General features: G+C 51.6%; 58 protein-coding genes and 1 non-coding gene across 59 annotated transcripts; 29 read left to right on the forward strand and 30 right to left on the reverse strand.

The window, feature by feature from the left end:
- Positions 1-527: 527 nt before the first annotated feature.
- UHO2_03175 (uncharacterized protein) lies at positions 528-995 on the reverse strand (the record flags this gene model as incomplete). Its single annotated transcript, XM_041558090.1, has 1 exon — positions 528-995. One exon carries the CDS (start codon positions 993-995, stop codon positions 528-530), a length of 468 nt encoding a protein of 155 aa, XP_041414024.1.
- A 1,034-nt stretch (positions 996-2,029) lies between these two features.
- Positions 2,030-3,568, forward strand: UHO2_03176 (uncharacterized protein; the record flags this gene model as incomplete). The annotated part of the gene is made up of 1 exon (XM_041558091.1): positions 2,030-3,568. The coding sequence occupies one exon, from the start codon at positions 2,030-2,032 to the stop codon at positions 3,566-3,568; it is 1,539 nt and encodes a 512-aa protein (XP_041414025.1).
- Positions 3,569-4,091: 523 nt separating this feature from the next.
- On the forward strand, positions 4,092-6,689 carry UHO2_03177 (uncharacterized protein; the record flags this gene model as incomplete). The annotated part of the gene is made up of 1 exon (XM_041558092.1): positions 4,092-6,689. One exon carries the CDS (start codon positions 4,092-4,094, stop codon positions 6,687-6,689), a length of 2,598 nt encoding a protein of 865 aa, XP_041414026.1.
- Positions 6,690-6,831: 142 nt separating this feature from the next.
- UHO2_03178 (uncharacterized protein) lies at positions 6,832-7,244 on the reverse strand (the record flags this gene model as incomplete). Its single annotated transcript, XM_041558093.1, has 2 exons — positions 6,832-6,983; positions 7,094-7,244. 2 exons carry the CDS (start codon positions 7,242-7,244, stop codon positions 6,832-6,834), a joined length of 303 nt encoding a protein of 100 aa, XP_041414027.1.
- Positions 7,245-7,453: 209 nt separating this feature from the next.
- UHO2_03179 (uncharacterized protein) lies at positions 7,454-9,841 on the forward strand (the record flags this gene model as incomplete). The annotated part of the gene is made up of 1 exon (XM_041558094.1): positions 7,454-9,841. One exon carries the CDS (start codon positions 7,454-7,456, stop codon positions 9,839-9,841), a length of 2,388 nt encoding a protein of 795 aa, XP_041414028.1.
- Positions 9,842-9,937: 96 nt separating this feature from the next.
- On the reverse strand, positions 9,938-11,686 carry UHO2_03180 (uncharacterized protein; the record flags this gene model as incomplete). The annotated part of the gene is made up of 1 exon (XM_041558095.1): positions 9,938-11,686. One exon carries the CDS (start codon positions 11,684-11,686, stop codon positions 9,938-9,940), a length of 1,749 nt encoding a protein of 582 aa, XP_041414029.1.
- A 539-nt stretch (positions 11,687-12,225) lies between these two features.
- On the reverse strand, positions 12,226-16,449 carry UHO2_03181 (uncharacterized protein; the record flags this gene model as incomplete). Its single annotated transcript, XM_041558096.1, has 1 exon — positions 12,226-16,449. One exon carries the CDS (start codon positions 16,447-16,449, stop codon positions 12,226-12,228), a length of 4,224 nt encoding a protein of 1,407 aa, XP_041414030.1.
- Positions 16,450-17,600: 1,151 nt separating this feature from the next.
- Positions 17,601-18,911, forward strand: UHO2_03182 (uncharacterized protein; the record flags this gene model as incomplete). Its single annotated transcript, XM_041558097.1, has 1 exon — positions 17,601-18,911. One exon carries the CDS (start codon positions 17,601-17,603, stop codon positions 18,909-18,911), a length of 1,311 nt encoding a protein of 436 aa, XP_041414031.1.
- Positions 18,912-20,347: 1,436 nt separating this feature from the next.
- On the forward strand, positions 20,348-21,748 carry UHO2_03183 (uncharacterized protein; the record flags this gene model as incomplete). The annotated part of the gene is made up of 1 exon (XM_041558098.1): positions 20,348-21,748. One exon carries the CDS (start codon positions 20,348-20,350, stop codon positions 21,746-21,748), a length of 1,401 nt encoding a protein of 466 aa, XP_041414032.1.
- A 674-nt stretch (positions 21,749-22,422) lies between these two features.
- Positions 22,423-27,156, reverse strand: UHO2_03184 (uncharacterized protein; the record flags this gene model as incomplete). Its single annotated transcript, XM_041558099.1, has 1 exon — positions 22,423-27,156. The coding sequence occupies one exon, from the start codon at positions 27,154-27,156 to the stop codon at positions 22,423-22,425; it is 4,734 nt and encodes a 1,577-aa protein (XP_041414033.1).
- A 1,084-nt stretch (positions 27,157-28,240) lies between these two features.
- Positions 28,241-30,403, reverse strand: UHO2_03185 (putative b-induced zinc finger protein; the record flags this gene model as incomplete). The annotated part of the gene is made up of 1 exon (XM_041558100.1): positions 28,241-30,403. One exon carries the CDS (start codon positions 30,401-30,403, stop codon positions 28,241-28,243), a length of 2,163 nt encoding a protein of 720 aa, XP_041414034.1.
- Positions 30,404-32,177: 1,774 nt separating this feature from the next.
- Positions 32,178-32,834, reverse strand: UHO2_03186 (uncharacterized protein; the record flags this gene model as incomplete). The annotated part of the gene is made up of 2 exons (XM_041558101.1): positions 32,178-32,342; positions 32,538-32,834. 2 exons carry the CDS (start codon positions 32,832-32,834, stop codon positions 32,178-32,180), a joined length of 462 nt encoding a protein of 153 aa, XP_041414035.1.
- A 1,837-nt stretch (positions 32,835-34,671) lies between these two features.
- UHO2_03187 (uncharacterized protein) lies at positions 34,672-35,790 on the forward strand (the record flags this gene model as incomplete). The annotated part of the gene is made up of 1 exon (XM_041558102.1): positions 34,672-35,790. One exon carries the CDS (start codon positions 34,672-34,674, stop codon positions 35,788-35,790), a length of 1,119 nt encoding a protein of 372 aa, XP_041414036.1.
- A 316-nt stretch (positions 35,791-36,106) lies between these two features.
- On the forward strand, positions 36,107-38,041 carry UHO2_03188 (uncharacterized protein; the record flags this gene model as incomplete). Its single annotated transcript, XM_041558103.1, has 1 exon — positions 36,107-38,041. The coding sequence occupies one exon, from the start codon at positions 36,107-36,109 to the stop codon at positions 38,039-38,041; it is 1,935 nt and encodes a 644-aa protein (XP_041414037.1).
- Positions 38,042-38,135: 94 nt separating this feature from the next.
- On the reverse strand, positions 38,136-42,263 carry UHO2_03189 (uncharacterized protein; the record flags this gene model as incomplete). The annotated part of the gene is made up of 1 exon (XM_041558104.1): positions 38,136-42,263. The coding sequence occupies one exon, from the start codon at positions 42,261-42,263 to the stop codon at positions 38,136-38,138; it is 4,128 nt and encodes a 1,375-aa protein (XP_041414038.1).
- A 1,538-nt stretch (positions 42,264-43,801) lies between these two features.
- UHO2_03190 (uncharacterized protein) lies at positions 43,802-44,929 on the forward strand (the record flags this gene model as incomplete). The annotated part of the gene is made up of 1 exon (XM_041558105.1): positions 43,802-44,929. The coding sequence occupies one exon, from the start codon at positions 43,802-43,804 to the stop codon at positions 44,927-44,929; it is 1,128 nt and encodes a 375-aa protein (XP_041414039.1).
- A 716-nt stretch (positions 44,930-45,645) lies between these two features.
- Positions 45,646-46,155, forward strand: UHO2_03191 (uncharacterized protein; the record flags this gene model as incomplete). The annotated part of the gene is made up of 1 exon (XM_041558106.1): positions 45,646-46,155. The coding sequence occupies one exon, from the start codon at positions 45,646-45,648 to the stop codon at positions 46,153-46,155; it is 510 nt and encodes a 169-aa protein (XP_041414040.1).
- A 4,323-nt stretch (positions 46,156-50,478) lies between these two features.
- On the reverse strand, positions 50,479-55,422 carry UHO2_03192 (uncharacterized protein; the record flags this gene model as incomplete). The annotated part of the gene is made up of 1 exon (XM_041558107.1): positions 50,479-55,422. One exon carries the CDS (start codon positions 55,420-55,422, stop codon positions 50,479-50,481), a length of 4,944 nt encoding a protein of 1,647 aa, XP_041414041.1.
- Positions 55,423-55,944: 522 nt separating this feature from the next.
- UHO2_03193 (uncharacterized protein) lies at positions 55,945-57,126 on the forward strand (the record flags this gene model as incomplete). Its single annotated transcript, XM_041558108.1, has 1 exon — positions 55,945-57,126. One exon carries the CDS (start codon positions 55,945-55,947, stop codon positions 57,124-57,126), a length of 1,182 nt encoding a protein of 393 aa, XP_041414042.1.
- Positions 57,127-59,113: 1,987 nt separating this feature from the next.
- On the forward strand, positions 59,114-69,175 carry UHO2_03194 (uncharacterized protein; the record flags this gene model as incomplete). Its single annotated transcript, XM_041558109.1, has 1 exon — positions 59,114-69,175. The coding sequence occupies one exon, from the start codon at positions 59,114-59,116 to the stop codon at positions 69,173-69,175; it is 10,062 nt and encodes a 3,353-aa protein (XP_041414043.1).
- Positions 69,176-69,974: 799 nt separating this feature from the next.
- On the reverse strand, positions 69,975-74,354 carry UHO2_03195 (uncharacterized protein; the record flags this gene model as incomplete). The annotated part of the gene is made up of 2 exons (XM_041558110.1): positions 69,975-73,358; positions 73,401-74,354. 2 exons carry the CDS (start codon positions 74,352-74,354, stop codon positions 69,975-69,977), a joined length of 4,338 nt encoding a protein of 1,445 aa, XP_041414044.1.
- A 2,426-nt stretch (positions 74,355-76,780) lies between these two features.
- On the forward strand, positions 76,781-78,856 carry UHO2_03196 (uncharacterized protein; the record flags this gene model as incomplete). The annotated part of the gene is made up of 1 exon (XM_041558111.1): positions 76,781-78,856. One exon carries the CDS (start codon positions 76,781-76,783, stop codon positions 78,854-78,856), a length of 2,076 nt encoding a protein of 691 aa, XP_041414045.1.
- A 695-nt stretch (positions 78,857-79,551) lies between these two features.
- Positions 79,552-81,759, reverse strand: UHO2_03197 (uncharacterized protein; the record flags this gene model as incomplete). Its single annotated transcript, XM_041558112.1, has 1 exon — positions 79,552-81,759. One exon carries the CDS (start codon positions 81,757-81,759, stop codon positions 79,552-79,554), a length of 2,208 nt encoding a protein of 735 aa, XP_041414046.1.
- Positions 81,760-82,187: 428 nt separating this feature from the next.
- UHO2_03198 (uncharacterized protein) lies at positions 82,188-84,248 on the forward strand (the record flags this gene model as incomplete). The annotated part of the gene is made up of 1 exon (XM_041558113.1): positions 82,188-84,248. The coding sequence occupies one exon, from the start codon at positions 82,188-82,190 to the stop codon at positions 84,246-84,248; it is 2,061 nt and encodes a 686-aa protein (XP_041414047.1).
- Positions 84,249-84,667: 419 nt separating this feature from the next.
- Positions 84,668-85,412, reverse strand: UHO2_03199 (putative YRB1 - ran-specific GTPase-activating protein; the record flags this gene model as incomplete). Its single annotated transcript, XM_041558114.1, has 2 exons — positions 84,668-85,228; positions 85,374-85,412. 2 exons carry the CDS (start codon positions 85,410-85,412, stop codon positions 84,668-84,670), a joined length of 600 nt encoding a protein of 199 aa, XP_041414048.1.
- A 711-nt stretch (positions 85,413-86,123) lies between these two features.
- On the forward strand, positions 86,124-86,849 carry UHO2_03200 (uncharacterized protein; the record flags this gene model as incomplete). Its single annotated transcript, XM_041558115.1, has 2 exons — positions 86,124-86,622; positions 86,725-86,849. 2 exons carry the CDS (start codon positions 86,124-86,126, stop codon positions 86,847-86,849), a joined length of 624 nt encoding a protein of 207 aa, XP_041414049.1.
- Positions 86,850-87,132: 283 nt separating this feature from the next.
- UHO2_03201 (putative NOP58 - required for pre-18S rRNA processing) lies at positions 87,133-88,973 on the reverse strand (the record flags this gene model as incomplete). The annotated part of the gene is made up of 2 exons (XM_041558116.1): positions 87,133-88,580; positions 88,676-88,973. 2 exons carry the CDS (start codon positions 88,971-88,973, stop codon positions 87,133-87,135), a joined length of 1,746 nt encoding a protein of 581 aa, XP_041414050.1.
- A 738-nt stretch (positions 88,974-89,711) lies between these two features.
- Positions 89,712-91,028, forward strand: UHO2_03202 (putative RPT2 - 26S proteasome regulatory subunit; the record flags this gene model as incomplete). The annotated part of the gene is made up of 1 exon (XM_041558117.1): positions 89,712-91,028. One exon carries the CDS (start codon positions 89,712-89,714, stop codon positions 91,026-91,028), a length of 1,317 nt encoding a protein of 438 aa, XP_041414051.1.
- A 516-nt stretch (positions 91,029-91,544) lies between these two features.
- Positions 91,545-92,356, forward strand: UHO2_03203 (uncharacterized protein; the record flags this gene model as incomplete). The annotated part of the gene is made up of 3 exons (XM_041558118.1): positions 91,545-91,961; positions 92,078-92,217; positions 92,326-92,356. The coding sequence occupies 3 exons, from the start codon at positions 91,545-91,547 to the stop codon at positions 92,354-92,356; spliced, it is 588 nt and encodes a 195-aa protein (XP_041414052.1).
- Positions 92,357-92,612: 256 nt separating this feature from the next.
- Positions 92,613-93,875, reverse strand: UHO2_03204 (uncharacterized protein; the record flags this gene model as incomplete). The annotated part of the gene is made up of 1 exon (XM_041558119.1): positions 92,613-93,875. One exon carries the CDS (start codon positions 93,873-93,875, stop codon positions 92,613-92,615), a length of 1,263 nt encoding a protein of 420 aa, XP_041414053.1.
- A 603-nt stretch (positions 93,876-94,478) lies between these two features.
- UHO2_03205 (putative inosine 5`-monophosphate dehydrogenase) lies at positions 94,479-96,424 on the reverse strand (the record flags this gene model as incomplete). The annotated part of the gene is made up of 2 exons (XM_041558120.1): positions 94,479-95,650; positions 95,935-96,424. 2 exons carry the CDS (start codon positions 96,422-96,424, stop codon positions 94,479-94,481), a joined length of 1,662 nt encoding a protein of 553 aa, XP_041414054.1.
- Positions 96,425-98,618: 2,194 nt separating this feature from the next.
- On the reverse strand, positions 98,619-103,843 carry UHO2_03206 (uncharacterized protein; the record flags this gene model as incomplete). The annotated part of the gene is made up of 5 exons (XM_041558121.1): positions 98,619-99,847; positions 99,926-100,470; positions 100,501-102,285; positions 102,927-103,695; positions 103,765-103,843. 5 exons carry the CDS (start codon positions 103,841-103,843, stop codon positions 98,619-98,621), a joined length of 4,407 nt encoding a protein of 1,468 aa, XP_041414055.1.
- Positions 103,844-106,675: 2,832 nt separating this feature from the next.
- Positions 106,676-110,020, reverse strand: UHO2_03207 (uncharacterized protein; the record flags this gene model as incomplete). Its single annotated transcript, XM_041558122.1, has 1 exon — positions 106,676-110,020. One exon carries the CDS (start codon positions 110,018-110,020, stop codon positions 106,676-106,678), a length of 3,345 nt encoding a protein of 1,114 aa, XP_041414056.1.
- Positions 110,021-116,703: 6,683 nt separating this feature from the next.
- UHO2_03208 (uncharacterized protein) lies at positions 116,704-118,053 on the reverse strand (the record flags this gene model as incomplete). The annotated part of the gene is made up of 1 exon (XM_041558123.1): positions 116,704-118,053. One exon carries the CDS (start codon positions 118,051-118,053, stop codon positions 116,704-116,706), a length of 1,350 nt encoding a protein of 449 aa, XP_041414057.1.
- A 517-nt stretch (positions 118,054-118,570) lies between these two features.
- On the reverse strand, positions 118,571-123,448 carry UHO2_03209 (putative YCF1 - Vacuolar ABC transporter responsible for vacuolar sequestration of glutathione-S-conjugates; the record flags this gene model as incomplete). Its single annotated transcript, XM_041558124.1, has 1 exon — positions 118,571-123,448. One exon carries the CDS (start codon positions 123,446-123,448, stop codon positions 118,571-118,573), a length of 4,878 nt encoding a protein of 1,625 aa, XP_041414058.1.
- Positions 123,449-130,131: 6,683 nt separating this feature from the next.
- On the reverse strand, positions 130,132-135,030 carry UHO2_03210 (putative chitin synthase 5 (csh5); the record flags this gene model as incomplete). Its single annotated transcript, XM_041558125.1, has 1 exon — positions 130,132-135,030. The coding sequence occupies one exon, from the start codon at positions 135,028-135,030 to the stop codon at positions 130,132-130,134; it is 4,899 nt and encodes a 1,632-aa protein (XP_041414059.1).
- A 3,203-nt stretch (positions 135,031-138,233) lies between these two features.
- Positions 138,234-139,943, reverse strand: UHO2_03211 (putative CCT4 - component of chaperonin-containing T-complex; the record flags this gene model as incomplete). Its single annotated transcript, XM_041558126.1, has 1 exon — positions 138,234-139,943. The coding sequence occupies one exon, from the start codon at positions 139,941-139,943 to the stop codon at positions 138,234-138,236; it is 1,710 nt and encodes a 569-aa protein (XP_041414060.1).
- Positions 139,944-140,944: 1,001 nt separating this feature from the next.
- On the forward strand, positions 140,945-142,231 carry UHO2_03212 (uncharacterized protein; the record flags this gene model as incomplete). The annotated part of the gene is made up of 1 exon (XM_041558127.1): positions 140,945-142,231. The coding sequence occupies one exon, from the start codon at positions 140,945-140,947 to the stop codon at positions 142,229-142,231; it is 1,287 nt and encodes a 428-aa protein (XP_041414061.1).
- A 270-nt stretch (positions 142,232-142,501) lies between these two features.
- Positions 142,502-144,834, reverse strand: UHO2_03213 (uncharacterized protein; the record flags this gene model as incomplete). The annotated part of the gene is made up of 10 exons (XM_041558128.1): positions 142,502-142,884; positions 143,013-143,125; positions 143,224-143,403; positions 143,526-143,633; positions 143,716-143,799; positions 143,937-143,968; positions 144,166-144,237; positions 144,328-144,416; positions 144,543-144,576; positions 144,685-144,834. 10 exons carry the CDS (start codon positions 144,832-144,834, stop codon positions 142,502-142,504), a joined length of 1,245 nt encoding a protein of 414 aa, XP_041414062.1.
- An 812-nt stretch (positions 144,835-145,646) lies between these two features.
- UHO2_03214 (uncharacterized protein) lies at positions 145,647-145,982 on the reverse strand (the record flags this gene model as incomplete). Its single annotated transcript, XM_041558129.1, has 1 exon — positions 145,647-145,982. One exon carries the CDS (start codon positions 145,980-145,982, stop codon positions 145,647-145,649), a length of 336 nt encoding a protein of 111 aa, XP_041414063.1.
- A 392-nt stretch (positions 145,983-146,374) lies between these two features.
- UHO2_03215 (uncharacterized protein) lies at positions 146,375-151,234 on the forward strand (the record flags this gene model as incomplete). The annotated part of the gene is made up of 1 exon (XM_041558130.1): positions 146,375-151,234. The coding sequence occupies one exon, from the start codon at positions 146,375-146,377 to the stop codon at positions 151,232-151,234; it is 4,860 nt and encodes a 1,619-aa protein (XP_041414064.1).
- Positions 151,235-151,406: 172 nt separating this feature from the next.
- On the reverse strand, positions 151,407-152,716 carry UHO2_03216 (uncharacterized protein; the record flags this gene model as incomplete). The annotated part of the gene is made up of 3 exons (XM_041558131.1): positions 151,407-151,820; positions 151,915-152,184; positions 152,333-152,716. The coding sequence occupies 3 exons, from the start codon at positions 152,714-152,716 to the stop codon at positions 151,407-151,409; spliced, it is 1,068 nt and encodes a 355-aa protein (XP_041414065.1).
- Positions 152,717-154,090: 1,374 nt separating this feature from the next.
- On the forward strand, positions 154,091-158,293 carry UHO2_03217 (uncharacterized protein; the record flags this gene model as incomplete). The annotated part of the gene is made up of 1 exon (XM_041558132.1): positions 154,091-158,293. The coding sequence occupies one exon, from the start codon at positions 154,091-154,093 to the stop codon at positions 158,291-158,293; it is 4,203 nt and encodes a 1,400-aa protein (XP_041414066.1).
- A 1,715-nt stretch (positions 158,294-160,008) lies between these two features.
- UHO2_03218 (putative 6-phosphogluconate dehydrogenase) lies at positions 160,009-162,031 on the forward strand (the record flags this gene model as incomplete). Its single annotated transcript, XM_041558133.1, has 4 exons — positions 160,009-160,025; positions 160,170-160,231; positions 160,387-160,461; positions 160,707-162,031. The coding sequence occupies 4 exons, from the start codon at positions 160,009-160,011 to the stop codon at positions 162,029-162,031; spliced, it is 1,479 nt and encodes a 492-aa protein (XP_041414067.1).
- A 630-nt stretch (positions 162,032-162,661) lies between these two features.
- tRNA-Val(TAC) lies at positions 162,662-162,756 on the reverse strand. The gene has a single exon. It is a non-coding gene; the product is annotated as a tRNA-Val (tRNA).
- Positions 162,757-163,802: 1,046 nt separating this feature from the next.
- On the forward strand, positions 163,803-166,844 carry UHO2_03219 (uncharacterized protein; the record flags this gene model as incomplete). Its single annotated transcript, XM_041558134.1, has 1 exon — positions 163,803-166,844. One exon carries the CDS (start codon positions 163,803-163,805, stop codon positions 166,842-166,844), a length of 3,042 nt encoding a protein of 1,013 aa, XP_041414068.1.
- A 646-nt stretch (positions 166,845-167,490) lies between these two features.
- Positions 167,491-169,041, reverse strand: UHO2_03220 (uncharacterized protein; the record flags this gene model as incomplete). Its single annotated transcript, XM_041558135.1, has 4 exons — positions 167,491-167,968; positions 168,203-168,453; positions 168,663-168,772; positions 169,029-169,041. The coding sequence occupies 4 exons, from the start codon at positions 169,039-169,041 to the stop codon at positions 167,491-167,493; spliced, it is 852 nt and encodes a 283-aa protein (XP_041414069.1).
- Positions 169,042-169,427: 386 nt separating this feature from the next.
- UHO2_03221 (uncharacterized protein) lies at positions 169,428-170,793 on the forward strand (the record flags this gene model as incomplete). Its single annotated transcript, XM_041558136.1, has 2 exons — positions 169,428-170,517; positions 170,627-170,793. The coding sequence occupies 2 exons, from the start codon at positions 169,428-169,430 to the stop codon at positions 170,791-170,793; spliced, it is 1,257 nt and encodes a 418-aa protein (XP_041414070.1).
- A 941-nt stretch (positions 170,794-171,734) lies between these two features.
- UHO2_03222 (uncharacterized protein) lies at positions 171,735-172,594 on the forward strand (the record flags this gene model as incomplete). The annotated part of the gene is made up of 3 exons (XM_041558137.1): positions 171,735-171,843; positions 172,165-172,298; positions 172,346-172,594. The coding sequence occupies 3 exons, from the start codon at positions 171,735-171,737 to the stop codon at positions 172,592-172,594; spliced, it is 492 nt and encodes a 163-aa protein (XP_041414071.1).
- Positions 172,595-175,067: 2,473 nt separating this feature from the next.
- UHO2_03223 (putative PMA1 - H+-transporting P-type ATPase) lies at positions 175,068-178,004 on the forward strand (the record flags this gene model as incomplete). The annotated part of the gene is made up of 1 exon (XM_041558138.1): positions 175,068-178,004. The coding sequence occupies one exon, from the start codon at positions 175,068-175,070 to the stop codon at positions 178,002-178,004; it is 2,937 nt and encodes a 978-aa protein (XP_041414072.1).
- Positions 178,005-182,932: 4,928 nt separating this feature from the next.
- Positions 182,933-189,901, forward strand: UHO2_03224 (putative regulator Ustilago maydis 1 protein (Rum1); the record flags this gene model as incomplete). The annotated part of the gene is made up of 1 exon (XM_041558139.1): positions 182,933-189,901. One exon carries the CDS (start codon positions 182,933-182,935, stop codon positions 189,899-189,901), a length of 6,969 nt encoding a protein of 2,322 aa, XP_041414073.1.
- A 293-nt stretch (positions 189,902-190,194) lies between these two features.
- Positions 190,195-192,120, reverse strand: UHO2_03225 (putative FAT1 - Long-chain fatty acid transporter; the record flags this gene model as incomplete). The annotated part of the gene is made up of 1 exon (XM_041558140.1): positions 190,195-192,120. The coding sequence occupies one exon, from the start codon at positions 192,118-192,120 to the stop codon at positions 190,195-190,197; it is 1,926 nt and encodes a 641-aa protein (XP_041414074.1).
- A 1,641-nt stretch (positions 192,121-193,761) lies between these two features.
- Positions 193,762-194,567, forward strand: UHO2_03226 (uncharacterized protein; the record flags this gene model as incomplete). The annotated part of the gene is made up of 4 exons (XM_041558141.1): positions 193,762-193,859; positions 193,941-194,007; positions 194,113-194,425; positions 194,539-194,567. 4 exons carry the CDS (start codon positions 193,762-193,764, stop codon positions 194,565-194,567), a joined length of 507 nt encoding a protein of 168 aa, XP_041414075.1.
- Positions 194,568-196,161: 1,594 nt separating this feature from the next.
- UHO2_03227 (uncharacterized protein) lies at positions 196,162-198,543 on the forward strand (the record flags this gene model as incomplete). The annotated part of the gene is made up of 1 exon (XM_041558142.1): positions 196,162-198,543. The coding sequence occupies one exon, from the start codon at positions 196,162-196,164 to the stop codon at positions 198,541-198,543; it is 2,382 nt and encodes a 793-aa protein (XP_041414076.1).
- A 136-nt stretch (positions 198,544-198,679) lies between these two features.
- On the reverse strand, positions 198,680-200,944 carry UHO2_03228 (uncharacterized protein; the record flags this gene model as incomplete). Its single annotated transcript, XM_041558143.1, has 1 exon — positions 198,680-200,944. One exon carries the CDS (start codon positions 200,942-200,944, stop codon positions 198,680-198,682), a length of 2,265 nt encoding a protein of 754 aa, XP_041414077.1.
- Positions 200,945-201,342: 398 nt separating this feature from the next.
- UHO2_03229 (uncharacterized protein) lies at positions 201,343-205,644 on the reverse strand (the record flags this gene model as incomplete). The annotated part of the gene is made up of 1 exon (XM_041558144.1): positions 201,343-205,644. One exon carries the CDS (start codon positions 205,642-205,644, stop codon positions 201,343-201,345), a length of 4,302 nt encoding a protein of 1,433 aa, XP_041414078.1.
- A 12,722-nt stretch (positions 205,645-218,366) lies between these two features.
- UHO2_03230 (uncharacterized protein) lies at positions 218,367-220,250 on the forward strand (the record flags this gene model as incomplete). Its single annotated transcript, XM_041558145.1, has 5 exons — positions 218,367-218,532; positions 218,566-218,672; positions 218,873-218,948; positions 219,034-219,935; positions 220,053-220,250. 5 exons carry the CDS (start codon positions 218,367-218,369, stop codon positions 220,248-220,250), a joined length of 1,449 nt encoding a protein of 482 aa, XP_041414079.1.
- A 10,144-nt stretch (positions 220,251-230,394) lies between these two features.
- On the forward strand, positions 230,395-231,249 carry UHO2_03231 (uncharacterized protein; the record flags this gene model as incomplete). The annotated part of the gene is made up of 3 exons (XM_041558146.1): positions 230,395-230,482; positions 230,514-230,685; positions 230,727-231,249. 3 exons carry the CDS (start codon positions 230,395-230,397, stop codon positions 231,247-231,249), a joined length of 783 nt encoding a protein of 260 aa, XP_041414080.1.
- Positions 231,250-232,514: 1,265 nt separating this feature from the next.
- UHO2_03232 (putative b-type cyclin 2) lies at positions 232,515-234,429 on the reverse strand (the record flags this gene model as incomplete). The annotated part of the gene is made up of 2 exons (XM_041558147.1): positions 232,515-234,314; positions 234,409-234,429. 2 exons carry the CDS (start codon positions 234,427-234,429, stop codon positions 232,515-232,517), a joined length of 1,821 nt encoding a protein of 606 aa, XP_041414081.1.
- Positions 234,430-251,964: the final 17,535 nt, after the last annotated feature.

Consider the following 251,964-nt stretch of genomic DNA (forward strand, 5'->3'; position numbering starts at 1 on the left):
TCCTGCATTGTCACTTCCTGCATGTTAGTGTGACAATGCTTATGCATCCCACATGTGTCACCACCTATAGGTGTCTTTATCTCATCAATGACTTGCTTATCTTCCATGGGCTCTGTAATGCTCTGCGGACCCTGTGAATCTCGTTGGAGTGCCGACGCGTCTCCCTCAACTCTCACTGACATTGATGTTCTGGCCGACCTGTTCGACAGTGTGGCAGGCGATAACCGGTACTACGCAAATTTGGGTAAAAAGTGAGTTTCGCTGTATATGCACACATGCTCGAGTGCACGAATCTTGATGTTCGCATCTGCTTCTGTGCTTTCTTGGAGCAGATTCCGACGCTTTCTGAGTCCACAGAACAGACAGCCGGCGTTGCCGGTGGTGGAGGCACACAAGCAATACACAAAGATCCTTCAGTCCATGCCAAGTTCGAGGTGAGCGAATGCTGCGATTGCGAAGGTGTGGACAGAAACAGGGGTATCAAGAGTGCATAGAGAGTGAATACAAGAAAAGTGTGGTTGAGGTGATCACCAATTGCGGGTGACGGTGAGGTCGACGAGAAGATTGATAAGAATGTAGATGAGAAGAGCATTTAGCAAAGCGAGGAAGAAGCGAGGCTTTGCTCTTGGCACTCTTCGCTCTGGTTCCATCGAGGCAGGCAAGGGCAAGAGAGGCTCGTTAGCTGTGTGTCCAGTGTGAATGTGAGGATGGTGGAAGTGAGGAGCGGGGACGATCACAATTCGAGCTGTACCATGCGATGTGTAGGGTGAGCAGCCATAGGAAGGGTGAACGGATCGAGGTGGTTGAGCAGAAGGGGCTGCCGAGGAAGACGAGGAAGAAGGTCCGGCGCCAATACCGCCACCAGCACCTTCTCGAATGGCAGTCTCATAGGAAGGGACAGGGTCATCCTTGTATGGTTGCGAAGCGTCGCTTGCTTGGGCTGTATTCGAGGTTGATGGCTTTGCGCCGGTCGAAGAGGGTGGGTTTGGCGCCATTGTGTTCGTTTGTGATCCTTTCCGTCACTGAGGTGTATTGCAAGGTATGTTGATAATAGTAGTGGTGGTGTTCTGGAAAGCTCAAGATTGAATGCTGCTGCGTTATGATGGAATGAATGCAGGGTTCAGGCAGCTTGCAGTCGACGGAGCTGAGTTTCCTAATAGAACTTTCACAAAGTCCAACCTCTTTTTTTTTTTTTTTTTTTTTTCTTTTTTTTCTTCTTCTCAGGTTTGTTAGAGCGACAGAGCCGACAGCATATCAAATTTTCGGACCATCCGACACTCAATCACACCTTCTCGGCACTTGATCGGATTGATGATGGAGCATGATGATACTGATCAGCATTGATTGCAGAGATCGTACATGAAAGTGAGCAAAAGAATAGGGAAAGTTGGCATCGATGGAAAGAAAGAAATGTATGGGAAAAGCGAAGCTCGATTGGCCACTTTGTTAAAGACCAGCAAGCATTATAATCCCCGCTTTGAATTGATCGAGGCACCTCCTCATGGCCAGCATGATCGTTGCCAGATCCAAGCACGCAAACGCCCGGATCGACTAGAATCAATGAGCTTTGGTAATGGAGGTGCGCAAGTTTCTTTTTAGTAGGTTATGGAGAAGAAGAAAGCAAGATCGTTCGTCGAGACATGCTTCTTGTGTTGGCAAATTTGCTCGCTGCTCTCCCAAACAAACCAAAAAGCGAGAGCGACACGTGACCTTTGCAAAGACCCTTTCTTACTCCCACCTTTCAAGTTGAGCTGCGAGGAACCTTGACGCTCGAGCCTCACGCTCCTTCATGCTTCCCTTTCTTCTCGACGCACCTTCAGCTTTTCGCACGCAGACACGCTCGATCACTACTGTCGGTATACTTCCCACCAAGGCCAAGTGACAATGCAGCCGATGAAGCGTTTCGAATCACACTGCTCAATCTAGCTAGTCTTTGGGCTAGTCCTGCCATGCTTCTGGATACGAATCTGACTGTGCGCTCTTCCTACTCGATGTCCTCTCGCCAACACGGGAGGCCAAGATGACCAACATGCCAACCTACGCCGACCTCTACAACGAGAAGCTGCGTGCTTCTGGCCAGTCAGGACCATCGAATCCAGTCCGCCTCACTATCTCGAAAGGCGACTATGTCTTTGATGCAGAGACTGGCCGCTTCCAATACGAGGAGCGATGGGAGGAGGAACACTTGATGGAAGATGAGAATTACCTCGATGCTCCGTCTCCCAAAGGTAACTCCGGCAGCCGCGAACCCTCGCCTCCTCCGATGGCAGCTCTACAGCCCACACTACTCTTCGGACAAGCCGACAACTTGACTCATCGGCCTTCACTATGGGTGTTGGATACCAACACACTCGTCTCGTGCCTCGACCTGCTCAAAGCCCTCTTTGCTGCGCTTCTGACGCGCAATGTAGCATACGCAGCTGCAGTCAAGAGGCCGACTCAGCATTCGGCTGAACCGACACTTCCATCGCCGATCAAACTCGTCATTCCATACGTTGTCGTATGGGAGCTTGATGGGCTCAAGATCACGAGCCGCAAGAACGACTCAGGTAGACCTGTCGCTTCTCAAGCGAGGGAAGCGAATCATTGGCTCTTCTCAGCTCTACAAAAGCAGAAACGGGTTCCTATCGACCAAGCTGGCGCACATCTTGCCGACACTCTTTGGCCTCTCTACGCCCAGCCATCGGCTCACTACAACGGATCGAAGCGCAAGAACGGTGCAAATTCTCGGTTCACTTTCCAAGATTCGCTCTCCTGCGACGACGAGATCATTAAGTTCTGCGTCGACCTGAAGCACAAAACACCCTCAAGCGTCTGTTTCTGCTCGGATGACATCAACGCACGCACCAAGGCAGAGATGGATAACATCGACTCGTTGGGTATGCGAGAGCTAGCTCGCGCTCTGAAGACGAATGTCGGGGCTGCGCAGAGTACGGAAAGCAAGTGGATGCTGGTTGCTGATGCGCTGATCGAGCAGTGGGACTATCAGAACGGCACTGTCCAACAGCATGATCAGCAGCAGCAGCAGCAGCAACAGCAAAATCTGCAACAGCGATTCGACCCGCACTTGGCGCAGCAGCCTACGTGGCCGCTTGCTCTCGCTCCACACGCAAGTCAGTCGCTTGGAGCGACCACATGTACCCATCCCATCGCTCCGCCTCCAGCCCTCATCCCAGCTGCTCACATTGCAACCAATAGCGAGATCCTCGATATGGACATGGACACGGAGGAGAACCAGCCTCCTTCTCGTGCTGTACAGTCAACTCCAACTCCGATAACCCTGACACCTGCCCGCTCTGCTCCTTCTCTCAAGCGCTTGTCCTCTGAAGGCCGCAGCACCAACGATAGCATACATAGCCCGCAGAAAGTGCAGCGATCCAGCAAGACCAAGCCACGGCGCTCCTCAGTCTACAATTCTGTCTCTTCTGCAACCCCATTTGCATCCACAGCTGCCACAGCAGAACAAGAACATACCAACGGCGAAGCACTCAATCCTCAGCTCGACTGGGAGGATTTGATGCAGCAGTTTGGCCGGCCGAACAAAAAGTCTCGCAATACCAGATGGTAGATTCTCTCTCTCGCATCGTCACTCTATAGCATAGCCTTTAGCATTCACATATATACTTCGTCGCAGCATAATCTCATTGTCGCCCTCACTGACCCACAATCAAGCTCAATGTGCTGAGTGAGCCCTGAGCGATGCTGAGCCAGCAGTGAACTGAGGCTAGCATGAGCGTTACCGGTCGCTTGTTCGGTGTACGATTTTCGGAAGTCGGGAATTCCTCACCTTCGGCTTCAGCTCTGTGCACACGACCCCGAATGAACTTGTTCAACCTTCCTATCGCTACCCACCGTCTCGTCACGGAGCATTCTCATATACTTCAGCACTGTCACTTTCCTTTCAGTACCTCCTGCATCGATCCGCCTCTTGCAAGATCGCCTCGCTTGACGCTCGCACGGCATCTGAGCTTGACTTGCGAAAAGCGCACTTTCATCACATCACCAGCATATACCTTCGCCAGCAACGTACACCCCACACTCCAGCACAACCCCCCAGCCAGCCCTCATCGTGCATCCCCACCTCGCCCAAAATGCCGCGGCAACCAACCAAAAGACGCAAAATCGCCCAGGACCTCGATGTGGAAGGCGATGAAGATTGGCAGTCCGACGAACTCTCTTCCCTCCCCGCAACTGATGATGAAGACTCCTCCTCTTCTTCTTCCGGCTCTGACCCCGGTTCCGACTCTGGCTCGAACTCGGACGAAGAAGATGTAATCGACATGCTCAAAAATCCAAAAGGCAAATCTAGAGTGAGCAAGGTCGAAGTAGTCATCCCTCTCACCACTCCTTCCGGCGAAACTCCAGCGAAACGAAAACGTGGTCGACCACCCAAAGAACCCGAGCCTAAAGAACCCAAAAAACGAGGTCGTCCACGCAAGTATGCCCCCGGAGAGAAACGTCCTCGTCGTTCCCGCCGCAAGCTCAACCCTGATGGGAGTTTTAAAAAGCGAGGAAGACCAAAGAAAGTAGTGGATCCAGATGCAGTCATGATGAAAGTGCCAAAACGACGCGGGAGGCCGCCGAAACCCGTGGAAGAAGGTGCGGAGGATTCCAAACGCAAGAGAAGCGGTGATGGGGGAGGAGCGGGGAAGAGGAAGAGGAAGCGCGAGTTTGATTTGTTAGCGGGATTGGATTTGGAGTTTGACGACGAGGATGGAGCGGGTATTGTTCCTGGTGTTGGTGGTGGGGGTGAGGAGGAGGAGGAGGAGTGGGAGGATGAGGTCGATTCGCCAAGGAAACAGGATGATCTGTTGGCGAAGTTGAGGAGAAGGATCTTGTATAGACAGGCAGATGCGGAGTTGCAGGACTTTGTGGATAGTTTGGGGCCGGATGGTGAACCGAGGGCATCTACCTCGAAGGTTGGTGCGAATGGTGCTGCTGCTGCAGAAGCAGAGGAGAATGTGGATGAAGGACCCAGGCCGGGCTTGCCTCTGATGACAAAGTTCACGAACGATGACGGCGTTCCATCATCGGAAAAGCGGAAAGAGCGACAACCATTCGAGCCCACAGCAGACGCACAGAGCAATGGAGCAATGTCAGCACTCGCCGAAGCAGCCGTAACCGCTGCCGAATCTGAAGAACAAGCCAAGTTGGCGGCATCAAAACCAAAGGGTCGACCAGTAGGATCGAAAAACCGTAAACCAGATTGGGAAAACAACCCCCTTCTCCTTGCTTCTCGTGCTTCCAACGGTGTCGATCATGGCTCCTCGCTCTCGCTCTATGGCGCTCCTTCGGCTGCTGCTAGCACCAACACCAGCAGCGGAGGATCCAGCCTAGTCAAACCAACATCATCAGATGCATACTTCCTATTCAACACCTCCAAACGCGCACGTGGGTTAGCAGGAATGTCCATCTCCACCTCCTCCTCTCTCATCTCTTCCAAACTCCCAGCGCTCGACTCTAGGAATCTCGAACGCGTGGTTGCAACCCAAACCTGCGCTGACACTACCCTCTCGGACCTAGCTATGAAGATGTACCGTCGCCTGCTCCCAGTGTATTTGGCGCAGCTGCTGGCGGGGTATGCAATCATCTTCCACGGCGTGGGTAGCAAGACGAAGCTTCTCACAGAGCTGGTTTCGCGTCGAATAGAAGCGGAGGGGGATGCAGTAGGAGTGGTGGCTCAGGGAGCGATGAAAGGATTCAAAGTGGAAGATATGCTGGGGGGAATAGAGCGTGCGGTGGGATTGGGGAATTTGACGATGAGTGCAGCTGCCACTAACGATGAGGAGACAGCTAGAGCGGGGATGGTCGTCTCTACCCTCACTGCAGCTCGAGCGGAAAGGATTGTACGATGGTTCTCAACCTCGCACTCCACAGCAGCGGGACCAACAAAGCTCTTCTTAATACTCGAAACGTTCGATGCGCCTGGCATGCAATCTTTACGATTCAAAAGCGTACTCGAAACCCTAGCGAAAAGCCACAACATCCACATCATGGCCACTACAGAACACGTCAATTCGGGTTTCATCGCTTTTACTACCGGTCAACAGTCTTCTCCCCCCCTCACTCCCACTCCTACTCAACCCCTTGTAGAAGTCGAAGTAGGGAAGGGTAGAGGAAGATTGTGCTGGATCTGGCAAAACATGTCAACCTTCATACCAAGTTTGGATGAGATGCTGATCATGCGTTCCAATCCTGCTTTTGCTTCGTGGATGCCTTCCCTCCCTCTAGCTCTCGATCTCATTGGTTCTGCCGCTTCACTCTCTTCTCGTCCGACCCAACCTTCTGGAAGCACCTTTTCTATTAGTGGGGAAGCAAGTGGAGGGGTGGCGTTCTACAACGGTCTCCAAGTATCCGATTCCTTCCGAACCGTATCGGAGACTTCGGCGATATCAATTCTCAAATCGGTCACTACAAAGGCTAGGGCACTGTTCAACCTTCTTGCCAAACAAACACTTTCCATTGGTGAGGGAGAAGTGGGGAATGGAGTTGGCGGCGTGGCGTATGCAGACTTACTAAATAAGGCGAAGAGGTCATTTTTGGTATCGAACGAGGCAGATTTCAAATCGTTGCTGATCGAGTTCAAAGATCATCATCTATGTCACATCTCCAAGCAAGGGGTGATTGGGATCGGTTTGGCGGATGCGAAGGTTTTGCAGAGCGTGTTGGATCGGTTGAAGTCCATCTAGTTGCAATTGCATCATGTTCTGTCTTCAGGTATGCTGTCTCGAGTGTGATGTTTGCTGAGCGCTGAGATTGCGTGTGAATGAGGGGTATACTTGCTTCAAGCTTGTGCTGCGGAAGGGGGTGTTTGATGTGGAAATGAGGAGATCATTGATCCTTCTTCCCCTCCTTCCCTTTACCTTCTTTTCTCGCTGGAGGAGCAATATCAGAATCATCCTCTAAGAACGCAGCAACGACATACGCCGCTAGCACAAGGTTCGCTACTAACGCTGCTAGTCCTCCTGCATATGTTGCATTCCCTGATCATCCCAGACCGCACCGCCAGAATCATTCAAAAGAAGCCTTGTCAGCATCTCTCCGCTCTCTTACTTTCTCCAGGCCCATTGCGACCAAGGTGGGTTAGACTTACCATCCAAATACCTGTCCTTAGCGAAATAATACGCCGAAATAGGAGCCGCAAAAAGAGCAACACTGAAGAACGCCAGCTTGTAGTAGACTCCTCTTGCCGGGTCCCTTCCTCGAGGGGCGACCCTCGATGGCGTTGGGTCCAGACTCGACATCTTGGGGGCGATTGATGGTTGTGAAGAGGAGAAGGGAGGGTGGTCAAAGCGACAAGCGCGAGAAGAAATGGAGCAAAAGGTTCGGAATTCGGGTTTGTGGAGAGACCCTTTCCCAAGCACGACACTTTTTTCTCCGTCCCCTTACCTTACCTCCTGCTCCTTCTTATCAAAACAGCATCCACGTAGACGACTCAAGCGAAGAGGAGAGGATGCCAGAGAAAATCCTCCTCATAGGTCCCGTTAACGGGCGGCTGACAGAGCTGGTCTCCAAAGTATCAGCTATCCAGTCGAAACACGGTCCTTTCACAGCGCTTTTCATCCTCGGTGACCTATTCCATCCCAACCCCACCGACTCGGTTCTTCAGCAACAAACCAATTTACTCGAGGGCAAGCTAGCGCTCTCTATCGCAACGTACTTCTACCAGGGCACAACACCGCTGCCCTCCCCTGTTGCTGGTATGATTAACGAAGCGGGAAAGCAAAACAACAAAGATGTACCGGAAGGACTAGTGAAGGTGGTTGAGAATTTGTACTATGCAAAGGGGAAAAGCGGAATTTTCACCACTCCGACCGGCTTCAGAGTAGCGTTTGTTGGTGGGAGATGGGATGCGAAAGCGTATGCAGAGGCCTCCGAAGCAGGGGCCCAATTTGACCCGCAGGAATGGTACGAATCCCCCACCCAACGTTCAGAGGATGAGGCACTGCCGTATGTCACACCAGCAACTATACACCGTCTTCTCGCACTTCCTTCTTTCCGTCTCCCCTCCCCTTCCCCCTCCATTACCACCACATCGACTAATGGGGGTAGTGCGAAAGCAGGAACGCTAGCAGCAGCACGCACAGCCGCAGCCCAAGAAACAGCCCGCTCGTCCGCCCAATCGTCCGCCCTCACCCTCCTCACTTCCCGAACACCAATCGATCTTTTACTCACAAGCGTCTGGCCGAGTGGTGTCACCCTATTCTCCACACCTTCACCCCCAAACCCATCCGATCCACTGGGAGGTCTGCCGGATGGAACGGCAAGAATGTGGGGTTCACCAGCCATCGCTAGGCTCGCATTGCACGGTTGTCCGCGGTATCATTTTTCTCTTGCTCCCACACCCGCTGCGGAGGGGGAGGAGGGGGATCTACCGGTAGGGATAAGCGAAGAAACGCTGCAAATGGGGGCTTTCTGGGAAAGACCACCTTACCTCACCGACTTGTCCTCATATCTTCCACAGCCGCTGGATCTGGGAACACCGGCGGGAAGGAGGGAAGCGGAGAAATTGAAGAGTGTAACACGTTTCGTGAGTTTGGCGAAATTTGCCAATGAGAAGAAGAGGAGGTGGTTCCTTGCGCTGAATTTGACCCCGGCGGAAAAGCAGGAGGTGGGGCAAGTGAAGGTGCCGGGGAATGTTACTCAGACGCCGTACTTTGTTCCGAAGCAAGGGGGGCACGGGGTCAAGAGGCAACCCCCACCAGCAGCGGTGGTTGGGGAGGAGGATGGAGGGGTGAACTACAGATTCCAAGAACAAAGAAAACGACAACGTGGGGAGGGGGATTCGGAAGTGCCACCCAAAGGATACGTTTGCAGGATATGTGGTGTTGAAGGGCACTACATTCGAGCTTGCCCTTCAAAAGCTCAACAAAACAATTCGGCTTCTACTGGGACCAACACCACCCCTCTACCCACCAACACCAACCCCGACGGAGACCAGAAGGGTGGATGGACCAAAACCACAATGCCCCTCCCAGCAGGTCTTCCAGCCAAACCCTCCTTCTCCACCCATCCTAATGCTAATCCACGTCGACAACTCATCCCGGTAGGACCCTCCAATTGCTGGTTCTGCCTCTCCAACCCTTCCGTAGCCAAACAACTCATCATTACCATCGGTTCCGAATCCTATCTGGTTTTCCCCAAAGGTCCTTTCTCGCATCCTTCGATCAACAGTATTCCTTTCAACGCGAGTCACCTCCTTGTCGTACCCTTGACGCACACGTCTAACCTTCTCCCACCGAACCATCCCGTCTTGAACAGAGGTGACGACCTGGAGGAAGCACGGGAGAGGGAACGAGTGAGGACCGAAATGGAAGAGACGAAAAAGAGTGTTAGAGCAATCTGGGAAGAAAAAGGCCATGTGATGCTGGAATGGACCCTGGTCAGAGCTCAAACCAGTAGTCGTATGACTCATTTCCAAACCCAACTGCTCGCCCTTCTCTCCGGGGTCGCAGAGAATTCCGATCTGGTGAAGAAGCTAGATGATGGGTTGGAGAAAGCTTGTACCGGGTCAAAGATCCTACGCAACCAGAACGAGATCGAGGGCTATTTCGCAGGGCAGGTTCCCGCTGCAGAAGGAGGTGAGCAAGATGGATATTTCCACCTTGCCCTCCATCAAGGGGAGAGGAAAGAATGGCTTATTCCTTTAACAACGAATACGAGGTTTCCGGTTCAGTTCGTGCGTCATACGCTAGCTGGTATCTTCGAGCTTCCACAGTTGGCGGATTGGAAGACGAGCATCGGTGCACAGGAAGAAAAGGGTGAGGAAGAAGAGGAGGTGGCAGTGGAGAAGAAGAATTCGGCTGGGTTTAGGGGCTTATTGATGTCCAATAGCTCGTAGCATATCTCTCACTCTGACAGCAGGAGCGTGTCTGCGAATGGGCATGATTTGCATGCAACCAGCGTGTGTGTATCTGTGCCGAGACTGGGTGAAGAATCAAAAAGCATCGCGACGCTTCTTCTTCCTCCGTTCGCGATCGGTACCATCCTCACGACGTTCCCTTTGTTGTCGTTTTGCCTCCTTTCTCCTCCTTCTATCCTCTCTACTCTCCCCGGCCCTCGCTCTATCTCGTTCCCTTTCACCCTCCCTCTTCATTCTATTCCCACCCCTGTCCCTCACATCACCCTTTCTATCCATCCGCGCATCCGCACCATCCTCCTCAGTCTCGAACAAAATCCGCCGCAACCTCAACTCAGCCTCTTCCCTCGTCAATTGTACCCCATCCACCCCTCCTACTCCACCTTCATCTTCACCATCGGTAAAGAAAGGAGAGTCCAACTCTACACTCATGCCTAACTTTCTCTTTTGCCCTCTTCCCCCATCTCCTTCCCTCTCTGATCCTCTTTGAGACTGTGAAGCGTGGTTTGGAGCAAGCAGTGAGAGGAATTGCTGGGCGAACATCACACTGGGTGGTGGAGAGGGGGTGAAGATGGGTGCGATTTCTGGCCATGCTTTTGCCCATGCTTTTGGGCCGTGTTTTGGGACTGCCGCCGCCGCCGTCTCCTCATCCTCTTCCTCCTGGGGTTGGGATGGGGAAGAAGGGGCAGGTTCGTTTGTTGCAGTGTGAGATCGGGTGCGGGTGCGGGTGCGGGTGCGGGTGCGGGTGCGACCTCGTTCTTCTTCGTCAGAGGAAACAGTGAAAACAGAGCCTGAGGCTGAGCTCTCTGCATCACTCTTCCCCTCGCCCTCTTCCTCGTTTTCCTCCTCAGATACTATCCCTTCCAATCTCCGCCTAATCTTCGCCAAATCTGCATACTCTTTCAGCGGCCAACTCCCGCCTTCACCCTGATTTTCTTCTAGTGGATCACATCCCCACAACCTCTCTCTCCCCCGCAACCTCTCCTTATCCACCATCCCCTCTCGTTTCCTCACCCCCCAAATCCGTTGCCTCCTCAACAATTCCCCCCGCACGCAACTCTCACTTGCCTGTATCGCAGATTCGAAACAAAGCCTTGCTTTTGCTTTTGTGGTCCTATCCAACTTCCTCAATTCCACCCCTTCTCCCCCTCCCCTCTCTTCTGCATCTCCTCCCGCATTGTTATTGAGTAGGGTTTGTACGCCAACAAAAACATACAGCATCCCCAATCCGCAATGTAGTTCTGGCCTTCCTTTATACGGATGTACATTGACCCTTTGTTCCAACAACTCTATCGCGTCGCTTAGTCTTCCTTTTGCTATATACTCCTCCATCAAGGCGGGGGTGATATGGGTTGATTTGAAGCTGCTGCTCGATTCCAGGTCCATCATCTGTAGAAAGCCTATTTTGCCTGGTGCTTCTGCTTCTGCTTCTTCGACCTCCTCCTGCGAAAGAGCAAGCAGGAGAAGAGCAAGTTGGAAGCCTTCATCAGAAGTCCATTCATGCGCTCCAAGGATGACTTTCAAAAATCTCGCCGCTAACCCCAGTTGTCTGCGCTGGATAGAGAGGTGTAGGAGATCGTAGCATTTGCGTATATGTTTTCGTCGATGGGAGGTGAGGTTGGTGCGAGAGAAGTTCGGGCCTAATGGCGTTCCCCGTGTTGTAAGCAAAGCTATTGAGGCGGAGGTGGGTGATGAAGAGGGTTGGGAAAGGGAGCGATGGGAAGGAAGGATAGGGTAAGAGTTGGTTTTGAGGGCTCGGATTTGATGGTTTTGACGAAAACCTGAGCCGAGGAATGGTGGTGGGACGAAGGCGGTATTTCGTTCCATCTTGCGCTGATACGAGAGTTGGAATTAGAACGTTCTGGGGTGAAGAGAATGTGTGCGTGTAGTTGTGGTGTGGAGCCGTAGGTCGTGATTGAGTGAGATGGTCCTACGTGGCGTGCTGGTGTGAAACTAAAGCAATGGTCTTGCTGGTTGCGAGCGTGTCGGCGTGGAGTGGAGCTAGGCCTATTGCACAGCCGCTCCCATGGATGCTGCGTCTTCTGATTGATGCCGATGGCCAAGCAAGAGGCCAGCTCTCCGTGAAATGGTGATGGTTGGAAGGTAGGACAGCAATTCGAGGTGTTCAGGAAATGTTTTGGCTGGACCCAGAGACTCCACATTACGCAGACCGAGATCCGAGCTCTCGCATTCTTCTCCTCTTCATCGTTCAGCACCTTACTCCCGTTCGACTCACACAGAAGACCTAAGCAAGCACTTCACCAAACCGAATTGTAGCCACACACATGAGACCAGAGATAGCAACAAGCATAGTATTACATCAGATCAAACCAAAAACCAAGAATCGATCCCTAGCGTCTGGAAAGCTAGGCCTCACTAGCAACCGAAATCCGTCTACTTCCTCTTGTACCCCTCTTCGCCCCACCTCCCGCCGACGCCGCTGCACCACTCGTCTTTCCCCTCCCACCTCTCCCCTTCGTCATCTTGGCCACCTTCGCCTGAGCAGCACCTTCAAACGCTTCATCCTGTTCACCCTTCTGCGCAGCCTGAGCCAAAATCTCTTCAAACTCCTTCAGATCTCCTGCACCCTCACCACCCGCTCCACCACTCGCACCACCTGCACCCCGTCCCGCACCACCAGCACTTTGCGTCTTGTTCGCCCTCGCCTTGGTCAAAATCTCTTGGAACCTCTTATACACTTCCGTATGGTATAGCTTATCCTGGTAGAACGGTAATCCTTCAATGAGCTTCTTGATCGATCGTTCGCTCTTGTAGGGCAGCAACGAAAGACATAATGCAATATCTCGCCATTGTCGTTCCGAGTTAGCGAGTCGGAAACGTTGACAGAGCTTCTCGACCACATTCTCTGCCTGTTTCTCTTTGTCGATGAAAGTAAAGATGAACTTCATGGTCCGGGCGAACGTCTCTTCGTCGACTGCGTGCTTGCCGATGGAGAGATGCGAGATGATGTCAGGCAAGTTGTTGTACACGGCATTCTCCTTGGTGGCAAGTTCACTGAAGAAGAGCTTGGCGAGATCCGAAACGCGCGGCTCAGGGTCTTCGAGACATTTGGCCATCTCTCCGAGCTGACCTTTGACCTTGATCATTCCATTGAGGATCAAGTGCGTCAAAACCATGAGCGTGTGCTTCTTGACCGAGAGATCCGAGTCACCAAGACCAGCATAGAGACGATCGGAGTTCTCGTCGACAAGAGAACCGAAGCAAACAGCAATATCACCGAGAGCAATGACCACGTTGCTGCGGATGACAGCATCCTTAGATGTGGTGAGAATGTGAAGCAGCAAAGCCAAGTTGGCCTCGCAGAAGGTCGATGAGACGCACATAAACTTGCAGAGCGTCAAGACAGCAGCCCTTCGCACCAATTCGTTGGGGTACGACTTGGGGCTGCTGCAGATATGGGTGATGATGGGACCAAACATAGCCAAGACGCTGCGACTGCCGTAGAGCAGCTCCTTCTCGCGAACACTGGCAATGACTTCACCAATCTCGTCTTCGGCGTTTCCGGCAACTTGGTCCAGCTCCTCGACTGCAGCAGCGGCAGCAGCAGCACGACTAGCCTTGCCCTCGGAAACAGCTTTTGCCACCGCCTTCTCCTTGTCGGCCTCGGCCTTGCGTCGCTTGTACTCTCGCTCGACCAGCTCGAGATAGACAATGTGCTTGAGAGCAACATGGCCGACGCAGAAGAGGAGTTGAGCAAGCTGGAAAGCATCGCCCATCACTGGTCCGTCTCCACTACTGGAAACAGCCTCCTGTTGTGCATCAGACATCGAAACGTCGCTAGCAGCATCATCGTCGTTGGTGGTGGCACCGTTAAGAGACTGCAGCTGAGACGCAGTCTTGCTGCCAAACACGCGCGAGGTCATACTGCGGATGATGTCGGTGCAAAGGGCATCAGGCTGCTCACCGAGCAAGTAAATCGTGTTGAGCGCATTCTCGGCCAAGCTGAACCACTCGCCGCGGCTAGCACCCGTGAGCACATCGCCGGACATCTGGATGGCGGCACGCAGTCGACTAAACATGGGATGCGTCATCGGGTAGCGAACACTCTCGTCACTGAGAGCGCCTTTAACCTTTTTGACGCTGCCTCCGAGTCGCTGAAGTGCAACACAGGTGTACTTGGCCAACACCACGTCACGTGCACCCAAAGGTCCGAGTCCAACACGTAAGAGAATATCGATCTGTTCCGAGATGATCTCGCGCCTTGCTGTAGCAAGCATACCGAGCACAATGATAGCACCTCGTCGCTGAGCAGCCGAGATGGCACGAGGAGCGGAGTAGACAGCCCAGAGCTTATTGACGACCTCCGGATGGACGAGGTTCTCGATCTGCATGGTCTTGAGCATCTCTTCGAGCGAGGTGAGTTCGGCGAGCGTAGCACCGAAAGTGCGCTCGATCATGTTTTTGGCGATGCGAGCAATGTTGTCCTTGGCGTTGAGATCGGCACGTGCATCAAAGTACAGAGCACGGTAGACTTCGATGAGACGTGATCGCACACCTTTGAGCTGACTGCCGTCTTCCATGACGAGAGTGTTGTCCTTGGTCCAGATGAGGTGGACCATCTTGCGAACACCGGCAGCGGCGCCGGACAGCTTGTACTCGTAAGCGACACGGAAGAACTCCATGCTTTCGAGGACTTCGGCTTTGTTGGTGGAGGCGAGAAGCAAGGTCAAGTTGGGCATGGCGGTTTCGAGCTGAGTGATGAAAGCGATGGCATCAGCATAGTATCGCTTGGTGAGACGCAAACGCATCACCTTTTCAGCATCGACGGGCTCCATTTCAGCCTGAGCAGCAGCGAGAGCTTGCAAGTCGACACCGGATCGACGACCCTCCTTGGCTTTGGGCTTGACGATTTCCTTCTTGACCTTGCTCTTGCGGCTGCGAGCAGGCGGTGCATCCTCATCGTCGTCATCCTCACCCTGCATCACGGTGTCGTCTCCATCCTGCTCGTCGCTTCCTTGGTCGTCCTCATTGTCGTCGTCCATCTCTTCGTCGTGGGCTTCAGATTCGCCATCCTGGTCGACCGAGTGCTCACCAGGCAAGTTGAGTGAGCCTTCAGTCTCCTCAAGCTCTTTCGAGACGATATCGAATCGCTTCTGCCACTCTTGCAGCGACAGCTCACCGCCGTGGAGCATACCGAAAGGATGTGTAAGAATGAGCTTGGTCAGCAATGCGATGGCATTCTTGCGAACACCACTGCTCTTGTCTTGGAGATGGCGAACGACCATGTCGGTGATCTCGGTACGCTGCTTGGGGAATTTGGTGGGGAGATCGAGAAGTCGAGAGCAGACAGTGATGAGCTTGCTTCGAACATATGAGTTGAGATCGAGGAAACGCTCAATGAGAAGATCGAAAAAGGTCTCGATCTGCTTCTTGCGGGCTTCGGCACTGCCGCGGTTCTCGTCCGCCATGGTCTCGTCGCCGTTGCCGCCGTTGTTTCCGTCGGCATTGAGCGAATCATCGGTAAGTGCCAACTCCTTGATGAGCAGACCGAGTGTCTCGATCAAGGCGTTGCGCATGGGGTAGGATTCCGAATCCAGATGCTTCTGCAGAAGGCTGATCTGCTTGAGGACGCTGCGTGGGCTGAGTTCGGCCATACGAACGAGAAAACGACCAAAGGAACGTGGACTCTTTGTATCCATGGCGCCAAAGTTCTTGGCAGCGACTTCGCGAAGGACTTCCTCGCCGAGACGTTCGTAGTCGAACTCGAGACGCATGACGGCTAGCAACTCTGCCATGGGTTCGGCGAGATGCTCGTAGTATTGTAGACTCTGCATGATACTGGTCTGAGCGCTGAAAGCCTGGCCGTGGGCTTTGACAGCTTGGCAGATGACTTTGAAGATACCGAGCTTGATGGCTTGAACCTTGAGGTACGACTCGTTCTCCTGGAGGAGAAGCGCAGGTCGGAGGAGACAGCCGGAAATGAAAGAGTCGCGCGCTGCAGAGACGGTCCACATGCGCTCGCTCCTGACACGAGCGGCCTTGGACATGAGGGTGAGCACGGCAGGGATCGAGTTGGACCAAGCCCATGCATCTGCTTTAGCAGAGCCAGACTTGGCAGCAGCTGACTTTGCTCCTGCACCACGACGAGCTCCTCTTGCGGCTACAATGGCTGCAGCTGAACCTCGGTTATCTGCTCTCGCACCGCTGTATTTCTCTGCTACCGAAACAAGCGACTGAAGGAGGAAGGCGTATCGTTCGAGTGTCTCTGCATGAGAAGAGTAGGCGTTCGGGTCATCACCGTCGAGCTCACGTTGCGCCTCGTCGAGAGCATTGGACATGCCTGAAGCAATCACATCGAGAAGCTTGTTGCAAGCGTTGGGACAGAGGTTGGCAAAGTGTTTGAGATAGGAACGGATGAGGTCGTAGATCTCTGGTGTAGCAACGTTGTCTGGACTGTTTGTGATGGCGTCGATGGCTGTGTCGAGGGTTGAGATCTGCTCGGAGGCGTTCATATCCTCGACAGCGGTTTCTTGTGGGATGATGTAGGGCTCATCTTGCAAGAGAAGGAGCTCGTCGGCGAGGTTGTATCGACCACTTGAGCCTCCACCTGCGTCATTCTGTGATGTCATTGTTTGCAATGTTGTTCTTAGCTAGAGCCCTTGAAGCGGTGTCGCAGCCCGCGCGAGACAAAGGTGGAGTGAAAGTCGGTGGAGCTGTTGGTTGTGGGCGTGGCAAGTACGTGTTCGTGATGATCGTAGTAAAAAAGGTCGTGATACTGTACAATGGCGTTGAGGATGGATGTCGGATGGAAGGATGTCGGATGGATGCCTTTGCCTTGAAATGTCTAAAGCTCAGCCTGCGACCCTTCTGGCCCATTTTCTTTTTGGTCTGGAAATGCGCAGGTGTTGGTCTTTCACTCCGACGCGCCTGAGCCAGGGTTGCGCGTGTTGTTTTTTTTACACCAGTGTTAGACTACGAAAAGCCGCGCTCACAGCACGTGACTCAAATCTGAAATATTCTGAGAATCATCGGGCGATCGAATCAAGCGATTGAATCGGGCGATCCAACCTGCCAACGCATCAAAGGAGTGCTCAAGCCTCGAATTGGCGTCGTTGCTAAGTTACAGTATGTACATTTTGACGGAGAGCGTCCCGATACCAGCCAAGAGGGCTTGAGATTAAAAAATTAAAAAAAAGTGTCAGGTAGGAAGATCGACAGTCGCAATCTCAACTGTAGTCGCACGCACCGTTACTGTATCCAAGCCAATCCTGGGACTAGCAACGTCTCGCTCTTAAATATACCACCACATCGATTGCTGGTGATCGATATTTCTGTCCGCCTTTCTTGCCACCACCGCTAAGCATCCAACAACGGCTTATCCTACGAGACAGCAAGTCGTTTTTTTGCTTTGGTCATTCAAGGTCGAGTCAGCTTTGCTCAACCCACTCGAATCGCGAGCTCCGCTCTAAAAGGCTCCTCATCGCATCGAAACAACCGACTTCATTTGTCACACGCAAGCTTTTGGTTCCCACGCCTCCTCTCAAACAACTCATCCTCCGTTCGAGCTGACATCCATCAATCACAGCCAAAATGGTAAGTTTCAATTCAAAGCGACACACACATCTGCATCCTCAACAAAGCAAACCCACCGAAGTCGAGTTTGCTGCCACGTCGCAACTTCAACAACGCAGCCGCAATCATCCTTCCTGTCTGCTTCTTGTGTCTTTGCCCTCATCGATCATCGTCCAGCAGTGACACATAGCTCTTTACGTCAGCAACAATGGCGAAAGCTCGTAGGCGCAACCTCCGCGCACCTGCTTCCGCCTCACCGTCACCCATCACAACTCGGTCGCAACAGCAACAACGACGACGCCCCGCCACCTCTCGCGACGGATCCGTCGACATCGATAAAGCCATCGCAGCAGCCAAAAACCCTTTCGATGGCGTCTATCTCGATTCGGATGCAGAGGCTGATGCCGTCGAACAACTCGATCTGAAATCCTTTATTGACATGACTTCGCATTCTTCCAATTTTGCTCCCCTCGTTTCTGCTGCTGCTGCTTCTGCTACTCATCGTTCTCGCGATACATCTCGTTGCTGCGTTTCCACCGACCATGCCTCCCCTCTTGCCGAATACGCTTTGGATCAACTCTCGCAGGAACAACAATCGAGCGCATCTTTGCCCGCACGCAATGTCGTCAACTTCCTCCGCAACAAATCCGGCATCAAAACCCGCGTAGGCGCACTCAACGGTAAACGTGTCGATTACTTTAAAGGCTCTGCCGCCGTCAAAGCTCTCCTTTCCCCCGTCTATGCTAAACTCAAAGACGTCCCCAAAGTCGCCACAAAAGAGGAAGCAGAAGAGGCACTGCACAACATTATCCCCTATGCCTTCTTCCTTCGTGTCGATCGCGGGGCTTCCACCGGTGGTAAGGATTCGCCGAAAGTGGTGGAGATCAACCAGCAACAGATGTTTAAGAGCGACCAGTACTACGTTTGGCTCTACGAGGGTTCTCAACTGGGCTTGAAATTGGCAGGGTTGGGAATGGTAGGTGTGATGTTGGCCGGTGTAATGTTCCCCTTGTGGCCACCGACAATGAGGTTGGGGGTTTGGTATTTGTCAGTGGCAGCGTTGGGATTGATTGGGTTCTTCTTTGTGATTGCGATCATTAGGTTGATCTTTTGGTTGATTACCGTGGTGGTGGCGAAACCGGGTATTTGGATCTTCCCGAATCTGTTTGAGGATGTTGGGTTTGTTGACTCGTTCATTCCGCTTTGGGCTTGGGATGTGCCTCCGCCGCCGAAGAAGAAGTCCAAGTCTGACTCGTCAGGTGCAGCGGGTGCCGGGGAGAAGAAGAAAGCATCAGCATCAGCTGCAAGTGGAGTGCGGGCGAGGGCAAGACAACAAGTTTTGTCCGGATTGGGTGGTGCAGGTCCTACTGCTCCTCCTAGCCCTCCTAAGGCTCCTCAACAGGCTGCACAGTCGACTCCGGCTAAAAACCACGCTGCTCAGAGCAATGGAAGTAGCAGCAGTCAGGGAATTGGTAGTAGTGGTCCTGGTGCCGGTCATAGTTTGGATGACATCAACTAAAGTCTCGCACTTCTCACATCCATCAGCTCCTCTATCTACCTTGCTTCAAAAATCGATTCTGACTCTCGAGTCAAGATTCTGCTCCATTGCATATCTCTTTGCTCCGATGTAATGTCTCGTCCTCTAACAATCAATGCACTCTTGCCTCCCTTCCTCCTTGTCTTTCTGCCTGCTGCTTCGGATTTTTGTAGGAGCCGCTACGGGAAGAATTAGCCATGGAACCGTCATAATGGCATCATGGAAGCCGTTCGAGGCCATGTTGAATCTGGTATACAGTCCCTTGATGCGATATCCGACGCCGAGGAACTCCGGCCTGCCTTTTCTAGGCCTCAATTTCATTCCCTTTTTTTTTTTTTTTTTTTTTTTTTTTTTTGGGGTTGCCTTTCTTGCTTTTTTCTCTTCGCAATTTCCAGCGGCTCCAAAACGACTTTCCCGGCTGTGCCGCCGCGCCTTTTTGTTCGCCGACGCAGATCCTGAGCGAGCTTAAGATTCCCGAACCCCGCACGACTCATCTCGCTAAATTGGACAGCCTAGGTTCTCTCACGCTTACCCCCGCTTCAGTCGATCATGTCTTCCTCCTCTCTCTCTCTCTCTCTCGCCACCTCCGTCTGGGCCACATAAGCACGAGAAAGGAAGAGAGCGGAGGCGGGGTTCGTAGGTGGTCGGCAAATCGGTTAGGGCTGGGATGGGGTTGTGTGGGGTACAGATGGTTCGATTAGAAGCCGCTCCTCCGCGGTGCAATTGTTACTCCGCTGTTTTGTGCCGTCCTTTGCATTGTTACCCACAGCAGCGGTATTTAGAGTCCGCGGCTCCGCTGGTTGCTTCGATGCCGTCGAGCAGTGCACCACAGTTGCGACGCTTCAACAAACGGCAGAGTAAACTACAACCATCGTCACTGCAAACCAAGGAAAGTATGAGATGGATCATGTTTCCGAGCTTCCTGAACAGGAGCGATTTACCGATGCAGGAACTCCAACCTTTTCCGGCGCTAAACCTTAGTTACCCTTGTTACCGATCATACAGCTATACATCCTTCCTCTGATGGGACGAAAATCTACTTCCGTCCTCCAAATCGTGAGTTGGGACTTCCTTCCCCTCTTCTGCGTTGTGCGCGGGTTGGTGGAGGAAACGCAAGCGAGCAAAAGGGTGCATACTTTGAAGAGGCGAGGGTAAGCGAAAACAGAGGTCCGGGGAACCCCGCAGGTTCTTTCTCACTACGATGCTGTACAGGCTGGTGATGATGCCCTGCATCAAAAGGGTCTACAGCATGACGCCTCCCCACTCGTTCCTGGGACTGAAGATCCGCATGCTAGCCCTTCCTCGAGAGCATATATACTAGCTCCTGCTCCTGCTCCTGCTCCTGCTCCCAACTATCTATCTCCAAAAGCCAACTCGGACCCCCTCCCACCTGGCCCGCAAGATAGGATCTACCGATCATGGTGCGCAAAACCCTCCTCTCCTCACTTTCCACCCTCGCCCTTACCCTCATCTCCTCAGTCACCGCAACCGAAAACTACATCGTCTCCGGAGACCGCTGGCACGATACATCCTCCAGCTACATCAACGCCCATGGAGCGGGTCTTCTCCATGACTCCTCCGCCTCTCTTTGGTATTGGGTTGGCGAGTACAAGGCAGCCTCAAACGGGTTTCAAGGGTTTTCTCTCTACTCTTCTTCCGATTTAATCAATTGGGATTCTCACGGACTCATCCTTCCTCCCTCCTCTTCTCTTCCGTTTCAAGTCGGAGAACGACCCAAGTTGATCAAAAACTCCAGCACAGGGGAGTATGTGCTATGGTTCCATGCAGACTCCTCCAACTATTCTTTGGCTAAAGTTGGAATTTGTTATGCGAACAAGGTGACTGGACCGTATACGTGTCCGGAGAACGGCGTGTTTAGTCCGTTAGGTATGGAAAGTAGGGATATGAACGTTTATGTGGATACGTATAACAACAATCAGGGCTACTTATTGTTTGCAACGAATGGAAATGCCGATGTGGGGATCGCAAAGATGACTAGCGATTATAAGAATCTTACTTCGCTGGTAGGAACCATTGCGTCCAGACTGGAAGGTTTTGGTGTCTTCCGTGACGATGCGGGACTCTACAATATGGTGGTCAGCAACCAAAGTGGATGGCAGCCAAATGCCAACTCTCTTTACACTACTCCTAATCTTGGAACCCAAGTTCCTACGTATTCGAACTACATTGCGAACAACGCCTACAACACGTATAACAGCCAAAACACTTTCGAGATTAGCCCAAACGACAATCTCGAGGTGTACCTGGGCGATAGGTGGTGGGAAACCGATCTCCAACAGTCTTCTTACGTCTGGTATCCGCTAGTGAACAGGCAGTTAGTACACGCTCCGCTTTGGAAACCCGACGCATCGAATGCTCGAGGATACTCTGCTCCCAGTAACAAAACCTTCCCTCTCTCCCCCTCGACCACTACCATCAGTGGTAATTCTCAAGCAGTCTTCTCTTCATGTTCAGCCTGCCCTTCAGGCCAAATCGCAACCTACGTCGGTGACGGAAACACTTTCACCCTAAACAGCGTCTCCACTCCCAGTGGCGCTGCTGGTAACGTTTGGATTAGTATTTACTATTCCAACCAGGACAGCTATCCTGATTGGAGGTTCGGTACGGTTAGCGTTAATGGAGCAAGTGCGCAAAATGTCACTTACCCCACAGGAGGTAGTCCAAATGGTGTACTGCAGGATACCCCAGTAAAGGTACAGCTGAGCGCAGGTAGCGGGAACAAGTTGACTTTTGGTGCAAGGGGTGGAGATTCTGCCGCTGATATTAGCCATGTTATTGTTTGGCAGAGTGATCAGTGATTCACCGGCCCTTTCCTTTGGGTTGCTTTCTTCTGCATACGATTGTGGTTCAATGATGCCTCTTTAAGTTCTTGCTAGGTGTTTATGTGGTGCTCTTGTAGATGAGAGAGCAGAAAACTCCCTTGAAGAACGGCTTGAGGAAGCTCGAGTGAAATTGAGGTTGAAGGATCGGTGAAAGTTGTGATGTGACGAGGACAGCGCGTCGCTGATAAAACAGACAAATCAAGAGCATTGTGCAAGCAGTCACAGACCGTTGCGATTCACCTTTCAGTCGCTTCTTGACGCACGTCATGTTGACTCAACTACCCTAAACGTTCTCCGCAAAGAGCAACAGAGACGGCAGCAAATGGGTGTGAGCAGTTGTCCAATGTCTAGCTTTCAAAGACATCAAGCACGATCGCCGTCCGAGGAGGGCTCATTCTCTAGCTCAACTCCGAAGCTCATCCCAGCAACACTCACCGTCTCTACGCATCGTGCACTGTCTCTTGATGACAAATCGCGTGACACTCACTAAGGACAACCTCAAAATAAATAAATAATCTGTTCTCTTGGTGGTCAAAAGGCTAAACTGTCGTCATGCTCTTACTTCACATCCCGTCACAACACAGATGCAAACCGGGATGCCACAAATTGTGTATTGAGCATTCATCCAATGAAAGTGTCGATAAAACTTTCTAGCGCCAGATAGCAGAGAAGTAACTAGAAGTCCTCGACTCATGTCCATGCTTCCCCGTCATACCTCTCAACCCAGCCTCAGCTGCCGAAGGCACATTTGTCCTATCTCCCAACCTCACCGACCCCAGCTCCTCCTCCCTAACACCACCCATACTCGCAGGCCTAATCACCCCTCCACCACCGGTAACTTGAGCAATCAACAACCCTACCTTCCCCAACCCTACTCCACCTGGTGCAGCACTAGGCATCAACAGTGGAGCAGCCGGCCTCTTTGGTCTGCCTAACTCGACCTGGTAGCGAGATGGTAAGATATGCATTCCTTCCCCTCGCTCGTAGTATTCTTCTTCATAGTGTAGTCTAGCTGCTTTGAGTTGGTCTAGGATCCCTTCATACAACTCGATTTCTCCGTCGAGAAGCGATCGGCCTAGAGCGTGATAATCTTGAACACGCTCTGTGTGAAGACGGTCCATTTCGGCAAGGGTCACGTTGAGGACTGTTTCGCATCTTGAGGCTACGGTTTCTGCTTCTTGTGGCGACATCTTTAGTTTAGGTGTGGGGTCTTCGTCGGTTAAAGAATCGTCTTCTTCACCCGTGGCCTCGCGGTAACGGGCAATCGTGGTTCGGTGAGTTTCCAACAACGCTTGTGCTGCCATATGCGGTCTTGAGAGCTCTTTGAACCGTTCATGCTGACGCAGTAGTGTTTCTCGCGAATGATGCTCGTAAATATCCCCAACGGACTGTAAAGTTTCAGCAGTGTTCTGAAGAGCAGATGTCAAATTGAGACACTCTTGACAGTCTTCTCTCCAACACCAAGCTCCGTGTTCGTTCGTCGCGCCTGTGGAGGATCGTTTGCCGATGTTACCCATTGGTGGACCGTGGATTTTGTGCGCATCATCATCCAGCATGAATCCTGCTTTGTTGTCTGAAGAAGGACCAGAACCGGCACCAGTCAACGTGCGCAGAAGGGTGTACGAAAGATCACGATAGTTAGAGGACGTAGCAACATGACCCTCACGATGGTTTTTGTACGCAGCAAGTACGCCATGCTTGCCTGCGTTGTGTTCACCAACACCGTTGATGGTCTTTTCGAGGGTTTTGAGGAATGTATCCATCCTTTCGGCTTCCAGAGCTGCGTCAGTGATGTCAAAGTTAAAGTCTGGATGCCAGGTCTGTGCGAACACACCTCCTTTTCCTTCAGCATCACTTCCTCGCAGCAGCGTCGCAGCGGTAGAACGCCATTCAATCTCGTCTTCGCAACTGAGGAAAAACCGAATAGGATCCGAGTATCGCAGTACGGGATGCCTGACAAGCCTCGAGATCCACATTTCGAGGTCAGCACGACGAGTCTCAATAAAGTCCGAAGCAAAGCGCCCCGAGTATTGCTTTTCCGGAAGTGGAGGAATCATTAACGCAGAGTAGTGCTTGGCAAGGACCTGATGCAACCATTCGAACTGAGTGAAGCGACGCACGACGGTGACTTGGGCTCCTGGAGGGTACGGTCCACCCAAAGGATCGTATGGGATACAACCTGTTCGACCGGAAAGGGAATCTGAATCGTCTCCAGTTCCGCCATTGCTAGGCTCATCAACCGGGTAAGTGCTTGTGACGTAATAGACGGTATACTCTTGCATGCCGTTCAGCTTCGTTCGCTTCTCGGGATGGTGCACCTGGACGAGGAAAGGCGGGCATTTGCTCTTCCACTTGGGACCTGCAGGACCAGCAACGACGAAGTGATGATTAGGGTCAGCTGCACTTGCGTCCTCGTCGACAGTCAGATCCTCTGCGTCTTGAGAAACTCCGTCTTGGAAAGCGACACCAGTGTGTGCTGCATGCACAGCTTCATCCTCCTCCACAACCTCCGTCAGCGCCAGAGCACCAGTGGCAGGCTTCCCGCCTGACACCTTGCGAGCAATGCTACGCGAGCGCTCATCCTCGCTGGGATCCGAACTGGCCAACACGTAGTCTTCGGCTCCACTGGTGACGAAGCTGGCGAAGCGATTGAAAGTCTTCTTGCCAAAGATGCTGCCTTTCCAGTCCGAACCAGTTGTGGTGGTGGTTGACTCAGTCTCTGGCATCGACTCAATCGAATGAGGATTGCTGTTTGCTGCGCCATTTGACGCAACCGGAAGAGGATCCGCTATTGTCGGAGGCTCAGCAGCGGCGACCGCAGACCAGCCAATCGGATAGGCCTCAGTGGAGGCTGCAGGCATTCCGTCGATGGCTGTTGTGGTCGCGTGGCTGAACACGTCTGCTACCGGCTCGTGATCAATGATGCTTGCAGTCGAAGCCTTGGCTTCTGATGGCTCGACTTGCTGCCACTGTGCAACGTGGTTGCCAATGTTGAGGAAAGCACTGACGGAGATTGAGGTGTGCGGCTCAAGTTCGACCGGCTCCTCGGACCACGGCGTCGAAGCTGAAGTAGCAGGATCTTGACTGTCAAGCGAATCATGCGATTGTGTTCTTGCCTGTTCTACTGCCTGACCTGCACTCTGTTGGACGCCTGCCGGAAGCACGCGAGACTGCGCTCGTCCAACAGATCCCATCTGACGAGTTGGACTCGCAACAGGAAGCGTTGAGCCCCTCGCACTCTTCGTCTGATCCCTTCTGGACGAAACAGCAGGAGAAGGCAGCTTCAACCTGCCTACTTCAATATCCTGGCCAAGATTGTCAGGCGTGCTAGGCGGCTCAACCCCAGCACTCGCCGGCGGTGAACGAGTAAAGTCCTGAATGTAGCAATACCATCCCTGCGGAATGAGACCTCGCGTCGGGACACCATACTCATCCCACACAATGCCGAGACTCCAACCACCAGCTAAGGACTCGTTGACGATGTCAAATGGCTGCCCAGCACGGATGATGAGCTCGTTGAAGGCGGCTTCACCTTCAAAGTCGTATAGCGCGCGTGCTGGCTTTCCAATGCCAGGTTGAGGCATGCGAGCCCTGATCGGTCGTGGTGCATCAAGTGTTGATATTGTGGTGGGTGAGAGCGCCGACCCTACTGCTATTGCGGAAGCTACTGCGGTCGAAGCAGGCTCGGACTTCTGCCTGTCGCTGTCACCGGACTTCGAGTCGACGACGATGGAAGGTGGGCAAAGCGGACTCGGGCTAGCCTTGATTGCGACAGCATCACCGCTGATACCCGAATTTCGGCGTGGATTTGCATCAATCGTAGCTTCTTCCTCGATCTCCTCAACAGTCGCTGACGAAGCCAGGTTGTTGCTGCCACTTACACTGTCAGCCAGTGCGGCTGCACCAGTCACAGCCACATTACCACGCAAAGCCTTCGGCAAACTCGCAGCCTTGGTCGGACCAGCGTTGCTTCGCGAATCAAGATCGAAGAAGCTCCCATCATTGGCACGCAGATGGTGGCTCGATCTTGAGAAACTGATATCATCATCATCAGCCAACAGCATCGATGGCTCTCTGGATTTCTCCGTCCCTGCGTCTGACTCTGCCTCGGAAGCTGATCGACTTGCAATCGAAACGTCCGAAGGCGAAGGCGAGATCGCTGTACCCTCACGATCAGCATCACGGCTGCGATCCAAAGACTGGGGACTCGCAGTAAAGATGGAGCTGAGGCGCCCTTTCTTGCCTCCACTAGTCATGCGAGTGGAGCGACGACGAGCGGTGCCTGCGATAGTTGCGTTGCGAGAGAAAGTGGAGGATGCAGCCACATCCTGGTTCGAGTTGCTCGGTCGAATGGTGGCCGAGCTGTCATCACGGTCGTGCTGAGATGTGACATTGAGGATTCTTGAGTTGGTGAGACCGTTCTTTGCTGATGTTGAGCGAGAAATGGTGGCGTCTGTGTCGATCGTTGAAGGCTCCTTTGAGAGAGCCTGCGTGCCGAACGCATCAGTGAGAGAAGGGTAAGAGCTCGAAGGGGAGGGCTCGAGTGTAAGGCTGTTCGAGTTGGGTGGGATGACGACGGCATCCATCTTGAGTGCATCAACCAGTAAGCCTTGAGTCGCTGTTTGGTAGATGGAAGTATCCTCGCTCTGATCTGTGCCGTTGGGTGAGTGCCCATGCGCACCGAACGGCTTGTCGATGATGATGGAGGAGCGTGCATCAGCAAGATTGAAAGCGCCGGCGATGCCGTTGAAGCGATCGCCTGTGATCTGTGCTTGCAGCATGCGGACCTGATTGCTGATCCTTGGCTTGGCTTTGGCACCAGTGTGTTGTGGCTTGATGCCAGTGTTCTGCTTCGACAATGCCACGGGAGTGGAAGTGGAAGGAACAGCAGCTTCGAACATGGTACGCAGATTGCCAACACGAGATGGACCCTCGCCGTTGATCGCGATCGGCTCGTTGCGAAGCAGACGAGCTGTACCTTGCCCGGGATCCTGATCATCTTCGCTTGCATTGAAGAGTCTGCTAACGGAGGGAGCTGTATAGGTTCGACCACGTGCCGCAGGTCGGGAAGTGGACCGATGGACATGGTCTTCATCTTCGCTTGAGGTGTCGAACGCATTGACAAAGTGGTCTACGGACGATGCATCATAGCCATGTCCGAGATGTGCACGGCTGATGGTGCCTTTGGAGGGTGGTTGGTCCGTGAAAGACCCGCCAGTGGTGTGAGTTTTGATATAGTGGCGAAGAGCAATCGAGTTGCAAGTGCCCGTGAAAGCGGAGGAGAGATGCGATGGTTTTGGAGGAGGCGATGGACGAGAAAGGGCGGCGGAGTGACTAGATGCGATGGAGCGGACAGAGCCTGTTGGAGAGATGTCGTTGGTCATTGTGGAGATATGCTGTATGTATGGAGCAGAAGGACGATACTAGGCCATGAATCCGTGAGACTTGTCGTGAAGAGATGATGATATTGGTAGATGCCAGGAGCCGAGAGGAGACCGATGAGTGTGCGTGTGAGTTTGGTACGCTGCCAACGGATGAGGAGAAGAAGGCGAATCGAGCGGAATGCTTTGCCATTGCTCGTGGGTCGATGATGCCAGAGAAATGCTACCACCCTAAAGATGAATGGATGAGAGTCAAGAAGCAACCTTGGACGTCGATGCCAACAAGTGCACCGTCCTCTTGCCCATCCAAACTCACACGCTCTGCCGCACTTTGCTCCTCTCCTCACGCACAACTTCGGCATAGCCGACAAGGATGATTCAGGGTCCATTGCTTTCTTTCTTTCTCTGTCAAACTTGCCCGGCGAGACAGAGAGAGAGAGCCTTGACTGCGTCGGCATAACTATTGTGTGGAGAAGCGAGGAAGCTGAAGCATAAAAGTGCAGATTCGTGCATCAAATTTGTATTCAAACCCGCAGCCAGGTTTGTATTGCGAATCCCACTTGTCAGCCCCTGTCTTTCAAACGGTTGCGTAGAGAACGGAAACCCAACACTTTTCCCAACCCGAAAGCGCGTCAGAAAAAGCGTTGTTCTTGGCTCGAAGCCACCAAACTTCCTCCTCAACGCCGGTCAAGGTCAGTCACACGAGGGATATCGATCAAGGGCGCATAGCATATCATGTTGATTGGGAATGTGGTTCTATCCGATTGCAAGTGAACAGATGGAGCATTTTAACGATGATGAGCGGACAAGAGACTTGTACATAATTGAGACATTGTTTCTATGGTTGCGGAACTACGAGGAGAAATGCTGATTTGCTTACAAGACTTTCATGAGATGTGCTTGCTGTTGATTTTTATTGGGATGCATGATGCCAACACGGCTATAGGTGCTAAATTCTGGAACAGCCAAGGAACGGAGCGTCGATGGATTGTTGTTAGCCTAAAAGAACATGGTATGGTCGAGATATTGCAATCAATGCTTTCAAGCGGCAGGGAGATAAGAGGCACTGATGAGCTTGGCCAGCCATCTACCAGCTTCGTCTGCTGCTAAGTCCACGATCACCGCCGACAGTCGAAGTGCTCGAAGCATATCCGTTCCCTCCATCGGAGAGGTGCCCATCAACGTGCTTTTCGTCGAGCTCTCTCCTTGTCGTCTCTCTACGCATCGACACGCGCTCCGCACTACCAATGCCGCTTCCATAAGCGTGGCTACGAGGAGAGGCATTGCCAGTCACCTCGGTCAGCGGAGAGCCAGTGTCGAACGTCTCGCTTGCATTCGGCATCGGGACTAAGCTGGTCTTGCTCTCGCTAGCGTACGAAGAAGAGTGATGATTCGTCGAATTCTGCGATACTTGCATCGAGCTCATACCTGCACCGAGGTAATGCGACGGCGATGAAAAGAGGTTGCTATCACCGGCGTGCGGCGAGGGATGGTGCGGCAGTCGGTCGCTGTCGCCGCTTTCATCCGCTCTTGAATGGTTGCTGTTGCTGAAGGCAATTGGAGGCAGCGCACCGTTGCAGCTTAACTCGTTGCCGTGCGACTGGTCAAACAGACCGAGACCAATACCGTTCGGCTCGCCGTGTGGCTCAGCTTTGCCATCGTGACCTTCAGCAGGGTAAGCGTCTTGCATGTGCATGGTCGATAGGCGTCGTCGAGGCTCGTCATTCGGACTGCGGTGATGTGTCGGATATCCCGCATCGCCTCCTCCTCCGCCATTGAGGAGTGGCAAGCCATGCTGATACTGCTGCGGCTGATGGTGTTCTTGCCAGCGTGCGCCGTTGGGATCCATCGAGAGCTGCCGGTTAGACAAGCCTGATGGCGTGCTGTTCGAAGAGCCTCCACCACCTTCTCGCCTCATCAGCTCCGCCCTCTGACTCCAAGCAGGAGAGGCAAATGCGTGCGTACTAGGGACTGAAGGACTTTGCTCGCTCCACTCACACTCGGAAGCGGAAGCTCCCATATGCATCGAACCATGGGTCGCAACTGAACATCCACCGTGCCAACTCTGCGCATAAGGCGCCGCATCGTGACCTGCATGCACCTTGCTCTCGTACTCGACACCAGGAGGCAATGTCGACGTGCCGAAAGCAGACCGAGACAGTGGGACGCCAAAGTGGCCTGGCTCGAATGCAACCGGTGCAAAGCCGGCAGCTGGTGAAGGAAAGAACGACGGAGGCGGAGACATCGATGACGAGCCCATCCTGTTGTGATAGTCTGCCGCCGTTCCTGGCTCAGGCCATCGAGGCGGATAACCCATCTCGCCCATCTCGCCGCCACCCTGCATGCCGGCAGGGTAGGACGAAGGATAAATGTAGCGAGGTGCATTGCAAGCGCTATATAGCTGAGCAGCTGCAATGTGGTGATCCTCATTGTGGCGTACCGAGGTGGGGGTCGCTGGATACTCGGTGAGTCCCACCCGCAAGAGTGGGTCTTCGAGCATGCCTTGTTGGTTCATATCGGCGTAATGACCGCCGAGGTGATGCTGTGGGTGATAAGCGCCGTGCTCCTGCTCGCGCTTTCGAACGCCACCTTCCAGCTTGCTTCCATCGACCTCTCTCCTCTGTGCGCCAGCGTGGCTTGCATTGTTGCTGGACGAAGAAGCGCCAGAAGCAGTGGTGCGCATCTTGCTCTGCAGACGACTGCGACTGGTATGTGTCATGGTATGACGGTGCATTACATCTTGACGTCGAAAGCACTTGCCACAGATGTGACACTCGTACTTGATCGAGTCGTCGTGCGTGGCTCGATGACGAAGCATGTGCTCGTGGCGCTTGAAAACCTTGCCGCAGAAGCAAGTGTACGGAGGTTCCGGCTTGGGTCCATAGCGACGACGCTTCTTGCGGATGACACCATTGATGTTGCTGCCATTGCCCATATTGCCGGTAGGGCCGTTGGCAAAGAGCGTTGTACCATTCATGACCTGCTGAGAACCAGTGGCGCAACGCGTGGCGTAGCCAACCCGCATTGCGCCTCTCGAGGCGACAGCTGCTGCCATCGCTGCTTGGTCTTGACCGCCAAAAGCTTGGTTGTTGGAGGTCAAGAAGGAAGAGGCTGGAGAAGCAGATGACCAGTCGTTGGTCATAGCAGCTCTGACGTGAGGCGGGATGAGATGAGCAGACGAAGAGGAGGACGAAGAGATGGAAGCTTGGGTGGGATCAAACAATGAGGAAGTGGCGTTGTGCGAGTCCATATGACGCGTTGAAGTTCGCGTGGTCAACATTGACATGTCTACAGAAGACGAACAGCGAGCGAGTTCAGCTCGATTCTATGGAATGTGATTGTGACTTGTGAGAATCGAACTCGACCTGATTGGAAGGCTTTTCTCAATGTGACGTTCCGCACGCACACAGGAGGACAAGCACAAAGACTAGGTAGGACGAGGGGGTTGACAGACAGCGTAAGGTTAGACACTATGCGAGCCGAACGATGTTGTGTCCGTCGATGGGTGGAGCAAGCGGTTTCGATGCAGAGTTTGACAATTCCACTGAAAGGGAGACGTGGCGACGCGCAGAGATGTTGGACAGTGCCAACGCAAGCGCAGTATGGCCTGACGTTGAGACAGCGAATCAGCTTTGACTGCGGCGTTGACGTGTGTTGGAGCTGCAGGTCGAAGTGTGTGTGCAGAATGCGCAAAAGCAACCAATGACAGGCGATTGGCTCTTATGACTCTGACTTTGGGACAGACGAGAAGGGTTGAAGGAGGCCGATGGAAATGGCTGACGCAAGATAGAGAAGAAAAACACGGTTGGAGGGGCTCGGGGCGAGGACTGCAACATTGTGTGTCTGCTATTAGTACGTTTTCAGATCCTTCAGAGATCTCGCTGCGAAGCGAGATCAGGGTGACTAGAAAGCAAGAGGAGCCAGGCGACCGGGGACAACAAATGAAGCTGGTTACCGCCTTGCACCGAGGCTGTGATGCAGTATTTTGCATCTCAACGGCGGATTTAGGTCCCGGTCTAGTCCCGCTCTCAGCTCTTTGCAAAAGCCTTGAATCACTGCGCCGGTCACACGAGAGAGAGAGAGAGAGAGAGAGAGAGAGAGAGAAAGAGAGAGAAAGAAGGACAGTGAAAGACGTTTGAGGAGAAGAGCGAGGCCAGAACACCAGATATCGGACCAAGATTGAGGACAGGAGCCCGCAAGATCCAGAAAGTACTGACATCACACACTATCCACTCGGCACCCTATTGTTCCATTTGCACCATATGAAAGCACCAACTTGCCAGGATTGGCTTGATATTGTGCATCTATCAGCGCATTGCCACAGTACTACTGCTGTTGCTGTAGCTACAATGAGCTCGCACGGCAACTCGGGATCGTGCACGATTGACAAAGGGGACGGCAGCATCCAGCCTCGTCTCTTGGCCCTTCAGTAATTTGAGCTACCGCTTCCACGCATCATGCAGCTTTATTTGTTCGAACCGATGGCATGAGAAAGGGAGCTGCAGTCCGAAGAAGGCTAGTGCCGTAACTACCCAAGCTTTCTAGCTTTTAGCGTGGTACCTTCTCGGTCTGGCAACTTGCATGCGAGCACACAAGCAAAGGAACATTGTTGAGCCAGCTTTTCTGTGTCGCCGGTGAGACAATGCCAGCACATGGAAGTCGGAGCCCGGTCAAGAAGAGCCAAAAAGCAGCTCACGCTGATCTGAGAGCTCCGTGTCTGCCAAAGTTCGGGCTAAAAAGTTACCGATCCACCACTTCATTGTTCGGCGACAGCAAAGCGCCCAGTCTCATTTCACTTTGCTCACTCACTTGCACAAATGCAGGCGGAGCGGTCTGTGCTCTTGCATTGTAGCAGCTGCATAGGGCAGGGCTTGGCTTTTTGCAGTAAGTGCAGGTCCTCGTCTCATCAGCCTATCAAAAAGGCACACTCAGCACCGAGCAACGTACTGCTTTACCAGAAATCGATGCCGCAGGAGACTAGAGTATATTATGTCGCTGCTGACTTCATCTCGGTGAGAGCACGACTATCCCTTTCTTTCGGATGCAATCTTGAGCGCGGCGTAATACGTCTCTTCAAGCTTCGCCTCTTTGGGCCATGCCATGCTGTGTTGTGCGATACACATGGCTGCCGCAGGAACAGGAAAATCACTGACCGGCCCGATTCGACGACCCGAAGACGACCAATGCCGCTGCAGGCGAGATTGAAATGTGGAAATTTGGGCACGGGGGAGAGGAAAAGCCACCATCATCATTCTTCGAAGTTGGAACAAGGGCGAGAGCTCGTTTAAAGGTTACAATGACTATGAACTCAGCTTGGCACACCGCGATGCTCTGTAGATGTGAGGCGCCTGGGAAAAGAAGGTCCAAGCGGTGACCGCTCTCACCATCTCACTCAAGACTGGCACCGATGAGGAAGGCACGGTGAATGGGACCAGAAGTGATTCAGGATGCTCGAGCTCGACAGCTGGGCAACCTTGAACTTGGGTGGCCGTAGCGAGCTGTCGAGGCTCAGAAGCTTCCACTGCGATGCCGATGCAAAAGGCGTGTGTGCAAAAGGTGGTAAGGGAGTCCGGATATTCGCGGGTGTGTGTGCACGGTGGAGCGAAGGTAGCGTGAGAGCGGTCTGGGCCAGTTGCATGACAATGAAGCTCTGTTAGTCCAGGTGCTAGACGCCCGGACATGTTCATGCTCGGTATGAGTTCGGTTACTTTGGTGGTGATGGTGGTACATTGTTCCCCTTTTGTCTTTTTACTATCTTGACGTTGCATCGGAACTGGGTGTGGCTGCCACATGCCAGCGTTGCATGAAAGTTCCGGAGGTGAAGAGGTGGTTGAGAGATGATGTGCTTCTCCTCACTTACAGTGCGTGCGGACCGGATCGACGACCCTTTGTGAGCGAGAAAAAGTCTCCGAGATGAGTCGGTGAACACGAAGGCAGAGCACAATAGCGTCGTCCATCAATGCCGTCTGCGTCGATGGTTTGCTCTTCCTTTGTGCTGATCGGTCTCATGTCAAAGGCCTAATCAGTGAGGAAGTGTGCTTGTGACATTCGATTGTAAGCATCTAACAAAGGTAGAAAGCGCTCGAGCCTCTGAAACAGATTGGAAAGAGATGTCTTAGGCTTGTCATCATGCTTTGGCCCGGATGACATCGGCCTCTCACAGGCTGCCGTGCTTTGCACTCGTTTTCAGCTTTTGTTTTCTCTGCATTTCCTCGTATTTCCTTTTTGTCACCGTGCGTCGCAAGGAAATGACAACTGCTGTTCAGAGCGCCTCCAGGACGCCACGGCTCTCGTTTCGGTCTAAGCATCGAGATTCCATCAGAGCTTAATCTGTTGCCTCAACTTCTCTTCCGTTGACAGGGGCTCGAGTATCAGGCTCATGCTGACTTTGGCTGTTTTACATTTGCATTGGCGTAACGTGTCTGCGGCGCTGGACTGAGGAGGCGCGTGCATTCAGCGTAAAATTTGTTTACTTTCTTAGTCCTGTTGCAGCCTCTTTTTCATCTTCATCTTCAGCTGGTGATGGGATGATGGGACCGAAGAACGAGGGCAGAACCCACCATCCTTACTGTAGAGTGGGAGGTCCTGGCAACCGCCTTCGCATACGCTTCCTGGTTCGTCGTGGTGTCCTCCTTGAACTTCAGAACAAGCTGATTCCAGAGCTTGGATCCTCGCGCCATGCCTCTCTTCCCAATTGTATTCTCTGCACCCTTTCGGTGAAGCAGCGATGTTGCCTCAAGGTCTGTTTTCCTCTAGCCTGGGAAAGGGTGCCTGAATGTTGCGATGTGACGTAGGAGTCAATGTGATTAAAGAGAGGCAACGTTGCTTGCGGAATCAAACCCTCCTAGTTCCAGTGTATCCATAGCATGATACAAGATCAGGCGATGCCAAGTGGTAGAGCTCAGCAAGAAAATTGGGCTGAACAGTGTCGAGAAGAAACCATTCGCGCCTTGGAATGATCTAGGAAGATCTTCGTCGCATGAATCTGGTACGCTCGTGTCAGCACATATTGGTGGGCTCAGTCAAGGGATCCCAGACATTCGGCTGTTGAGGACACGAAGATGGGCGCATCCAAAGACCTTGTCGCAGCGGGCAGCGGAGCAGCGTCACACGGTCCATCGATGATGCCGAAAGGGGAATTTGTTAAGTCGGCTTAAATTTTCGGCAGTCAGAAAGGCTTTTTTTTATGCGGAGAACTTTTTGTAGAAATGCTCTCCTCCACACAAAGCTCTCATCCAAACCCACGACCCACGCTTTCTTCCTTCCACCTCTTCTGCTTCCTCATCTTCCGGATTCACCCACAATCATCATCCGATCCAAGCAGACTCCCACAATTCTACGCAACCAAAGCTTTGCACTTACTGAGCCAGCCTCAGGGTGAGAAAGCTTTATCATACCCCGGTGGGTCGCACAAAGAGCCTAGCTGCTGGCAGCAAAGGGTCAGCTCAGGTGGGAAGAGAACGGATAAGATAAGGGGCTTCCATCCTCTCACGCAGGGATCCCCATCGCAATTCCAACATGACAAAACGCACCTCCTCCTGGCAAGCTCTCTATCGAGCACTACTTCGATCTTCATCGGCATCGGTACGGTTCTCACGACCTGCAGCACGCAACACACGGCGCTATCTACGAGACGACTTCACCGCTGCTCTCTCCCCTACCTCACTAACAAAGTCCGGCATCGGACCGAAGACTGCCCACAATGACAGCGCCAAACACACCAGTGCATCAAACCAAGATGACAACATGCGCCGATTGACAAGCAACACGCTCGCATTTCACTTGTCGGCATCGTTGTACTCCAACGTGGCTCAACAAAACCCGGAGTTGAATGCAGCGACGAGGTCGGGGTCCCCACCAAGCCCCCCTTTGTGCGTGGGAGTAGCAGATCAAACCCGACAACGTGCAACCATTTCCGAAAGCGATGGTACCTCCTCAACGCCAAGCAAAGCTGCAGGTCGCTTTGCCCACCGTATAATCTCCAACCTCTCCAGTCTCACCTACCACCATCTCTCGCCACATACCCAGATGCAATCGCCTCAATCATCCCACTTGCGCGCAAGTAGAGCTGCACTTCGCAAGCCGAAAAAACTCTCCTCTCTTGCACGTGTGCTTGGTAAACTCGACTCTCCTATCCCTGGAGAGGAACCAGACTTGTACACTGCCTTGCAGGAGGGAAAAGGAGAAGAAGAGGCGATGTTGAATTTGGCACATATGAAACTACCCTTTTTGTTGCCAAGTCCCAAGCCGATTAGAGGGCCGAAGGAGGCTAGGTTGAGGATTTGGGATGGTCAGGGTCCGGAGAAGGTTGCGTCTGAGGGGATGTTGAGTCAGATGCAGGAAGATCTAGATACAGTGGAAAGGTTATTGGAAGAAAGCGGAAAGAAGGGAGGCGGCTGGGATGGGGGAGGGGCAGGCAAGCAAGTTCAACAGTTGAGAGAGGAGGCAGATGGGTTGAGGAAGAAGACTAAGGCTGCGAGCAAGGCGCTAATGCAGGCGGAGGAGAAGAGGAAGTTGGAGGACGTGGGAGTGAAGCATTTGGCGGAGTTGATTGCGGCGGCACAGGACAGAGAAGGCTTGATGCTAGGAAAAGAAAGGTGGATGAGGAGGGCGAGGGGGGAGTATTTGCCTCCATAACCAGCTCGTCTGTCCTACACAGCATCACAAGCAGTTCAAACCAGCAGTTTTATTCGGATGGCAATCGTAATGGCATCCCCAAACACTGCTATCATCACTTCTAAACTCTGGAAGATGTGTCTTGAGAAGCCTCGTTGCCGACAACCAGGGCCCAACCTCACAAAAACCTCGGATTTCGGCGCGTTTGTGTGAGTGTTTGGTTGCCGGAGACGCGTTTAGCTTGTGTTGTTCTCTCCCTGTACGACCCTGTATGATCTCTAACTCTTGCCTTTCCTCCTCTTCCTCCTTTCATCTCTTCTTCCTCTTTATCGAAAAGATGTTTCCTCGCCCTCGACGACCAGCCTCGTTCCTCCACAACCCCTCAGCAGCAGCCGCAAACCTCGGTGATGCATCCGAAGAAGAATCTCTAGTAGAAGACAGTCTAAATCACGCTGGACCTTTCCAACCATACCGCTCTTTACCCCAACCTAGCCTGTTCACCCGACCTCGACCACCACCAGAGGCAGATGGATTCGCATATGCTGCTACACCCAGTGGCATGCCGAACTTGCGGTCGGAGATCATACCGCAAGGGATCTTCAACCAGCCACCAGCACAACCTCCTAGGATAGAACGACACCGATACCGACCCCCTTCCCGACCACCGCAGCACCAGCAACAGCAGAGGATGTTCGGTAGTCCACCAGCCGACGTTTCCGGTTCTGTTTCGGGTTCGTTTAGCTTTGCTCCCCGAACACAGCTCTTGCCTGCATTTACCGCTCCACAGATAGCTAGAGGTACACTCTTCCCTTCCTCTCCGCCTCAACAACTAGGGGCGAGTCTGGATAGTGCAGCAATAGCGATCGAGCAACGAATCCAAGCTGCACGATCTGCAGCGGGAGAACCGTCGGCGAGAGTTGTTTCTTTTTCCTCTCACCCGCAGGTGACTACACCTCAAAACGCACCAAACGTAGGAAACGCATATCCCGAACCCCCACGAATGCCCGCTGCTGTGCGTGGGAGAGGTGGGCGGAGGGACGGTGCGGATGCGAGTACATCCCATCTCGGCCGTCGTGCCGGTGGGAATGCGAATGCTCCGTTTTCGCATCAACAACATCAGGTGGTGATGCCGACAAGGTTGTTCGCTCTCCCACCGGACACCGCTTCTCGCTTCCCACCTTCCCCACAAGCAATTGCACACCCGTTCAACACGCCTCAACATAATCCTCCCCTTCATAGCCACGAATATCATCAGGCAGCAGCAGCAGCAAGTGGCCCATCAACGTCGATTTCAATCTCAGCAGATCCGACAAATACAACCTCCCATTCAACCTCGCATTCGACGGAATCGCCTGAGGTAGTGAGGTTGAGAAAATGGGATGGAACCCAAACAACCGTTCCGAGTTACATTCTGTCTCGTCAAGCGGAGAACGTTGTAGAGGACACTTTCGAGTATGATACTGTGCATCGCTTTCATCCTCGCCACATCCTTGATCGGCAAAAGAATCGTGTTACTGGAGAGGAAGGCGAAGGAAAGGAAGGGGAAATCCAAGATGTGGATGCACTACAAGCAATACTAGAGACTCAGTTGGGGTTGAGGGGTATGCATGGTTGGTATGGATACACGTACACGAATCCCAAACCACCTACACAGTCTACAAAGGCGGTACAAGAAACGGAAGAAGAACCCAACAGCAGCACCGGTGGGAGAACTTCAAGGAAAAGACGTCGTTCGAACTGCCCTTCCTCACCACCTTCATCATCCCCCACCACCCCTTCCACTACCAGAGCAGAGGAAGAAGAAGAAGAAGAAGAAGAAGAAACGAGCCCAATAGTAGTATACGACACATTCGGACGCATCCGTGGCACAGTCGTCCTCCCATCCTACTCCAGACGAGGGGGACCACACTTCCCACTCCCCTCGCCCAAGGAAACTTTTGGAATCAGACACAGCGCTGGTTCTCACTTGGTCTTGACTGCTGGGTCTGCGTTATCGACGAAAGAGGCAAGACTGGTTGGTCAAGTGGAGTTCGTCAAGGTGCGATACGATGAACTACAGACGCCAAAACGCAGTGTGGGATCAAAGGAAGCTGAATCCGAATCAAAAGAGAGGATAGGAGGCACCGTCAGATCAGAAACCTTCTACTCCGAGCTGAAGGCGAAACGGAAAGCTTTGACAAAGTTTCAACGCACACACAGACCTGCCCTCCTCAAAGGATTGCAGAATGCTTTATTGGATAGCACATCTCTCACTTATCCTTCTCACTACTAAGATGATGCGGAAGCGTATGATGGTAATTGCGTAATTAATCTATAAGAACAAAACCTGAATCTAAGTGCGAATCCATACAAAATGCTTGAATCTGTTACGTTTGCGAGACACCGGGTCCACTCTCATCTCGAGGACTACTCTTTCTACTTCCTCCAGCATCCGAACTTGTGTCTAACGCTGAACCATTCCTAGCTGCCTCCAGGACGGAATTTGACATTCGAAGCCCTAACAGTTTCTCCACTGGATCTTCCTTTCCCCCACTTTGCTGCTGAGAAGCGAGCGGACTGGGCTTGATGGGAGCGCCAAATGGAGCGCCTAAGCCCGTTGAAGCTTCGTCCTGAGCAGGTGGGGTGGGCGTATCAGCTTTCTCACGCAACTTTGCCATAGCTGAAGCAGCCGCACTTCTTTCCGCTGTCATACTGTGACTACGACGCGAGTCTTTTACTAGGGCCGTACCTTTGACGCTGAGTCTAGCGATGGTGTTGGCGAGTTCTTCGGCGCTTTCTCCTGCCGGCATGCCACTGGTGGTGGATTGTCCTGTGGCAGCTGCAGCTGAGTCATTCTTGCCACTGCCGCCGCTAGCGCTGCCTCGAGAAGTCCCGCCTGAAGGAACCGAAGCGAGTGGTGTTACAGCAGGAGAATTAGTAGAAGCTCTTCGTGTGAGATGCGAAACGTTGCCAGCAGCGACCATCGGGAACGGATAGCCATCTTCCATCGAAGGCTCCAGCCCACCTGGCGTTCCATCGGATGCTCGACGAGTCATTGAATGAGAGCCAGCGCCGCCTACTGCTGCTCCATCCTCGTCGTGGTTGACAGCGGCATACGATGGCCTTCTTGGCCCGGCACCAGGCGTCTTTGCAATATTACCTCGCACATCATCCACCACTTCGTCTGACGATGTGTCCAACGCACTCGACCCAAACATTCCTGTCGACTGTCGAGTGGGATTGATCCTACGCGGTCCAGAAGGCTGTGACCAATGAGGAGTTGCAGGCTGCTGCTGACCATACCCGGCCCCAGACATGGGGAACATAGGATTATATCCATCAGGCGCACCGGGAGCAGCGTTCATGTAGTCACCCATGTTGGCACCCGTGTCGCCATTCTGAGCTGCGTTGGCGGCGGCAGCTACACCAGCACCCATCTGCGTGTTTCCACCAGCGTCGGGACTGAATGGACCGATGCCTGGACTCAAGAATTGCGGGTATAGAGGAGGCGTCTCAGGGACTTGGTGGAACGTGAAGCCTGGCATGCCTGGTGTCATGGGCACATGCATGCGTGCCGTCATGGGGCTCATTTGCTCTCCTTGCACAGCGCCACCTATCGCAGTACCAAAACTGTTGGCAAAGTTGGATGAAGGCAGCTGAATGCGTCCCGGGTGCTGCGAGTTTGTCGGAGCTGGTGGTGAGACAAGACCGGGCGACATGAGATCTGATGGCAAATAAGACGACGCCGCACCGAAACCATTGGCGGGAAGCGTGATAGACATGCCATAGTTATTCTCTCGTCCAGATGAACCTGATGTCACATCTTCGTTGTTGCTTGACTCTGCAGATGCAAATAGGCCAAATGATTTGACAGTCGATTCGCAGCGATCTGAGGCCGTGCTACCATCGGCATTCTGACGTGAGCCGTTTAAAGCATTGCCAAACATGGAGAACGATGGTTGAGAGGATGCACTCTGAAGCACTCTGCCTGCATCGCCAAAAGCGGAGAAGCCAGGGGCCATCTGCTGCTGTTGCTGTTGCTGTTGTTGTTGTTGCTGTTGGCCGAACCTCTGTTGCTGCTGCTGCTGCTGCTGCTGCTGGAGTTGCATCAAAGGCTGGTACTGCGAGCCGTATCCAAGTGATGCTTGGTTCTGCGATTGGAATGCGGCCTGACCGAAGGGTGCTTGCGCCTGTTGCTGCTGCGGCAAGAATGCTCCTCCGGCTCTTTGCTGTTGTTGCTGAGGGTAAGGTTGCTGCCCAAAGCCTCCTCCTTGCATCGGAGCAGCAAGAGTCGGTGCACGCACGTTGTTGGTCATATGGGACGGCAAAGCAGCAGCTGCAAATGCACCAGTATACTGAGCCGGATTGCCCGGCGTGCCGATGGCAGGACCGCTCTGTGCTGCAAAGCGATCAAAGTGCACCTTGAGCGTTCGACCGCTGTACTCGTAACCGTGGTAGAGGCGCACAGCATTCTGCGCATCCTCTTGCGAGGCAAACAAGACCGTGCCGAAACCTCGACTTCGACCATCAGGACCAATAGCTACGTCTGCACGCTGAATGTTGCCCGCAGCTCTGAAAAGATCCTTGAGATCCTGCCATTGACAGTGGAAAGGCAAGTTTCCAACAAACAGCACTCGACCGGCATATGATGTCGTTGGCATCTGAGAGTTGAATGGTTGCGACTGCATCGATGCCATGGCTGGGTTGCCAAGTGCGCCGGGTCCTTGTGGCCAAGGTGCCATCGCAGTTGCGCCCGGAAAACCTGTAGGCACCGACGAACCTCCGGCGTTCGATGAGTAGAGGCTGGAAGCTACATCATTCGCACCGGTCCCCCACAACCCGGGAGCAGGCGAGAGGCCGGCCATTCCCACACCTCCGCCTACATCAGAACCTCTGCGCGAGCCCATCGGATTCGCGCCAAGCGACTGCACGGCAGATATGGTACGATGTTGCACTGGAACACCTCCAAAGCCGGAATCAAAGCTAGACCCAGGCCGCTGACGATTGGGAGTGTCGTTGCCGGAGGTTTGGAACATGGCTCGCTCCAACTCGGAAGTTTGATTGCCGCTGCTAGCACCGAGACTCGCTTCGGGAAGCGTGGAGAACGAAGCTCGAGTGGAGATGGGCTGTGAAGCATCGACAGCACGAGCGAGAGGAGAAAGCGCATTTGGCGAGCCAGCACCGGTGAAGGAGCCAGGAGAGTAACTGTGATTGCTGCCACCACCACCAAAACCGGACGGCACGCCAAGGAACTGGCTCGAACCGTTCCCGATGTGGATTGGTGACGGACTGGCACCATTGCCAAGACCATTGGTGGCGAGTGTCGGCATGACAGCACTGCCAGCTACACCGACAAGGGTACCGCTGCGATCGACGCGAACGTCGAGCGTCCTCCCTTGCCAGGTGAAGCCGCAGAGCATATCAGCAGCTTTGATAGCATCCTGCTCGGTTGCCATGAGGACGGTACCGTAACCCCGACTTCGGTTGTCTGCACTGAGCGAGACGTCGGCGCGAAGAACAGTTCCGGCTTTGCGGAAGAGATCCTTCAAGTCTTGCCATCGGACGCGATAGGGGAGGTTGGAAACAAGCAGCTGCGTACGCGGATCTGATGCAGAGAGGGGGCCAGTGCTCGGTGCCGGTGCGGCCAGGCCGGAAGTCGGATCAAAGTTGCCAGATGCTTGATTGCCAGATAACGGGTTGGATGCGTCTCCAGTCGGATAGTTGTTGCCGCTGTAGAAGGTCGCCGAATCAGCGGAGAGGAGGTTGGTGGTAGAACTGGAAGGCCCATCGGAGAAGGATTGGCGTCCGAAAGGTGGTCTAGCGCCGGCAAGTCCAGCCTGCGAAGGTGGGGCGAGGGAGGGTGAATCAGTGCGAACACCGGATGATGATGACAGACGACGTTGTTCGTGGCCAGTAAAAGGAGGCACGAGGGACGTTGGCGAGCGACCATTGAAGCCTGAAGATTGCGATTGATTGAACAAGTCGGTTGGCGCAGGTGCCAAATTGTTACGACCGGTCATAGACTGAGGTAAAGGAGATTGTGAGTGGCGTAGTGCTAAAGAGGCGTGGTTGAAAGCATTTGCGGAAGCTGCAGCGGCTGCAGAAGTGGTGCAGAAGTTGGAGGCACCGCCTGCACTGCTCTGTCTTGAGTGGCCACTGCTATTTCTGATGCGATCCCCAAAGCCATAGAGACCGGCGGAAGGGGGTGAGGCATTAGCGCTGGTGTAAGGAGATCCAGAGAGATGGGACCCAGCTGTTTGGTTTGATGAAGATATGGAGATGCCTTTGGGACCGGTAGATGTTGGGTGATCGTGAGCTGATGATGCAAAGGAGCTAGCACGACTGCTAATTGACTGGCCATCAGAGGCTAGACCATGAATACGACTGGAAGCGCCCAGGTTGATGCTGGAGGCGGGACCAAAAGCTGTGGCGTGGGGTGAGAAAGGAGAAGTGGCTGACTGCGATGCCTGGGCGGAACCGCCGTCGGAGGAGTTGCCGGATGGGTTGGTCGACATTTGTGCGAATTTGTTCTGCGCTTGGCAGTCGAGCAGTTGGGTAGATGATGATAGTTATGGTGCTGCGATGGAATAACACCCGTGTGCAGACTGAAGGTTGTGATGCTGATATGCCAATGCTGAGGGCAGACTGGTCGTTGCTTTGGCAGTTTGCTGAACTGTGGCGGAATGATCACTGACAAGACGAGTGTCGGTAGGGGTTGCAGTAATCTGCACCGTGCCAGGCAAGAGCACTAAAGATTAACGAGCTGAGGATGATGCTGCTGATGCAGAGAAGATGTATGGCGTGAGTCTAGAGGTTGGCTGAAATGTAAGGTGTCTGGTGGATGTTGTGGTAATGCAATGTTTTCCCTCGCCGTGAGTTCCTTGAGACAAGGATGAGAAAGCGATGGTGGATGAGACCAAGGAGGAAGGTAAAGAAGAATAGAATCGAGAAATGACCAGGTGAACCGTGGTAAAGAGGGCATGTATAAGCCCGAGCAAGAAGAGAAACCAAAGTAAAGTGACTGACTGAATCCAAAACCTGACTGTTTCCGTTACCAAAAGAAGACCAAAGGGGAAGCGATGAAAGCCGTCGACCTGAAAAAAGGATGCGACGATGCCGAGGTGGTGGTGATTGATGTTGATGATGGGAAGGGGGGAAAGAGGGTAGAGAAAGGAAAGGGACGAGGGAGAGTGGAGGATTTGCTCACGCTCAGCTTTAGGAAGGGACACGTGAGATGGAACACGGAGAGTAACGATTTTTAAGCAGGAAAGCAAGCGAGCAAGCAAGCAAGCAAGCAAGCAAACAAGCAAGCCAAATTAGCGGTTGAGGAGCACGGCCTGGGGAATTCACACGCAGACACTGAGTGACAAAAGCCGGAAATCTGGCACGTCGTGCTGTGCTGCTGGCTTGAAAAGTCATTTCCTGCAATGCTCGTACGACCATCGCTTTGCTAGCCATATCTCTATTCGTACTTGGTGCAGATACAGTCATAACACGGCCATCTACGGCCATCTTGAGAAGAATGCGAGCCGATAGAGTTAAGCTTGGACTGGATGCTGTTCAAGTAAAGTGCGGCTGAAGAGCAAGGGAAATTGACCGAGCCACATGTGAGCGGCAGCAGGAAAGAAGAGCCAAAACGCCCTTGACCGGTGAGCAAACAGCAAACAGCAGTGAAGAAGCAGCGGCAAAGCAGCGTCATCGTCTGTCCAACCAACAGACCCACAAGCGCGAGTCGAGACTTGGGCGAAACGTTAGCGCCGATTAAATAATGCTTAGTAATTGCACCTTTTATTTTATTTTTTATTATTTTATTTTATTTTTATAGCTTTGGCGAACACAAGTCTGTGTGGACCGCTTTCCGCTTTTTGGCCTTTTTTGGACGGACACTTTCTTCTTGAGCTGATCGACCCGCATCGGCTCGCAAAATTCCTTTGCGTGAGTCAAGACCAGCAAAACCAGCATTTTCTCTCATCTCCACCATCGAAGGCAGCTGCAAACCTATATCCTGCAGCATCAGCTTGTACAGCGCTAGCACACAGATCTCCTGCCCAAGATGGCGGCATCAACCTCCTGCCGCAAGAGCGTTGCAGGTCTTCTCGTCAATCTCTCGCTCAACAAGGCAACAGCATCCGCATCTGCAAGCACATCCTCCTTACGGTCGAGGTGCTTCTCATCGTCGGCGACATCCTCTCACTCGTCATCATCGTCCTCCACGTCGAGGCAGTCCGTCCAGTCATTAGCGTCTTCGTCTTGGTCTGCGCCATCCACCTCGTCGAAATCCTCTTCGAGACCTGTCAAGACGATCCCCGCTTCCTCACCACTGCTCGACAAGCCATTGCCCATCCATTTCCCATCCAGCACACTTCGAGCCTTCCCCTCGCTGCTTCACTTTGCTGACCCCGTGCTCGACCCACACCCTAAAAATGTGATTCAATCCACACCTACATCCACCAACCCATACCCTTCCACCATCACTTTCTTCAACGAGCCCAAGATGTTCGAGCCCACCCCGCCCTCCGCCGACTCGCTCGTTCTTTCTTCTGGATCCGATGCGGATGAGGTCAACTCGGAACAGTATCTCTCCACTGTTACTCCCCTCTCGGTCAAGGAAGTGCGCGATCTTCACCGTCACGCTATTGTGCTCAAACGTGTCGTCCACATGACTACCAAGGGTAAAGACGCCAGCATGTACGCTCTTGTCATTGCAGGTAACGGCAACGGCCTTGTCGGCTACGGCGAAGGCAAGGACACCAACGCTTCTAAAGCCGGTCGCAAAGCTTTCCACGAAGCTGTTAAGAACTTGGACAGTGTCGGCATCCACAAGGGCAGTGATGGTTCGCGCACCATCGAGACTCAGATTGAAGCCAAGTGGGGCGCAAGTCGTGTTGTGATGCGTCCTCGACCCGCTGGTTTCGGTTTGCGTGTTCCCCCTGTTATCCACGCTATCTGCCGTTCGGTGGGCATCACCGATCTGAGCGCTTCCATCTATGGCTCAACCAACCCGGTCAACGTGGTCAAGGCCGCTTTGCAGATCTTGTGGGGTGGTGCTGCACCTTTGGGTATGGGCGATGGTGTTGGTGGTCAGATGCGTCGAAAGGACAAGGGAAGAGGTATGCGTGGTCGACTCGATATCCAACGTAGCCGCGGTCGTCGAATTGCCGAGGTCAACATGGCCAAGTGAGCAAGCCTATCTCGCTCGCTTGACGCGGCATTGCCTTGACGATGACAAGGAGAACCTCATTTGCTTATGACCTCTGAGTGTAACAGCAATGTGTACATTATCGATGAGCCATCTGTTAGCTTGTGAACAGTAGCTTGTCAGGTTTCGGATGAGCCGACAGATGCTCGTGACTTGAAGAAAGCAACGCTGCTCTCCTCACAGTCACATTGGTTCCCTTCTGACCTTTCCCTCCTTTCTCACAGTCGGATCAGAGCCGATCGCTACTTTCAAGCCGTGGGAAGTTTGAAAGCAAAACAGTTGAAGATGCACCGGCATCGCCAGCGCGCGACACAGTAATAGGGAACACACAGGATCGGGGAATTGGAAGGGTATCAGGTGATGAGGAAGACAAACAGAATGCAAAGCTAGTGGGAGCTAACACAGCCTATGCATGAGGATTAACACCATGGTATGCGAGGAGCATGTTGCTATGACAATGCTTATGAAAGCAGATACATGGCATATGGACATGGCATATGGACATGACTCGACAAAGTAAGTACAGATGGGTGCCCAGAGCATGTATATATAATACAAGTCATGTTGCTACCATACAATGAAAATCTATGCCTTTTTAACTGAGACTACCCAATTGTGAGAGTGCCTGCTAGTGGCCTCTGTATCAGTGTACCTAAATTCAACTGGCTCCCAACGTGGGGCTCGAACCCACAACATTCATGATGGCAGGAGAAGGAGATCACCAAGCTGGTGAGATGGCCAAGAAGACAAAAGGAGGAAGGAAAGGAAAGGTAGTCCAACAAGTACAGATTGACGATGAGGCCACTGATGGTAACGAAACCAAGTTCAATGAAGCAGAAGAAGGGTCAGACTCCGACGATGACAATGAATGGTATGACTACCACACCTTAGCCAAGATCATGGAGGCAGTCCCCAAACTCATGTCGCAGAACTACTATAGCTGGAGCACCCTCATCAAGGCCACTCTCAGAGTTATTCCCCATGCCATACAGCACTTGGAAGGCATGTATGATAACAACCATCCAAAATGGAACAGAAACTTTGACGACGCTTTAGCGGGTGTGCTATGTAGCACTTTAGACGCTGAAGGAGAGCACAACATCCTCTACTTATTGCTTGACATTAGTAAAGCATATTTGACTTTCCACCAAACCTGGAAGAAAATCGAAAACAGCCTGACCAGTGAAGCTACTAGGATCTCACAATGAATTGCACTCCTTGCACAACTCAATGAAGTCAAGATGTTTAATGCTGATGCACAGAAGCTAGTCCAAGACATTAGAGTCATGCAAACAGAGACAAGCCTACTGGGAGCACCTTTCGGTGACAATGCCATATATGCAGCACTCCAAAGGTGCATGATCTGGCACCCAGTCTACAAAGAAACAGTCGCCACTGTCCATCAAGTTAGTTTCGATGCACTTGCCACAGCATTAATGATGTGCCAATCTGCAATCGAAAGCATCCCTGCCCAAAAGGTGGATCCACGACAGGCAAGCGCTCGGGCAGCTGGTAGCAACGAGCAGGACAGCAACACTGATGAGAATGCTGAAAGCTCAAAGGCTAAGACTGGACCAAGGAGGATTCGCTGCTGGGTGTGCAGATGCTATGGACATGGTGCCAGAAAGTGCAACACCACTGTCACCATCCCCGAGAACTCCCCCCTCACCCAGACTAAATAGGAAGTCTGGTGCTCACTCACTCCGAGTTGGCGAAGGCCCCCAAAATCAAACCAATCAATCCATTGGGTTCTAGATTCGGGAGCAACCTTCCACATGATTAATGACTACAGCATGTTGATCCATCCAAGAAAGTGCAGAAAGCATGTGTATACTGCCAGAAGCGAAGTCTTAGAAGCGACTGCTGTAGGGGACATTAGCATATCAACAGAGTATGGAGAGATACTGCTCCAAAATGTTCTTTATGTTCACAGTCTCAATATTAATCTATTGTCCACCAACTCATTGATGGACGAAGGAGCATGTGTGACCCTAGACCCTAAAGGGGGACAAATATATTTGGCAGACAGCACAATACTAAAAATAGTAAAGAATCACAAGAGTGGATTGCTGGAAATACAAGGTGATACATGGCGACTGAATGCGATGACTGCATCAACACTGCTATTGGAAGGGGTGGATGAAGAATTCAGGCTAGCCAAATGGAAAACAAAAGTTTCCACAAAACAGCTCTGGCATGAGTGACTGGGACACCCAGGTCGAGATAAGTCCAGGGCAATCATCAACAAATTGAGAGGTGAACCTGTAGAAGCATTGGACCCAAACACAGCTCTAACATGTGAGCCATGTATACAATCCAAGAGTACGGTCACCAGGATGGGGCAAGGTAGCAGCGAAAGAGCCGTGGGGCCCCTGGATCTTGTCCATATCGATCTAATCATCGATTCATCCCATGTGACAGAGTACACATGCATATTAGTACTGGTCGATGACTATAGCAAGTACGTGCACATACAGCCACTATCACAAAAAGGTCACGCATTTGTGCAGCTCAAGAGAATCATTTTATTCCTAGAAACACAAACAAATAGAACATTGAAAGCAATTCAGTCTGATCAAGGGACCAAATGGAGGAGCAATGAGGCACTGGAATGGACACTCGGGAAAGGGATAGAATGGCAGACCACTGTGGGATACAATAGCAGACAAAATGGACGAGTGGAACGAATGAACAGGAGTTTAGGTGAAAAGATGCAGACATTGCTGATACAGAGAAACCTACCAAAGGTCTTTTGGCCATATGCGATCCGGGCAGTGGCTTTCAAGATGAACCTAACTCCTAATGTTGATGGAGAATTCCCTTACCAGCTAATGTTCAGAAAGTCGCCAGAATGTTTCATACATCTCATGCATGTATTTGGATGTTTGGCTTGGGTAAATGTCCCAAAAGCCAAGAGATGCAACAAGAAATTGGATCAGAGAGCAGTCCCGGCCATATTCATAGGATACAGCTTGGAGAGAAAGGGATGGCTGTTCTACAGTCCTGGTTACAGCCCAAACATCTTCTGGAGCAACTCGGCCAAGTTCATGGAAACCCAATGTTGGTCAGACCAAACAGAATGGAAGCCAGTGAACATTCAACCACCTCCAATTCTGAATAATGAGGAGGACCTAGCTAACTTGGGGTACATGGAGGAGGACCTCTTTGATGAGGACGATCAAGATCCCTTGAGTGAATACATGAGCATGGAGACAATCTTGGGGGAAGGAGAGCACAAGGAGCCGAGATACAAAGCACAAAATTCTTTTGGGCTAGTAATGACAGGGTTTAAGAAGGAGGAAAGGAATCTCAACCCAACCGTTTGGGAGGCACTGGCTGGAGAGGACAAGAGGTTCTGGGAGGAAGCAATGTGCAAAGAGCTAAAAGGGCTAGAAGCAATGAATACATGGGAGACCACTGACTTACTGCATGATATGAACACAGTCAACATGCATTGGGTATTGAAAATTAAGACAGATGCAAATCTGATACCCATGAAGTACAAGGCGAGACTAGTAGCACAAGGATTCACACAAAGGGAGGGGATAGATTATATGGAAATCTTTGCACCCATGGCACCCATTCAGTCAATCAGAGGAGTACTAGCAATTGCCACTGTGTGGGACTGGGAGGTCGACTCGATCGATGTCAAGCAGGCTTACTTGAACTCCAGCCTACACCACGATGTCTACCTCAAGCCACCCATTGGAACGAAAGTGCAGCCAGGGAAGGTACTAAAGCTCATGAAAGGGCTCTACAGTCTGAAGCAATCAGGCCACAAGTGGAACATAGAGTTAGACACACAATTGTGAAAGATTGGCTTTCACTGCATGTCGAGTGCCCCATGCCTGTACTCGAGAGGGACAGACAATCGACTCACAGTGATAACAGTGTATGTGGACAATATGCTCATTGCATCGCCTAGCTGGAAGGAAGTTGATCACACCAAAGCAGAGATCATGAGCAAGTGGGAGACAGAGGATAATGGACCAGTAAAGGAATTCTTAGGTATAAAAATCATGCGAAACAGGGGCCAAGGCAAAATATCGCTCGACCTAACAGCATACATTAAAAGCATGGTAAGTAAATGGTTGGAAAAGCCAAATGAAAGGTCATGGATACCGATGCAAAGCATCACAAACACTGTCGGAGGAAGCAAATGTACTCCAGAGTGAGCTAAACGATATCAGGAGTTGGTGGGTCAATTGCTATGGGTGTCCAACATGGTATGGCCAGACATCTTGTTCACAGTTGGAGTCCTAGCACGACATATGTCAGAACCAAATGATAGTGCATGGCAAGTGGGGATACATCTGCTGAAGTACCTGAACCAAATGAGCGAATATTGCCTGGAGCTTGGAGGGATGCATAGGAAGCATGCGAAACAGCCGGTGGTCACGTATACCGATGCAAATTGGGCTTCAGACCCTACCAATGGATGAAGGAGCACATCCGGGGCAGTCACATATGTATATGGATGTCCAGTCAGTTGGAAATCACATGTACAGAAGTGCGTAGCATTGTCAGCAGTGGAGGCAGAACTAGTTGCTGCGTTGGAGGCAGCAAGAGAAGCCCTTTTCTTCTCGTATTTACTCAGGGATTTAGGGATCACAGAAGTCGAACCAGTCTTGTACACTGACAGTCAAGGATGTATACAGGTCAGCAAGGATCTGGCCAAACATTGGAAACTTAAACACATCGACACTAGGTATTACTTCATTAGGGACCATGTGCAAGACAGTGACATATTGATTGAGTATGTTGAAACAGCCAATAATGTGGCTGACATACTTACAAAGCCTCTCAAGGGATTCAACACAACAAGGATGTCAAGAATGATAGGATTGGGCATGCTGTTGTGGGGGGGAGTTGAAGATGCACCAGCATTGCCAGCGCATGACACAGTAATAGGGAACACACAGGATCGGGGAATTGGAAGGGTATCGGGTGATGAGGAAGACAAACAGAACGCGAAGCTAGTGGGAGCTAACACAGCCTATGCACGAGGATTAACACCATGGTATGCGAGGAGCATGTTGCTATGACAATGCTTATGAAAGCAGATACATGGCATATGGACATGACTCGACAAAGTAAGTACAGATGGGTGCCCAGAGCATGTATATATAATACAAGTCATGTTGCTACCATACAATGAAAATCTATGCCTTTTTAACTGAGACTACCCAATTGTGAGAGTGCCTGCTAGTGGCCTCTGTATCGGTGTACCTAAATTCAACTAAAACTCAACTCAGCCACAATCGACTTGGGCTTGGCCTCAATTCCTGAGGATCAAAGCAGAGCAGCATATCAGTATACAGTCTGTACCTGCCTTTCATTTAGTCATCCTCCGTAGTCTCGTCAGTCCTGTATCGCACGCTCAGCACGGGTTCAAGTCTCACTCCGATCCTCGTTGGTGCACTTGTGCAATTCTCAACCAGGTTTCATTCGCTTCCGATGGTCACAAAAGATTGATTGCGTGCATGCGTGCATGCGTGCATGAGTGAATCTGCGACTGTCTCCTGCCCTCTTCACTCGTCATCCGACGAATCGCTCTCACCAACAATCTCGTGCAACTCAATCAAATACTCGTTGAGCTTTTGCCTCGACACTTCTCCTTCAACTCCCATCGTTCCTGCATTTGCCTGCACCAATCCCACCTTGTCTGAGTTGCTGCTTGGTTTTGGAGGGTTTTCAGTGCCTAGAGCCAAGTTGAGGATTGCTTGTAGCTCGGCGAAACCAATCGCTTTGACTTGAGGCGTAGTTGGGCTGGTAGAGTGTCGGAACGTTTGCTGGAACTTTTTCATGTTCGAAAGCAGTTCGGCGGGAGACTTTGAGTAGAGTAGTTCGAAGAACTTTTTAGCTCTTTCCAAGCTGATCTCCGATCCGACACTTCCTCCCTCTCCTGCTCCCACCGTCCCTGCAGCAGTTGTTCGCACCGGCACAACGATATTCTTCAAATTCTGCTGAACAGCCAATATCCCCCTAACCACCTTTGTCACTCCTTGACGGTTAATCGCTCTGATCTTATGCACTAACCCAATAAGTGTAGCGTCGATGAGAGTTGAGATTCCGCTCCAAACCCAAGCTCTTGACTCCACCGGAAGCGCTTCGGAGAGAATATCATCGAGATTTGCTAGGTCGGAGTTGAGATCGACGATGTGAGGTGAAGGTTCGATAGCAGAGGAGATTAGGTAGGTTGATTCGGTGATGGAGAGGGTGAGGTAGGTGAGGATACGAAGACGCATCTCGAGACGAAGAGTGAAGAGGATGGTGGATGAGAGATGGAGGTAGATGTTTTGGAGAGTGGGCAATTTGCTGACAAGGTCTGGGGTTAGGGGTAGAGGGAGGTTCTCTTCCGTCACACCATCTTCGCCAGTGCTGGTGGGTGGAGAGTTGATGTCGATAATTGCACCCCGTCGACCACCGTTGAGCGCCCGAGGCTCGATCACGCTTAGCCTTGCTTTGGCTCGTGTAGATCGAAGAGGATCATCGTTATGTACCTTGGAGCTCTGCTTCTCGTGAACAGGTTTCAATCGACCCACATTAGCCGAGAACCATTCTACACTGTGCTGCAGACATCCCAATGCCAGCAGCTTCTTGCGGGAGGTTGTAAATTCGTGGATCGCAAGAGATTGCGGTTTCGCCTTCGCATAAGCCAGTTCGAATCTCGCCTCTTGCGCCAACAACTCCATTTTCCGCTGCGATGGTGTTTTGGCGTCGCGTAGTTCGGCAAGACACGCCACCATCTCCGATCGTTGTGCCCAGTTCGATGACAGTGCGAATCCATCCCCTGCTGCAGCGGCACCACCGGTAACTTTCGTTTCCCCATCCTCTCCTTCTCCACCTTCGGAGCGGATAAGATCGCGGAACCTCTCCCCACATTTCTGGTAGAACTGAATGACAACCATCACAATCAACCGACTGTAACTCTCCCTATGAAACGGTGTAGTCCTCAACATCGAATATAGACTATCGATCAGGACGATCACGTTACTCGCTGCTTTGACTACCCGTCTTACCTCTGCTGATCGAGAGCTAGGGTGCCGGGAGGAGGGATCTTCAGCAAAGCTGTCGGTCTGACCTGTGGCACCGGTGAAAAGGGTTTGCACTTTTTCTTCGAGTTGAGGTAGAAAGATGTCCTGTACGAATTCTTCGAGGAATGCAGAGAAGCCGCGAGATGTTTCGCCTGCTGCGGAGGAAGGCATGACGGCAGAAACGCGTTCGACGAAGGCAAGTGCCGGTTGGAAGAGGACGGAGACGTTGAATGCGTCTGGTTTCACCAGGAGCCGGTGGGAGGAGCCGGTGTAGGATTCTACGCCACTACCACCGCGACTTCGACTTCCAGTACTGGATCCGGTTGGTACAATCGCCGTTGTAGAAGTGCTAGCGGAGAGCGAGTTGGAGGAAGCAACAATAATCTGATTCCCCGCTCTCACACCCCCTGCACCCGTCCCAGCTTCGAGAGAGACCAAACCGGGAACGGAAGCCTTCAAAGCCTGCGTTACAGCCAACTGATGTCTCTGCAACGGCCCAATCTCTCTTCTCCCAACCTTCTTCACGCCTTGTCCACCCCCTTCAGCCAACCTAAACAACTGCTTCCCTCGATCCCTCCCAAACCGATGATCCCTCAAAACATCATTCACACTCACCACCGCATTCCTAACCCCACTCGCACCCTCATCATCCATCAGATAATCATGCAACAACGTCCTCACTTCCATCTGAATCGGTTTCCACACCTCCAACAAACTCCCCACACCAGAAAGCTTCTTCGATGCCAACTCATCTCTAAACCCTGCTCTGGATGCAATCATCCCCGCCACCTCGTATACTACTCTATGACCCTGCAGTACGGCATCGAGCTTGGAGAAGAGCGTCCAGAACAAGTCGCGCATCGTCTCGCTGTCTCTTTGCAACGCTGATGTTTCGCCTGCCGATATGCGGAGCATGGTCGATACGGGACGGTTGGAGGTGAAATTGAACGAGCTGCGTGAAGAGCGCATTGATTCGGTGAAGGAGCGTGCGAGAGCGGAAGAGGAGGCCAGTAGGACGGATTCGGGTCGAAGCGCGACAGAGAACCGACGTAGAGGTTCGTTACGGGCATCCACTTCATCGATGGTGGTATCGACAAGTTGGTGGACCTCCATGGCGAGACGTTGAGAGATGATGTCAAGTGCTGTGCCCAGTTTGCCGAGACGGGAAAGGGATTCGAGAAGCATCTCGATGTAGAGGAAGGAGTCGGCTTCTGGGTTGGCGTCAAAGTCGGGGCCGTATCGTCCGCCCACCTGGCTTGGTGGGTTGCTTTGGAGATCTGAGGTGTGCTCGCCTGTAAGCGCAGAGAACGATTTGGTCCAAGTCATGAGTGCAGCTTCGGGAATATCCGAGGCAAGGTTGGGGTCGAAGCTGGGTCTCGAACGAAGACTTTGCAAGAATCGTGTGAGCTGTAAAGAAGAAGACTGCTTTGTTGTCTTTGCTTCTTCTCCAGCTGCTGCACCAGTGCTGGCCCCTTCTTCTTCTTCTACCCCAGCAACGCCCCCATAATCCGATCCGAACTTGACCAACGGCAACTCCTCCTGTCCCGCACTATACACCTTCCACCTCGCATCGCAAAAGTAGCTCTTCAAATACAAATGATTATGCAACTCTTCAATCAAAATCTCCAACATTGCCTGTTCCTGCCCTTTGAGGTATGCTCTCAAATCATTAGTCGCCCCAACCTCCACCACTTCCGGTTTATCAATCGTCTTCAACGACCTCACCAACAGATACACCGATTCCAAAAACCTCTTCTCGGCCATCAAGCTCTCCAGTCGATCCGGAACCGCTTTTAGATGCTCTACCGTATCCAACAACCTCAACGCCTCTTTCACCGCCTGGCTCCTCTGCCACATCTGTACCAAATCCGCCCTTTTCGCCCCAAGCGCCTCCCTCGAATCCCTCAACCTCCTCCTTGCACCACTAACACTCCCCTGCGCAGCCGTCAAACTCGCCAACACACTATTATGCATCGTAATTGCCGTCGCAAAACTCTCATAATGATCATCCACCGTCCCCTGCAAACTCGTCTCGATCAACTGTTTCACCTGATCAAACTCGAACCGTGACGCTCCGAGACTGCTCGAATCCAACATACTCAGCGCAAGCGCGACAGAGTTGAACTGATCATTTGCGACGAATGGCCATTCCGCCTCGACTTTGCGTAGGATGGCATTGATCGATTGGAATACACGAGGGTCGTTGCGATCGATATAGGAGGTGATGGGTTTACGGATGTGGGAAGAGGTTTCGGAGATTTTCTTCTCGTTGTGACGTCGTCGGGATTCTTCTTCGGCTGTTGTACCGCGCATGATGCGAGCGGCTTGACGTTTGCGTCCGGCGGAAGATAGGGCTGAGAGGACATAGTTGAGTGCTGCTGGCTCATCGGGTTGGGTCAGAGAGCCGAGGGGGGCGTTAGAGAGGCGACGTGGATCACGCTGTGGTCGTTGGCCAGGGACAGAAAGTCGATCGGTGGGGTTCGAATAATTGCTGTATAGCCCGTTATCGTGACCTTCCGAAGGAGCGTCAACGGGGGAAAGTGTGCCGTAGATGTCTTCGTGATCTTCAGAATCAGCTTGACTGGAAGGCGTTCCTGAACGTGCGACTTGAGCCATCAACTGTGCTGTACGATTGTGTCGATCCGATGGGGGAGTTGACTGTTGGTGGTGGTGCAATGATGAGCCATCTGTACTCTGAGCAGAAGGATTGCGGGCGATACCGGATCGTGAAGCAGCCAAAAGATCTCGCCCCGGCCCATTCTTTGCAGGCGAAGAAGGACTCGAAGCACCGCCATGAGCAGCCGATCCAATAGGTGGGATTTGCAGTTGAGGTCTCTGAGGCGTCACCCTCCCACGATCTTGTGCCGTGGACGTAGTGTTCATCGACGATAGTCCCCTCTGGTGCTGCTGCAGTTCAGGCGCTTGTTGAGGCCTTCGCATCGACCTCGCAGGTCGCAATGGCGAATGAGGGGTGGCATCCACGACTGCCGACGCTGCCTCCTGACGCGAAGGCGTGCGGCTGTGCTGCAACGAAGCAGTGGATGGATTCTGGGGAGCTGCCATAGAATAGTTCGGATCAAGTGCGGAGCCAGACGAGCTGTTGTTGTTAGACCCCTGATGCTGTTGTGGCTGACCATATGAAGCAGCATTGTTGTAACCTCCCTGTTGCAACTGCTGCTGGTGGGCGTAGCCTTGTCCGACATCGTAGTTAGACATCGAATTGGACGGCGCATGGCCAGCATAAGATGTCCCTGCTCCCGAACCAGCCCCGCCACCTATCGATACTGAGCCAGGGTGTTGTCCGAATGCTTCGCCGACGTGGGGTACTTGTGTTCGAGCCGAGCTGAAGCTGGAAGCAGCTGTGCCTGCGCCAAGATTGGTGTTTCCGTGCTTGATCTTGGACCGGATGTCCTTGATCGTGTTTGAGCGGCCGGACATGGTGGCGACTGAGCAGTAGCAGCGCCTAGCTTGAGAGGGTTCAAGCCGTTGCTTGCCTGTGCATGTGATAGAAGGTTTTCGGTTTTCGAGCCCTGCTCAGGGACACTCCGGCCGTGTTGAAGCTGCTCTGATCGGGTTGAGTTTGCCTGCGCCGTTACTGGTGAGCTCAGATGTACGACCGTTTCTACAGCATAGAGAGACGGATTTGGGTATAGAGATGATTGTGGTGTATGTAATGTCGTGCAATGTCAAGTCAAGATAGGAGGATGATCGTTTTGAGATGGCCCGAACGCACGCACTTGGCTGCTGTGTGTTGCTGTCTTTGGCTGCGTGACAGCGTTCTCAGCTCGGAATTCGGAGCCCGATTTTTTCGATGACATTTTTGGACCCTGAATTTTCGATTCTTCTTTCCTCCAGCTAACAACGACTTTCTTCTTTACTTCTCCCCACCCTCTCATTTTCCTGAACCCAGAACAACAGAGCTGCACTCGAGACCTGCTCGGGCCAGGCAAGAGGAAGATCATGAGCGCTGATGGTAGCGCCGATCCCAACTTTCCAACAGGTCTTCGCATCCAACCTAGTAGCTTGCATCGCAATGCCGCACACAAGTACCCTCGACCATATCAGCAGAAGGAAGTGGACGGCTCAGCAGCCGCTCACGGTAGCGAACAAATAACATCATGGGAGCAAGACACCGCAAAAGACATCGATGACTACGGAATCGCAGGAAGAATCTGGGAAGCTGCTTACTTGCTAGCACGCTATCTTCGACCTGCAAACCAACAACCGGGTCAATTAGAATTCGATCCTCCCTGCTCACTATTTTCGGAGGCAGGACCCAGCTCAAAGCCTCTGACAGTAGTCGAACTGGGGTCTGGCGCCGGATATGGGTCTCTACACCTCGCTCGTCAGATAGTGCAGCATGCTAAAACAGCAACAATCAAGCCGCCTCAAGTGAGGTTGGTTCTGACAGATCTGGAAAACGTAGTCCCTCTCATGGAGCGCAATGTCGAACGCGCCGGTTACAAACAGTCTACCGAAGTGATTGACGTCAGCATACGAGGCCTTGCATGGGGCAACGAAGAACACGCTTCGCGGCTGCTTTCGGAGCTCTCTCACAGTGCATCAAAAGCGTCGAACAACCCACTCACCCACATTCTGTGCTCGGATCTCGTCTACTTTCCGGAATTGCTCCCGCCATTGTTGCGATCTATCATCTCGCTATCTAGCGATGGACTGTCTAACGCCGATACGCAATCTTCTGAAGGCAAAGGACCAGAGCTGATCATCTCATACCAAATCCGTTCGTTGACCAAAGAACAGCCCTTCTGGTCCGCACTCGGTTCCTGGTTCGACTTTCAAGCCGTCGACTGCCGGCCGATACTGCGCAAACAGACAGAATCGGACTCTGTCGATGTTACAGCGGATTCAGAATGGCATCGCTTCGGATCACAAGGAGAGGACCATGGTGCATCAGCTGATGCGGATCAAGAGCTGTTTGTCTTTGTTGGATACAGACGCGAGGAAACGTTCGGCTTTTTGGCACCAGAGAGTGACGCCGACCTGATGCAGGGGAACAGGCTAAGGCCACGGCAAGGGCAAGGAGAGAATGGCGAGGATCAATACGAACTCGAGTCGCCGACGTCCGGGACTGACTACTTCGAATGGCTGTTGTTGTCCAACATGGGTGTTGGAATGGGCTGAACAACCGACGGTGCTTTTGGACTTGACTCTTCCGCATCACGCCCTGGTCGTTTCTTCACTCTGGGAGCCCCAACCCAGTCGGGCTTGCTTAGTAGCCAGTCGCACAGCTCCCGACGAGAAGGCAGCCGCGCATCGTTTCGTGCTGCAGGTGTTCGACGCGGTACCGAAGCGGGCTGCTGTGTCTGCTCTTCTCTTCGCCTATCAGTAGGACCCTCGCTTCTGTTCTGCCGCTCAGCACTTGACTCTTCCCGACGATCTTTGTCAGAGGTCTTCGCATGCGCATCTTCAACCGGTACACCCCCTCGCTTCACATTGTCGTGACGTCTTTCGAGCGGTGGGGGCGGAGAGGAAGCAAGTAAAGGTGGAATGTCAGGATTGTCACAAGTGTTGGTCAGCCAGCCATCGATGTACTCTGGCCGGTCTTGGTAGTCGTAGCGACGTCTTGGTCTCGAATGGTGCTGACGCTGCTTTCGTCTTTGTTGACCGAGGTAGAAGCTGCCACTTCCTGTCCAGTTGACTGACATGGTATTTCTGGAAGGAGAAGAGTCCGAGCTGCTTGTAGCTTAGCTTTTGTTATCTTTGAAGAAGTAGGTGGAATACGTGATGTAGCTAGAGGGGAAGGAACTATACAAAGGGTCATGCCACGTTGGCTCGCTCGAGCTCAACTGAACCATATACCAAGATACCCGAGCGAGTGAATGTACGCCCTGCTCCCAAACATCGCAATCATCGGGCACGCTGTACAACTCTTCCAGCGACTGCTATACTTCAGCCATATCTGTGGAATGAGTTTTGTGTATGGCTAGCATGGCCAAAAGAACGCCAACGATTGAACTCGGAGGTCAAAAATTCCATTTGTGTGACTTTGGCTAGGCCTAACACCGTTTAAAATCGCGCAGATCGTCGCTTCTTTTAGTTGAATTTAGATGTACAATACTTGAGGCCACAATCAGGCACTCTAGTTGTCAGTCAGAACTAAAACAAAAGGCTTAAATTTTGTAAAGAGGTAATGACTAAGCTAAGAGCATATATACATGTTCTTGGCACCTGACTGTGCTCACTTTGTCAAGTCATGCCCATGTGCCACATATCTTCTTTCATAAGCATTGTCATATCAACATACCCCCTGCATACCATGGTGTCAATCCTCATGCATAGGCTGCATTAGCTCCCACTAGCTTTGCATTCTGCTTGTCCTCCTCATCGCCTGATGCCTTCCCAATTCCCTGATCCTGTGAGCTCCCATTTAATACATCATGCGTTGGCGATGCCAGTGCATCTTCAACTCTTTTTCGATGTCACTCGGCAGCGATCGAAAAAAAGCGGATCTCTCAGCAAAAAAAACATCAAGATCGCCAGCTGCAAGCCCACAAACGATGCGACTGACTGAGGTGGAGGAATTAATTCCTAAGAAAAAAAAAAAAAGGAGAATTTCGAAAATGTCAACCAAAAAAGGGACTTTTTCTTTTTCTTTTTTTGACAGCCTCGCTTCAGAGTCGCAGTCTGCTGCCTTGGTGAGTTGCATCCAATTTAGGCCGTTTCTTGGATTTTAGGCCGTTTCTTGGATTTCAGGGTCGACGACCGCTTTCGGTCGGAGAAAGGAGAAGCAACGCACGGTCCAGGTGGCTTTGGACAGGGTTGAAGCTCAGCCAAAAATCGCTTGCTCCTCCGCTCAGGACAATTCAATACGTTCTCACCTCATCCCCTTCTCCCTCCCACCATCTTCACGCATTCTGGATCAATACCTTGTCTCTAGCAGCAACTCAGTTCGGAATACACGACACAACAACTAGGGCGGGTTTAATCATTCATGCTCGTTCCAGGGCTTGCCAAATAGACAGCCATCCGCATTGCCTGAACGATTGCGAGCTGGGACGCGCTCGCTACACAACACACAACATCGTTTCAACGGTATTTTGCGTCCCATCATCCGAACCAAAACAAGAACTAGACACCGCTTCGTCGAGCTCAGGGCGGCGCCAGCACCATGTTGGAAGGTGTTCTTGCCTCGCTCCTTAACAGGCTTCTTGCCGCATACGTCGACGGTCTCAATACCAGTCAGCTCAATGTAGGCATCTGGTCTGGGGATGTCAAGCTGCGCAACTTGCGCCTCAAGACATCCGCTCTCGACAAGTTCAGATTGCCCATCGATGTCAAGGAAGGCTATCTCGGCGATCTCACCCTCTCCATCCCGTGGTCCAATCTCAAAGGCAAGCCTGTTCGTATCCTCGTTGAGAATGTCTACCTTCTAGCAGCACCCAAGAACAGCAGCGCCGAAGTCGACGAGCAAGAAGAAGCACAACGTGCACAGGCTGCAAAGCAGGAGAAGCTGGCCAATGCAGAGCTCCTCGGCAGAGAAAGTGGTCAGGGTGTCGGCATGTCGAGTGAAGACGAACAAAAAAACCAGTCCTTCACTAGCTCGCTCATCACTAAAATCGTCGACAACCTTCAATTCACCGTTCGCAACATTCACATTCGATACGAAGATAGCCTCTCAAATCCAGAACATCCCTTTTCGGCAGGTATCACGCTCGCCGAGTTCTCCGCCGTCTCCACCGACGCCAACTGGAACCCCACCTTCATTCAGAACAGCGGAGATGGCATTCACAAGCTCGCTCGCTTGGAGTCTCTGTCCGTCTATTGGGACACTGACTCAGAGTCACTAGCAGGGCACGAGATCTCGCAAGCCCAAAAGAAATTCAACGCGCTTATTGCCCGCGATGGCAGCACACCCAGTCATCAGTACATCCTCAAGCCCGTCTCGGGTGCTGGTAGGCTCGTCATGCGCAAGAAGATGACCTCGGAGATCCCCAAGATGGATGCACAGCTACTTTTCGAAGAACTCGGTTTCGCACTCGACGACGAACAGTACCGCGACGTCATCTCGGTCGCCGACCTTTTCCACTTCTACACACGTCAAGCACAGTATCGCAGGTTCCGTCCGTCTCCAGAAGAGCTCGAAGAGAATAAGCCACGTGCTCTGCTGCGGTTTGCAGGCAAAGCCATTCTCAACGAGGTTCACGAACGCCATCGTGTCTGGAGCTGGGACTATTTCCGCGAGCGACGCGACGATCGAAAAGAGTACGTCGAGCTGTTCAAACACAAAGAGAAGAGCGTACAAAAGACGAATCAGCAGCAAGCAGGTTTAGCTATCGCTCAGAGCGACAGTGGTTCTCGCTTGGAGGAACTCGAGAAGAAGCTCAACTACAAAGATATTCGCTTCTACCGTTCAATAGCGCGACACGAGTTGCGCAAAGAGTCGCTCGTAGCTAAGAAGGACGACATTGCCAACGGTGGCACCGGTGCCAATGCTAACGGTCAGAAAGCCGGTGGCGGCGGTGGATGGCTCGGCTGGATCTGGGGCGGTGGTGGTGACAAACAGCATCATGACCAGGAAAGCGGCATGCTCAATGAAGAGCAACGAAAAGAGCTCTATGATGCCATCGAGTGGGACGAAGAGGCTAGTGCTGCTGCATTGACACAGTCAGTCGACGCGCCAAGGGACGCGATGCATTTGCGGCTCATCACCAAGCTCAAAACAGGTTCGGTTGCTCTCAAGGACCATGCACGTGGTACCGACATCCTCTCGCTCGTGTTCGACTCGCTCCAAGCCAACGTCATTCAGCGTCATGACAATCTCGAAGCAGCAGTGGCACTCGGTGGGCTGCGACTCTACGACGGCACCACTCCCAACTCGCTCTACCCTCAAGTGGTGCGAGTCAAGGATGAAGAGATTGACAACCCAAGCCGACAGAACTCGAACGGAGGCAATCTCAAAGCCATCGAACACGAGATCGACCAGGAGAGCGATCCAGACAATCCATTCTTCTACGCCAAGTATGAGCTCAAGCCACTCGACGACCGTGCCGACAACGCACTCACGCTCAAGATGCGGTCGATGGAGATCATCTATCATCGTGGCTTTGTTGAGTCAATCGTGCGCTTCTTTAAGCCGCCGGAGAGCGAGCTCGAATTGATCGGTGCGCTGATCGATGTTGCCAGCGAGACTATAGAGGGTATCCGCAAAGAGACACGCGCAGGTCTGGAGAATGCTCTGCAGAATCACAAGACTATCGATATGCTTGTCGACGTCAAAGCGCCCATTATCATCATCCCTGAAGATGTGACCACGAAAAAGTGCCAGCATATGGTACTCGATGCCGGTCGTATTGCCGTGCGCTCGGTGCTTGCTGATCAGAACGCGCTCGACACTGTGCGTTCCAAGCAGAACCGCGCTTACACTGACGAGGACTACCGTCAGCTTGAGAATCTCATGTACGACCGCTTCTTCGTCAAGCTTGAGTCGGCCCAGCTCGTCATGGGCAATGACATCGATTCGTGCATGAAGGGTCTTCATTCGAACTCGACCGATCACGGCTTGCATCTGCTCGAGCGCATCAATCTCGACTTTACGCTGCACAACTCGATCCTCTCTTCAGCACCCAACCTGACCAAGTTCAAAATGACCGGCCATCTGCCTACGCTGCGCGTCAACTTCTCGGATCGCAAGTACAAGACCTTAATGCGCATCATTGAAGTTGCGATCCCCAACTTTGAGGATGAGACTTCGGATGGTGAAAATCCGACTAAAGGTCTGGGCACTATCGAAGAGGAGCTCGAGCCCGTGGCTATCGGCAAAGCCAGTCAGGGTGGCAAGCGAGCTGATGATGACGATGGAGACAATGACGACGACAAAGAGACAGCCAGGTCGCGGCGAACTCGAAGCAGGGCATCCGAAACGCTTGACCTCAACAAGGCGCGTCGGCAGCGACTTGCGGGTCAGCTGCGTGGCGAGGATGATTATCTGATCGGCGCTGGTCTCGACGATGACGATGATGGCAAGGACGAGTTCCAGGATGCTGAAGATGCTACGGTTGATAAGGTCAATGCGCATCAAAAGACGTTTGAGCTCGAGTTCGTCGTCGACTCGCTTCAAGGTTCTATCTTCCGTTCTGCCACCGATCCTTCGCAGCCTGATCGCTTGTTGGTGGATGCCCGCTTCGAAGGCTTCCTGTTGCATCTTGCTGTCTACCCTTACCATATGGACGTCGATGTGGGACTGCGCAGTCTCGAGTTAGAAGACAAGATCGTCGACCAGGGAGCGCAGTTCCGCCACCTCATCACTTCCAAGCATGTGAGGGATGGTAGTTCGCGGCAAGCGACGGGCGAGTCGGGCGCTTCGTCTGGATCCGTCTCGCCTTCAGAGCAACGTGATCTCGTGAGCGTCAGGTACACACGCGTCAGTCCGGACTCGCCCGAGTTCATGACCAAGTACGAAGGTATCGACCAGACAGTCAACGTCGAGCTGTCAACCATCAACATCATGCTCACGCGTGTCAGTGTGCTGGCGGTGTACGATTGGATCATGACCACGTTCGTTGCTGTCGACGAGCCGAACTCATCCACGGCGCAGTCACGGGAGCAGCAGCAACAGCGTCGACCTAGCCGATCATCAGATCGACGACCGAGCGATGCTGCCTCGAAGCGGCCTTCGATCCGACCTTCCGATTCAATGCAGAACACATCAGCAGCAACGGGAGCTGTGGCCAGTGCAGGTGATGGTGAACGCAAGGAAAAAATGCGGGTTCGTGTCAAGCTCAACTCGATCGTGCTCCGTCTCAACAACGATGGTACCCTGTTGGCGACCTTGACGCTCTCGACCGCCGATGTTGCCGTGATGCTGCGGGGCAACACGATCCGAGTTGCTGCCCGTCTTGGCTCGCTTCTCCTCTATGACAATGCCAAACGCAGTGTCGCCGACCCGCATTTCAAGAAGCTGCTTAGTATTCAGGGCGATGAGCTGGCTGACTTCACCTACGAGACTTTCGATGACGCTGATGCGGCTTCTTATCCCGGCTACGATTCGTCGATCTGGCTGCGATCCGGTTCGCTCAAGTTCACTTTTGTCGAAGAGCCCATTCGTGACCTCTTGCAGTTCTTCAGCAAGTTTGCGCAAATGAAGGCAGTTTACGACGCCGCAACACTCGCCGCTTCCAATCAGGCTTCGCAGCTGCAAGAGCGTGTTGACAAGATGCACTACGACATCATCATCAAGACACCTATCGTTGTTCTGCCTAGGTCGGCTGACTCGCCGGATGTCATGACGGCCAATCTGGGTGAGATTTACGCCAAGAACACCTTTGCGCTTCGTGACAAGGAGGCCATTACCAAGATCGAAGCGGGTCTGCGACATATTCGTCTCGCGTCGAGGATGCGGTATGGTAGTCAGGAGTATCATGTACAGATGATTGATGATGTTAATATCTCCCTTGATATGGTGCAGTCGGATCGAGGTGGGGCTAGTCCAGGTGCAGTTAGTGACAGTCCAGAGACGCAGATGGTTGCGAAGATGTCGGATGTGCATATCAAACTGACCGAGGCGCAGTATTGTTTTGTGATGGAGTTGACGCAGTCTATTCCGCGTGCGTTTGCTGGGTTGGCTGAGGAGGCGAATGCTGATGATGATGGAACGACAGCGTCTGGTGCCGTTACTCCAGCTACTCCAGCAGCCTCGACGCCAGGTGCAAACCAGGGCGTAGGGAAGGGTCAGCCTCTGCCTCTGCCGTCGCGTCCGAACAAAGCGGGAACTACCACTCCAGGCAAGAGTGGTACTGCAACTCCCGTAACCGCTGCGCCTCCCAGCAAAGGCCCTGGTGTCGACATGCTTCCTGAGCTGGGCACTATCGTGCACAACGACGATGGAGATACACCTGTCCATACGAGTCTCGACATGTTCTTCGACGTCAATTCGATTCAGCTCGAGCTCTTCACTGCGGCTGCAACAGGTCAAGAGACACTGTACAACGCTCAGCTGGCGCGATTCTCCATCAACGGCTCAGAAGTCAAGCTCAAGATGCTCTCGGATAACTCACTCGAGGCTGAGGTGGCGCTCAAAACGTTCACTGTTACGGATCAGAGACCGGATAAGGACACTAAGTTCCGCGAGATCGTTCCTGCCGTCAAGCACGATGGACATCAGTTCATGATGAGCTATAGTGTCTCGGGCGGTGATGATGGGTCAGCCTTGGCGCTTGTTACTGTTGACAGTCCCAAGGTGATCTTTTCGCTGGATCCGGTCTTTGCCCTGCTCAACTTCTTCATGAGTGCGTTCCCTGATACGCCTCCGGCTGAAGAGAGGGAGGATAATGGGACGACTGCGGCGAACAACAACAATGCTAGTGGCGGTGCTGGTGCTGCCCAACCAGGCAATAATGCTGCTGGTGGAGATGGCACACAAGCTGCCGCTGCGGCTGGCACCTTGTCCTTCCGCGTCAATGTGGTCGATCCAACCATCATCCTTCTCGCTGCTCCTGAGCGTCATGATACCGAGGCGATCGTGCTTTCGATCAAACAGGTGCTCATGTCGCAGCAAGGTATCTTGGCGCTCAAGGTGGATCAGTTCGGCATGTTCATGTGCAGGATGCATCGTCCAAAGGATACCCTGCGACTGCTTGATAACCTGGATATGGCTCTTTCGATGGATAGCCGCGTCAGTGCTACAAGCTCGTTGACCAGTATCGAGGTCGACGTGGAACCGCTGGTGTTGCGTGTCTCGATGCGAGACATCATGATGATCCAGAGCGTTGTCAATAAGGCGATCGAGCTGTCGTCACAGCAGCTTTCCGCGGTGGGTAGGAGTGATGCCAAGAGTATCACTTCTTCGCAGCGTAGGCAGAGCTCGATGACTAGCGATAGTCATACCATTGACTCTCTCACCAGAGTGCCTAAGTTCGGTCAAGATGATGGCAAGAGTAGCACAACGATCGACGGTCGACCACCACAGCGTATTGAAGATGCCGAGCTTGTTGTCGCAAAAGAGTCGCTTCGGGCTGACTTTGCGGGCTTGCAGGTGATCCTGATTGGTGATGCTCATTCGTTGCCCATGCTCGATCTTAATGTTTCGAAGTTTGCGGTTGATGTGAGAGATTGGTCGGGCGATATGCATGGCAGTACCTTCCTCGATCCGTACATCAATTATTACAACCTGTCGAGGTCGCATTGGGAGCCGCTCATCGATCCATGGGGTGTTCAGTTCCACATGGAGTCGAGTGCTTCTCCGGCTCGCTTCAACGCTACAATCTCGAGCAAGAAGAGGTTGGAGCTCAACGTCACCACAACTCTCATCGAGACTGGTCTGTCGGCTCTCAACATGATGAGCGAAGTAGACATTCAGGATCTGCAGCAACGCAATCGTGCGCCGTTTGTCATTCAGAACCGGACTGGTTACCGCATCTCGCTCTGGCCCGAGAATGATGAGCGGGAACGCAAGAGCAAGACTTCACCACAGCATCTCGATGATGGCAAAGACATGCCTTGGAGGTTTGACGACTGGAAGGCGATGCGCGAGCATATTCACGAGAGTGGAGGCAATCGGCTTTCGCTTCAGATCGATGGGATGCCGTGGGAGCGATTAAGGCATATCTCGGTTGACAGGGAAGGGGAGTATATGTTGACGCTGAGGCCTAAGCTGGATAAGGTGGCGCACCGGATTCAGTACGAGGTGAAGCTGCATAACAACGTCAAGTATATTACTTTCAGGTCTTCGTTCAAGATCGAGAACAAGACACTGATTCCGATCGAGATGGTCATACTGGATCACGAGGGTAAGGTGACGGACCAGGTGAGGCGGATCGGGCCTGGTGAGGACTGTCCTGTTCCCATCGAAGCTGCTTATCACTGCAGAGTCAAGATCAGACCTGATCCAGGGTTCGAATATGATTGGTGTCAAGAGTCTCTCAACTGGCAAGATCTGCTGAAAAAGTCAACGCGCACCCTAACTTGCAAGGCACATGATGAAGGCGAGGCGCCATTCAGATTCCAAAGTTTCGCCATCTACGATCGACAGGATCCCAACAGCCGACAGTATCCCCGACTTACGCTGCGATTGCGTGCACCTGTCGAAGTGGAGAATCTCTTACCGTACGACATCCAGTATCGCATCTTTGACAAGAACCTCAATCATAACTGGTCGAGTTACCTGCGCAAAGGTGGAATCAGTCCGATACATGTAGTGGAGTTATCGCATCTGTTGTTGCTCAGTGTGGATATTCAGTCTTCGTGTTTCTCGCCTAGCGAGTTTGCGATCATTGCGACGGATAATCCGGACGATTTCCCAGTGGAGAAGATGTTAACGCTGGCAGATGCGGAGAACTTGAAGCTGAACCTGAGGTTGCATTACCAGAAGCATCCTGATTCGGGTGGAGCATTCAAGGTTCAGATCTATTCTCCGTACATCTTTATCAATCAGAGCGGATTGCCATTTGCGTTGAAGACCAAGTCTTGGTTGGGGAGTGCGAAGTTGGTTGCCGGTCAAGATCAAGGTGGGGTTTCGGCAGCGATTAGGAAGGAGCGGGAACCGTTTTTGTTCTCGCACAACTCGAATGATAGGAGGAATAGAGTGCTGATGCGGGTAGGGGATTCGCAGTGGTCGAAACCGTTATCGTTTGAAGCGATCGGGTCGGAGACCGAGGTGGTGATTGCTTCGGCTAGTAGGAATGAAGAGATTCATGTGGGGTTGACGGTGGAAGATGGGTTGGGAAAGTTCAAGTTATCGAAGGTGGTGAAGTTGACGCCGAGGTATTTGGTGAGGAATCGACTTAGCGAGCCGTTAAATCTGAGGGAAGCGGGTGCGGCGGACTTTGTCACGATCGATCCGGGGCAGAGGGTGCCATTAAGGTTCTTGCGAGTGGGTGCGACCAAGCAGATGACGCTTGCCTATCCTGGCATCAACAATAAGTGGAGTGCGCCGTTCAATATCGAAGATGTTGGAAGCGTCTTCTTGCGTCTCGCTAAGGATGGGAAGTCGCAGCAGCTTATCAAGGCCGAAGTATTGCTCGAAGGTCCGACGATCTTTATCTCGCTAGGGTTGGAGACTGGACCATGGCCGTTCATGCTGCGCAACGAAAGTGACTATACGGTGCAGTTCATGCAGGCTACTGAGCGAGAAGAAGAGGGGAGTGGGAAGAGGATCGATGAAGCGGTGGGTAAGAGGTATGAACTGAAGCCGAAAAGTAAGATGAAGTACGCATGGGACTATCCAGCTGTCAAGAACAAGATGATTAAGTTGGTTGCGAATGGGAGAGAGAGGAATGTGAACATTTTGGAGATTGGGAGTTTGCTGCCTTTCAAAGTTGCTCCAGCGGATAGGGATAAGGAAGGGGTGATAGCGTTGGATGTGAGGGCAGATGGACCGACGCAGACATTGGTATTGAGTAATTGGGTACCAGAGTTGAGCAACTTCAAGCGCAAACGTGGTGGACCGCACTCGACCTTCTCCCGCACAGATACGATGTCGAGCGTTAACAGTAAAGAAGCTCAGTTCGTAGCAGTCGATGTCGATACGAACATCCTTACAGCGTTCAACGTCGAGTTTGAAGGAGTCGGAATTTCGCTCATCAACCAAAACGTTCAAGAACTGGCGTATGTCAGCTTTAGAGGGTTGGAAATGCACTATACTGAATCCGAGGTGACCACGGCGGTCAATGTGATTTGTAAGTGGATTCAAATCGATAATCAGCTCTTTGGTGGGTTGTTCCCCATTGTACTGTATCCGACGGTCATTCCGAAGGATGGGAAGGATTTGGAAGTGCATCCGACTTTGCAGGCTTCAGTGATCATGTTGAAGGATCAATCGCATGGTGTGATGCATATCAAGTACGCATCCGTGTTGCTGCAGGAGATCACGGCCGAGTTGGACGAAGATTTCCTGTTTGCGCTTTACGAATTCAGCAAATTCAAAGGTGCCGCTTGGCAACTCGAGGCGGAGAAGGAGACGGATTTCATCGAGCATCCGAGAGAAGTTCCCGAGCCGAGTGGAGCGCAGAGTACGACGGATGATATCTATTTCGAGATCCTGCATCTTCAACCTATCTTGCTGAACCTTTCGTTCATGAGGACGGAGAGGGTCAATGCGGATGAAAAGGTCAGTTCTCGAAACCCGCTTATCTTTTTCTTCAACGCGCTTACGATGGCGTTGGGAAATGTAAACGAGGCACCGGTACGACTGAATGCGTTGGTGATCGAAAACGTTCGTCTTAGCAATGCGGTTTTGCAGCAGAGGATCATCTATCATTATTCGCAAGGCTTCCTTTTGCAGCTTTACCGGGTCTTGGGTTCGGCGGATTTCTTGGGTAACCCGGTTGGATTGTTTAACAATGTTTCCTCAGGAGTAGCGGACATCTTCTACGAGCCGTACCAAGGCTTGGTTATGCACGGCAACAAGGAGTTGGGATTGGGAATTGCGAGGGGAGCGAGTAGTTTTGTCAAGAAAACGGTGTTCGGCTTGACCGATTCCGTCTCCAAGGTCACTGGATCGATCGGGAAAGGTTTAGCGGCAGCTACGATGGATAAAGAGTTCCAATCTCGTCGAAGGATGACTAGGTTTAGGAACAAGCCTAGACATGCGTTGTATGGGATCACAGCCGGTGCCAACTCCTTTTTTACCTCGGTGGCGAGCGGGTTTGAAGGGTTGGCCTTGAGGCCGTTGGAAGGCGCAGAGCAGGGTGGTGCTGGTGGCTTCCTCAAAGGTGTTGGAAAGGGGCTGGTCGGAGCGATCACCAAACCTGTCGTCGGAGTTTTCGATTTGGCAAGTAACGTAACGGAAGGAATGAGGAATACGACGATGGTCTTTGATCAGAATGATATTGATCGTGTTCGACTCCCCCGTTACATTGCATCGGACGGCATTGTGCGGCCTTACTCTGATCGGGAAGCTCTCGGTCAGACTTGGCTCAAGAACGTCGATAATGGACGGTTGATGAAGGATAGCTATGTGGCTCACGTGGATACAGCCTCGCAAGAGGCCGATTCCGTGATCATGCTGACGGTTAGTAGGATTCTGTTTATAAGGACGATGCGGTTGAAGGTCATGTGGGAAGTTCCACTTAGTGATCTCAGCAGTATCTCTTTGGAAAGCGAAGGAATTGCGTTGGTGCTGAGGGGTGGAGTGCAGGGACCCTTTTTGCATCTGCCGGATGTGAGTACGAGGAATTGGTTGTTTAAACAGGTTAGTAGGGTAGTTAGGGGGTATAATGATTCCCGTCAGTCCTAGACAGCGCGTGGGAATGGGAACAGTCAAGAGCATTTGTTTCTGCAATGATACAGTATCTGATTCTATGTTATGCTACAGAGTGTGATCGAATGTGCAGGCGAGTGATGGTGTCCCCCCCTTTCCCCCTTTGGGGATGGGTGTTCGGCTTCTTATGCCAGGAGCTCAAGCTGAGAGGGGGGAGAACAGAATGGGAGGGATGTGAGGAGCTTGGATGCACTGTCGATCGATCTTAACTGCACTTCTGTCGCCACGGGTGGAGAACAACTCCTGACAGAATGCGCGTTTGAGGAACGCGACTCGCACCCGCGCTGAAAATCCAAGACCAAGATTTCAGGGTCCAAGCAGCATTGCCTCGGCTATTTTGGTGAAGGGAGGCACCCTGAGCTGAAGGTAAGGGATTTTGGGTTTGCATTTGGGTTGCCGGTTCGAAGCTCGGATGCTCGGATGCTCCGACGCTGCGCCTCTCTCAGATGCAGGCAGGTTTGTGCTGAGGGTCCAATGCACAGGCGAGCAGACTGGAATGGAGATCGAAGGCGCAAGGTGCGTGTGTCTCGAGCTGATCAGTCGCTGAGCGCTTGGTTCTCTCTGGGGCGCAAAACCCCACTACAGTGTATCTAGGCTACGGATCAATTGAAGAAAACAATTAATATACGGCGTTATCGGGGTCACGATCAGACTCCCTTTGCCACAGCCGTATGTTCTATGTAATGCGTGGTTTTCTTAGTGTGTGACTAAATGACAAACACATATATATACTCCATTCATTGCTCTGATCCCATCCGAGGCAGGGTGTGTTCCTTCATTTGTACCCCTGTGTTGCTATGATACCGGGTGCCACTGTGCTGTCACCATGACAACAATTGCGTACCTCATTGTGCTCCTCGCTTATGTGAGCCTCCCGTATCTCGATGTCTCGGCCGTAACACGTGCACCTTGCTTGAGATGCCGACGCATCTTCAACTCCCCCCTTTGGCGGGATCTCCAGTCCTATCATCCTAGCCAATCGTGAGGTGTTAAGACCCTGTAAGGGTTTTGTCAAGACATCTGCAACGTTGTTTGCCGTTCCGACATATTTGATCTCCACATCGCCCTCTTGTACGTGATCGCGTACGAAATGATACCGTGTGTCGATGTGCTTTAACTTCCAATGTTTGGCTGGGTCTTTACTCACCTGTATGCACCCCTGGCTGTCTGTGTATAGTACGGGCCGAACGCCCGTGGCCTCCAAATCCCGGAGCAAATATGAGAAGAATAAGGTTTCTCGTACCGCTTCGGAAGCGGCGACAAACTCTGCTTCGACTGCCGACAGTGCCACACACTTCTGAACGTGTGATTTCCAACTCACCGGACATCCATACACATATGTTATCGACCCCGAGGTACTTCTTCGTCCATTTGTGGGGTCGGATGCCCAGTTTGCGTCAGTATACGTCGTTACCGGTGTATCCGAGTGCTCGTTTGTCTCTCCTCCTAGGTGCAACTGATATTCGTTCGTTTGGTTCAGGTACTTTACCACGTGGACAGCTGCCTTCCATGCGCTGTCGATCGGGATCGACATATATCGCGCCAATACGCCGACGGCAAAGGCAATATCTGGTCGGGCTGTGTTGGAGACCCATAATAGTTGGCCGACCAATTCTTGATACCTCTTTGCTCGCTTAGGTTCACATCGCTCGCCTCCGGCGGTGTTTGCTACACTCAGCATGGGTATCCAGGATTTCTCGTTTGCTCCTCCTAACCATTTGTTCACCATTTCCTTGATGTATGCCGTTAGACTCAGGGATATCCTCCTCCGTCCTCTATCACGTATAATCTTGATACCCAGAAATTCTTTGATCCTTCCATTGTCTTGCGTCTCCCATTTGTCCATGATCTCCCGCTTTGCGCGGTCTACTTCCTCACGACTGGGTGATGTTATCAGCATGTCGTCCACGTATGCTGTGATGATCGTGATCTTGTCGCCTGTCCCTCTTGAGTATAGGCATGGAGCGCTCTGCATGCAATGAAATCCGATCGTCCGGAGGTGTGAGTCTAACTCAATGTTCCATTCTCGGCCCGACTGTTTCAAACCGTACAGTCCTTTCACTACCTTCAACACTTTTCCGGGTGGTATTTCGATTCCTACTGGGGGCTTGAGGTATACATCATGGTGTATAGTGGAGTTCAGGTACGCTTGCTTTACGTCAATAGAATCCATTTCCCAATCTCGTACTGCTGCGACCGCGATCACCCCTCGAATGGATTGGATAGGTGCTACTGGTGCGAAGACCTCTGTATAGTCGATGCCCTCGCGTTGAGTGAAACCTCTTGCCACGAGCCGGGCTTTGAACTTTGTTGGCACGAGGTTTGCATCGGTTTTGATCTTGAGTACCCAACGTGTGTCGACGGTGTTTGCACCCTTTGGAAGGTCGACTATCTCCCATGTGCCCATCGCCTCTAATCCATCCAGCTCCTTTCGCATGGCCTCCTCCCAGTGCTTTCTGTCCTCTCCATTCATTGCTTCATGTATGGTTGGGTCCAGGTTCTTTCTCCGTTCCGGTCGCGTCGCTACGAGTCCATAAAATTCGCTGTCAATTTGAGTTTCGGCGATTGGTCCTTGTTCCATCACCTCTGCTATTCCTTCGCGTAATCTTTCTTCCGAGTCTGACTCCATATCCATGTATTCTCGTAGTGGCTCTTCATCTGTTTCGTCGAATATATTTTCTTTGTTATATCCTAGATCTTCGAGATTTTCTTCTGTCATCGTCATTGGGGGTGCCTTTGTATCAACCGGTCGCCACTCTGTTCTGTCTGACCAGCACTTTGATTCCATGAATTTTGCTGAATTGCTCCAGAAGATGTTCGGATTGTAGTCCGGGCTGTAGAAAAGCCAGCCCTTCCTCTCTAGACTGTACCCTAAGAAAATGGATGCAACGGCTCGCTGGTCCAGTTTCTTGTTGTCCCGTTTAACTTTGGGTATGTTTACCCATGCCAGACAACCAAACACTCGTAGGAGCTTTAAAGCTCGTTCCGGCGACTTGCCAAACATCGCTTGATAAGGGAATTCATTATCAACGCTCGGAGTGAGGTTTATTTTGAACGCTGCAGCTCTGATCGCGTATGGCCAGAACTTCTTCGGTAGTCTCCTCTGCATTAGCAACGTTCTCATCTTCTCTCCAAGGGTCCTGTTCATTCTCTCTACCCGTCCATTTTGTTTGCTGTTGTACCCTACGGTGGTTTGCCACTCTATGCCCTTTTCTAGCGACCATTCTAATGCATCATTGCTTTTCCATTCTGTTCCTTGATCGGATCGGATCGCTTTTAGCTTCCGATCCGTCTGTGTCTCCAGGAACGAAACAATCCTTTTAAGTTGCATAAAGGCATGACTCTTTCGTGTCAATGGCTGTGCATACACATACTTGCTATGATCGTCGACCAGCACCAACGTGCATGTGTACTCCGTCACGTGGGACGAGTCTATTATTAGATCGACGTGGATAAGATCCAGGGGCCCTACGGCTCTCTCGCCGCTACCTTTCCCCATCCGAGCGCTTTTGCTCTTGGATCGTACGCACTGCTCACATGTCAGAGCGGTGTTTGGATCCAATTTCATGGTATGCTTATCCTTTAACTTGTTTGTGATCGCCTTAGCTTTATCTCTTCCTGGGTGCCCGAGACGCTCATGCCATAGTTGTTGCTTTGAAACTTTCGGCTCATTCTTAATATGCTCGAACTCCTCATCAACACCTTCAAACAATGGTGCTGATGTGGCCATCGCGCTTTCTTGCCATGTGTCGCCTCGGAACTCCAGAAGTCCTCGCTCGCGATTCTTTGCAATCTTAAGTGTCATGCCGTTTGTTAGGAAAATTTGGCCGCCGGTTGTGTCCAATATCACTCGTGCTCCTTCATCCGTTAATGAATTTGTTGACAGAAGGTTAACATTAAGGTGCTTTACATACAATACATTTTGCAGAGGGATTTCCCCGTAATCTGTTGATATGCTCGCATCTCCTATAGCTGCCGCTTCCAAGACCTCGCTTCCGGCGGTAATTATCCGCTTTCGGCAAGTTCTCGGGTGAATGAGCATGCTGTAGTCGTTCACCATATGATAACTCGCCCCCGAGTCCAAGATCCAATGAGCTGTTTCTTTTGGGTTCGAGGGGTCCTGCCATTTCATTGGGAGGGTGAGGGAGCACCACGCTTCCTATTTGGGTTCAGCGAGGGGAGAGTCCTTGGGAATGGTAACCAAGGCGTCGCATTGGCTGATACCATGTCCCGGTCGCTTGCAGATCCAGCATCGGATTCGGCGTGGTTTGCTTGCGTTCCTCGGGCTCGCGTGGCTGTTGTCGGCTTCGGCTTCGGTCTCTCCGGCCCGTTCATTTTGATCGTCGTTGCCGGCGGTTCTAGCGCTGGCTTGTCGGGGGTCGATCCTTTGTGCGGGGACACTCTCGACAGCAGTCTGCCGGATGCTTAATGCGGTGGCAAGGGCGTTGAAGTCGATTTGATGGACGGTGGCAACCGTCTCCTTGTACACCGGATGCCGGATCGTGCATTTCTGCAGGGCCGAGAACAATGTATCATCGGCGAATGGTTTTCCGAGGAGACTGCTTTCAGTTTGTATGGACCGGATCTCTTGGATTAGCTTTCTGGCATCCGAGTGAAACATCTTTGCATCGTTGAGTTGCGAGATAAGCGCAAGTCTGTGGGACGTCTTGGTGGCTTCATTCGTGAGACCGTTTTCGATCTTTCTCCATACTTGGTTGAAAGTAAGGTACTCCTTGATTACATCTAGAACGAGGTAGTTTACATTGTGTTCTCCGGTAGTATCGATTGTTCCACGCAGGGCGTTAATTAAAGCATCGTCAAGGGAGCGGCTCCATTTCGGGTGTTTCTTGTCGTACGTTCCCTCGAGATGTTTCATCGCATGAGGCACGGATCGGAGGAAAGATTTCACGTGAGCGCTCCAGCTATGGTAGTTTCGTGACGTGAGCTTTGGCACAGGTTCAAGGAGCTTTGCTAGGGTGCGAAAGTTATATCGCTTGTCGCCATCATCAAAGTCGGAGTCGGAATCGGTGTCTCCGTCGGCTTCATCGTTGATGGCCTCCGGCTCGTTCTCGCTCGTGGCATTATTGTCGACCCGAACCTGGGTGTTCTTGCCTTTTCTGCTTCCTTTAGTCCTCATTTCGGTGTCTTCTACCATGGTTGTCGGCGAGTTTTCGGTTAGCTCGGTGATAGCTTCTTCAGACTCTTAATCAATTGAAGAAAACAATTAATATACGGCGTTATCGGGGTCACGATCAGACTCCCTTTGCCACAGCCGTATGTTCTATGTAATGCGTGGTCTTCTTAGTGTGTGACTAAATGACAAACACATATATATACTCCATTCATTGCTCTGATCCCATCCGAGGCAGGGTGTGTTCCTTCATTTGTACCCCTGTGTTGCTATGATACCGGGTGCCACTGTGCTGTCACCATGACAACAATTGCGTACCTCATTGTGCTCCTCGCTTATGTGAGCCTCCCGTATCTCGATGTCTCGGCCGTAACACGTGCACCTTGCTTGAGATGCCGACGCATCTTCAACTGGATCAACTAGCGGTTGGTCCTGAGTTGCGGGGTGCTAAGGTAGTCTGGTTGCAAAGGGCGTCGCTTCATCCCGCTCTCCCACTCGACGACTTTGCCGGGTTTGCGAGGTTCGATCGCTCAATCTGATCTTTACCACTCTGCCGAAAGTGTCAGGACGCTCATCTTGTCTCGCTGCGTGTTGGCGACCACATGGAAAGAGTGCCGACACACAGGGTGTAAGTCAATGCGCTTGGCTGTGCTTCGCTTGTTCACACGTCGGAGCATCCGCCAGCGCGAGGTGGCGGTTGGAGAGATGTCTGCCGTCTCGAGGTCTGTTCAAGCAGAAATCGCCATCTCGGACCTGCATTCTCTAGTTTGGTCTTTGGTGAGATTGCAGACACACCCTAAACTCAGGTTGTTGCTACTGCTTCGAACAATAAGAAAGCAGACCGTTCGGGACTGAAACAAACAAAAGCGAACAAAAGGGCAAAAAGGATTCTGACAGCAACTCGGCCTACAAAGCTTGGAAATGAACGCAGCTGATTCTCTTACTTTCTTTGAGATGTGTGGGTGAGAAAAGTGTCGGGCCTTCCGCTTCATCAGACTGTACGTACAGCTTTGAAGTGGCGTGGCGTGGGATTGAATGTGCTCTTAACCCATCGGCACCATCCGAACAATGCTCAGCAATCTCAATGTGGCAAGTGAGCGAGCGAGGCCAAGGCTTGCCTAATCTGTCATCTCAGGAGCTTGGAGAGCGAAAAGCGCACGGTGGAGTTCAAGCATAGATTGTCATGCTACGATTGGAGGTGCGTCGGGCACTTGTCTGAACAGGAAAGGCAAGTCTGCTCTCGTATACGGCTGCTTGCAGCCACACCGAGACACTAAGTGACTGCCCATCTGCCATTCCTCTCATCATTCTTGCTTCCCCCTCCTTTACGCAGCGGAGAGTGAAAAAGACGCGTCTTTCATTTCTTTTTTCTTTTTCTTTTTCTTTTTCTTTTTCTTTTTCTGAGAGTGCTGTGGCTGGCTAAGTTCGGAGTAAAAAGTGTTGGTTGTCAGTTGGCTTCGCGTGTTGGAATAGCAAAGTGACATATGTCGTCTGTCGATGAAATGCACAGCTAAACTCCCTTGCGTCTGCCTTCTGTCCTGGCCAGCAGCACATTGGCAGTCTGGCTTAATCTCATCTCGAACTTGCACAGCTGTCAAAGCCATCATCACACCATCATCATCAAATGACCGCGCTCGAATCCCTTTTGCTGCTAGGCAACGCACAACGCCTGGCACATTCCACACGCCTCGTCAATTTCACTTGTCTTGGCTCATTTCACTTGCTCTCCTGGGATTCGGCTCCTCCGCCCCAAACTCAACTGTCATTGCGGTTTGTTTGCAGCGGTGGAATTGATTGACTGATTGATTGGTGAACAGAAAATCAATTTATCGTAAAACTCAACAAAGTGCAGAAAGTGGATTTTGATTCACCTCTCTCTCTCTCTCTCTCTCTCTCTCTCTCTCTCGCTCGACTCTACTCAATTTCATGGCAGCTCAGCCTGCCACTCTCCTCATCCTTACTCTTTCCTCTCTCTCTCCTCCTTCTCATCGTCATCTCTTGTCCATTCACCTTCTCTCTTCTTGCATTCCATATATATCCTGGCTCCCACTGTATCTCTATCTCCACATCCATTCCTCATAGCAATCCTCTTACCTTTCCCCCCATCTCTCATCCTCCTTCGTCTGGATACGATACGAGCTTGTCCCTTGATCACTCTCGCTCCTCTCTTCTTCTTCGCTCCACACATACACTTTGCATCCACATTCTCTCGCTCCATCTTCCTACCCTGCTACTCTCTGCACAAGCCTCTCCTTACCAAACCATCTCTTTTCCTCTCCTACACTCTTTGCTCTCGCAACTGCATACCCTGCTCATCTCTTCTCATCTGCATACCACCTACCACCTACCACCTATCACCTCTCGCTGCACGCTTCAGCACATCAGCGTCACAAAGAGTCTAGCATCTAGCATCTTCATCACTATCACTACGACTACTACGTACGACGACAATGATATACGAAGTTGCCGCAGCAGTCGAACATATCGTCAACCTCATCCAAGAGACCAAGCGGGAACAGCAAGTCGCTCCCGAGGCACTCGCCGGCTTCGCATCTACCCTCAAGGATGCTCTCGAAAAGCGATGCCAACGATGCTGGAGGCCAGCTGAACCCGAGATTGGTTCCGCCCAGCGATCTGTCGCTTGGCAACTCCATGCCGCAGGTGAAGGTGCTGATTGTGACCTCTTTCGTGCCTTTGCCTCTGTTCTAGAAGCTCAAGCAGAGGAAGGCGAGATCGTTCACATACACCAGTCCAACGTCGTTGCTCTCGCTCTTCAGTGGCTTCCCATGCCTTTTACTCTTTGGATCGACCCCGGTTGCGTCGCTGTCCGCAGAGGAAGCGGTCCCGGTGCTAGTCGCTCTTCGTACGATTTCGACCTTCTCAAGTCTGGTTCTAGCTCTTCTTCTTCCTCGATCCATGTCATTTGGGGTCAGATGGTTGCTACCACTGCCGAACGCGGCAATGTGCCTCAGCTCACTGTCAGCAGCACCCCTCGTCCTATTCCTATTGTCAAGCCTACAGCCACAGTTACTGCTGCTGCTCCTTTGCACTTGCGCTACCCAGTTCAGGTGATGAGCAACCCTCCTCCCCAGCACCACCACCGTGCCCTCTCCAACTCCTCTTCCGCCTCAAGCTCCTCGGTGGGCCTCGTCCGCAGTGTCAGTCTCTCGAGCACCCACACTGTCTTCACCGATGCCACCAGCGTCAGTGATGGGCTTGACAACGCTGACAACGACGCAACCTCGGAAGCCTGTCCCAGCCTCTGCTCGCCTTCTTCCTCTCACATGTCGAGTCAGTGCACGCCTAGCACCGGCAATGACCGCGACTCGGTCCATGACACCACCATCGGTGATACTACTGAGCGCTTCGCTGGTGTTCGTCTTTTCAGCGGCGACGATGACAAGGATGAGCAGGAGGAAGAAGAAGCGGGTGATCTGACCATCGGTGCTGCTGCCTCTATGATTGGACTCAACCTCTCGAAAGATGCCAAATCGCAGCATATGCTCGGTGCTAGCCCTTCCCTCACCAAGCCCCTTGCTTCTTCGACTCCAGTCAAGTGTAACTACACCACTCACGACAATGGCAATGTTGGTGTCCTTGGCGGCGGTGTTCGTCTTGGCGGCGGTGGCAGCTCCAAGCCTGCTCAGCCCCAGCCCCCTCGACACCGTCAACACTCCAACTCCAAGAGCATCAGCCACCTTCAGGGAGGTCTTCATAACCAGCTTCTCCCTCCTTACATGCCTCAGCAGTACCTTGCCCAGCCCATTCCTCGTCAGCTTCGCTACATGCACGCTCCCAACTACAGCGCTCCTATGCGAACTGACCCTCTTCCCAACGTTAGTATGGCCCCTCAGCAGCAGCAGCACTACCAGCCCTCGCAGTACGGCTACCAGCAGCAGCAGCGGGACAACGCTGCCATGATGCAGCCCTTTGCTCACCCTTCGCAGCAGCTTCCCGCTCCCTACGGTTACCGCGCCCTTGCTCCTCAGCAGCAGCAAGCGTACGGCTCACGATTCGTTGCTCAGCCAGTCATGTCCTCCAGTGATCTCTTCTTCGTCGCTGCGGAGGCTCGCGCTGGTGACAACGATGAGGAAGCTGACGAAGTCGGCGGCGCTGGTGTTGGTGGTCGACGTCGTCTTCGATCCCGCGGTCGTCGTTCTCGCGGTCGTGGTGCAGGACGAGCTGCTCGTCGTCAAGCCACCGCTCTCCGCGCTTCGGGGCTAGGAAGTACCGACGAGCTCCCTGAGTTCGCCGATTATGGTGAAGAGGAGGAGAATGACGACTTGATCTCTCGTTGCTCCACTCCAGCTACCTCATCCGAGTACACCTACTCTTCATCGACTGCTTCGTCTTCGTGCTACTCCAGCGCCATTTCTTCGCCTGCGAAGCAACAGCGGACACGCAGTGGAAGGGTCTCGCACAAGTCGTCTCGTCACAACCTTCGCGCTGCTGTCAACAAGGAGGAGATGGCACAGTTTGGAATGCAGCTCCACTCCAACCTTGCTCGTCTTCAAGCCTTCGCTTGATCCTGCATATACTTTTCGACTTCTTGGTTCCCCCCACTCTTTCGCGGGGGTCCCTCTTTGCTTTCTCTTCTCTTTCTCATAACGATGCAGTGCATTTCGAGAAGAGAGAAGGAGGAGGTAAAGCATATTCCACAAACAATTCACTTTGCGCCTAGCCCCACAAAAACCGCTTGTTCCGGGCTACTGATTCTCATCCCATCTCAGACACATTTCGACTTCAATCACACAGACTCCAGCCTCTCTATCTATCTTGTATCACCTCTATCTTGTAGCATCATTATCAGCATAGCAGTAGTGGGTTTGGCGAGTATAGTGGCGCCTCTTTCCGGGCATGTCCTTTTGGACTCTTTTCTTGGCATTTATAAACATCACTGTTCCCTCTCATACAGCAATAGCATCCTGGCCGTGGTCCATTTTATAGCAATACCATCTGTCTCTTTCAGCATCTTTTGTTGGTTGTGTGACTGGAACTCGTTCGTGCGCTCGTGGTTGTGTTGTTCACCTCTGTCCTGGTTTGATGGGGTTTTCCTTTCGCAAAACACAACGCAATTGGGCGCGAGTGATGCTAGGGATGCAATAACCTTCACAGACGAGAGATCGCACAGAAAAATGTCAGGTGGCATCCGAGAAAGAAGCGAAAAGAAGAAGCACAAGTAGAAATTACAACCACCAACCACCATAAGTGGTGAGGTGTGTTAGAGGGAAACAAGATCAATCCTCGCGCGATCCCAAAGAGAAGAATTGATCTGATCCATCCCGCCTCTTGCCTCGAGTTGCTCCTTCTTGATGGGATCCACCTGAACTGCTACCACTGATCCCTTTGCTACACTTCCTGGTTGAATTACCGTAGCGCTGTTCACCACTCTGATGAATGGCTTGGTGATCTTCCCACTCGGTAGTATCAAAAGATCTGGTGTAACCGCTGGGAAGTTCAACAAGTGACTATGACTCGTATCGTACGCCAGGTTTGAGGAGGTGGGTGGGGGGAAAAGAGGATAGAATGAGCGTTGTGAGATGATTGAACGGCTGTAGCGTGTGTTTGGTTCTTTGTTTTTTCCTGCCACTGCCTCCGCAACTGCGATAGGGAGGTTAGGGTTGCGGTGGGGAGAGGATTCGATTCGAGTTACAAACTCTTCGCTCTTAAGATCGCCCAATGAATCGGCGGTGGTTGTGCCGAGGACAAGTTCGTTGACGTAAAAAACGGATGGATTGGGTAGACAACGGACTCGTTTAGGTAAACCCCATTGCGAAGTGTCTTCTTTGCTGAATGAAGGTTGAGGGTAGGCAGAGTGAAGGTTTAAAATGTCGTCCGTGCTAGGGATCAATACGACCATTGTTGCCGGGTACTTGGTGGTGAGCGTTATTAAGCGGGATGAGAAATGTCGTGCGAACAACTCTCCCGGCAACTCGTCAGAGAATGGCAATCGAGGATGGGAGGAAGAAATGAAAGGACCAGTGAGGATCAAAGTATCTGGTACCCCCCTCCTCTCTTGGCTGCCGTCGGGAAACGGCAACCCTCCAGCCTCCAATTCATCCATCAACCGATGCCATCCCTCAAACTCTAACCCTTCCTCCCCCGTAAACGGCCCTGCTGCAGCCACAATATTAAGTGCTTTCGCATTCAGCTTCACGGGGGAATACGAATGATCTCTAGCCTCATCCACCGTATGAACCGCAAGTGGCAGTGGAGGAGGAAAGTGGATTTCAGAAACAGCAAACTTTTCCGCTCCTGCATTGATTCCTCTACACATCACAATCTGCCCAGGGAAGAGGCTCAACGTAGTCGCACCCCCACCTGTTCCTGGATCTTGTGGAGTGTATTTGACTATACAACCCTTGTTGAAGGTCAGTGGGATGCGGTTCCCCGACCCCATCATACGGGACGATTCGAGTACGACTCCTGTTTCTGCTAGTTTGGGCAAACCGAATGCCGCATTTTTTCCCTCTACTTCGGTTTTGCTCCGTGCAGCGGCTTTCGAGCGGAGTGTTTGCCCAGCGGAGGATTCTGATGCGGGCAGAGCGGGACAGATTCTCCCAACAACCCAAATCGGTTCCTGGGAGGGAAGTGAAGGATCACCAAATTCTTCACTCTCATCGATGTTGTAGGCGGTTCGGAGTAGGGATGCGAACTCGTCGATTCGGTCGTCTAGTACTTGTGATCGTTCACCTTTCTTCTCAAACATATATCGATAGTTCCAAGCTTTTGGGTCCATGGCCATTGCTAGTGAGACTCGAGAGTTGGGTTTTTTGGCTCCAGCAGGGGTGGGTGGGCAAAGCTGCGAGCCTGAGGTTGAGAGCGGGATGCTTTCGTTGAGACTTTCGATAATGGAGAATGCTGGATTTGTGGAAGTGGTGGAGGCATGGGGGCGGAGGGGAGAATCGATCTCCGCCATGGTCACATCCGCAGTGCTGGCTGTGTTGTTTGCGGAAGGTTTGTACGCAGAAGCGCTGGCCGGTGTCGCATCCGCACCTCCATACGGCGAGTGATTCTGTCGTTGGGGAGTCTGAAATGCGCCTCCCATCGCCGATGGAGTCTTCATCGGAGTACCCTTGATCCCCAACAGAGCGCTGAAATCACCAGCCACCTTCCCCCTATTCAGCGCCGAACTTGGCTTGAGTGGCGTCTGATTCCCCGCACTCTCTCCCCCAGCACCAGCGGAAGAAGAGTTGATGGAGGAAGCAATGATCTTCCTCAACTCTCTCGCATGATCGATCGTCAGCGGTTCAGATTTAGGCAGCTTGTGGTTGAAAGCAAAGGCTTCCCATTTATAGAATAGATCTTCGGGGGAGACGCCATAATGGGTACAGATGGAGGTGGTTTCTGAGAGTAAAACCGGATCGGAGGCTAGGTGCGGGCCGAAATGCTCAGAGAGTCGGATTGTGAGGTCGGTGGCTACTACCATTGTTGTGCAGCAGTAGCGGAGCGGTTCCGAGGGGAAGATGTGTGAGGTGGCTGGTAAGGTGGTGGTGGCCTTGGACGAGAAGAGGGAGAGGGTGTGTTTCTGGAAAGGAAGCTGAGCTGAGTTGAGTAGTTGCGCCGAAGTGTTGGTGTTAGACTTTTCAAGCGCGTGACACGGTGCGAAATGGAATTTTGACAGACCGCGTCGCGTTGATGAGTTGAAAAGAAAGCTCGGATTTCGGGGGTTGGAGACTCCACCTTGTGTAAAAGTGCAAGTTCAGGGTCCATCCAGTTGATCTTCTCGACGTTTCACAATCTAACCCGGTCGCTCCTTCCATCCATTCTCTATCGGGTGCAAGTCGAACCCTCCAGGGCAATTACAATGCATCCGGCAACTAGCCGTCTGGCGTAACGGACCTATCTGCTAACACGATGTCAGCCTCCTCGGCTGCCAAAGGCAAAGCACGAGCCATCGATCCAGAGCTCGACTGCCACAATGCAGCACCAACCACCGACGCAGGTCTATCCCGACACATCAAACCACAACCCATCCCATCAACAACCCTACTCAATATAGAATACCCCGGCATCCTCTCATACGACTCATCTTATTCCCCTCGTTCATACCCTAGCCTCGACCGCGCGCTATCCACTTTACATCCATCAGCACTACCACCTTTGACAAGTAGCTCCTGTGAAGGGCTCAATTTCCTTTCGAAGATCCCGAACGAGGGGGTTAGGCTCGTCGAGTGTCGGCTGGGCGGGTTTGGTGATCAGAACAAGGCAGGGGGATCTTCTTCGAGTGCGAGTGCGGGAAGGATCGACGATGTGTACAGAGCACCGTTGATCGGGGAGGCTGTTCCGACGAATAATGTTGTTATTAGGGTTGTTAAGCGGGTCTGGAGGCAGAAGAAGCGGAAGCGAGCATCTTTTTGCTCCCCCTCCCCACGGACTGCAGGACTTCAGCAGGACGTTATGGCTCTCGATCCAGCACTCTTTGCCGATACCGAAGCTTCTCCAGCCGAGCAGCCAGCAAACGGCCACATCGACCCTCCAAGCAAGCAGGATCGCTATACAGGTGGAATCAAGAAAGAGTACTGCATCGAAATTCTCGGTCTAGCCACCAACACAGTGCGGTTCCGAAGTATGGCAGACTTTGCTTTTCAGCCTTCCATCTCCACCTCCTCTACCTCTGATCCTGGAGCGGTACAGCAACTCGATCCAGTAATGTCCCTCCACAAAGCTCTGGCGACAATGGATCTCGAAGCGTTCCAAAACTTTCGTGTTCCTGCACAACTCGAAGACTATCAAATCCCAGATCCCCCCACCGGTCAACTTAGGAGCAACCTACACATGGTCCCTCCAGCCTTCTTCAGCCGCATGGACGTACCTTTCAATTATGGGTTTCAACAAACTCCATATAGCGAATTACGAACCGTCGCCGCGCCTCCGCATCTCCGCAAACCTCCAGGCGCTACATCCTTCGCACATGCACTCAAACGAGACGATCTTGCACCAGGCCAAATGCAACGTTTCGTTAACCGCGTAAGACTATCCAACATCGCTCCTCAACCTTTCAGGCCTGGTAGGGATACCAAGATCCCAACTAAAGCGATGCAAGATGTGATTAGGATCGAACATCGATGTGATCCCGCTGTACTCGCTCGGCTGAAGGAGTTGCTGAATGAAAGACCGATTTGGTCGCGAGTAGCGCTGAAGAATCAACTCAGCGATGCGGAAGTGAGGGAGTTACACGGGTATAACGAGAAGGTTTACTATGCGCTGGTGGGGTATTCGATGGTTGGTGGACCTTGGAGAGATGCGATTGTGAGGTTTGGGTACGATGTAAGGAAGAATGCAGATAGTAGGATTTATCAGAGGATTTTTCTTCGTGGGGGGCCAGCGACTCGCGAATCCAGGCTCAACCAGCAAGGCGGGGCAGATAAAGAAGAAGATCAGGGTGAAGAAGACGACGCAGACGAACAACCCCCTCCACGTTCCAGCACCGTCCCTATCCCAGGCAAGGAGAGAGCGAGAAACACACACATCTTCGACGGAGTCACTCTCCATCGCAACATCGGCAATTTTCATTTGTGCGATATCGAAGATCCCCTCATCATGCCGTTTATTTGGCGAGGCAATGATGAGGATCTGCCCGCAGAATCGGTGCTACCGGAGAACGGGATGCAGTTGGAACCGATGGGGATAGAGTGGTTGAGAAAAACATGGGATGCCGAAACGGGATGGTATACGAAGAGGGCGTTGGAGTTGATCCGTGCGTTACTGGGGGCGAGGTTTAAGGCGTTAGCTGAGACAGGGAGGGCGTTGGAAAAGGAAGCTGTGGATGGGATTGTGGGGAGATTGAGGAGGAGGTGGAGTGAGGAAGATCTAGCAATGGCGGACAGTAGAGGAGAAGGGGAAGTGGATGGTATGGAGGAGAATGCGGGTGCTGGGGCAGGAATGGGGTTGCCTACTGATCCTGCTTTCACGTAACCCCGATCTCAGGTTGGGGCTGAATCGGGTCACAGAAGTTAGTGCCGATCTCACTTTGTTGTCCATTCGCATTACAATTCGAGCATGTTTCGGATGCACACAACACACAACTGATAAGACGTTGTTGTTAGCATGTGATTGTGTTGTTTTCATTTGCAAACTGTGCTTGTTGGAAGAAAAATGAAAGAGAGGAAAAAGGCATGGTTCGAGGGCGAGAAAGCTGGGAGGGGATATCAACCCTTCAACGTCGTACGATCCTGCGTCGCATCGAGTCCGAGCGCAAAGTTTCCGTCGAATTGATCCTGATGACAGGGGCGCATCGAAGTCGAAATACCTGAGAAAGATGAACGATGCTATCCGGGTTACAGCTTAAGACTTGAGCTCTCCTTATATCCTTACACATATCCCTTTACTCCAACTTACTCCTTCTTCTCGGCGGTGTCATCCTTCTTCTCTTCCGCAGTGTCCTCCTTCTTCTCATCAGCAGCTGGTGCAGGTGCTGCCTCAGCTTTCCCACCAACGTTCTTCTTCTGTGCCGACTCAAAAGCCTCCTTGAATCCGTTTGCATTCTCCGAGTTAGCGAATCGGATAGCCAGCGTCTCGGCAGTAGGTTCACCATCAGCGACATCGGCAGCGACATTGTAAACCCACGATCGGTCCGAACCGACGTTGGGGCTGAGCTTCATGTCGCTAGTTACGTAGTGGTTGGCGCAGACTTTGAGCGTCTTGTCTCGACGCATGACGAGTCGGACTTTGTGAGTCTGCTTGTGTTCGAGAAGACGAACATCACCGGTACCGCGTTCTTTCCATTCCTTTGCGTCTTTGTCGAATCGGAAGAGCTTGGCACGCATTTTGAAGGTGACTTCTTCATCTTCTTCGTGTGTCTTGACTTCGACTTGGTTTTCGAGCTTGATGACGGGTTCGAAGTGAGGGTCATTTTCGGGCTCCTCGGCGGCGGCGGCGGCGGAGCGTGCCTCGTTCTGCAATTCAGCATGAGTCCAAAGCGAAGTGGGATCAGGTGTATGAAGGGGGGGGGGGGGGGTCATTTCTGTCAGTCAGTGGCGTGCTCTTTCTACGGCGGGAAGCAGCAAGATATGCTAGTGAGTTGAGGTGCTGGGAACTTACAGCGTCAACAGTGGGCTTGGTAGCTTCAGTGTCAGCCATCTTGTATGTGTGATATAGAAATGTGTGTGTGTGAAGGTTGATGGTAGTGGAGGAACAAACAGCGGAGCTATATTTGTTGAAAGAAACACATACACACAGTGACGAGTTGTGTGGCTCAGCGTTTCGAGACCAACATGTCAAAAATTCCAACCCGACAGACAGACAGACAGACAAACGGCTTCTGCTGCTGCTGCTCTTTCCCTCACCGCTTCTCAAACACACACAGCAAGAGATAGAAAGCTTTGAACGCGCACAGCACTCGCAGATTCAAGTTCCTACCCGATCACTACAAATAGGGCGAAGCAGCAATTCAAAATTCAGGTGCAATCGCTTCTTGAAACAACAGGCGCCGGTCTTTTCTCAAGTTTGTAACATGCATAGGCCTAACAACATATGCAATTTCCTCTGCCGGCTCTAACACCTGTGAATAAAAATCCTGAAGGCTGGAACAGCGACCACGTAGCAACGATGGAAGAGGCTTGAGCTCATGCCAACGCACTCGTCTCGCGAGAAGCATCTTCTGAAACACACAGATTCAACCTTGCTTGTCATAGACACCATTTCACCTTTAGCTTTTCCTATCGTCAACATCCTGCTCCCGTGTTTGGTTGGTTGGAAGCAGCTCAGCACTGACACGACCTCCGTCGTTCTCCCATCACCATTGCAAACCGGAAGCACCGGACCAACACCTTTCCATCCCACCTCACCGCCATGTCAAGACCCTCACCACTCTCCATGCTGCTCTCAGCATTGGCATTCGCCCTCCTCCTCATCCTCACCCTCAGCACCACCCCGGCGGAAGCACACATGATCGAACTTCTGCCACACAGCAAAGAATGTTTCTTCGAAGACTTGCATCATGGTGACCAAATGACTCTAACCTACCAAGTAGGAGGAGGAGGACATCTCGACATCGACGTTGTTCTGTACGATCCAAAATCGCGTCCATTGTTCAAGCAAGATCGCAAAGACACCGGCACATATTCGTTTACAGCTCAGGATGACGGTCGATACACATACTGCTTCTCGAACGAGTTCAGTTCGATTTCGGATAAGACAGTCAGCTTCAACGTGCACGGAATCATATATGTCCCGGATGAAGGGGATATGTTGCCGATTGAAAAGGAGATTAGGGATTTGGCAGCAGGGTTGCAGGCGGTGAAGGATGAACAGGAGTATCTGGTCATTCGTGAAAGAGTGCATCGTAACAGTAAGTAGCACCTAACACCGACCAGATGCGCACAAGGCAAGCAGGTGAATTTTGAGCTGACCATCTCAAATCTTCTACATCCCGATGATGTGCTCATCACAGCCGCTGAAAGCACAAACACCCGTGTCAAGTGGTGGTCCATCATTCAAGGCTTCATCCTAGTTGCTGTATGCTCTTGCCAGATTTACTTCGTCAAGCGTCAATTCGAGGTTCGAAGGGTTGTCTAAATCGCACGGCCTCCTGCTCCTCGCGAAATTCAAAAAAGAATCTTTATCGACATCCTCTTCGTGCTTCCACACTGAGTTCTTTGTATGATATCAGACCGGATAGCAAAGTACAGACTAAGAAGATGAGTTAGAACGTATTACTACAGCGACCGGCAAAAGCAAATGAGCACAAAGAATCGGAATGTACAAAGAAATGAAGGGATGCAAACCCGTACAGCTAAACTAAACGAGCATGAAGGTGAGACAAAAATAAAATAAAAAATGATGCTAGGATGTGTCGAATCTAGTCCTTCTTGGACTTCTTCTTCTTGCTCGACCCTGGTTCGGACTTGGGTGTACCGTTAACTTCGGCTTCGTCTGCCGAACGCTTCTTCTTCTCCTTCTTGGGAGTTTCGACACCGTTACCTTCTTCCTTCTTGGCCTTCTTGAGTGCTTTGCGTTCTTCCTTGCTCAACTTGTCATCACCAGCGTCAGAGGCGGCAGCGGGTGTGACAGGTTCAGAAGCAGCTGCTTCGGACTTTCTTGCCTTCTTAAGTGCCTTGCGTTCCTCCTTGGAGAGCTTCTTCTCATCAATGTCATCAGCAGCGGTGGCCTTAGATGGTGTCGAGGGAAGCATAGATGGTGCGATGCTAGCAGCTGCAGCCATGTCGCTAGGACCAGCAGCATCAGCAGCGGCGTTGTACGATCGACCAGAAGCCTCCATCTGGAAACCCTTCTGCTTGTAACCCTGATCACCAGCAGCACTCCTTGCCGAGCGCATACCCGAAAGACCACTCTGCATCTCAAGCGCACGCAGACGCGACTCGAGCTTGGCACGTGCCTCGATACCAATAGTGGGAGCACCCTCCTCACTCTTGCTGTCAGTATCGGCGAGAGCGTCGAGACGGATGGAAAGAGCAGCCTTGGTGGCGACCATACGTGCCATCTTACCCTTGAGCTTCTGTGGTGCCTGACCGACAAGCGAGGTGTGGTAGATGAGACCGTACTTGGGCGTGTCGTGCTTGGTCTTGAGCGCGCGGAAGAGAGCCTTTTCGGCACCAAGGATCTGCACGGTGGAAGCGGGGTGCTTGGCAAGGTTCATGAGCGAACCTGCGTGGCTGATGAGACGGGCACCAACGAGGTCACCGACAAGGGCTGTGAGGTTGGGTGCGATGGCGGCCATTCGGTTCTGGAGGTACTGGTAGAGCTGAGTACGGTACTGGGTGATGGAGATGACCTGCTCTGCGAGACTCCAGATGTGCTCGAGATCGGTTTCGGAAATCTCAGTACCCATGGAGATCTCAGCAGCAGCCTTGAGAGTCTCCTCAATCTCCTCGGGAAGGATCTCGCTGAAATCGGTGGCGGAAGCGTTGGTTCGGAAACCCATAGCACGAACAACTTTGGCGTAGGCGAGGTTGTCGGAGATGATCTTGCCCATCTCGGGGAAGTGCCATCCGTACCATTCCTTGACACGCATGGCGTAAATGTTGATCTCCTTGTCAAGGTCGTCGAGCAAGCCAATAGCCTGAACAACCATGGTGTCAACTTTGTCGGGGCTGAACTTGAGCTTGTAACGACTCAAGCTGTGGGAAAGACCAAGGCTCATTGTGTTGAGGTCGCGGGGGTCGAGTGACTCTTCGCCCGAAGACGAGGAAAGAAGGGTAGCAAGGTTCTCGCGGATGCCTCGGTAGAGGTCGAGGAGCTCGCTATCGTAAGTGACCTGAATGCCGAGCTTCTTGGCGATGTTAGAGGCTGCGTTGTGTCAACAGAACGGGCAGGAGGGTCAGTATACAGCTCAAAGGCGGGGTCGTGGCTGTTTTGTAGCTCGTTTGGTAAAATGAACATACCAAGCTTGGATTCGGCAACAATGAGGTTCTCCTTCTCCTTGCCCTTGCCCTCAACGATCTCCTCGGTGAGGAACTTCTTGAGGCTCTTGCTCATCTTGCCCTCATTGACGGCAGAGATGTCCTCGACAGCCTCAGCAGTGTTGGTGAAGCGGTGAATGGCAGAGAGCTTGAGAAGGTTGCTAGCACCCTCAGCCGAGTCGAGCGACTCGTGAAGATTCTTAGTAGACTCGAGCTTGGAAGCGTCGGAGACGTTGAAGAGACAGAAGCCGACGGCTGTCTCGAAGAGGACCTTGACCATGGTAGCAAGGCTATATTAGCGTGTACGCTGTTAGTGCAAAGGTGATGGCCGGGTTGGTAGGGTGGGTGATAGTATTCGTCGATGCAGTGAAGTTGTCGACACTTCCTAGTAGGCTAGGACTGTAGAAGATTGCCGCTACTTCTGCCTGTTGTCGTCGTCGTCGATGGTTCCTCCTCTGTGCTGTGTGGAAAAGGGGGTCCGTAGGTGGATGAAGAGGTGTGGATCGAGAAGAAGCAAAAGTCAGTGGCCAGGCTGGAAGAACAGCAAAGCTCTTTCTCTCGCCTGCGCTGTAGCAATTTTTTCCTTCCTCTGTGCAAGAACCGCTAAAATTCAAACCTTCACTTTTTTCTTTTTTTCCCCTTTTCTTTTTCTTTTCTTTTCATCTCTCCGCCAACGCTCGAATTTCCAGCAATGCTTAATAATCATTATGTGTGACAAAACTCGCACGGTTTCATCTTTTCGACTCTCTGTTAGTTGTGGACGCGCGTCCGATCGCAAGTGAGAACTCCACCTGAGCGGCGTGAGAGGAATTACTCGAGCTCAGAGTGTTGCTCAGTCCCTCACTTTTATCGTCTCCGTCACCACACCTTCCTTATCGTCTCCATCGATTCCCGCTTCATTGCAAAGCAACAGACACACGCGTGCAGTGCTGTCTTTACAACAGATACAGAATCAAAGCGTTCACAGCAACACCACTAACTTTGCCTGGCACCAAACAACCCCACCCCTTAGCTCATAATGGGTCAAGCTCCCTCTGGCGGTGCTCCCGGCCGCGGAGGCAAAGACAACAAGAAAGACCAGCAAAAGAAATGGGAACCGCCTCTTCCCACCCGTGTCGGCAAGAAGAAGAAGCGTGGTCCCGATTCGTCCTCTAAGCTTCCGGCTGTCTACCCCAACACACGATGCCGATTGAAGTTGCTCAAGCTTGAGCGTATCAAGGACCACCTTTTGCTCGAGGAAGAGTTCGTGCAGAACCAGGAACGACTGAAGCCTCAGGAGGACAAGGATGCAGAGGAACGCACAAGAGTGGACGACCTCCGAGGCAGCCCCATGGCTGTCGGTACTTTGGAGGAGATCATCGATGACGAACACGCTATTGTCAGCAGCGCAACCGGTCCGGAATACTATGTCAGCATCATGAGCTTTGTCGATAAGGACTTGCTCGAACCTGGCTGCAGTGTTTTGCTCCACCACAAGGCTATGGCGATTGTCGGTGTGCTTTCCGACGATACAGACCCTATGGTCAGCGTCATGAAGCTCGACAAGGCACCTTCGGAGAGCTATGCTGATATTGGTGGTCTCGAAACACAAATCCAGGAGATCAAGGAAGCCGTTGAGTTGCCACTCACACATCCCGAACTGTACGAGGAGATGGGTATCAGGCCACCAAAAGGTGTCATCCTCTACGGTGTTCCCGGTACGGGTAAGACACTGCTTGCTAAGGCCGTCGCTAACCAGACTTCAGCCACATTCTTGCGAGTTGTCGGTTCCGAACTTATCCAGAAGTACCTCGGTGACGGTCCCAAGCTCGTTCGCGAGCTTTTCCGCGTTGCAGACGAGCACGCACCCAGTATCGTGTTCATCGACGAAATCGACGCCGTCGGTACCAAACGATACGATTCCAACTCGGGAGGAGAGCGTGAAATTCAACGAACGCTCCTCGAATTGCTCAACCAGCTCGATGGTTTCGACACACGTCACGACGTCAAAGTCATCATGGCCACTAACCGAATCGAATCGCTCGACCCAGCGCTTATTCGACCAGGACGTATCGACCGAAAGATTGAATTCCCTTTGCCGGATCAGAAGACCAAGATGCACATTTTCAAGCTCCACACTTCGCGTATGAACCTCGACTCGGACGTTGATCTGGAGGAGTTTGTAGCGATGAAGGATGACCTTTCGGGTGCGGATATCAAGTCGCTTGTCACCGAAGCTGGTTTGCTTGCGCTAAGAGAGAGACGTATGCGGGTGACTAAGAAGGACTTTACCACCGCAAGAGAGCGTGTGATTGACAGGAAGAATGAGGGTACGCCCGAGGGCCTTTACCTGTAAAGTTTCACGCAGCTTCGCCACTTTCCCCCTCCCTTTGTTCGTGGGATGTCCTCATGTACCACATACCGCAATCCAGTTCAACAGCTCCATCATCCAAATGCGACCTCGACGCTCTGTACATCTGCCGTTGCTTCCTTCTCTTGCGAGAAGAATAGTGTTGAGTGAGATAGGGTCTGATACAGTAGCGTTGTATGCAATGGTGTGAAATGAGCGTCGGATCTCGGAAGACCCGAGCTTGGCGGTGAGCCCATATTTTCAGTGAGAGCTGGAAATTCCGATTCCTCGCACTTGCCGCGAGAGAACCCTTGAATTGGAGTTTTTGGACTGCCAACTTCCTCGCCATCGCCCATTACTATCACCTTGCACCTTCCGACCATCACAAGATTGCTTTCACAGCTTGGCAAGACCCTATCTTTTGCAACTTTTTCTACGCAGATCTCCTCCAAGCTCTTCTCGGATTCTCTGTACTCGGAAAATTGGCTCAATCGGAAGCAATCCGAACCATCGCCTCCAGCCATGGCACACCTCCGACCACTAATGGCACCAGTATACGTCCCCGGCACAGAACCACTCCCACCTGGCGTAACCGAACAAGATAGAGCCGAAATCATCAAAATCGCCAAATGGAATAAGATCGCCAATATGACGATGGAATCTTGTCCCACCAAATGCATGCTTTCTGGAGCAGCAGGGTTTGGTCTGGGTGCCTTCTTCTCACTCATGTCTACTTCTTTTGCTGTTGATGATCCACTCCGACGTACAACTCTAGCTGCTAATGGGTTAGGGGATGCAGGAAAAGGTGTGGGGGAAATGACTACTATGCAGAGTACAAAAGAGTTTTTCAAGCAAACCGGGAAATCGATGTATAGGTCAGGGAAGGGGTTCGGGAAGGTAGGAGCTCTGTACTCTGGTATTGAGTGCTGTATTGAAGCTGTAAGTACCCCGACACATTCAGAGCAGGTAGGATTTGTGGGAGAGAGAGAGAGAGAGAAAGAGAAAGAAAGATGGCTGACATTACTTTGCATTTGGGTTGGCTGGGGTCAAAACAGTATCGAGCAAAGAACGATCTGGTTAATCCAGTAGCAGCCGGCTTCGCCGCCGGTGCAATTCTAGCAAGAAACTCAGGGCCAAAAGCTGCGATGGGTGGTGGTGTTGCTTTTGCTGCTTTCTCGGGAGCTATTGATATGTAGTAAGTATCGACAGACGCGCTGGGATTGCATGGTGCTTGTGAAAGGAGATTGTTGCTGACCCATCTGCACCTCTTGCCCCGAATCTCTGCCGCTTCGAATCAAAACAGCTTCCGAAGAGAAACACCAGACGACGATTGATCGACTCAAACACCTCCATTACGACCCTCATCCTCCGTCCTCATTAGACAATCCGATCGACAAAAAAAGGCGTTTTCTAGACGCATCACATCATGAAGGACCTTGCCGGACCATCTTAGACCCATCTTACACACACCTCACTCTGTACTTTTAGCTCTCTTCACATCGCAACACATTTTTGGTCTGACACTTCACTCCGTGACCTCTGAATCTTTCTCTCAATGTGACACAGGATCGCATTTCAAAAGTATGCAGATTAGTACGGCTTGAACCTTCTCCCAGCCTTCAGTTTGGCCACTTTTTCTTTGTCCGCTTCGAACTTTGCCCTCAAATCCGCCAACTGTTCTCTCTTCTTCTCTCTCAACTGGAACCTATAGAAATCTTCCAAACCGACCGATTTCTTCTTCGTATTCTCCTTAAACCCATGCTTAGCAACTCCAACGCTACCTCCACCCACCGCTGAAGCCCCCGCGCGGCCGTATTTTCCAGAACGTTGGACGATGATGAAACCGTCTTCGTCCAAAAGCTCGCCTGAGGGACCGATGGTGACGCCTCGAACGCCGATCTTGCGTGGGAGTGGGTGAGCTTTGCGATATTGATATAGTGCAATGCGAGAGTTGGCCCAGGATTGGATGGAGGGGAGGGAAGGACGAGAGAGGTGGTACTGATCGAGAAGATAGGAGAGACCGGTTGGTGGGATACCGGCACCGGCGGAGAGGAGGAAGGATGCGCTTGTGTTTGTGTTTGCTCGTTTTGCATGCTTTGAGGGGTCTTGGGTATCGAGGAGGGATTGTTTTTCGGCTTCTTTGCGAAGCGATCGGAACGGATCAATCCATTTGATACCTTGTTTGAGCAAGTCGATTGCGCGGGTGAAAGAGGGGGTATCGAGGAACATCACGTGTGCTGATGAAGAGGTGGAGAGGAACAATTGCGATCCCATTGCTTCCCTCGGATCCAAACTCGGGAGAGGAACGATGCGTGGTACTCGACTCTTCTTCGCGCCTTGCTGAGAACTTTTCTTCTTCTTTCCACTTTTACCCTGTGCTGCTGCTAGTTGGTGATGCTCTTCCATCGCCTCATCGCCCTCCTCTTCATCTTCGTCGTCGGATTCACCCTCACCTTCACCCATCTCCTCCTTCTCATCTTCCTCTTCCTCCTTCGCAACCTGCCTTCTGAACTTGACAGTCGAAATGTTACCTGCTTTGGCAAACACCTCTCGCAAATGAGACTCTGTTGTATCCGTCGGCAGATTCGCAATGAAAAGCGTTCGTTCCGATGGTAGCTCGTCTCTGAGTTTGGACGTAGACGCAAAAGCAGAAGCACTGGATGATGAGGTGTGCTTGCGAACATAGATCCAGTGTTTGACCTCGCCGACGGGTTTGCTTAGCTTGCTATGTGGGATGGTTACGGGTACGGCGAGGAAGCCGTTGGCGAGCATGATGGATGCTTCGTTGGTTTTCTTTATGCTGCTCGCCACCGAGGGCTCATTTGAAGGAGTGAGCTTCTTGGTCTTGCCCATCTTGACTCTCTGCAGAGCTGTTGACGGCGTGGTGTTGTGTAGAGATGGACGAGATGCGGGATGGGTAGGAACTGTAAGTGAGAAGCAAAATGTCAAAACTTGGAAGAAGCGATCCTGAAGCGTTGACCCTTTTTTTGCAAAATTTCGGGAAAGCCTCGTGTGGAGCTCTTCTCAAATAATAATAATAATAATACTACTAATGATAATAATAATAAATAAATAAAGCCGAAATGAATTGCCGGCCGAGTAGCACTATCAGGTGGCTTTGATCCTTCACGCCGTCTTCTTCAAAGTAGGCCTTCCACAACCGCACCTTGCTGATCTTGCTTAGAACCAACACAGGCCTCACGGAGGCCTAGCAACTCATGAACGCACACAGGGATATAGATCGGATCAAAGACGATGCTTAAACGACAAAATAGGACTAAAGTACAAGTGAGAAAAGGAGAGGATGCAAATTGCGGACAGAAACTAATTGGCGCTATACGGCCTTTTGATAGTAAAAGAAGATCTTGGGACGGAACCTGGAAGTCTGAGAACACGTAGCGAGCTCTAGCATGCCTTTACAAAGATCTAAACCTTCCCAAGCCAGGCGTTCTGCGCTTAGGAAGAGAAAAGACGCTTCTCATAAGAGTGCAAGCCATGAACTCCGCCCTCGACCTGAGCCGAAGCCGTCCTGAGCTCAAACCTCACCTGACCGCTCCCAACAGCAGTACGAAGCTGATAAAGGTGAGGAACACCCATATCCTGCAACGAATGCTGCAAACCGGTGTACAGATAAGGCAAAAACTTCTTCACCGATCCCTTGTCCTGCACAGCACCAGCGACCCCTTGAGCGACCTTGACAGCGTCGCTTTCGGAGAAGTACCGCTGAGTAGCGGCGTTTTCATCGGCAGCGACCTTGTCGGCTTTGGCAGCTCCCTTGCCTGTAGCGCCGGCAATCTTGCCCTTCTTCTGGTGCTCCATGGCTTCGATGGATCCCATACCACGGTAGCCTTTGAGACGCTTGCCGTCACGGTAGAAGTAGTCACCAGGCGACTCGGTGGTACCGGCAAGAAGACCACCCATCATGACAGCGGAAGCACCAAGAGCGAGAGCCTTGGCAATGTGACCAACGTTGGAGATACCACCATCGGCAATGACGGGGACGCCGAACTTGGAGGCGAACTCGGCAACGGCGTGAACAGCAGTACCCTGGGGTCGGCCAACAGCCATGACCTCCTGAGTAATGCAAATCGAACCGGAACCCATACCAACACGGAGAGCGTCAGCACCGGCAGCGATCAAGCTAGCAGCCTGCTCGCGCGTAACAACGTTACCGGCAACAACGTCAATGTGAGGGAAAGTCTGCTTGATCCATTGGATCATGACGATCTGGTAGACCGAGTTACCCTGCGACGAATCAAGGATGACAACGTCAAGACCAGCCTCGACGAGGAGAGCAAGACGCTCACGGTCCGAAGGGCGGGTACCGATGGCGGCGGCACAGTAGAGCTGCTTGCTGGCGGGCTGCTTGGAGGCGAGAGGGAAGTTCTGGTTCTTGAGCAAATCGGAACGAGCAAGAAGAGCAACAAGACGGCCCTCAGCGTCAACGATGGGAAGCTTGCCCTTCTTGCTGTCACGGAGGATGGTGTTGGCCTGCTCGAGAGTAATACCCTGCTTGGCGGTGACGAGGTCCTTGGTCATCACCTCGGAAAGAGGGATCGAGGTGTCACGGAACTGAACGTCACGAGCGGTGACAATACCGAGGAGCTTGCCGTGCATGGCACCCGTGTCTGTTCGGATCGCAGTACGAAATGGAAGGAACGAGTGTCAATTACAGCGTTCCAACAATGTATAGCGCGACGATGGTCGAGACGCGAGAGGATCAGAGTAATAATCGCATCTCCGCACACGCTCTCCCAAGTCTAAGGGAGAGGCTCGGAAGAACGAAGGTTATTTGCAATATGGTTGTTTCATCTTTTGGTGGTCTGGGGAAGGGGAGGAGGGGAGAATCGAGACGATGCACTTATGTCGAAACGAAGATGGGGATGTCGAACGCTGGAATGCGACAACTTACCAGTGATGGGGATACCGCCGAATCCGAGACGCTCCTTGATCTCAAGCACGTCACCAACAGTGGCGTTAGGGTCAAGGCAGAGTGGCTCGGTAATGAACCCGTTTTCGTACTTCTTGACCTTGCGAACGACGCTGGCCTGCTCCTGAGGGCTCATGTTGTTGTGAATGACACCCATACCGCCCATCAAGCCCATAGCAATAGCCATCTCAGTCTCAGTGACCGTGTCCATGGGCGACGAAAGGAAAGGAGTGTTAAGCGTAACGTTCCTGGTGACCCTGGTGCGAAGGCTAACATCGGAAGCGTTGAAGTTGATAAAGCCAGGAAGAACGAGGAAGTCATTGTAAGTGAGACCACCGTGCTGGCGGGAGTCGATCAACTCGGCCATGCTAAGACCATCGCCGGTGGAGTAGGTCTTGAGGTGCTCGAGAGCCTGCGAAGGCGAGAGGACCGCCTTGTCCTGGGGAATCTGGGGACCGTTGCTAGCCGGCATGTTGATGTCGTGTAAGGGTTGTATATGGGAGGAGGAAAGAGAAGGAGTATGAAACGACCGGAAAGAGGAGGGGTATAGTTGGTGTTGATGGCTCTTTTGGCGAAGAACATGTCAGGAAGGAAGAAGTTGCTCTGGCGTTCAAGGTTTTGAATTTGTCCCTGTTGCTTGCTTGAGTGAGTGAGGAAGCACAAAAAGTTGCTCTAAGCGAGGAAAAAAAAACAAAAAAAAAAAAAAAACAAAAAAAAAAAAAAACAAAAAAACAAAACAAAACAAACGACTCATTCATGCCGAAGGAAGCGATCCAATATGATGATACATGCTGACATAAACATAATCGGGGATCTGTCGGAACAGATCTGTCCAGAGATTGGGTACAATGTGTTGAAAGATTGGACTCTTATTGATGGCTATCGGGAGATGTCAATTTCAGCACGGTGTTTAAGCTATTGGGCTAAACACTATACTGTCATGGGCCTGGATGTGCAAGAAGTAAGAAGGTCTGTCAACTCATATGAAGGGAGTGCAGGAATCACAGAATTGGGCAGATTGTGGGATTTGCAGCAGAGTTCATTGAGATCTGTAGTAGAAGTGGTTCTATGACAGATTCTGTCAAGATCTGCATGAGCAAGGATAGTATCATGAATTCCACCAAGATCAGTAGTAGAAGAGATCATATAGCAGATTCCATGGAGATCAGCAACAAGAATGATCATACAATGAACTCACATGCAAGGAGGACCAAGCTCTGCCAAGACAGGGTCCAAGTCCAGAAGCATGCAGCTGGTTACCACTCAGGGGTTCACAATACAAGAGTCAGGAGAACAGTCACTGGTTGAAGAGGAAGGAGGGCTGTGTTGGTGACACTGGTGAATAAGACATCAGGAGGAAGAGCTGTGTTGAGGAGGTTGACACACAGCTCAAGAAGGACAGGAATGATGTTGCAGGGACTCCTGCACAGTACTTGATGAGTGTCAGGGGTCTCGCGCCTGAAACCCAGGTCGGTCTGTCGAGATACTTGGTGACTATCAAACTGTGTGACAGCTATTGTCTTGGTATCGGTGACTATCAAGTTGTGCAGTGACAGCAGGTGGCATTCGTTGTATATACTATCGTAGGTTTCGGCTGACCTCTGTGGACACTCCGTTCAGGGGTAGCTCGGCACGATCAATATCAATGTTATGATGACACCAAGGTCTGGTGTGAGTGTTGATGATGATGAGGTTGATGGTGTGGGTGGTGAGATTGGTGATGTCGATGATAATGAGGTTGATGGTGTTGGTGATAAGGTTGGTGGCGTCAACACAAGTGTCCAGTGTGTTGACTTGATGCTTGAAGTGATCCCCGGACCGCAGTGGACTACTGCCTTCGGTTCTATCTTGATCCGGACCACTAACCTGCTATGGGCGCCTTCGGACGTCAGGTAGTGGTGATACAACACACACACTACGATGAGGAGCAACCTTTGATGGATTGCTGCTATGCTGACTGAAACTAATATATACTTATGCTGAAGTGATAACTAGTTATGGTGAGTAGAGTGGATGAGGATCCACTCGACCTATGATGATGAGAAAGCATGGTTATATACCTCTTCACAGCATCGCCAGCGATGCTGCTCCTGCTCTCTCTCCAGAGAGTACCTTCTTCATCGAGTACTGTTCAGGGGCCTCTCCTGCTTGGTACCCCTGTGTCTCTTGAGTGGTGTCGACTCATTCGACACTGCTCCTCTTCCTCAGGACCTGCTTGCCAGTGTCCTATGACTCTTGTCTCTCGAGCCCCTGAGTGGTAACCATCTGAGCTTGGTCCTCCTCGTGGCTGTGCCTGCTCCTTGAGCTTGGTCCTCCTCGTGGCTGTGCCTAGCCCTCCTCGCATATGGGCTCAGTGCTCCTTTGCATGTGAATCCATAGGAGTCCATGGTCTCCATGGAGACTGCACTACGACCATGCTCTCTACTGGTATCGACTAGGTCTTCGATACCTGTGCTCCTTCCATATGAACCAGTGACCCTCCTGCTTCTTGAGCATCCAGGCCCATGACACTACCCCCCTCTTAAGAGCCGAGCTCCGTCGAGGCATGCTCTGGTCTGGTTCATGCTGACTCCTCCTCCTCCTCGACAACATCGCCAACATCATCCTTCCTCCTTCTCTCAACGTCATCCTCCTCTCTCTACTCCTTCTGTTCTCTCTTCCTCTCTCTACTCCTCCTGTTCTCTCCTCCTTTCTCTACTTTGTCTACTTTGTCTACTCACTCGTCCCCCCTCCGACACCTCATACTCCTGGATGAGGTCGGGACAGTTGAGGTTCTCTACTGGTTCCCATGAAGCAGCTTCTTCTGAGTACCCTCTCCACAACACTTTGTACTCTGTAGTCCCATTGTGTGAATGCTTGTCAATGAGTGCTTCGACTTCAAAGTTGAGGTCCTCATCTGGAAGTGATGGTATGGTGGGCTGTTCAGCACGTTGAGGAAGAGAACTTGTTCTTGCTGGCTCGAGCATGGAGACATGGAACACATCATGCACCCTAAGGTTTGCTGGCAATGTGATTCGATAAGCTCGGCGTCCTACCCATTCCTGAACTGGGTAGGGTCCTGAAAACCGGGTATCTAACTTGGGTGTGGGTCTCCGTGTCTTCCAGTTTCGACGGTTGATATAGACCATATCACCCACCTTAAACTCGATGTCCTTGTGCTTCCTGTTATACTGGTCTACTGATCTCTGTTGTGCCTCTCTGATCTGCTCCTGGAGGTACTTGCAACGCTCCTTTCCATCCATGAGGTACTCGAAGCGACCTGGATCATTGACTCCTAGTCGTTGAGGGATGTCAGGATGAGCTTTGGGGTTCCATCCATAGCATGCAAAGAATGGTGAGACACCAATGCTGTTGTGGACTGTGTTGTTGTATACAAAGGCTGCAGTGTCCAGCAGGTCGGCCCAGTCATTCTGCTCATAGTTGCAGTACATCCTGAGGTATTGCTCTATGACCTGATTGACCCTCTCTGTCTGACCATCGGTTTGAGGGTGGTAGGCCGTGCTAAGTGAGTGCTTCACACCCATTTGCTCTGCAAATGCCTTCCATGCTCCTGATATGAACTGCCTGCCTCGGTCCGAAACCATGTGATCTGGGTATCCGAAGAGTCTAACCATGTGTCCATATAGCAATACTGCAGTCTGTTTGGCCGTGACTGTCTTATGGGTTGGAGCTAGTATGGCAAACTTGGTTAACCTGTCGACGATGACTAAGATAGAGTCATAGGTCTTGGAGTCAAACTTCTTCGATGGTGGTAGTCCTTCAATGAAGTCGAGGGATATGGAGCCCCAGGGCCTGTCTGGTGTTGCTAGTGGCTGTAGCAAACCATATGGACGATGACGAGGAGTTTTGTACCTAGCACATACAGGACAACTTGCTACATAGTCTGCAATCCAAGCTGTCATGTTTGGCCACCAGTAATGTCATTGAGCTGCCTTGATGGTAGCATCTCTTCCTACATGTCCAGCAGTAATACCATCATGGCATTGGGTCATCACCATGAATTGCAGGTGTTCTACAGAGAGAGACTGTCCATCTACCTCCTTGGCACTCCTTGAGTGTCGGTTGTTGGTCCTCCCTGGCATGATCACTTTGGGGATAACCAACCTTCCTCCACTGTACCATAGGTTGTCCCTGACCTCGAAGGGCTTCTTCCTATGTATCTCCTGTAGCTCTTGGTCTAAGGGCTGGAAGATCTTGACCAGGTCTCTGAGACCTTTTGATGCTATGGACTCCATTGAGAGCATAGGGGCCACTAGGGTCGAGTCATGGTCTGCTGTCTCCTTGAACACTCGAGGAGGCAGTAGTTGCCTCACATTGTGATCCTGCTCTTCACCAGCAGGTTGCATGTCAGTCCTTCTGGTGAGAGCATCGGGTTCACCACCTTTGTCTCCTGGTCGATACTGCAATATGAAGTCGAAGTCTGCTAGTAGTATGGCCCACCGAGCCTGTCGACCTGTGATGCATCTCTGTGACTTGAAATACTTGAGGGCTTCATGGTCAGTGAGGATGACCAGTTGACTTGGTAGTCCAGCTAGCATGTGTCACCACTGAGTAAGGCAGGCGACCACAGCTAGGAGCTCCTTGTCATGGATTTCATAGTTCTTCTCAGCAGAAGACATCTTCCTAGAGTAGAAAGCCACTGGATGCCATTGTCCTTCATGCTCCTGCTTGAGTACTCCTGCTATAGCAAAGTCACTTGCATCAGTCTCCAACCTTGTTGGGAGGTGGTAGTCGAAGTGCTGAAGCACTCCTGCTGATGTGAAGGCCTGGATGAGCTTGTGGAAGGCCTGTTGGGCCTCCTCTGGTAGCTCGAACTTCTTGAACCATTCTATAGGCTTTACCAGTGCTGTCAAGGGCTTGGCTATGTGAGCAAAGTGGGCTATGAACCTTCGATAGAAGTTGGCAAAACCCAGGAACCTCTGGATGTCATGGATTGACTCTGGCATTGGCCACTCCTTGACAGTGCACACCTTTTCTGGGTCCATCTCTATGCCCGTTGGCTTGATGATGAACCCCAGGAACTCGACTGTCTTGGTGTGGAACTCACACTTCGACAGCTTAGCAAAGAGCCTGTTGCTCCTTAAGCGAGTGAGGACCTCGGTGACATGCTTCACATGTACCTCTTCAGTGTCACTGAAGATCAGGAAGTCATCTAGGTATACCACTACATATATCCCAATGATGTCCCGGAAGATGTCATTGATGAACGACTGGAAGTGAGCTGGAGCATTGGCTAGGCCAAAGGGCATCACTAGGTACTCATAGAGTCCCAACTGAGTGCCAAAAGCTGTCTTCCATTCATCTCCTTTAGCAATCCGGATGAGGTTGTATGCTGCTCTAAGGTCTAGCTTGGTATAGATCCTTGCCTTCCTGAGTAAGAACAGCTGCTCCTTGATGAGGGGCAATGGTGCCCTGTTCTTGACAGTGATCTCATTGAGACCTCTGTAGTCCACACAGAGTCTGAGACCCCCATCCTTCTTTGGTACAAAGAGCACTGGTGATCGTGCCGGGCTCTTCGATGGTCTTATGAACCCCTTCTCAAGGTTCTCATCCAAGTACCTCCTCAACTCGGACATCTCCTTGGGTCCCTTAAGGTATAGGGGCCCTTGAGGTGGCTTACCTCCTTCTATCAACTCGAGGTGGAGATCATGCTCGGTATGATGGGGCAGCTTGTCTGCTTCCACCTCATCAAACACATCTCGCAGGTGTTGATATGGCTTTGGTATGTCTGCAGCCATCACCACCTTGTCTACCTCCACCTCCATCTCGACTCCTTTGTCTGTGCCTGTAGGTACAAAACCAAAGGCCGGGAGTGATGATGGTGGTTCCTCCAACAGCATGAACCCTATGGGTCCATCTTCCAGAGCTGCTCGTAGTATGCGCTCTGCTGAGACAAACTCGTTACCATGAAGGGTTGGTCTCCTCATGGTTAGGTCCCCTGCTCTTGCTGCCTCAGGGGGTCTCCTTGGGGGTCGGTCCTGCTCCTGAGTCTTGAACTCCAGCTGGCCCGTATCCCATTGTATGGTGGGTTTGAGCCTCCGTAGCTCAGTGAACCCCAGGATGAGGTCATAGTCAGCAGTGTCGGCCACTGAAGCTTCGACCACACCCAGATTGTGTGTACCAATAGATACCTGCATGCTCGCAGAACTATTGATGGAGAGTTGGTGCCCGGTGACACCATGGATCGATCTTGTTTTTATGGGTTTTGTGGGTATTTGGTACTTACTAATGAAAGAATCTGAGACTATGGACAAACCAGCACCGGTATCAGCTAGTATCCAAGCAGGATGGTCTTGAACCATTCCAGAGAGCTCCAGTACTGCTTTGCCTCCACTGGTAGAGAAACATACTTGACAATCTTGATATATACAGAGTGATGGCGAGGAGGTTTGTAGAGCAATGCATGCCATCAGTGCATCACCCCACTGATGTTTCCCTCATCATCATCATCATCATGCTCCTCCTCCTCATGGTCGAGGTCCATGGGTTGCTGGTATGAGCTGAGGTCCATGGCCTCAGGGTCACCCGTCTCAGTACTGCCTGTGTGGCCATCTCCTGAGTCAGTGGCCTCCTCAAAGGGGTCTGCTGTGGTGACCATAACCTTTGGTCCCATGGGTCGAGAGCTAAGAGGGTCTACCCTCCTGCTGGGGCAGTCTCTGGCCCAATGGCCAATACCCTTGCATACATGACAGGTGTTGATACCTGATGGAGCAGGGCTTCCTTGCTTCGAGGGTTGGGTGGGATGATGAGGAAGGGGTCGGTTTAGGTTTTGTATAGTTGCTTGTGTAGTTGCTTGTGATGGTGATCGAGCTGGATAAGGTTGAGTGGGTTGTCGGATGGGGATCGAACTTTGATTTGGTCGGATGGGGATCGAACTTTGATTTGGTCGGATGGGGATCGAACTTTGATTTGGCCGAGACCCAGTTCTTAGTGGAGGTGATGTGGCGTTTGGGAGTGAGTGTCTAGCCGAGGACTGCTGTAGTAGCATCCTCTGTTGATCGATCTCCTCAACCTCTCGGTACCACTCCCATCTCTTCCCGGGTGGATTCCTCTCGAACTTCTCCTGTATGCTGTGAGTGAGACTTCCTCTGAAGAGATCAATTACTAGCTCGTTGTCATCTAGGTTGACCTGTCCCTCCAAGTCTCTGAACCGCTCTACATGTCGTGTGGCGGCACCAGGAGCATCACTTGTGAGTCTGAGAGCCAACAGCTTGTTGTATGCCTCCATCCTAGCATTGCGTGGGTTGAACTGTTCTGACAGTTGCTCTGTGAAGTAGTGCCAATCATTGAACAACCTTCCTTCTCTAGCTCTATCAATACGGAGCTTGGAGGTCCACCACTCTCTTGCTGTCCCTTCCAGTTGAGCGCCCATGTGGTTGATCATCCTAGTCTGCTCATACACCTGGTTGAACTTAAACCATGCTTTGGCTTCTAGAATGAAGATCTCCATGTCTTGGGGATTGAACTTTGGGAAGGGGGTGGCGATGGGCTTTGACCGGTTAAGCTCTGCCATGATGCTGGTGTCCTCCTCATGGTCCAGGGGGTAAGGGTCCGTCCTAGTCCTGCTGTAGGGGTCCACCTTAGTCTTGACGTATCTTGGCCCAGTAGGTGAAGCATACTTCTCGTAGTTGATGTCCTCCTGCTCATCCAGGTTGAATGAGACTGATCGTCTTGGTCGTGGAGCCGGGGTAGGAGTATGTGGGTCTCCTATCATAGACTCATCTCCTCCTCCTGCTTGGTCTTCTGAGTGAGAGAGGTCCATTGTCTCCTCCCTGCTCAGTTGAGCTCATTGTAATCGTTCCTCTCGATGACCCTGTCTGGTAAGCTCTAGCTGTGCTTCCAATAGAGTGAGTAGTCTATTGAGCTTATTGTTGAGGTCTGGGTCCGTCATGGTGATCATGAGGAGCTGCTTGAACGATCCACTCTAATGTCAGGGGTCTCGCGCCTGAAACCCAGGTCGGTCTGTTGAGATACTCGGTGACTATCAAACTGTGCGACAGCTATTGTCTCGGTATCGGTGACTATCAAGTTGTGCAGTGACAGCAGGTGGCGTTCGTTGTATATACTATCGTAGGTTTCGGCTGACCTCTGTGGACACTCCATTCAGGGGTAGCTCGGCACAATCAATATCAATGTTATGATGACACCAAGGTCTGGTGTGAGTGTTGATGATGATGAGGTTGATGGTGTGGGTGGTGAGATTGGTGATGTTGATGATAATGAGGTTGATGGTGTTGGTGATAAGGTTGGTGGCATCAACACGAGTGTCCAGTGTGTTGACTTGATGCTTGAAGTGATCCCCGGACCGCAGTGGACTACTGCCTTCGGTTCTATCTTGATCCGGACCGCTAACCTGCTATGGGTGCCTTCGGATGTCAGGTAGTGGTGATACAACACACACACTACGATGAGGAGCAACCTTGATAGATTGCTGCTATGCTGACTGAAACTAATGTATACTTATGCTGAAGTGATAACTAGTTATATGGTGAGTGTAGAGTGGATGAGGATCCACTCGACCTATGATGATGAGAAAGCATGGTTATATACCTCTTCACAGCATCGCCAGTGATGCTGCTCCTTGTATATACTATCGTAGGTTTCGGCTGACCTCTGTGGACACTCCGTTCAGGGGTAGCTCGGCACGATCAATATCAATGCTTCGGTTATGATGACACCAAGGTCTGGTGTGAGTGTTGATGATGATGAGGTTGATGATGTTGGTGATGAGGTTGGTGAGTGTTGATGATGATGAGGTTGATGGTGTTGGTGATGAGATTGGTGATGTCGATGATAATGAGGTTGATGGTGTTGGTGATAAGGTTGGTGGCGTCAACACGAGTGTCCAGTGTGTTGACTTGATGCTTGAAGTGATCCCCGGACCACAGTGGACTACTGCCTTCGGTTCTATCTTGATCCGGACTGCTAACCTGCTATGGGCACCTTCAGACGTCAGGTAGTGGTGATACAACACACACACTACGATGAGGAGCAACCTTGATAGATTGCTGCTATGCTGACTGTAACTAATGAGTACTTGTGTTTCTAAAGTATTGACTAGTTGTATGGTGAGTGTAGAGTGGATGGGGATCCACTCGACCTATGATGATGAGAAAGCATGGTTATATACCTCTTCACAGCATCGCCAGTGATGCTGCTCCTGCTCTCTCTCCAGAGAGTACCTTCTTCATCGAGTACTGCTCAGGGGCCTCTCCTGCTTGGCACCCCTGTGCCTCTTGAGTGGTGTCGACTCCTTCAACACTGCTCCTCCTCCTCATGACCTGTGTCAACTCCTTCGACACTGCTCCTCCTCCTCATGACCTGTGTCGACTCCCTCGACACTGCTCCTCTTCCTCAGGACCTGCTTGCCAGTGTCCTATGACTCTTGTCTCTCGAGCCCCTGAGTGGTAACCATCTGAGCTTGGTCCTCCTCGTGGCTGCACCTGCTCTTTGAGCTTGGTCCTCCTCGTGGCTGTGCCTGGCCCTCCTCGCATATGGGCTCAGTGCTCCTTTGCATGTGAATCCATAGGAGTCCATGGTCTCCATGGAGACTGCACTACGACCATGCTCTCTACTGGTATCGACTAGGTCTTCGATACCTGTGCTCCTTCCATATGAACCAGTGACCCTCCTGCTTCTTGAGCATCCAGGCCCATGACATGATGGTTCTTCCTACCTCTTGTGCATCCAGGCCCATGACAAATGGTTCTGGACTATTGTTGGCAGGCGTGGGAGGAGATCCTGCATGGAGTCGACGAAGTTGTCATAGATCGAGTAGTCTATGTTAGACATCATTGAAGGTGTGTTCGAGGATGTGGTAGGGCTATTTGGGCTCATAACCTGTTGAAGTTTGAAGAAGTTTCAGTCCTGATACTGGCACTAGGGGAGAGTCTAAGTACAATGTCACTACTTCTTTAAGGCAGAAACATATATACTCGATTGACTAGAGGGAGTGTTGATAGCTTAGTGCTCTCAGTGTGCTATATATACATCTGTGTTGCACTTCCCAGAGGTGGGATTACCCCTAGCTAATGACCTACCATGACAACTGGCAGGACTGTGTTGTACCTGATCTCTTCCCAGATCAGTCCCCCTGAATCTCTGATCAGATCGGTTTGTCCTGATTCCTCCACCATTGGCTTGCGTCACCTTCCATTGTCATGTTTGATCATTACCTTTGTGAGTAGTTAGCCACGAGAGAGGAAAGAGACACATGTCTGCATTTGAGGTCAAAAATGGAAAATTGCAAGGAATACCCAAATCCAAATTGGCGATTCCAATTTCTTGAAAATGATTCGAATTTCCAATTCGATAACCCTCTCTCGTGCGAGTAGCTTTACTTGGACACCAAGTTGGACAGTCAGTTATTGAACCGCCATTTTCTTTTCTTGCATGCCTTGTTGCATCACCATCGGTCGGTCGCTGTCATCTGCACCATCACAGTCTTGTTTTAGTATTTTGTTTTGTTTCGATTGCCTGGGCCTGAATCGGAGTAGCGATGACGTTGGAAGACATCAACCAACTACCATTCCTTTTGGCTGATGTGTGTTTTCTCAAGATGAGTTGACAGCGAATGGCTGAGCGTTGGTGGCGACATGCATATATCACAATCTTATTTGCTTTCAATCTTCTTTCTCGTCCATCATTCACCAGCAATGAGATAACAGTGCAGAAGCTATTGACTGGTCCAGCTCCGACTCGATCAGTGTCAAAATCAATCACGTCAACAAAGATGACGAAAGAACATCAGTCTGTTTTCCACGCACGTCTGTGCTTCATCCCAAGTTCTGCGATGCTCTTCCGATGGTAAGCGGCGGACGTAGTTGGCATGCGTCTCGTCGAACTCGACCGTGTCAAGCGAATCTGCATCGCCAAATAGCAAGCTCACCTGCTTAGCGGCGGGGCCCTGGAGCTGCTTCAGCAATGGTAAGCCTTCAGGTGTGAGACCACTTATGAACACGTGATGTCGCAGCAGAAGACGACTCTTTGCATCTTCTTCCTCTTGCTCTTTCATCTTGGGCGCCCGCTGCTTGTTGGATGCTCGGGTTGGATGACGTCGCTGCGAGTACTCGTGACCGCGGCAAGATTCTGGGCCCTTGAGATCAAAGAAGAGCTCGAGGCACTGCTTCTCTTGGTTGACAGCAAGACGGGGCCCTACTGCCGCCTCTTTGACCTCTCGGGTAGGTCGGTTGATGCAGTTCTTTACTTGGATAGCAATGTACGACAACTTGGTCTCGTCAAACTTGTCAGCGCCGTTCGGAGGCTGGTCGCTGTGAGACTCATAAACGGGTATGAGCAAATCCCATCCAACTTGATTGCTAACGCCTTGCGCTGTGGCGTGACGGATCCAGAGCTCGAAAAGCAAATCTGTCCCAATGCGACGGTTATGCGGTATCTGATTGGGCAGAACGGCGGAATGCGTAAAGTTGAGCCATGCGCGTCGGGCCCACGAAGCCAGTTGCGACGGCAAGCCTTGATCGGCTTGGTCTTGATCCGCCATGACTTGGTCGCCATCCTCACTTCCAGGGTAGCCGCTGCTGGACCCGCTGACTGCTGGTGCACACTCTACATACTTGGAGCCGGTAAGAGTGCAAAGCCAGTCGTGGACACTGACCAGGCCGTAGAGCGCGGCATACTTGGCTTCGGCCGAGGGAACAGGCCATGAGGAAATGTAGTAACGCAGGTGATTTGAGTACCTCTGGCTCATAGCCAGGTCGATGGCCATGGTGGATAGGAGAGCGACGCCGAGCTCGCCTTGAGCGCCCACGTTGAGACCAACGGGTGCACTGGCATGGATAATAGCCTGCACCATCATGGACCACTTGACAGCTACAAGTTCGGGCTTGGATCGAACGCTCCAAGCAACGGCAAGGCTAAGAGGTGCTTCACTAGGTGTACCCGACTTGATCGAGTCCGAGGTGGAATAGATTCGACCGACGAAGCGCAGGTGGTGAGCAATCTGGCGAGAGACAAAGTGGTACCAATGCTGCGGGCCAGCTTTGCTCGACAGGTCGAGGTGAAGGCGTCGGGAGGCAAGCGCGATCAGATTCTGATTGGTTTCGTTGAGCGGATCGGGCTGGATGTCTTGCAATACCTCCGGCCACGTCCACTCGCTCGGCAAGACTAGTTTCCTGAAGATGGTCGTGGGCATGATGAACCCGTCGCTGTGATAGCGTGAGTCCATCCACAGCGGTCGTCCGAAGCGAGGAAGGAATGCGTCGAGATCTCGCATGGTCAGTTGGCAGGTACCCGAGGGGGAGAGCGTGCGAAGATGTTGACTAGTCAAGTTGAGGTCGAGAGGCATCGCCGAAAACGCCTGGGTGAGACAATGCGTGTCGAATTCTGACATGCGTCGCGAGCCTTGACGAGCTTCCTTGCCGGCGAGCGGTGCCAGATCCGAGTTAGTGTCGATGAGGAGGATCCACGTGGTCTCTGGCATGGCATGGAACCACACTCGACGTATGTATGGCAGCAATGTATCCATGCTACTGCATTCGTCCAATGCGAGGAAAAAGAACGAGTTAGGGTCAGCGTTGCGAAGGAGATGCTCCACTAATTGGAGGCGAGGCTTGAGATGATCTCGAATGGCATGGGTGAGCAACTCATGATCAGACAATTGGCAAGAGTACTGTCCCTTCATGGTTGACGCGAGAGTGGTGGCCGTTTCACAGATGTAATCAAGGATCTTTTCACGAACTCGCGGGGTTGCCAAAAGGCTAGGCGGAGGATCGGCGGCTTGGTTGGCGGGGTGGACGTGAGTGAGCGGATTGTCGGTGCTAGGAGGTATGTCTGTGGAACAGACATGTGGGAGGCGGCTCTGGTGGCAGATGTTAGAGGGAGTCTCGAAGAGCGAGCCCTCTTTCAAGCCGGTAGTTCGGGCATAGTAGAAGACGACGGCACGCCAGCACGCGGCAGGATCTTGGTGGTGAGCAGGCGGGTCAAAGCAACCAGAGGCATGTTGGAGCTGGATCAGGTAATAGGCTGTAGTCTGGCAGTAGACGGAAAGCCAAGCGAGGATGGAGAGGTGTGCTTGGTTGAACCTCATGTGTTCTTGGTCGCCTTTGGGCGTGGGATGGGGCTGATCCTTGGTTTCTAATGACCCAGGGAGGAGTCGCTTGATGCGTTGAAAGTAGTCATAGACTGGCTTGTCCTGCGGGGGCTCCGAGACAGCATAGTTTTGTGTGAGGAGAGAGCTTTCTCTGAGACAAACGAGCATACCGGGACTGACGGTGCTGAGTTGGACGCAGAGCCTGGTTTTGCCAAAGCCTGAGGACTGGATTATGGGGAGCACCTTGGCATAGTACTTGCGAGTTTGCTCGGGCAGGGACCAATGATGCTTGCGAGTCTGCTCGGGCACGGACTGATGCTGTTGGTGGTGAGTGTGGTCGGCTAAAGGGGGAGAGTTCTCAAGACGGGCGACATGCACGGGAGGCGGAGATGATGAGGAAGGGGGAAAGAGCTGGTTGTGTACCTTGATGTAGTCGACAAGTCTTTCGAGAGCTTGACCGTTGAAGGTGGAGGTAAAGTCGTAGAGAGGCGCACGGGCCGGAGGGCTGGGCATACGAAGGGGACCTGGGATGAAAGCATACTGCAAGACATGTGCAAGGCGGTCGACAGGGTCGAAGGTAGGTTGAAAGAAGGCGCATTTCTCGATGCGTGTCAAGAGAGTTTTGGCGTCGAACCGATCTCTGAGACTTGCAGAGGGATCGGCTCCGGAGCCGGAAACGTGCAAGAAGCTATGGACAAACTTTTCCGGAAGCCGATCGGCTATGGATTTGAGCTCATTGATGAGCCGATCAAAGTATGCGTGATCGAGAAAGTACTTGAGTGTATATAGACGTATCTGGCGATCAGTATTGGGCAGGGTTGCGAGTTTGAGCATCTTAATCCAAATTATGGCAAAGGGATCCTGATCATCAAATGGCTTCTTGAGTGTATCATAAAGGAGCTTCTTTTGTGGTGATGCGGGCAAGCCTGGCAGGCTCGGCAAAGACGGCGCGTCATGTGGCGGAGTGGACACGACGGGAGAGGCAGGAGAAGAACCGGGGTTGAGCGTAGGAGGAAGCATTGGAATCAAATTGTGCGATGCAGTTGTTGGAAGGGAGGGTAGGAGCGCAATCAGTGCTGGCAGTGATGCTGGCAGTGATGGTGGCGGTGATGGTGGTGGTGATGGTGGTGGTGATGGTGGCGGTATATTGTCGACCAAAACTGAGCCTCCACATACACGCACCACACGCAACCAACACTTTGCCCGATCCGATCGACTCTTCCGATTTTGGCGATACGCACACGAACAAGAGGGGGTATCAAAGTTTTTGCGTTTTTAAAAACGCGGGTTTTTTGCAGAGCGCGTTTTTCAAAAAAAACGCAAAAGCTTACATAAGCTGCGCCAAACGAAAAACAAAACTGCGTTTTTGAAAACACGGCTTTTTCGTGCGTTTTCAAAAACGCAAAACGAGTTCACTCCACAACAGTGAAAGTATGTGAGCACTACTTCGATCTCACACCTTCGCCACCTTTACACACTCGGATCCATAGCAAGTTGTCGAAGCCAGTCCCACGTATCGGCATGGCCCGATCATCGCCATCGGCATCGGCACACCGGCTATCTGATACCCGAGGTGGAGAAGATAGGTGCCACATCATGTTTCATATGCTTATTGTTAGGTTACGTCTCTTATCGGCCGTATGATTCATGCTTCATATGCTTACTTTTAGGATACGTATTTTATCGGCCGTATGATTTCATCGCGTTTTTGGAAACCCGCTTTTCCTTAAATGGGGGGTTCAACTTTGCTCCAAAAATGCGCTTTTCAAAAAACCCGCATTTTTAAAAACGCAAAAACTTTGATACCCCCTCTTGTTCGTGCTCGTGCCTGAAACCCAGGTCGGTCTGTCAAGATACTCGGTGACTATCAAACTGTGCGACAGCTATTGTCTCGGTATCGGTGACTATCAAGTTGTGCAGTGACAGCAGGTGGCGTTCGTTGTATATACTATCGTAGGTTTCGGCTGACCTCTGTGGACACTCCGTTCAGGGGTAGCTCGGCACGATCAATATCAATGTTATGATGACACCAAGGTCTGGTGTGAGTGTTGATGATGATGAGGTTGATGGTGTGGGTGGTGAGATTGGTGATGTTGATGATAATGAGGTTGATGGTGTTAGTGATAAGGTTGGTGGCATCAACACGAGTGTCCAGTGTGTTGACTTGATGCTTGAAGTGATCCCCGGACCGCAGTGGACTACTGCCTTCGGTTCTATCTTGATCCGGACCGCTAACCTGCTATGGGTGCCTTCGGATGTCAGGTAGTGGTGATACAACACACACACTACGATGAGGAGCAACCTTGATAGATTGCTGCTATGCTGACTGAAACTAATGTATACTTATGCTGAAGTGATAACTAGTTATATGGTGAGTAGAGTGGATGAGGATCCACTCGACCTATGATGATGAGAAAGCATGGTTATATACCTCTTCACAGCATCGCCAGCGATGCTGCTCCTGCTCTCTCTCCAGAGAGTACCTTCTTCATCGAGTACTGTTCAGGGGTCAGGGGCCTCTCCTGCTTGGCACCCCTGTGCCTCTTGAGCTGTGTCGACTCCCTCGACACTGCTCCTCTTCCTCAGGACCTGCTTGCCAGTGTCCTATGACTCTTGTCTCTCGAGCCCCTGAGTGGTAACCATCTGAGCTTGGTCCTCTTCGTGGCTGTGCCTGCTCCTTGAGCTTGGTCCTCCTCGTGGCTGTGCCTGCTCCTTGAGCTTGGTCCTCCTCATGGCTGTGCCTGCTCCTTGAGCTTGGTCCTCCTCGTGGCTGTGCCTAGCCCTCCTCGCATATGGGCTCAGTGCTCCTTTGCATGTGAATCCATAGGAGTCCATGGTCTCCATGGAAACTGCACTACGACCATGCTCTCTACTGGTATCAACTAGGTCTTCGATACCTGTGCTCCTTCCATATGAACCAGTGACCCTCCTGCTTCTTGAGCATCCAGGCCCATGACAACATGCCAATCAGGCTGATTCCAATCGATCCTTGTGAGATTAATCAGGATCCCAGAACTCGGTTGATCTTGCAAGCCATATGTGCTACCAACCCAATTAGATCATCGATTCCTGATGATTGCCATAGATCAATTTGGCGCACACTTCATATGCTGATCCGCTGACCCTGTGACACTATTGCTCAATGACGACAACGACCCGAATGCAGGGTAACCGGCTAAATCGGGAAATTACCCGATTGTCCTCAAACTTCTGCACAGGGACTGTACTATACTTTGAGAGTCGCATTTTGAGATGGTGCCAGAGGTGTTTGATCAGGTTTAAGTCAGGCAACTGTGCTGGCCATTCCATAGCCTTGATGTTATTGCTTGTCAGCCACTTTTTACTTTTCTTGGACATGTGTTTAGGGTCATTGTCTTGCTAAAAAATGATATCAGTATATGCATGCTGAAGGCACAAATCTGAGATTGTTTTCACAAGCTTGTCCTTCAATATTTTGATGTACTGGTCTGAATCCATTATACCCAGCACCAAGTGCATACCTCCCACCCCTTCCCACATCATAAAGCCCCAGATCATGATGGAGCCACTGCCAAACTTGACTGTAGGCCTGACAAGCTTACTGTTGAAGCTGGCATTCTTAACCCAACAGAACTGCTTACCATCTGGTCCAAAGAAGTTGATCTTTGTCTTGTCTGACCATACAACCTTCTTCCATTCTTCAACAGTCATATCCTTGTGCTTGTTGGCAAATTTACAATGGGCTATGTAGTGTCTCTTGAGTAGCTTGGGTTTATTCACCAACCTCCTGTCATAGGAGCCGGATGCGCAGGAAGCAGGAAGAAGTTGAAGTCATATGGAGAGGAGCACAGAAATCATGGGATTGGGCTAAACAAGAGCTTAAGGAAGAGTTCACTGAGATTGGTAGTAGAAATGACACTATGGCTTAACTCGTCAGGATCAGCAGGAACAAGTTCGTTACTACAGAGTTCAGTGGGAATAGTAGTATCATGCTCGCTACAGAAGATTTCACAGGAATTGGTTCAAGGGGGGCCTCTATTGCTGATAGGACAAGAGGGCAACAACGAACAAGGAGAGGTTGCCACCAGATGAAGAAGGGGCCCAACCAGATGATGAACTTAAGGCAGACTGGTGGGCGAGATGAGTAGGAGTGTGCATCACCACTCAGATGAAGTGGGACTGGCCCCTGATGAAGATGAGGCAGCAAGGGGCCCATCCATCCACAGGAGACAAGGGAAGTGGTGCCAACAAGTAGCATCATAAGATGGATGGGAGCAAGGGAGGCACAAGGAGGGGAAGCAGTGTCGTGGGTGACACTGCAAGACAGGTATAGAACCATGCTCCCAGTCATAGCAAGTGAGTGGATCACCATCCACTCTACACCATACAAACTAGTTATTGTCACAGGGACGGCTGGCCTGCGCAAGAGAGTGCGCCAAATGATCAGCGGCAGTTATGGTAATGACACGTAACGGAGCAGTATATGAAGGTTGTGCAGAAGATCAACATGTGAAGGGTGCACCAGATTGATCAGAGCCAACAACCATCGGGGATCAACGAGATTAATTGGGTTGGCAGTGCACATGAATTACGAGATCGATCAAAACCCGGGAATCCAGATTGATCTCATGGGATCGGTCAGAGTCAGCCAGATCAGCATGCTTCAACTAGTCAGCCGATCTGAACAAGTACTCAGAGCTGTGCCGATGTTGGAGTCAGTTGGATCAGCATGCTTCAACTAGTCGGCTGATCCAAACAAGTTGAGATGGAACTGTGCTGATGTGACCACATGACCAGGGGGTATGATCATGAGGTTCAAAGGGGTTTCACAAGATTAAGTTGAAAGGGGGCTGTGCTGAAAGGGGGCATCACACATCAGACAGAAGGAGAGTATGTAGGCGAGAGGGCAGTTTTGCATAACCCTTACGCTGAGCAAATGGTAGGAGTGCAGTATCGAAGGGGTTGGTGCCAGCAGGGCAAGGCAGTGCCTAACAGGGGACAAAGGCCCCTCAAGAGGAGCAGGATAGGTGTTGAGGGAAAACACCAACTGGACATATAAATACTCTCATTCTACCATAGCATACAAGTGGATCAGTATCCACTCTGGACTCAACTTACTTACTCTATACTTACTCAGTTACATATCATCGCAATAGCAGTGCTCTTGCAATGACTCTCAATGTGTGTGTTGTATCACCATTAGTCGACAACTGTAGGCAGTGTTCTTCACACTAGTGGTCCAGTTCATTACTGTAGGTGGTGTTCTTCAACACCTGTGGTCCAGTCCCTTGCTGTAGGTGGTGTTGCTTGACACCAGTGGTCCAGTCAGTTATTGCAGGCAGTGTTTCACACCAGCAGTCCAGTAACTCCTGTCCTCTGTAGGCAATTAGCATATCGCAGTCCAGTCGATGTCCAAGAGCATTATCAACAGTACTACAAACACTCATACTGTAGGGGAGGGTGTATCACCCACTCACCAACAAACAACGTCCATGCTGTGCAACCTCTGAATGGAGTGTTCAAGGCAGTCAGTCAAGACTTACTAGGCAACGACGCTTGGTTATGTTTAGGCGAATCATATCGAGTAGACCTTACTCAATCAACCTCAGCTAGTCTCTGGTGCGCGATCGCTTACAGTTATCACTTCTACTCAAGTATACATTAGTTTTCAGTCAGCAAAGTAGCAATCACAAATAGATTGCTTCCATCATAGCACATGTGTTGTATCACCACTCACTGACATCTGAAGGTGGTTCATAGCAAACCAGCAGTCTGGATAATGATAGAACTGAAGGCAGTTGTCCACTGCAGTCTGGGGATCACCTCAAGCACCCAGTCAACACACTGGACACTCATGTTGGTGCCACCAACAATCTCATTCACACCAGACCTTGGTGTCAGTGTATAGTTCATACAAGTTATTGATCATGCCAAGCTACCTCTGGATGGAGTGTCCACAGTGGTTAGTCAAAACCTGCAATAGCAAAACCACTACTACATCTTTGGGTGAGAAAAGTGATAGAGACCTCTCTACTACATATCTTGACAAGAACAGTAATACATCATGCATTGTCACATATCTCAACAGGATTTGTAATAGATGCATTTCTATTACAGATATCAGGTTTTAGGTGCGAGACCTCTGACACCTCCATGCTTTGTAGCGACAATATTGAAGTGCTTTCTGTCAGTGGTCGCACACCTGAAACCTGAAATCTGTAGTAAAAGACAACTACTACTGATCCTAGCGAGATCTGTGGTAAAAGCCCTTTATTATTGTTCTTGCTGAAATCTGTTGTAGAGGCCTTCTATGGCTTTTCTCGCTCAAATATGTGGTAGCTTGTGTCATGGGGCCGGATGCGCAGGAAGCAGGAAGAACTGAAGTCAGATGAAGAGGAGTGCAGGAATCGCAGGATTGGGAAAAGCGAGGGTTTAAAAGTAGAGTTCATCGAGATCTGTAGTAGAGAGGCTTTATGACAGATCTTGTCCAAATCAGTATGAGCAGGATCTTACAGCAAAGCTCACTGGAATCTGTAGTATCCTGATCATATGACAGTTCTTGTGGAGGATGCCAATCCCATGGACCTCACAACAAGACAGATGGTGAGGACATGGGGGTTGCCACCCTGATGGAGCAGGGGGCCAACTCAACAATGAACTCAGAGCAGGGGCGAGATGAAAGGGGGCGCGAGTCGCCACTCAGATGAGGTGGGAAAGGCCCCTATCAGGTAATTAAGCGGCACGAGGACTCTCCATCTGCAAGAAGCAAGAGAAACAGTGATATGGAGAGCTATTGTAAAACAGGCAGGACTGTTGGGAGGGAGAGTCGAAAGGAGGAGGAGCAGTGTAGGAGGAGACCACATAGGGTAAGAGCAGTGCCGCTGGCGACACTGCGAGGACATCTATATAACGCACACCTGCTCTTCATCGTAGTGATTGAGTGGAGTGTCACCGGAATGGTTCCGTTCTCCGAGTCCGGAGCATTTGGGAGTGAAAATGCTTATACTTCAGTGTTGTGTGAATCGGGTACACCAGCTAAGGGACTAGCTGGTGTAGTGGTTTTACTGCTCACTATGTTCGGTTTGGTTACCCGATTCCCAATCCCGTGACAGCATGGTGCAGTATTCAAGTTGGCAAGGCGTAGTAAGCGATAGCGTTGTGAGCAAGGCAAAGGCGATGATCCTAGAGCAGGAGCAGTCAGACTCTTAATCTGTTGAAGAGCATGCAGCAAATAACATTGATCACAAGTATTGATTGTGATAGAGAGCATAACTAAGTACATGATAATGGTCAATATATATATATATGTTCCAACATGTGTGATACAGGGATGTGTTGCCCAGTGAATGATGCTGAAACATGATGGGGTAACTGTGTTGGGTAACAGTTAATTGGCATGCCAGTACGTGTCTCAATAGTCGATCCAGGTAACATGAAGCAGATCCGAGTGAGCAAAGTTGGTGTCAATGTGAGATCGGGTTAGGAGTCACATGCTTTAACTGAGAGGCTGTCACCACAAGGCTTCGCCACACTCACTACTTCTGTATCTCCGTGCTGCCTTTTTGGCAGCGTGTGAGACCGACTGTCTTCTCACATGGCGAATTTCAGCTACGCTCTAAGCTTTCCCCTTACTCATTAATCGAAACGGAAGCTTACACACTGAAATAGGTGGCTGATGAGGGGCGATGTGGTATACTTGTGCTTGCGAAGTTATGAATGATACATCATGCGAACTTAGCCATCTTACGAGGGGGACCGTTCCCATTCTGATAATGTCTGTCATCCTCATCCTCCTCCTCTTCGTCTTCCTCATCAACCCCATCAAGACCACCAGAACTGGGTCCAACATCCAAAATCGGCTCGATATCCACCCCAACCATGTCTCCGTACTCTTCAATAACGCTTTCGAATGTCTCTTGCAGCTTCGCACGCTGTTGTGCCTTCTCCAGCTGAATCAAGATGTCCTTGTTTTGGCGGTAAATTCTTGCCTTGACCTGCAATCTGTACTGCTTGATCTTCTCTTCGTCGCTCGTGTCCAAATTCATAAGCTGCACCATCTCCAACACTCTTGCCCACTGTCGAGGCGCGAGTTTGTGTTCCAGCCGTTTCTGTTCGATCCACTTTGCATCGACCGGCGCATGAAGCTTGCCTTCTGCTTTTGCTACCTCGACGAATCCGCCCGGTGCGAGCAGACGGCGAAGGTCGTTGCCATCGCGCAATCGATCAAAGTCTTCTGATGGATCTTCTACTGTCAGCTCCAAAACGGAAGATCGTTGACGGATCTGATCGTAGACTGTGGTGTAGAGAGCACCTCCATGACCCTGTTTCTGATAAGGCGGAAGGACGACGAATTGAGATAGTCGAATGCGTGAAGAGTCGGGCCAGCACCAAAACTTGTACAAGCTTGTGTATCCCATAAAGTGCCATGTTGACTTCTCGCCTTTTTTCACCTTTTCGTACAGCGTAAAGAACTCCCAGTTGGTCTCCTCCTCCTGAATGTAGCTCGCGCCTTCGATGAAGAGCAACACAAAGAGCTGCATTCGACGATGATACTCTCGGAACCCTGGTGTTTCCCATGTCGAGCGGTATACTTCAAACACCCGTGCATTTGGATCATCCTCTGACAGCGCCGAAGATGCAAGTGATGCAACGTTGGCAGACTTGCCCTTGCCCTTGTTCACCTTGCGCCGAGTATAGCTGTGCACCTTGTCACCAAGTGGGCGGAAACTAGCGCTTTGCCCCAGAGCTGCGTCAAAGTCTTGACGTGCTGAAGAGGACATGGAGGTCGAGATGTGGTCGGCAGGTAGGAACCCTTTGATCTTGCCTTCTGCATCGTCGAGGGTTGCTGTGGTTGATTCGTTCTTGGCGCGGTACTTGACATCAAGCAGTGGAACGAGGCTGCCTGATGCGACGTCAAGATTGATGGAGAGTCCCTGGTAGCCGTAGATAGTTTCGGCTTCGCCATAGATTGGATATGTGAAGGTAGGGTGGAAAGGTGCGTCGGTACCATGAGGCGAGCCAACGAGGCGTATCGCCATCGAGGTGGTGCTATTTGACGTCCAAGACTCGGTCATGGTGTCCTGGAGACCAGATGATTGATTCAAGTTGGTTCTTTGAGGTGCTATGCGGCTGAGATGAAGGCAATGTAGAGCTCTGATGCCCGATCGAAAGCGATGACGGCTTGTGCGATGCGGCTGCAATGGTGTGGCTATGAGTGATGAAGTTAAATCTGAAGAATGAGATGCGGAATATGAAGTCATGAAAGAGCGGAAAGTTACATTCTTCCACCTTTTGACACGCGCCCGAACAGTTAACGCGTTGTTGCTTCACCCAAAAGCATCAGCACATTTCACAGCACTTCACCTGCAAGGCAGAAACGCGTGCTTCGACTCTGACTCTAGCATTCCTGAATGGCCGTCTGATCACGTTCATCAATGGTGTTTCTCACATCAACTTATGGACTATCTCATATCTGGGCAATGGCACATGATCGAAGCTTATTCTACTATCTCTTTGACCTAGTGCGAATGTTCCGTAGGGGAAAAGGTGATCTAGTGAAGAAGAAGAGCCGGCTAGCCGTCTCTTTGTACCTTACTGATCGAGCCTGGCAAGACCAGCTTCAAGCGCCATCGAGAAGAAAATGCTCTGTTTGTTGGCGAGCAGGTTCTCAGGCGTATCGAACTCGGCAATTGATCCATCCTTGAGCACCAATACACGAGTCGAGTCGATCACAGTGTTGAGTCGGTGCGCCACAGTGATGGTGGTGCCCTTGAACTCGGAACGAACGATCGCCTGCACTTGGGCATCGGTCTCGAGATCAATGGCGCTCGTAGCCTCGTCAAGTACGAGGATCTTTGCATTTCGAAGGAAAGCTCGAGCGATGCAGATGAGTTGACGCTGACCAGCTGAGAAGTTGGTGCCTCCTTCAGTGAGTTGTGCGTCCAAATTGCCTTCGAGACTTTGAACGTGGTCCTTCATTCGTGCCTGCTCGAGAGCCTTCCATAGAGCAGCGTCATCTGAGCGACCGGTGGGGTCAAGGTTCTCTCGCAATGTGCCTTCCCAAAGCTGAGGATCCTGAGGGATGATGGCGATTGCAGATCGAAGGTCCTTGAGACCGATCTGAGAGACGTCGATACCGTCGATCATGATCTTGCCTTCAGCAGCCTCGATGATACGGAAGAGAGCGAGCGTCAAACTCGATTTACCGGCGCCAGTGCGACCGACAACACCGATACGCTCGCCAGCCTTGATCTCAAGATTGAGCTTCTTGAGCACCAGACCCAGCTCACGTCGGTAGCGTGTCGAGTACGACTGCATGCTGACCTCACCTTTGCTGGGCCAGTCCGAGGGAGGAGTCTTGTCAGAAACCTCGTAGGGTGCCTCGGAGACCAGATCGGTGTATGACATGACTCGCTCGACACTGACAATGTTCTGCTCCACCTCAGAGGCAGATCGAACGACCCAGTTGAGCGTCTGCGTAGTGCTGAGAGCTTGCGACATCATCAATCCAAGCAAGCCGGCGTCCATCTTGCCGTTCTTGGTTCGGATGAAGATGGCCAAGGTGGAAGCGATGAAGATGATGACGGAACCCATCATCTCGATACGCACAGCAAGCCATCGATTGCAAGTGACGGCAGGGAAGTAGCACTGCTGGTTGCGGTCCACTCGAGCCTCCGAGGTTGCGATGAAAAGAGCTTCCTGACCAAAGGCACGAATCGAGCTGAGACCGCCAAGCGACTCCTGGAACCAAGTGAAAATGGGTGTCTTGCTGACCGAGTCAAGACGCTTAAGCTCTCTACTGGTGGCCAAGTAGTATCGCAAAACAGCGCGGTATGCGAATGCAAGTGGGATGATGGCGATGAGGAAAGGCGGCACCGAGTACGCAACGATGCACAAGACACCGAGCACGACCACCATCGTCCTGATTAGGCCGTGGATGACACGCGGCAGCACCTCGTCGATAACGTTGACGTCGCGCGAGAACAAGTTCAGCAATCGTCCGGTGGGTGTGGTCTCGAACCACTGGAGAGGACTGCGGAGGACAGCGTCAAACATGCTGTCGTGGAATTTGCGTGCACTGGAGATAACGAGCCATGTCCAGAGGATGAAGGGAGCGATGCAGATGCAAATGGAAGCGAGAATCCCAACAACGCCATAAATGGTCAGGTAGAAGCGTGTCGTTGAAGCATCGCCACCGGTCTCGTTAGCTTTGCCCCACTGTTTGAGCACAACATCTCGAGAGACGGTCATGACTTGAGACAGGACGTTGGCAAGGAGATATAGGACGACACCAAGGACACTGCAGCTTTTGATGTATTGACGGTAGACCTCAGGCTTGACACTGCCCTGCTCGGACTTCTCCTTTGGTGCTGAGCTCTCCTTGAGTTGACGAATGGTTTCTTGCTTGATTTGCTTCTTGGAGAGAGTCTTGGGTCGTGCCATCGAGGCGGAACTGATGCGACGGTGCAGCTTGGAGCTTTTGAGACTCTCCTCGCCACCTTGGCCGTGCATATCCAGCTCCTTGTCCATATCGATCACTTCAAGGTCCTTGGGAGGTGTTTCAGTTCCGTCCTCGTTGGACTGCTCACGAGCAGACTGCTTGCCGAGACCGGTGATGAGGTTGAAGAGATCACCTTTCCTTGCCATCACTTCATCGTATGTTCCGCGTTCGTCAAGGATGATACCTCGTCGCACCGAGACGATCTGGTCGCATTCGGGAAGGCAGGAGACCGAGTTGAGGGTGAGAATACGAGCCTTGTTGCGAAGCAGACCCTCAGGACCAATGACGTGCTTGAAGATATGGGCACCGACGTGAGCGTCGACGGCAGCGAGTGGGTCATCGAGCAGATAGATGTCAGCTCGGGAGTAACAAGCACGAGCCAAAGCGATACGGGCACGCTGACCACCAGACAAGCTGACACCACGCTCTCCAACCTCAGTACGGTCACCTTCGGGCAAAATGTTGAGATCAGGCGTCAGGGCGCAGGCATCTATGACTCGCTGGTAGAAGTCGGGTTCATACTTGAAGCCGAACAGGATGTTGTCACGCACGGTAGCACCCATGCACCAGCCACCCTGTGTGAAGTAAGCAGTACGACCCTTGACAATGGCTTCACCATCGGTGCGAACCATCTCACCCAAAACAGCTGAAAGAAGCGAACTCTTACCATCACCGACTTTACCGAGAACAGCAAGCAGCTCTCCCTTCTTGACGGTGAGGTTGATATCTTGGAGCGTAGGAACTGGCTGCGAGCGCGACCACTTGAACTCTCCGTCACGAATGATGACGACTTCTTCATCGCTGCCAGGCTGGTGTGCATCGTTGGTCGAATCGTTGAGAGCCTCGAGCACATCACCCGGATGGGATGGATTGCTGGGGTTGAGTGGCTGCTGCTGGCCCGGAAGAATGATCCTACGAGCGGCTGGGTCGAGCTCACCGGCATCGAAGAAGTCCGAGAGACGCTTAGCAGAGACTTGAGCCTGGAGCAGAGCCGAGATGATACCAGCAAACATAGCGATGGGGAATGAGAGCAGCTGGTAGAGAGCCAAAGCCGGGAAGATAATGTCGGCGGTCAAAGGCTCCGGGTTGGTGTAGGCGTAGGTGACGAAAGTGCCGAGCGAGACGAAGAAGGGAATAGCAGTCCAGAAGAAGTTGAAGAAGGCTGAGACGATACCCACGGTGCGAAGCAGCTTGAGCTCTTCGTCGTTTCGGACCTTGAAAAGCTTACGGGTGAAGGCTTCTTCCCAGGCAAAGAGTTTGATCGACTTGATGTTGGTGAGGATCTCATTCATGAGACGCGTACGCTTGTCCTTGACTTTCATCTGTTTCTCGCTGAGTCGACGAAGATACCGGGCCAAAGCAGTGTTGAGCGGAACACTGATGACCATGATGGCCACACCGACGAACGATGGCCAGCCGAGAAGGTTGTAGAGCGACACGAAAGCCAAAGTCATCTGGAAGAGGGCTGACCAGGCAATGTGACCGTAAGTGCAGAGGTCCTGCAAACGGGTGGCATCAACGGACATGAGGTTGACAATGTCACCAGTGGCTCTGCCGCCGCGGTCCTCGTTGGATAGACGCAAACTCTTCTTGAAAATGGCGCTAACAAGACCAGCACGGACACGCATACCGGTGACGAAGACGAGCTGGAAGTACTGGTGCAAGAACGACGTCTGTGTCACAGCGATACAGAATAGGGCAGCAGAGAGGAGATAGCCCTGCATAGCGCTTTGGCTGGGGTCTTCACTGTTGTAGCTCTGTACGAACTGAAGCAGCTTGCGCAGAATCTGTGGCTGCACAAAGGCAAGTGTGTCCTGCGCCGACTTGAGCACGGCAGCAAAGAGGAAAGGGCCACCATACGAGTAAGCGAGAGTGGTCCAGAAAGCAGGCTTGCGAGTAGCCTTGTCCTTGGTCTGCTTCCAGTACTTGTCAAATCGTCTGCCGAGATTCTCTGCATCCTCGTTGGCGGGCAAGGACCACATGTCGTCTTCGGTAACAAACTTCTTAGCACCAAGCGTCATAAGGGGCTGCATCCAGTGGAAGGTGATGCGGCTAAAGATGTTGGCAGTGACCACAGGACACTCCTTGCCTGGGTCGACAGGGTCGTTGTTGTTGAGGGCGGTCGCCTCTTCGTCGCCATCACTGAAGACGCTGAATGCACTTCCGTTGGCATCGCTGGGCACAGTATGGTAGCCGTTTCTGTTGAGGCGAGTGGTAGCGGTGGAAGCACGCTTTTGATCAAGCTCGTCAATGGAACCGATTTCGACACCGACGCACTCGAGTGCAAATGCGACCAAGCCGAAAGCGAATCGAACGACAAAGGGCACAAAGGCGATGAGCTGTTTCTTGATTGGCAAAGAGGGCCAAGTGAGCGAAGTACGAAGCTTGACAACGCTAGCGAGAAGATGAGCGAGCCAGAAGAAGAGGAGAATATCCGAGCTGCGACGAGAGCGAGAGTGATTGAAGTGCTGAAGTGGAATGACTAGGAGGTAGCCTAGCGCGCCAACGACGGAAGACAAGAATAAGATCGACTCGCCTGGTTTAGCGAAGAGACCGTACGAGATGGATGCCTGGAAGCCAGCAGCAACAGCGAGGATGCCGACGACGACATGCTTGGCATACAGGATGGAGCGTGATGTCCGAGTCAACGGCCTGGCCTCTCTTCTTGACAACAGTGCCAAATGGATGCCGCCAAAGATGGCGAGGAGGAAGATGGGAGCCGTCCAAAATGCGGCTTCCTGGAAGCAAGGAGTGAAGTCGAGATCACGCTTTTGCGAGACAGGACCCCAACCTTCAACATTGTCGCAGAGATTTGCAAGTCTTGAGCGTTGTTGAAGTGTGTTGAATGTGGATGAGAAGAAGCCAAGTGGCAGAGTCAGCAATGGATCTGAGCCGACACCGTGGGATTGCAACGCAGCATCAAAGTTGCTCAAAGAGCCGAGCTCTTCTACCGGTGCCGAGTTGTCCATTGTCGCAATCGCGATCAGGGTGCGGCCCTTCCGACAAAATGTGACCTAAACGAGGACCCCTTCGGGCTGAGCCGCTTTCCCACGATTCGAGTCTATCCTATCGGCTCGGTCCTTCCGATACACAAGGCTGTCGAATACAGCTGGAGCGGCTGTTCAGAGCGTCGAGTCACGAGCCGAATCGGCGATGTTCCGAATGCTAGATGGCGCCTTGGTCTTGTTGCGCTGAAGCGTTTCGAGGCTGCTGAATCCGCCGAAGGGTTGCGATGCAAGACAAGGTGAAGACGGAAGATGATGTGATAGTATCGTCCTCTAGCGTGATGTCAAAGTGTAAGGGTGCTGCTATCAGGAAATGCTCTCCTCCACGCAAATGTTGGCAAGGCTCAAGGCTCAGTATTCTCAGAAGCTGCTCGTGCACATTTCCATTTTGTGGTTACCTTTCCGTTGTTCCTGACCTGACCTGAACAAGCTCAATTTTTCGCAGCCCACTGCCATTCACTCAGTCAGCACATCAGCAGACTGAGGTCACTCACTTTTCTGTCTCTTTCTTTTCTCTATTACCAGTACGCGTGCGGATGCAGCAACGGCAGCCCCTGCCAAGTGCTTTTCCTTTCTTTCTTTCTTTCTTTCTTTCTTTCTTTCTTTTTTTTTTCTTTCTTTAATTGAAGATATCGAGTTAATATACTCTGACTAGGGCCACAATCAGGCTCCTTTATCACAGGTATATGACTTCTTGAATGCTTATAATACTATAGACGAGTGCAGTCTTGAGAGCATATACAGCTCGTGCGTAAACTGTCCCACAATTTTAGATGTCACCACACATCACTCCAATGCTCAATAGCCATATGTCTGAATGCCACACTGTCTGATATCCTCTGAAAGCTCTGCTTCTTCTCTCCAAGACTGTGTAATTGATATTGACATTGCATGTGAAAATTGTGCTTCAAAAAAGAGCTGAGAATTTTTTTATTGTGGGATAGTTTATGGAGCATGCTGCCAAATAGCAACACCGCTCCATTCCTGACCTTGTGGACTTCTGACTACAGGTTGGTGAAAAAACCCAAGCTACTCAAGAGACACCACATAGCCTGTTGTAAATTTGCCAACAAGCACAAGGATATGACTGTTGAAGAATGGAAGAAGGTGGTATGGTTGCACAAGACAAAGGTCAACTTTTTCAGACCAGATGGTAAGCAGTTCTGTTGGATTAAGAACACCAGCTTCAACAGCAAGCTTGTCAAACCTACAGTCAAGTTTGGCAGTGGCTCCATCATGATCTGGGGCTGTATGATGTGGGAAGGGGTGGGAGGTATGCACTTGGTGCTGGGTATAATGGATTCAGACCAGTACATCAAAATATTGAAGGACAAGCTTGTGAAAACAATCTCAGATTTGTGCCTTCAGCAAGCATATACTGATATCACTTTTCAGCAAGACAATTGTCATGGGCCTGAGTGTGCAGGAAGCAGGAAGACCCACTAGTTCATATGAAGGGAGTGCAGGAATCAGGGGATCGGGCAGATCATAGGACTTGCAGCAGAATTTGCCAAGATCTGCAGTAGAATCAGCTCTATGACAGATCTCAGTGAGATCAGTACAAACAAGGATGATATCATGAATCCTGCTGAGATCAGTAGTAGGAGAGGTCATATAGTAGATTCTGTGGAGATCAGTGACAAGGATGTTCATATGATGAATTCACATGTGAAGAGGACCAAGCTCTGCCAAGACAGGGACCAAGCTCAGTAAATTGCAGCTGGTTACCACTCAGGGGTTCACAAGATAGGAGTCAAGAGAACAGTTGCCAGTTAAGAGGAAGGAGAGCTGTGTCACAGACACCAGCATGTAGTTCATGAGGAAGAAGAGCTGTGTTGAGGAGGTCAACACACAGCTCAAGAGGGACAGGAGTAGGGTTACAGGGACTCCTGCATAGCACTCGACAAAGAAGGTACTCTCTGAAGAGAGAGAGAGTTGGAGCAGTGGCGTGTCAGGGGTCTCGCGCCTGAAACCCAGGTCGGTCTGTCGAGATACTCGGTGACTATCAAACTGTGCGACAGCTATTGTCTCAGTATCAGTCTCAATGAGCTAGTTGCTCAGCGACTATCAAGTTGTGCAATGACAGCAGGTGATGTTCATTGTATATACTGTCATAGGTTTTGGCTGACCTCTGTGGACACTCCATTCAGGGGTAGCTTGGCACAATCAATATCAATGCATAGGTTATGATGACACCAAGGTCTGGTGTGAGTGTTGATGATGATGAGGTTGATGGTGTTGGTGATAAGGTTGGTGGCATGGGTGATAGGGTTGGTGGCATCAACATGAGTGTCCAGTGTGTTGACTGATGCTTGAGGTGATCCCCAGACTGCAGTGGACTACTGCCTTCGGTTCTATCTATATCCAGACTGCTGACCTGCTATGGGCTGCCTTTGGATGTCAGGTAGTGGTGATACAACACATGCACTACGATGAGGAGCAATCTTGATAGATTGCTGCTATGCTGACTGAAACTAAAATATACTTATGCTGAAGTGATAACTAGTTATGATGTGTGTAGAGTGGATGAGGATCCACTCGACCTTTGATGATGAGAAAGCATGGTTATATACCTCTTCACAGCATCACCAGCGACGCTGCTCCTGCTCTCTCTCCAGAGAGTACTGTCACAGGCCTAAGCTGCGCAGAGCGAGGGAAGGCCGAAATGATATGAAGGTAGTGCAGGAATCGTGGAATCGGGTAGATCGTAGGAGCTGCAACAGAGTTCACCGAGATCGGCAGTAGAATCAGCTCTATGGCAGATTGCAGCGAAATCGGCATGAGCATTGTCGATATCACGAATCCCACCAGAATCTGCAGCAAGCGAGATCATGTGGCAGATTCTGCAGAGATTGGTAGTAAGGAGGTCTGTATGACGATTCACACGTGAGAGGGACCGAGCTCAGTGACACACAGTTGGTTACCACTCAGGGGCCCACAGGACAGGAGTAAAAGAGAACTGTTGCTGGTCAAAGGAAGGAGAGCTGTGTAAAGGACACTGGCAAGAGGAACATGCAGAGGAGGAGCAGTGTCAATGAAGATGACACAGCTCAGGAAAGACAGGAGGGACAAAGCTTGATGTGGAGGAGGGGCCTCCTTGGGGATCCCTGTACTGTACTCAACGAAGAGGGTACTCTCTGGAGAGAGAGAGCAGGAGCAGTGTTGCTGGTGACGCTGCAAAGAGATATATAGTCATACTTTCTTGTCACAAGTGGTCGAGTGGACCCCCATCCACTCTACACTCACCATACAACTAGTCAATACTTTAGAAACCTAAGTACTCATTAGTTTTCAGTCAGCATAAGTTGCAATCAATAGATTGCTCCTCATCGAAGTGCATGTGTTGTACCACCATTTCCTGATGTCCAAAGGTGGTTCTAGCAAACCAGCGGACTGGATATAGATAGAACCTAAGGCAGTCATCCACTGTGGTCCAGGGATCACTTCAAGTGTTAGTTGACACACTGGACACTCATGTCAGTGTCAACAATCCATACTCACACCAGACCATTGGTGTCAATATCAAGTTCACTTAGAGTCATATTGTAGTTTGATCATGCCGAGCTACCTCTGGACAGAGTGTCCACAGCAGTTAGTCGAAATTTGTCATAACGATAATACAACTACAGATTCCACCGAGAAAGGTGACAGAGAAGGCTCTGTCGCATATTTCACTAGGAATCGAAATACCATTAGTGCTGTCACATAACTCGACAGAATCGGTGATAGTATCAATACTACCACAGATCTCAGGTTTCAGGCACGCGACCGCTGACAAGTACCTTCTTCATCGAGTACTGTTCAGGGGGCCTCTCCTGCTTGCTTGGCACCCCTGTGCCTCTTGAGCTGTGTCGACTCCTTCGACACTGCTCCTCCTCCTTGCTATCCTGCTTGTTTGGCACCCTTGTGCCTCCTGAGTGGTGTTGACTCCTTCGACACTGCTCCTCCTCCTCAGGACCTGGTGTCGGTTCTTTTGACTCTTGTCTCTCGAGCCCCTGAGTGGTAACCATCTGCATGCTCCTTGAGCTTGGTCCTCTTCGTGGCTGTGCCTGGCCCTCCTTGCATATGGGCTCAGTCCTCCTTTGCATGTGAGTCTGTAGGAGTCCATGGTCTCCATGGAGACTGCACTATGACCATGCTCTCTAATGGTATCGACTAGATCTTCGATACCTGTGCTCCTTCCATATGAACCAGTGACCCTCCTGCTTCTTGAGCATTCAGGCCCATGACATGGCGCAGGTGACACTGCAAAAGATGTATATAAGCATACCTTCTCGTCATAGGTGGATGAGTGGATCCTCATCCACTCTACACACACCATAACAACTAGTATTACTTCAAGCATAAGTATCATTAGTTTATAGTCAGTATAGTAGTAATCAATAGATTGCTCCTCATCGAAGCATGTGTGTTGTATCACCACTCCCTGACATCTGAAGGTGGTTCTTAGCAAACCAGCAGTCCAGATAAAGATAGAACTGAAGGCAGTTGTCCACTGTGGTCCAGGGATCACCTCAAGCATTAGTCAACACACTGGACACTTGTGTTGATGCCACCAAGTATCACACTCACACCAGATCTTTGGTGTCATCATCAAGTTCACCAACATCATATCGTTATTGATCATGCCAAGCTACCTCTGGATGGAGTGTCCAACAGTGGTCAGTCGAAATCTGTAATAGCATTATCACAATCACAGATTCGAGCGAGAAAAGTAATAGAGATGGCTCTACTGCATATCTCGTTAAGAATCGCAATACCACAAGTGCTGTCATATAACTCGACAGAATTGGTAATAGTATTGATACTACTACTGATCTCAGGTTTCAGGCATGTGACCTCTGACAACAATGACCCGAAACACACATCCAAGAAGACAACAACATGGTTGACAAGCAATATCATTAAGGTTATGGAATGGCCAGCACAGTCACCTGACTTAAACCCAATCAAACACCTCTGGCACCATCTCAAAATGCGACTTTCATGGTATAGTACAATTGCAATCCAGGGATGAACTGCTCAAGAGATGTGAGGCTAAATGGGCAGCAACCATTCCAGAGACATGTAGGAACCTAATAGAGAGTATGCCACACCACATAGAGGTGGTTCTGAAGGCAAAAGGAGGGAATACAAAGTACTAAGGTGTTGTAGAGGAGTGCTCCATAAACTGTCCCACAATAATAATAAAATTGGCTCTTTTTTGAAGCACAATTTTTGCATGCAATGTCAATATCAATTACACAGTCTTGGAGAGAAGAAGCAGAGCTTTCAGAGGATATCAGACAGTGTGGCATTCAGACATATGGCTATTGAGCATTGGAGTGATGTGTGGTGACATCTAAAATCGTGGGACAGTTTACATGCAAGCTGTATATACCTTAGTGTCTCCTCCTGAGCACACAATGCTGAGATGAGTTGCGCTCCTCCTGCAATGCCCCTGAGCCATTGCCACGGCAACCTTTCATATGTTTTCATATGCACACTGCCTATTTGCGACCTCACTCCATCAGTGTCTCAGGTAAACCTTCTAAGTCCGATTTGAATGCCAGCGAATCTTCAACTTCTTTCTTTCTTTCCTTTTTTTCTAGTTAAAGATATACAAGTCCTGTATGCTAGTTTGGGCTACTAACAAGCTCCTAACACAGGTGTATGTTCTTCTTGTAAAAAATGCTATATATTCAATCTGTGTACTACTGTGTATATGAGCATATATATACTTGATGATCACCTCCAACACTTATCAATCCATGATGAGTCACTATTCATTGTTGCCCCTGAGTTGCAATCTCCTGTGTGTCACTATGACAATGTGTATGCATCCCACATGCATTGCCACCTATATGCAGCTTTTCTTCATCGAGGATTCGCTTATGTTCCATGGACCCTGTGTTGTTCCGTGGACCCCGCGAAACCCGTGAAGATGCCGACGCATCTTCAACTTTTCTTCTTCCTTTTTCCGGCCCTCGCTTGTGTTGAAGTGTTAAGATCTGATCGGCGATGCACCGGTCAAATACCTCTCACGTAACGCATCCTCTCTCTCTTTCGACCCTGATTTGGCAGACAAAAGCAACGATCGCGCCCGCGGACCTTGTTGTGTTCGCCCGATGGATAGCCGGAGATAGCAAGAATGGACTGCAGAACACGCAGCAGACTTCGCATCTATGTCTTTCAACCAGAAGACACAACAATCAGATCTCAACCCAAACACAATCACGTCTCATACAACAACGAACAGACCGCACAAAGCGAAAGGAAGATCTAATGTCCATGAGATTGCAGTTTTGCGGCTAACGCTGCCGTTCGTATACGCGGCGCAAAGAGGAAGAACAAAAATTGGAGAAAAGAGGGCGGATGATGCTGCGAAATAGTTGTTTGTACAAGTTGATAAGTCATAAACGACGGCCCAGCTCAATCAACAGGGTCAAGTTCTGGCAGAACAACGAGCAATGAAGAGCGAAAGGGAGACACAGAGAGAGAGAGGAGAGAAGAGCGACTTGGCTCAGATGTGGTAAAAGGTATCGAGATCCAAATGTGTGTGTCTGTGTGTGAGCGGGAAGAAGGCAATGCATCTCCTGTGCAACCAATTGTTCGAGAGTATGTTATTTGTGAGGCTTCGACACTGAAAAGACTGAACGTCAAGCCCCTCAGTCGAAGCTCGGTGGAACTGCACCGGGAGGAAGATTGTTGATTCTAGGGCCAGCTCCCGGTCCAGCTGTTGGTGAAGCTGCCGAGTTAGGCATGTTCGAAGTGCGTCGGGCACCCCTCTGGACCTGTCGTACACCTTGTGCGCTTGCAACCGGTCCATCATCTACAAGACTGAAGCCTCTGGTTGCTGATCGGCTCTGCGGTGACATCGAGGCATCTGTCTCTGGCTCCGCTGTGTATGCCTGCATGGGGTAAGCTGACTCGCTCACCGTTGGGTAACGCTGCTCTGTCGAGACGCTGCCGTGTCGTACTGCTACGTCCGCACCAACTAAGCGACGAGGCTCCGGATCAGGCGAGCTCGAAGCGGATCCGATCATCGGTCGCTTCTCCTCGTCCGTGATGTCTGTGTGCGGGTAAGCCTCGTAGCCACCAGCGCCTGGTGGTGCGGGCAAACGGTTGGAATGCTGCTGAGCCGGTGAGAAGGTGTTGATATTGCCAAGCGCAGGGTGCGTCGAGTTGTGCGGCAATGTCGAAGGCGAGGTGGCGCGAGGTCGTGGCACAACTACAGTGCCAGGTGGAGAAGCCCCGCTCCGCTGCTTAGCGTCTGTGGCCAAAGGTGCTGGTAGCTCAAGCAGAGGTACCGAGTCGAGTCGCGCACGAGCTCCAGATGCGCTCTTGGTGTGCGACGTCTCCGAGGGATCGGGACCGTAGTGCGAGGCACTTGAGGAAACGGCGGCGTTGGGCAAGGCGCGTCCGAACTGGTCGTGCTGACCCGAGGGGTTCGAGTGGAAAGTGTCAGAGGAGACGACCGAGTAGCGTGTGCTGCCAGACCTTTCGGGCGAGCCAGCGCGATGTACCACGTCGTACGTCGAGTCGCGCGAGTGTGTTCCTGATTTCCAACGACGCTCGCGCTCGAACTCGGCCCATCGCTTCATAACAATATGCGAAGGATCAAACTTGCCATCGGCATCACCGTGGTTCTCCTTCTTGTTCTCACCCTGCACCATACGTGTGGCACCCCAGGAGAAGTCGTCCATGTGCCAGTACGCGTACATAGGGAGCACAAAGTTCCAAATCGGCAACGAGATAAGGTAGATCAGCATCCAGCCTACGTAGGCAATCTTGCGCGACGTCACCACAATGAGGATAGCTGGCAGACCCAAGATGAGGGCGAGCAAGATCAGCGGAATGGTCGGTGTAGGCACGTTGGGCAGGAAGGCTTGGACCACGACGTAGAGCGTGAAGGCAATAGCAGCAGGAAGCACGAGAGTACCGGTGAGTTCCATGAAGACGACGAAACGCATCGAGAAGCAGAAGGTACCGCAAAGATCGTTGACCTTGACCAACTCGAACAGATTGTGGACCGTCGAGTTGATCCATCGTCGACGCTGTGACAGCAGAATGCGAAACGTGTCTGGCACGATGGTCTTGCAGACGGCCTGGGGCACGAACATCATCTTTCGCTTGGGGAAGGTCTTGAGCATGAGCGTGGTCAGGTATCGGTCCTCTCCGAGCAAGAGCAAGTTCTTCTTGTGCAGCGTGTCGACAACGTTTTCCGAGTAGTGCTCGACGATATCCGGGTTGGCCAAAATAGGGACCCAGTAGCCGTGAGGACCCTTGGGCGCCTTGATTCGGTAAGCACTGAAACAACCGGGCAAACAGGTGACACCTCCGAAGCAGGCCTCGAAGGCCTTGGTCTGATGGTGGGAGATGTAGTATTCGAACACCTGGATCATGGTCACCCAGGTCTCAGACTTGTTGGCAATCTTGGTCTCACCGCAAAGACCCATGATCTCGGGGTCTTCCACCATGCAAGCTACCATGCGCGAGAGCGAGTCGGGGAACACCTTGGTATCGGCATCGACACAAAGCACCACTTCGTAGTTGTCCGGGGAGACGCCAGTGACGCGCCAGATGCTGTTGAAGAACTCGTACTCGAACGAAGTCATGCGCTCGTCGAACATGACCTTCTGCATAAAGGCCATGAGGAGCACTTGCGAGTCACGCTTACCACGGTTACCGGGCTTGGCACTGTCAGCTTCGAGAGGAGTTCCGCACTTGGCTACCAGGATCATGGGTACACGCTGCTGCTTGGATCGCTCAACCGTCTCGTCGTCATAGTCGTAGAACCCGGCGTAGATCTTGCACATGTTGTGTCGCTTGTAACCGTCGGCGATGGCAACGTACGAGTTGCCCTCGACTTCCTCTGCGGGGATGACGAGATCCTTCATCATGGAAAGGCAGATATCAGGAGTCGAGATATCGGAGCCAGCACCCTTGACGATACCGTCAGCAATGACGAGCAAGAGCTTGTGACTGTTGGGGTAGTCGGTGGTGGCGAGACTGTCAAGGGTTGTCCGCAGACCTTCGAAGGATTCAGAGTAAGCAGTGACAAGGCAAATCGAGTGAGCAAGCTGGAAGCCGAAGGGTCGGTAGTCTGGGCCAGGTTGAGCAACGATGTTGTGCAACGGGAAGGGGCAAGCACCCATAGCGCCTTCGCTTGGGCTACCAGAGAAGGAAGAGCGTCGCGAGTGGTTGGGTGCCAACGATGCCGAGCTGCGGCCACCGGCAACCGAGGGAGAACCAGGAGGAGATCCACCGAGAGGTGAAACGACGCCGAGACGACCACCACGGGTCATGCGCTTCTCGTTGAGAGGCATGGGAGCACGAGAGCCGCTCTTGAGGCTGAGAGGATCAGCGACCGAGAATCGACTCTGTGTGGGGAGGAAGGACTTATGCTTGCGAGCGTTGGGTCGGTAACCGGCAGGAGCAGGACGGTAGATGTCGTCGGACCACTGCTCAATCTCGGCGGCACGCTTCATACGCTGCTCGTAGGTCTCGTTGGCGTAGTTGCCAAGACGCCAGGAGATGAACCAACCGAACATGACAGCCATGAAGAACTTGATGGCAACGACGCCGATAATGAAGACCAGCGAGAGATAGAGCTCGACCTTGGAGGCAACACAGCCGATGGTCTCGGAGTCGATGAAGCCGACGCGAGCGATCTGCTCGAGACACTGGAACTCGTTGTCAAGACGCTGTCGCATGACAGCCGAAGTCACATCGCGACCTGCCCAAGTGTCGTCGCGGCGCTTGAGGGTGTCAAACAAGGGAGGATAGGCGAGAGTGTTGGTGAGGTTGTTGAGTCGGTTGAGGTCGAGGACCGAGCCACGGTAGACGGCCAAGTTGCGTGAAGTGTCGGTGATGTTGTTCCAATTGAGTGAGACCTGACCTCGTTTCTTGAGAACAGAGTTCCTGGGTTGCGCACCATTGTTGAACTGATCGACGATGGCACCGGTGTGACACATGCGTTCGGTATTGTTGGCGTATCCTCCACGACCGTCTTGGCTCACCAGCGTGCAGTCAAAGTATTGCTCAGGCTGTCCACCTCCTACACGGTTCGAGATGATGTTGGTGCAGGCAGCTCCGACCTTCTGGAAGAGCAAGCTGCCATCCTGTCCACCAGAAGACCAGGGCTCCGAGTAGATGGGGTTGGTGCGGTTGTAGATGGTGTTGGCGCCAAAGGGTCCAACCTGGGGGTGAAAGAAGCCGTCAAAGTTATAGTCGTAACCGTTGAATGTCATGGAGCCGACGTCGATGGTTCCAAGCGTGTAGCGGTCGGGGGGAGTGCCACAGACGGTCTGAGTGAAACCGAAAGTGAGGAAACCGACGGCAGCCATGATCAAGGCGATGATGCCGATGAGACCCATCTTCTCACGCCAGGCACGCTGCTGCTCTGGAGTGCGGATGCCAAAGAGGCGAAGGAAAGGACCAGGGCAGCAGATGGTGAGGATGTAGCAGTAGATCATCCAGCCTCCAACCGGGCCAGGAGCGATGCGGGAGGTCTTGCTTTCACCCAGATCACGGGGCACCTCTTTGGTCACTCGACCAGATTTGGACTGCTTGCGACGCAGCGAGACACCGCGCTTGAGCACGTTGATGCCGGTCTCAATCTGGTCCTCGTCTCTGCCAAGAATCGATTTGCCGCGACGCAGAGGAGGAGCGCGTCCAAGACCTCCAGGAGGAATGTTAGAGGGCCCTGTCACACCAAGACCGCTGAGACCTCCGCCAGGTCCGACGACGCCAGCTATGCCGGAGCCATGCGGGGCCGCACCGTGCTGAGGGAGATGACCAGTAGTGGAAGGCATGTAGCCGACACGACCGCCGTTAGCCGCCATAACATCCATGTGGGCAGCATGATTGCGGTAGTACCACTGACGATGGTTAGGGTCCATGCGTTCACGATCGGGGCGAACGAGCGACTTTTTGCGACGAAAGTTGGCATTTTGAGCCGAGAAGCCTGATTCTGGATCGAGGGTGTTGACCTGGTTCAAGGCAGTCGAGCTGCTGTTAGGATCGAGCAAGTTGCGCTTGTCGTCACCATAGGACTTGACAGACTCGCGCGAAGGAGCTGAACGCTGAGCTGGGATGCGTTGAGGCTCTTGGAACGAGATACCGGCAGGGCGCTGCGGAGGTTGCGAAGGCTGATTGAGGTAAGCCTGACGGCTGCCTCCCGGTCCCATGTTGGATGGTGGTGGAGACATGGCAGTAGCGGCAGGAGGAGAGAAGAAGGGCTGTTGCGAGCGAGGCGGTTGGTATTGTCGTTGTTGTTGTTGTTGTTGTTGTTGTTGTTGTTGTTGTTGTTGGTGGTGGTGGTGGTGTTGTTGCTGTTGGTGTTGGTGTATTTGTTGAGGCGATGGTTGTTGTGGGTGATAGCCAGGCAATTGTTGTTGTTGATGGCGTTGTAGAGGTGAAAAGACAGGATGCTGAGGACGGGGGCCGCCGTCGCCGCCGCCAGGAATGCTGAGAGGAGGAAGTGGTGGTGGACCATCAGCACGATTGGGCCGTGGCTGTTGGCCTGGACGGCCTCCGTCAGAAGGAGACTCGAAAGGGTTCATTTTGACGGTATGGAGAGTGGTGAACTGACCGAGACCTTTTCCACACGATTGTCCTGCCAGACTGGGTGTGGTAGCGAAGCGAAGCAAGACTCTAGGATCGGAGGTTTGAGCTGATGCGGAAGGGAGAAGAGACAAGGCGTCTAGAGAGTCGATCCAGCCATGGAGTTGTTGGCGAAGGATGAAGCAGGAGAGTCGTGTCTGTATAGTCTATATTCTAGCGGTAAGCCATGAGCTGTGGATGGGATAGCGATGGATGATTGCTAAAGTTTAATCTAAGCTGATCCAAAAGCTGCGCAGCGTGTTCGGGGTTGCGCTCAAGGCGGGTCGGCTTGTGATACGGATGATGATGACGAAGACGAGGATTCGGCCAAAGCGAGCAGCCGTTAGCGACCTGAGAATTGAAGGTGATGACCAGGATAAGGTCGGCGGAAGGAGGATGATGTTGTCAAGAAGGTGAGATGGGTCGAGCGGCAAGCTTGGCAACGGAGAGTGTGTGTGTTAGGAGAAAGGTGAATCGGAGACAAAGAGGAACAACCCACATGCAAAACAACGCCAAAATACAAAGCAAGATCGCGGCAGCAGCAGACAGCGATGAACAAAGAGCGCCGAGCGTGCCATCAAAAGGCGCTTGCACGCTTGAACCATTTAGGGGCCAAATTTGGTCAACCAGAAGCACACGTCAGCAGCAGGAACAAAAAGAAAAAAAAAGAAAGAAAAAAAAAAAGAAAAAAAAAAAGGAAAAGGAAAAGGAAAAGGAAAAGGAAATTCCGAATTTCTAGCCGTTCAAAGCTACACACACACACAGTGAACACGGAAAGAGGGACAGTCCCGCTGTCAAACACAATTGCTTTCATTTGGCAGCAGAAGCAGCAGGAGTAGCGTTAGCATCAATCAACGATGAGAAACACAAATGGATGGAAGGACGGCGCGGAAAGGGGTTGCCGGGCCCCTCTCTTTGGATGGAAAGCGAATCACAGGGCAGCAGCGATGATGAAGGATGGTGGGAGTCGATTGCAGCTGGCTTTCTCTATTGTGGTGTCAAAACAAGCAGCAGCCTTGGCCTGTGTTGAATTTTGCTACTGCTGCTACTGCTGCTGCTGCTGCTGCTGCTGCTGTTGCTGTCCGTCAGCGTTGATCGTGAATTTTGTCTCGCATCTCTGTCTGGCGTTGAGGAAAAGGGGCAGTCCCTCGAGAGCATTTTTTTTTGAAGCTGCAGACGAGCAAACGCAGAAGCAGGCAACAGTGGGGCCACATTGGTCAACAACGAAAATCCCCCGAAATTCAATACCCCTTCAAACAGGCAGCAGGCAGCAGGAAGCGAAAGTGAAGAGAGAGAGGAGCCGCACTTGAAATGGGATGCAAGAGCGTCGTTGTGTTGATCTCTATTCTCGCTTCGCAGAATCATTGATTTGAGAGGCAGTGCTCTGCTATGCTGTTGCTGTTGCTCTGCCGAAGTCGCGCGTGTGGAAGTGGCTTTTTATTATTATTATTATTTTTGATTTTTATTTATTTATTGATTTTGCTGTGATGATGTGACTCCCAAACGATTCGGCCAAGGAAGGGAAAGGGTTAAATCGCTGCCGCACAAGAATTCTTTTAAATAGAAATTGCCCTTGCCCAAAATTGAATTGAACCTTTCCGATACTCTTTAAATGATTGATGCAACTGTGTCCAAAATCTGTAATTCGATTCGCGATTCCCACAGCGAAACTTTGCCTCTGTCCGTCGATCTTTCCCTTTGTGTGCCAAAAATTGATTTGAAAAAATGTCTCGGATTTTCACAGCCGTTGTGCTGGATTTGCCCCTGTTATGGATGGCTTCCACATCCTCTTCTTGGCTTACATCGTCCGAATTCGACTGCCTGATAGTTGTTTTTTGCCAACGAGCTGGGGATGAACGGTACTGCTGCTTTGATCGTCTTCTGACAATGATTCTGCTGTAAGATTTCTCCAAGAATGCTTCTTTTGCCTCGAGGAGAGGTGATCGTGATCTTTATGTAGAGCAAAGGTCGAAGCTGCAGATGGCAGGCATAATGCACGTTGTGTGGCTGGATTGATCAGCATGGAATTGCCGGTGCTTGTTGGCTGGCGGGCTGCTGTGATACGTACAGCGTCTCACACCGCGCGTTACTGTGCATGCAGGGATCGGCCTGCCTGCTTTTCGCTCTCTTTCGTTTTGCTTTGCTTGTATAAAAAAAAAGAAAAAAGAAACAAAAAAAAAAAAAAAAAAAAGGTGCATAAAGTTGCATGCACTCAACCTCGCAATCAAAAGAAGAGCCGAACGAAGGCGGTGTCGTCAGTCCGCGTCTCCGTTAGTATTCGCCTCGGCCTTCTCACCTCACCTCGCCTTTTCCCGCCTAGAGCAACGGTTCGAGTTAATCGATGCCAAAGCTCTCAACTTCACCACGCACAGGCGATACCCTAGCAACAGTCATAGTCTGTCCTTGACGCGACGGTCGGCGATGCTTCGCGATCAAGCTGCACCTCATGCTGCAGTCGTCTGTCACCTATCACAAGATAGCATCCCGGACATCCAATGTTTATTGTAGCTTTCTTCTCGTTCCGTCTCAGACTTGATCGCAAGCTACAGTTACTGTACTGCCAAGAAGCTTGAGCCACGTCGATCTCTGCTTTGTTGCAGGAATCCGTTCATGCTACAACAGGTTTCAGGCATAGCGGTGAGGAAGCAAGCAAGAACAGGGTGGAAGTGTCTTCCATGAAGCCAATCGCAAGTCAATCTGTCTCGTGTCTGCGTAGTTCATCACGTGAACTGACTCGTTGCTATCTCATCGACCAGCAACGCCGTTCTTTCGGCGCCGTTTTGAGTTCTGCCTCAGTTTGTCAAATTGTGCTCCGATACCACTGACACCGTGAGTTGACCGACGTGATGATGACCGTCAGCGCAGCCTTCACGCCTCGTGCAAATGGCGCACTTCGGATTACATGAGCGCTGCAGTATCGGAAAGCGGCTGGATAGCTTCTGTTTCATGTCATATGTCGGTGGCTCTCATTTGGCATGGCGGTGGGCCAAAGTCAAAGTCGGATCGGAACATCTCTCACAAACATCAGCATCCGATACAGTCTGCCGCTCCCCGATCAGAGCTGTTTCTCAGAACTTCATGACAGGTCTGCTCTCCTAGACTGAGAAGATGTTATAATACTTTTGGTTCATTTCTTGTACAGTAGTGGTGTTTGCCCATCCTCTTAACGCGAAAGATGGTAGTCGTCGATCCTCAGCAACAGCGAAACAGTCTCGGTAGCAAGCTCGATGGCGCTTGTATTGACGAGCAACGGCTGCAAAACGTTCTCCTCCAAGATGTTGGTGATCTGACCCTTGCGAACGTTGATACCAGCCGTCCTCTCGCCCAAAGCGTGACGGTTGCGCAACTCAGTGACAATGCTGATCGGGTTGAGACCCGCGTTCTCTGCCAACGTAGTAGGGATCACCTCGAGCGCCTCTGCGTATGCCTGGAAGCAGTAGGCCTCCATACCCTTGAGTGTCTGCGAGTACTGCGATAGCAAACGCGAAACATGCACCTCGGGTGCACCTCCACCGGCGATCAATGCCTTCTTCTTGACAAGGCAGCGAACCACACACAATGCATCGTGCAAACTACGTTCGCTCTCCTCCAGAACGAGCGAGTTGGCGCCAGTGCAAAGAATGCTGACCGTTCTACCCATGTTCTTGATGCCGGTGATCTTGACGACACGAGCACCGTTCTGCTGCACTTCGTCAATCAGGTCAGCAGAAGCAAGCTTGTCCTCGGTGAAAGCTTCGATATCCGCAATAGGCTTCGCACCGAGCGTTTTGGACACAAACTCGATCTCGTCTCGCTCGACATCCTTGACGACGAGAATCTTGAGTTTGGCGAGGAAGTGAAGAGCAAGCTCGTTGACGGCATCGCGAAGGATCGACTTTTGGATGAGGAGAACGTTGCAGCCAGTCTTCTTGATCTTCTTGCACATGTTGAGCAAGTATTGACGCTCCTCCTTCAGAATCTTGTCCATCTGGCGGTAATCGTTGACGACAATCTGGTTGTCCATGTCTGGCTTGGGGCTGCTCAACTGGAACTGGCACACAGCAATCTTGGCCTTCTCCATGCGTGTGGGACCTCCGCTTCCCGAGACGACGTTCTGTGCCAACACGAGTCCCTCTACGAGCTCAGTGTCATCGATCGTACCGCCGACCTTCTTGACAATGCGTATGTCTCGCAGATCGACGTTGTCCTGTGCATCTTTGTTGCGCGAGGAACGAACAGGAGCTGTACCTTCAGCGGTGGACGAGGCGGAAGACGAAGCGCCTGGTGTAGCGAGCTTGGCCGAAGTGACGGGTGGAGCAGGGATGACGAGACGAGTGACGGCGTCGACGGCGATAGGTGCGAGGACGGACGAGTACTGGGAGACAATCTTGGAATTGAGCGAGGTGCTGGCAGCGCGGAGGAGCGACTCGCGATCGTTGAGCTCGACGGGGGTCGAAATATCGGTGAGGAACTCAACCGCCTTAGCAGCAGCCTTCTGAAACGACTCGGCGATGATGGTGGGATGGAGACCCTTGTTGAGCATCTTTTCGGCTGCACCGAGCAAACTGCCTGCAATGACGACAACCGAGGTAGTACCGTCACCAGCCTCGACATCCTGCGCTTGCGAAAGCTCGACAAGCATTCTAGCAGCTGGGTGCATGACAGCCATGTGTTTGAGGATGGTGGCACCGTCGTTAGTAATGACAACTTCGCCGTTGGAAGTCTGGATCATCTTGTCCATTCCTTTGGGTCCAAGCGAGGTGCGGACGGCATCACTGACCGCCTTTGCTGCGGAAAGGTTAGATCTCCTGACCTCGTCTGGCTTGTCGACATTCTTAAAGGCATTTTGCGAGGGACCGCTTCGTACGGCGGGGGCGGGTGCTGCTGCCGACATTGTGTGCTATGTGAAGGTGCGAAATCGAGTGACGGAGGCGATGCGAGAACGAAGAAGGGCCTGCTCCGAGCTATGATCGAAAGCTTTCAGCTGTGACTCGATCTATGTCCTACGTGCGATTGCCGCTGGCGATGTCGTGTCGTTCCAGGTCAGCTGAGCTTTGACGCAATAAATGATGGTGGTGATGAAGAGATGGAGGAAGCTAATAGCAGCTGCGGACAGATAGCTTGCGGTGCAGTAAAATACCAAAAAAAAAAAAAAAAAAAAAAAGGTCCAACACGAGATCGGTCGTCCTCGACTGAGCTGGCTTGAGCTTTGTTCTCGAACGCGCCGCACACAGACACACAACAGTGCACACACGCTTTCCTGTCTGTTGGTTGCAGAAGAATCGAAAAGAAGGAAAAGCACAAGAAGACAGAGCGCGTCCGAGAAGACTGTTCAGTTTGCAGGATGACTAAGGATCACAAAGGCTCAATATTCTCGAGCTGGACCCTTTCAGCTCTCAGGACAGAGCAAGGCCATGCTGCCGCACTGCCCGATATAGGCTGAGCAGCGCTAAAAACGTGACTGACGTGCGCCTCCACTTCCACAACGCATCAGTGTGACTCTCGCACTTCCAAGCTGAGTTCTTCACTCAACACACCCATCATCTGACCCCTCTCCGTCTTTACAATCACCGCCTTTCCGCTTTGTGAACATTGGCTTGTCCAACATATACAAAGTTCAAGCTCACACCTTTCGTAGCGCCCATCCTCTGGCTCGCGTAGTCGTCAGGGAAGCGATCACGAATCCTCGTTATCAAGCCTGACCTCCTTTCAGGAAGCGATAGGATCCTTAGACGTCCAGGCTCCGCACGTCAAGTAAGACACATAAGCAAACACAGGTAGCCCCTCTTGATCCATCTCCCCAGTTGGCACAGCCTCGCCGAAGCGCTGCGAACCTCCTTCTACTCGGCTTCTCGTAGAAAGAATCGGGCTGGTTAGCCACGTCGAGCACTCAAGATGTCAATGTTCGGAGGCATTGATGGCGGTTTCGCCGGTCTGAATCACTTCATGCAGAATGGTGTGGATCCAAGGTTCCCAAGGCCACCACGAGCCTACGATGAATACTTCAAAGCATACAGCATGGCCATGTTGCCCAGCAAAGAACGTCTCAATGTCAGCTATGGAGGCAAGATCATCATGCCGCCATCCGCTCTAGCACACCTTACCAACCTCGAGATCGAGTCACCGTGGTTCTTCGAGCTCCGCAGCGCAGGCGTCTCAGAGGTGCGCCGAACACATGCTGGTGTGCTCGAGTTCATTGCGGACGAAGGCAATGTCCATCTCCCTGCTTGGATGATGCGCACGCTCGGACTCTCGGAAGGTGACCCCATCCGCTTGACGGGTACCACACTACCAAAAGGCAAGATGGTCAAGATCCAGCCACAGACGGTCGACTTTCTCGAGATCAGCGATCCAAAAGCTGTGCTCGAACAAGCTTTTCGCAACTTCTCCTCACTGACACCTGGCGACATTGTCGAGATCAGCTACAATTGCTTGACTTTCGAGATCCTCATCATGGAGATCACACCCAATGCCGATGGTATCTCCATCATCGAGACCGATCTTGAGGTCGACTTCGCTCCGCCAAAAGGCTACGTCGAGCCAACCCCACAGCCACGCCCGCCACCGCCGACCATGGCCTCCAAACTTAACATCGACAACTCGCGCGTCGACTCAATTCCACCAACACGAACTTCGACACCGGGTTCGCTCGCAGGTACAAGTGCAGCAGGTGGATCTGGTGTTGCAACACCGTCCGGTCCCTTCCGTGGTTCCGGCCAGACCTTGAGTGGCAGGAAGAGCAAAGGAAAGAAGGAGAGGCAAATCGAGCAGCTTGACCCTTTCAGTATGGTCCGACGCACCGATATGCCACGCATCATCACCAACGACACGCAGCTTACAGAAAAGAAGATTCCAGCTGCGCTCAATCTGCCTTTTGGCAAGCTCTTCTTCGGCTACGAAGTGATCCCAGTTGGTGGCAAACTGAATGAAGACGCCAAGGAGAAATTAACAGAGACATTTGGAGGTTCAGGTACCACTCTTTCGGGTCGAGCGCCGCGCACAAAGGCACAGGAAACAAAGCCTGACAAGCCGAATAGCGAAACACCGTCTGCCTTCACACTGGGCGGAGGTCGAGTCTTGGGTGAGAGCTCACGAAGCAGCCGCTATGCAACACCGTCAAGCTCGGATGAGCACAGTCTCAATGACTTGAAGCGCGATGTCATCGAGATCGATTCTGATTGACGACTCACCTGCATCACAGTCTGCCGTCTATCCTCGTGACGGCGTCGATGTCTTGCTGTCACGCATGAGCTTGTCACAAAAGACGGTCTCAGATCTGCACACTCCTACGCATTAGACAGAGCACACGAGTCATCGTTCTTGCTTGCAAGTTGTTCTGCTTCCCAGCGACGTGATGGCTTGCCCGCACGCCCAATATCTCGACCAGTCTCCCGCAGCTTTGTACTCTGACCATGCCACCGCAAATCGATTGCAATGCAACTTCCATCTCATTCAGTCACCAAGCATCGACTCCTTTTTCATGGCCTTGACATCGTCTTTGTGTACGTGTAACGTTCCAGATTGCTCGGACGGTCTTGCTGCAGGACCGTTCTCTTGCCTGGAGGACCCAGCTGGTGTGAGCCACGAGTTTGGTGGAGCATAATGTGGACGCTGAGTCTCAGTCTTTATCAGTGGCTGAACAGAGCGAGAGCGCGGAGCGTTCGGCTGCATGCTTCTGCCTGCTGCGACTGAGCGTTTATACATCGGTGAGCCTTGAGACGGATGCTGCTGATGATGAGTTCGTGCAGGGCCTGCCATGTTTCTTGCCGAGACTGGATCCACGCGTGTCGGTGTCGGTCGGACAAGTGGTACCGCAGGTTGGTGTTTGTATCGTTCTGATCAATGTGCCGCAATGGGAATCCGAGGCCGCGCGAAATGTCGCAAGTCAGTTTGTGTACGCGCCACAACGAGCGATCAGGCAATCTATCATTGAAAGCCCGTCTTTCCCTGCAAAAGAACTCACCTGGATTTGCGGACGTCCATTCGTGCATCTTTGGAACCTTTTCCCGAAATGGTTGGGGAGGCAGCTGAAACGCAAAGGGGCATGAAGAGCTCGTTGATGGACGAGATGGTACACTGTATGACCACATCGTATTCAGGTCAGCTCTGGGCACTTCAAGGACGGATAGAATTGCATTTGAGCGGCACAACGTTGGAGCTTTCGCCTAGCTTACTTTGGCATCTGTATTCCTCGGTCAGTCAAGCCCTCGTTGGGGTACGCTTGCGTGCTCGACACGTGCGCCGGCTGATGTTGACGTCGATTCATGTCCTCCTGCCTGAGAGCGAATTGTTGTAAAGGCTGCACAAATGTTCCTGTTCTGTCTGAGATGTAGCCAGTGCTTCTTTGTGAATTCCTGTCGACAGTCGGAGAGACGACCGAAGAAAAAAAGTTGCAGAGAGAGAGAGAGCGATGTATTGTGAGATAGATGCTCGCGGACTTCATCCGCAAAGCGGAAAAGTCGAGCGGGACACTCACATCTGCTGGTTGACATCGTGAGTGCCGGAGTTGGAAGACATGTGTCTTTGCAATGCAGCAAGCCTCTCCTTCAAAGCGCGGTTTTCTGTCCTGACCTCATCAAGCTCTCTGTATCAGACGTACAAGTATCAATAGTGCTTGTTAGCGGCAGCCTGCTTTGCGGATGCGAGGATCATGGGTCTCCACTCACCGTTCGTTCCTGCGAAGGTATGCCAGCTCGGCACTGACGGACTCAAGCACCTTCTTATGCTTGGCCGTCTTCTCCTTCAAGAAGCTGCAGGGCCGCAGGAAGGCGTTGATCGACGGAAAAGTGTCGTCAGTGCGTCGAAGATGAACATGATTCTACAATGTGTTACTGCATCTGTGCGTGGTCGGCACACTGAGCGAGCACAGGTACGATCATTGACTTACGTGATTAGATCCGACATATGCTTGAACTGAAATTGGAAAAGCTGTCAGTCTTTTGTCATGTATACATGGCGACGACAGGAGGAGGGCGCTCTGTTGCTGAAGTCGGCGGAGAATGGCTTACTTGGAACTGTATCCCGAAAGAGAAGAAAGTAAAAATGGCCGGAGTTAAGGAGACGGTGCAAGACTATTGCCAATGACAACGGAGTGTTACTGGAATAGGGCGACGAACCTGGTATGCAGACATTAGCTCGTTCGTGGATACCTCAAAGGGCTGCAAGAAGCGCCGTACCGCATGCGGCACCTGTAAGATGCGCAACAATATTGGCACGTCTAAAAGATCAGTATCGAACCAGCATACGTCAAGTGGCGATATGAAAACATGGAATCTTACGTGACCGTCAACCAGTCTCAACATGCGAACAGGTTGTGCGCAAGTTGGACATATTGCCTGAATTTCGTTGGATGTCGGATCAATGCCGACTTTTTTGAAGCACATGGCAAGCAACATGATCGAGAGCGCAAATCAGTTTGAAAAGATTCCGTTGGCTCTGACAGGTGTGAGGATTGTTACATCATGTAGCCTTTGGAGAAAGAATTAGGACTTACCATCGAGCTCTCTTTGGCAGAGTACATGCTCGCACTGATCAATGATCGTTGCGACAATGATACGCCAGGGGGACCAAGGTGAGAAGTAGACTGTCAGCCTCTCGTGGTGTTTTGGTTTGTGTAAGACCCGACATTGACTAACCTCGGCCATCCAGAATGCAATCGAGGCGCCATTTTGCGCTTCGTCGAACGCAAAGGCCTCATTGGAGCTGGTGACGAAGCTGCGATAGCAGACGGAGCAGTGAACATGATCGAGGAAGTTAGGCGAGCTGTCCGAGCAAACAGAGTCCATCGTGGGTAACGGATGTGGCAGCGCGAAACAAGGATGGATGCTGGTGGTAGTAATGCTCGAATGCATGATGCTATCGCCACCAAAAGCAACAGCGGGAGCCAGCATCATGTGTCCGCTCCCAACGCCTTTCGCAGAAATGCTCGCACAGTCTCACAGCATGCTCAGCACATACAATACGACACAGCGCAGTCACAGCTCGTGTGGGCGCAGCCATCCAACCGTTTTAGGAGATCACGGTGATTGCGACTATGTTATCAGCATCGAAAATGGCTGCTCGGCAAGTCCGACACAGGGACGTTGCTCTGATCGAAGTTGCGCCCGCTAATCCAAGAGAAGTCATCGGAACGTCGCCGACGAAAGTGCGCTGCTGGACCGTGAAATATGGTTCCATTTCACAATTTTTTTTCTACTCGTTTTTGGCTTCCCAGCCAACAGCCGTTTTCTTTTTCTTTTTCTTTTTCTTTTTCTTTTTCTTTTTCTTTTTCTTTTTCTTTTTTTTCTTTTTTTCTTTTTTTCTTTTTTTCTTTTTTTCTTTTTTTTTTCTTCTTTTTTTTTTCCCCTCCCAATGATGGCTCTTCTCCTTTGCTGAGCAGCATACTCACGATAAAGTTCGGTACTGTAGCTCTCCGTCCGTTGTCCACTGAATGACATCTCGCATCTTCCGCACAGTCCCCAAGCGCCTTTTTACTTGCCTTGTCGTTCGCTCGCTGATGGTGCAAAGAGACTCTCAGGGGCAAGCTCACGCGTAATCAGTAGAAAACCATGAGCATAACTTTTGCTGCTGCTGCGGTCGGACCCATTCTTGAATTCGGTCACCGTTTTTGTCGGCCGCTTGAAATTCCTTTCACAACCTGAACCTCTTCTGCACATCTCAACACGCATCGACAAAGCTGCCTTCTCCTCTTGCTTCCATCAGCTCGAATGAGCTGGCCAACTTGGATACTCCAGGCGGCTTTCCTTCGAACACAATCGCTACCCCTGACCATCGTTCTTTCACCTTCCGAACCGATCATTCTTTGCAACTCGTATCCCATACACCTCCGATCATTCGATTTGTCTCTCAAAGGTATCAGCCTAGCGTGGCTGATTGTAGCTTCGAACTCGAGACTCTCGCAATCTCCTGACTTGTGGTGATCATCATCAAGCATATACGCTCGCACCGTAGTCACTTTGGACGGTCTTTCTCCCGATCACTCTTGCGATCATCGCATCGAAGCGCGCTTTTTATCTGCGCACCGCCGGCCGATTTTCTGCAATTTTGAGGACAGCCGCGGCTCTTTGGCACACGCGCCTGCTGCCTCTCATCATCGCAAAAATCTCACTTTACTCGCACCTCGAACGAAGCTGTCTCACCTGCTGTTGGAGGACGGCTGGAACCGTCGAGGCCTCTTCTATCGCCAGATAGCTGTTACTACCTCGCGCCATAAGCAGTCAAGGACATTCGTGTATCCAGCACTTTGCGTTGTGGCAGCGCTCTCACGGGATGAACAGAAGCACCAGTATCACTCCATTTTAAGGCAACCGGTGACCTGCCTTCATCATGTCGAGCTCAAATCCGCAGAAAGCCTCGTCTGTGGCGCGCCCGCAGCAATACAATGCGCAGATGTCTGCGCACTTGCCGCAGCAGCAACCCACTCGTCTCCACGTCAATTCGCGTCCCAAAGATTCTCCCAAGCCAAGGCAGAAATCTGCGGTGCTTTCTGTCATCGCCACACTGCCTCTGTCCTCCCGAAGCTCCTCTTCGTCGTCGTCATCATCATCATCATCATGCTCTTCGATCTCATCTCCGTCTCCTACTGCATCCACTTCCGAACCAAGCGCGTCGGGGTCCTCGCCAAACATGTCGACGCCTAATGCTTCGACGTCAACAAAGAGCTCTGTTGCGCATGGCATCACATCCTCATCCTCATCTTCGAAATTGGCCTTTCACACCGGTCATCGTGCCGCGAGTGGGTCACTTGACCGGATCGCTGCTCTTCCCATATCGGCTGCTGCACGCGTGCAAGAGTCTGATCTTTCGCCCAGGCAGAATGTTCAAAGAGGCTCTGATGGCCGGGCCAGCACCTCTGGTACGTCTGTCATTCGGCACGTCAACGGGCAAATTGCTCGATCCAGCTCATCCTCCAAGCCCTATCCACGAACAGGCCGAACACCAATCGGGCAGGTGACACCCATCCAAAGTGTCATCGTCCCGAATCAGCTTGCGCAGCCTGTCTTATCCAAGGGGCCTTTCGTCAGCAGACCCTCGGCTCAGCTCAGTCCTGGAAATCAGATCGGCGCGATCAACCACGTACAGAATGCTGCAGTCTCTCGACAGACCCCTCCGCAGTCCACACAGCCTCCACTGACACCCGCAGAGAATTCTCCCGCTCATGTTCACACACCGCCTCCCCATCGCGTGCACACGAACGGTGCTGCGGAGTCACCGAACTCAATTCTGACCAACGTCGGATCCGACTCGCTGAACGGCTCGCATCCAAAGATCTTACAACCAGCGCAGCAATCAGCGACCCGCGGAAACTACCACACCCAGCCGCTTTCGAGACCGCTCTCCCATGTTCTAGTAACGAGTACGCCGCCTCAGGCTGCCACTCCGTCACGAGCACTAACAGGATCTCGATCTTGGCGCGTCGAAGCGAGTTCCGCGCAGAAACCCGAGGCATCTCGAGGTCAAGTGGCATCACATGCTCCTGTTGCGACTCCAAGCTCAGCCGCGACGCCGTCCTCACTTGCACAGAATTCGATCCCAAATTCTTCGCCCAGAAGCCCGGCGACTCTTCCCCGTTCGGGGACTGCATTTTCTTCCTCTCCAAAGACGCAAAGCGTTCCAACACAAGCAGGTACAGACCCTTTGGTACCAGCACGACCCGCGACACCGACTCATCCCGAAGGTTTGGCTCGACCTCGACCCCAAGCGCAGCCTCAATCATCAGCAGCGTCCGCTCCAAACGGCATTCTGAACAAACCAGACGCAGCGTCCAATGGCTCTCTTCTGCCTACTCAAAGCGCGAGTGCGGTCGTGAACAATCGCGTGGCCAGCGCCAGTGCCTCGAACGTCAACCCTAACATCTGGAATGATCCCCGAGGAAGCTTCCTGACATCTACAGAGCCAGTCAATTACGAGTCCTTGCTAGCCAACAAACGCAAGGTAACGCCCGTCTCTGTCGTCAGCTGCCTCACGCTGACCGAGGAGGAGCTGGACAATCTCATTGTCGACCATGTCGAAGAGCAGTGCTTGCCGCTGGTCATCTCGGACCTGCACAAGACCGCGGCTTGGTCCTCGGACCTCTTCAACCTCGAAAAGTACCAGCATCTCGCACCCGATCGAGGGCTTGAAGGCGAAGCGGTCGGCGCTCGCAATCTGACCGATGGAAAGAAACGGGTGATTCCCGTGCCAGAGTTTCTCGCTCATTGCAATAATGTCAAGGAGTACTCGCCGAATCAGACCGAGAAGCTCTATGGAGACGAACTGCCTTGCCCAGCGGCTTGGAAGCAGGCCCTCGATGCGATGGTGCATCCGCGCCTTCAATACCACGGCGAGCACGACTTATCCTCATCGCTGAGTCCGAATGCTCGCTCCGTCTCTTTAGCATGTCGCTTTGGTCCAGGTCAAACTTGCCTTCCGCTGCATCGCAGCTTGTGCTCGAGTCTCACCCAGGATCTCATGGTGTGGTCTGATCCAGAAGCATCTTCCATCTGGATGATCGCCAATCCTGAAGACGCTGAGGCTGTCGATCAATTCATCTCATCTAAAGGTGGCGACCCTCAGGCTGAGACCTTCAGCCCACGCCCGAAGGAACTCATCTCTGCACCCTTCCCTGTTTTCTGCTATGAGCAAAAGCTCGGCGATCTTGTCCTCGTGCCATCTCGAGCTACCCACATGGTGGTCAACACTGGCGGACGGACCATGACCGTGGCATGGTCTCGGACGACAGCTGATACCCTCTCGAGCGCACTGTTTGCCGACCTTCCTCTGTATCAGCGTTACTGCCGGAGGGAGAAGCACCACATCAAGTCTGTGATCGAAGAGACCTTGATCAAGTACACAAAGCAGATCGAGTCTCATGCTGACACGGCGCTCGAACTCTTGCCAGAGACGTTCCGTGATCTGTGCAAGCTGCTCGAGATGTACGATGCCATTATCACCGACGAGTATGTTCCCGAGTGGCACGACATCGTGAGGGAAGGAAGCGTCGACAGCTACGTCGAATGTGACTTCTGTGGTGTCGACATATTGCACGGCTACTTTGAATGCTCCGCCGGCGAGACGCTGTGCACCCTTTGCTATTGTCAGGGAAGGCTGTGCGGATGCTCTGATGCTGCCGAAGCCCTCAAGCCTCGCCAACATTGGCGAAGCTTTGGCGACCGCCTGCAGATACGCAATCAAGCCGCTCAGGTCCTGCTCAAGGTCAAACCAGACCTAGCGTTGGAAAAAGAGCCAGCGACGGACGATGACGAGGAGGGGGATTCTGAAAGCGGCGAACCTGCGCCTTGGGCCGTAAAGCTACTGAAGGAGGAGACCATGCGAGAGGAGGAGTGGCCGTTCGCATTCTTGGCTGCATTTAGGCTGTACAACATTCGACAGACCGCTGGGTGGCAAAGCAACATGGGAACTTGTAGACTCTGCAAGGCGGCCTTGGACGTAACACAGCGACGATATTGCAAGCCATGCCGACATTCGTACTGCCACGGCTGTCTGCTTCATCGACTCAAGATCCATCCTGTGCACACTTTCGCCCAGGACAACGCGGAGCACTTTCACAATTACCACCGGAAGAACAGCGTGCTCGACTACAAGGAGTGGTTGCAGGACCCGCTCTTATACCGCGTTCAGGCTCGGGCGCACTTTGCTTTAATGGAAGCAGCCAGGATTTATATGAGGTGCACGCCGATCAACGAAAAGTGTCGCATCGGCTTCCTTGACGTGACGCCCGAGCATCCGCATGGCTTGTCTGGTAAACTTGATCTCAAGAAACCCAGAAAGGATGCAAAGGACAAAGCCAAAGACGCGGCCGCTTCCGCCTCTGCCCCTGCCTCTGCCTCAACCATCTCAACACCGATTTCGCGCAAGCGCCAGAGCGATGTCTTGCAGGCACCATCTGCCCCCTCACCAAGGAATGTGACGGGCAAGAGGGCCAGGCTTGACACCCCACCGGATGTCGAGCCCATGGACGAGGAAGAGATCGCTCTTCTAACACCAAACGATCATGCTGTCAGCAGTGTCCGCATCGATCCAGCGCCCACGCGGTCGACAATCAGTACCCTGAGGGCTGCCACTGATCGGACCATCGCCTCTTCGACCTCTCAGAACAAGGGGGTTGCAAGTTCGGTTCCAACGGTCGAGAGCGGCATCAGGAAGTTTGTGCTTAGAGCGGGGGGAGCTGTGCCGATATCACCAACCACCCCTACTTCGTCGGTCTCTTCTTCATCATCAACAACGAAGGCTACAACAAGCGCTCCTGCTTCCCTGAACGTGCAAGGCAACTCACAGGTTATTGCTGAAACCCCACCGAAGTTGCCATCGACTACAGCACAATCTCAGTTGACTGCCAGCTCCGTTGTGCATTTGAGCAAGGGATCTGCTTCGTCTCCGCCGAGTGCTCCAATCGTTGCCAAGGAGCTGGTAGCGACATCTGCTCCCACTGCGGCCGCAGCAACGGCTCCAGGCCCAAAAACGGCGATGACTTCGTTTGCAGACCCGGCTCAAGCCGATGCAGCAACAGTGCCGGCTTCAGCTCAACGTGCCGTGGTACAACTCGCTACTGTTCCCCAAGCACTGGAATCTCGAAGCGAGGGAACTGTTCCTGCGCTAGTAGCTCAGGTCATCGAAAGAGGCAAGGCAGGCGTCGAATCTTCAAGGGCAGCAACGAGTGTAGCGGCTGCTAGCACCGGTACCAGCTCTCATAGGCCTGCCATGACGACGGCTGACGCTGTAGGCTCGGTTTTGTCTACACTCGATGCGACTAATCTACGGGTGATCACTGAAGTTCTTCGCATCTTTTGCAACTCGATGAAGGAGTTGCACGCGGAAGCGGCGGAGGAGAACAGGAAGTCTCGCGCAGAGCAGGCCGTGGTGCAGACAAAGCAAACCGAGGAGCTCAGACAGATGCGAGAGATGCTGGTGGCACAGTCAAAAGAGCTCAGAGAGATGAAGGAGAAGCAAAGGAAAGCAGAGGCCAAGCATGTCGATGCAATGTCGCAAGTCTCGCGCAAGCTTGATGTAACGGAAGAAAAGGTCGATCAAGTACACGGCATGTTCCAGGGACTGATGGATGATATTGAACGGGGGGCGCGGGCTCAGCTGGAAGAAGACGAGTCGATGCAAGCTGGTGAGCCCATTGTGATTGATGCAGCGTCTTCAAGATCCTCTTCATTGACTCCGAATAGCAATGCACAATAGCCGAGGTAGCTTCTTTCGTATGTATTAAGCAACGAGACTAGTGACTCGATCGATTTTGATACGCCTCTTCTGCTTTCAGACGTACGGGACAAAGGAAGTGATACAGTGTCACTGTGTGACGAGAGCCATCCTGTGTGGCTTTGCTGAAACTTCGGGGCTTGTTTTTAGGGCTTTACGAGCTGATCTTGTAAGCAAGCTTCTCTGCTGAGACTTTACCGTCTTGCAAGTACTTGAGACCTTCAGTGATCCTGTTGAGACCACCGGACATCTCTTTGATCCTGTTGCCGCGAACAAGACCCTTGGAGAAGAGAGTGTAGAAGTGACCGTGGTCGCCATTGAGCCACTCCTTCATGAGGTTCGAGTCGGCAGTGACGCACTGCTCGTCGAACACGGCCTTGCCATAGGAGAAGGGGCGGCCGAGGGCGGTGTAAGCGAGGGTGTGAATGATGTTGACTTCGCTCTTGCGGAGCGCAATGGCTTCAGCATCTGGCTTGAGGAGTACGACAACATCTCCACCTTTGGCGCCGAGCGACTTGACACAGAGCTGCTGGGTGCCATTCTCGGAGATGCAGTCGAGAGCCTTGCTCTGTCGTATCGGGCAGAGAGGATTAGAAGGTATGTGGTGAGAAGTTGGTACAAAAGCGAGGGATGTTTGCACAGCAACGAGGTCGGTCACTTACTAGGTTGGGATACTTGGATGCGATCTTTTGGGGTGTGGTCTCGTCTCGGTAGTCGTAGACGTCTTCGGCACCGATTTCCTTGAGGAGTTGGTGGTTCTTGGGACTGGCAGTGGTGATAACCCTGAAGCCAGAGATATGAGCGAGCTGGATAGCCCACTGACCGACAGCGGTGCTTCCGGCCCAGATGAGAACCTCGGTTGCGTCACCAGTGACTTTGACGGCACCTTTAGAGTAGTCAGGCACAGGGAGAGAGAGACGGTGGAAGAGAGCCTAGTGGCATGATGAGCAAGCCAGAAGGAGAGGCAGAATGTGAGGGACGTCAGCGCACAAGCCACGCTAGGGATCAAGTCAGACTCATGAAGGTTCGACTCATGAAGAAGGCTAGGATACTTGCTTGAACGGCCGTCTCTCCACCAACACCGACGGAGCTGGCAACAAAGTCATCTACGCCATCGGGAATCTTGGCGACGATCTCGCTATTGGTCTTGAGATACTGAGCAAAGCTGCCACGGTCGGGATCCTTGGCCCCGTGGACGAAGCCAGCAACACGGTCACCCTTCTTGATGGACTTGTTCTTTACATCGGGACCGAGCTGCTCAACGACTCCAGCAAAGTCGCAGCCGACAGTGTTACCAGGTGGAGAGATGATAGCAACATGCTTCCAATCGGTAGGGTTGAGCGTGACAGCGGTAGTTCGGATGAGGATTTCATCCTTGTCGAGCGAAGGAACAGGGACTTGCTTGACTTCGGCCTTGTTGCCCTCGACAGTGACGAGGGCTTGCATCATGGAAGGTACAGACATATTTGCCAGATGTTTCAGCTGCGAGTTCTGTGTAGACGGATGATCTGATGATGAGACGACGGTGCGGAAAGGGATCCGAGAAGAAGTTGCTGAAATATATAGCCGTCTGAATGAGCTGCACAGTCGATCTGTCGCCTCATTAACTCACAGTCTTTTGATTGACGTGATGTGACCGGCTGAGGGGTCAACTAGAATGAGCGAGCTAGCCTTGACTCTCTGTCACTTGCAGCTGCTGCTGCTTCATCATGGTTTCGAGCCGCCGTCTGTCTCACGGTCACACGGAGTTGCTTAATTCCGTCTCTAACGCCGAGCTCAAGAAAGTGGAGGTAGAACTCTGAAATTTATGTTGCCCGTGCGAGCAGACACTCTTTGAGCAAGTTATTGCGGCCAGAGGAAAGGAATCTTGCTCAATACATCGGGGGTGACGGATCGGTAGGTCACCTGGACCGATCTCAACGTGTGGTGACGAACATCTGTCTAAGGAAAGCACATTCATGGAAAGGAAACAAGTTCTCAAGTCTCAAGAGCCTGATCAGGTCGGAATAGCCGATCCTGGCGCAAGTAGGTGACCATTTCGCGTTCTCCTGGCCACACGACGGAAGCCGCGGACCAAGGAAAGAATGCAAGGATTCGTCGCAGCAGATCTGCACAAGAAGCAGAAGCAGAGGAAGAAATGCTGTTGCTCAGACGCGCAAACGAGACTGCCTGCCGCTGCTCACCGAGATGCAGCGGCCGACGAGGCCCAGGAGGTGAAAGCTGAGCTCAAAAGCCTAAGCTGAGCTCTTTCAGCAAGACTTGGGAACATCGTCTGTGCCGACAAAGAGCAGCTTGTACGGTTCGCAAACATCGGAAACAGTCCGAACGCTATTCAAACAAGCTCGCAAAGAGCACACGAACAACGATCAAGAGTCTAATTTGCTGTCTAGTTTTGCGACATTTTCATGATTGTGCTTTGGAGAGTACTGCGAACTACTACTACACTCTCTCAGAATGCAGTTGCTTCAACTTTCCTGTCCGTGCTGCGATTTGTCGGACCCTTCCGTTAGACTCTGTGACTGCAAAGACAATCGTAGCCGATACTCGTAACAAGTGAACCTCTCGCACAGCACCTCTCATCCTCCCCCTCCCCCCCCCCACCTCTCCTCCACAATACCCCCTTCCTACAACTCGGCTCGCTTCGACCTCACCAGCATACAACCATCGACCACGGAAGACGCTCGGATCATGTGGGTCGCGCTAATGAAAGTCGTCATCTCGTGAAGGACCCGGTCGAGCGACTCAATTTCCCGCAACGCTTGCATGTCTTGATCCCACTATCCCCACTCACCCTCATCACGCTTGCTGTGCACACGCAGTGAGTGGCTGAGGCCGAACATGGCCCAAGATGCGCTAAGTGTTGGGCGAGAAGCGCGCAAGCTCACAGCCACAAGGAGGAGAGCCAGGCGTTCACATCCTGGCTCCCCTTCTTCCTTACCACTCGTCCGTCAATTTCGATCACAAGGGGAGACAGCTTTCCAACAACATGGCCGATGGATCTCAAAACACCAAATACGAACTTTGCTCTTATGCTCCCTCGTCATCACATCGCTCTTCTACCCCGCCGTCGGTATCTACTTTTGGGCTTCTAAAGGTGGGCCAGGCGTCTCGAGAGGTGATGCTAAGAGTGTCTGGAGATCCCTCAGCACGCCCTTTATGGACTCGTTTGCCAGCAGCGGTAGGAAGCATGTCAACAGCCTCAGCGACCTTCGCATGATCTGGGACGATGCCCGCGACCTCAGAGCCATCGACATCAGCGACGCCCACTCCATCTTCGATCGACAAAGCTCTCGTCCCGATCATCAGACTATCAACAGCGCCTCAGCCTACTCCCGTCCTCGCTGCCAGTCCATCCGTGTAGAGCATGTCTTTGTCACCACCGATGATGTCATGGCCGGAAGAGGGCCTCGTTTTGGTGTGCTGGAAAAGCGTATCCTCCATTCGGCACTCCAGTTGCAGAGGTCGATAGAGTCTGAACTTAGGAGCCATAGAGATGACGCCGATGATGACAAAGGCCTCCAACCTGCTCTTGTCTGTGTGCAGGCACGAGACTCCTTTCCGGGACGGTCACCGCTTGCCGACGATCTATCAAACTCAGGAAGCAATGCCGCCTGCCTCACCCTGTCGCCTCTCGAATACTGGAACCTGGACTCGCAAGCTATCTTGGCAGACGATGAACCCGCCCGACTCGTTTCGCAGTCGTCACTCAACCGCACAAGACTCGGTGCACCGCTTTCCCCCTCCACCACCTTGGCAGGGCGATGGCATCTTTTCAAGCGATTGCCAAGGGCCGAGTACCTCGCCTTCACCTTCTTCTTACGTCAATATTCGGCTGAACGGTGCTCTGACTTGTGGCCATTGTCACCCACAGCTTCTGTCGCCGCGGGAGCATCATCACGGCATGCAGACTGGCACGAGCTACTCACCCGACTTACGGGAGGCCAGGTCCGCCTCATTGCTTCGCCCGAAAACGTTTCTCACAGCCTCGTGCTCCAGTTCACACCCGACACTCCCTCCTCAAGACGGAAACCTACCCACATCTTCTTGCTTACTGCCTACGCCTTCGTCATCATCTACATCTCGAGAGGCCTTATCAAGCTCCGCCAAGTGCACTCGCGCTTCGGTCTCGCTTTCACCGGCACCACGCAGCTTCTTATCAGTATGATCATGAGTGTTAGCATCTGCGCTCTTCTGGGCATCCGTCTCACCATGGTCCCTTGGGAGCTGTTGCCCTTCGTTATCGTCGTCGTCGGTTCCGAAAACATGTTTAGCTTGACCAAAGCCATTGTCGACACCCCTCTCTCCTTGACTGTCTCGTCTCGTATCGCCCACGGTCTGGGAAAAGTCGGCCTACCCATCACACTCACCACGCTCGCCGACATCCTTTTGCTCATCACCATCGCCATCTTCATTGGTGTCCGAGCCGTTCGCGAGTTTTGCATCTTTGCCATCTTCTCCCTCGTCATGGATTGGTTCTTGCAGATGACCTTCTTCATCACCGTTCTCAGTATCGACATGCAACGACTCGAACTCGCCGATCTCTTGACCCAAGGCACTCGCATTAGCCGTAAGCAAGACGCTTCCATGAACTCGCACGACAGCGCCTTGAATGGCTCCAGCGGCGTAAGTGACGACTTTGAAGGCGACATCCAGCCAGATGGACAACGGCGTAACGGCACCGCTCGGATGCCGCAGCCTTCTACCAACATCGTCATTGCTGGACTATCCAAGATCTGGAAGGCGAGAACTGCCAGAACGGCCAGTCTCACGCTGATCCTGGTCTACATGGGTGGACTCTATCTGTACTACGGTACCGGCTTCCCGAGCCATCAGCAATCGAGCTACGTGCTTCCAGCAGACTGGGATACCATCCGACCTGCGCCAGCTTTGGAGAGCACCTTCGACCCGTTTGCGCATCTCGACACCAAACCTGAACCAACACTGCCGTGGTGGATCTCGTCGCCCAGCGCCGATCTCTGGACATCCTTGAACCCGCTCGGCGCGCATGAGCTGCGCATCAACGTCGAGCCATGGACCATCCTGTCGCTCAGATCCTCCAACGAGGGCGAAACTCCACCCTCCACCGCCACTTTTGCGGGATGGGCCCTCTTCCGACCGAGGATACGAGCTTTGATCTGGTTTGCCAAGCTGGTCGTTCTCCCGATCTCCGGAACGACAGCACTGCTTTGGATGCTTCTGCTCTATCTCCTCAAAGACACCGAGCTCCTCGATGCACAAAGGGACAAGTCCGAAGCGGATCCTTCCGAGAGCGGAAACGGCTTGCCTCTGGCGTCATCAGCGCATTCAATCCAGCCAGAGACCACCGTCCACGCTAACGCTCATCACTGCGATGTTGAGTTCCTTGCTCACGACCGAGGGCTTGCTGCCTCCATAGACAATGGCGGCGGCATCCGTGTGTGGAAGTTCGATGGTCTCAGTGGTGGCAATGAAGGTGCAGGACGCAGGGGTAGCATCAGCGGTGCGCGAAGTGGGCCTCTGTCCGACGAAACCGCTGTGACTGCGTTGGCCCTTTCAGCCGAGGCCCGATGGCTTGCGGTCGGGCATGCGTCAGGCCGGGTCACCTTCGTCTCGACAGACACTCTCGAACCAATCTGGAACTCGCTGCCCGACGACTCGGTCTCGCCGATCACAGCTCTCACGCTGCAACACCATGAGGCGATGCACACGCTCGAAGCAGCTACAGCTTTTTCATCACACCGCGACGGCACAATCCGTATCTGGAACGTCGCACGAAAAGGAGTCAAGCAGGCAACCTCTGTGACTCAGCTCGACTCGCGCTTGCGTTGGCGATCCGTTACGATTGATGTTGTTCCGACCGCTAGTAGCAGTGGTGGAAACTCTGTACTATCGGGAACAACCTTCCTTGGCTTCACCAATACAGACGGTCAGTTTCACATCAGAACAGTTGAACTGGGCGCACCCAGCACCAAGACCGTCTTCACGCTCGGTATCGAAGACCGTTGCCACGTTCGCTCAGCGTTGCTTTGCCAACTAGCAAGTCGCCCCACGTCAGCAGACGAGGCGCCTCTGCTCCGAAGTACACTTCTGCTCGGTCTTGCCAACGGCCGTGTACGGCTTGTCGACTTCGAGACGGCCGAGACAGTCAGCATTGTTGAATTGGACGATGGGGCCGTTACCAGCTTGCAAGCCATCGATGCTGGTGATGCCAACACTTCGGCTTTCATAGCACAGACTTCCGGAAGAGCCTCTCTGCTGATTGTCTCTGGCGGTGCAACAGGCGCATCGGCGGTGATGGAGAAGAGCGGTTCAATCCACAGCAGCTTGGGAGCGTTCATGTCAGGATCACCACTGCGCATTCGGACACCCAACGGATCTCGCACCAATGCAGCCAACTTTTGGGCCGACGGATCCACACCGCCTAGTCCAGCCTCGGAACTTGCCAACCCCTTGTCGTATCCCATGTCATCGCACGGATCTGCATCGAGGCTACGACGAGCCAGCGCTCACGTCAGAGACCGCAGTAGTACTGTCATGGGAGCCGATGTCACTTCGCAAGCTACTGCCGCATCATCCAGTCTTTCAGTGTTACCGAACTTGCCACCACCTAGCAACCCCACACAAAAGACCGACGAGCGGCAACTGCGACTTCTAGGCTGGGTTCGATGTCAACGAGGCGGCAGTTTTGCGACTGCAAGCAAGACTCTTCTCGTTGGTATCGGTCGAGCACAGCGAAGCACTCATGCCAGTCGATGGGAGTGGTGGTCATTAGATCTGCGCGATGAACTGGTGCTGGGACGTGGCGGAGAGTTGATCGTTCCTCGTCAGGCTTTGCTCCTGCAGTCAGAGACGGCTGCCTACAATGCGCCATCGAGAACATCGCTGCAAGGGCAGCTCAATGGTCGACGACCATCTCAGGACTCATCATTGGATGACGCCCTCTCTTTCTCCCGCCTCCATCCGGTACATGGCTTTGCGACGCCGCAACGCAACGAGAGTACGCTCCTGTTTGGCTTTGGTGGCTCCGTTGGAGTGCTCCAAGTCAAGCCAGCGCAGTTTTGATCTTCCGATGTTCTCACCTTCACATATCCTTATTCACGGCTCTTCGCCGTTCCCAGAATCACTCCTAACAAGTGCATGTATTCATTCTGTATATAGATCATCGCCATCGGAGGATGGACCTCAGACACACTGTATTCTACCTTCAGCAGCTCTTTGGCATCAGCATCGCAAAATCCAAGGAACTGCGATCTCATCCCCCACACACCCCCTCATGTCTGTTACAGCATTAGGCAAAATGGTCCAGTGAACGACGCCAACTAAAACCGGCGATCTCGTCGAAATCAACACAGTATGAGCAGAGTATACAGCCGCTTTGCTGTCGGAACTGAGCTGATGAGCCTTTGACGATGCCTTGGGGATACAGAAAGCTCACTGACACCTCGAGAGGCCTAGAGTGCCGGCGATTGGATTGAAATTCAGCTCGAATGGACTCGATATGATGGCGGTCTAGAGTTCGGGAAGAAGTCCGGTCCGGGCTCATGAGCTTAGCTTTCCAGCTTTTTATCGGACACTTTGAGCGATGAAATCTCAATGGAGTGACAGGCCAGGGTGCAGCAAATTGATCGGCACAGAAGCGCGCGAGCGTTATCGATCGGTCAAAGTGAGCATCATCACGCACAGAGGCATTGAGCAGGATCTCCGGACTGGTCACCCTTCCTAGCTTCGAATTGAGCCCCCGCGGGTTGGCAATAGAACCCTTCTCTACCTTATCTTTCGATGTTATTTGTCATGTTTGGGGTCGCTTGTATGTTAGGTTTTATTGTGACAATCATTCCCGTAGATGCTAGAGGCAGTGTGGGATAAGATTGAGTGGGATAGTATGGGATGAGATCGGATGATCTGATACGTACTGCCGCGAGAGGCGAGCGAGTGTCCAGCACCGTTCGAGGACAAGTGAGTGACTGCAGTGGCAAACAAGCTCGTTTTTGCGCGGTCAGCATCCAGTCATCTTTCTCAAGTTTACCTTTGGGGGAGGGGAAGCTGTAGCTTTGGATGCGGACATAGCTTTATGCAACGACCGAATCAGCGAAGACGGGAATAAAAGAGAGAGAGAGAGAGAGAGAGAGAGAGAAAGGAAGAGAAATTGTTTTGCGTGTGTGTCGCTGCGTCATGAAGCACAATCGTACAGCATAGCTGGTCAGTTCAAGCAGCGCTGAGTGATTATCCTCACCTTCTGAAGAATATCAATTTATTCGGAAATTGCTCGTCTGTCAGTTGCTTAAGAAGAAAGATTGGGGTTGCACGGTCGCAGTGTGTTTGTGCGTTTGGGCCTTGCTTGTTCGCTGATTTTCTGCGATCGTTTTTGACCCTGCAAAATCGATCTCAGCGGTCGAACTCAGTGTGTGCGGTCCGTGCACTAGGCGAGTGAAGCCGGCGTCAGCTGAGAAGCAAGACTCATTCGGCTCCACTCCTGCCTGCGCTCTGGTGTGCTTGCTGATTGAGAGCGTTGCCGTCCGTTCGTCCCTGCCATCAGCTTCGCAACTTCGGACCGCTGCTGCTTTCTTCTCAGTCGACTGCTCAACGCCCTTTCCCGGTCAACACCATCCATCTTTTGTCTTCATCCTCAAAGCATCCTCTCTCCCACTTTTTAACCGCTACCACAACCACCACCACCTCCTCTGTTCTTTGCCTTTTGCTCTTTAGCAGTTGCAAGGATTCTCTCTACAGCTCGGAACCGCATCTCTTCCCTCGCTGAACAGCTTACTTCACGCACAATGTCGTCTCAAGCTGTGTAAGTACTCCTTCTTCGTTCGCTTTCAGACAGACTGCTTATCACTGCATCGCCAGTGGCGACAGCTTCAGCCCCATCATGATGTAAATGCTAACCTTCTTTTGTATTTCGCCGTGCTCGCTGTCTTCTATTTTCCGTCCACAGTGCCGATATTGGCCTCATCGGCCTTGCCGTCATGGGTCAGAACTTGATCCTCAACATGAACGGTACGTGTCTCTCACACTCTGCGGTTTGCGAGCTCCTTTGGAACACGGATGCTCCGTTCAGAGACGGAACAGCTTGATCGTGGAAACAGTGATGCTGACTATTCCTCTCTGATCCATTCTGCTTGGTTTTTTTTGTTTTTTTTTGACACACACAGACAAGGGATTCACTGTCTGTGCCTACAACCGTACCACCAGCAAGGTTGACGACTTCCTCGCCAACGAGGCTAAGGGTGAGTAAACCGTCTCTGTCACGAGCTTGTTGCTTGACTCGCAGCCAGGCTTCCGGACCCGTGCTTCCGGCGCAGTGCGCTGAGAAGGATGGGCCCGCGGATGAGAAAGCCTGACCCGCAAGGAGAAGAATGCTCTTCGTAATTGCGAAGAGAAGTTGATTTCTGACAGACCCTCCTCCCATCCCCCTCTCTTCCGAATTGGCTGCATTGTCTTGCTTCTCGACTGTTGATCCGAATCGACACAGGCACCAACGTCGTTGGCGCCAAGTCCATTGAGGAGTTCGTTGCCAAGCTCAAGCGCCCCCGTAAGATGATCCTCCTCGTCAAGGCCGGTCCCGCCGTTGACGCTTTCATTGAGCAGCTCGTGCCCCACCTCGAGCAGGGCGATATCATCATCGACGGTGGTAACTCGCACTACCCCGACTCCATCCGCCGCGCCAAGGAGCTCGAGGCCAAGGGTCTCCTCTTTGTCGGCTCCGGTGTCTCTGGTGGTGAAGAGGGCGCCCGTCACGGTCCCTCGCTCATGCCCGGTGGTTCCGATGCCGCCTGGCCCCACATCAAGGAGATCTTCCAGAAGACTGCTGCCCAGTCCGACGGTGAGCCCTGCTGTGACTGGGTCGGCCAGACCGGTGCCGGCCACTATGTCAAGATGGTCCACAACGGTATTGAGTACGGTGACATGCAGCTCATTTGCGAGGCCTACGACATCCTCAAGCACGGTCTCGGCCTCAAGGAGTCCGAGGTCGGTGACATCTTCACCAAGTGGAACACTGGTGTTCTCGACTCGTTCTTGATCGAGATTACCCGTGACATTCTCAAGTACAACGACGAGGACGGAACCCCCCTCCTCACCAAGATCCTCGACTCTGCTGGACAGAAGGGTACCGGCAAGTGGACCGCCATCAACGCTCTCGATCTTGGTCAGCCCGTCACCCTTATCGGTGAGGCCGTCTTTGCCCGTTGCCTCTCGTCGCTCAAGGGCGAGCGAACCCGTGCCTCCAAGGTTCTCGGTGGCCCTCAGATCAAGCCCTTCGAGGGCAACAAGGAGCAGTTCATTGCTGACCTCGAGCAGGCTCTCTACGCCTCCAAGATTGTCTCGTACGCCCAGGGCTTCATGCTCATGCGCGAGGCTGCCAAGGAGTACGACTGGAAGCTCAACAACCCCTCGATCGCTCTCATGTGGCGTGGTGGTTGCATTATCCGATCCGTCTTCCTCAAGGACATCACCGCTGCTTTCCGCAAGAACCCCGAGCTCGAGAATCTTCTCTTCGATGACTTCTTCAACAAGGCCATCCACAACGCTCAGGAGGGCTGGCGTCGCGTGGTCGCTCAGGCCATCCTCTGGGGTATCCCCACCCCCGCATTCTCCACCGCTCTCGCCTTCTTCGACGGTTACCGTCGCGAGCTGCTCCCCGCTAACCTCCTCCAGGCTCAGCGTGACTACTTTGGTGCCCACACCTTCCGCGTTCTTCCCCAGTTCGCCAGCGACAAGCTTCCCGAGGGCAAGGACATCCACATCAACTGGACCGGCCGTGGTGGTAACGTCTCTGCCTCGTCCTACAGCGCATAAGCGTCCTACTAAACGCTTTTGGTGCAACGGAGGCCGTTGTGGCTCTTTTCTGACTTGTCCAACGCTTCTGGCTCCATGAAGGGAGATTTTACGCTTGTACCACTATCCCAAAATCTCTCTGATCTGCTCTTGAATATGATAAAATAATCCGCATGCACCCGGTGTGTTTCGTGAGACATGAGGCTGTGGTTCACAAGTATCTAGCGACGGAGCCCATCCCTGATCTTCCAGAATGAATGAGCCAGAAGAGCTTGAAAGAGGAAGACGATGGGCTCGTTTCTACGCCAATAATAGAGTCTAGCGATCGAATACAAACATCTCATAGGCCTCAGGTTTGAGCCACAGATGGAACAGTAATAGCTGAGATGTCAGATAGGAACACGTCAAACCTGCTGAGAAGGAGGACATCGTATTCTTGTAGCCGACGTCGAACCTGATGAGAGGGTGTGGCATTGATGATCTTCTCCGGAGTTTGTGCATGTCAAAAATTGAAAATCTAAATTCTCGAAGAATTCCAGCTCCCTATTGTATCTGCCATCCGGAAAAAAAGCGCGTTCGACGACAGCGCAACGGAGTGGAAAGCTCGCCAATCATAAGCCTACATCTCTATCACTCTAGCAAAAAGGATATTGCTACTTGCAGGGATCGAACCTGCGATCTACTCCGTTAGAAAATGTTGGATTTTTTTTGTAAAGGAGTTATCCTAACCACTAGACGAAAGCAGCCTGCCATGGTGTTTGAAACAAAGGGCAGATAGAATATATTTACTATTGATGGGGTGATTGGGGTGAGATTGGACGATCCCAACGCTTAAAATATGCGGAGGCAGGCGGGTTACAATGAATTGTGCTATTTTATCTTGATCAATTTTATTTTTCCGTTCGATTCCATGGGGTCGTGCTGGCCTCTGACTAGAGTCGAGCTAGAGTCGCACATAGTTCCTGCTGGCAGCTCACAAGGAATAAGACGAAATTGGCAAGAGGCGAATTAATCTTGTACAAGAGTAATGCTGGAGTCCTACAAGAGTCGAATTGGAGTCAAACAAGACTCGAGCTGGCCTGGTAAAAGGGTCGTGCTGGTCGGGCACGGCACTCGGCGCTAAATTGTCCAGAGCTCAGGGCTTGCAGACAAAGGCTGAAAAGATATTTAGAACGTGCGCTCTTCTGCTAAGCTTGTCAAGAGGCTAGGCGACTTCTGCGACGCTTGATCATACTGTGGACTTCCATGAGAGGCATTACAATGACGTTGGAGGGTGTGGCAAGGAAGTGGGCAGTTCGGCAGGTCTCTGACAAGGTATCTTGCTAAGGTGGCAAGGGTTCATATGACTCGGGATCGCTCTAGAAGACGGAGGAACCGTCTAGGCTCCAACTGCTCGACCTTCGCCGTCGTCGAGGAGGTCCAAACAGCTCATTAATCAAAAGTATTGCCTGTGTCCAACTTGTCCTGAGTCGTACTTTGAAGTCAGGTAGGACAGGGATTCTGGAAGTCGTACGACACGTTTGATCGTCGTTCAATGCGGGAAGGAACAGACGCACGGGCCTGCGGTTCCCGCGTTTGGCTGTGCTGATGCATCAACTCTTTTTCCCCATGTGAGCGCACGGACCGTTGATTGCGCTCTGCTGAAGGCGCCAAGCTTTTCAAGAGCTGTGTAGGCTGCGCTTACAGCCACGCACAAAGCCTAGATCCTTCGAACACGTTGGCGCATCCATCACTGAGCGGGTGTAAAAGTTTCTGGTGCGTTTAGTGTTCTTCTGAACGAGACGTCCATCACATGAAGGACGAAGCACTGAAAGAGCGTTTGCGACTTCTACGTCAAGGAAAGCAACCCGAAGCAGCAACCCCAAACAGTTTGTCTTCTCCTCCCCTCAATACATCTGCACCGAGGACGAAACCTCGAACCGCAAAAGCGATCACACCACAAGGCTCAGCTACTTCTTCAACCTCACCAGAACAAGCTGATCCGGATCAAGACTTGATCGAACGGCTTCGCAAGCTTCATTCTCAGGACGCATCGCAGCCATCGAAAGCAGAACAGGTCCTGCCCATTCAGACAGAAGAGTCCCAACCTGTCAAGCCTCGCGACGAGCAAGACGAGATCGACGCTTTGATTCAGTCAACGCGAGATCAACTCGACCTGGAACAATTTACAGGAGACAACGTCTTGGACTCCTACGACGCCGACCCTGACCATCTCTCAGACTCGGACCTGGAACGAGACATCGACGCCGTCAACAGAGACACAGCAGATATTGTCAACGCTGTTCGTGACGAACTTGCTCTCGAAAGACGCTCCGCTGTAACACCAACCCTTGAAGAACCTGAAGACTCAGAAGTGGCCGAACCACAAGATCAACCAACCATGGTGCGCTCCAATTCAGAGATCGAGCAAGCTCTTGCGGATGCCTCGCAAGACTCCGACTTCTTCGCTTCCAACAATGCCTTTATTGAGAACTCTCAGCCCCAGCCCGCTGCTGGTCCCTCCAAAGGCCGTCGCAACTTCCTCGACGGGCGCTTCTTCTTCGTGGCCATGGTCAGCTTGCTCATCATCGCCGTCTCCGCCGTACCAGGCGCTTACGCCTTCGGTGCTGGTAACATCCCCTCTTTCGCTTACATGGAGGGTAAGGCCTTCCGTCACGGTGATATCGAGGACATCCTCGAAGAGCTCGCCAAGAAGGTTGGTGGCTCGCTCTTCGGTTCGAGCAAGTTCGGCGGCTTGGATATCAAGCGCACCTACTTCGGTAACTGGCTGCGAGACTACAGTCAGGCCATGGACGTCGCTTCCTTGCAAAAGATGTCGAAGCAAGCTGTTCTCAACATCGTCATGGTGCTCGGCTTCTTGGCTCACGGCTACGCCACTGCCGAGTTCCAGGTTACAGACGAGAGACTCGGCGTGTACTTGCCCGAAGAGCACCTCGATAACCCTAAGGGCTACGCTGACGGCAAGGATGCTCGCGAGTACGATCCTCGTCTTCGTGAGCCTATCAACCCCGAAGAGCTCGAGATCGACTCCCGTTCTGGCATGAAGAACTACCTCGCCAACGAGAACGGTAACTGGCGAACTGGTTCAGGACTCATCCGAAAGACGCTTGTGCGTGTCATTGAAACTGGTCGACAGGCCCGTGACAGTGGACGAGATGAAGACATGTACGAGGCATACCGTCTTCTCGGTCAGGCACTCCATACTCTCGAGGACTTCCCCGCTCACAGTAACTGGACCGAACTCGCTCTCCACCGTCTTGGCCACCACAATGTCTTCCTTCACGTCGGTGACAATGTCAAGGTCCGTGCTCCTGACGGAACCCAGGTTGCGCCCATCGTTACTGGTACCTTCGGAAGCGCCGACTTCATCCATTCTCTCCTCGGTGAAGCTCAGGACCATCTCTCCGAAGCCTCGATTTCCGATCTCAACAAGGCCATGGACGACGCCAAGAGGAAGTCGAGCGGTACCAACCGCAGCCCCATCCAGGATCTTCTCGGAATGCTCGCCAAGATCCCCGGTGGTGGAGGCGACAACGCCTCTCGCGACCTCGAGGATGTTTCACGTGGACCCGTCTCGAACCCCGCCGACATGTCACCTCAAGAGATGCACGCCAACCTGTGGAAGATCCTCGAGCTCCGTGACCGCATCGTCAAGAGCATCGAAGGCACCATCGAAAAGATCCCCGGTCTCAGCAGTCTCGTGGAGAAGCTTTTCAATGAGCTCAACATCTTTGTCTTTACTCTCATCGAGCCTTACGCCAAGCCTATCATGCAGCAAGGTATGAACGCTCTCAAGATGGGTTCCGGTGCTGTCATTAACAAGCAGGAGCAGTTCGAGGTGTTTGACAACCCCAACGCCTCCGACCCCACCCACTCGATGCTTAGCAAGGACCACTTCGGTCTCATTCTTAACGAAGTTGCCGGCAACGTTGCCAAAATCATCGTCCGCAACACCGTCACCAAGATAGTCAAGGCATGGGATGACCGTGGCCAGGACCCTCACCGGGTTGCTGATGAGTGTCTTGCTGTCATGTTCCACCCTTACTGGTTCAACGGCGCGGCTCAAGTCCAGAAGGAGATGATAAACTACGTTGCTGACTGGGCTAGGAACCACTCGACCGAGATCGGACGTCTTAGCAAGCAAAGCGTTCGTGCTCACTCCAACACTCGTAGTGGTAAGGCCGAGCCTCACACGCACGGTGACGACCAGCCCAACATGGGCTCCTTCATGGGCGGCGGAAACAGTCAGGCAGCACACAACTTTGGTGGCAACCATCACTACGGTGGCGGTGGAGGTGGATACCCAGGCAACAACAGCGGAGGTGGAGGTGGCAGCAACAGCATTGGGTCGCAAATGGCTGGTTATGCTTCCAACTACGTTTCCAACCAGGTCCACGGCTTTGTCGGGAGTCATGTTCCTGGTGGAGGCAACTTCCCTGGAGGACAGGTCTTCCGTGAAGGCCCTGGTGGTGATGGCGATAACTACGGTCGTCGAGAGGCTTCTGGCCGCTACGATGGTGGACGTCGTGAAGGCTCTGGAGGGTACGATGGAGATCGTCGTGAAGGCTCTGGCTATGATAGGCCTTCGTTCCCTCAGGCCGAACCTACTGGGCATGATCGATACCACACCCAGGAATACCCGGGTCAGGGAGGATATGCTCCTCCTGGTGGTCCACCTCCTGGTCAGGGGGTATACGACGCTCCTCCCGGCGGTTATGGTCAACAGGGCTACGGTCAGCAGCAGCAGCACCCTCCTCCCGGAGGATATGGTCAGGGTGGATACAACAACAACCATGGTGGAGGATATGGAGGCGGGTACGGAGGCGGGTACTAAACTGTGGGAAGCTGAGCGTCCAGCTTTGCTGATCTCCTTTTGAGCTCTCTAGGCTGCGTCGGGCGCACTCCTTTACTCCACGGAGCATGTAAAGCCTGCGATTGTACGATGTTTACGAGTCGAACGCAACATGTCTACTTTTCGAATGACTCGGTTGAGGTCAAGCCTGTGATTTGCAGCGTGTGAAGCTCCTCCGCTTCAAAACGAAGCGAGCTTGTTGTGAGCAGAGCTCTCGAGAGCTATGTTACGAAGTCCCACGAATGAAGGGCCTCAGTCTCATCAACAAGACTCGTCATACCGTTATGAGCTTCGCAACTTGCTTCCGCAGGCAGACGGAGCGCTGCTGGGCAAGTCAACACATTCGCAACCACCACAAGCAATTGGATTGTTCGTGTCCACCACCGGGCCTGTGTCGTTTCTCTCATCACGAAAGTCGCTGCTGTTCACAAGCGTATTTGACAACTCGCTAGGAACAAGATCGATTGGTACAAATGCAAAGAAACACTACAAGACATGAATTTTGACTACTTGACAGGCTCGCACAAAACGGATTGAGCGGATGAGCCGAGCAAGAATCGGTAAGAAGCGGGTGTTGCTCGCATAGGCGCTCGCAAGCTGCACGATGCTGCATAGCTCTGACTGCAGCTTAAGCAGTAGGAAGAACATGATCGTCATCTGCAGCGGTGTATAAATAGCCCTCTGAGCTGAGCTCCTCAACCGCAGTCTTGACCTCGGAGACATCAACACCCTTGAGCATCCTTGCAATAAGAGCGACGTGGACACCATCGGTATGATTCTCGGCTTCCGAAGTAACGATACCCATGATCTGGCGTGGCAGAGGGTCGAGACTCTTGTACTGGTCAAGAACGCTCTGGTTATTGGAGCCAGAGTAGGCGTTGATGTCGCTGGTCTGCTCCTGGCCTCGGTAAAGACCTTGGTTGTTACCGCCGTTAGCCTGAGAGGGCTTGACGCCACGGGTGAGTTGGAGATGCGAGTGGACAGCTTCGAGACGGTGGAAGAGAACCTCGTTGTAGTCAACGACGACTCGCATGTGGCCTGCGGAGATGGAACGACGGTTCTGGAATGACTTTACGGTGCCAAGGACTCGGACGTAGACGTTCTGACTGTTGATGTCGAAGCGCAAGATGGTGTCAAAAAGGTCACAGTGAGGTCAGCAGATATTCAAGTGCTGCGGCGCCATTGCTTCCGCACCAAAGCTTCTGTATCAGCACTCCTTGGCTATGGCTTTCGCACCAAGTCGTTGCGATCAAAGCGGGACGGCCCTACCACAATGTACGGCAAGGTTTGCGGACTAAAACCATGTCAGTGCGGAAACGGTAGCACTTCCACCAACTTACCGGATATCAGATGCCTTTTGGTTGTCGTCACCAGAGCTCTCGAGCCACTGTCGCACCTCAATCTGACCAGTGCCGTCCTCAACGCTGTAAGCAACGTTTGTTGCATTCTTAGAGATGTTTCGGACCACTGCGACAAAGGTCAGCTGACCAAGTTCCGCACCGTCTAGCGTGAACTCGGCATCGGGATGAGGGTGTTCGGCATTGAGGATCTGACGGATGGTGACAGGCCTAAGTGTGTTATTGCCCTGTCGCTGCGAGCCAGATACCATGGTCGTCGTAGGCCAGTGCGAGACCGATGGGTGAAGGTGGAGATGCAGGTATGGAGGGTGTAGCGTGGAGTTGATGGTGAAAGGAAAGTGCAGAGCGGAACGGGTCAGTTTGATGGCTTTTATACAAATGAGAAGCAGCTGTCGAAGCTGAAGCTTGATGTTGCTGCGAAGAGAAGTCGCATGTTCCGCACCTTAGAGCTCGGTGAGTCGTTCTGACTGCCATTGGCCAGAAAGCCTCCTCCACTCGTTCCGCCACCTGTCGCATAGTTTTGAGCATATGGATTGCTCTCGCCTCCGAAACCTGCTCAGCGTTTGGGTTTCATTTCGTTCAGATGAGAGATTTCCAGGCCCGTCGTGAAGCGGAAGAGAAGACCAGTTGATCGTGTCCGTCGAGGAGAGGAGAGAAGTGAAGGGAGAAGGGCGGTCAGTATTGAGGCTCTTCTCGTCGATACGAGCACGACGATCTGGGGACAACAGCAGACCCGCTCTCCGCGAACGAGAGGAACCTTGTCTGTTGAACAACCTTGATAACCCATTCAGACCTTGTGTGAACATACCGTTGTTGAACATGACGACTGCTTGATGCAAATAGCTCGGGCAGAGTGTTATGAGTGAGAGGGCCGCTCTTAATTCGGTGTTGTGGTCGTTGTTGGCCAAGGATGAGCCCAAGTGGAAGAAGCAAGATGAAGCTGCGCAGCAACTCCACTGGTGCGCGTTGCCGACTGAGCTTTTGAGAATTCACGGGTGTTACTTCTTCATCCAAGGCGCGCCTTGGCAATTTACGCGTCAGAGTGAGTGTCACTTTGACAGAGAACGTGGTGGCGAAAATTCGTGCGAGAGCCGCGTTCCGCAATAGCAATTCCGACTTCCGCTCTCTTTCCACTTCATCCTCACCACTCCCAATCTGCAAGCATAGCTCGGCACCAGCTCCTCATCTCAAGGCCGCGAATAGAGGGATGCAGCAAGGTGATGGTGTCGCCGACGGCCGAGCCGACAGACAGGGTCCGGGGCCCTCGACCCTGGAGCACGCCCGGCGGATCATTTTGATTCAGTACGAGGCACGTATCCCATCGAAGTCGAGCTCTTTCGTGTGGCCGCCGAGCGCAGTCCTGCTCCAAATCCAAGCCCAGCTTGATCACGATCTGTTCCAGTACAGCAAATACGAGGCAACCACGCGATACCGCACAACGTTTCTACGCGAACTCTGTGCAAGACTCGATGCTGCTGTGCAGGATGAGTGTGCGGCCCTCCGCTTACAGGGTGTAGACGAGATCGAGTATCCGGAAGTTGATGCGGCACTACTGGAACGCTATGTCGAGACGATGTCCAGTGGCTCTTCAGGTGCGGGCACGATCGGAGCAACGCTCGGATCGGCTCCTGAGACCGAATACACTACACACTGCTGGCCACGAGTTGCCAATTCGCCTATAGAAGTTGCGGTCGAGACCGATGTCGATCTGCTGTGTGACTACGCCAAGGTGACGATCAGAGAGGAGGGAAGCGCGATATCGAAGGGCACGACAGGCTTGCGGACATGGGAAGCTGGCTTGCGACTAGCATGTCATCTGATAAGCGAGCCGTCTGTCATTACTGCGCCGGGAACACGCATCCTCGAGCTGGGATCTGGGGCGGGCTTCGTCGGGACGGTCTGCGCAACTCAGCAGCTCATGTCCCAGCAAGCTGACTTGCATACGTTTTTGACCGATGTGCCTGGTCAAGTGGTCACACGCATCCGAGAAACCCTCCACGTGAACGGGCTAGACGGGGCCACATCTGTTGTCGAAGTCAAGGAGCTCGACTGGCTGGAGCTAAGCGCAGAGCGTCAGCAAAGTCGGCAGAGAGACGATCTTCCGACGCTCAACTTTCTTGCCGATGCCAAGCCGACATTGATTCTGGCAGCCGATGTAGTGTATGACCCCGATCTGATCGATCCGCTCGTGGAAACGATCAAGACGTGTCTCGAAGCAGGCACACGGCCGTGTCGCGCCCTCGTGGCGAGCACCGTTCGCAACCCGGAGACCTATGGCGCATTCGAAAAGTCGCTAGGTGAGTGGTTCATGTCGAAGCCGCGACGGAGCTGTTGAAAGGGGTGTCTATATCGAAGCGGTGAGTACTAACGTTCGTTTTGCTGTTGTGTTCTCTCCGCGATCAACAGACTCGTTCGGCCTCAAAGCTAAAGTCATCGAGCCACAGTATCCGACTTTGCCGTTACCTGCGCCCGAAGAAAGATCGGTGGAGCTGCCAAGTTTGCCCATCTTTCCATCATCACACGTTCCAGCCCTTGATGGGCGCGTGGAGCTACGTTGCATCACTCTTCACTGAAGTAGAGTGGCTTCGTTCAATTGATAGCGGGTTTTTTGCTCCTCAAATTCCAAGCTCTAATTTTTGTCCCTGTCGGAGAATTTTCGACATCTCCCTTTTGCAGTCTCGCGATTTGGGTCTACCAAGCCACCGGTCCGAGATTGTGCTCGGAATGACTTCTAAGCCGACGATTGCACCAACACCACCTTGTGCTCCAGAGACGATGAACCTTGAAACCACACGCAATGACGTTGAGAAGTGGGTTGTATTCGTGCGAAGTGATCCGAAAGCTTGCGTGCGGTACCCTGATGGTGCGCACCACTGATGGACGGCATCGGCAGAACGTCGCCGAAGATTTCAAACTTTTGGACGCTTTGCCGTGGCGAAGAAAAGGATCGGCAAGAAAGGTTTTGGCTGCCACGAGTCGCGATCAACGCCAAGCACGGCAATGTCGCGGCGTGACTAAGCTCACCAGTCGAAGCTGCTCCAGCATCTATCTCGAACGCACTTCGAATCACGTCTTGCCTCCGCGGGAAGGCCTGTCACGATGTCGATTCTTGACTAGCCCAAACTCCTTCGTTTTCTGAGGCCTGGCGTTCCCGACGCGAATCAAACGCAACAGAAGCTGGCTTTGCTGACGCGAGAAAGCACTGCTTCCTTGTACCACCAAAGCAGTAGTAGCTGGACCGGAGAGTTCGCTCTGGAATCTTCAGGCAGTGCATCTAATCATATGCTGTTCAACTTGACTGTCGGTTGGATACCATTTGTCGACGGCAATAAAGTGGCATCGTCCCCTCGCAAATCCAGCCCGGCAAGGCACATTGTCGTATCAATGCATGCCGCAACTGAGTAGGCAGACCATATATGAGCACCATCAAGACCACGAGCAGCACAATTTGAGACATGACAAGCATCGCTGCTGCCGTCACTCCCAAGTCAGCCAGGCGACAGGAAAGGCGAAAATGTCCGAAGAAATCTCAGTCGGCCGAATCTCCAAGGATTTGGATAAGGCGCGTATTCTCATGGCCTTCTTTGGATCCGAAGATCAACCCTGCCGTCATTTGAAGCTTGGTCAGTATCTACAAGAGATGCCGGGCCGATGCTTGATGCACACAAACAGCCGTTATGCCAAGGATCGACACGGGTTACTCTGATCGTCATATCGGGCTCCATCTCGTTATGTCTCGATATGCGGTCACCGCTGAAATCACGATGACTGTTTGGAGCACATCCAATTGACTGGTGCCGTGTGTTGACGATCCCGCAGGAAGTTTGCAAAGGCGGGGGAGATGTGCCTTGCTCGCGACGGTCCAGGTGCAGTCTTGAGCTGACAGCAAGGCACCGATGCAGCTTTGAACTCAGGGAAGGACCCGTTGCTGCTGATGACTGCAGCAAGGTATTGTAGCGCACGAATTGAATGGACAAGCGACAAGGTCCTGATGGATGCAATCAGAGATACAAAGAGTGTCGAGATGAGCGCTCAACTTGTCAAACAGTGTCAAGTCAGGGGCAGGAGAGAGCATACTGTGCGTTGCAGTGTCGGATGACGGCGTGGGCTTGATTGCCGGTTCAGGGTCACAGGGATGATCGCAGATGCGTCGATGATCAGGACCTGCTTGGCTCTGCATCGAAATCATCAGGCTGTTTCCGGGCGCCTCTATATTTGAAGCGCTGCGGTCGATGCTTGATCAAATGCTCATACACTTCTTCACAACTTGGCCGAGACCATTTGTTGATACTCGAGCTGGTAAATGCCATTCAGCAGAATGATGTGCGAGTGTTTGCCGCTTCAGGAGAGTCGGATGTTCCGACGAGAGTGTAGGGAAAAGGAGCTGCCGATGTGGCCTGAGTCGAATGGCGTTGCAAATTCCTTCTTCTGAGAAAGAACCGGAAATGAAAACACAGCTAGATTTGACTTGTACGGTGCAGGTGCTTTTGGAACCTCTCTGGGTCCGCCCGCTCGGCAGTCTACTCGTCCAGATTAAAACACAGGCACAACACAGGCGCGGCGGCATGTGCAGCCGATCGACATTTCCAAGGCACTGGCTTCCAGGGACAGGCATAATAAAGACCTTGAACTGGCATTGCCACACACAGACGAAGCTCAACATGATACGCAACGCTCTTGATAAAAGTGATCACCTCGACGCCTATTCGATGTTGCGAGAGGCCAGCCAGAGAAAGAGGATTGATCTGATTCGAACGTGGTTCAAGCCAGTTCGGCTCCTCAACATTTGAAACGAAAAGAGAGGGAGACAAAAGCATTACTTGTGCGAGATGATTGACCTGAAACGAGACGAGGAGGAACCTTAGGCTCGCCTTCTCAAGTCACTTTCGAACCGCCATCTGTCCTCGTGGTCTCCGATCTGGTACGCTCAGAAGCGAGCCAGGCGCGGAAATGAGAGAAGAGGGCAACGAAGAGAACTCCTCAGGAAGGAAGCTGGCTGCCGAAGGGGCTTGAGTGAGTTCAAACTTGAGCTCCTCGCTTGTGTGTTTTTGATTGCTTACTGCCTGTCAACTACCACTTTCTGTATTCCAGTGTGAGCGTGGAAGGATTTGACTGCAGTCAGATGCCGAAGGTTTGTTCTGCCTGTCATCGCCTGTTGCAAATGTGAATTATCAGGGCGATTTCAACCGGATTCGTGTTCTCGTGGTGGGGTTGTTTGGATTTCCGATTTTCTCGCAACGATTTTCGGCCTTATTTTGGTCAAGCCTCTGCAATTCTACCTGGCAACTTGGTTCCTAATCGGATTCTTTTTTGTTCGAGCAAAGCTGCAGGCAGCCGTGGGAGATGCACGAAAAGGTCATCCTCGCTTCTAATCTGCCACAACACTGCAGGCGGGTAAACAGTATGCTGCTCTGTTGCTGCTCCTGTTGCTGCTGCTTCCAACTGCTGATGCTGCATCTCGTGCCGCTGCCGCCGCCGCGGCTGGACAAAAAAAATAAAATATCACCTCGAGTCGAGCCGTGATCGATTCGATATTCTGTTTCCCGAGGTGCGCTGCGCGTTGAACTTTTTTCACTGCCCAAGTGCCCGTTCCAGCTCCAACTTGGCTTAGATTGACTGCTGTCGTTCTCCTCGCCTGTGAAATAACGGTCACTCGCCTTCTGTTCTCGCCAGAAAGCCGGAAACACAACCCTTTTCTCGCTCTCGAACCATCGGTTTGTACTTCTGTGCTCCCAGCTATTAATAAATAATTACTAATGATCTTAGCCTTCACTGTTTTGAGTAGTTGAGGTCTCTTCAGTCAGGCGCTCGCTCTCTGACTACTGTACGGAGGATCTCATGCTTTCGATTCCGTCGCCTCCAATGTTTTAAGGTGTAGAGGCAGCGCGTAGCAGTGGTGGCAGCTCAGCTGATCCCTCCAGTTTTTTCTTCTTCTTTACAATTCCATTTTCCTGATTTTCTGCCCGTTCGCCCGTGCGTCGACAGAATCTGCACGATGTTGTGTATTCGTGCGTCTGCTCTGTTTGTTTTCCTCTTTCTCTCTGCCGCTGATTGTCTGATTGTCTGCGGCTCTCATACCTCTTCCGTCCCTCGCTCTGTGCTCCCCTGCCAAGTCTCACTGTCGCCGCCGCTTCCGCCTGATAAACAAAGGCTCCCCCTCCATCGCTAGCCAAAGTTCGTAGCTTGCCTATTCTTCCTTTCGATTCATCACCATCATCCTCAAGATCCTCCCTTTCCCTATCTCTCCGCAATCCTTTCCTCTCTGCGAACGACGTGACTCTTGTCTGTTGAATCGCGTTTCACCGGCTACCTCAATCCCATCGGTAGAGTGAGAGAGTTCCTTTTCTAGCGCCGCAACCAAGCGAGCGATCATCTAAGTACAACGTAAGTTTCCACATCTTTCGTCGTCTATCTACAGCATCGCAGCAACTCTTTTAGGTGTTCTCTGCATTGCTGCGCTGACGAGAACAGGCAGGTCAGGCCGTCGGACAACTGCGATTAGCGGTCGCAGCTGATTTCGAGTGTTTCCAGTCACAGATCTGTATTGCAAGGCAAGCAGGTCATACCTGGCTCTGTCTGTTGTCTTGTTGTTTTGGTCTGCTTGCCCAGATTGCCAGCTATGGACTTCTCCTGATCAATACACTTTTATTGTCGTGGAGCAGAAACTGACCTTGTCGCATCTTGTCTCTTCCTTTTCGCCCCGTCTTACACTGTCGTCCGCTTTGTTTCATTCCTTCCCTTTCCTTGCCTCCATCTCCCGCCTTTTTCTACCCTTTCCTCCTTCTTACTTCCTCTGATCACCACTATTAGCTTATACACAAGTGCTCAGTCAGACTAGTTCCACACAATGTCCGACAGCTCCGCTACCCAGGAGGGTAGAAACGAGAAGACCTTGGGCGGTGTCTCTGAGGAGTACGCTCAGCTCATCGAGTTCATCCGTGCCCAAAAGTCCACCGACACTGACGAGGAGGGTGGCGATGAGACTCACGTTGTCAAGAAACGCCAGTTTCCCGCCTTCTGGAAGACCAAGGAGGTCCGTGTCAACAAGCACGGTGAAGTCCAGGAGGTTGCCCAGAAGGTTCCTGCCTCCTGGCTCGAGACTGACATGCTCAAGGGTGTCAGCGAGTCCGAGGTCGGCCACCGCCGCTCCCTCTTCGGTTACAATGAGCTCGAGTCTCCCAAGGAGAACCTCTTTCTCAAGTTCATTGGTTTCTTCCGTGGTTCCGTCCTGTACGTCATGGAGCTTGCCGTCGTGCTCGCTGCCGGTCTCCGTGACTGGATTGACTTTGGTGTTATCATTGCCATCTTGCTCCTCAACGCCTTCGTCGGTTGGTACCAGGAGAAGCAGGCCGGTGACATTGTTGCCCAGCTCAAGGCTGGTATCGCTCTTCGCTCTACTGTTATCCGTGACGGCCACGAGGTCGAGGTCGAGGCTCGTGACCTTGTTCCCGGCGACATTGTCGTGATCGAAGATGGTAAGACCGTTCCTTGCGACGGTCGCGTTTTGGCTGCCTACGAAGACAAGGACGGGTCCCAGGCCGCTGCCATTCTCGAGAAGGCTCGTGCCTCTCGCCGCGAGGGCGACGACGAGGACGAGGGTGTCGACAAGGGTCCTGCCATCATCGCTTGTGACCAGTCGGCCATTACTGGAGAGTCGCTCGCCGTTGACAAGCATATCGGTGACACCGTCTTCTACACCACCGGTTGCAAGCGTGGAAAGGCTTACGTTCTTTGCACGGACATTGCCAAGCAAACTTTCGTCGGTCGCACTGCCGCTCTCGTCCTCGGTGGCGAGACTGAGGGCCACTTCCAGAAGGTCATGGGCTCCATCGGTTCCGCTCTTCTCTTCCTCGTCATCGTCTTCACCCTTATCTTCTGGATCGGCGGCTTCTTCCGCAACACTGGTATTGCCACCCCCGCCGACAACAACTTGCTCATCTATACCTTGATCTTCCTCATCATTGGTGTTCCAGTCGGTCTTCCTTGTGTTACTACCACCACCATGGCTGTCGGTGCCGCTTACCTTGCCAAGCGCCAGGCTATCGTTCAGAAGCTCACTGCCATCGAGTCTCTTGCTGGTGTTGACGTTCTCTGCTCCGACAAGACTGGTACCCTCACTGCCAACAAGCTTTCCATTCACGAGCCTTTCACCTCTGAGGGTGTTGACGTCAACTACATGATGGCCGTCGCTGCTCTTGCTTCGTCCCACAACGTCAAGTCGCTCGACCCTATCGACAAGGTTACCATCTCGACCCTTAAGGACTACCCCGGTGCTCAGGACGAGCTCGCTTCTGGCTGGATCACCCACAAGTTCATCCCCTTCGACCCTGTTTCCAAGCGTATTACCGCCGAGGTCGAGAAGGATGGCAAGCAGTACATCGCCGCCAAGGGTGCCCCCAACGCTATTCTCAAGCTCTGCGCTCCTGATGCCGAGACTGCCGCCCAGTACCGAAAGGTCGCTGGTGACTTTGCTTCGCGTGGTTTCCGTTCGCTCGGTGTTGCCATGAACACTGACGGTCAGTGGAAGCTCCTTGGTCTTCTTCCCATGTTCGACCCTCCTCGTTCCGACACCGCTGCCACCATCGCAGAGGCTCAGTCGCTCGGTATCTCGGTTAAGATGCTTACTGGTGACGCCGTCGCTATCGCCAAGGAGACCTGCAAGATGCTTGCTCTCGGCACCAAGGTTTACGACTCACACCGTCTCATCGGCTCTGGTGGCATGGCTGGTTCGGCTATTCACGATTTTGTTGAGGCTGCCGACGGTTTCGCTGAGGTCTTTCCCGAGCACAAGTACCAAGTCGTCGAGATGCTCCAGCACCGTGGTCACTTGACTGCCATGACTGGTGACGGTGTCAACGACGCTCCCTCGCTCAAGAAGGCCGACTGTGGTATTGCCGTCGAAGGTGCTTCCGACGCTGCCCGATCGGCTGCCGATGTCGTCTTCCTCGACGAGGGTCTCTCGACCATCATCACCTCGATCAAGGTCGCCCGTCAGATTTTCCACCGTATGAAGGCTTACATCCAGTACCGTATCTCGCTTTGTCTCCACCTTGAGATCTACCTTGTGCTCACCATCCTCATACTTGACGAGGTCATCCGCTCCAACTTGATCGTCTTCATCGCCCTCTTCGCCGATGTCGCCACCATTGCCATTGCTTATGACAACGCTCCCCACGCCAAGGCTCCCGTCGAGTGGCAGTTGCCCAAGATCTGGATCATCTCGGTCGTCCTCGGTTTCTTGCTTGCCGCCGGTACATGGATCATCCGCGGTACTCTCTTCTTGAACAATGGTGGTGTCATTCAGAACTTCGGTAACACTCAGGAGATTCTCTTCCTCGAGGTTTCGCTCACTGAGAACTGGCTCATCTTCATCACCCGTCTCGGCGGTGGTGAGTCGGACATCACTCTTCCCTCGTGGCAGCTCGTCGGCGCCGTCTTGGGTGTCGATGTCATTGCTACTCTCTTCTGTCTCTTCGGCTGGCTCTCGGGTGCTCCTCGCCGCAACCCCGTCACCGCTCCCCACGGTGGCTGGACCGACATTGTCACTATCGTCCGTATCTACGCCTACTCGATCGGTGTTACTGCCGTCGTTGGCGCTGTCTACTACGTTCTCAACCGATGGGAGTGGCTCAACAACCTCGGCCGCCGCACCCGATCGCAGAAGAACCCTCTCCTCGAGGACTTCTTCGTCAACCTGCAGCGTCTCACCATCGTTCACGAGAAGAACGACGATGGCGAGGAGCTCTGGGCCTTCCACCCTCGTACCGAGATCGAGGACGAGTAAAGGGAACGCTTGCACAGCTTTCCTTGACTGTTTCTTCTTCTCCTTCCCTCTATTACCCGCTGATGTGCCGCTTGTGGAACTGCTTTGCAGGATTGGCAGCAGCTCTAATCTCATTCCCCATCATTTACCCCAGGGCTGCCATCATGCGTCCTTTGCTCTCGAGCTACAAGTTCCGTCTACCAACTAGAATCACACTCTCTACATGACCCGTTCCGCCAGTCAAGACTCAGGAGCGAGAGGTTTGGCCCTTTCGCTCGATACGATCTAAAACCTTCGACTTCACGTTTCTCAGACGCTCATATTTTTGATATCTACTTTGCTTTTGGCACGATCTGCAATTATTTCGCATCTCTATTCGTCTTTGCTCTGTGTTGAGAAGGCTGTTGACACACTTGTGAGTGAAAATACCTGCTGTGCTGAGCTCTGAGTTCTTAGCGTCCATTAGCAGGGGGATGAGTGGTCCATAGTGAAGAGCGAGGCAATCTTCCGCATTTGCGGTGGAACAGTGGACCGGTAAGATTCTTGAACAGCAAACAAAGCTCGAGGTTGGCTCTGACCAAGATCGATGGAATTGTCGGACGGAACTATTTTCGCCTCGACAGAGTCGCCTTGCCCTTGTTGTACCCATTCGGATGAGCTGTTGCTCAACCGCCCTCGCTACCTCCCGTGTCGTGTCATGGACGACCATGTCGAGCTCAGCAAGCTTGGATGCTTGACCAGAATGCAGCCCTGTCACCCCGTTACTTTCATGGCAGGCCGAGTGCGAGCTGTCGACAACTGAGATTAACAGTTGGAGTCGCACACTTACTGACCCGTCCCTTCACAAGAAGTCCTACCCTGATAATGATGAGGCGGTCCGATTCCTAATCCCGACTGATGGGAAGGTCCTCCTCGGCGATATGTTGAATCGATGAAGGTGTTCGGCCCTCTGCACAGGCCGGAAGCAGTTCAGTGAGGAGTGCATGCATGGTCGCCGGTGCCAGGCACCTGTTGACCGCTCACAGCTTTCCAGAACGTGATCGTCAGGGCTTGACTGGACGTGTCCTCCGTCGTGGAGCTACTCTACGTTCACCTGGGAACGGGTTATCGGCTTAGAAGTAGAAGCATGTCAAGAGACGACGATGATTCAAGTCCACGGCAAGCACATGTGAAGAGATAGCTAGTCATAGGTAAAGTCGAGACTTGCAACAACGATAGGTAATGACCGCCATCGCATGTTCACGTGTGAATTATATACAAAGCAAACTAGATGACAAGATCGCTTTGAGTCCCGCTCGTGAGCTCTATCTTTGTAACCTTCCGATGCAGATGAAGGCCGCGCAAGGCAACAAAGACGACCGCAACGGCTTTCTCCGCTGAGCTCGACAGCTGGCTTGGCTTGGCTTTTTGCAGGCAGACCAACGACGACCACGCATTCAGAGCTGATGCTCACGCTCTTGGTGTGTATTGGCGGCGCGGGAATCGATTCTGAGTCGAAAAGTGCCGGCGTGGGCATCTGCTCAATTCTCTAATTGACAAGGTGCTCTCATGCTTTTTGTTTTTTTTTTGTTTTTTTTTTTTTGTTTTTTTTTTTTGTTTTTTTTTTTTTGTTTTTTTTTTTTTTGTTTTTTTTTTTTTTTGGGGGCAAAAGTCGACAGGAGGGATTGTAAGGCACCAGACCTCAGCAAAAGCGAAATTAGGTGCTTTTGCACAGAAAAAGGAGCCGGGCGAGTTAGGCCTTTCCAACCAACTCAGTTGAAGATACAGTCATGTCCAAAATTGCCCAGCATCTTTTAGGATAATTAAATGCTCATCACCACACATCAACTTTGCTTCTCAAGAGCTGGTATCCTCAATGAAGTGTAGCTTGTGACATATTGTTGGAAAGCTGAGATTGATAGCTACAAGTACATATAAGTTTTGTTATGATTGGACCACATTTGTGCACAGTGAAAGTGCCACGACTTTTTTTGAGTGTAAAGCTCCTCCTAAATTACTATATACTATATTTTAGTATTTTGTATGGCCCCCTTTTGCAACCCTTACAGTCTGTAACCTCCTGGGCATCAACTTTATGAGTGCCTGGACTGATTCCTTGGGAAAAGTTGCCCAAAACCTGTTGATAGCTGCAATGAGTTGAGCTTTATTGTTGATAGTATATCTTTGCTGATATAGCTGCTTTTTCAGCTGCTGCCACACATGTTTTATAGGACTCAGGTCTGGAGACATTGCAGGCCAGGGCAATACATTGAGTTTGACCTCCTCCAGGTACTCCTTGGCAACTTTGGCAGTGTGAGGGTGGGCACTGTCTTGCTGAAAGATCAATTTATCCCTTGGCAGAATTCTCTGTATATTCTTCCACTTCAAGATGCTACCAGGCACCACTTCCTCCAGCAACTCAATGTAATGCTCTGAATTCAGTTTGTCATCTATATAGACCATTAGACCTAGGCCTGCCCAGGTCATACACCTCCAAATCATGCTGCTGTGGCCACCCCCCTGCAGTGTAGGTATATATATATCATAGTTGACATCCCTGGACCAGTATCACTTTTCCAAGCCCTTTCCAATGTGTTGAACCTTGCATTCATCACTCCAGATGACATTCTTCCATTGTTCAACAGTCCAATGTCTATACTCCTTGGCAAACACCCTCCTTGCCTTCCTATGTTTATCTGTGAGCAAGGGTTTTCTTCTTTTTGCCCTAAACTTAAGTCCAGCTCACTTCAGTGCATGTGTAATGGTTTGTCTGGACAAACAAAGTTGATAGTGTCATAGCCAGTAGGCTGAAGCTTCAGTAGCCAAAGTATAAGAATTCTTGCTAATTCCTCTGGTGAGTAATGCCTGTTGGTGCAAGGAGAGGAGGAGGGGCCTCCCAGGGGTCCTTTTCACATATTCATTCTCTGGTACCTGTTTTGCCAGTTCAGCAATGCTGGATTTGTTGATAAACAGTTTAGTTGCTATCTCCCTTGTTGAGAAACCTGCTTGGAGCAGCTCTTTGACCCATAATAGGTGAGTGGTGGTGTATTTAGTCCTCCCCATATTGATTTTTTGCCCACCTTGCCATGTTGACAGCAGTATTGCCATATGATGTCCTAAACTTGTCAAAACACCCCGAAACATCTTTGTTTATATCATACCTGTGCAAAGCGATAAGTTACACAAGGTACAGAATTAATTGAGGAGGAGGGGCTTCAAAGAGCACCAACCTAAATTCCAACATATTCTTTGGTGGGACCACCCTTTTTTTCTCACATATTCTGATAGCAGGCTATCCAAGCTTTGCAACCATACCACACAAAGTGGGTGTTGTCAAAGAGAACAAAGAGTACTGGTCATCATCATGAAAAGGACCTGAGAACACCATATCAAATTAATTAGATGCTGGGCAATTTGGGATGCAACTGTATGTTGGAAAATTTCCAGGGTCTATTCAGAAAGCTGAGAGAGCAAAGCTTGTGAAAGCAAATGCTGCTTATTCATGAGCTGACTCAGGTATGTGAAATACATAAAGGCTGACATGACAATGGCTCAGAAGCTCTGCAGAAGAGACACTTGACTCACCTAAGGCTGTGTCACCAGAATGGAATTCCGTTCTCCGAGTCCGGAGCATTTGGGAGTGAAAATGCTTATACTTCAGTGTTGTGTGAATCAGGTACACCAGCTAAGGGACTAGCTGGTGTAGTGGTTTTGCTGCTCACTAAGTTCGGTTTGGTTACCCGATTCCCGATCCGGTGACAGGCTGCTCAATGTTCTCAGAGACAATGTGAAGATATATATACTCATGTTTGTAACCTTAGTCCACTTATATATGATAAGTATTGCAGTTGCTACACACCTGTGCAAAGAGAGCCTGAATGTGGGCCTCAACGAAGTGGTGCATACATTTCAACTAACTCACATGCTTCCAATTGGAGTCCAAAGGGGCGGCACAGCAACTGAGACAACGGGGAGCCAGGTAAAAAAAGAGCGAGAGAAATTTCAAGTTCTGGCCATTCTTGACAGTCGGCGGCGCAGCTGCACTGCGGTCCAACTCTGCAACGCTTCATGCTTCCCTTCTTATTTGACCCTCTCTCTCTTTCATTCGGATGCCGCTGGAAAACCCACATTTTGTTTCTGTTTCCTCAACTTGAATTTCTGCAGGGACACACCCGAACCAAATTTCTTTTTGCAGGAGCCATTAGTGAGCCAGCCAGCCAGTCAATCTAGTCAATTCGAACGTGCTTCTGCAGTTCCAAGCCCAGTCAAGTGAAAGTGCGGATAGCAGACGTACGCTGAGCTTCGGTTGACAATGACAGCCTCACTATCCAAAATTGAACCCTCCCTCACCCTCTCTCAATGCAGCAACGCTTTGCTCTCGAGGTGATCACACCTTGACATCTCCCGCAACACCATCATCGCTTTCGAAAGTCACCGCCAGAGCGACGCTACTCCCTTACAATCATCTCTAGCTTTTCGCCGCTCCACATTTTCGAGCTGGAGAGTGTCCGCCTTGCTGGGAATTGGCCAGCAGCATTTAGCGTCATTGCTTCTGTCACACACACAACGTCGGTACTGTTCCGATTGATTCGGAAGACCCGCTCTGGCTGTTCTGCCGTTTGAAAGAGCATTCCTTCCTACCTTTTCTCACACTTTGTCGGCATCCCCGACCTCTCAAGTGGCAGTGCGCAGCTCAGAAGTGACGATTTCTGTTTGAGAGAGTGCAAATCGGCATTCAACCTGGGCGTCTGATATTATTTTCGTTGGTTTGCTCAGCTCGACCATCTCCGCAACTGTCATCCACCTCATCAGCACGCCATCATCCGCACTCGTCCGCAAAATCCCGCACTTCTTCCTGTCTCCCTCTGTCTCGCTATCGGCACCTATCCGCCCGACATTCACAACACTAATAGAGCGCTATTTCATCAACAGTGCTAGATCCTCACCTCACGCCCACCGACCCTGCCGCTATGACGGCTCCGAAGCAGGGCACTCAGCCCTCGACGTCGGGCGATACGCACTACCGCATCGTCGTTAAGTCCGTTAACGGGCGTGAGCCCATCAAGACGGAGCCAGTCTGCAACACTGCCTCTTCCGCCGTCGCTCCTCCATCATCTGCAACCTCGCACAGCGCAGCAGCACCTGCCGCCTCGTCGTCTACACACCTTGCCACACCGTTGTCATCTCCCACCAAGAACAGCAACCCCTCGAGTCCCGCCAAATCACCAGGACGACCTCGCCGCGTCGAGCCCATCGTCGTCTCATCCCGCGACTTTGGACCTAGCGCTGGAGGCGACAGCGACGACGAGACCAAGGATGGCGATTCCGAGTTGACCAAAGGTGCCTCTGCTAAAAGACTCAGCCGCAAGAGCAAGGCTGATGCCATGTCTGCGCTTGCTGGCAAAGATCCTGTTACCGTCGATGTGCCAGCCTCACCTGCTCCAGGTCAGAATGGTGTTGTCGCCCTCTCAGGTAACCCTGCTCAGCACCCCGCTCGAAAGCTCTTCCAACACCAACCTTTCCCTCCTCTTGCTTTTGACACGTCCTATCCTTCCTACGACTTTGCCTCCACATCGACACAACCAACTATCCCAACCAGCACCAGCACGCCGCGCAACCCACCTCCAAGGATTCGCCCGCGCCTCTTCGAGCTCGAAGAAGCGCCCACATTCTACCCTACTCCTGAGGAGTTTGCCGACCCAATGAAGTACATCTCATGGATCGCAAACCCACAAGGCGGCAATGGCAAAGCATACGGCATCGTCAAGATCGTCCCTCCTGAGGGCTGGAACCCGGACTGTGTTCTTGACGAACAGACCTTCCGCTTCCGCACTCGCGTTCAGCGACTCAACTCGCTGAGTGCCGATGCTCGTGCCTCTCAGAACTATCAGGAGCAGCTTCAGAAGTTCCATGCTCAGCAAGGTCGCAAGCGTGTCTCCGTCCCCGTCATTGATGGTCGCTCTGTCGATTTTTACCAGCTTAAGCTCGTCATCTTGGGTCTTGGCGGCTACGATGCCGTCTGCCGTGGTCGCAAGTGGTCGGATGCGACGAGGCAGATCGGCTATAGCGAAAAGGACAGCGCTCAACTCTCGACTCAAGTCAAGGCTGCATATACACGCATTATTCTGCCTTTCGAAGAGTTTATGGCCAAAGCAAAGGAGCAGGCTCGCGCCAATGGAACATCCATTAGTCCTCAAATCGCACAGAGCTCAACCATGGGCAGTGCACCGTCCGCCGAAGGTCAAGAAGCCAGCCTCAAGCATGCTTCCATGTCACCCAGCTTGGATGCCTCTTCGAATGGCGATAGGGCAGCGCAATCCAACACGCCCGAGCCGCTGAATGCTGTTGGTGCTGCAGACCTCCTCGGCAATGCTACGCCAACGATTGAGTCAGCCTCGCAAAGTCCATCCACACTGGCGAGCACACGTCGAAGCGCTCGCAAAAGGTCCGAGGCGAACAGCACCCCTACTTCATCCTCGAGGAACCCTCTCGTGCTTGCATCTAGCCCTGCTATACCTCTCGCCTCCAGGCGTAGGAAGGGCGTCAGTCCTCACGTCGACTCGGATGCACACGTTCGCACCCACTCGGGTCAAAATGGGCAGGAAGAGCAGATGTGCGAAATTTGTCTGCGTGGCGAGGACGGCCTCAACATGCTGCTCTGCGACGAATGCAACCGCGGCTATCACATGTACTGCCTTCAGCCGGCTCTCACTTCCATTCCAAAGTCGCAGTGGTTCTGCCCGCCTTGTCTTGTCGGCACTGGCCACGACTTTGGCTTCGATGACGGTGAGACCCACAGTCTCTACACCTTCTGGCAACGTGCTGAGGCCTTCAAGCGTGAATGGTGGTCCAAGCGACCCGAACGTCTCTGGAAGCCAGATGAAGCAGCTTTCAGCTCCACAGATGACAGCACTCACACCAACGGCCTTGCTCGCCGCATCTACGGCACAGACCTTGTTGTGTCTGAAGACGATGTGGAGCGCGAGTTCTGGAGGTTGGTGCACAGCCAGAACGAGGAGATCGAGGTCGAATATGGTGCCGATGTCCATTCCACTACGCATGGAAGCGCTCTACCGACGCAAGAGACTCACCCCTTGAGCCCATACTCGCGCGACAAGTGGAATCTCAACAACCTCCCAATCCTTCCCGGATCGCTTCTGCAGTACATCAAGTCCGATATCTCTGGCATGACGGTGCCTTGGATCTACGTTGGCATGATGTTCTCTACCTTCTGCTGGCACAACGAGGACCACTACACCTACTCGATCAACTACCAGCACTGGGGTGAAACCAAGACATGGTACGGTATTCCTGGCGAAGACGCCGAGAAGTTTGAGCGTGCCATGCGCAAGGCAGCACCAGACCTCTTTGAAACGCTTCCCGATCTGCTCTTCCATCTCACCACCATGATGAGCCCCGAGAAGCTCAAGAAGGAAGGGGTTCGCGTCGTTGCCTGCGACCAGCGCGCCAACGAACTCGTCGTCACCTTCCCTAAGGCCTATCACAGCGGTTTCAACCATGGTTTCAACCTCAACGAGGCAGTCAACTTTGCCCTTCCCGACTGGATTTTTGACGACCTCGAGTCTGTGCGCAGGTATCAGCGTTTCCGCAAACCCGCCGTCTTCTCACACGATCAGCTCCTCATCACGGTCTCGCAGCAGAGTCAGACCATTGAGACGGCTGTATGGCTCGAAGTTGCCATGCAGGAGATGGTTGATCGCGAGATCGCAAAGCGCAACGCACTGCGTGAGATCATCCCTGATCTCAAAGAAGAGGTCTACGAGGAGGATGTCCCCGAAGCGCAGTACATTTGCACCCACTGCACGATCTTCTGCTACCTTGGCCAGTTGACGAGCCCGAAGACCGAAGGCGTTGCTTGTCTCAACCATGGATTTGAGGTGTGCAACGCCGATGCCCCGGTCAAGTGGACGCTCCAGCTCCGCTTTTCAGATGAGCAGCTGCGCTCCATCCTCGCCAAAGTCTGCGAACGTGCCGCCATTCCTCGTAACTGGATCCAGCGACTCAAGAAGACCTTGGCGCTCGGTCCCACCCCGCCCCTCAAGACACTCCGAACTCTCGTGCATGAAGGCGAGAAGATTGCCTTCGCTCTCGAGCCACTCGAAGATCTCAAGGCATTCGTCGCCTGTGCCAACTCGTGGACTGAGCGGGCAAATGTCTTCTTGGTTCGCAAGCTGCAAAAGAGGCGAGGAGAAACTGGCACTGCACCTGCTGGAAGGATTCGACGATCGAAGGGGGGTGATGACAGCTTCGCTAGAAGGATGAGTCTGGACGCATCAGCCGAAGACATTGACAGCACGGCCGATCGAAGTCCCGAAGCATTGTACGCTTTGCTCGACGAGCTCGATAGCCTCCACTTCGATGCACCCGAGATCTCTTCGCTCCGTTCGCTCGCACAGGAGCTGGAAGAGTTCATCGGCCGCTGCAACGAAATCTTGGCTCGACGTGACAGCGCTACCGAGCCTAATGTCAAGGACTGCGAGAGTGTTCTCACCCTTGGCAGCTCTCTTAACGTAGATGCACCTCAGATCAAGGAGCTTTCGGATTACGTCGAGCGCCGTAAGTGGGTTCAAGAAGTCAACGAAAGCCGCGATACGTACCTCTACTACCACGAGGTGCAGGAGTTGCTCGAACGCGCTGACAGCTGTGGTCTCGAAGACCACGAGCTGCGCAAAGAGCTCGAGCAACGTCGCGAAGCTGGCGAGCGCTGGACCGCACGGGCCAAACAAGCACTGGAGGGCTCCGAGCCGATGACCATGGAGTTGCTCGAAGAACTCTGTGACTCCTCGACCGACATTCCTGTCGTTTTGGAAGTGGCCCAGGATGTGAGCAACGTGCTTAACAAGGCCAAGGAGCTTCATAAGACCATTCAGACGCTGCACAAGAGCTTGCAGGCCGGTGGCCAGGGCAACACTGGACCTGACGCAGATGGGGACCTCTCCATGATCTCGGTCACGGAGAATAGTGAAGCGGCGGATCGCATGGCCTTGCTTCCTGACGCGCGCCGTGTCCTTCGTGCCATCAAATCGAACAAGCTCGGGCTCGAGCATGCTAAAGAGATCGAGAATGCTATCCAGGTCTACGATGCATGGCGAGCATCTTTCAACCAGATCATGCAGACCATCGCTGCTGGATCTCGTCGCCTCACTGACACCGATCGTGATGCTGAACTTGACAAGCTTGTGGAGAGGGTGGAGAGTGCGACGGATCCCCAGGACGACCAGCCCAAGTCCAGTTCGCGTAACTGCATCTGCAGGAGCTCCGCGCCGATTGCCGTTCCATCTTCTTCGACGGCAGAGTGCTCACACTGTCGCATCCGATATCACCTGCCCTGCATTAAGGTCCGCTCGTCCGAGGTAACACGCGCCGAAGGAGGCTGGAGATGCCCCTTCTGCCCTTGGGCAGGCAACGCTGCCTTCCTCAAGACTCGCAAAGCAGTCAGCGTCACGGATCTCTCCAAGCTCGTCTACAATCAGGACCATCGCCGGGACCAGTTCAAGTTCTTGCCGCTCGAGTGGGATACAATCGAAGAGGTTGTCGCCAAAGCCAAACGTTTCGAAACTGCTGCTAAGCGCATGATCAAGACGCTATCTTTGATGCGCAGGGACCAGAAGCAGACCATTCTCGCGCACTGGCTGCGTCGATCCATCGGTTGTCCAGTCGATGTGCTCGGTCCAGAGAAGGTCAACATGCTTGATCTGATCAGCGAGACCCTGCTTGGCCTTGGTCCAGACGCCATTGAAGAGCGAGCAGCTGCGCCCACATTCGATCGCCCGCAGGCAGAGACGCCCTCGAAGGCGCAGGCACAGGATTGCAACGACTCAGCTCCGCCTCAGAGCTCTTCGCGGGCGATGGCTCGAGCCGATCGCGACTCTGGATCTCCTGCTGTTCGCGGCAGCGACGATCGCAAACGCAAGGCGAAGAGAGGCAAGCGTGCCAAGCTTGTCTTCCGAGAGGAGATTGGCATTGGTGCGTATCGCGATGGTCAGCCGATCTACTGTTTGTGCCACGAGCCCGAGGGTGGCCGCATGATTGCGTGTGACAAGTGCATGCTTTGGTTTCACATCCACTGTGTCCGCCTCGATGATCCTCCGAATCTTGGCGACGAGGCTTGGATCTGCCCCATGTGCTGCATCAAAGCCGAGCGTAAGTATCCTCAGGCCGAAGTGCGAGTCAAGGAGATGGATGTCACCGATCCCGACATGTGGCTAGACATTCGTGCCACGCTGCGATCGCTCGAAAAGCCGGTCAGCAAGGTTCAGTCATGGAGCAGTCGCGAGGACAAGCGCATTGTGTTGCATCTCGAGAAGTTTACGCCCGCCATCCATGCCGAGGAAGTGCGTTCCCAGGTCACCAAGCGTGCCAGGCTCGAGTCGGATACACCCAGCAAAGCGCGTGCTTCTCTGGGGCGTTCCGACTCGCTCTCCACGCCTGCCAAAGAAGGCAGTGCTATGCCGTATGCGCCACCGCCTGTACCGAGCGAGGCTTCTCGAGTCAATATGCCGGCCTCAATCATCGCTGCGCCGAGTCAAACGCTTGCAGACACGTCCGCATCGAGACTACCAAGACAAGACAACCCAGCTGCTGGATCCCCGCCGCAATGGGAAGGCCAAAGTGGTCCTTCACGAGGTCCCTTGAGCTTCGAATGGGCTCAGGAGGCGCGTCGACGTCATGCCGAGGGCATGGACAATCTCTACCGACGCGGCATCACCGATACGATGCTTATGCGGTTCTACGTTGGATGGGATGGGCGCCAGCTTGTCCACCCCATGCGGGATCCCTCGGGCGTCATTGTTGAAATCCCTCTTGGCGAGGCCATCCGACTACATGCCGATGATCCGGAAGGCACTAGGGTGATTCGCGCGGCGATCGAACGTTACATTACCAGGATAGAGCGAGCCGCAGCTGCCCAACCCAATTCGCAGCGCGGCTATCCTGCTGCAGCGGAGATGGAAGATCACAGCAGGCACGGGCGTACGCCGTACGGGCGCGAAGACATCCCATACGGTTCTCAGCGACACCAGCAGCCATACGTGCCATCCAACGGCAGGCTTGATACAGGCTCACCAGGCTCACTTCCACCTCGACTAGCAGGCGACCGCGACTACGAGCGGGAACGAGGTCCCCACGACTTCCGCGATGGACGCGATTCTCGCTACGGCGAGCCGGATCCGCGACTGTTGCGCTCCCCGGCTGCTGCAGCTGCAGGTGTCCACTCGATTTCGCCAGCTCTCCGATCAGGTGTCGCGCACGAGCTCATGCCCACCTATGCGCGCAGCCCGGTTCCACATGTTGTTGGTAGCAACGGTGTGGCATCAGCAGCCAAGAGTCCCTATGCAAGCAGCGCCGAGCTCGGTTGTCACCCATCTTCGCACGGCACCTACTCTGCTTCCAATCGCGGACCTCCTCACCGGGCCGGTGCAGAGCACGACGCGACAAGAGGACCGGCGCTTATGCCGACCTATGCTTCCGCCAAATCCGACACGTTGGCAAATGGGATGGGTTCTGCATATGCCGGCATGCCTCTCGATCCCGCCATGATGGCTGATGATGCTGCTCAAATTGATCCAGCGCTGATGAGGAGTCCTGTGCCAGCTAGGTCTGGTGCTTCCACTCCCTCAGACAAGGCATCGCGCCCGGTTGCTAACCCAGATGCAGGCAGGTCGGCAGATGGCGCAAACGACAAGCAGAGTGAGACTAATGCCAAAGAGAATTCGCGACAGGCTGGATCTGAAGCAAAGGAGACAGCTCAGCCAGGTAACGTAAAGATGAAGAAAGAGGAAGGAGAGGAAACGGAAGATCTGGAAAGCGTCCGAGAGCAGGCCAGGCAGATGGCCCGTCGGATGCGACCCGACGCTTCAGATGCGGAGATTGAGCGTCTGGTCCAAAACTTTGTTGGTGGAGGAGCTGATTCGGCGTAGTTAACCTCAATCTACTCCCACACGCATTAACTCGTGTTCTGTTTTGTATTGCGCCCGATATGAGGTCGTCATCAGTCAATGATAAGCCAAATCGATACCATCACATGCTCAGATGACTGAAGATCAAGCCTGACCACGCATTCTTCAAAGCAGACCAGGCTGTCGAACAATTCACATTCCCGGCCAGTCAAACAAAATAAGGCGGTATGATAATTTTCGTTCCAAAAGCAAGCTTTTCCAGGAGTATATTATATAGAAACAAGAACAAAACATATAAGGAGTGCGCTGAAAGCTCAGAGACGGATCTTGCCAGCCTCGATACTCTTGTAGTGTTCGGGATGGAAGGGGACGTAAGAATCGGAGCTGGGAGGCAACCAGTAGAGGCAATCCGAACCGCATTTGTCGTGTTCGATACCCTGGTTCCTGAGCTGCACCTTTTGCTGCTTGACGGTTCCTGTCTGTTCCATGGTGGGTACGATTCGGATGAAGAGGGGCACGGCGTACTTGGGCAGACTCTTGCGTGCGACCTGTGCCAGAAGCTTGAAGTCCAGTCCTTCGGCATACTCAGATGGGATAGCTGCACATCCAGCACGACCGTCGTGCTTGGGCACGAGAACTCCATAGACGTTGGCTTCACCAACAACTTGACCGAGCGCATTAGCCACCTCAGTGGTAGAGACGTTCTCACTCCTCCATCGGAACGTGTCACCCATACGATCACCAAAGTAGAAGAATCCATCCTTGTCCTTTGTCATCAAATCACCGCTACGGAACCAAGCATCACCCTTCTTGAGTGCATCCTTGAGGATCTTCTTGTTGGTAGCTTCCGGGTTATCGGCGTAACCTTGAAATTTGGAGATGGAAGAAGAGCCGATGCGCATGACGAACTCGCCGGGTTCTCCAGGTGCACATTCGACACAGAGACCTGTCTTGGGATCGCGATAGATGTCTTCGGTGATAGCATCGACGCGGATGATCTTGAAGTCTGGTCGAGCGAAGCTTGCCAAAGTTCCCATGCGACCGACAGCACCAGCACCGAAAGGACCGGCGTTGTAGTTGAGCAGAGCACCGTTACCTTCTGAGGAGGCAAAGAATTCCGAGATGACGCGAACACCGTATCGTTCTCGGAACTTCTCCCAGACATCGGGGCGCATACCGTTTCCGTAGGCCATGCGCACGTTGTGCTTCTTGTCAAGAGGGGACGGTGGGACGGCAAGGAGGTAACGTGCGATCTCACCGATGTATTGGACTACAGTCGCGTCGTATTTGCGCACTTCATCCCAGTACTTGCGAGCAGAGAACTTGCGACCGATGATGACGGTACTTCCAGAGCACAGCGAGGCGCAAATGCAGAGGAAGAGTGCAGAAGAGTGGTAGAGAGGCATGGGTGTGTAGATACGGTCTTTGGCAGTGAAACCGTTGAAGGTAGGCCAAACACTGCAGGCGGTACCCATACGACCGTGGGAGCAGAGAGCAGCTTTGGGCAGACCAGTGGTACCGCTGGTGTAGATGAGAGCTGCTGTGCTCGATTCGCCTACATTCTTGCGGTACTTGTCAGTGACACGCTTGGCAGAGTACTTGAGCAGGTCAGAGGGACCGAACTCGACTTTCTTGGCAAGCGGCTTGGAGACTGCACCAGCAGCTTTCTCCTGATCACCATCGAGCGGGGTGATGCCATCGTCGTATCGGATGAAAGCATCAATAGGGGTCTTTTGCTGGATCTCATCCTGAACGTCCGAGATGGGTCCCTCAAGGTAAGGCTCGAAGACGAGTAAACAAGCACGAGCAATCGAAACACAGTGAACAAGACCCTTGTCGGTGAGCGAGTTGTTGATGAAGGCAGGTACAACGTCGATGCACATGCAAGCTAGGAACCATTCGAGAATAGCTGCGGAGTTGCCCATGAAGATGGCAACACGATCACCTTGCTTGAGACCACGGGAGAGGAGGTAGTTGGCAAGACGGTGAACATCTTTGGCCACTTCTCCCCAGGTGAAAGACTTGCCAAGGTAGACGTATGCGACGGCGTTGGGGCGCTTCTGCGCTTGAGCGTCAAAGTATTCGTAGAGGGAGAGCTTGTTACGGAAGGCACGGATCTTGTGCTTGATCTCACCTCCCAAAGCGCCTCGAGCGAGAAGAGCATCGTTCGCAATACCGTGCTTGGCGTCGAGGTAGGCGATGGCAGCCAGACTGGCAGCTGCTTTTGCGAGGGCGGCCATGGCTGTGTGAATTGTGTCTACGGGTCGTTAGTGAGTCAGAGGGAGATGGTGACGAGGTCGCGCGGAATGGTGACGATGATGAACGCGATCGTGATCAGGAGCCGGGGTTGCAGTTGTGGTTGGGAGCCGGTTTCCGTTACTTTCGACGGTGGAAGGGAAAGAAGTACGGGGACGTCTGTGATTAGCGATAAGGACGTTTCAGAAGATCCAGTCACAATCTATTGTATGGATTTAGGTTGGGAGCAGAAGGCAGATTTCAGCGAGCATGAAGCGGTTGTACGAGCCAGGTGTGCTGAACTCGACATGCTAGCAGCGGCCAAGACCAGCCATGACAAAGGCGGTTGAAAGCTCCTGAAAGCGATGCTAACTTGTGCTTCTCTGTGCTAGGATAGGCTACAGTTGAAGTGTATGACCGCCTCGCCCCGCATGCAATCTTGCTCTGAAAGCGATCCTAACTTTTTGTGTGTTCAGGCACCAGCGCTGTGATAGTGACTGTCATACAGCCAGTTTTTGCTCCACATCAAGAACATTTTTGACTTTTTCGTTGTTGAAAGCGGCTTGTCTCGAGACCTGTGTGAATACAAATCCTGCGCTTCTTGCGGCAACTTGTATTTAGCCAAGTTGATGGAAATACAAGTCGGCGCCAAGTGGATTACAAAACGAATTTTCACGGATCGACTGAATGCAGGCAGGCCTTTGCTGTTTCCTTTCCTCCCCCGCCTGGACTCAATCGCACGAAACATAAACCAAATTGTATATACATAATACGAAAAACCAAGTGGATTGCAGGCAAAGACCCGTGAGGTCCTCGAAGCTCGACAAGCAGCGGTCGAGCTCAGAAACGAGCGGCAAGGGAGGGTGTACAGGGCGGGCAAACAACGACGAACCAGGCTGCTGATAGTACGCCTGGCTTTTGGTCAAGATGATGTAGTAAAGAGGGGAGAGGAGAAGCGTAGCGAGTCGATTGTTGAGTCCAGCCCAGACGCGCACGTCTTCTTGACGATCACGTGATGCACACTTTTTGTGGGGGAACGGAACGAATGGAAGCAAGCAGACAAGCAGACAGAGCACAGGCCGCGTCGAATGTCATCATGAGCAAGCAAGCAAAACAACAAGCAGCTCGGTTCCAAAGTGATGCACCACCACGACAGCTCCTTCCACTCAATGCACCATTCTCCCTGAGACTTCCGGGACAGAAAACGAAACAGTCCGGAAACACAGATAACGATCAGATCTTCTCAGATTTTCGCTACGCCAGTCGCTGGATACTAGTCTTCGGAAGTCGGACAGCTTGAGCTGTCAACGATTCTGTCTCATAGTCCCTGTCAGAACCCGGTCCTTGCCCAGCTAGCAGCTACATCGGGGGCCCTTAAATCAAACACCAACGCTGACCTGAAGCACAGCACTGCGTCCCCCTCGTCACTGTCCGACTTGAAGGAATCGAATCCTTTGCTCACACCGAAAGCAAGTCGGCACGTGTGCTGCTGTTATCGTCGATCGCCTCTTCGCCGCCACCTCGTGCGCCCTTCGGTCAATTGAGCGTTTGCAGGTACTTCAGAGCCGCACCTCTGGCTTGGTGCAGCGACTCCCTGACCCGCTTCATCCGATCTTCACGTTGCAGGTGCGAGTCTTGCTGCAAATATGGCTCTCAACTGGGTGATGCTCGACCACGAGGGTCGCAGCCCTCTACCACTCCCTGAAGAACAAGTGCTGTGTCGCGTTGCTAAGACGTCCTTGCAGTGAGTAGTCCATACAGTTTATTTCGATGTTCTTAGTCCTCCATACTGATATGAGTTTTGTGCGGCATCCTGTGGTATCAGACTCGAGTATGACCCACAAGGCCTCACGTACAAGGCTGAAGGCGATGCTTTGATATCGTCACATAGAGTGAGTCTTACGCTTCCACCACTTGGCAACTGCTTCATCTTTGTACATTCTTTCTGATCTTTGGCTCTGCCCCATCGACACAATGCTTCCAAATGGACTTGACAGTTTGTCTTCATCCGTCAGCCTCAGGCTGCCCCTCGTAACTCGCTCCTGAACTCGCTCTCTGTTCCGATCGACCATTTCCACTCGCACAAATATGTCATCCCCATCTTCACAGCTGCCTATCTCCAAGCCGACGTCTACTCTGTCGCTCAGGGTGGACTGCCGGAGCGCCAAACCGGCGACGAAGCTTACCCCGTGGGAAAGCTCAAACTTTGGTTCATGGAAGCGGGCGGCATCGCTTTCCGTGACGCTGTCGACAAAGCTAAGAAGCTTTGGCAAGAGAGACAAGAGGCCGAGCAAGGCCGAGACGCTCTACGTAAGTTGGTCTACTGCTCGTCGATCGAAGCCGCTAGAAGAAGAAGAAGCCGACGAATAGCTGACTCGACGATCCTTATCTTGGTTCAACCTTGTTTTCCTGACGCCGAACAGCTGCATACGAGCCACCTTCTGAGCCATGAGTTGCAATCAAACAATCAGTCTGCTCTATCTAGGTTACCGCGATTGTATCAACGCGGTGATTGTGCATGAGAGTACGACTGGCAAAGCCTAAAATGTGTAAGGAAGTTATGGTGAAACGAAGCTCAAGGTTGGAATGAAGTGAACGGATCGGGCTTCGTTGGATCAAGATTTCGGTCTAATTTTCGGAGTTTTTCGCCCTTGACGGCTTCCATGCTGTGCCCTCTGTTCCTAAGCCTGTTCCTGCGCCCCTGCCTTTAACTAACAGAAATAATAATAAATAATAATAAATAATAATAAATAATAATAAATAATAATAATAATAATAATAATAATAATAATAAAATATAAAAAAATTGCCTCCTTGAAACACACTGGACCGAATAAAACACCGACCAAGCTGTACCACATCATCGCCAACGATCCCTGGCTCTTTGGTACGAGCTCGAGCTGAGCACCACCTTACGTATTGACCTCCACAGCACAGCAGAATGGAGGTAACTAGAATGCTGGTTGTCGATTCCGACCCTGATGATGTGATCTCGGTTTATGTCAAGTGACAGCCAGCGTTCCTTTTTCATCACGAGTCAAGGTGTTGGTCTACCACTCTTCGTCAACGTCTTGGCGAGTCATGCTTGCTTGGTAACTTCTTGACTCACATTCCAGCAATTCAACGTGGTGGTTGCGAACACTTGCGCCTCTTACGCCAACTTGACCGTCCCGCCGGAGCACGGAGGTATGATAGGGGTTGTCTTCTGTCCTTTCCACCGACGCCGTCGCACGCATCATATCGATGCTTTACGTTTCGGCAAGACTAACATGAGGATCACAAGGCTGCATTCGACCATTGAACAAATGCATTCGTTCTCGTAGCAACAAAAGACGCTGTCAATCTGAGTTGGTTGCCAGCATCGTGTGCAGTAAGCTAGCATCTACACATATGAACCAGAGCCTGTGATAGGACATGGAATGCTTGCTGTGACCGATGTCAGCCTTGTCAGCGCTTGAAGTTGGTAAAAGGGTTCAAATATCCGCTCGTCAATTGCCGCTTGTGGTTGCAGAGTCACACAGTCACTGAGGAGTGTCGATCGTGTCCTGAAAGCGGACGTGTGCCTCGGTCAATTGGTCGGCATTGCATTTCGACGACGATCCGGGTCATTGTGCCTCTTTTGAGTTTTTGCCCTGCGTCCAACGTCAAACTACGCCGCGCCCACCTGCAAACTGTCGAATTGTGACTGTACGACGTCTCTGACTGTTCTGAGGGGTTTCAGCCATACAATTTTATTACTTCGGGATTTCTCTTTAAGTTTTCCTTCGCCTTCGCAGGTAACTCAGCGAATTCTACCGGGTTTCTATCCAGCTTGCTGGAAACACTCAACAGCATGTCCCCCTTCCAGTTGCTTAACTCCATTCCTAACCTTGCCTTACGCTCACACCATACCTCCTTCAACAGACGGACATATATATTTCGGCCCTCATCATAGACTCGCCCGGTCGGCATCAGCACACTACATCAACATCGTACACCTATCAACATCGACTGTCCTGGCTTGACATGGACCCGCACCATAGAGACTTACCCTCCCCATTGTCATTATGACTTCCAGCAGTAGAAGTAGTAGTCAACACCGTCCGCACCAACCACCTGCCTACCATGGTGCGGATCAGCCTCCCCTCTCGCTGCAAGCGCCTTCGACCTCTCAACCACAATCGCGCAACAACTCTTCACTACCGTCGTTGAAAGCAGCTTCTTCTTCGACAACAGATACCCAGCTAGAGTCTCTTCACCAATTGTCCGCTTCAACTTCGACTGCACCTGAAAAGAAGCATGACCACAAAGCCTTTTCGCCCTCTTCTGCATCTTCGCATTCGTCAATAGATCATGAGGAGCACGCCGACTTGCCCGGTCCCTTGCCCACCACACATACACTACAGCCACTAGCCTCGCGTCTCACACGAGCAGACTCTCGGCCCAAGCCTACACAGGCCGCTGCTGCGACTGGTGCCAAAGACCAAGCTTCTCATGGCCGCCAACGGTCCTCATCGATATCTTACATTGACCCAGCCAACAGGTCTTCGGACTTGCAACGCGCCTCCTCGCGGGTCTCATCAATACACCGATGCGCCGACCCTCACTATCCAGCCTCTGCCCTCGCTCTAACTCTCACCAAGTCGGAAGATCCTTATGCAACCTACATCGACTGGCCTGCCAACGACTCCGAGAACCCATTTAATTGGCCAAAGTCCCGAAGATGGCTCCTCGTCTCCGTCTGCTTCCTCTTCACCGCCTGCACTGCCTTCAATGGTTGCGGATACCCGTCAGCATCTTTCCAAGCCGCTCAAGACTTGCAAACTACCCAGCTTGTGTTCCTCGTCGGCAACACCGTCTTCCTCTTTGCCGTCTCCATCACCCCACTAGTCCTCGCTCCGTTGAGCGAAGTTTACGGCAGAAGCCCGATCTACCTCACCGCTGTTGCCATCTTCACCCTGCTGTACATCCCTCAAGCGCTCGCCAAGAACATCACAACCATCATTGTCGTACGTTGGTTCCAGGGCATGGCTGCTTCTGTCGGTAATTCCATGGTTGCAGGAAGTGTTTCGGATGTTTTCCACGCCAACGAACGAGGCTTTCCCATGTCGCTCTACGCCATTGCCGTGTACATTGCGCAAGGTGTGTCGCCCTACATCTCTTCCGTGACGGTCAACAGGGCAAGCTGGAGGATCATGTTTTGGTGGCAAGGTGCGCTCTCGCTCCTTACCTACATTCTCATGGCTCTGTTCCTCAAGGAGACTCGAGGACCCGTTCTGCTCTCTCGCCGAGCCAAGAAACTCACCAAGGAGACCGACAGGCTGCATAAGTGCAGAGCCGACGATGAACGACTCAACTTTTTGGTCATGGTCAAAGTCTCACTCATTCGACCTATGCAGTATCTTGTCTGCGAGCCGGTCGTGCTCAGCTTCGCACTCTGGATTGGATTCTTGTGGGGTATCATCTTTATCTCCCTCGAAGCCATTCCTATCGTCTTTGCAGGCTACGGCTGGGACTCGGAGCAGCAGCACATGGCACTCCTCACCATTGCGGTCGGTGGTACCATTGGCTACCTCCTCAACTTCCATCAAGAGAAGCTCTATGCCGCCGCAGCACACAAGTACGGCGGTAAGCCACCTCCGGAAGCTCGTCTCTACTACGCAGCCGCAGGAGCCGTGCTCGCCCCAATTGGACTCTTCATCTTCGCCTGGACGGGTCGAGCAAATATCAACCCCGCCGCGCCCATCATTGGATTGACCATCTTCAACCTCGCCCTTTTCCCCGTATACCTTGCTGTCTTCTCCTACCTTGCCGACGTATACGAACGATACGCATCAAGTGCACTTGCTGCCCAGAGTTTCTTACGAAACACCTTCGCTGCAGCTTTCCCACTTTTCTCTCAGCAGATGTACACCAAGTTGACGCCAAAGTATGCTTCCACGCTATTGGCATGCATTGCTGCCTTGCTGGGAGTCGTTCCCTTCGTACTACTCAAGTACGGAGATCGCATTCGCAAGCACAGTCGAGCAGCAATGGCGTTGGAAGCAGAAGAACGAGAAGCAGCTGAATTCTTGGCCCATGAAGAGGAGAAGGAAGTCCGTCGCAATGCTAGAAGGCAAGCTCGTGCAGCACGTCAGGCCGCAGCAGCTTCCCATTCGACAGGTACGACAGCGGCAAACACGCCCGAATGGCAGAAGGACGTACCGTCCCACTTTGACGAGGAGAAAATCATCGATCGTCACCAAGAAGAGGAGGGAGAAGACCACGATGATTCGGTCGAGGAAGAGAAACGCGCAGCCCATCATCAGCATCAGCATAGTGATGATGGAGACACAATCAGCTCTGGTAGCGTTACTCCTTTTCCCACCACTGCTAATGTTGCAGTCAGACCAGAAGACTGTAGCGATTGCAACAACATCAAACGTATGCCTCCTACTAGCATTTTGTAATCTTATGATCATACACTCATTTATTACTTGCACTCATATTCAATGCATCTCACAACACTTTGTTCACCATCAAATCGCTTCATTCAAACAATAGGATTGCACAACAAGAGAAAACAAACAAATGTCAAGAACTGGATCACTTGGTCGCCTTAGCTCTGGACCTGACCTCTCCCTTGGCCTCCAAAGCAGACGTTTTTGCCTCTTCAACCAACTTCTCTCCCTCTCCCTTTCCTTCATCCTTCTTCCCCTCTCCATCCCTCTCATCCTCGCCATCAACGTTCTCCAACGTCTGACCGAACTCATTCCTCCTCGTCGGATCAACACCATAAATCCACCTCTGATACAAAAAGATGAAGAACACCACATCGTCCCTGAAACAAGCCAGCCTGTGCAACATTGGCATCTTGATGCAGAATGCGAACAGATCGTCTACGAAAGTGCCAAGGATTTTGTAGACAAACGTTTTATGGTTCATCCCGGCGGTACTCTTTAGCTTGTAGTTAACGATCAGCTGAGGGACTAGCGAGACGAAACCGAAAGCATAAACAAAACTGGTAGCAGTGGAAATAATAAAACTCCACCAACTTCTGTGCGTTTGGTAGAGGGCGGAATAGATAGTGTAGCCGACAAGAAGGGGACCGATGGCAATACCGACGTATTTGAACGCCAATTTGTCGAATTCTTGCGTCTTCTTTTCTTCCGTACTCAACTTGTGCTTGTCTGTAATGCTGAGCTTGTATGGTATCCTCGATCCGGTTGCAGTCCTAACAATCGAGACAGAAACAGCCTTAGTAAGCTTCCAACACTCAATCAGCACCCCCACTGCCTGTCCCGCCAAAATCATCCAACTCGTCTCTTCATTATTATCCAACAAATACAACGTAATAATCAACTGCACCACCACATTTGTTACAATACTACCCACACTAACTCCCGCCAAATCGTCCTTATTCTTCCAATGTCTGACATCGCTACTGAAGGCCAAGAACTCGAACAAGCTATGCAGGATCGAAACGATGATCGTGAGGGCCAAAAACCAAGGGTTGGTTTCAAGGAGCATGGTTTTGATCATATCGATTTCTCCACCTGTTGCACCGGCTTGTTTGTCGAATGAATCGGAGAGAGCGGCGAGAGTTTGGAATTTGAACCATGTTTGATGGTAAAGGTGGATGTGAAGGGGGAGAGTGGTTAGGGTTGAGTTGATGGGGTGCATGTGCTCTTTGAGCAGCCAGAAGTCGTTGGGGAAGAGAGTGGGGTAGCGGAGAATGTTGGGTGGTCGATTGGGTTGAGTGGCGAAGGCTTTGTCCAATGCAGCTGCTAGGGCGGGGTCGGAAGGTCGAGGAGCCACAATCATATCGCCTGTGCTAGGGTCACGGACGACACTGACATGCTGAAGCAAAGGAGGAGGTAGTTGGGAAAGTTGAACTCCCAAATCACCCTTATCTTGTACAAGTGCTAGAGTCAGGTTCCTATGCCAATGACCGACGATTTTGGGACCATCATCCTCTTCTTCTTCCTCCACTACCGCTCCGTCCTTTGAGACTGAAGTGGGTTTGTTCTTATCGAACAAATTCTTCTCCTTCCTCTTCCTCTTCAACGGCATCAACCTACTCAACAACTTCCTCGTCCTATACACCCCAAGCGGATGATAGTTACCATCTGCAGGGTTAGGACTAATACCATGCTTAGTAAGAACGAAGTCTGCCCAAATACTCGCATTGTTGTACCTAACATCCTCTCCTAACTGCAGCGTAAGATCGACATCTCGGGTCATATCTAAGTCGCTCAGAGGCACGTTGGTCCATTTGACCGCTGCCATCGGTTTCAATCCCTCTCTCTTGACTCCACCTGAGGAAGGGGTGGAGTAGTGAACCTGGGCTCGCTTAAAATCGTGCAACGGATCATGCAAGAGATCGATGAAGGCATCGAACGGAATCGCAGGTGCATTCTCCAGCCCACCCTCCGGCAACAGATCCGATGCTTGAGTCTTGGTAGCTAACGAATCGGGAGCAGGAGCGGAAGAGATATAGATGTAGAAGTCAAGTTGCGATCCATCTGCCCAGATGGGAACTGCTACATTGGGTGGTCCTTTGACCTGCGGTGATTGGACACTGAACCCGCCACTAACAGCTGCACTGTTGGTTGGGATGTTGGCTCCTGCTGTTGCATCTGCAACAGCTGATCCCGTGGCAGGCGAGGCGGAAGGTGCAGAGGGGGCCTCTCGACCGAAGAGTTGCCTAATATAGCCAGCAACAGGACTCTTTGGGTTGGTAACAGCGTTGACGCCGGCGTACATGAGCATCGCTCGGGCCAGCGTCCATTTCCAGTCGGTTGCTGGTCGGTCAGGTTGCGCACCGGCAGCTGCTGGTGGTGGACCAGCACGGGCTCCAGCGGAAGACATCTTGTTTGGATGATGCTACCTGCTGGGTTTGTCGAGTGGGTGTTTGACGGTGGTGGTGTACAAGAGAAGAAGTAGTGTCCGGGGGCGGGGTGGCTTGAGCACGGTGCAAGCTTGGAAGAAATGCGGTCTTTTTCATTGGAGGTCAACTGACCGACGCAGTGCGGTGAAGTCCGCAGGAACCCTGAGCAGGTTGCGCGCTCGAAAAGCAGCAGGGTTGATACTCAAAGCTTCGCCTCACAATCGCTCCGCATCTTGATGGAGCTCACATTCGTAATGGTTCACGATGCTCGATCTCGACAGCAGACATTGCTTGCTCTCATGATCAAACTCAATCAATATTTTAGAGATGTTTGCTAAATCTTATATTCTTCCATCAACTAACAACTACTTCTGTCAGCTCAGAGCTCCATACTGATGTCATCCCGATCATCTGCATCGTCAAGCACCTCATCCTCAAAGGATGCCAGTCGCGAATGAGCTGAGCTACTAATCTCTTGCTCAGACGCAGTATCGTTCATCATGGCCACATCCTCGCCTTCGTAGCCATCTCCGCTGACCAGACTGCCGCGGCTGCTCATGGGTCGTCGCTGCACAGCACTCAGATGCTGAGCTGCCTGTTCGAGACCACTGACGATGTTGGAGGCAGATGGCTCGTTGACCTCCTGTCCGCTAGTGCGGCGTACGGGCGTCTGGGCCAGAGGAGACGAGACCATCGATGGGCGGTAACCTTGCAGTGTCGATGTCTCGCCCATAGATTCGCCGTATCCGAATCTCGTTCCGTGACCTCCAAACTGACTGAATCCACTGGCAGAACGCTGCTGATGCAGTCGGTGATGCGGTTGAGGTGTCTGGCCACGTACCATGCCAGGATGGAATGGAGCTTGACCATACAAACCTGCGTATCTAGTTGCTCGAGACGTAGCTCCAAGCTCTTCGTCATCAGATCTAGCACCCATAGCCATCTCAGTGTTCTCACCTGGCGCGCCTGCTTCGGGCGACAACGACCTCTCCGGTGAAGAAGCCTCAGCTCGCACTTCAGCGATACGATGCTGCATGCCCATACCAGCAGGTCTCCTGGTAGCCCAGTGACCCAGCATCTGATCGATCTCGCCGGTCGCAAAGTCCTGCTCACCAGCTGCGCCAGGGGTGGCACGTCCGCCAAGCGCAAGCTCGTCCTCCTCGCCGTTCTGCGATGCAATGACAGGAGGTGGCAACGGTCTTCCAGCAAGGTCGGTGCGCTGAGGCGCTTGAGGCGGGATTTCGCCCTCTCGAGCACGGAGACCGGCGGCAGCAGCTGCTGCAGCGAATGCAGGCAGTATGCCTTGAGTTTGTGCAAGCCTACGCTCGGTCTCGTCTTCGCTGATGTCGGAGCCGTCCACTGTGTCCAAGCTAGCCAGGCTGGTGACCCTGCGATCGCGCAGATCTTGAAGCATCATCGTTGATGGCAGACCCATGGAGCCAGGCAGGACGTTACGACGGGAACTTCGCGGAGCCTGTGCAGGGCTGTCGATCAAGGATGTCCTCGAGGGTGACAAAGTATTTGAGGCGAACTGCCCGGACGGAACCGCTACGCTCCCGTTTATAGCACCTCTACCGGAGGCGAACCAAGTCGACGTTGATGGCTCGCCTGGGGTAGTCGCATCTGCATAGGGCGAAGGCATCATGCCGAGGTGGGGAGCACCAGGTCCTTGCGACGACGGGCCATTCATCCACGTCTCGTTATCCTCACTGGCGCTGACAGCATGTCTCTGCTCAGGGACCATATCCACAGAGGATGACGAAGAGGAGACATGACGATGCATTTGCGAGGGACCGCCACGCTGGGGTTCGACCAGTGCGTTTGCTCCAGCTTGACTAGGGCCAGGCTGGTCCTGCGATCTGTCCATCCTGAACCTGGCCCGAATTTCAGCTAGAGGATCTGCGCTTGCACCAGCGTGTGTGTAGTGGCCACCGGGAGTTTGTACATTGCGAAGCGTGTCAGAGATGCGAGTGCCCTGCGGCCGCGCTTCGCCACCATCCTGCCACCTTCTACCGCGTGTACGGTTGTCGTCTAGCCCGTCAATGTCGACATCCTCTGGACGTGTACGTCCCTGCGTTCGAGGATCGCGAAGCACATCGACGGGCTCGGTCGGGATTTCAGCAGCGAAGCCGGCAGTATCAGCAGCATTGGCTGCCATAGGGACAATGTGAGGAGCAGTGGCTGCCGGGTCACGGCCATCCTCTTGTCGTCCAACTCGATGCGGGTCGCTAGCCTTCTCACGCTCTTTGTCCTTAGCTTCATTGTCGTCCGTCTTGGCGCTGCACCAGTATCGATGGCCCATCTGCCAGCCTTTGCTCTGGCATTGCTTGCTGCAGTACTTGGCTTTGCGACAGCGACGACACTTGGCAAACTCTCGAGGGTACTCTTCCCACTTGCCACACAGCATGTTGGCGCACTGACGAATGCCGCCTCGCGACTCGTCCTTGCGACATGCATTGCGCATGATGACGCCAGCCCAGTACTGAATTTCCATCGATAGTCGAGGAGCAGGATACGCGGCCGAGTTACTGCGAGAGGATCGCAAGGTGAACTTCTCAGCAATCGAGAAGACGTTGCGACGTGGAGGCTCGGACGGGTCCCAGCTCTTGTTACGCTTTGTGGCCTGTTCCAACTCTTCGTTGAGGGTATCCATTGGACCCATGAGCGATGCACCAGTGAAGTCGGAGGAATGGAAGAGAATCCGAACGTGTGCATATTTGGAGAGATAGGCAAGCAACTGGAGACTGAGCAGGACTTCCTCTTCGCGATAGACAACTTCAATGCCATTGCGTGCGTTGTTGTCAGCGAGGTGGCTCAGCTGCACGACTGCTGGATGAGCAGCGGCTGCATCTGCGGTGGGCTGAGCGTTTCTCGGGACGGCAGTGCGCGCATCATCGCGAGCAGTGGCATGTCGATGTTGATGCTGATGTTGATGCTGGTGATGATGATGGTGGTGATGGTGAAGTTGGCGGGTATCTTGGTGGTGCTGAGTGGTGTTCGCAGGGACGTCAGTTGTCTGGTGCGCGTGATGGTGGTGGTGATGGTGGTGATGATGGTGATGATGAGGGTGGTGTTGATGCTGCTGTGGCTGCTGTGGCTGTTGCTGATGCTGAACCTGAGCTTGAGGAGCTTCCTCATTGTATAGCTGCGGTTGGCGATGCTGCTGCTGGTGATAGTCGAAAGCCGAGTTGCGATGATCGGCGGCGGCCTCTTGCGAGCCAACCTGTGCTGCGAGTGCCGTGGAAGCCAAGTTGGTCGAGACAGTGTCACGAGAACCCGATGCGGCAGAGTAATCGCGCGAAGGTCGCACAGTGTCCTGTCTCTCAAACAGGGGCGGTGCTACCGCGTTAGTCGGTCTGTTGGGAGTAATGTAGCTTTGAGCTGATCGCAGTGGCGAATCCTGACTGGTCAAAGGAGCCAGGGCGCGGCGAGCTGGACGTGGCGTTCGACGTTCCTCGACGTCTTCGTCAGCATCGACAGCGTTCTGACTACTGATAAGCATGTGGTCAGAGTCAACGGACCGTGTTGCCGACGACTGAACCGCGTCAACTTCGCTGTCGTCTGCATCATCCGCAAACATCTCTGCATCTTCTGCGCCGTCGGATCCACTGCCACTAGCCTCGGCCGCGTGGTTGCGAAGGTCTTCGGAAGAGCTCACGCCAGCGAGACTACTGCCATCTGCCTGCGCTGATGATAAGGCTCGAGGCGTACCGTCTGGTCCCACCGAAGATGCGCCACCAGAAGAGAGCGACAAGGGGTCGATGCTTTCGATCAATGGCATGGTACCATGAGCTTCGTTGGCGTCAACAACAGGCATGGGCGAAGCTTGCGGCGGAAGGAAATCATCGACGCTGCTCTGCACTTCCATGCCGACAAGTACAGAGGATCGGCGTGCAGACACAGGATCTTCGAGTGGTGTGGTAGGCCTTGTCTCTGTCAGCAGTTGACCCTGAGTATTAGAGGATGCAATCCGTGATGGCTGCGCCGGTGCGTAGTGGGCTGCGTGTGTGGGCTCGACCGCTGCGTTGGGAGCCGTGTAGGTTGCATCGGTGTAGTGAGCATGCGTCGAACGAATTGGCGCCTGGGATGCGAGAGTATCCTGAGCTGCGTGCGTGCGCCGTGTGCGTTCGTGATCGACTGGTGACAAATGTGCGTGGGAGGTGGAGGCAGCAACCTCGATGCGATCTCGGCTAGAGCGATCCTCGTGACGGGCTTCGTGACGTTGGTGATGAAGGAGAGCCTCCTTGCGCCTCTCGTCCTTGAGCCTGTCCATGCTTCGAAGGTAGGACTCGAGAACGCGAATGGTGACGGGCACCATGCCCGCTTCGACGACCCTTGTCCTTACACTCTCGCTACCGCGGACGCCGATGTTGACAACGCACTGGAAGGCAAGACTCCACTTCCATACAGTCTGCATTTCCTTCATGGAGAAGGCACGAAGCTGAGGCGAAGGCGTCTTTGGCACGCTGCGAAGGATGCGGATGAGACGTTCGAGACCTCCATCAAGGGTGACCATCTCACGGATGCGTGGTGAGGTTGAGGTGAGATAGGCAAGATGGTTGAGTGAGTTGATGAGCGGCAATGTGGCGGTGCAGTCGATGGCTCTTCGGTCATAGACGGCAGATGAGATGCAAACGCTCGCCTTGTTCTGGGCGGGATTGCAGAAGTTGGACTCCCTCATCGTGCCGATGCTAGGTCACGTATGCAAATAGGTGCGTACGGACAGCGAAGTTTGCGGAAATCTGATATCTGTACACAATGCTACGTGGAGTTGCCAAGATAGATGCGCGGCGAATGCCGTTGGCGCGAAGGTGTGAGTCGCCGGATTGGATGCGAGGGCTACAAAGCTTAAAGGGCGTGCATGGACGTCCGAGCTTAAGTTGCGGCTACCTGATTGTACGACAGCCAGATACGTGTTGAGCGATGGTGTTCAAGGTTGTCAATGGTGGCTGCAAGAGCTAGCGAAAGACTTATTATCGCGCTGATAGAGATGAACGAGGGAGTGCAGACGTTTGAGAGAACAATTTGCTGCGTAAGAAGGATGCTTTTTGCGAGACGATATGCAGATGCTAAGAGACGATGGACGAGGGTCGACTGGATCGTGAACGAAGCGGCAAGAGGTAAGAGATGTTTTGTTGATGAGGATGACGAAGACTGTGCAAGAGTACATGCAAGCAGCGCGTCGTCACTGCCGGAGTTTATGCGGTTGGCAGGAGACTGAGCCAAAACTGAGTTGACTTTGGCTGTACTGAAAGACGCTGCTGCGAACCAAACTGAGCGTGCAGAATGCTGTTTTGTCGATGTCGAACAGTGACTGAACAAAAAGGTTTGAAGAGGTAGAGATGCAATAGTCGAATGTCGAGAATAGAGGTTTACGAAACGAGGATCCGATTCGAGAGATGACAGGATAGTGAAGAGCAAAGCAAAGCTCAGCCGAAGGAGCGATGAAGGTTGAATCAATCGTGAGAGGCCAAGGCGCGACACAGTGAAGAGGCAAGCGAGAGTGAGGCTGAGAGGCTGAGACCGAGACTGAAGCAGAGACAGAGACTGTGTGACTGCAATTTGCTGCAAGCTTCTAGCTGGCGCTTGCTGTTGCTGCTCATCTCTTCCGCTCAATTACGGCTCCGCCAGCAGCAGCAGAACGCGGAGAGCACCAAAAGAGGCTGGCGACGATTTCGCCTCAGCCAAAGTCGAGTCGAGCCAAAACTGAGCTGGCTAGCTGGCTGGCTGGCTGGCTAGAAAAGCAGTCAAAGTCCAAATTTTACACAGGCGAGGCGAAGCGAAATTTTGGATTCAGAGAGGGTCAAGCCCATACGACTGTGACTGTGTGTGTGTGTGTTGCTCTCGCTGTGCTGAGCCTTCTTTTTCTTTGCCTGGCTCTTGCTTGGTTGCGTGCTCAAGCCCGACTTGATGTGAACTTGGCTCCAAGTTCATGTTTGCCATGAACAGGTGCTGGCTGTTTCTTCATCTTTGACCCGCCCCTCGGACCCTTCCGTAAGCTCGAAGAGGTTGCAAAAATAGATCCCGATCTCATTTTCCCCGATTCACCTAGCGGCCTTTCTGTTACAATTTTGCTCGCTCTTTTCTCCTTTAGGGGGTATCAAAGTTTTTGCGTTTTTAAAAACGCGGGTTTTTTCAAGAGCGCATTTTTCAAAAAAACGCAAAAGCTTACATAAGCTGCACAAAGGAAAAAAAAAAACCCCGCATTTTTAAAAATGCAGCTCAGGAGATGCTATTGTGAAAATGCAGAACAGTTATCACTCCACATCTTCTCTCCTTTCCTCACTCTTGTCACACTTTTGCTCACTCTTGTTGCACTTTTGCTCACTCCCTCTTCCTTGCACTCATTCAACATGACCTCCTCCACTGATGATTCTCATGACATCTCTGCAGAGTTGTTATGCCAGTCCTCTACACCTACAATCTCTGCAACTCACATTGAAAGTGTGCCTGCACTGTCTCAATCTGGTTCTATAAGCACTTCTGACATCTGCACTTCCTGTCTAACTTGAACCTCTAGATCTGCCACAGGCAAGAAGAACTTCACATGGTCAGGTGCCAATGTTCTTCACCTTGTCACGATCCTCTACAACAGTGACTCCTACCAGCATGCTCTGCTGCCATCTCAAGAATTGGCTGAGAGCAATCCAGCCCTCAAGCTTTGCAAACATCCCATTTTTTGGGAGATCTCCAAGATGATTTTCCCAGGCACATCTGTCAATCCCAATTGCATCAAGGCCAAGCTGAGGTGGCTGCTAGAGACATACTACAGGGAGAAGAAGATGCTTTCACTCACTGGAGCTGGTACACTGCTGGAGGACATGGATGCATCCTGTCACAGGGCCAGCGCAGAGATTATAAGCAGCCATGCTGCGCAGCCGCCGAAATGAGCTCAGCACACCAGAAGCGGAACTGGTCGAGACCCAGGGGCTCTGACCAATCTTGTAAGCGGTCACGTGCCAGAGACTTAGTTTTGGGGTGTTATATTGAGTTTGATTGAGTAAGGTCTACTCATTATGTTTCACCTAAACATAACCAAATGTGGCCACCTGGTAAGTCTTGACTGACTGCCTTGAACACTCCATTCAGAGGTTGCATGGCATGGACACTGGTCATTGGTGAGTGAGTGAAACACCCTCTCCTACAGTATGAGTGTTTGTAGTACTGTTGATAATGCTCTTGGATGTTGTCTGGACTGCAATATGCTAATTGCCTACAGAGGACAGGAGTTACTGGACCACAGGTGTGAGTCACTGCCTACAATAACTGACTGGACTGCAGGTGTTGAGCAACACTGCCTACAGCAAGGGACTGGACTGCAAGTGTTGAAGAACACTGCCTACAGTAAGGGACTGGACCACAAGTGTTGAAGAACACTGCCTACAGTAAGGGCACTGGACTGCAAGTGTTGAAGAACACCACCTACAGTAAGGGACTGGACTGCAAGTGTTGAAGAACACTGCCTACAGTTGTCAACTAACAGTGATACAACACACACATTGAGAGTTGTTGCAAGAGGACTGCTATTGCAATGGTATGTAACTGAGTAAGTAAGTAAAGTAGATAGAGTATAGAGTGGATGGGGATCCACTTGTATGCTATGGTAGAATGAGAGTATTTATGCATTCGATTGGTGTTGCCCATGACACCTATCCTGCTCCTCTTGAGGGGCCTTTGTCCCCTGTTTGACACTGTCTTGTCCTGCTGGCATCAATCCCATTGATACTGCACCCCTACCATTTGCATGGCATAAGGGTTATGCAACACTGCCCTCTCGCCTTCATGCTCTCCTTCTGCCTGATGATGTGTGATGCCCCCTTTCGACACAGCTCCTTCTTGACTTTATCTTGCAAATCCCTTTAGCCACTTGTTGAACCTCATGACCAAACCCCTTGGTCATGTGGTCACTTTGACACAGCTCCTTCTTGACCTTATCTTGTGAATCCCTTTAGCCACTTGTTGAACCTTGTGACCAAACCCCTTGGTCATGTGGTCACCCCTGTGCTTGGGCCTGTGTGACTATATGCATGCACCCCTCAAGCAGTAACTGTCTGCATGATGCTGAGCTTGGTCCCCTGCTCCCTCCTATGGTTATCTCCAAGTGCCTCTCCTTCTGATGCCAGTACCTTCCTTCCTGAGTCTCCTAGTACTTGCTCATATCGGCTGACTTGTTGAAGCATACTGATCTGACTGATTCTGACTGATCCCTGTGAGATTAATCTGGAACCCAGGGTTTGATCAATCTTGTAATTCATATGTGCTACCAGCCCAATTAATCTCATTGATCCCCAATGGTTTGGTGCCAATCAATCTGGCATGCCCTCCATATATTGATCTGTTGCACACCCTTCATACATTGCTCCATTGCATGACATTCCCATGACTGCCATTGATCAATTTGGCGCACTCTCTTGCGCAGGCCTGCTGACCCTGTGACAAATCTCACTGAGAATGGTCGGACAGTGAGCTGGGAGGAAACCTCATTGAGAATGGTCGAGATGGTGGGTACTGGGAAGTTTCACCGAGACTGGCCCAAGATGAAGTGGATCAACCAGCCCCACAATGAGATGAGGGCATCCCACTGAGATCAAAGGGACAGCCATTGAAAGCAGGGAACAAGAGACCTCACCACCAGATGAGGTGGGAGGAGACCCCTGAGCATGATGAAGTCAATGTAGGAGGATTGTCACCTCAGCAAGGGAGTAAGGATAGGAAGGGCAGGATAGTAGTAGGAGTCAGATAGGACAGGATGGACAGGGAGGCCATACCCTGTAAGGAAGGGGGGGGGCACAGTGATGTAGACACCATGGCACAAAGATATATATGCACCCCTCTGTCATAAGTGAATGAGTGGATCTGGCATCCACTCTATTCTTAACTAAACTATACTCTACTGTAATGTATACTTAGTTGTTCTGTCACATAGTACAATCACAGGCCATTGCTACTAATCCAAGCAGGTGTGTCATATCACCTCCCACTGATGTTGTCTGTAGGCAGTAGTTACTGCAGTCCAGATAAGCACTACTCCAAAGGCAGTACTCATACTGTGGTCTGGGCTTCTCTCATTGTTTTGCTGTTTGCTCATCAACACCTCGAACACTCATGTTGAGTCAACAAATCCCCATTCCATACATTAAGTGTTCTGCAACAAGCAGGAACTGACTGTGCTGCATTACTGCTGAACCAAGTGTTCACAGCAGTTAGCCAAAACTTGTTGAACAAATAATCCTTTGAGCAGTTTCAGTGAAAGTGGCTGATGGGTGCATACTCAAGCATGCTCACTGAAACTGGTTGAAATCACCCAAACCGGTAGCATTCGGGTTCCAGGCACACGACTGCTGACACATCCAACCCGGTAAGTTTTGGCAATCTTCATTGCTTGCAATGGTATGCTTGGATGCTGATTCATACTTTCAATTTTAAACAGTCCTATGTATCTCACATTGCCCTGTCAATAAAGTATGCTTGGTTTGAAAGGATGCACAAGATGATGAATGGCCAATTCTATGCTGATCCTGCAGCACTTATCACAACTCCCAGTCTTGACTTCACCAGCAATGATGAGGCTGACATGCCTTCAAATGGCTCAGCTGACACACCCATGGATATTTGTGGCAGTGAGCTGTACAATCACAGTGCTCACAGCTGTGGTTTGCCTCCTATTCTCGACTTGATGGAACCCACCAACCCCCTGGCTGCTGTTGCATCCACTTCTGGTGCATCCTTTGCTGGTGCTGGTTGTCATGGGCCTGAATGCTCAAGAAGCAGGAGGGTCACTGGTTCATATGGAAGGAGCACAGGTATCGAAGATCTAGTCAATACCATTAGAGAGCATGGCCATAGTGCAGTCTCCATGGAGACCATGGACTCCTATGGACTCACATGCAAAGGAGGATCGAGCCCATATGCAAGGAGGGCCAGGCACAGCCATGAAGAGGACCAAGCTCAAGGAGCATGCAGATGGTTACCACTCAGGGGGCTCGAGAGACAAGAGTCAAAGGAACCATCACTGGTCAAAGGAGAAGGAGCAGTGTATAGGGAACCGGCAAGCAGGTCCTGAGGAGGAGGAGCAGTATCGAAGGAGTCAACACAGCTCAAGAGGCACAGGGGTGCCAAGCAAGCAGGAGAGGCCTCCTGAACAGTACTCAATGAAGAAGGTACTCTCTGGAGAGAGAGCAGGAGCAGCGTCGCTGGTGATGCTGTGAAGAGGTATATAACCATGCTTTCTCATCATCAAAGGTCGAGTGGATCCTCATCCACTCTACACACATCATAACTAGTTATCACTTCAGCATAAGTATATATTAGTTTCAGTCAGCATAGCAGCAATCTATCAAGGTTGCTCCTCATCATAGTGCATGTGTTGTATCACCACTACCTGATGTCCGAAGGTGACCCATAGCAGGTCAGCAGTCCAGATATAGATAGAACCAAAGGCAGTAGTCCACTGTGGTCTGGGGATCACCTCAAGCATCAGTCAACACACTGGACACTTGTGTTGACGCCACCAACCTTATCACCAATGCCACCAACCTTATCACCAACACCATCAACCTCATCATCATCAACACTCACACCAGACCTTGGTGTCATCATAACCTACACATTGATATTGATCGTGCCGAGCTACCCCTGAATGGAGTGTCCACAGAGGTCAGCCGAAACCTACAATAGTATATACAACAAATGCCACCTGCTGTCATTGCACAACTTGATAGTTGCTGAACAACTAGCTCATCAAGACCGATACCGAGACAATAGCTGTTGCACAGTTTGATAGTCACCGAGTATCTCGACAGACCGACCTGGGTTTCAGGCACGAGACCCCTGACATTAGAGTGGATCATTCAAGCAGCTCCTCATGATCACCATGACAGACCCAGACCTCAACAATAAGCTCGATAGACTACTCACTCTATTGGAAGCCCAGCTAGAGCTTACCAGGCAGGGACAATGAGAGGAATGATTACAATGAGCTCATCTGAGCAGAGAGGAGACAATTGACCTCTCTCACTCAGAAGACCAAGCAGGAGGAGGAGATGAGTCTATGATAGGAGACCCACATACTCCTACTCTGGCTCCACAACCAAGATGATCAGTCTCATTCATCAACCTGGATGAGCAGGACAATGTCAACTATGAGAAGTATGCTTCACCTACTGTGCCAAGATATGTCAAGACTAAGGTGGACCCCTACAGCAGGACCAGGATGGACTCTTACCCCCTGGACCAAGAGGAGGACACCAGCATCATGACAGAGAGGTCAAAGCCCATTGCCACCCCATTTCCAAAGTTCAATCCCTGAGATGTGGAGATCTTCATTCTAGAAGCCGAAGCATGGTTTAAGTTCAACCAGGTGTTTGAGCAGTCTAGGATGATCAACCACATGGGTGCTCAACTGGAAGGGACTGCACGAGAGTGGTGGACTTCAAAGCTCCATATTGATAGAGCTAGAGAAGGAAGGTTGTTCAATGATTGGCACTACTTCACAGAGCAACTGTCAGAGCAGTTCAACCCATGCAATGCTAGGATGGAGGCATACAACAAGCTGTTAGCTCTCAGGCTCACAAGTGATGCTCCTGGTGCTGCCACACATCATGTAGAGTGGTTCAGAGACTTGGAGGGACAGGTCAACCTAGATGACAACGAGCTAGTGATTGACCTCTTCAGAGGTAGTCTCACTTGCAGCATACAGGAGAAGTTCGAGAGGAACCCACCTGGGAAGAGATGGGAGTGGTACCAAGAGGTTGAGGAGATCGATCAACAGAGGATGCTACTACAGCAGTCCTCAGCTAGACACTCACTTCCAAATGCCACATCACCTCCACTAAGAACTGGGCCTTGGCCAATTCAAAGTTCAATCCCCATATGTCAACCCACTCAACCTTATCCAGCTCAATCGCCAGTACAAGCAACTACACAAGCAACTACACAAAACCTAAACCAACCAACTAATCGACCCCTCCCTCATCAACCCACCCAAACCTCGAAGCAAGGAAGCCCTGCTCCATCAGGTACCAACACCTGTCATGTATGCAAGGGTATCAGCCATTGGGCCAGAGACTGCCCCAGCAGGAGGATAGACCCTCTTAGCTCTCGACCCATGGGACCAAAGGTTATGGTCACCACAGCAGACCCCTTTGAGGATGCCACCAACTCAGGAGATGGCCACACAGGCAGCACCGAGACAGGTGAACCCAAGGCCATGGACCTCAGCTCATACCAGCAATCCATGGACCCCGATCATGAGGAGGAGGAGCATGATGATGATGATGATGAGGGAAACATCAGTGGGGTGATGCACTGATGGCATGCATTGCTCTACAAACCTCCTTGCCATCACTCTGTATATATCAAGATTGTCAAGTATGTTTCTCTACCAGTGGAGGCAAAGCAGTACTGGAGCTCTCTGGAATGGTTCAAGACCATCCTGCTCGGATACTGGCTGATACCGGTGCTGGTTTGTCCATAGTCTCAGATCGGTCGCGCGCCTGAAACCTGAGATCAGTAGTAGTATCAGTACTATCACCGATTCTGTCGAATTATGCGACAGTGTTAATGGTATTTCGATTCTTAGTGAAATATGCGACAGAGCCTTCTCTGTCACCTTTCTCGTTAGAATCTGTAGTTGTATTATCATTGTGACAGATTTCGACTAACCACTGTGGACACTCCATCCAGAGGTAGCTTGGCACGATCAGACTATGATACAACTCTAAATGAGCTTGATATTGACACCAATGGTCTGGTGTGAGTATGGATTGTTGATGCCGACACGAGTGTCCAGTGTGTCGACTAACGTTTGAAGTGATCCCCAGGCCGCAGTGGACATCTGCCTTCGGTTCTATGGTTATCCGGACCGCTGGTTGCTACGAACCACCTTCGGATGTCAGGAAACGGTGATACAACACATGCACTTCGATGAGGAGCAATCTGTTGATTACTACTATGCTGACTGTGAACTATCGTTACTTATTGCTTGAAGTAATGCTAGTTGCTTGATGAGTGTAGAGTGGATGAGGATCCACTCGACCATTTGTGACGAGGAGGTAGGACTATATACCTCTTTGCAGCGTCACCAGTGACACTGCTCCTGCTCCCTCTCTCCAGAGGGTACCCTCCTCGTCGAGTACTGCACAGGGATCTCCAAGGAGGCACCTTCTCCATTTCAAGCCTTGTCCCTCCTGTCTTTCCTGAGCTGTGTCGACTTCATCGACACTGCTCCTCCTCTTCATGTCCCTTTTGCTGGTGTCCTATACACAGATCTCCTTCCTTTGACCAGCGACAGTTCTCTCCTACTCCTGTCCTGTGGGCCCCTGAGTGGTAACTGACCATGTGTCGCTGAGCTCGGTCCCTCTCACATGTGAATTGTCGTACAGACATCCTTACTACCGATCTCCACAGAATCTGCCACACAATCTTGCTTGCTGCAGATTCTGGTGGGATTCGTGATATCGACGATGCTCGTGCCGATTTCTCTGTGATCTGCCATAGAGCTGAGTCTACTACCGATCTTGGTGAACTTTGTCACAGCTCCTCCAATCTACCCGATTCCATGATTCCTGTGCTACCTTCATATGAACTTCGGTCTTTCCTCGTTCTGCGCACCTAGGCCCATGACACCAAATACCCACAAAACCCATAAAAACAAGATCGATCCATGGTGTCACTGGACACCAACTCTCCATCAATAGTTCTGTGAGCATGCAGGTATCTATTGGTACACACAATCTGGGTGTGGTCGAAGCTTCAGTGGCCGACACTGCTGACTATGACCTCATCCTGGGGTTCACCAAGCTACAGAGGCTCAAACCCACTATACAATGGGATATGGGCCAGCTGGAGTTCAAGACTCAGGAGCAGGACTGACCCCCAAGGAGACCCCCTGAAACAGCAAGAGCAGGGGACCTAACCATGAGGAGACCAACCTGTCAGGGGTCTCGCGCCTGAAACCCAGGTCGGTCTGTCGAGATACTCAGTGACTACCAAACTGTGCGACAGCTATTGTCTCAGTATCAGTGACTATCAAGTTGTGCAGTGACAGCAGGTGGCGTTCGTTGTATATACTATCGTAGGTTTCGGCTGACCTCTGTGGACACTCCATTCAGGGGTAGCTCGGCACGATCAATATCAATGTGTAGGTTATGATGACACCAAGGTCTGGTGTGAGTGTTGATGATGATGAGGTTGATGGTGTTGGTGATAAGGTTGGTGGCATTGGTGATAAGGTTGGTGGCGTCAACACAAGTGTCCAGTGTGTTGACTGATGCTTGAGGTGATCCCCAGACCACAGTGGACTACTGCCTTCAGTTCTATCTTGATCCGGACTGCTAACCTGCTATGGGCGCCTTCGGATGTCAGGTAGTGGTGATACAACACATGCACTACAATGAGGAGCAATGTTGATAGATTGCTACTGTGCTGACTGAAACTAATGTATACTTATGTTTGAAGTGATAACTAGTTATATGGTGAGTAGAGTGGATGAGGATCCACTCGACCTATGATGATGAGAAAGCATGGTTATATACCTCTACTCAGCATTGCCAGCGATGCTGCTCCTGCTCCCTCTCTCCAGAGAGTACCTTCTTCATCGAGTACTGCTCAGGGGCCTCTCCTGCTTGGCACCCCTGTGCCTCTTGAGCTGTGTCGACTCCTTCGACACTGCTCCTTCTCCTTTGATCAGTGACAGTTCCTTTGGCTCTTGTCTCTCGAGCCCCTGAGTGGTAACCATCTGCATGCTCCTTGAGCTTGGTCCTCTTCATGGCTGTGCCTGCTCCTTGAGCTTGGTCCTCCTTGTGGCTGTGCTTGGCCCTCCTTTGCATGTGAGTCCGTAGGAGTCCATGGTCTCCATGGAGACTGCACTACGACCATGCTCTCTACTGATCTCGACTAGATCTTCGATACCTGTGCTCCTTCCATATGAACCCATGACCCTCCTGCTTCTTGAGCATCCAGGCCCATGACACAACCCTTCATGGAAACGAGTTTGTCTCAGCAGAGCACATACTACAAGCAGCTCTGGAAGATGGACCCAAAGGGTTCATGCTGTTGGAGGAGCCACCATCATCACTCCTGGCCTTTGGTTTTGTACCTACAGGCGCAGACAAAGGAGTAGAGATGGAGGTAGAGGTGGACAAGGTGGTGATGGCTGCAGACATACCAAAGCCATACCAACACCTGTGAGATGTGTTTGATGAAGTGGAAGCAGACAAGCTGCCCCATCATACTGAGCATGATCTCCACCTCAAGTTGATAGAAGGAGGTAAGCCACCTCAAGGGCCCCTGTACCTTAAGGGACCCAAGGAGATGTCCGAGTTGAGGAGGTACTTGGATGAGAACCTCGAGAAGGGGTTCATAAGACCATCAAAGAGCCCGGCACAATCACCAGTGCTCTTCATACCAAAGAAGGATGGAGGTCTCAGACACTGTGTGGACTACCGAGGTCTCAATGAGATCACTGTCAAGAACAGGGCACCACTGCCCCTCATCAAGGAGCAGCTGTTCTTACTCAGGAAGGCAAGGATCTATACCAAGCTAGACCTTAGAGCAGCATACAACCTCATCCAGATTGCTAAAGGAGATGAATGGAAGACAGCTTTTGGCACTCAGTTGGGACTCTATGAGTACCTAGTGATGCCCTTTGGCCTAGCCAATGCTCCAGCTCACTTCCAGTCATTCATCAATGACATCTTCCAAGACATCATTGGGGTATATGTGGTAGTATACCTAGATGACTTCCTGATCTTCAGTGACACTGAAGAAGCACATGTGAAGCATGTCACCGAGGTCCTCACTCGCTTAAGGAGCAACAGGCTCTTTGCTAAGCTGTCAAAGTGTGAGTTTCACACCAAGATAGTCGAGTTCCTGGGATACATCATCAAGCCAACAGGCATAGAGATGGACCCAGAAAAGGTGTGCACTGTCAAGGAGTGGCCAATGCCAGAGTCAATCCATGACATCCAAAGGTTCCTGGGTTTTGCCAACTTCTATCAAAGGTTCATAGCCCACTTTGCCCATATAGCCAAGCCCTTGACATCACTGGTAAAGCCTACAGAACGGTTCAAGAAGTTTGAGCTACCAGAGGAGGCCCAGCAGGCCTTCCACAAGCTCATCCAGGCATTCACCTCAGCAGGAGTGCTTCAGCACTTCGACTACCACCTGTCATGGGCCTGGATGCTCAAGAAGCAGGAGGGTCACTGGTTCATATGGAAGGAGCACAGGTATCGAAGATCTAGTCGAGATCAGTAGAGAGCATGGTCGTAGTGCAGTCTCCATGGAGACCATGGACTCCTATGGACTCACATGCAAAGGAGGACCAAACCCATATGTGAGGAGGGCCAAGCACAGCCACGAGGAGGACCAAGCTCAAGGAGCAGGCACAGCCATGAAGAGGACCAAGCTCAAGGAGCATGCAGATGGTTACCACTCAGGGGCTCGAGAGACAAGAGCCAAAGGAACTGTCACTGATCAAAGGAGAAGGAGCAGTGTCGAAGGAGTCGACACCAGGTCATGAGGAGGAGGAGCAGTGTCGAAGGAGTCGACACAGCTCAAGAGGCACAGGGGTGCCAAGCAGGAGAGGCCCCTGAGCAGTACTCGATGAAGAAGGTACTCTCTGGAGAGAGAGCAGGAGCAGCATCGCTGGCGATGCTGAGAAGAGGTATATAACCATGCTTTCTCATCATCATAGGTCGAGTGGATCCTCATCCACTCTACTCACCATACAACTAGTCAATACTTTAGAAACATAAGTACTCATTAGTTACAGTCAGCATAGCAGCAATCTATCAAGGTTGCTCCTCATTGTAGTGTGTGTGTTGTATCACCACTACCTGACGTCCGAAGGCGCCCATAGCAGGTTAGCGGTCCGGATATAGATAGAACCGAAGGCAGTAGTCCACTGCAGTCCAGGGATCACTTCAAGCATCAAAGTCAACACACTGGGCACTCATGTTGACGCCACCAACCTTATCACCAACACCATCAACCTCATTACCATCAACACTCACCAACCTTATCACCAACGACATCAACCTCATCAACATCAACACTCACACCAGACCTTGGTGTCGTCATAACCGAAGCATTGATATTGATCGTGCCAAGCTACCCCTGAACGGAGTGTCCACAGAGGTCAGCCGAAACCTACGATAGTATATACAACGAACACCACCTGCTGTCACTGTGCAACTTGATAGTCACTGATACTGAGACAATAGCTGTCGCACAATTTGATAGTCACCGAGTATCTCGACAGACCGACCTGGGTTTCAGGCACGAGACCCCTGACACCACCTTCCAACAAGGTTGGAGACTGATGCAAGTGACTTTGCTATAGCAGGAGTACTCAAGCAGGAGCATGAAGGACGATGGCACCCAGTGGCCTTCTACTCTAGGAAGATGTCTTCTGCCAAGAAGAACTATGAGATCCATGACAAGGAGCTCCTAGCTGTGGTCACTTGCCTTACTCAGTGGCAACACATGCTAGCTGGACTACCAAGTCAACTGGTCATCCTCACTGACCATGAAGCCCTCAAGTACTTCAAGTCCCAGAGATGCATCACAGGTCAACAGGCTTGATGGGCAATACTACTAGCAGACTTCGACTTCATACTGCAGTATCAACCAGGAGACAAGGGTGGTGAGCCTGATGCTCTCACCAGAAGGACTGACATGCAACCAGCTGGTGAAGAGCAGGATCACAATGTGAGGCAACTACTGCCTCCTTGAGTGTTCAAGGAGACAGCAGACCATGACTTGATCCTAGTGGCCCCTATGCTCTCAATGGAGTCCATAGCATCAAAGGGTCTCAGAGACCTGGTCAAGATCTTCCAGCCCTTAGACCAAGAGCTACAGGAGATACATACGAAGAAGCCTTTTGAGGTCAAGGATGACCTATGGTACAGTGGAGGAAGGTTGGTTATCCCCAAAGTGATCATGCCAGGGAAGACCAACAACTGACACTCAAGGAGTGCCAAAGAGGTAGATGGACAGTCTCTCTCTGTAGAGCACCTGTGATTCATGGTGATGACCCAATGCCATGATGGTATTACTGCTGGACACATAGGAAGAGATGCTACCATCAAGGCAGCTCAACGACACTACTGGTGGCCAAACATGACAGCTTGGATTGCAGACTATGTAGCAAGTTGTCCTGTGTGTGCTAGGTACAAAGCTCCTCGTCACCATCCATATGGTTTGCTACAGCCACTAGCAACACCAGACAGGCCCTGGGGCTCCATATCCCTCGACTTCATCAAAGGATTACCACCATCAAGGAACTATGACTCCATCCTCATCATTGTTGACAGGCTGACCAAGTTTGCCATACTAGCTCCAACCCATAAGACAGTCACGGCCAAACAGACTGCAGTGTTGCTATACAGACACATGGTTAGACTTTTCGGATACCCAGATCACATGGTCTTGGACCAAGGCAGGCAGTTCATATCAGGAGCATGGAAGGCAATCACAGAACAAATGGGTGTGAAGCACTCACTTAGCATGGCCTACCATCCTCAAACTGATGGTCAGACAGAGAGGGTCAATCAGGTCATAGAGCAGTACCTAAGGATGTACTGCAACTATGAGCAGAATGACTGGGCCAACCTGCTGGACACTGCAGCCTTTGTATACAACAACATGGTCCACAACAGCATTGGTGTCTCACCATTCTTTGCATGCTATGGATGGAACCCTAAGGCTCATCCTGATAGCCCTCAATGGTTGGGAGTCAATGACCCAGGTTGCTTTGAGTACCTCATGGATGGGAAGGAGCATTGCAAGTACCTCCAGGAGCAGATCAGAGAGGCACAATGTAGATCAGTAGACCAGTATAACAGGAAGCACAAGGACATCGAGTTCAAGGTGGGTGATATGGTCTATATCAACTGTCGAAACTGGAAGACAAGGAGACCCACACCCAAGTTAGATACCTGGTTTGCAGGACCCTACCCAGTTCAGGAAAGGGTAGGATGCCAAGCTTATCGAATCACATTACCAGCAAACCTTAGGGTGCATGATGTGTTCCATGTCTCCATGCTCAAACCAGCAAGAACAAGTTCTCTTCCTCAATGAGCTGAACAGCCCACCATACCATCACTTCCAGATGAGGACCTCGACTTTGAAGTTGAAGCACTCATCAACAAGCGTTCACACAATGGGACTACAGAGTACAAAGTGTTGTGGAGAGGGTACTCAGAAGAAGCTGCTTCATGGGAACCAGTAGAGAACCTCAACTGCCCTGACCTCATCCAGGAGTATGAGGTGTCGGAGGGGGGATGAGCGAGTAGACAAAGTAGAGAGAGGAGGAGAGAACAGGAGGAGTAGAGAGAGGAGGAGGAAGGAGAATGACGTTGAGAGAAGGAGGAAGGGTGATGTTGGCGATGTTGTTGAGGAGGAGGAGGAGGAGGAGGAGTCAGCATGAACCAGACCAGAGCATGCCTCAACGGAGCTCGGCTCTTAAGAGGGGGGTAGTGTCATGGGCCTGGATGCTCAAGAAGCAGGAGGGTCACTGGTTCATATGGAAGGAGCACAGGTATCGAAGATCTAGTTGATACCATTAGAGAGCATGGTCGTAGTGCAGTCTCCATGGAGACCATGGACTCCTATGGACTCACATGCAAAGGAGGACCAAACCCATATGTGAGGAGGGCCAGGCACAGCCACGAAGAGGACCAAGCTCAAGGAGCATGCAGATGGTTACCACTCAGGGGCTCGAGAGACAAGAGTCAAAGGAACCATCACTGGTCAAAGGAGAAGGAGCAGTGTATAGGGAACCGGCAAGCAGGTCCTGAGGAGGAGGAGCAGTGTCGAAGGAGTCGACACCACTCAGGAGGCACAAGGGTGCCAAACAAGCAGGAGAGGCCCCCTGAACAGTACTCGATGAAGAAGGTACTCTCTGGAGAGAGAGCAGGAGCAGCATCGCTGGCGATGCTGTGAAGAGGTATATAACCATGCTTTCTCATCATCAAAGGTCAAGTGGATCTTCATCCACTCTACACACACATCATAACTAGTTATCACTTCAGCATAAGTATATATTAGTTTCAGTCAGCATAGTAGTAATCTATCAAGATTGCTCCTCATTGTAGTGTGTGTGTTGTATCACCACTACCTGACATCCAAAGGCAGTTCATAGCAAACCAGCAGTCCAGATTAAGATAGAACCGAAGGCAGTAGTCCACTGTGGTCTGGGGATCACTCCAAGCATCAGTCAACACACTGGACACTCATGTTGATGCCACCAACCTTATCACCAACACCATCAACCTCATTATCATCAACACTCACCAACCTTATCACCAACACCATCAACCTCATCATCATCAACATTCACACCAGACCTTGGTGTCATCATAACCTATGTATTGATATTGATTGTGCTGAGCTACCCCTGAACAGAGTGTCCACAGAGGTCAGCCAAAACCTACAATAGTATATACAATGAATGCCACCTGCTGTCATCGCGCAACTTGATAGTCACTGAGCAACTAGCTCATCGAGACCAATACTGAGACAATAGCTGTTGCACAGTTTGATAGTCACCAAGTATCTTGACAGACCGACCTGGGTTTTAGGCGCGAGACCCCTGACACAACACAGACTCTTCATTCAATCTTCCTGTCTTGTAGCATTACATGTACCATCATCCAGTCTCAAAGCAAAGTCATTTCTGAGTGTTTTTCTGTAGAGTGCAAGTATGAGGTGAATAAAAATGATGTGCAGCACAGTCAAGAAATGATGCACAGCGCAGTCACATAATGAGCTCAAAAGCATTTAAACAAAAAATTTCACTCTCACACCTCTTCTGTTACTACCACCACTCCACTCTGCAACCTTTTGGCATCACTCTTGCTGCCATCCCCCCTCTCCATCCCCCCTCTCCATGCTCCCTCTCCAACCCCCTTCTTCCTTCCAGCCATGGTGTGCTACAGTGACAAGCAAGTAATTCTCAATGACATTGTCCACACTCTCAAGCTCTCTATACCTGTGGAGGTCATCCAAAACACCAACAGAGTGCAGCACTGACATCAATGACTTGGACAATGATGGCGACCCACTTCTGCTCTCACAACACCTTGTCTGCTTGTACACTTTCATATGCAAGCAAAGGTACATGATCACATGTTACACTCCTCTTGGCTGTGCCAATAAGCTTATCCACCTTCTCAACAGGTACAAATCAAGCAATCATAGGATGTATCATGGACTTGTTTGTATGTCCCCTGAAGCATTCAACAATCTTGCCATCTGACTCCAGCAAACAGAGGCTTTCTGGTGGAACTACAGCAGCTCAGGTGTGATGTCTCTCAACAAAGTGCAAGAGATCCTTTCAGTGGCTCTGTACAGACTAGTCCATTCTGGAAATGGAGGTGGTGAATGTGATGCTGCTTTGCAATGCAGCTACAGTGTTGGGAGCATTGTTGGATACACCAATTGCACAGTCACTGGCTTCCTCAAGCTAAACAATGAGGTCATGCAGTTTGCTTCAGAGGGAGAGAGGCAACATGCTTCTGCCTGGGTGTGCAATACAACTGGGGTTGAAGAGTGGGGTAAGGGCTGGCTTGTGGTGGATGGCATGCACATCCCTCTTGCCTGGAAGCCAGGAGTGCTCAGTCAAGAGCACTTCTGCTACAAAGGTTTCCACAGCATCAATGTAGCACTGGTGATCCTGCCACACTCACTGTGGATTGTTGAATCAGTTGTTGGACAGCCTGGCAGCATTCAGGATTTGAAGGTTTGGACCTCAAGCAGCAATATCCTCAAGAAGCCTCACCTGTACCTTGACAAAGGTGAGTTCATCTGGGTTGATGGTGGATATGGCCATTCTCCCTTCACAGTTGGACCATTCTCTCACATTGCCACCAACAAGAGTCAAGACCTTCGACACTTCAACTACATGCTCTCTCAAGTCTGAGTACAAGTTGAACATGCCATTGCATACCTGAAGAACCACTTCCAGTGCCTTACAGGCTATTGTGGTAACATCTACCTTTTTGAGGACCACATCACTGCTGCCAAGACAATCCAAGCCTGCATTGTTGCCCACACCTTCACAAGTCAATATGACTGTCCTGCTGATATTGCTGACCTGCTGTTGCCCTCTTTCTCTGAGGATGAGGTGAATGAGGTTGTTCAAAGCCTCCAACTTGATGCCAGGGATATGTCAGGGGTCTCGCGCCTGAAACCCAGGTCGGTCTGTCAAGGTACTTGGTGACTATCGAACTGTGCGACAGCTATTGTCTCGGTATTGGTCTTGACAAGCTATGCCACTTGGTGACTATCAAGTTGTGCAATGACAGTGGGTGGCATTCATTGTATATACTATTGTAGGTTTTGGCTGACCTCTGTGGACACTTCATTCAGGGGTAGCTCAGCACGATCAATATCAATACATAGGTTATGATGACACCAAGGTCTGGTGTGAATGTTGATGATGATGAGGTTGATGTCATTGGTGATAAGGTTGGTGAGTGTTGATGATGATGAGGTTGATGGGGTTGGTGATAAGGTTGGTGGCATCAACATGAGTGTCCAGTGTGTTGACTGATGCTTGAAGTGATCCCTGGATCACAGTGGACTACTGCCTTCAGTTCTATCTATATCCAGACTGCTGACCTGCTATGGGCCACCTTCGGACATCAGGTAGTGGTGATACAACACATGCACTACAATGAGGAGCAATGTTGATAGATTGCTACTGTGCTGACTGAAACTAATGTATACTTATGTTTGAAGTGATAACTAGTTATGGTGTGTGTAGAGTGGATGAGGATCCACTTGACCTTTGATGATGAGAAAGCATGGTTATATACCTCTTCACAGCATCGCCAGCGACGCTGCTCCTGCTCTCTCTCCAGAGAGTACCTTCTTCATCGAGTACTGTTCAGGAGGCCTCTCCTGCTTGCTTGGCACCCCTGTGCCTCTTGAGCTGTGTTGACTCCTTAGACACTGCTCCTCCTCCTTGCTGTCCTGCTTGCTTGGCACCCCTGTGCCTCCTGAGCTGTGTCGACTCCTTCGACACTGCTCCTCCTCCTTGCTGTCCTGCTTGCTTGGCACCCCTGTGCCTCCTGAGCTGTGTCGACTCCTTCGACACTGCTCCTCCTCCTTGCTGTCCTGCTTGCTTGGCACCCCTGTGCCTCCTGAGCTGTGTCGACTCCTTCAACACTGCTCCTCCTCCTTGCTATCCTGCTTGTTTGGCACCCCTGTGCCTCCTGAGTGGTGTTGACTCCTTTGACACTGCTCCTCCTCCTGAGGACCTGCTTGTCAGTTCCCTATACACTGCTCCTTCTCCTTTGACTGGTGATGGTTCCTTTGGCTCTTGTCTCTCGAGCCCCTGAGTGGTAACCATCTGTATGCTTCTTTGAGCTCGGTCCTCCTTTGAGCTCGGTCCTCCTTGTGGCTGTGCCTGGCCTTCCGCGCATATGGGCCTGGTCCTCCTTTGCATGTGAATCTGTAAGAGTCCATGGTCTCCATGGAGACTGCACTACAACCATGCTCTCTACTGGTATCGACTAGATCTCCGATACCTGTGCTCCTTCCATATGAACCAGTGACCCTCCTGCTTCTTGAGCATTCAGGCCCATGACAGGATACACAAGAGCTCAGGAGGACAAGATGCACAAATCAGCATGGATACGAACTGGATCTTGCCTCTGCAATGCAAGGAATGTCACAGTATGCAGTGTCAAGACTTCAAAGTTCTGCTGCACATGATCTTCAAGAGAATTTGTTCCAGGTGCTGTTCAGATCCACTGGGTGCAATGAGGAAGACACTACTGCATTGTCTCAACATCATGAGAGGACTACTGTGGACTACAATGCCATGACTCAAAGTGCTTCAGCTTGGAGACAGGAGCAAGTCTTGATGCAACCATTCTTGATCTGACAGGCACTCTCTCTTCTGCTGTTCAATACAACTCTTCTCACCACTATATGAAACATTACATTGAGTGCATTGTGTGAAGAGGAAAGCAAGATATAAGCAAGCAATGGGTAATAGTGACAAGAGCAACAAGTAACATATGCTCACTGTTAGGTTATGTCTCTTATTGGCCATATGACTTCATTAGGGGGTTTCAGTTTTCTCTGAGTTTTCAAAACTCCAAGTTTTCAAAACTCCGAGTTTTCATGGTTTTTTTGGATTTTGAAAGCTCACTGCTTAAGTAAGCTCTGCCAGGAAAGAAAAGCTCAGAAGTTTTGAAAACCCCTACTTATTTTTGCCATGAGCCTGGGTTTCTGAATATTTGAGTTTTCAGCAGGAGTTTTTGTCATGTGCTGATATCATGTGATTCTAACACAATTCTGCACACAACCCTTGACCTCCACTTTCTGCACTGTCTACACTTTCTCACACTTTGAGTTACATCTGTCCTTGCTTCACTTCTATCACCATCTCCAGTAGCAATTCCTCCCTGTCAGTGCCAGGACATGGACATGCCATCCCCTCATGACCATATCAACAACATTACACTATTCACAGCTTTGCAGTGAGCCTCTGGATTGGCTCCAGCATCAGAGCAGTCTTCAACTGCTTTGCAGCACAACACAATAATGTCAGCTCAGTCCAACCTTGATTGCTCTCATCAGTGCCACCCTTCTGCAACTTCCAGCACCTTGGCTGGGGCTGAGTTGACTCAGCCAACAACCTCTCCTGCTTCCCCTTTGTCCTCCTCCACTCCTTCTGGTTCCAACGCCACCACATCTGCTGGTTCTTTGCCTCACCAAACCTCTACCCAGCCAACTTGAATCTCTGCAACTCACAGACATCAAGCCAGTATTCATGGCAGCAGGTTCAACAAAACAGATCGTATTGCCTACTTCAATTGGTCACCTAGTGACATAAATAACCTTGTTGATATCATCTACAATAATGATCATTACCAACGTGTTCTATTGCCAGGATGTTTGACTGCGGAACAGGAAAAGGGTCTGAAGACAAACAAAGATGTTATCTGCGGGCAGATATGGCAGGAGCTGTTCCCAGATGAGTCTACTGTTGGTGGTGCTGGTCAAGTAAAGACTAAGATTTGCTGGCTCACTGAACAATACAACAACATCAAGAAGACCATCTTGCAGCAGACCAGTGCTGGAGTACTTCTTCAAGACATGGATCACAACAGCTCAGTAAGTACAACTTAGTTGATTCATGTTAAGTGTGCCAATGTTCTTATACTTTATATCTCTGTCTATGCTTCTTTATCAACTTGCAGGACTATGCCACATGCGAATCGATTGCTCGAAGCCACCCTTGGTTTGAGCACTGGCACAAGATGATGACCAACCATGCACAGACTGGTCCAGTTGTTCTTCTCACTGGTCACCCATATGATGCCACCCCTGCCTCCTCTCAGAATAACTCGGTTGATGCCGATGTGAACATGGATGATGCCAGCGATGCTCACTACCCTCAGTGATGCAACATTCCTGGCATGGAATCCATTCTTGAGGAGTCGCAAAATGATCCCATTGGAGCAAGAGTTATCTCATCTTTTTCTTCTTTGGTTGCAGCCACCCCAGCTGCTGCTTCATCTTCATCCTGCTCGCCCTTCTCTTCCTCATCCAACCCATCTTCGATTGGCCCCACCCCCTTCACCATTACCCCTATAGACACTCCAACCCGCCAGCGCTCATCCAGCACCACTTTTGAGGCTGATGAAGTGGACGATGGTGATGGTGACTCTGTTTACCATTCTCCAGCCACAGGTACAACACCCAAGAAGTCTCGACCCTTCACTTCCAAGAGCAAGTGAGAAGAGCTGTCGGAAATTGTGCAGGCCTGCACCCAAGACATGCTTCAGGCATGAATCAAGGTTGAGGAGGAATGCATGAAGAGGGAGGAAATGCGCATTCAATTTGCCAGGGAAGAAAGTGAGAGACAAGAGCACATGCAAACTGAAGAGCATGGTTGGCTCATGGAGATGGTGCAGATGATGAACCCTAATCTACCCTTTGGCAACATCGCTGGAAGTAGTCAAAGCAATCTTGATCTTGACCCACTGGTTCTTGCCATGGATCAGCAGGACAATAGCGATTCAGCTCATGAGTAGACCATTTGGCAAGAATGGTGTTCCTTTTGAGTTCTCCAAGTTCTGTTCCTGTGTTTCCAACTTGTTGTACCATTGCTCTCTGTAAAGCTAGCTCTCAATATGTATGACTAGCATACCCCATACCCAGTCTTCCATGTAATCTCTCAAATGTAGATTGCTTCAATGTGATGAATTGTTCCACATACAAGATGCTGATCGGTGTAGCCCCGGTTCCGAGCATGTGTGTTGCACAGAAATCAGCTGCGCAGAACCTAGCTGCACAGAACTCAGCTGCATTGTGTTTGTAGCTTTGGACTCTCTTTTGGACCACATCATCCTCTCCTATTTCTGGCCCTCTACTTCAACCATGGTGTGCACTTCCGACAAACAGCACCTCCTGGATGACATTGAGACCACCATCATGCACTCATTGATGGTGGAATCCAAGATGCAACTTGATCTGATGGATGTCAATGCCACTTGGCACCCTAATGATGACCTTGAAGAATCTGATGATGACATGTTCGATCATGCTATCTCATTCATGCTCATCAGGACTTATGACATCATCAGCCAGTCTCGATACACAGTTGAACACCTTCAACTGCCACAACAAAAGGATCCCCTCATCAACATGCTTGATCGATATGCTGTCATCAACCGCAAGCTCTTTTGAGGGGCTGTTTGCATGACCCCAGATGCATTCCAAGCTCTCACTTACAGACTCAGCACAACCAATGCCTTCAGATCAATATCAAGCTTTCAGCGTGTTCAGCAGCAAGTGGCAGTTGGTCTATATCGGCTTGGACGGTCAGGAAATGGTGGTGGAGTTTGTGATGTTGCATTTGCCTGCAGTTGCAGTCGGGGCTCAGTTCATGTGTGGACAGATAGGACTATTGCAGGCCTATACAAGCTGAACAGCGAGGTAGTAACCTTTGCAACTGAAGACAAGCATGCTAAGGCAAAAGCATGGGTTGCTGATAAGAGTGGAGTCAAGGAATGGTCTAGAGGATGGTTGGTGGTAGATGGTACACACATCAATCTTGCTTGGAAGCCAGCACTCAATGCTCGTGAGCATTACTCATACAAGGGTGATTATACATTCAACATTGCCCTTGTCTTCCTCCCTCATTCCTTGTGCATTGTCAAGTTGGTGGTTGGACATCCTGGGTCATCACATGATGTGCAAGTCTGGGCTTCAGGCAGTGGTATTGTTGTGAAGCCTCATTTGCATCTTGATGAAGGCGAGTTTGTCTGGGTTGATGCTGGTTATGGCTACTCCAGCTACACAGTTGGACCGTACAGCAACACTGCAGCTGCAAAGAGCAGAGATCTCCACTACTTCAACTATTCACTCTCCTGCATTTGTGTCAAGGCCAAACATGGCATTGCCTACCTCAAGAACCACTTCCAATGTCTCATGGGATTTCGAGGCAACCTGTATCGAGAAGAGGACCACGAGAAAGCTGCACATATGGTCCAGGCTTGTATCATTGCACATACATTCGCAAGCCATTATGATCGACCAGATGAGGTGGCAGAATACCTTAAGGCATCAGAAACTCTATCTGAAGCTGAGGTGCTGGAGACCACATCAGGGATGGAAGCATATCAGCAGGCTACCGAAGATGCAAGGATACAACGAAGGGAAAACCAGCAGCAATACGAACAGGAACAGGCTGCTGCCATGGAGGGCATGTCTCAGAACCGAGTCCAGAAGTTCAGGAAGGAGAAAGCACTGGATCTTAGGGAGGAGATGCTCACTGCACTCTTTGCTTCTCATGGCCGCCCTTTTGAGGACACAACAGCAGAATCTCAAAGGATGGGAATGACAACATTGGCCTTCACCGAATGGCAGGAGAGACAAAACTGATGGCATGAGGCTTGCAGAAGACAGCGATCAGAACAGGTGTGATGTAAGCTATTTGCTTTAGCTTTTCAATCAAAGGTTTTGGCATTGTTCAGTATAGTGTTCAACAATGTCTGATATGATCACTTTGATCTTGACCTGGTGTAGGGAATCAGAGATTGTTTTTACTGGGCGAGTCAAGTGAAACTCCAAGATGCACGTGTCACAGGCCTGTGCAGTTTCTTGGGGCGTCAAAAATTGGGCCCAAACATATTTTCAAAGTATTGTGTTTTCAAAACTCAGAGATAACTGAAACCCCCTATTGTGTTTTTGGAAACCTGCTTTTCCTTGGGGGGGGGGGGTTCAAATTCCCTCCAAAAACGCGCTTTTCAAAAAACCCGCATTTTTAAAAACGCAAAAACTTTGATACCCCCTTTTTGTCGTTGCCTCTTCAACTCAGCACAGGTTCAAGCACTGCTCAGCCCGATCCAGGGTTCAATTTCAGTAGACTGACGTCGATGATCACACAATGTCCATATCCAAGACCGCAACCAGCTCGGCCTGTTCGCCGGTCAACAATCCCTGACTGTATGCAAAGCGCCTGACAGTCTCATCGCTTGATGGCGTTCAAACAAAGGAAGGATGAAGCAGATGAGAAGGAATGCGATTCAAGCCACCGTCGCGATTGGCTGTGTCACGCGTTGCGGTTTGCGGTTACGGTTGGGAAGCTCCTTAACATCTTGCATCCTGTTGACTTCGGAGAGCATCGCTCTTTCCTTTTAACAACGGCCTCGGCTGCATTCTTTGCAAGCTAGGACGATGCTTTTCCGTGTCAACAATGACCCAGCCCAAGCCCCTGACCGTTCCTTCTGCGATCCGCATAGCATGACATTGGCATAGGCTACTGACTTGCAACAGAGAAGAATGAGACATGACATGGAAACCACATGGCAACAGTGAAAATCACATGACTTCTTTTCTTCGCTCTAACATTTCCGCCAACTTCGCTCTCCATCGTTACTCATCATCACCCACCACGGTTGCTCAGATCCACATCAACGCCCTCCTATTCTCATTGTGCTGCCACGCAACCCTCTGCACCACTTCATTCCACGCACACACACACTGGTCACCGGGAGGGATATACAGCTCATGCATAAACTGTCCCATGATTTTACATGTCACCACACATCACTCCAATGCTCAACAGCCATATGTTGTATTGCCACACTGTCTGATATCATCTGAAAGCTCTGCTTCTTCTCTCCAAGACTGTGTAATTGATATTGACATTGCCTGAGAAAATTGTGCTTTGAAAAAGAGCTGAGAATTTTTTTATTGTGGGACAGTTTATGGAGCATGCTGCCAAATAGTGACACCACTCCATTCCTGACCTTGTGGGCTGTCAACTACAATGAAACTTGCAATGCAACTTGGTGGGAGCCTTCATATACATTGAAAGTAGTGATGTGGAAAGTTTCAGCTCAATCAGATGATTGTGAGCAATCTGGCAGCACTTCCAGTCTGACACCATTGTATCTATACCATCATGCTGAAAACCACCCCAGAGAAGCACCGATTGGCACTCTTTCACCTCCAAAATGGGGAATCTACCCATTCAGTTGCCAAGCAACTTGGTATGAGCAAGTCTACTGTGAATCACATCAGCAAAAGCACCTCAGCTGATGTTCCAAAGTCAAAGGGGGGCTGGCCAAAAAAACTCCAGCCCTGTCATGTTCACTTCCTGGACCACTATTTTGAGCTCAATTGCACCTCCACTGTCAGGAAAGCATGTCAAGCACTGCAGGAGACATTCCAAGTCAAAGCTTGCCCAACCACAGTAAGGAAAGCACTTTGATATTGTCACTACAAAGCATGGAGGTTAGTGAAAAAACCAAAGCTACTCAAGAGACACTACATTGCCCACCATAAATTCACCAATGAGCACAAGGATATGACTGTTGAGGATTGGAAGAAGGTTGTATGGTTGGACAAGACAAAGATCAACTTCTTTGGACCAGATGGTAAGCAGTTCTGTTGGATTAAGAATGCCAGCTTCAACAGTAAGCTTGTCCAGCCCACAGTCAAGTTTGGCAGCAGATCCATCATGATCTGGGGCTGTATGACATGGGAAGGGGTGGGAGGTATGTGCTTGGTGCTGGGTATCATGGATTCAGACCAATACATTCAAATCTTGAATGACAAGCTTATGAAAACATTCTCTGATTTGCACCTTCAGCATGCATATACTGATATCATTTTTCAGCAAGACAATGGCCCTAAACACACATCCAAGAAGAGTAAAACATGGTTGACAAGCAATAACATTAAGGTTATGGAATGGCTGGTGCAGTTGCCTGACTTAAACCCAATTGAACACCTCTGGCACCATCTCAAAATGTGACTCTCAAAGTATAGTACCATTGCAAAGTCCAGGGATGAACTGCTCAAGAGATGTGAGGCTGAATGGGCAGCAATCACTCCAGAGACATGTAGGAACCTAATAGAGAGTATGCCACACCACATCAAGGCAGTTCTGAAGGCAAAGGGAGGGAATACAAAGTACTAAGGTGTTGTCAAGGAGCACTCCATAAACTGTCCCACAATAAAAAAATTCTCAGCTCTTCTTCAAAGCACAATTTTCTCAGGCAATGTCAATATCAATTACACAGTCTTGGAGAGAAGAAGCAGAGCTTTCAGATGATATCAGACAGTGTGGCAATACAACATATGGCTGTTGAGCATTGGAGTGATGTGTGGTGACATGTAAAATCATGGGACAGTTTATGCGCAAGCTGTATATGCTCCTCATTGCCTTGTACTTAGTTGCTCTTGATATCATTGCAATTGCTACTCATCTCGCTGTTCGCCGCTTGTGCATTCCTCAACAGCAACGTCTCTGAGTCTCGCTTGCAAACTGTCAACCTTCTTTTCGCATCCCTTCGGACAAGCAAGCTACAAAGGGACGCCGCTTCCTCAATAAGCCACATTCTCTGCCCGCGCTGCCCGATCGCTTCCCTCTCTCTCCGGTGTCAGCAGAGTTGACCTCACATCATCTCAAGTCGTGCAATAGCCACCTTATTGTCACAAGGATATCACAGATCGATGTCCGTTGATTGGCACGAGACCGCCTAGGGAAGAATGGTGGGATCGTGATTTCGTTGAAAAGATGAACGAGATACAGACCAGGTAAATGAAGTGCGAATGGCGCATGTTGAAGGTAAACAATGAGATATAGCATCAAGCTAGACGAATGAGATGGTATGAGGTACGTGCTGCGCGCGAGACGAGCAGGCCCTCTGTGTCTGCCTGTATGATGGCTGCACATCTAGAGAAGATTGAGGCGTAAAAAAGGGTTAAAATGCAAGTATACTTGTACAAGGGATAAGCGGATAGAGGAATGCATGACGATACAAGACTCAGATCGACACCGTCGGCAACAGCATACTCTGCTTGCGACTAGGTGAATCTGGTGAAAGGGTTGGCGAGCGTCCTTAGAGTCATGACATAGCGACCAGCTGCGGCCCAAAACTGAGGTGAACAGTTGGGATAAGAACAATGAACGACGAAAAGAGTGTGGGAGTCACCTCAGTCGTGTGGGGTCGCAGTCGGGATCGTATGCTTGTCGAGCTCTGCGAAGGAATTGCTCGAGTGAATTAAAATTAAGCATTATTGCAAAGGCTGTCCTGCTTGAGCCGCGGCGGCGGCAGCAGCAGCAGCGAGCAGTGCGCTGTGGTTCTGGTAAGCCCAGTCGCGCGCAAAAACGCTCGCCTTGAGGAACTTCTTGTTGGCGTATTTGCGGTAGACAAACTGCTCCTCGAAGCCAGGGTCCAGCAATCGCTCCAACAATAAGTTGGCTCCAGGCACAAGCTGCTCCTCGGTAAAGTCAGAGTAGTAGACGAAGGCATCGTCCCAGTCGCCTCCGAGCATTTTCTTTGCTAGGAACATGCCGACAGCGGCAATGAGGCTTGGGCGGGCACGCAGGAAGCGGTGGTCGAGCAACGCGAGCTCCATCAAAAACTTGGACAGCGTTCGTGTACGGATGTCGTAGTCGTCTGCCTTGGAGATCCTTCGAACCCACGAGTAAGGCGAGCAGTAAGATGAGACGTTAAAGTCGAGCGTCGATAGGATGATGCGCTCGCCCTTGAGGATCTCTTCTTGCGAGTAGCCGCCCTCGGTCATGTAGACGAATTCCTTGACACTTGGTGCCAGGATCTCCTCGTACTTAGCTGCAATGAACATGGCCGTGACACCGACGAGCTGCAGCTTGGCCAAGCTGACGACCCGCACGCTGAGGAAGCGGTCGACCACATTGATAGCGATCCAGAGCGTTTCTGGAAGCATGTGGTATCGCATGTGCACCTGCAACAACCAGTCGACGAGCGTTGCTCGCATATGCCAGTGGATCTCGCTCTGGAAATCCATGTAGTTGGGGTTCGCCATGGTCTCGCGCTCACACCTTGCCATATAGGTGAAGATCTCATTCGAGTACTCGGCGACCATGCTGGTGTCGCGCACCTCGTCTGGATCGAGTCCCATGATGATCAGCTCGTCTTCATGCGCTGCCAAGTCTGCTGAGAGCTGACCAGCTGCGACAGCCTCAGCTCGTTGCGCTTGAGCATGGAGGGCTCTGGGCTGAATGACCTCTTCTTGGTAGCGAGACTTGATCAAAGCTACCTTGCGTCGTGCCGCTTCCTCCAATTCGGGATGTAACGAGACGAGTCCCTCGGGATCAATGTTGTAGTCGAGAAAGTCACCGTCCTCTGCCGAGGTGACGCTCTCGGGCCTTGCTTCGGCGCTCAAGCGTTCGGAGCCGTGCCAGTTGGCTTGGTCTGTACCCACTTCATCGCTGCTCGATGTGGAGTCGACGTCCGACATGTCGTCCTCGTCGACCTCATCGCCGTCGTCGTGTACAGCCGCGAGATCCTCGATCTCTGCATCATCGTTGCTGGAAGATAGCGTCCTCTGAGATTGGCTGCTGCCGGCTGCGTTACTCTGAAGGTTTGCGTTGATGGAAGCAGAAGTCTGAAAGGGTGGGAGCAGCCGCGGCGCTTCGACTTCCATGGACTGGACGCCGCCCGATACAAGATCTCTTTGTTCGGATAGGGAGCGTGTAGGCCCTGGTAGCCTCTCCTCTGTTGTGGACCGTGATCGCGCATCGCCAAGACGGGTCATACTCTTGGTTTGCTGCGCACGCAAACCATGCTGGCCGGGAGCCAGCTTGACGGCGCCATGAACCTGTGCACTTGCCCAAACTGCACCTGTACGGTTGCTGACATCCGAGAGGGCGGCGCGTTGTGGTGGCATGGCTTTCGGTTTGCCAGCGACGGAGACTCCGACAGCTTTCTGGGCTTTGACTTTTGCAAGGTGGCTGGAAGATGAGGCCTCGGTGAGGTGGATGCGGTCACCGCTGCGAGAAGCTGGGATGCCTCCTGGTCGAGCAATACGGGATCGTGTCGCCGTAGGTTGCTGTGAGAGCAATAGCAGAATGTGCAAGCGCTCGTGTCAGTCAGCGGTCAGTCACAGTATTGTTGAGGAGCAAGGAAAAGAAAAGGGGACATACTCTGACAGCGGGCTGAGCCATGTTGTGCGAGATGGCAAAAGAATGAGCTCTTCAAGGCTCGGAAGGGAGACGAAAAGCACGGTTTATGAGAAGCTGAATCGAGGCGTGACAAAGTGCATGAGACAAATTGTAGAGCAGCTCTGGTGTAGCCGTCTGTTGGAGAGAAGAACGGCGTTGGTGATACTGATTGGGGACGTTGATTGGGCGAATGGGTGCGGGCTGGAAATACTGTGTGGTCTTCAGCGGGGTGTATGCTGGGATCGAGGATCGTTCACAGCAATGTTGCTTCGGACAAGAGAGGTTAAAGGTGCTGGGCGTAAGAGGGGTATGGTATGCTGAAAAGGAAGCTTACTTGAGGAGGAGGTTCCTAAGCTAGTGCTGGTGGATGCTGAGTTTCTGCGGTTGGAAGGCAGAAAGGTATAGATGTTTTTGAAGTGGTATAGCAAAGCAGTGCAGGGTAAACGCGGTAGTGATCAAAGCAGACGGATGATGAGAGGACGGAAACAGTGATGCTTTGGTGTGGATTCGGGTGGCCAAGCGACGTGTGTGGGGTATCGGGACTCGAGATCAGAGATGCCGACGTTGATTCAGAGCTAGAGATGTCTCTGGTGGAAATGCTGCGCAATGGTGATGCACAGGTGGGTCGTGAACGGGGCAGAAAAGAGACGAAGCTGGTTCCGATGAAGAAGCAAAGCTTGCAGGACGGGTATTGACGTCTGATTGGGAAGACGAGAGACGTTGCAATGTCTCTCGAAGCAAGCAAGCAAGCGAGTATACAAGCCAGCGAGCCAAGTAGAAAAGCAGGTCGAGAAGCTAGGTAGGATCGACAGAAGCTCGACAAGCTGGATGTGATCACCTGTGGTGAGGTTGGGGAGGTGATGTAGAAGCAGGAGAAAGGGAGGCGAAGATGACGAGGATGGTGAAGGGAAGATGGATGGCGAGGTGTGAGTGAGTTAAGTCAAGTAAAAGGTCGGATAGCTACCGGTGGGACGAGGAGGATGAAAGGGACTTGTCGAAGGCTGACTTGTCAAACAGAGACAGAGAGAAACAGAAACAGGCAGAAACACAGAGGAGCAGGAGCAACAGCAACAAACATCGTCTGTCAATCTGAGCCAACGTCAAGAAAAAATAAATAAATAGTGAACAAAAAGTCTGCAGCTTCGCAGTCCAAAAAAGAAAAAAATCATCCACCGATCCTTGGAGCGAAGCAATGTTTCCAATCACTTGCTATCCTCTTTAAGCTCTTGCTTCCGCCTCTCCGCGGTCCCGTGGATCGGAAGCCCTGTGTGCAAGCCAGGATCAAGAGCTGGTATCTTAGTATAGTCTGTACTAGATAGCCTGCCTTCACGAGACGGAATGAAGCAGTAGACGATCATTTCAGATGGACGAAGGTCGTGCTGAAAATATCAGTCGAAAGTGGTAAATTGAGCCGACTCAATTGCAGCAAGCAGCCAAGCGGCGTTCAATTCGGGGGCTGTAGCATGAGAGACAATGGGTGTGACTTCACGACGTAACATGAAGTGGAAGCGGAGACAGGACCTGCCAAGCGAGCGGCAGACGGAGCCAAAAGGTCAACGGGAAGGGCGCATCGCGCATCGGACAAAAGCCTAGCTGGAACAGACGCACTGCTTCGACACGGCAATGTGGTACAGACAGCTTTGAGCACTGACGAGCGCTGAAAAGCCAAGAAAGAGAGGGAGAGACAAGCTGACCTTGACCATGATGTGAGCCGACTCCTAAACAGCATCGCATCAGACAGGCAGAAAGGCGACTCTCACTCTCGTCTCGGCTGAATAATGCTGCGATCAGGCGTTGAGCTGACGGAAAATGAAAAATGCAAAAATGAAAAGAAAAAAGAAAGAAAAAACAAAACAAAACAAAAAACAAAAAACAAAAAAGGCCAAAACGAACGAGAAGCTGCATTATGCGGAAAAGCCTGCATATATGCTGCATACGGCCATGCTCAAACGCACAGACGAATCGGTCTGTCACACGAAAAGGAGAGGAAAAGGCGGAGCAAACACGGGCTCAGATAAACAAAAGGACAGACGGTTGCGAGTTGAGACACGAGCAAGAGACTCTGAGTGAACAGGCTTGTCGCACCGGAAAGGTCTTGGAATCTTCCATCTATAAGGTATTCACAAACACAAACATCGCACGCGATGATGCAGTAACGTAGAGAGAAAAGAGGCAAGGATGCAGCCGCGTCTCTTCCATCGGATCACAAAACTTCATAAGCAGCAGCCGCAGCTCGTTGCTTGCTGCGATCGCAGCGTGACAAGCTGGCTCTTGCCCACAGGACGACTACGGCTCAGGGTAAGCTCCCGTGATCATGATGATGACGACAAGTATTGATCGCGATGATGAAGAGTGCTGAGATTCTCTTGCCTTTGGCTGTTGCATGCACAAAGCAATGGTCTTGTGCAACAGTTCTAGGCAGCCGAAAGGTTGGTCAAAGAGGCCGAGCGGAGAGAGAAGCAGAACAGAGAGCACAAAAGTAGCTTCAGGGTCTCAGCCTCGCTAGAGCAAGTGTCAGTGTCTCGCTTGCATTCGTCAGTCACAAACCTGTGTATTTTGCTTGTCCACACACGAGCGTCAGGACAGCCATGTGACAGACGCAGAATCATTTCGAGTTTGCATATCCTCCTGCTCTTCATCACAACAACAACATCGCCATCACTTCCGCTGCCATCAAGCATGAAAATTGCACGTAAAAAAAATAATAGAAAAATAAATAAATAAAATAGAAATAAAATCATAAAAACAAAAAAAAAAAACAAAAAAAAAAAAAAACATAAAAAAAAAAAACATAAAACAAAAAAACAAAAAGGAAAGGAAAAAGAACAAGAAAATGTCAAAAAAGCAAAACATCGAAACTTGAAGTTGCACCTCTTGCAGAACAAAGCCTTCATAGGATGAAATTGCAGCTCGATGGACTGGGAAATCCGGAGCCAGCTCATGTGCAGCGGGGGCCGAGAGTAGATTGGCCGCTTGCCCGCTTACCCTTGCGTGTGCACGCCGAGAAGACGCTTGCACAAGGCGACTTCGCACACACAGTTGACCGGAACACTCGCATTTCAAAGCCGAAGCGCTCCTTTCCAAGAACAAACTTGCTCCTCACTCTGTACTCTACCTTGCACCAACACACTCATACTCATACTTATTCACAAGCTCATTGTTTGGAGGCATCTCAAGCCAAAGCCAAGACAGCATTCAATGCCACACATTCACTTGGAACAAATTGTCTTCAGATCCGTTGGCTGTGTGTGATTTGCGTTGAACTTATTGTGCGCCTTGCTCGAGTGTGTGGTAGAGTGGGCTGGATGCGTTGCACAGAGGCCACAGTGATTGCTGTCGGCGCCATCTTATCCGAAATGAAGTGTGGTCCCCATTGTCGAGCCCTTCTCAGATTGCTTAACCCGCTACAGTCCCGTCCCTGACACATATTCTACGCTGTATAAAGTAGCGAGATCGGCTCGCTATGGCGACCACCTGGCGATATAGAGACGCATCCGAGTCATCTTGCTTGCTTTGTCGCCGGTGCTATGCTCTTAAAAGCCAATTGTCCAACAGAAGCAACGAGGCGCAACTTGGCGTCAACCCGAATGCAATCCCATCGATCGAAATCCCGCAGGCGAGAGCGTGCGTGACTGGCGGTGCGTCTGGAAGATCCAAGCCTCATGTCACGATAAAAATGTAAATCCTTTCAAGCCTGAAGGGCGAGCTTTTCTGCGTCGGTGTTCGGGCATCAAGCTCGTTGCTCCGCTGTCTGCAGTAGCTCCTCCTCCTCGCATGCACTAAGGTACCAACATCTTCTGTGCGACCATATGATATCAAACAAGATAGCTTCGACGATCCTTCATTTACCACAGACTCTGTTGATACAGCCATGCACTGTCAAACCTCATACTTGTCACTAGCGTATAAGTTTGTTTTCACAAGGCCGACGCGAACAAAGCCGCCTTGCTGCAGCTTCAACTCTAGTCGATATTGAGAAAACGCCTTCCATGATTCATTCCGCAGCTTGGCGCGCGCGATTGTCATCTTCCTTTGCTGCTCTATGGAGTTTGTCTCTCACGACTATCGCCATTCCGAAGGAAATGAGACTGTGAGACTTACAGCAGGACGCATGGCATGCTCGAACGGGACCGACAGTGAGAACCTGCTACTCGTACGGAAGGGACACCTTGTGAGCGAAATGGCGCTCGCAAGTTGACCATGAGACAGCCTTGTAATTGTGCGCAAAAGCGCAGGACGCAAACAGGATGTGCGCAGGCTCTTGCCGCACGGGACCGATAGGCCTCATTGCTCGGTATCACGGTGCCGGCGCATTGATTCCTTTCGATAAATGTACCGAGCCCATCGGGAAGCAACGGTGTGGGGAACACCGTCCAATGTTGTTGAGAGCCAACTTCAAGATGCGCTGCGCCGTCATCGAAGCCTTCTTTAGAGTATTGAGAATAGAAACGACAGGCAGAGCAAGGACAACCTATGTTCGCGATGATCTGCTTGCTGATCACAAAGACGAGCTGGATCCGTTGTCCCTTCTTTCAAGCGACATGAGTGATGCATTGTTCCTCCTTCTGACAGCTCGATGGATCGCATTTGACCCATACAATGCTTACCTGGCCTTTCTGACGGCTGTTAATCACGTGACAAACGTCATGTGATGTGATCTGCGGTCAGAGATTTTGCCAAGTCATCGCGCAGCTACAGAGTGCTCTCTCTCCAATCACCGCCATTCTCTAGAGGGGGTTTCAATTTTTTTTGGCCTTCAAAAACTAGAGTCTTCCAATACTCAAAAAAGCTCAGAAAATTGATGCCCCCAAATGTAAGCTGTGTTTTTAGAGGGTTAATTTTCAAAGCCAACAAAGGGAGGGTAGTGTCAGCCAGAAAATGAAGCAGTTCTGGAATTTGAACCACCTTGTAGCTCCACCATATTTGACACTCTCATCACACAATCAAAGTATATACAGTCATTATTGACAGCATGGGATCACACAAAACAAGCTGTGCAGGAAAAGTGGAGGCATTTGCACAAGTAGATCACCTGCATTTTTACATGCAACATCACATGCAACATCATGTGAGTGAAAACTCAGGTCCAATTTTGAAAACTCTGCCACATCAGTACTGCTGAAGCAGTGTTTTCAAAAACTAGAGTATTTTCCAAAATGGCAGAGCTTATGTAAGTAATGAATATTCAATGCAAGTGAAAACTCAAAAAAAAATTGAGTTTCTGCAAAAAAACTGAAACCCCTTAGGGTACCAGAATTTTAGTGTTTTTAGAATCTGTGTTTCTTGCTTTTGACATGTTTTTATTTTGCACAAAAATCTTATGTAAACTCACCCCAAATTGAAAAAACACATGTTTCTGATAACACACATCTGGACCAGGTAAAATGATCTCCCCATTTTGGTTACTCTCCAGAATGATGTGCAGATGTGCATCCACTTGCTTCTCCTCCTCAGTGTCATGGGCCTGGATGCTCAAGAAGCAGGAGGGTCACTGGTTCATATGGAAGGAGCACAGGTATCGAAGATCTAGTCGATACCAGTAGAGAGCATGGTCGTAGTGCAGTCTCCATGGAGACCATGGACTCCTACAGACTCACATGCAGAAGAGGACCAAGCTCAAGGAGCAGGCACAGCCACAAAGAGGACCAAGCTCAAGGAGCATGCAGACAGTTACCACTCAGGGGCTCGAGAGACAAGAGTCAAAGGAACTGTCACCAGTCAAAGGAGAAGGAGCAGTGTATAGGGAACTGACAAGCAGGTCCTCAGGAGGAGGAGCAGTGTCAAAGGAGTCAACACCACTCAGGAGGCACAGGGGTGCCAAACAAGCAGGATAGCAAGGAGGAGGAGCAGTGTTGAAGGAGTCGACACAGAGGCACAGGGGTGCCAAGCAAGCAGGATAACTCAAGGAGGACAGGAGTGGTGCTAGAGGGGCCCCCTGTACAGTACTCAATGAAGAAGGTATGCTCTGGAGAGAGAGAGCAGGAGCAGCATCACTGGTGACACTGTGAAGAGGTATATAACCATACTTTCTCATCATCAAAGGTCAAGTGGATCCTCATCCACTCTACACACACCATAACTAGTTATCACTTCAGCATAAGTATATATTAGTTCCAGTCAGCATAGTAGCAATCTATCAAGGTTGCTCCTCATTGTAGTGCATGTGTTGTATCACCACTACCTGATGTCTGAAGGCAGTTCATAGCAAACCAGTGGTCTGGATTAAGATAGAACCAAAGGCAGTAGTCCACTGTGGTCCAGGGATCACTCCAAGCATCAGTCAACACACTGGACACTCATGTTGATGCCACCAACCTTATCACCAACACCATCAACCTCATCATCATCAACATTCACACCAGACCTTGGTGTCATCATAACCTATGTATTGATATTGATTGTGCTGAGCTACCCCTGAATGGAGTGTCCACAGAGGTCAGCTGAAACCTATGATAGTATATACAATGAATGCCACCTGCTGTCATCATGCAACTTGATAGTTGCTGAGCAGCATAGCTTGTCAAGACCAATACTGAGACAATAGCTGTTGCACAGTTTGATAGTCACTGAGTATCTCGACAGACCGACCTGGGTTTCAGGCGCGAGACCCCTGACACTACACATCTTGGCCCCTCTGACAATTGTATCAGTGAGATGTAAGGGTGGTATAAGGAGGGGGTCAAGGAGAGGTAAGAGACTGGACTCTGTCATTGTGTAGGCTCTCCTGCACTGCCTCCTTCACAATTCAGACTCCTCTTCTGCATCAACCTGTCACTGAATCACACTCAAGCCAAGATGTATAAAAACACTCAAATTAGTTAGTTTGTTCCTGTTTCATCATCCATCAAGTTTGTATATACTTTTCAATGTCAATACACTCAATATGATCATGCCCTACCTTAAAGTTCCAACCAACTGCTGTGAACACTCTTGTCACAGGGTCTGCGCAGAAGGTCCTGCACAGAAGATCTGAAGCAGGCATCAGGTGTTAACAATCTGATTGGGTGTGTTGGGTGCATAAATTGTGAGATCAACCATGCCATGGGTTTTTGATTATTCTCACTGAAATTGATCAGAATGAGTCTATTCAGTAGGTTTTACCAAATGTGCTGCATGAAGCTCCCATTGGTATAGAATGGGTCTATTGTTCACAAGGGAGCAACAGGAGGATTAGGAAAGGAGGGTCCCAACACTAGAAGACAAGGGAGTCATACAGGAAGCAATTGCATGCAAGGAAGGGGACCAAGCTCAGTGTCACATGATTGGTTACCATACAGGGGGATGTGCTCACAACCACATGGAGCCCACCACAGGGGCAACCACATGACCAGGGAGCACAACAATAATGTCTATCATGTGATCAGAGGATTCACAAGATAAGGGACCAGAGGATGGTCACCAGTTAGGAGGAAGGAGAGCTGTGTTAAGGAGACCAGGGAACAACCCATGAGGAGGAGGAGCAGTGTTGAAGAGGTCAACATGCATCACCAGGAGAAGAGGAGCAAGGAGATGGGGGGAAGTGTTGAATGAACCAACACACTGTCCAGGCAGAAGAAGAGCAGTGTAGAAGAGGCCAACACACAGCTCAAGGAGAAGAGGTCAATAACCCTCCTCAGGAGGAGCAGGAGCAGTGTTGCAGGTGACACCAAACAAACACATAAATACTCTCATTTCACCATAGCATACAAGTGGATTCCCATCCACTCTACTCTATACTTACTTACTCTTTACTTAGTTACATATCATTGCAATAGCAGGGCTTTGCAACGACATCTCAAACATGTGTGTTGCATCACCATCGGACATTAACTGTAGGCAGTGTTCTCAAACACTTGCAGTCTGTAAGCAGTCGCATGCCAGAAACTAGATTGAGTGCTTCTGGTTGATTTTGGTGAGATCAATTGAGTATGATCTATTTGGTATGTTTTGGTTGAAAGTAACCAGACAGTTGAGTTCTGGTAGGTTTCGACTGACCACCTTGAACACTCTGTTCATAGGCTATGTGGCATGTCTGTAACACATTGATGTGGGAGTGGTATCAGATACAACTCTCCTATTACAGCATGAGTGTCTGTAGTGCTGCTGCTAGATGCTCTTGACATTGTCTGGATCACAATAAGACTATCACCTACAGATGACAGGAGGTACTGGACCACAGATGTTTAAACACTGCCTACAGTAACTGACTGGACTGTGGATGCTGAGCAACACTGCCTACAGTGATGAACTGAGCTGCAGATGTTGAGGAACACCACCTACAGTTTGATGTCTGACAGTGATACTGTCACAGGACCTGCGCAGGAGATCGGGTCGGTGCAGGAAGATCCGAGATGAAGAAGAAGATATGGTGCACCCAGGAAAAGGTGCATGAAATGTGACATCAACTGTAAGACAGGTTTCTGGTTGATTTCAGGGAAATCAACCACAATGGGGGTTTCTGATTGGTTTTGCTGAAATCAAGCAGAACACACTCATCAGGTTGTTTTCACCAAAGCACATTGCACAAAGCCCCATTGGTACAGAACAGACCAATGGGATATGAGAAGGCAATGGGAGACTTGGTAGGAAAGGCCTCCATTGTCAAAGGTAGGATAGGGCACAAGGAAGGGTCTCACATGCTAAAGGGGGTCCAAGTTTAGCCAAGAAGAGGACCAAGCTCAGGAGCAGGCAGCAGGTTACCACATAGGGGGGACATGCTCTTGATCACATAAGGGTTGGTCACAAGGTAGACTGCATGGACAAGGATGAGAAAATAAGGATGGTCACATGGTCAGAGAGGGCCATCAGATAGGGGCCAAGGAATGACCATGGATTGAGGGGAGAGGGAGTTGGACTAAGGAACCAACATTGGTACCATGAGGAGGATGGGCAGTGTCAAGAAGAGTCAACACACAGCCCAAGGAGAGGAGGGGTACGAGGAGGACAGGAATACTCCTCCAGAGGAGTAGGAGTGGTGCCACAGGCGGCACCTCTAAACACATAGATACTACTACTACTTCACCATAGCAAAGAGTGGATCCTCATCCACTCTACTCTTTACCTTACTTACTCTTAGTTACGTATCATTGTGTCATGGGACCAGAGATCGTACGGGGATCGGTTTGAGAAGACGCCTCTATCGCCAATATGGCAAGAGGAGGTCACCAAACGAGGAGGGGACACCATCAGATGAGGTAGGGGCCCTACAATGATGAAACTGGCAAAGGAAGGTGGGTGCCCAAGACAAGGAGGTGGTGAAAGGGTGCAAGTCACCACCCAGATGAAGTGGGACTGGCCCCTGATGGAGATGAGGCAGCAAGAGGCCCATCCATCCAGAGGAAGAACACTGCAAGAGAGGTATATAACCATGTTCTTGGTCCTAGCAAGTGAGTGGATTGCCATACACTCTACACCATATCAAAATAGTTATCACTTCAAGCACAAGTATACATTAGTCTTAGTCAGTGAAGTTGCAATCACAAGTAGATTGCTTCCATTGCAGCATGTGTGTCATATCACTGCTCACTGACATCCGAAGGCAGTTCTTAGTAAACCAGCAGTCTGGATAATGATAGAACCAAAGGCAGTTGTCCACTGCAGTCTGGGGATCACTCAAGCACTCAGTCAACACACTGGACACTCATGTCAACAACAGCAATCACAAGCACACCAGACCTTGGTGTTAATATCAGTCCATAGCAGTTATTGATCATGCTGAGCTACCTCTGGATGGAGTGTCCACAGTGGTTAGTTGAAACCTGCAATAGCAAAACCATTACTACATCTTCAGGTGAGAAAAGTAATAGAGGCATCTCTATTACATATCTCAACAAGAATCATAATATACAAGATGTTACCACATATCTTGACAGGATTCGTAATAGATGCATTCCTGTCACAGATATCAGGTTTTGGGTGTGCGACCTCTGACACATTGCAATAGCAAGAAGCCTTTGCAACGACATCTCGAATGTGTGTGTTGTATCACCGTCAGACGTCAAAACTGTAGGAGGTGTTTCTCTCAACACTGTCATAGGAGCCGGATGCGCAGGAGGAAAAAAGAGGAAGTTGAAGTCATATGAAGGAGTGCAGGAATCGCAGTATTGGGCTACATGGGAGCTTAAGGGAGAATCTGCCAAGATCAGTAGGAGAAATGAGTCTATGGCATAATTTGCCAAGATCAGTAGGAGAAATGAGCCTATGACATAGTTCATCAGGATCAGTAGGAGAGACGATCCTATAGCATAACTCGCTGGGATCAGTAGGAACAAAGCTGTTACCACAGAGTTCAGTGGGGATTGCAATATCATGCAGAGTATGACAGGTCTCATGAGGATTGGTCAGGGAGGCACCCCATTACTGATATGACGAGGGGAGGATACTGTATGAGGGGAGGACAGTTGCCACCATATGAAATAGGGACCTTGCATGACAATGAAGTCAATGCAAACAGATGGGTGCTAAAGACAGGAGGGTAATGAACAGATGGATGCAAGTCACCACTCAGATGAGGTGGGACTGACCCCTGATGATGATGAAGTAGCATGAGAAAATGTCTGTCCATATGAAGTGAGAGAAGCAGCGAAGAAACAGCACCAGGAGGGTGGACAGGATAGGAAGGACAAGGAGGAGAAGCAGAGTTGACAAGGCCTCCCAGGGAAGGAGCAGTGTTGCAGGCAATGTCACAGAGATGGTTATATAACCATGCTCCTTGTCATAACAAGTGAGTGGATCCCCATCCACTCTACACCATAATAACTAGTATCACTTCTACACCAAGTACATTAGTTTCAGTCAGCATAGTTGCAATCAAGTAGATTGCTCTCATTGTAGCATGTGTGTCATATCACTGCTCACTGACATCCGAAGGTGGTTCATAGCAACCAGCAGTCCAGATAAAGATAGAAATGAAGGCAGTTGTCCACTGCAGTCCAGGGATCACCTCAAGCATACAGTTGACACACTGGACACTTGTGTTGGCACTACCAGTCCTCTCACCCACACCAGACCTTTGGTGTTGAGCAATACATTCAAGTTATTGATTGTGCCAAGCTACCTCTGGATGGAGTGTCCACAGCAGTTAGTCAAAACCTGCAATAGCAAAGCCATTACTGCATCTTTGAGCGAGAAAAGTGATAGCGACATCTCTACTACATATCTTGCCAAGAATTGCAATACCACAAGTGCTGTCACATATCTCGACAGAATTCGTAATAGATGCAGTTCTATTACAGATATCAGGTTTTGGGCACATGACTGCTGACAAACACCAGTGGTCCAGTTCATCACTGTAGGCAGTGTTGCTCAACACCTGCAGTCCAGTCAGTTATTATAGGCAGTGTCTAACACCTGCAGTCCAGTAACTCCCATCAACTGTAGGTGATAGGCATATCACAGTCCAGGCAATGTTGAAGAGCAACAAGCAACAGTACTACAAACACTTGTGCTGTATAGGAGAGTGTAACACTCTCTCCCCAGGATGTAACAGATGTGCCATGCAACCTCTGAACAGAGTGTTCAAGGTGGTCAGCCAAAACCTACCAGAACAAAGCTGTCTGGTTACTTTCAATTGAAACATACTGAGTAGATCTTACTCAATTGGAAACACCCAATCTGGTTTCAGGCGTGCGACCGCTTACAGATACAACACACACATTTGAGATGTCGTTGCAAAGCTCTGCTATTGCAATGATACGTAACTAAGAGTCAAGTAAAGAGTAAGTAAGATATAGAGTAGAGTTGATGAGGATCCACTCATATGCTATGGTGAAGTGGTAGTATTTATGTGTTTGGAGGGTGTCGCCCACAGCACCGCTCCTGCTCCTCTTGAGGAGTGTTCCCATCCTCCTCTTGTCTCCTCTGTCAGCGGTCTTGCACCTGAAACCTGATACCTGTAATAGAAACGCATCTATTACAGATCCTATCGAGATCTGTGGTAAATGTCAGGGGTCTCGCGCCTGAAACCCAGGTCGGTCTGTCGAGATACTCGGTGACTATTAAACTGTGTGACAGCTATTGTCTCGGTATCGGTGACTATCAAGTTGTGCAGTGACAGCAGGTGGCGTTCGTTGTATATACTATCGTAGGTTTCGGCTGACCTCTGTGGACACTCCGTTCAGGGGTAGCTCGGCACGATCAATATCAATGTTATGATGACACCAAGGTCTGGTGTGAGTGTTGATGATGATGAGGTTGATGGTGTTGGTGATGAGATTGGTGATGTTGATGATAAAGAGGTTGATGGTGTTGGTGATAAGACTGGTGATGTCAATGATAATGAGGTTGATGGTGTTGGTGAAAGGGTTGGTGGCGTCAACACGAGTGTCCAGTGTGTTGACTTGATGCTTTGAAGTGATCCCCGGACCGCAGTGGACTACTGCCTTCAGTTCTATCTATATCCGGACCGCTAACCTGCTATGGGCGCCTTCGGACGTCAGGTAGTGGTGATACAACACACACACTACGATGAGGAGCAACCTTGATAGATTGCTGCTATGCTGACTGTAACTAATGAGTACTTGTGTTTCTAAAGTATTGACTAGTTGTATGGTGAGTAGAGTGGATGGGGATCCACTCGACCTATGATGATGAGAAAGCATGGTTATATACCTCTTCACAGCATCGCCAGCGATGCTGCTCCTGCTCTCTCTCCAGAGAGTACTTTCTTCATCGAGTACTGCTCAGGGGCCTCTCCTGCTTGGCACCCCTGTGCCTCTTGAGTGGTGTCGACTCCTTCGACACTGCTCCTCCTCCTCATGACCTGTGTCGACTCCTTCGACACTGCTCCTCCTCCTCATGACCTGTGTCGACTTCCTGTCTCTCGAGCCCCTGAGTGGTAACCATCTGAGCTTGGTCCTCCTCATGGCTGCGCCTGCTCTTTGAGCTTGGTCCTCCTCGTGGCTGTGCCTGGTCCTCCTCGCATATGGGCTCAGTGCTCCTTTGCATGTGAATCCATAGGAGTCCATGGTCTCCATGGAGACTGCACTACGACCATGCTCTCTACTGGTATCGACTAGGTCTTCGATACCTGTGCTCCGTCCATATGAACCAGTGACCCTCCTGCTTCTTGAGCATCCAGGCCCATGACAGTAAACAGCAACCTATTATTATTCTTGTCAAGAAATGTCATAGAAAGGCCTCTATGACTTTCCTCACTCAAATCTGTGGTAGATTAATTGCTATTGCGGGTTTCGACTGACCGCTTTGGACACTCCATCCAGAGGCGAGAGGCACTCTTCTTCTCACACTTGCTCTGGGACATAGGAATGCCAAATGTGAAACTGGTCCTCCGCACCAACAGTCAAGGATGCATACAGGTAAGCAAAGGCCTGGCAAAACACTGGAAACTAAAGCACATCAACACTCCATATTATTTCATAAGGGATTATGTACAGGATGGGGACATTGAGATAGAATATGTAAGGACAGCCCAAAACATGGCAGACATACTAACAAAACCACTAAAGGAACTAGATACATTGTGACTAGCAGGCTTGATAGGCCTGGGAACACCATCAAAGGGGGGAGTTGAAGATGCAACAGAATTACCAGGAGTTTAGCCAAGATGCAAGAAAGCCCAGTTGCCAAGAGGCCAAGGGACATGCATGCATGATTGATGTGTGGCAACCAATTAGGAGACATCTGTGGGAGACAACACCAAGGAAACACATGGTGTGCTCAGTTAGTGGGATGATGATAAGACTTCTCATAGATGGAACAAAGGTATATATACAGGAAGTCTTGCAGTCACAGTTCACAAGAAATCTTAGGCATTGCATCTACAACACACCTGTGCGAAAAAAGCTAGAACGTAGCCCGGACGAAGTGGTGTCCAGCATAGCTTCAATTCATTTTACCGGGTCCGGAGGCGTGTTTTTAGAAACACATGTTTTTTCAATCTTGAGTGAGCTTATGTAAGGTTTTTGTGCGAAATAAAAACACGTCAAAATTGAAAAACACGTGTTTCTAAAAACACTCGAAATTTGATATCCCCTTTAGATAGTTTTGAGAGTTGCAGCTTCTTCAGGGTCCAGTTGGATGGTAGAAGAATTTCCGTCGGTTTTGCCGAAGTCTCTATTCAAAGACGCGCAGCCGCGAAGATGTCACGTGGATTGGTATTCGCTTTTCTCTCTGTGATAAACCTCAGTCTGCTGGTAGGCTTTGCCGCCTTGGTCTCGAACCCGCCCCAGGGTGATTCTATTGAAGGTGAGTCTAACGACTGACACCCACAAAGATGCTCTTTGCCGTTGTCTTTCGATCGAATCTTGCTGCAGCCGAGAGCAAGGCCTGGCTCCGGTTCCATTTCGAATGACTCGAAGCTATCGATCGTAAAATCAATGTGAAAAAGATGGACACAAAAAGGATAGGATATTGTGCGTGACTGGATTCCGTCCAGTCTTTCCCTACAAGTAGTCGCCCAGTGCCTCTACCACAAGCAGGTCCATACGTAGACAGGTCCGCTTCATCGGAACCACCAAACATACAGGGGTGACTTGTGCACGACATCAGGTAAACAAACACCTCATGTTAGACCACTCCTGACTTTAAGCCTCACTGCTCAAAATTGGACAGATCTCATCGTGCCCGAACTGTTCATCTGAAGCCGATTTTGAGTCTAATTTTTGATAAAAACTGAAGACGTTTTTGGTCCCGATAACTGATGATCGGGTAGAGTCTGAGTACGATGTCACTGCTAGTTTGTAGACAGAAACAAATATACTAAATTGACTAAGAGAAGAACATGGCGAGAGCCTTGAGCACTCTGCCTGGCATATATACAAAATGCTGGTATGTCCCATAAGTGGGAGTATCACCCTCAATGACAGAGTACAACAATGGGCAGGACCCAATAGTGTCCATCCTCTCTCTCTGATTGGCTCTGTCTGATTCCTGATTAAATCAGAACTATTCTCTCTCCAATTAGCTTGGGTCCATCTGCTCCCCAATTAGATCTGCTGGATCGCCATCTTCAGCAATTTTATGTTTGCAGAGCCTCAATTCTGGTCATCAAGAGGAGTTGAAGATGTGTCGGCATCCCAAGAGGGATGCATGAGCTGCAGCTGAGACACCATAGTACCAAGCACCTGCATAAGCAAGAAACACAATGAAATGTATGAAGGTTGCCATAGCAACAGTTCATAGGGCACCTTGTGAAGCAGCAACATAGGGGTATGAGGGAAGTGACTCATTCTGCTCGAATGTGATCAGAGTGGCAGCAAGGTATATATATGCATTTGTCATTTAGGTTCACACTATGAAAAATACCAAGCATTACAAGAAGCATATGACTGTAGTAAGGGAGCCTGATTGTGGCCCCAATAATGCCATATACTAATTGTTATCTTAAATTGATTAAGAGTCTGAAGAAGCTACCAACTGAGCTAATTGAAGCCCATCAACAATAATGGTAGAAGACACCAAAACCCAGGTTGGTGCCAGCATGAAGACCAAAGGAGGCAGGAAAGGCAAGACCACCCAGGTATGAGCTGACAATGACACCACAAATGAGAATAAGCCAGAGGCCATTGACAACAAAGCTGACAAAGGAGCCAACTCCAACTTGGATTTTGATGATGGCAACAAGCAATATAACTTTTGTACCCTCGCAAAGCTTCTCAAACCCATACCAAAGCTCATGTCACACAGCTACTACAGCTGGAGTGCCCACATGAAGTCTTTCCTCCAATCTGTGCCTCATGCAATGAAACACCTTGAGGGAACATATGACAAGAAGCACCCAAAATGGAGTTGCTCCCTCAATGATGCTTTGACCAATGCACTCTGTGGAACAATTGACACTACCAGAGAACACAACATCAACTACCTCGTTCTAGATGTAATCAAAGAGTATCTTACTGTCAGGGGTCTAGCGCCTGAAACCCAGGTCGTCTGTCGAGATACTCGGTGACTATCAAACTGTGCGACAGCTATTGTCTCAGTAACAGTCTCGATGAGCTAGTCACTCAGTGACTATCAAGTTGCGCAATGACAGCAGGTGGCATTTGTTGTATATACTATTGTAGGTTTTGGCTGACCTCTGTGGACACTCTGTTCAGGGGTAGCTCAGCACGATCAATATCAATACATAGGTTATGATGACACCAAGGTCTGGTGTGAATGTTGATGATGATGAGGTTGATGGTGTTGGTGATAAGGTTGGTGGCATCAACACAAGTGTCCAGTGTGTTGACTGATGCTTGGAGTGATCCCTGGACCACAGTGGACTACTGCCTTTGGTTCTATCTTAATCCAGACTGCTGGTTTGCTATGAACTGCCTTCGGATGTCAGGTAGTGGTGATACAACACATGCACTACAATGAGGAGCAATCTTGATAGATTACTACTATGCTGACTGAAACTAATATATACTTATGCTGAAGTGATAACTAGTTATGGTGTGTGTAGAGTGGATGAGGATCCACTTGACCTTTGATGATGAGAAAGTATGGTTATATACCTCTTCACAGTGTCACCAGCAATGCTGCTCCTGCTCTCTCTCTCCAGAGAGTACCTTCTTCATCAAGTACTGTACAGGGGGCCCCTCTAGCACCACTCCTGTCCTCCTTGAGCTATCCTGCTTGCTTGGCACCCCTGTGCCTTTGTGTCGACTCCTTCAACACTGCTCCTCCTCCTTGCTATCCTGCTTGTTTGGCACCCCTGTGCCTCCTGAGTGGTGTCGACTCCTTTGACACTGCTCCTCATCCTCAGGACCTGCTTGCCAGTTCCCTATACACTGCTCCTTCTCCTTTGACCGGTGATGGTTCCTTTGACTCTTGTCTCTTGAGCCCCTGAGTGGTAACCGTCTGCATGCTCCTTGAGCTTGGTCCTCTTCATGGCTGTGCCTGCTCCTTGAGCTTGGTCCTCTTCATGGCTGTGCCTGCTCCTTGAGCTTGGTCCTCTTCATGGCTGTGCCTGGCCCTCCTCACATATGGGCCCGGTCCTCCTTTGCATGTGAGTCTGTAGGAGTCCATGGTCTCCATGGAGACTGCACTACAACCATGCTCTCTACTGGTATCGACTAGATCTCCGATACCTGTGCTCCTTCCATATGAACCAGTGACCCTCCTGCTTCTTGAGCATTCAGGCCCATGACACTTACTGTAAGCGGTCGTGCGCCAGAGACTTAGTTTTGGGGTGTTAAATTGAGTTTGATTGAGTAGGTCTACTCAGTATGTTTTGCCTAAATGTAACCAAACATTGCTGCCTGGTAAGTCTCAACTGACTGCCTTGAACACTCCATTCAAAGGTTGCATGGCACAGACACTGGTCATTGGTGAGTGAGTGAAACACTCTCTCCTACAGTATGAGTGTTTGTAGTACTGTTGATAATGCTCTTGGACATCATCTGGACCATGATATGCTAATCGCCTACAGAGGACAGGAGTTACTGGACCACAGGTGTGAGTCACCACCTACAATAACTGACTGGACTGCAGGTGTTGAGCTACACTGCCTACAGCAAGGGACTGGACCACAAGTGTTGAAGAACACTGCCTACAGTAAGGGCACTGGACTGCTAGTGTTGAAGAACACCACCTACAGTTGTTGACTAATGGTGA

This window comes from Ustilago hordei, assembly GCF_900519145.1.
Source record: "Ustilago hordei strain Uho2 genome assembly, contig: UHO2_contig_05, whole genome shotgun sequence".
In the NCBI taxonomy this organism is placed as follows: Eukaryota; Fungi; Basidiomycota; class Ustilaginomycetes; order Ustilaginales; family Ustilaginaceae; genus Ustilago; species Ustilago hordei.